At 43.0% G+C, this 288358-nt stretch overlaps 3 protein-coding genes and 1 long non-coding RNA gene across 4 annotated transcripts in view; 1 reads left to right on the top strand and 3 right to left on the bottom strand.

The window, feature by feature from the left end:
• Window positions 1–3934: 3934 nt before the first annotated feature.
• On the bottom strand, window positions 3935–7044 carry LOC134547710 (uncharacterized). The gene is made up of 3 exons (XR_010079566.1): window positions 5875–7044; window positions 5350–5421; window positions 3935–4351 (listed from the first exon to the last, which is right to left on the bottom strand). It is a non-coding gene; the product is annotated as an uncharacterized LOC134547710 (long non-coding RNA).
• Window positions 7045–62865: 55821 nt separating this feature from the next.
• BACH2 (BTB domain and CNC homolog 2) lies at window positions 62866–253683 on the top strand. Its single transcript, XM_063389647.1, has 8 exons — window positions 62866–62940; window positions 112614–112700; window positions 155611–155719; window positions 174441–174591; window positions 208471–208725; window positions 236520–238064; window positions 247219–247425; window positions 250659–253683. Exons 5-8 carry the CDS (start codon window positions 208483–208485, stop codon window positions 251136–251138), a joined length of 2475 nt encoding a protein of 824 aa, XP_063245717.1. The 5' UTR covers window positions 62866–62940; window positions 112614–112700; window positions 155611–155719; window positions 174441–174591; window positions 208471–208482; the 3' UTR covers window positions 251139–253683.
• Window positions 253684–266591: 12908 nt separating this feature from the next.
• Window positions 266592–268593, bottom strand: GJA10 (gap junction protein alpha 10). The gene is made up of 2 exons (XM_063391757.1): window positions 267724–268593; window positions 266592–267546 (listed from the first exon to the last, which is right to left on the bottom strand). Exons 1-2 carry the CDS (start codon window positions 268589–268591, stop codon window positions 267032–267034), a joined length of 1383 nt encoding a protein of 460 aa, XP_063247827.1. The 5' UTR covers window positions 268592–268593; the 3' UTR covers window positions 266592–267031.
• Window positions 268594–275448: 6855 nt separating this feature from the next.
• The window catches only part of CASP8AP2 (caspase 8 associated protein 2), a 20454-nt gene continuing 7544 nt past the window's right edge, over window positions 275449–288358 (bottom strand). Inside the window, exons 7-10 of the mRNA XM_063389639.1 lie at window positions 284992–287486; window positions 281088–283986; window positions 279416–279515; window positions 275449–278106 (exon numbers count right to left, since the gene is read on the bottom strand). Of these exons, the coding sequence (XP_063245709.1) occupies window positions 278050–278106; window positions 279416–279515; window positions 281088–283986; window positions 284992–287486 (5551 nt within the window). The 3' untranslated portion in view covers window positions 275449–278049. The remainder of the gene's footprint in view (window positions 278107–279415; window positions 279516–281087; window positions 283987–284991; window positions 287487–288358) is intronic.

The following is a 288358-nucleotide window of genomic DNA, read 5'->3' as shown; positions in this document are numbered from 1 at the left end:
CACCACGGTGACCTGAGATAGAAGCCTCTAAATAGCTGGAGTCATGTTTCTCAGAGTAGATCATTCAGCCACTTTTACTCTGGGAAATACGGCATGCTTTTTTGCAGTTACAAGATCTGGACAAGGCAATTTGTTTTTGTCCTTGATTTGGTTTAGGGCACCACCAGTAGCATGGGAAAAGTGACAGTCATTACCAGCACAAATATTAATGTCTCGTAGGAAATATCTGGGGCACCACGTGTAACATTTTCCCTTCAGGACATTCTGGGCAGGATTTTCAAACACTCCATGACCGTCCAAGTTTACAGCTGCCTTGTTATTTCCCACACACTTTCTTGCCAAATGTTTCCACTGTTGTCTGCCATTCAAATAGTTTCTTACTAGAAGGGTAGTAATTTTCATTGTGTTAGGGAACAAGCAGGTTCATGGGTTGTTTGCAGATACCTTTAGCAATGGCTGTGATTTCTTCAGCACTGGGGTAATCAAAGAGTGCTTTTCTTTTTGGATGGCCTACCTGCCTGCCTCACAAAGGCACATCATCATTTCTAACTTTTCTGGCAACAGTAAATAAGACTCATCCACTAGCCCCAGGCAGAGGAAAAAACTGCACCCTATCCTTGAAGAAAACATGATGATGATTTGGAGGGATGCCCCAGATACTCCCCCAGGGTCGTGTAATGCATCAACACAGCTCTGCAGCGTGGAGAATCGAAACCTATGTTTTTGAAAGTGCAGGGTGGGACTTACAGACAAATAAAGACAATAAGTGAGAAAAAAAATTCAGGAGATTGTGACTGATCCTTACCAGTCCTTCACATAGAGTAGAGGACATCATCCTGTAATTGCTACTAAGCAAAGAAGACACTAAAAACCATACAAGGAACTCTTCAAGATACTCACTAGATCAGCCATCACAGTGGGCTGCAGATCAGAGGTATCTTCTAGCATCATGCAGAAAAACCATTGCCACACACCAGGGTCTCACATGGGGATGGGAAACAAGACCAGAACACAAATCAAGAAAGAAACTTTGATTGCCACAAATGAGTTTCTTGGTCTTTCTTTCTGCACCTGTATTTAATCCCATGCTCACAGCCCATCCTGAATGCAGAAGCCTCTGGGAGGACAACCCAGTGCACAACTCTCCTTCAGGTGGATGGGGACCTTGGTGTGGGTGAGAGGTGAGGCAGGTGCTGACAGCCTTCCAGCCAGTGAAGCCCTTTCACCAGGCTGCCATGGGCCAGTGAGCTGTGGGGCAGGTCAGGGAGATTTTAACACTCAGAGGAGTGTGTCAGTGCAGGACACAAGCCTAAAGATGCTCTGTTTCTGGAAAAGCGTTTTCTTATTAACTAACCGTTTTTTGACAGGGTTTTTACTGAAACAACAGCCTCCCCCAGGGCAGGTAAATGTGACTGTGGCAGCAGTTAGCAATCCCCGGGGCCTTCCTGCATCTAGGATACAATTAGATCCATTTGTCTGCAAATGCTTTAAATATTTCAGCTGGTATGCCATTAAGGAATAAGAAAGGATTTTATGTGAAGAGCAACTCAGAGCACTGCAAAGCAGCCAATATCACAGACAAGGCATAAGAATGATTTGGGATAGATAATGGTTGTGAGTAATGTTATAAATGATCTCATAGACTTTTTATTTTTTTCTTCTGTGAAGTAAATGACCTTCCTTCTCCCACTTAGGGAGCTGTGTGGCCATTAGAGTGTGAAAAATGTTTCTCTCAGTCAGGACCACTCAGTACATTTATATTGAGGTCCACTGGATAATTTTAATGACGTCTGCTCATTTTCACTCAGCTCTTTCTTGTGATCTTGCCAAGACACAGCGATGACGGCAAGGAACAAGGGCTCTCTCACAAGATGCAGGAGGCTTCTTGTCTAGGTCTTCTCTGTTGTCTGGAACAGCACTTATGCACCTTTGTCTTTTCAACTTCAGATTCAGTGCTAGTGTTCTTATTGACAGCAGCAGGAAGATTTACTCATACTACAGCTAAATTGATAGGTGTCAGTGAGAACCACAGCATAACATGGTGAGACACTGGACCCCTGCAGCAGCAAACAGAAGATCCTTCTTTCAAAGGTCTGATGGGCAGCAACATGAACGCAGCAGGCATGTGAGGATGCAGACAGTGGCAGTCTTCTGTGAGCAGGAGGCCAGAGAAAATAGGGTGTGACCCACAGCACGGAGGTGATGCTACCAAGTGGGTTATCAGTGGAGATTGCACAGTGTCAGCAGCTGACCCAGCTTTCTCCTTGCCTTTCTCGACCATGTCTTGCATGTGCCACATCGTTCACCCCTGTCGCTGTACATGTAATCACAAAGCTGTAGTGTGGAAGTTCTAATTTGTGACATGCCCAGAGAGAGGCAGGGCTGCCCCAAGATCCTGTCTTTGCTCTCTTCCTGTATTAAGGCCTTGACAAACAAGTTCAATTTGGAAAAGAGTCCCACTCAGGACCCACTTAAAATCTTTCCTCCTTACTTGGTAGAATTTTCCTTCTTTCCTTCTCTGTGACATGTGCAAGTGACGTGAAAACAACTATACCTTCATTATGCCTTTGTTTTCAGGAGATACTGGCATGAGAGATCTCATGAAAGGAGGCTTTGTGCCCTAGTCAGGTTTTATTATTCTAGATGTCTAGAAGTGGATGAACAGCTTGCAAAAACCCTGCATACTTGCTATAAGTTCAAGCACTTGTAATCATGTATTCAAAATTGTTAGACATTGTAGCTAAAAGTCCAACTGAGACATCTTTAGGAAGAGCAAAACCCCCACGAAAATACTTCTCTGATAGAAATTATTCAAATCCTTATTAGTCTCACCCATTCTACTAGTCAAAGACTATTTGAAGGATTCCTGCATAGAACAAGCTTCAGCACACATGGCAGCAATTGTGCAACTTCTTTTGATTCCCGAATCACTATATTTACCACAAAAACTTTGTTTCAGTCAGAATCCCTTTGCAAATGTGTTTCAACTTAATATGTCAGTTAAAGCATGCCACAAAAACTGCAGCCCTGCCTCCTTTTTCATTCTGAATTTGTTCTGGCAAAGCTCCCCTCAAGTCAAGCAGAGACACCACCACTCTGGACAAAAGCTTCACAGTTTGACTCAATAAACTTGTCATCTTCACAAAAAGAAATGGATAAAGATGCAAACTAGCCATTGTCCTGGCATGTCACGTAGCTCTTAGGCGGGACACTTTGTGGAGCCTCTAAGTGGGCCACCAGACCAGCGCTGGCAGTGATCAGTGCTGCTGAGCTTAAACCTTTAGTCACAGCGGTCCTGCAGTGATTCGCAGATCGCTCTGCTGTGAGCAGCTGTGGTGGCCACACGGGAGCAGGTGAACACCCAGGTGAAGCCTGAAAGTTCTGACGCATTTCTGGTGCTCACACCAACACTGTGGCCCCCTGCCCTGCCCCACCTCACGGCATGGGGGGAGCACACTTAGGTACATCCACGCTGAGCACTGGAAACCTGCCAGGGATACACCCACAAGTGCCCATCACTGCTTTGCAGCCTTCCTGGCAGAACACAACTGCTTCCCATGGCTTTCTCCCCTTTCTGTAGATAAGGTCAGACAGCACTAGAATGTGGGCTCCCTGCTGGTGCCTGCTGAGGGTGGCTCTGGTGCCAGAGGTGAGGTGTAATTAAGGTGAGGTGTAATTAAGACAGGGGCAGGTGCCTCCCACAAGGTGCGGGCTGACCGGTTGTGTGCAGAGACCTCATGCTTGACTGGTAAATTATCACATCATACTTCCAGGGAGAGTAGGTGGTGTGTTCATGCCATATTAGAGCACACACCGTGCTACATTTAACAGAATATTTCTTTCAAGTTTATCAGTGTTTTTCAGAACCCATAGACCAAAATATCTAATGTAGCTCATTTACCTTATGCTCAACATCATTGAATATTGGTCCCTAAAATTTATGGGCATTCAGGGTGACAGATTGCCTGGATTTGAGATAGATATCATTGTGCAATCAAATGTTCCTCTTTGGAGTTGAAAAAGGAAATGATTTAGTGGAGTATTGATTTTATAAGGAGAGGAGGAATTACAATTGGTGATTGGAGTTAGTCCAGCCAGAGATGAGTCAAAGCAAATGAGAAGATTCATGCACTTATGTTAGGAACTAGTTTCCCTTACTTAGATAATTACTTATCTGTCATTGTAGAAAACATTACAAATGCAAATGCAATGTCTCTGTGAGATAGGAAAGGGTTGTTGTCTTCCATTGTGCTCACAACAGAGGCCCAGAACATTCAGGCAATGCCCACACGGTTTGTTGAGATTCCTCTGGAAGGCCACCAAGATGGTCCAAGCTGTTCAGGCACTCCATCTGCCATCAGATCAGGGATATGGTTCACCATGCAACCCACCTCAAAAGGTCATTCTCACACTGCCCCCACAGCTGACATGCTCATATCCTCTGATCCCAATCTCTGGAAGTATAGACATGTTAGGTATCCAAATCCCTACAAGCCTTCAGCTTCCCACTGACCACAGTGCTATGATAGACTGGTATGGGTGAGCAGAAAGGGACCTTTGGAACAGGGTATGTCATCACCTGTGTTGGGATCAAACACAGAGAGCCCCAGACAGACTGCTCTCCCCTACACCAGGAGCTCTGAAATTTTCTAGAGCCTTTTTCCACCAAGCTCAGACCTGACAAGCTCAGGGCAAGCCCATGACCCTCACTTCTTTTTGCATAGAGGAGATGGAAGACACTGCATGAACTAAAAGTTCACCCAAGGCCCTAAATCAAAATAATAAGCAGATGTAGAGTGCAAAACTATTCTGCAACTGTCAAAAGCAAAAACATCTGTTCTCTAATACAAGAAAATTATAATGATCCCCTGCAGAGAGGTTACTGCCAAGGGGTAAACCCAAAAACAGTCGACATTTAATAGCTTTGCACCATTAATGACTAAAAACAACACTAAACTTTTACAAAAGTTCCAGACTTCCTCACTGGGAAATGCACAGATAATAGAGGTATTTTCTTTTTTTTTTTTTTTTTTTTTTTTTTTTTTTTTTTTTTTTTTTTTTTTTTTTTTTCATTTGGGCCAGCTCAGATAAAGCACAGACCCCACACTGGAAGGCTGGTCACTCTCCATTACAACAGCCATCTGGAATTCTCTCAGTCTAAATGTGCCCAGGCCATCACTGGTTTATTACTGGAATAGGCCACTGCAGAAGAAGAGAAAGCAGAAAATTGTAACATGACCTAAAGCTTAAAAATAAGTAAGAAATACAGTCTGCCCTTTTAGCACTTTCTTGGGGTCTGAAGAAGTTCCATAAATCAAGAATGAGAGCCACTAGCCCTTTCTGACTTACTAAGTCAGGTGTCAAATCCAGATTAGTAGCTATCCATCCATCTTCTCGGTAAAGTGGATCTGTTTCCATCATCTATAAAAGAACAGAGATGGGACAGTGTACCCTACTATACCAAAAAAATAAAATAAAATAAAAATAAGATAAAATAAAAATTAAATTAAATTAAAATAAAAATAAGATAAAATAAAAATAAAATAAAATAAAATAAAAGTAGAAAATCCCCCAAATATCTTGGTGGTCTTCCTCTGGATCCTGTTCATATTTTTCATGCAGTCCTTTACCAACCTGGAGAAGCAGTGCCAGCTCACTGGCCTGGCTTGGAAGTCAAAGTCCCACAGAAGGGACTGCCTCTAGTAAGAGCCCTTGGGCTCCCAGTGGTGACACCAGCTGCTAACACCCTTCCTGATGCACAGAGGAGGTGTGGGGATAACTGTGGCTTGTGCATCCGTGGTCTTCCATGAGGTGGTAGACCCAGAGTCAAGACCTGGCAGTCACATTCCTCCTGTCAAGCATCCTCAGGATTACCTGCATTGCTACTCCTCGGGGTCTTCCCTTCTCCTTGCAGTGGTGGCTTTCCCAAAGCAGCAATCCTGTAGTTCCTCTTTCAGTAGGAAAAGGTGCACCAGGATTCCAGACGCAGGGATACACCTCGTGTCCAAGATCCAGCTATGGAGGCCAAATGCAAGAACATGCAGTCTTGTCAGTTTTCTCACAACTTCAGGGCTCCATGCAGGACTCAGAGCAAACTCCAGAGAGGGTATTCCAGAACACAGCCTATGTTTCCAAAAGTGGATTCTGTGGAGGGCAAACAGAAGGCCAGGTTTCTTTACAGGTTCCATGCCTAGAGATGTTAAGTGAAGTGCACTCTGCTTTGACCGCTGGGCACCCAGGCAATAAAGAAAAATCAGCCTTAAATTTTCCAGCAAGGGCACTTTAGTTAGACTGTGTTGGATGGATGCTGAGGATGGCTCAGGAGAAAAGCCCAGAGTAAGACGCTGACATTCAGGTCTCTAAACACAGCTGTCAATCTCCTCGTCTGGCTCTCCTCATCACTGCCTAGCCCCTTATGCAGATGCCCATGCACAAAGCAACCCCTATTTAAAACAAAACAAAGTTTTTCTTATCACCTATGGGGGTAGGGCTTTGTAACACATGGCGTTGTTTTTCTTCCAAGCTTAACAAAGGTCCGCGGCAGGATTTATCAGCTCACCAACTCTCTTTATTCAGCGCAGGTGAGAGAACAAAGCGGTGCCTCCCTGCCTGCCCTCGAGGACCTTACACAGCGCCTACACAAACATTAGCGATGTGTGTGCCTGTCGCACTGTGCACTTGCAGGGTGGAAGTGTCAATCTGATCTCCTGAAAGGGTGTTTTTCAGGATGCCTCATGACATAATAGTCTTGTAGCATCTTTAATTTAAAATAAAAGCTCCTGCGGAGGATTGCTCTCGCAGGCTTTTCCCGACCTGAAGAACTCAAGCAGGGAGATGGCATGCAGACAGCTATACCTCAGAGGATTCCACTCACGGCTCCCTCATTGTTTGTTTGACGGTAATGTAGAAAAGGTGCAATCGAGATCAGCATCAGGCATGCCGTGTGTCACCCAAATACACAGAGAGATGTAGATGCAGGTCTGAAAATCTGTAGGCATACTTAACTAGCTGCTTTTGATCTGTATAGCACCGTGAGGCAACAGCAACTCCCACTAGACAGATGAGCAGAGGCTGAAGGAGGCAGAGGTCAGGTCTGTACAGTGTCATCCACAGGCACGTGCGCTGACACTATTAAACAAGGTGGTGTCAAAGAAAAGCTATCTGATTCACCAAATTGTAGATCTGCCCATGCACTGTATCCATTCTGAGAGTGATTTTAAATGGATTTTGGCCGAGGAACCCCAAAAATATACATTTGCATCTTTCTTCACACAGAGGAGATGCCTGACCTTATTTACAGTGGGGACACACAAGTGACATTGTCAGCACAGGTATGGGGAAGAATCCCTGCAGGGGGAGAAGAGTGGCTGAGGGTGAGGTGGAGGTCCCTGATCTGGAATTGACACCAGCACTGGGGTGTCTGCAAAGCTCAGCCTCAGGAGCATGAGGTCAGGGTACCCTCACTGCTGCCAGGTAACATATGTCCAACCACAGCTGTGTCCACAAGAGGATCAGGGGGGAGAGAAGGAGGATTAGGGCATATCAAGAGAGGAAAGACATCATCGGCTGCACAGGAATGCTGTTTTTAGCTACTGTCTGCCATTCCTTTTCCTCCTTTTATTCTATTTCTATTCTATTCATATCCTATGAATAATTTAGAAAATTAATAGATTAAAAATTAATATATGCCATTGTAGAATGTGCATGAAGGCACATTGCAAGAGATTATCCTTTCCCCATTCATACTGTGGGCCCGAGGCTGACCTTAGCTACCTCTCTGGACTCAAACATTTTTATTTTTACCTTTGTGCATTTTGGATCCAACAGCTCAGGGAAAACTGAACAAAGCTGGGAAATGGAATTACCAGCCTAAAACCAAGATAGATCATGACTGACATTTCTAAACTAAAAACTGAAAAATAAAAGCACAGAGAAAAGAAGGACTGACTGAAAGGGTACATGAAGGATTCCCCCTTGAGAACCTGTTTCTGTGTCTTTGGGGATTAATTTAGTCAAGAAGGGGACTGTGGATACATTATAATGCCTGCTGTTTCAACTGAAGGCTATTCTAAGCAAACAAAATCTTAAAAACACACAAAATCTCATAAATACACAAAGCAAAGCCATAAGCCCAAGAGAGATGGCTTTGAAGTAGTATTTTCGATCACCCTGTATCTGGTACAAGAGTTTCTATTCAGCTCAGTTTACAACAGTTTAAACAATGTATTTTTAACAGGGAAGGAAAAGAAAAATAAGATATTTCATATTAAGCCACATGATTAATGACCATATGCAAGGAATTGCTTTGCACTCACCAGGAAGGCAAGTTTTGTGATTCAGCTTTTGGTCTTGAGAAGAGTTCCAGTTTTAGTAGAATCCGTTCAATGCTTAATTTTTCCAGGATAAACTCAATGAATATCTGTCAGTGTGGTCTCTGTATTTACACTATTAGGATTCACATCACTGTATTTTCCGAGCTGCTACTGTGTGTGAACTTTCATGAGAACTTTCTTTGTTATCTGCCTGATATGAATGTGGAATATTTTGGTCAGGGTGAGGCTAAAGTCTGATACACTGCACTCAAAATTTTCCACACTACAGGGTGGCTTTTCTCTGCCATGGTTTGATCAAACCTGTGTTTCAAGTCTTCACAAACTGCTTATGATCTGATCACTTTGGGTTCACCCTCTGCTTTTATCTGGTTTCTCCCATATCCTCATTCCTTACCCCTTCTCCCACTTGTCTTTTATTTCCACTTGCATTGCAGCTTCCAACTGGAGGCACAGCCCTACAGAGGAATGCCCCCCAAAACCAAACCAAGGCAAATCACACAAGAAGCATGCAGGTAGTCTCATATTTGCTGCCATCATTTTTTTTGCTGTGCTTAAACATAGCAGCCTATTTCTTCCTGGACTGAGAACTAGATGAAAGCACTTTGGCAACTGAGGTCACCCTACCCTCCTTTTCTTTTTAAGCACTCCTTTGTGTCCCTTCTCCTCCACTATCACAAGCACTGAGCATCCAGGCTAGAGAAACACAGGGCAATGGGGCAATCCATGGGCTGAGGGCCATGTCCCCTCATTGCCTCTGCCCCAGTGGGTTTCTGCCCTCTTACAGAGAAAAGCTGCCACAGCAGCTAAATCAGAGCAGGTGAGGTCTCTGTGTTAGGTCACCCTCTTACAGCAAGGGACAGCTTTTCTCTGCATTTCTCCATCACAAGTCTTCCCCTGGGTGACTTTTCAGGGCCTGGACCCCACAGTGTGGCAATGTTGGAGCTCTGCAGCCCCGCTGCATGGGGCAAGAAACTGGGACCTCTCTCCTCTACGGCTTAATCTGAAAAACAGGAATGCTGGGAACATGCCCTTGTATTCAGAGCTCATCCCAGAACATTTGGTACCCTCATCCTTTACCCTGAGGAGACTATGGTCCCACAGGAGCCCTCACAGTCACTACCACCACTGACAGCATCAGAACAGTGTCCTGACAGCATCAGAAGACAGGAGGGCTGCAGTGTATTTACCTTCTCCTGGCACCTGTCTTCTCAGGGGTAATCAAGGACAAAGTATCAAGCCTACCCATTGTTAAGTTAGTTTTTTTTTTTTTCTGGTTATCTGTCCAGCAGAAACCAGTTGCTGTTTTTGCAGTGTCTGACATGCTCAGGTTACAGTTTTGCTGGCACTTTAATAATTTCCTTAGCAGTAATTATTATTAATTTGCATTGTCCCACTTCACAGTGTACACACTGGCCTTGCAGTGCTGTTGCTTGCAAGCCCCAACACAGCTGCATTTTCTGTGGTGTGCTTGATCTACATGTAATTCATGGCTCAGCTGGGATTTCTGTGGCATAAATAGCATTACACCATTACAAAATGATAACAGATGCCAGAGCTGTTATCTGTCAAAGTGGAGCCCGAGAGTGCAACTTCTACCAGACTAGCAGCAATTAGGTTTGCAAGTGTAACCAGATCCTATTGTTAATCCCAGTTCTGTTTGGGCATCTGTAACAACTGGGTATGTTGTAAGACCACGATGGCTTCCAAGTAAGAAATCACAGCATTCTCATTATGTGCTGAGTGTTCATCACATCGGATCCATTTCTCAGCATTTAATGTTAATTACTAGCTTGGGTTTGTATTAGCTGAGAGCTAAATGATGTAGTACTGCAGAAAACTATTAAGATCTGCGTCACATAGGCAAACATGACCATCCACTTCCAGAATGTGAAATGAATAATGAGTGGGTATAAAGGAGTTCTCAGAAACCCCAGCTGAATGCATTCAAGAGTAGTGCTTCCTCTTTAATGGGCTCTCTGCCAGAATGACACATCACTCTGCCTCACTGAAGTAATTTATAAACAGTCCTTCACAACACTCTTCTCTCTCCTGCATGTGCTGCTTCTCCTCACAGGGATAGCTGCAGAGGGAGGAGGCACCTGACAGTAAAATTCTGCACTGTTCAGAATAGCAAAACTCCTGGAGAGAGCGAGAACCTAACTCTCCCCAAGACTAAGCCTAAAGGAAAAGGGAGGGCAGGGTGATGTGAAAAGCGGAGTTACATAGAAGGAGTTGGCTATTGACCAAATTCCCAATTTGAGGCTGACTTGAGTTTTCCACTCAAAAGCACTGCCTCGGTTTCAGACTGTAATGCAATATCTGAAAGCATTTTGTGTAGCTCCCTGCATTCCTGGAGAAAGCCAGGCCAGGGCTGGAGGCTGAAGTGAAGGTTTGCACATCATTCCCCCCAAGGGACGGCGCTGAGGTGTATCAAAGAGAGTGTTTAAAGGGAGGGAAAGGAGCTTCTTAAAACCTCTGTGTACCTTCCCCTCCCTTCCTCTCTTTCTGCCCAAGCACGCTGCCATGCAATGAGTCACTGCTGCTTGTCACAGACTTGGGATCCCCACTGTACTGTTCAGTACACAAGAACACAGTCCTTGCTTACAACACAAACATGAAAAACTAGATCCAGAGACACAACAAACCACAGGGCAATTTCAGCCATCCTGCAGGTCCAGCAAACTACAGACAAGATTCTGGCCTGCATTGTTCAAATGAGAGTCTTTCTGAGAACAGGAGCTGGAAGAAAGGGAGAGAGCATTACACATTTTTAATCAGGAGCTCCACCCAAGCCCGAGGAGAAAATAGCAGAGGTGCTTGCTTGTGGCTGATGAAGGTGGAAGTCAACTCCTGACAGTGAATGAAGGTTTATGGGCAGGGTGGGGACAGGCTCTATTAGACCTTGCAAGCAAAGAGAAATTATTTCTGCCTGATATCACAAAGAGATGAGAGCCAGCACAGGATGTGATCACCACAGAGAAAAAGAAGCCAGCAAAGAAAAAGTGATGATTGGGTAGTCTAAGCAATGGGCAAAGGAAATGACCACTGCAGCAAAGTTCCTGCTGCAATAAAAATGTTGAGATGCTGGATGTTGAGATGTTATAAAGCCAGCCAGCCAGGAATCATTACATGCAGATGGAGTATGAACAAGAAATCTTTAGGGCATAAACTTGGCATGTTTTTTGAAGAGAAAATACTAATTACTTAGGTTGGAAGAAAAAAATGCTTCCACTAATATCTAAAAATCCTTAAGCCAGAAGGCCTGTTAGAGCTTACTCAGGAAAGAAGAATCAGTTTGTCCTTTGGGTATTTTGCCCATCAATTACCTTCTTCAACAAAGTGATTCTTTTGTTCACTGCCAACTATTTATGTGACTGTTTATACATGACCCTACAGATGTTCTGCATTTGTAGTCTAGATGTGAAACTCCAGACTCACATCAAAAGCACAGACAGCACTGTATCAGGAAAAAATTTCCTAAACAGACAAATTCTAATCAAAATCCTTTAGCAGAACTTCAAGAGCTCTCCCTGCCTTTAACCAGTTCTGTATGATGAGATATAGCACTGAGTCTAAGATTCAGCGGATCTACCAGAAGAGTGCTGGAGTTACAAGGGAAGCCGTTCAATGGCCAGCTTTATAGAGAAACTATGTGTACATCCTTCCTTGCTACAGCTTCTTGGGCTTTAATGACCCTTCCCTTTTGTCCCTTTGAACATGCAGTACTTCTGCCTAGATGCGCTAGAGCCTCTGTTACTTCAAAACCATTGTTGGGAATTTCCACAATTGCAGCTTTCTCCTACTGTTGGAGGAAAGGATGGCTTCTGACAATGAACTTCACATACATGCAGACAAGAAATGCATTGTGTTGCTTCCCACTTGCCTTTGTTTCCCTGTTTTGCAGAATTTGCTTCTCTCATCAACCTGCCTAGGGCTGCCAGGGACTAAAACTGCCAGTGTAGTGTTGGATACATCAGTCAAATGCTGAGCTTTGAACAGAGAATATCTTCCTTTACAATTAAAATTAGCTGCTATCTGGGGAAAGGTAAAGCTGTCAACTCCAAGGAAATTTAACTTGTCCAGTAATCTCCTCCCTATTTCAAGGCTTCACGACCTCCGTGAAAAGACACTGCAAATTTAGTTAGTATAGCTTATACAGTAATTCATCTAAATCCTATTGAACTACTTGAACTACTTCATTTCATCTTCAACAGCAGACTTAGAACCTGAACACATCTATAAATTGAAAACAAATGTAGGTTAAACACCCAGCAGCGATTTCTGAATCTACCCCCAAAGCAACTCAGCACTTTCCCTCCTCCTAGCAGTACCAGCAACTTCTTGCCAGGAAGAAATTACTAGGAACACAGATGAGATTGCAGCAAATGCAACAGGGTAAAACAAAAACACAACAGCAGTAGGAGATAAAGTGGAAAGCATGTCGAGTAAGAAAACAATCCTCCTCTTTACAAAAATCTCTGGTTCCATCCTTTCCTCAAGGAAAGACAAGGGACAGAGATATTCACAAATACCAGGTTTTGCCTTCTCTCTAGGGCTGATTTCAGATGCCAGTTTCTCAAGGGCCTGTCTTGAGCCAATGGAGAAATGCAGGCAACTCTAGAAGATAATTCATGGGACCTTAAGAGACTTCAGATCTGGAAAGTCCTCAGAGCCCTTTTGCTCCAGCACAGCAGCAGACAAGTGATGCTGGCTTGAGGCACCTTATCAGCCCCTCTAATGATATGATAAAGCCAGGGAGGAGACCACAGGGAGAAAATGCAGCTCTTCTCTCTGGGCTGAGGGACAGCATAGGTCTGCCCACAGGACTGAATGATTTATCTCCATGGGCTGTACCCCTCAAGGTACTCCTATGGCAACAAAACCAGACACAAACTTCTATCTAGAGAAAACAGATTTCTGAGGAACAACACCTTTCTTGTGAGGAAGGGATGATTTCCCATACACAAGTGAGGCCCTCAGATTTCCTGACACGAGACAGCACTGTACCAGAGTGGCTCTGCTCTCTGCAGCATGGTGCTGCTGGAGAGCTGGCAGGAGCCCAAGCAGTGGCTCAGAGTTGTCCTGTACCCTGTGGGTCAGCTCAGCTGGGTTGTTAGCTGGTTGAGGAAAGGAGAACAGCCAAAGGCCATAGGCTTAGCTAGTGCTCCAAAAGGAAAGAGAAAAGGAAAGGGAAAAGCCACTCCAGTACAGAAAGTTGCTAACAAAGTTCATAATCAGAAGAAAGGATGTCAAACGTTTCAAGGCTCTTTGACTGTAAGTCACCAACCTGGAACACTTAAAGAAGAGTGAGTGTGGGTGTTCAGCAGAGACAGATGCCCCCAATCAGTAATTATCCATGCTTAAAAGAAAACTTTAAAGTTTGCTGCCTTACAGATTTCACTGGCAGGGTTACTTGTCAAAGGAAGTGCATATGCATAGTACTAATGTTAGCAAGGAGTGGGATTTACAAATGACATTTATCTCCAGCATTTAAAGAATAATAGCTGAGGAAGTGAAGGACTAAGGAGTACTTGTTTGGCTATTTCATTACTCTGGTATTTTCAAAAACTGGCATACTTATCTCTATGGCTCCTGCATTCTGGACTGTGACAAATCAGTCAAAAGACAAAAATCTTCATATATAGAGGGAGAGCTATATATAAATACGTGTGTGTGTGTGTGTGTGTGTGTGGGTATTCCAACACACACTGAAAACATTTTCCCTGATTGTCCCTGAATCATTACAGTGATCTCTTTTAGTTTGGCTAAAAATATGAACATTGTGTCATCAAATATGGCCAAGAGGTAGTACTATCACAGATATTGCTTTCTTACCAGCAGCCATAAGCAAAAAAAAAAAACAAACACAAAAACAAACCAGGAAACCCCAACAAAAAACCACAAGAGTATAAGAGCATTTACACTGCAATAAATCCTGGATGATGAGCTGAGGTATTAGCAGACTGCTAAGAGTATTCCTGGACATTTCTGTCCCCTAAAAGAGCTTCTTTTAGAGTTTGTACTTTATTAGAGAAAACCTCCAGCCCCTGTGCCACGGTGAAGCAATCTCCCTCTGTTTTGCTCCTCTGACCTACTTAGTTGGGCTTGGGCTGCTATTTTCATGCAAAGTATTTGAAATCAGCCTCATCATTACAGCAAAGAGCATTATCTCTCGCTGTTTTCCATCTAGCCCCAAGAATAACTCTGATGTCAGTGGGAAGCTCTCTCTCTGGCAGCCGTCTCCTTGCTGCCAGCTTGTCCGATGAAAGGTCAGCTGGCTCTGCCAGCTCCTCGGACAGACCCACAGTGTGGGGTCCCCTGCTCACACCCTAGTGCCCCAAGCAAAGCTGCCCTGAAGGAAGCCAGCTCCTGCTCTCTGCTTCCAAGATCCCATTCAGTTGCCTGTCCTCAATTACACCAGCCAACTGCAGTCCTCAAAAACACACACTGCACCAGTGCCTCCTGGTCCAGCCCTTCCTTCTCCACAGCAAATATCCCATGCCATTCCTGGAGCCCCAGGAAGGGGGAGAACAGCCCTACCCTCATGTCAGGGTAGCATACGGCATTCCCAGCATATGGCTGGCATGTGGCGTCCACATCCGTGCATCTCTTGCAGGACTGATGTGAAGAGAAGGGAAGAAGGCAAAAAGCTGGGACCTGAAGTGCTGACTGGTAGCCTTTGGGCATGCAGAGGGAGCACAGGCTCATATTGGCCTCAGCAGTGAGAGCTGGGATATTTTGTCTGTTTCAGGAAATTTCTCCTCCAGCTGCAATACAGCCTAGAGTTCCTTGGATGAAGTCACTCTTCCAGTGAGGATACAAGAAATTACAGGGTGAACAAGAATAACCCCCCAGGAGTCCAGCCCTGAACACACAGTCCTAGCAAACCTCATTCATATCACTAACCACAATGGCCATTTTGCCTGAGGAAAGACAGAGCTAGGACTTCAGAGTTTGGCCCACATCCTAGACTATATAAATAGATTTCTATGAATCAAAGCTCCATTATGTAAGACATAAAAATAAAAGAACAAATGAGAGGAAAAATAAGCTGAACTTCAGAGTCTGCAGTGAAGCATCATCTTAAGAGTCTGGGCACTGAGTCAAGACACAGATCTTTTTCTTTTATTTTTTCCCCAGTTTGCCTGCTTTGCTTTAAAAGTGACTCATCCACTCGCTCCCCCTTTCACCACCACTTCCCATGTTGTTTTGAGCATGCCTGTACATTTTAAAGCTCTACACGACCATCCAAATTGCCTGATTATCGACTGCACTTCTACATTTGCATTTCCAAATTAGAGGGGAGAAAGGGATGTGCCCAAATGAAAAATGCCTTCAAACACTCGCCAAGGTTAAAAGAAATGTGGTGCGAGGCATGCTGCAGTTTACAATAAATTGAAATGTGACTAAAGGCAGCATGTGACAGCCTTCTATATTTAGAGGTGGCTTTTGCTTTTACACTCTTTGAGATACCTGTCAGAAAAGCATCTCTGTTTGTGCATCTCAGCAGAAGAATGAGCCCCTGAAGGTGTAGGAAATCTCCAACAATGGCTTTGTACACATCCCAGTTGTTGCCGGGGCATTTGTTTATACACACTGCAGGCTCGCCTCCCTCCCCGCCTCTGGCACATTCCCATCCGCTCCTTGCTTTGACCAGCGAGTATTTTTAGCTGATGTAGAGCAGTGATTTCACCATTGGAGCTCCTTGTCACACCTTTTTCACAAGCCTTTAAAAGAGAAGGCTTGAGAGCAAAACAAAATGCCTATCATAGAAGTGCTGTGGTTATCATTCCAGTAAGAGAGGAGGTACATATTCCATTTGCATTTTCCTTAATTTATGTTATTTGCATAGCCAAAGGAGTGAGGAGCCTCTGTTTTGTGCAAGGCAAATCCACATTGAACACAGTTTGGTAAGAAGGATTTTCTTTTGTTCAGAGAGATTCTACTAGTCATATGTGCATCCTTTCAGCAGAAAAAAAAATCTAAAAAACAAGCCAACCATATATATATGCTTTTCTAAAAAACCCACCCTGAGCTGTTGTTCTTTTGGGAGAGGTAGACTCTTTTTTTTTTTTCTTCTTTTATTGCAGCTTTTATCTACTGTTTGGTAAATAAAAGCATTTCTTATGTGCACTCGTATTACATGCATGCCTTTAGGTTTATAAATAGTTACAGAAAATGATACTTTTTTCACAGTCCCTTTTCTAGTCTGCTTAAAGCCTTGCCTGACTGCTTTTAAAGAGGGCTTAGCGACATTTAGATAACATGGTGATGCATGCATAGAAGAACAGCACTAATAGTCTAGCTGGGATAAGCATTAGAGCATTCCCACTATTCCAGATTTCCATAAATAACATAAATTAACCTCCCAGCTATTTATACGCAGCACCAGCTACAATAGCCTTTTATTTCATTCCCCTTTTCTCACCATTTGCTAAATCAATATTCAGCCAACATTCTGGAGATGGCATCCATTTTTTTTGCAACAGGCTGCACAAGCACAATGGATGTTGCATAAGTTTCATGGGAAACAGTCACCAAAATATCTCACTGCAGCCCATTGCTGCTCCTTATAGGCCTCTCCACTGGGAGATTTGCAAAACAAAAGTAAGGCTTGTTTTACAAGAAGCTCCACCTATTGTCATTCCCAACCAGGATGACAAAGTCTGCCACTGAATTCATGGCAGCTGTGAGACTCTACAACAGTAAAAACATTTCTTTGCATAGGCCAGGAAAGGGATAAAATGCTCATCCCTCCAGACCTTGCAGAGATTCTTGGTCCATAGCCCAGCTCTAGACCTATACTCCATGTTTCCAGGGTTTGGACACGGTATTTTGTGTGCTACCATAGCAACTGATGCTCACATATCTTCTAGCAGATGGCAGTTCCAGGAAGGAGGCCTGAAAATGTCTTTGTAGCAATAATTGCATCCCTTGGACATTTCTGAATGACTCTATCTTCCAGGCTGCTCTTCATGATGTCTCAGGCATGTGACTTCACGAAGTAAAGACAGGGCAAAATGGGAGCTGCCTAATCAGTATCAGAGTCAGCTGTATGAAAAACAACCTGTAGGAACTTTTTAAAAAGCATAAAACAAGTAGACACATGGAAAAACGTGAGGAGATTCATGGTGGATGCTGTGCAGGGAAGCTGTGCCTTACAAATTTAGCAATGTTTTCTAAAAGAGTTCACAAACACGTAGCTGTAGTTGATAAAGTAGGAACAGATTTATAACAAGGTTTCACAATATCCCTTACCAAGGGCTCGTAAAGATGCTAAACTAGGGGGGAAGTTCTCTTATGAATTAAAGTTGAAAGAAACAAAGAGGAAGAATAAACCTGGAAGTCCTGTGGAGATCTGTTCTTCTGGTGTCATTAAGTTTATTCACTAACTACCAAAAAAAAGGCAATGGAGAGTAAGTTAATGAGGTTTATTGATGATACTAAGCCACTGAAGCTGTAAAAATGAGTGATGACTGTGCAGAACCACAATCCAGTGCTATGATACAAAGCAACAAGGCAATAAGATGACAGAAAAAATTTGGTGTCTATGAACACAACACATGCATAGAAGGAAAACTAACCCTAAATTCAGAGATAAGGGATGAGTTTGGAGTTGCCTGTAAACCCTCATGAAATCCTGGTCTTACAACAACCTTTTCTACAAACACGTTAGCTCAGGGTTTAATAGCACCAAAGGAGCTACTGGTATGGCTGGAACTATTAGGAAAGGAGCAGAACCCAAACTCCTTGTTAGTCCTGTATTTTGAAGCATCTATAGAGTTCCAGTCCTTCATCAATCTTGAAAAAAAAAAACCTCCAGTGATTAAAACTATAAAAGAAACTATTCAAGAAGTAAGTAAACAACTTAGGAGTCTTACACCTAGAGATGTTAGTAGGGAAATGAAAGGTAACCTTGAATGGCATGGACTAGTTGGATGGGGAATGATTATTCACTCTTTCTACAAAGTAGGAAGTACACAGCATCACATCCTGAACCTACAAGGTGGTACTTTCAAAACAAAGGTGGCAATTTTTCACAGCACTAAGGATACACTGAGGAACTAATTTCCACAGGATGCTGTAGCTGCCAAAATTTTGCATGAATTCCAAAAAGCAGTTGGACAAAGTTGTAGAAAAAGACCATCCTGAGCTATTCTGCATAAAGGTGACACCTCCAGCTCAGGAAGTTTCTGGGTTAGAGATTGTCAGAAAATAGGATTATACCTGTATCACTGGCACCCCAAAACCATTTTCCTATACACTTTCAGTCAGTGTCAGTGACAGAGACTGAGTTATCTGGGGCTTGGGTCAGGGTGGTCACAGTCCCCTCATGGTGCATCATCTGAGTTGTAGGAATGGATGTCAGGCTGTGCTAAGCATGACCCAGCTTAGCATTTTTGACCGAAAGCTGATCTCCATTGTCCGCTTCAGATTTACCATGCACTTATAACAGCACACACAGTTATGGTACTACTCCATCCTGCCTTGGCATCGTGTGCTTTCTTACTTCAAACTAAAAGTGGCAACTCACAGAAAGTATGAACTGAACCAAAATATTTCACACTGGGCTTCTTCAAGCCCTCTGGACCTTATCCTTTTCCCATGCTTGGTTTTCATCCCTATTTTACCTGAAACGTCATGGGGAAAATTAAGATCTGTTGATCCAACAACCTCCCTCATCCATCAGCTCTTTTTCAGCAGGAAATTATTGCCATTTGGTCTGAGCTTTTCCCATGGAATCAGGAAGGGCCAGACTCTGAAGGCTGGGTTCACCTCACTGAAATACTAGTGACACCGCAATCACTGCCACTGCTTAGAGGATTGAAATTACAAGGCTAATAAGAATGAGAATCTGCCCCTAATGTACCAAGTCCCTCTTTAAGAGTCCTATTTGGTTCTTCTTACTGTGGCTGCTGTCCCATTAAAACCTTAAAGAGAACTCATAAATATAAAAATACCCAAGAGCATGGCAGAGAATCCTGCCCTGAATAATTGTACTGAAATATTCTAAAAGGAACTTAATTTCCTTCTCGATAGCCTCAGTAATACTTTGAGGAGAGAAGAACGAAAGTGAGGACATGCATTACATTCTGTAGATGTACAAAAAGAAACCTTTTCTCAGGGAATACATCAGGGGAATATATCTAAAAGGGCATATCTGTGAAAATATGACCTCTGATTTTGCCAAGGTCAGCAAAACCTACTGTGATTTGCTTTGTAAGTGTCGGTCACACAAGTTAAAGCTGCCTCAAGGCAACTTTAACTTCTCTACCCAAATTCAACAAGACACAATGTTTTTGAAAGGTTTGCAAAATCCTCCTCTGTATGGAGGAGCAAGACTATCTGGTCCAACATTTGTTTATGATTATTTATGGATCCAAACCAAGTTTGTTTTTTTACTATAAATTCATATGGACTGGCAGATCAAAAGCCATTAAGAGCTGTTAATCTAACATGGAACAGGCTTCTTAATCTGAGTTTCCTGGCACATGCTGCTCACGGGTGGGTGCTGTTCTTCTCTTAGCCTCAGTGGCAAGAAGACCCTCACATCACACAGGCCTACAGTGCCATTTGTTGAGAAAATCTGTTATAATTCTGGGTTACACCATTTTCTGAATATTTCTTGAGTTAAAGCTGAGAAGAAGAGGGGATGGGTCTTGCACTCTGCCTTGAATGCCTCTATAGGGCTGCTCAGACGCTGTCACAACACCTCATAATCACTGTTTTTGTAGACAGAGATGGGCATCTGGGGTCACACCATTACCCATTCCTTCAAACATTCCTGGTTCCTAGTGTCAGAAAAATGAGCTCCCAACATCCTCTGCACTTGTGCTCACATGGAATTTCATCATTGTGCTAGGAATAGGAGGATTTCCATAGAAGGTTAAAGCATTTTGTGTCCTGCATGAAACCGGCCAGTTCCAGATGTTTTGGGAAAAGGTGCCAGGATCTTATTAAGCAGTTGTGGAGTAGTGTAATATTCAAAATAGTTCCCAATTTACCTACTCTAGGGGAGAAAGTAATTTATCATCTGCAATGTGAGTATTTATCTCCTTAATTTTTCCAGATATCTTACAGAGACTAAAATATTCTTTTATTGATGTAAATGTCTAAATGCCTAATAGTCCCTTTACTTTCTTTATATCTTGTAGCAATGAACATGATAGATTGATGAAAAAGTATTTACCTTTTACTGGAAATGTTTATCTTTCAGTTTCATTTTAGTTTTATTTCAGGCATGTTACATGCATTGTTTGTGTGCCATAGGACGCTCTGTCCCTGTCTATTCACCTCCTGTCTAACAAGCCCTTTTAGTCAGCTTTCCATCAAGGAGTGTCCCATCACTTCAGCTGTTTTATCACCAGATTTCTGTGTCCTCTCTAGAAAGACCTGGCCACCTCCCAATGAGCATACCTGACATGAAGATTTCTAATGATTTTGCAGATATAAATGGTATCACCTCAGTAATTTTTCAATTGTCTGAAGCACATTGCTTGTTTTCTGATAGCTATGGTATAGCATGAGGTGTCTCCATGTTCCTGTTTACAAAAATACTCACAAATCCTTCTGGTTTGGTTGTTGTTGTGTTTTGTTGGTTTTTTTTTTTAATTCCAGTTTGGTTAGAGCAGTACCCTCAGTGACCTGAATACTCAGCCCAGCCTCTCCCTGAGGAGGCTGAGCTCTGGTGGGGCACCCTGACTGAGCTGCAGTCAGGCAGGATCATTGCTGCCAGGAGGTGATGCTCCATCCTCACACCTCTGCATTCCCACCATGCAGATGCACTTACTCCCACCCTGCAGCACCAATGTTTCTTGGAACTCTCTCTGAGCTGAACCACATTCTGAAATGAGAGGGAAATGAACATCAGAAACAAAGGGTGTATCCTGATGGATCAGAGAGTCAGCTCGATAGACAGCCTGAAAAACAATGTCAGAAAGAGGGTGAGAGTCCTGGTTGGCAGTAGCAGCAAGAGGAGGAGGAAGGAGAGAGAAGAGGTATGAGATGGCATCTGTTAGCAGCACCAAGCCAACAGAGGACCCCCAGAGAGAAGACAGGGAGATATTTGTGATGCATCAGTTTCAAAATACACATATCCAAAGACAGAAATACTGTTTAAACTCTGTGACTGCCAAAAGCTAAGGACATGCAGAAGAAAAGTGTGCCTTTCCATACAGCTTCCAGGCAAGCATCCCAGCAGTGCCAAGGCTCCCAAAGTGTTACACCACTGTTGCCAGCAGCCGCCTGGCTCTATCATCTCAGCCCTCTTTGCTGCTCTTCACTGCCCTCTCCTGAGTCACAAACCTGTGCTGGGTTGTGTATATCTGTGGCTGCAGTGGTTTCCCCTCCTTTCCAGAGTGACATATTTCAAACACTTGCTCTAGATAAGGTGTTGGGAGCTTCTCCTTGTTACCACTTAGCCACACTGTGAATTGCCAGCCCACTTCTGCCCTGCACTCCCAGCCATCAAATACAACACCCCTGGTCCTGTAACTACTTCCTCTATGAACTTTTTGTCAGGGACTTTGTCAAAGGTTTCCTGAAAGTGCAGGTACTCAGGGTCACCATAGAACAAACCCAGCCATGCCTCTAAGGAGTCCATAGAGCTGTAGTGTTTTATTTTTGCTTTAAACTTTTGCTTTCTCCCATGAGTTTCCTTTATATTCAGATGCAGAAGTGATGCAAAACTTCATAGGAGGGAAAAGGTGCACAGGAGAAAAAGATGAGATAGGGAGTATGGTTACGCAGGAATCCTGTGCAACTTGAATTGTAGGAAAGTCATTTTGCCTCCTGCACTGGAATGTCTCCTGCTGATGGGTGCAACCCTTTCCCAGTGACTGTGAAAATCTTGATAAGGAAAGTGATGAGACACTTAGTGCAGCTAGAGCTCTAAGACTTGGGTTTGCCCTCCCACGTATTTTGGGTGGGCAGGCAAACCACAGAATGTCATCTGTGAAGTCAGAAAGCATTGGGTACATTTAATTACTACATTAGCACTTGCTAACTCTTTGAATGCCAAGAACTGGTTGTGGAGGGTTTGGGGTTGTTCTTGGCACTTTGGTTTTACCTCAGAGTAACTACTGGGGTAGGAGCTCACACATCTGAGAGCTGGAGTCAGCCCATTAATAGGCACTTACTGCAATAAACAGGTCAGGAAATAATTGTGGCAAAGCAAAGAGCGGAGTGGCTTTGGCTTATTTTTGTACTTCTCATTGTTTCTTGTTCTGTACTTTCTCACTCACAAGGTTTTCTTTTCAGCAGTTTTCTATTTCAAATCATCTTACTTGTTCTGAAGAAAAATAAAATAATGTAAATAAAATATCTTTTCAGTTAAACAAGGTATTTCATCTCTTGGGAGTTAGGCACCACAGGAAACCCCTCTAAGAATCTGCACTGACCATTTTACCAGTGTGTTACTTACTGCACAGCCCATCTATCAGCAACACCCTGGTGACTGACCACAGCCTCATCATGCATCCCATGGCCTAGTCACTCCCTCTCCCAGATATCCAAAGGAGCAGGGCAAATCCACTGACAACAAGAGCAGCCAGCTTCTACCATCCCCCTTCCCATGAGTGCACAGCCCTTGCACAGCCGTGGGGTAATGGCATTGGAGCAGAGAGGGATCCCAACATCCCAAGGAGACATGAAAGGTCCTTGTCATCCCAAATTACCTGACTCATCCAGTACCCAGCTGCTTACCCAGGGAAGCAGCTGTTTCAGTTCTTGCTGTGTGAGTTCTCTGGGCAAGCCCTGCTGGCTCCCAAAGCCCCTTCCCCTGGGACACACACTCAGCACCTCCAGGACCCTGGCAGAGCCATGCACTACTGGAGGCATTGCACAGCACATCTTTGTCTGACACAATGGTAAACCACATGGCCTAGTGACCCAAAAAATTGGGCGCTGTTTCTTCACACAAGAAAGGGAAATTGTAGTTGCATTTGACAGTTTCCCTGAGAACAAAACCAAGGTGTGAAGCTGTTCTGATGTGATCTTTGCATTTGGGTAGGCAAATATCTGAATCAAAAGGAGGTTTCTGTCAGATTTAGGATCTTTCAGTTACTTTTCCATTCTTGGGATATATGAAATGAGTCGGTCATCCAAAAAGTCACTGTTGCTTAATGCTGGGGGATCAGTGACAAAAACCACCCCATCGAGAGCTCCTCTGTTAGTCAGCATTTCCTTCCTGATCCCACAACAGGAACCGAGGTGTGTGTGCAGCAGGGCTCAGATTTGCCTTCCCTGTGCACATTTCTCTCCTGCTCACTGGGGAAGGTGAGAGCCTTCCCGCCACTCCCAGTGTGCTGCAACCCTGCCATCTGCCCCGGGGCCATGGAAATGTCCTGACACTGGGCGTCTCCTCAAAACACGCTCAGGCTTGCAGGATCTATAGGGTCTTGCCTAACTCTGCTTCAAATGTTGTTGAATCAGAGACTAAAGGATTGCAGTGCTTGTTCAAAGCACAATTAAAATACTACACAAGTTTGGGTTTTATTGTTGGGTTTGGTTTTTTTCTTCACAGCAGATCTCCCTTTACCAAACTATTTAACTTTGAAGGTATTTTTGCTTTTTTATTTCCCCTTTAACTTCTGCCATGCATACCCTTGTCAAGCAGAAACTCATGCATTGGGACACCACAGCTTTACTCCACAGGGAGTTATTAAGCCTGATGTAAACACACTGTTGTTTTCATTTAGCTTATAGGTGAGATACTAAGCAGGTTTTGATCAGTATGAATACATCTTTTCGCTGAACCTGGGGTAGATTTTTGTACATGGATATCCTTTACAGGTCTTCACTCAGGCTTCTCCACAAACAGCAAGGTAAATGGGTATAACCACATCCTAAACCAGTCCAGAGAGATTTGTGCTGATGTAACTGAACTCATGGAGGTTTGGGTGTGCACAGACTCCTTAATTGCTGTTTCTGTAGAGTTGAGATCCACATTCATACATATCCTTTTCTAGAGAGACTGAAGGTGGTTGTCCCAGAGAGCACTTTGTGGACACCAGTGTCTGCCCACATAACTTGTAATCTCACGTTCTACTGAGTTCAGCTGGCTTGCCAGCTCTTACGAGCTCTGAGCCACAAGAACATAGAAACAGAGATCAACAGGACCAAGGGCTGTAGTCTCTGACCAAGGAGAGCGTGCCCCAGGGCAGGGAAGTGTGCAAAGGTGAGGGTGCACCAGCAGCTGTGGACAGGTTCATCCCCCACAAGGCACAGACAGCTGGGCTAACTGTGTCACCTCCGCACCCCTGTGGGGCCTGACTCACCACCCCACATCCATATATTATCATCCAGGACATCATCACAGCAGGAGCTCTTTTCTACACAGTGTCACAGACTAAAAAGAGAAGACAAAGAGGATCATAAAAATACAGAAAGTCCATGCTTTTTCAACAGTGACCTCATAAAAAAAAATTCAAAAAACTCTCATCTCAAATAGCAGGGAAACTCTTTGAAAACTTTCTGTTCCACACAAGTTCTTAAGCATCGTCAGCCTGGAAAATGGCTTGGTCTTAACCTGGCCCAACCATCTGTGACAATATCTGGGAGTGCCAGCTATCTGCCACTGGCCCACAGAGACACCAAACGTACACCAACCCTTTGGAGTAAGAGGGTCTGAACCCCAGGGTGGGAGACCTGACACCACCACCAAGGTGTGCTCACTCCTAGTGACTGGAGTGCTATTACCTGGGGCTCCAGATGCCATCTGAAGTTGCTAAGAGAAATGGACAGACAATAAAAAAGCCACAACACACACAGAGCAGATGTTTTCCCTTGCAAATGACACTGTGGTGGTCAAGAAAATAGGGTATCTACTTATTATCTATTATTTTTCCACATTTTATTTTCACTTATATCATCCTTTCAGGGTATCTAGCTCATAGAAGGATTTTGGTTAAATCATTCCATGAATGTGAATATTCAAGCTTGTTATTTTTTTGCTAAAACTTTTCCCTGCTTACTAGAAACTAGTTCCAGGACAGGATTGCTGTGTATTCCTTTTACATTTAACCTTTCTGTCACTCTGGTTTTACCACTGTGGGTCTGAAATTCATTCACGTGGAAGCCAGCTGTGGACTGGTTGTTGTGTAATGTCCTTTTATTTTATTATTTAATCTTCTTTTCATCTTGCTCATGTACAATATCTGTGGCTGCATACATTCAGTGTGGTTAGGAAATATCAGATCACTCTCTCTTCTTCCCAAGAAGGGAAAAAGAAAGAGAAGGGGAGATTTCATCTCAATCCCCTGGTATCAGGCTCTGAGTGTTATTCACTGTGCTAATAACTGTATCAGCATGTTTATAAGCTGATATGCTTTTAATTGTTTCACTCTCTCATACACATGAAGTAAACACACTCTAATGGGTTCTGTACCTTTCATCCTTTATTTTATTGTTAATGGTATCTCCACTAATATAAAATGATGGATGAGTGCAGTCTGAGAAAAGCAGAAAAATCAATACATGTCCAGACTCCACATGAGAGAGGCGAGGAACTGGGGCTGCCAGGCACTGCAATCCCTCTTGGGCCAGATGACAAGAGCAAGGCAGTGAGCAAGGAAAGGCACACCAGCAAAACACCTCCTATGGAAACAGGCAGTGCCTTGGGCATCCTGCACTCTCTGCCCCACCATTCCACCCCCTGTGTGTAAAGAAGGGGTCTCCAGACACACTTGGGGTACCGACACATGTGCAGCGTGGCTGTGAGCACAGCACTCTGGCCACACCTGGGGTCACTGCCTGCACACGTGGGTGGAGTTACCTAGTTCAAAGTGGCTGGATTGTCTTCATGCCAGGCTCTCCCTGAGGTGAGATCCAGGGGGTCTTGAGGAATGAGAGAAGAAACGGGAAGCCTTTTCCTTGAACTCAGAAACAAATGTGTCCATACAGGCAGGGGCCATGCCCAGGCTCAGGTGTGGGCAGACTCACATGCACTTGAAAAACTGTGCCCCAAAACATGTAATGGTGTTAGAGGGTGTCAAGCAGAACAGTGAAGCAGCTTTCTACAGCTCGTGAGGAACACCTGACAGTCCTCTGCACGGCTAGAGGAGAGTGTCACACACATTCTGCAGGAACACAACATCCCCGTGTCACATTCAGCCATCAGCCAGCAACCATGCTAATAATGCACTTGCCATTTCCAATTCTCTAAACATCTCTGTTTTCCCTACAGGAAAACACAGTTTGATCTCTGGCCATCCTGTTAAAAAAATCAGGATTATAAATATATTTTTATATAAATAAATAAATCTATTTTAAGGAACAGATACAAAAAAGTCTAACAGACAATTTTTAATGCATTTAGGGAAATAACCCCAAAGGTAAAGGAGAAGTATTTTTTTTTGTTTTAAAACACATCAGGCTGTAGCCTGGAAAGTGGGTATAGTACTGCCAGGTTATAAAAGCCTGTAATGGAAATGCTGACAGACCTTCAGCACCACCACAGTCACAGCCCCTCTATAAATAGACTGCAAATTCTTGGTATGTGAGATGGGTTCAAGTAGCCACTTGACAGACCCTGGCAATTTGACCAATGATTGTTTTAGAAAACAATCACAGATTAGATCTGCTCATCTTTGTGCTCATTCTTGCAGGTGGTTTGGGTGCGTATTCCACCTATTCTCCAGCGCCAGATACAGTGCATTAAGGATGCTGTTCTGGCAGGTACAATGCTGCCTCCCAAACAAAGCTGTAATATGACCTACTTTGCTCAGTCTAGTACTATTCAATAATAAGTGGCCTCTATTGGCTTTCTACATGTAGACAACATCAAACACATTTCACTGAAACATTTAGATATTGATTTTACTGAGTCTGGAAACTTCAAAGTGGGTTCTTTCCATGTCATCTTGAAAATGCATCCTCCTGCTCCCATGCTATAGATTCTGTGTTAGTGCACGTGCACGTGGACTCCCTCAGCTGCTAGGCATCCCTCTGCTCTTTGTTCCTAAATTAAGGGCAACTGTTGTGCTCCTTTACCTCCTAATGGCAATAACTGCTTTGTATGGTAACACAAGAGCTGTCTCTGCTGCTTGGCTTCCTTACAGTTACCCAGCCATGGGCTTTTAACCAGAATGCAAAATAATGCTCTGATCCTAAATAGGGGCACTGGAAGTACTGGGGAATTGTTTAAAGTTTGTGAGCCTGTTCCTTTAGCTTCAGGGAATGTGTCAAGTTTTTATCATGCATTTGCCCACTCCATCATGTGTTCTAGGGCTCTCCACTTTAGTCTCCAACTAAAAGCTTCATGGACATTTGTTTATGTTCTCCACCTATTGGAACTGCACTGTTGGTTTCTTTTCTTTCTGTTTCTTGGTTTGGGGATAAGATCTCAATCACCTAGGTAGAGACCCGAATGCATCAGGCATCTTATTAAGAGCTAAAAAGAAAGTGAGAAAGGGCCATCAGATACACTTTCAGTGGGAGAGTTAAAGGCTGAGCTTGAGTCAGATTTCCAAGGACAAGGTGATACTCTTTTTCCTGAAGTTCTCGTGGCAATTTCAAGTGTGGGAAAAGTGTTCCCTTCCTGACCCAGTTTATTACCTTGTTTTTCTGCACATAATTACAGTGCTGTCATGGTTCCTTCCAAAGCCAGTTGCATCCTGAGTCAGCCTCATGCAGAAAGTGGTTGGAGGCCTTTAGTCTTGAAGCATGGGTGTTTAAATAAGCTGTCCTAATAAGCTCTCCTGCAGCAGGAGAGATCACGGGCATCAGAGGGGATGGATGAAATGGAGCCCTACCTAGGTGTGGTCCATGTTTTTACCACGTACTTGAGATTGGAAAAAATCATTTCCTACCCAGAGTCAGGAGGTGCTGGTGTCCTCTGCACTCTGCCAGAGCAGCACAGACCAGACTGCTGTCCTCCTAACCTGTGAGCCAATGCAATGGTGAAACACCCATACGTCTCATCCTAAGATGCAGTCCTCGAAGTTGTGTGTGGTATTTAATCAGGAAAAAAAAAAAAAAAAGAAGAAGAAGTAAATGTTCTCATTTAGGGTCTTTTTTGATGCAATGTCTTTATGTAACCTATTATTATGGTGTGCTGGGTATGATATTACTATTACTATTATTATTATTATTGTTGTTGTTATTCTGTCTAGACTAGTATCATGAGGTCAATGGCAGTTATTTCCTTCCAGAAAATTACAAGTTAAGAGCACCACAGCAAATGAAAATCAACAAGCGCCCAAAGCAAAGGAGCAGCGACAGTCTGCTGCAGAAGGTCAGCTCTCTTTCACACACGGCTTTCTCAAACTTTTGCTTCTTGATGAGCACAAATGAGTGTTCTTGACCAAGTGCCATTTACTCAGTAATTTTTGCTCCAAAAAATTAGGTTAGAAAAAACACATCACTTATATTCACAGCAATTATTTCTCATGGACGTCATTTGTTTGAGAGGCTGAACACAGAAGATGATGTCATATTCCAGGAATACTTGAGGATGTTTGAACCAAAGCAAGACTAATCACATAGGGCACCTCACGAGGGAAGTGTTTCATCTGGGAAGCACAGACAAGGCATTACCTACCACCAGAGTCCTTCACAGCACCTGGGGTTCCTGGTGCTTCCCTCAGCTTTCTGTCCAGCCTGCAACAGATAGGCTGTCTGGGGCCCTGGGCTTTGCATGGACGCTGCTTTGGGTATTTCTGGGGCTTGGTAATGCCAAATGTCACCTGCTCAGTCAGCACTGCAGAGTACACAATTCTCACCATGACTTTGGTGACAGTAGGTGGTTAAGCAGCAAAAAGTGACAAAGGCAGAAAGGATGGGGCTGTTGTCTTAAGTCTGAATCCTTACAATGATGGAGGATGTTAGAGCACTTTCAGCACAAAAAAAAAAAAAAAAGAGAAGACCATGAGTAAATCGGAACAATTTGATACTGCTGAAGTCAAAACTTCTGCTGTTATATTCCTTTATGCATCAGAAATACTTATTAACAATTGCAGGTTTCTTCCAAAGTAGCACACACAATCCACTGCAGTTTAAAGAAGGTGGAGGAAACCCTGACAGAGAATAAAGATGAGCTACAAAACCCATAGTAAAGGAATGCCTCAGTGGAGATCACTTTTCTGCATCATTCCTGCTTTCCCCAGAGCTAAGCACAGTGCTGCACTTAACTAGGGACCAGATCCTGTTCATTTTTTCAAGGTCTGTCATCTTCAGTTTCACTCTTTGTATACAGCAATTAGGATTCTGTCCTACATGTTAAAATAAGGATTTTAGCCAGCAGAGAGAATCCCTTCTCGAGCTGTGAGCTAGTGATGGAGTCTGCTTTATGAATGCTAAAAGAGAGCGTGCAGTGTCTGGAAAACACTACACTGACCTGCGGGGTTTGAAACCTGCCTATAAAGTTCTCATTTAGATGAGATGCTCTCAGAGCAGATAAGCCGAACTACACTCTTCCTAAGTGTTTGCTAATAACCTTAATGGAGTGCAAAAGCACAGAGAGGCACCAAAAGGGATTTAAAAGCTGAGAGAGCGGGAAGAGCAGTAATGTCACTTCGTATATAAAATCTCACACCCCCAATAACAGAGGCGCTGAGGTAGGCAGGAACCTCTGGAGATTGTCGCATCCATATCTTGAAATGAAGCACTCTGATCCACACATTTGCATGTACTCAAAATGGGACACAGACATCACATCACTAACATTGGACCAAAAACCGTGGAGGACCGAAAGCATTGTCAGGAAAAGAGGAGGCTGGAATCATAAGATGAGGTCTGCAAACATACCTGAGAATGCTGGCACACCCGAGGCTAAATCTGCCCCAGTCTCACCGCTGCCTGACTCAGTGGTTCGAATCTATAGGAATCGTGGCCTCGGGACAGGCCCACGTCCCCCACGGGCTGAGTGCAGAGGATGAAAAGCAGAATAGTGAGCTATGGAAACACTGGCAGGGGGAGCAGCGAGTGAAAGCGGGTGGCCATTAGCACCCAGAGCAGACTGGGCAAAGCCCCTAAAGACAGCTATAGTCCTTGCTCCTTTTGGAACTCTCACCTGGAGCTGGCTGCCAAAGCTTGCCGAGTCATTTTGTAGAGGGTGCAAAGAGCTCTCCTGCTCTGTCCCAGCTTTGTCTGCCCGTCAGCCCACAGACCCAGCACAGCGGGGAAGGCACCTGTGCTGACAGCCCCGTGTGTTCGGTGTGAGCCGCTGCGAGTGCAGGACACACGCCATGCACACAGGCTGCCCTCGCTGCCGAGATGCGAACACTTCGAATGAGCCTTCCTCTTCTGGGGACATTCCAGCTGTAATGGCCCATACCCTGCTCGGGGAGCTGGGATCCCACGGAACGCAAGCTTTCCAAGAGGTTTCTCCAAACGAGGCAGCACAAGAGCTAAGCTCGGGCTTTGTGTGTGCTGGGGAAATACTCTAAACACTCAGGTGAGGTAGGAACTTACACGCAGTGCTGCTCTCAGGGTTTTGTCTGCACTGTTTACAGAGACATTAAAGCAGCAGTTCCTTTTGTCAGGGCTGGTGGGAATTTGGTACTGCTCTCCCTTAGGGGGTTGAGAAATCCCACCCAGGAAAACAGAACACACCCAAAGGTTCTGCTGAAGCCAAGTGATGGTAGTGGAAGGTGAGTGGAAGACATGATCAAGGATCTCCCTGAGGATTTTGAGCACCCAAATTGCTGCCAGAATCTGCAGGGCTGTCTCAGCAGCGGTCGGGGTGGGGGAAGTGTGGAAGCAGCAAAAAAAATGCATCTGGCTGGGCCAGCTCCTTTCCTTCAAGAGGCACAGCCAAGCTTTGAAAGAGAGAGAACAAAAGGCAGACTGGTGAGCAGGGGAAGAAAGTGCTGGAAAGGAATTTGTTGCTACAGGAAGCTCAATGCCTTGTCGTAAAACAGACTGCATTTCTGTTGTTTCCCTGCTAAACCCTAGAAAGGGGCAGCTCCAGCACACAGTGGATTCTCTGGTGCAAAACCAGTGGAGGTTTGAAAACAGCGAAAGGCAACTTGAGTTTCCCAGCTAAAGTAAAAAATAATTGCGAAGACCAAGCTGGTTTTCCTTTTCTTCTCCTTCCAGAAATTCCCTGGTTTCATCTTTTTCAGCCTCAAACATTGATTTAATTCCAGGCTTGCCTTTAAGGAACAAGAAAACCTGTAGCAGGTTTTTTTCTAGAAAACCTTCTAGATCCCAAATCTATGGCAACACTTCCAATTTTCATTACCAGAAATAGCAAAAGGAAATGAAAAGCAGGTGTGGGAAGGCTTCTCTAAATGATGCCAGGGCTGTTCTTTAACCTTTACTGGAGGCAAACACACATCTGTGCATGCCAGACTTTGCCTTACTGCATAGTTCCCTTACAGTTACAAAGATCTGACAAAAGCAACCAAACACACTCAAGTTTTTCTAAGCATGTTTGCTGACAGCCCTTGCCACCGAAATATTTCACTGACCTTTGACAAAGACAGTAAATAAGGTTTGCTAGGCTGTAGGGAGGAAAAAAATCAGGGCATTAGGGATCTCAGAGTTAAACAAAGGAAAGGATAACAAGAAAACAACTTTGGAGATCAGTAGGAAGAAAAATAGGCATCTCATTTATCTCTTGATCACACCATGTCCTTGCTTTTTTGCATTTATTCGTGGTACTTTCTCTGAGTTATTTGAGATGACTTTGGTTTGATCCTGCCAGGTGCTGAGCAACAAGCCACAGCCACACTCAGCCGTTTGCAGAGATCGAGCTGAGATTAATCCCAGATTATCTTGGTGCAGCCTGCGAAAGCCAGTCATTCTGTTTTTCATTTCTGTGGCAAAACTGCGAGATCCTGGAATTTGTTCTTTCTGCTCCTATATACCATTCAGTGAAGCAAGAATTAATGCCCTGGAGCTAGCTGTACACTGCCAACTCAAGCCTTTAAAATGAACACAAAAATCACAGCCCAGCCTGAACAGGGAAATGTAAGCCTGAACCTGGCCCCAGTGACAGCGGCTGCTGGAAAGGCCCCCAGAGGCAACTCCAGCACTGTAATAACCTACGTAAACAGGGATGGTGTTTTTCCTTTTTTTTTTTTTTAATCCTCCGCCTTGCTTCAGTGGAAAGGGGTGGAAAAATAACTCACTTGCGTACACAGTCATTTAGGCCCAGTCATGATTCCTTTAGAGCCTGTGCCAATGGATTTTAGTCATTTTCTGGCAAAGGTTTCCCTTTCAACCACAAATACTGAATAGTTATTGGGTGAGTCACCCCTTGAGTAATCTAATTCTTTGACCAGTACACGCTTGCTTCCTGTGCTGCAGAATGTCTTTCTTCACTAGGATATTTTAACGTGTGCCTTTTGTTCAGGGATTTTCTTTCCTGCAGCGGCCAGCCTTGCAGGGCTGGGAGTCCAGAGGGGTGCAGAGGAGCTCAGAGTTCAGCTTCCAGGGCAATTCCTGCTGCAGATCTCTGGCTGCCTCAGGGCTGAGAAAGGCACTGTGGCCTACTGGCCTCCCCCACTTCAAACCCAGCCTCTGCTGTCCTTGGGAGAGTGGCAACCTCAGGGTTAGAAGGTAATTTTTAAGACAGAGAGCCCTTACTCAGCAACTCTGGTCATAGCTGGAGGTATCATACGGTTGTATGCAGCTTTACCAGCAAATTGTAAAACAGCCAAACCTGCAATATTTGCCTTGTGCCAGTGTCCCAGCCAGCCCCTCAGATCAGAGCAGCCACTGCCTGAGGGCTGACCTCACTGACTTTAGGAAGGGAATGCAAATAACAACTGCATGGCATGGTGTTGGTGCTAACCACATCAGCTGGTGTTGGTACAAGCTTTTGCAAGGGTTTTGACCTGTTTTTCCTTTCTCATGTACTAGCTTTATAAGAAAACATACTGCTAAAAAATCACACAGAGAAAAATATTTCTTTTTGCCTTTAGAAGATGCAATGTTTCAGGAGAACTTAAATGCTCGGGGATTACATTGTGGTGAGAGTTCACAAGACACCCTTTCAAGAATGTTAATAAAATCTTTTCTAACCCTTTCTTTCATTATTGCAGCTTTGTGTTTCATTTCCTATTTATGGGGGCCCATGCTTTCCTCGGGGCATCTTCTGGCCACTATTTACTGAAAGCTTCTTCTCTTCAGGGGAGAAAAAGAAAAGAGAGGCAGCAAGAGGGGAGGATTAAATTCTACTCTGATATTTTCATGACAAGAAAAGCAAACTATAATAAAAGGACTCTTATAATACATTTATGATCCTGGTAGAAAAATCTCAGAGTAAGATGTCTTTGTGCATTTATGCACATATAAGCACTGCTGACAAACAGAGCAGATCCAACTGTGGCTATGTCTGATAGCCTGTATGTCTGCTAGACCCATTAGATCTCTCCTGACCTGATCTATATGAACACAGAATTACTAGAAGAAAACAGAGCTCTTGGAACAGCCCTGAAGAACCCAGCTGGCTGCACCAGCACTGTCCAAAATGCGCCAGTCAACGAAGCCCAGGAAAAACCCCATTTTGTACCTTTTCCTAGAGCTGGAGCTAAACATTTCCATGTTTGATGTGACACCAACATAACATGTTGTTGTCTCTGCTCTCATTGTCCTCCTGTCAGCTGACATTTTTCCATCAGTTCTGTAGAAGCACACCACATTGGACTGGAAAGAGCAGGATGATATCACCTACTCCAATTCCTCTCAACCTTGGGTGCATTAGGAAGAGCATTGCCATCAGGTTGAGGGAGGTGATCCTGCTCCTCTACTCAGCCCTGGTGAGACCACACCTGGAGTGCTGTGTCCAGTACAGGAGAGACCTGGAGCTTCTGGAGCAGGTGCAACACAGGCTACAAAGATGATTGAGAGACTGAAGCATCTTTCATACAAGGAAAAGCTGAGGGAGCTGGTCCTTCTCAGCCTCATCTCAGTACATGAGATGAGACAACTAAAACGGGACCTCACCAGTGTCTATAGGTATCTGAAGAGGGTGTCAGAGGTTGCAGCCAGCCTTTCCTTGGTGATGCTGAGCAATAGTGCAAAAGGCAACAGGCAGAAACTGATGGGCAGGAAGTTCCATCTGAACATGAGGAAGAACTTCACTGGAAAAAGAAGGCCACACACTGGAACAGATTGGCCAGAGAAATAGCCCAGTCTCCTTCACTGGAGACATTTAAGAACCATCTGGATGCAATCCCATGCCATGTGCTCTAGGATGATCCTGAATGAGCAGCAAGGTTAAACCAGATGTCTCACTGTGGTCCCTTCCAACCTTATGCATTCTGTGATTCCTTGAACTGTGGGTCTTTAAATGTTTCCTGTGATAGCAAGGTCTTCTTCTGAGGTTAGGAGGTGGCATGTGTGAACCCATGTGGCTTTTGAGCATAACCTGACATCATACCTAAGGCAAACCATCACCAAAATGAGCAGTCCTCCACCTCATCATCATCCCCATGAATTACTCATGTCCTTTTTCCTCCAGGGTGCTGGCATTCATATGAGGTCAGGCTTGTTCAGTACAGTAACTGAACAAGCAGGGAGCAAAACACCTTTTCTTCTGGGGTTAGTTTTCCCACGGCTTTCTGGCCTGGCCAGGTCACAGCAGGGTCAGGGCAGCCAAACACAGATGGTAGCAGTGAAGGAAGCTGTGAGACCACAAAGAGCCAGAGATAGCAGGGCATTTTTGTCCTGTATATAAACCTTATTTAGCCTCAATAATGTGAGAAAAAAAAACATCTAAAAACTGAAATTAATCCTTGGGACTCCCAGGCACAGGCCCAGTGCAGGAGAAACACCGATTTCCCGCAATGTTTGTGGCCGCCACTGCAGAGAGGAAGCAATCAGGGGTAATGCTCCAAGGTCCCCAACAGCAAACATCTGCCCCTGATGCAGAGCCCTGATTTACCAACCTGGCTCTCAACCCTTCACACCACCCAAGAGCTGCATCCCTTTAACCCTGCTCCCATCACAGCTTTGGTTGATCTCAGGTGTGGGGCTCAGCCTCTTCCCTCCTGAAGCCAGAAACAATTGCATCACCATAGACATTCTGACAGCAGTGGGCTAAAGATGCATCATTTAGAAAAGCAACTGATCTCATTCTAATGACATGAAGCAGTGTCAAACCATCACCACTGTGGTAAGCTCTTTCAATATCTATTTACAACCACTGCTAGGAAGGTGCTTCTATTTCAAGGTTGAATTCATATAACTTCAGCTTACACATATTGGATCTTGTTATGTTTTTATATGTGGCATTAAAATATCTCCCTGCATCTCATTTCTTTGTGTAAATATCTATAAACAGAGATCAAGTCACCCCTCCACCTGCATAAGCCTTGTCTTTGGGGCTTGCCTTCCAGCCCTTGGGTCATCTCTGTAGCTGTCCTTTGAATTTCCTGCAGTATTTCACATCTTCCTTGAGGCATGAAAATGAGAAGTGGTCAAAGTCTAGTAATAGCTGTCATTAATTCAAAATCACTTTCCTTCTTTTACTTCATATTCCTTTATTATACATCTATGGGTTGCATTGGCCAATTTTTCCCATCACACTGCATTACGTGCTTGTGGTTTGGTAATTATTTGCAATGACCCCCATGTCCTTCTGTTCCGTACCACTTTCCAAGAAAGGGCTCTTCATTCTGTGCAAGTTTTTCAGTCTTTTCAAAGATAATGTGGTATGAAGTCAAATGGTTTTAAGTATAAACATAGATATCGATGGAGTGGGACAGTAATCCTATCAAAAAAGGGCAAGAGATTTGTGCGATGAGATATGCCACACCTGAAACCATACTGACTTACATTTGCTGTCATTTCAGATGTAACTAGAGCTTGGTTTATTGTTTGTAGAATCCTGAATTCAGTCCTCTAATATTTTGACCAGGGTCTCATACTTCCCTGAATTACATTGCTTGCCCCCAGCCTACATATCCAGCTTTTCAAGTTCTGAGCACCTTGACTCATGCCTTTTATCCTCTTGGCTATGTGTAATCTGAATAGGCTGATCTAAAATTTTGATCTTTAGCAGATGCTGCTTCATGCACCTTTTTCTGTACTTCAGGGCTTTCTACTCCCGGCTCTAACTTCATCTGAGCTGGATATATCCTCCTGTTCCACCCCACCTACAACACAAAAATCTCTTTGACAATGTCTACCTTTTTGCAATCACATTCACACACCTGCAAGCAGCAGTGAAGCCCTAGCTGACCCACAATTTTTTTCCTTAATATGACAGACACCTTCTTATTGCCTTTAGCCATTTAGCCCCAAGCTATGCGAGTGACTCGTTCAGATCTCCCCACCACTGGGCATTATTTACAGTTTCTAGCTTCAATGTCCCTCCACCCTTTCAGCTGGAAATCTTTCCAGCAGCACATCTTCCCCATGTGACTGCAGATCCAAGGCTGAGGGACGTCAGTAGGACAGCACAAAACAATCCTCAGTTTGAGGTAATGGTTCCCATATTACAAATCGGTCATGTCACCAAGAAGCTTGAGTTTCTGGAAAGCTCTCCCTTTTGAAGTTTCAAATCCGCATGATAGATGCTGGTACTTTCTTTACAAGGTCAATGAAACCAGGCTGATTTCACTGGTGCAGGCACAGCTGCCAATTTTTAGGTCAGTGATGATCTCATCTTCTTCAAGCAGAATGAGAACCAGTATGCAGTTGTCATATGTTCTCCTGATACCCGCACAGCTACTGCAGCAACAAGGTCAATACTAATTTAATCTGCTTTTGTGACTGCAGTGAAGCCACAGCACTTCTGCATTAAGAAATCATTCGTCATTTCTGGAAACTCAGGAAATGTTGCTACTGGCGAAGGGAGTCTAGTCAGTGTGTCCCGAGAGAAAGGGGGGTGTGATAATGCAGTTTTACTGCACATTATAAAGAAAGATTAAGAACACGAAAGAGAAGATGCACTTTAATAAATGTTCACTAACACCAACATGTCTTTAATTCATTGCTTGAAAGTGTAGCCTATAACCTTTCAGAGAGGCTGGTTAGGATCTGTAATGGTCTAAAAAGTACCAATGTTCTTAATGGAGGGTGCCTTGGGTGAAGCTAATGTCCGTGGTGCAGTTCCCCACCACATATATCAACCTGGCATGCCTGACATCAGTGTCCTTTATTATTGTGATGTTGTCCTTCACTTCTGGAAAGCAGAAAACTGCTATGGGATACACCTCTTCCTCCAAGAGCCACATGCACTGCCAGCCCCTTTGGATTGATGACTCTCTGTCTTGACTGGGACCAGCTGGGAGGCCCTTATGGGCTTTTCTGAGGCTTTTCTGGCTTTAGACAAGCAGGATTTCTCAGTTTCCCACTCCCCGCTCTGTGTGTCCCCTCTTTCACTTGGTTCTTGCAGGTTCTTTGTTCAGATGTCTGATTCAGCAGCTGGTGGTGACTCCATACCTCTAGATGTGATGATAATGTTCCGGTTCTCCTGCTTCTGATCATGATAAATTGCCAGCCTCTTTCTTTGTTTCTTGTGTTCCCTGGGCAACCTACCTCCACTGCCAAAGCTTGAAAGATTTGCCATAATACTGGCCAGATCAAAGAAACTTCAGAAGAGCATTTGTATTTCTGATCTTTTGTGAGATGAGCAGCTTTTTCTTTAATTTCTCTCTGTAGCTCTTGTGGCTCCCACTTCAAGATGACTGCAGGTAAGAAACAAATATGATGTGGTAGAGGTATAAGAACTGGTAACGCTCTTCCCATCCTGATCACTGCATTTCTAGAAGAAAGCTCTCATACTACCAGAGAAAAACCCCCTGTATGAGATGTCTGTGTTCAAACTTTATTCAAGAGTTGTTGGTTGGTACTCTACATTTTGAGTACAAGTTCTTCTATTTTGAAAAGATACAAGAATTAACAGTGTTTGGCATTGATACATTGCCAAACAGAGTGAGAAACTGATACTATTAAGGTCCTATGAAAAAAATGTTTTGAAAAGGATTAGAAGATAATTATAATGAGGATTAAGAAAAGAAATAGTATTTTTTCCTTCTTTTTTTTAAATTCAATGCTAATTCTCCAGAAAGAATAAAAAGTACAGAAAAAAGACATTTATATCGTATATAAGCTTAGCTATGAAAAATATGCATACTTTATTTTTATGGTATTTCAACTTTTGTCTGGAGCTTTCAGTTTGTTGGTTTTTTTTAAATGACAAAGACAAGCTTTTTATTGTTGTTTAGCACATAAATGTACTTTATGTTGTTATGATCTACAAACCAAAGAACTGACAAAGCTGGGTCTTTGACTGTACAATAACTGGAAAGCATTGTGGGCCCTGTTCTGCTCTTACAGCTCAATCAGTGCAGTAATAGGACCTAATTCTGCTCCCATTCAAGTCAACTGGATTTTCACTGTTAACTTTTATGAGAGTAAGGTCAGAAATATATTGCATGAAATTAAATACCTGACAAGTTGGGTGTTGTTTTCATTTTTTTTTTTTCCTTAAAGGGCTAATTCTTCACACTGAATTGCTGGGAGCTACAATGGAAACAGAGAATGAGTTGCTTCAACCTTTACTGGCAGTGCCATGGTTTTGATCTGTATTACAAAGGATCACTGAACATGAAGAGGCCTGGTGACTTTGAAAACCAGCCCTAGAATGGCTGTGAACATGTTTTGCCCCACATCCCACCCACTTTCAGTCCATACAGCTGCCTCACAAACAGTTTACCCTTGGACTGTTTGGATGCACCTGGGAGCATCCTAGCCCACAGAGCAGGCTCAGGCAAGCACAATCCCTGCAGCTGCTGTAGAGAGCATGCCTTCAGCCCAGGCAGACACTGTGCTTACAGACTCCCAATATGGAAAACAGTCAAGTCTGCTCCTGAGGGTAGTGTTGGCATAGCCAATATTGTCTCTAGAGATTTCTGGGGATCTCTGAGTGCTCTCTGTGACCTAGTTCAGTTTCTCTTGCACTGCTGTTTGCCCACAGCATTACCCTGGTGTGGGTGGAAAGAAAAACATGTTGTCTGCCAGGTACAGCTGTTGGAAAGGGCTAGGCCCTCCCTGCTCTGAGAGGAGCATGCCTGCATACTTATAGGAGAGGCCATAAGAAGAAGGGTAGAGCTGGGCTGTGCAGCAATTAAGGGCTAAAGCTGCAGCTAGCACAGATCAGCCATGCTCTAGGGATGTTAGTGATGCTACCTCGCCTGTGCCAGCTGAGGATCTGGCTTCTGGCATCCTTCTTGTCTGTCATAAAGGTACAAAATGCAACATAGCAGTGAGCAAAAGAATAACAAAGGTTTTTGTTAACAGCAAGAGTTAGAGAGCTATATCACTTTCTTCAATTGCTGACAGAATCCCTGCTGCTGGCCTCATCACCTGCCTGTTTCAGGCAACCTCTTCTCTAGGCTGCCTTAGCCATCTGGTAAGATTACAAACAGAACAAAGCAGCAGCAAAGGAGAAGAAGGAGTGAGGGCAGAGGGAGCTCGTTCATCCTGCCTCCCCCCTATGCCTCCTTTTCATCCTCTGAATGTGTAAATCCTGGCTGTGGCCAAGCTCCTAACAAACTGTGTGTGCAGAGGTAGCCAAGGCCATTTGATTCAGCTCTACTGGAAATCTGATTTCTCGTTGGTTTTACACAAAGGTCTATTAATTAGGGCTGATAGAGCTTAGTAAAAAAATCTGCTTGGCTAGCAAGGGCACTCTCTCGTTTTCTCATGCTTTTCTTAGATCTTGCCAAGATCTCAAAAATAGAGGAAGCTTAATTACAGTCAGTGGATTAATCTCTAAGGGAAAGAAATTGTAATTAGCTCTTTGAAATGTGCCACTTTTTCTTCAGGGCTTTCAGAGTTTGTCATTGTGTCTGTCTGTCCTTCTGTAGGACTAGAAAAAAGGTAATTCTGCATAGCTTTTATGCTCATTTTTGACCCCAAGCCAGAGATGCAAATGGCAGCCTGACTTCATAAACATTTCCAGTTGATTATGAAGAAAGTTGTTTCTTCAGTTTTTCTCCGAAGTCCTGCTTGCTGCTTCCCCAGGAACAATTCTCTGAAGCAATGGTCACTTTGGGTCCCACAGTCAAGGCTGCAAGGGGCTTTTTGGTGTCTCTTTGGACTCGTTCTCCCCTTCATGAGAGGAACAAGGAAAGCCTGGGGTTTGACTGTGCCATTTCGAGCTGCTCATGTGATGGCATGAGTTGTAACCGCCCGTCAGTGATCGATGGGAAGGCAATAAACCCAGTGCCTCGCAGTCCATCATTTATGTTCATGTTCAAGTAGGTTTGAAGGTGAACAGGGGTGTTGGGGAGAAAATCTAAAGCCAGAACAAGGCATTGCAAGAGATTTCAGTGAATTCCCATTTCTTGCGCATGGGAATTAGGCACAGGTTTAAAAATCACCTTGATAAATGAGAATGTGTCCAGCAAAGACACAGCAAGCACTCTGATTTATAACAGCCATTGCATGCAGCCATGTTGCTGATACACAGTGCCTTTGCTGTTGACTTTGCATATATGTAAGCTGATTTTCCAGACATGTACATTGGGGTACATCACACGTTGGCAGGCGAGACCAAGCCCTTTATTGTGTACACATTGGCAGTGAATCAAGGAGAAGAATAAAAAGAGAAAATTAAATACTGTCCTATGGGGGAGAGAGCATGGAAGGATCCTTCAAGATGTATATCCCTTAATCCTTCTGCCTAGTATTTCATCATTCCTCAACAGTGCAGTAAAGCTATCCCTTCATTAAAACCTCAGTCCTAGAGAAGGTGACCCAAACTCCCCTTCCATCCATTTGAATCTTGCTCTGACAGCCGGTGACTAGTTAATTATTAATATGAAATATTTGATGGTACATACAGCAGCTGAACCCAGTTTAATGTATGCTCAGGGCGACTCTCTGAAGCTGAAATCAGCCATTCTGATGCTTTGGATTTTTCTACTGAAGTTTTGCCTTTTGCTTTGTCTTTTACTTCCCTGTCTTTCTTTCTTGTGCCTTTGTGCCTTCATGCTGAGTGTCTTCTTTCATCTCAGCAATGAACTTACAGGTCTGCAATTCGATTCTATTCTTTTATGTACTGATCAGGCATAGTGGAAAAAATAAAAAACAGGACACAGGCACTGGCTTCATCCAGTCCCCAGAAATCCTATTTCTTTCTTACACCTGAAATGGTCAGCCAGTCCAGCAGTCCACACTTTGAAACACTGCTCATCTCTGCATACCCCTGGAGTCAGATTTCTGCTATGAGCCTCAACTGTAAGTGAAATCACATCACCCAGAGTTAAACGTGTGCTATATGTGGTAAATACAGGCTTTAGAAGATTGATCTTCTGTTTCAGGGCATGCTTTTGGGATGCAAATCTCCTCTTTAGGATGATTTGCTAAATATGAGATTATTATGATTTGCTACCTGCATGCTTTGTCCACACACAATACATTGCAGAGGTCATAACTACCTGCCCATCCTGGGTGTAGCCACCGTTACAGAATCTGTTGCTTCACCATTTAAAACAAAGGGATATCATCTGTTTGACTCCTATGCAGGCTCCTCAGCACTGATGTTTCAAAGTAATTTTCCTTTATTGGGTCAGGGCATGTTTGGCTATACCACTTTTGTCCTTTTGTTTGGGCATCATCTTCTTTGCTGATCAAGAGAATCCACTTTAGTTACTGGTCCCCACCCACCCACCCCCACCTGCAGCAAGTATTTTTATCCACCTCCTTGCATTTTACCCTTATGAGAGTCATGAGCCATGATAACACACAAAGGCTGGGTCAACACAGTCCAGAATCCAGGCTTAACATGGAGAAAATCCCTCTCCTGACTGGCAGGAGCAAACTCCAAAGTACCCCAATATTATTTCCCTTTTAACATAAGAGTCAGCTCCTTTAAAGCCTCTTTGAAAACCCGTCAGACCATTCAGGAAAACAGAAACCAGAACAGCAACTTCCAAACAGTGCTAATATCAAGTGTAGCAAAGACACTGGAACTTGGCAAAGCCTGATTGTCAGTTCTTTCTTACTGTACCTCCAGCACTCATTTTATGATCACCAGAACACACACAGTAGTTATATGCTTATTATATTACATCCATCCCTCTCTAGGGAAAACGTGAGCATGTATTTAACCAATATTCTATTGCCTGCTGTAATTCCAGTTCATGTCAGGGACTTAGCAAGCAGCACACAGCAGAAGTAACAAGCCCCATTCCTTGTTCCTCCTCTGCTCCTCCGGCAGCCGCACTAAATTATGCACACTGTTTTTCCTGAAGAATCTGTTTAAGCAGCATCGTAAACCAGCAGTATTTGCATCGCCCAGACAACCTTTGTTCTACTTAGCACAAAGTAATACCCAGTATCTGCGTGCAAAAGCAGAAGGGGAGGTGATTTGGAAAGTATTTTGGGAGACTTTAGAAAGCAGGATTGAGATTTTATTATTATTATTATTGTAAACGTGAACATTTTCTATCACATTAACTGACTTTACAGCAATTTATTTTGCTGCTATCATAAAGGAAGGTAATGAACCATGAAGTTTCTTCAGGAAATTGTCAGCATCTGCCTGCAAATAATTTTCAAACACGTGAGCCATGAAGGAAGAACACAGTGATTCACAGAAAATTGCTTGTCCTCATTCTAAAGGAAAACCCGTCAGTGTCACTGATGCTGGACACATTCAGGAGAAGGATTTCGTTTAAAGACATGTCAGTGGTATGTAACAATGGAAAATTTAGATGCATGTTAGTCATCTCACAGATAAGATTATCTCCTTTGAAAGCATATGTTTCCGCAGCTGGATAATCATAGTGAAAGGATAATCAATAAAACGAGAAGAAATCCAACAACCTGCTTTATATTCTCTTAGGGATCTCACTTTTAAAAACAATTACCTCTCTGTTATCTGTGACACCTCTTTTGTTCCTCACAGTAGGTGCCTAACACTAAATCAAAACCGAAACCCATATCTAATCAAAGATAATAGGAAATTTAAAAGATTTCCTTATCAGTTCCAAACACATATGACATCAGGTACTTGTTATCTGGGATTAGGAAGCTTTCTGGGTGTGATTTGCAGATAGAACTTACCTCATATCTCTCTAGCTTTGGTGACAAACATGGTACTGAAGAATAAGGCAACATCCTCAGATTGTGATATGCTGGAAATCTATGGGAAATGGATTCTCCATCCCTATAGCCTTATGTGGTCATTTATGGTGCAAGGGAAATATAAAATGTAATCAGCTATATGTGAAACAATTTATTCACACCATTAGTGGTGTAATTGATGGTGCAAGGTACCTGGCAGTGAAAAGTCAAGCTCATGGATGTTTTAATCTTTAAAAGATTCCCAGTGATAGAAAAGTTGTACATTTTCTCAATTCAAGCTTTCATTTTATACAGTTAGAACATCTATCATTCCCTTTCTTGGGAAATTTCTTCCTTGATATAATAAGAAATTTTTTTTTCTTTACTGATACATTATCATTAAAAATATCTCAGACTTTGTTATGACTTCAGAAAAAACTGGTCATTGATATTTCTCTGACTAGGAAAAAGACAGTGTTTGTCTTCATAGCAGGTTCACTAGCTGGAGAAATGTCTCACTAAACTCATCACAAGCAGAGTTAGAATTCATTGATTTACTCATTTTCTCCTGTGCTCATCTTTTTAACGGCTGAGCATTTCATAACTTCTGAATGGATTTGTCTCTGAAATAGATTGGTGAGGTAAAGAAATTTTATTTACTTCCATTTTAGTGGTGAAGAATTGAGGCAATGAGAGACTAAGTGACTTGTCACAGGTCACAAAGGAATTCAATAATGTATCCAGGAACAAAGACCAGACCTCTTTAATATCAGTCCAGTGCCCTAGTCACAAGAACATCTTTTTCTCCTTTCTCCCTTAATAACCTCTAACTCATTTCGTCCAGGGATTCTTGCAGCAGTCTGTGTCTCTGTTCACAGCTTGCTGCTTTTACCATAATCCCATCAAACTCTGCATCCTTATGGTGCTTTCAAAAACATTTTATATTTATTTCTGATATCAATACAAACAAACAATCACAGTATTCTCAAAGTAGCATTATAGCAAAGTCAGTATGAAACAGATGGAACAAATAAAATGAGGTGATGAAATGCCACTCTAACAATAGTGAGGAGACAATATATTGCTAACAACACCCAGTCTGCTGCTTCTCTGCTGTGTGTGTAAAAATAGCTTTGTTAACAGAAATCACAGCTAGTTATGAATCAGTATTACTGTTAATATTTGCTTTTACTTGGTTTTCAGCTGGGAGAAGGACATGTAGCAATTCCTCCCAGCTACCTAAAAATGTCAGAAATACCTGGTTACAGTTTTGCACTGTAACAGTATTTCCTTGGCTGGGAAGAAGACCAGGAGGAGAGCTTGCAGCACTTAGAAAAAGAGCAGAAACACAGCATTTTGGATACATCTTTACAGGCACCTGTTTTCACCAGTTACAGTCGTGTAACTCCTGGTGAAGTCAATGTGACAGGGTATCCTGTGGGCTGCAAAGCCACTTTTCCAGTGCATGGATGATACAAATCATTCTGATTTCAGAAGTGACCTAACAAATGATTTATGCTGGTATCAGTGAGTAAGGATGCAAAAAGCCGTGAAAAATTTGAAGGCAGAATTTATCTAATTGAAAGTGGAATTTCTCCCTGTTTAATTTTCAACATGATTATAGCTCAGGAAAAGGGATCTTTTTGTATCTGAGCCGGGATTCTTGAGGATGCCCATGTTCTAACTCCCCAAAAATGCAAAATGCAAAATCTTTACTGTGTTTGCATTCAATCTGAATTTAGGCTGCTGCAGCTTACAAATTCTGCAAGTCCTTCTAGTAGCAATCTTGGACTCTTTCTAAGAAACACTGCAAACAGCCAGCTCTGACTGTGCCACATGGCTGTGGAGGCTGCTGGCAGGGGAAAGTCTGTCACACCAGGCACAAAGACAATGGTCATTCTCCTCACCATCATTAGTGCAGCCCTAAACAGGCTCAGAAAGCGACACGAGCACTCTCTTGCTTTACCTAGTTTTCATCTGACCATGATTTTCAGGGTGCATACCAGGGTTCTTCAGCAACTTAGGCCTCAAGTAGCATCCAAAACTGTCTTGAAGGAAGGTCTAGACTCAGCTGGGATATTTAGAATTAAATGGTTCCCACTTGCTTTTTTACCACACATTCAAAGTTCCACTAAGTTTCAAATCAGCTGTAGGTAAATGTTCTAGCTCACAACTGCAACTTGTGTCTTAGGGGGAATTATGTCTTGCTTGCCCCTGAGAAAAGTAATAGTTTCATTCAGCTCCCTCAGTCCCACTCATGTATTTCCAGTGGAACAAGGAGCAGAATAGAAAGATCTCCTGGATTTACAGTAATGGTGTACAGGTCTGTCCTGGGGTGACTTTATGATGCTGAATTGTATCCCCATTTGGCTGTTTAGTCCAGAAATAAGTTTTGTGCCTTTAAAACTAGACACAAGAGCAAAGTGGGGAAGAAGGAAAAGCGATAGGATTTTTTCATGTCTGTATTCAAAAAAATAGAGACAAGAGCTTTGCCTCTCTCTCAGTGTGTGTTGTCTGCAGCATGGACAAGGAGCGGGAGAGAGCTCTCCTTTGTTTTTAGTTAGTTTTTCAGCTAGCTGAGGCAGAGAAGCTCCCTGAACTGTGGCTCTTTTTTTTTCTGGAATTGTTCAGACCTGCTCAGGACCAAAAACCCAGAAAAACACTGGGAGCTCATGCCTCTGACCCATCAGGGCCAAGGATGCTGCATTCCAGCACTGGAGGGACTGAAAGACACTCAGTGAGCCAAGAAAAACCCACAGAGGACTCTCTCTGATCTACAGAAGGACTTTCTGAATTTGCCATCTCTTCAGAACAGTGAGAGGCTTTATTGTTTAATATTATTCATTTTTTTTTATACTTGTGAATACTTTGCTTGTTAAATAAAAAGTTTTTCCACATTTTTGAAAGGAAATCTTTCCCAAACCAGTGGGGGAGAGGGTCCTCTTGAATTTGCTTTCTAGAGGGATCCCATTTGAAGGTTTCCTCCCAAATTTGCCCTAAACCAAGACAAGGTCAACTCTGTCAACTACTTTCATCCAGATCTGGCAGGAGGAGTGAGCACAATGAGTTGGACTGAAAGACAGAGTGCTGGAACTACTGAAACTTCAGTATGTAACAGAGGCAACCTGTTTTCTCCAGCCTTTGTCAAGGTCTGACTACAGAAAACTGGTCCAGAATTAGCAGTGGCAGCCCCAGTGTGGATGAGCACCCACACAGCTCTGCAGCCACAGCCACATCCCATGGCAGGGGAAGGTGCTTGGCCCAGCACTGCTGAAGGAACAGCACCTGGTATGGCACTGCTTGTGGATGCGATGGCAAAATCCATCAGCCAAAACCTTGGCCATTCTCTTCAAAAACACACATTTCTGGAGAGCATGAATATTTGTGTTTGTTGATCAGGGTTCAGAAAGATGGATGGATTTTCCAGCTATTCTGGTAACATCTGTAACAGTCAGTTTTCAGAGAGTGCCATAGGTTTCTAGCAGAAAAGTCCAGAAACTTTAAAAAAACCCAACCCCCATATAATTAGAAACACTTTATTGGTAGTGATGGCTTTCTCTTGTTAAGCTATAAGACAGAGAAACTCGTCTTTACATGAATTTCCAGCAACCTCTGTTTCTCTTACTCTTTTATACATGCTGTCCTCATAATATTTTTATAGGATGCAACAAAGAAACTATTTCAATAAAGCTTTTCTTTCTTCATGTACTGGGGAACTATAACTTTTCATTTAGCCTTTTAAGATATGACACATCTTTTGACACTTTCTGACTCCTGGTACAAGGCAAAGGCAACTTCTGAGCTTGTGTTTTGGTTTTCTGTCTCTTTTTGATCTGTTTAGCTGAGCTCGTGTCAGTTGTGAAAGAATTTTTAACCCATACAATTCTGGATGTCGAAAAAAAATTGCTTTTCATTAACACCAGGACTGCTGCACTTAAGAGCTGTAGCAGAGCTCTCTTTTCCATCACACAGGACTGGACTCTTTTATCCTTTAGTGCTTCTTTGATTTGTCTATAATGTCCCACTTATTAAAGTTTTACATTCGTAAGTTCCCTTTAATAATTTTCTTATTTCTTACTCTTTATGAACATGGCTGTTGGCCTTGATCAATAACATAAACCCATCTACACCACAGATAGCACTAACTCTATGGGTCCTTTGCTTTCTTGGTCTTTACTCACTTTCCCATCTACTTCTGAGAAAAATCCTCAAATACTCAAGTTGCCATAATTTTTTTTTTTAAATTTCATATTCTCCACTAATATTTACATTGGCTGTTTGGGATCTTTAAAGCTGAAACTAAATTGTCATACTTTTGCAAATGAATATACTCCTACAAAGGTGAATAAAGAATAGGCTAATTTGCACATTCAGAAAAGAAAAATTTTAAAATATCAAATATACTTGTACGAATAGACAAAAAACACATAACAGGTTTTGCAAATGAATCTGGGTTTGATAGGTTCATTTTTCCTTCAGGTTAACCTCAAGACATTTTGCCCAGTCACACCCATATTCATCTACAGAATTTACCCCTAAGCCAGTTCAGATATAATTATTATCATTTCCTCCTACTTCCCTTTAAAATACTGTAGGCATAGTTTGCTTTGAAAGAGCTGAACAACTTTTTCCCATGAAATACATAAAATAATCCTCTACTTAGAGCACTTGCTTCTTTTCACTCTCTACTTTACACAGCACATGTGGTTCTTATGACAAGAGAAAGGAAGAGATTATTTTCCTCTCCTTTTTAATTAATCCGTTTTGTACCAAAGCTGTAAAACGAAGGCAAAGATTACTTAGTCAATTTTTTTTCTTTCATGACCTTCTCAGTGATAAATAGAAATGGAAATTACTTGGAATTATAGGCTGGCTAAGGTAGTAACTAGCTACTCACCTTTACAGGTTTGCCTCACTGCTAGTTTACATCAGACACACAAATTAAGTTTGCAGTCCCATCCTGGGCCTCATTTGTACAAATCACAAACTGCAAAAGGGCAGTGCTGTAAATCACCCCCACAGGCAGCCAAGGGAGGTGGATGGGTGCAGGTGCTGTGCTCCAGCCCTGGTCCTTGGGTCAGGTAGTCTCAGTGTTTCCTACCAGCTCCTCATTCAGCTCCACTCTCACTGCCTCCCTCACCTCCCAGCCCACCTTGCTTCCAAAAATGCCCACTCCTCAAAAAAAGACATTTTTAATTGATGAGATTGACACAGAGCCTAGAAGATACCACCTGCAATGGTTAAAATGAGGGATTTATAAGCAGGTGATAGGAGGAAAATGTCTAACAACTTTAAGATAAAGTCACTCTTCTGGCTAATATCATTAATGATAACTATAATAAAAGTCAAATGCCTCACTGAAACATCACATTGTACTTATTTATCACACTGAACTGAGGCAAAAAAACCTTTATAAAAAATTTCAGAGCCTTAAAAGGCAGGAGCCTTTCAAGGCAGGAGCTGCTGTAGTAGAGCGTGGTGCCGTGAACTTCAGAGACATTGCCTCCAGGACAGCACTGAGGGAGCCTTCACACAGACATGTTAGAAATTCTGACCAAACCAGCTCAGCACAAGTAAACTGTAAATAGACAGTAATTCAGAGGGAGGAGAGGGAGCAAACAGCCAAAGATAATAAGATAAACAATACATAATTATTCAAATTGCCTAAACACAAATAAAATTGCATGTGTGTCTCTGTAAGCCCTCCGGGTCATTACGGAATTAAGGACACAATTAACAAGGATTAAGACATTTTTAAGAAGCTGAATTTATTATTTACATTTGTTGTCACTGCAGTAGGGGATTTTGAAATTTATTGAAATGCTGATTGTGCTATTATGAAGATAAATATTTCTGAAGAGGAGGTACTGGAGCAAGTTAAGAAAACCTAAGCTGACGAAGTTAAAAGAATTCACGAGTGTTCAGAAGCTAAGGCTCAGAACAGAGAGACTGGCAAGAGCATGCAGTGTGGGAAAACAAGGGTGTTTTCCAAGACTAAAGAATTTCTCTCTTCCAAAATATGAGACAGAAAGGAAGGTAGGCAGGGGCAGCTCCAGCACTGAGGATGCTCACTATGTGAAACTACAGACATTGTTAGTTTGGGGTGCAGGATCAGGCCAGCAGAGCTGCAGCTCTCTCCCTCAAACCCACAAGAGTCCCATTGAATTAAGGAAGCAGAAAGTGCCTGCAGGTTTTCAAAATCCTTTGACAGAGCTCCACACAGCAGAGCAGTGGGTCAAATGACAAACTGTGGATTAGTACACTGTGTTACAAATGGATTAAGCAATAGGAAACAAATAATCTCGGTACAGTCCTTAGTGACAATAGTAAATGCAAAACCTCTAATGTCTTAAAGGTTACCCCTCACATCTTCCCTTTTCCAGTATGTTTATTTGTTCATTGTGAGGGTTTATGAAGAGAATGCCTGAAGTAAAAGGGGAACATTTTCTTTCAGCCAGATTCTCCTTGCCTCCACCACCATGGGATGACACTGCTAGGCTGAATAGCTATGCCAAAGTTCATGCTATTACATTATACATGATTCCAATTTCTTACTATTGGGACAATACACACCTTCCTGGCTGTGATTTTTCTTCTGCTGTGTCATCCTGCCACCTCAGAACCTGGTCTGGAAAGTGAAGCAGGAGAAACACAGAACACCATGGATCTGCTGCTGTTCCTCAAATGATTTTTCAAAATGATTTAGAGAGGAATGACAAAGTGTCACTGAAGTTTATGCACGCTGCTAAGACTAGAGAGCAGCATAAATTATGGAAGATGGCGAGTCATTTCAGCAGATCACACATATACACCCCAGGCATGTAAAATGTAGTTTGAGGAATACAAAAGAACATGCTCCTAGGTGAAATTACAGTTTCTTGACACGAAATGGCATTCTTTTCACATCATGGCTTCAGAAAAATTCAGTATAGGTTGCAGAAGGCATTCCTCCCACCTCTCCCAGGATGTACGTAATGACACCTAAGCAAATAAAATAGCATGAGCCGTGCTAGGTAAACACTAGACCAACACACTGCAGGCAGTTTCAGACCTCTGCATTTGGCAGGCTATTTCTTCTGTGTGGAGATCATTGCTGAACAAGGGCTCTGACTTTTGTTCTCTTGTTTGCCACAGCTGAAGCAGCAGCTGAAGAGATCCTGGGAAAGCTGGCGGAAACAGAAGCATGGCTGACTTTAGGTATGGAGAAAGCATGAAGGGAAATGGACATCATCCAGCAAAACACACAATATGCCCACCCTCAGTGCTCATGCAGGCAGCTTGCTCCCAGCCCTTGCTGCACTCCCAACTTGGCCAGTGTCTCTGCCTCACAAGATTCAAGTGTTCCCCATTCTAAGCCTGCAATAAGCCAGCAAACACACTACTTTTTCTTCACTGTCTGAACCCACTACCTGACTCCCATGTCCCATCCCCTCCTCCCTTCCCCACCACACCAACCTGCCTCTCTTGGACTCATAGCACCGCTCCTCACTAAAACACAGATGTGCTGCTCTTGGTCAGATGCTGGGAAGCCTCCACACAGGGGAGCATCAAGCAGGCAGATCACCCTCATGTGGGGTGCCAGGCTGAGGCAGGGGTGCCTCTTTGCTGGACTCTCAAGGCAGTGGATCCACATCAATTTGGGGTGCTCTGCCCCATCCCCAGACTCCCATTCCCATCTTTGCACATGTCCTGGTTTTATCTGACCTCCTGGCCAGCTGGCTCAGGAAGTTAAGCTGGCAGAAAACTAATTCTGCAAAGAAGTGTGCAGCCACTTGAAGCCCCAAACTGATGTATTGCAACACCAGTGCCTGCCTTAGGGGCAAGTAGTGGGGAAGGGATGCAAAAACACAGCCAGAGGCGAGGATGCCATGGCAGCGGTGCCATGAGAGCTGTTTGGAGCTATCTCAGAAAGACACCCTCAGGCCCCAGTCTGCTGGCCACCGCAAAACTGAAGTTTGTCTTCCTTCACCTGTGCAGCATGGCAGCCTCAGGGCTGAAAATAGGGATGAAAACCTGCAGAGTTTGAGCACCTCCTTGTTTAGGAGCCACCCCTCTGTTCAGCTCAGGCTCACCCCTCTAGGCTTAAGCACTTAGGCCCCATGAGGAGTAGTTAAGCCTATTTTGATCCCTTTTACCTTCAGATATTGCTGTTAAGGTCCATGTGCTGGATTTTATGATGTACATAGTAGAAAGCCACATGCAATGGAGAGAGTGCAGAGAGAATTATCACTCTGCTGTAATGGAGCCAGGATCACACTGCAATGATGCTCAAGGTCATGCAAGGTCATCAAAGGTTGATTTGAAAAGTGTTGCTGCATTCTTGCCCAGGAGAGAAGAAAATCTGGACTAAGCCGGGAAGGAGAGGGAGTCTCAGAGGCATTGCATGTTTTCACAGAGCAGTCCAAGTGGAACTCCTGCTATTTCATGAGGAAATACTGAAAGGGCAGAAAGAAACTGGCACCACTGCTGCCCTCTATGAACCTTTCCTATGCCCTGTTCCTCTGCCTGCCACTGCCCTCTCTTTTGCCACAGTGGCAGGGAGGCAGCGTGGCCAGGTAGCATCCTCTGACTGCTGGGAGACCTCTCGCATACAGAGGTGAGACACAGAGAGGAACCTGTCCAAACCTCCTGGAAGGATAGAAACGGGGAGCCACTGCCCAGTGCCAGCAAAAGAAACCTCTCCAGTGCAATCGTTTCACAAGTGGGGGCTGGGAAAGAATTAACTGCTTCAGTTAGGCAGGGCTCAAGGGGAAGGGAGTGGTAGCTTGGGTATTTTTCATCTAGACAATTAGGTCTGATCCTCGGGGCAGTGGGTGTTAGGCCAAGGCTGGAAAACTTTCCCTAAACTAGCAAAGCACAAAGCTTTCATGCAGTGTGTGCTCAGCACCGAGAACTTCCTGGTAACTCTCGGGTTATTGAGGCAGATTGTTGATTAGAATCCAAGAGAGGATTAGAAACTCTTTTAAGCATAAATAGTATTTGCAACTGTGTGAGTTAAGCAAACGGATACAAGGGAAATCAAACCTCACGCTTCAGGGCATAAACTGCTCTCTTGTGAGTCAGGACCAACCTTTTTTTTCCCTTCTACAAATCGCATCTCATAATTAGCTAGGTGCTTGCTGTGGTTTTGACTTGCTCTGAAGCATCGGTTACTGGCCACTGCCAGAGGCGGGGTGCTGGACTAGATAGACCCACGGTGTGTTTCTCTAGGGCAACCCTTTTGTTCCCCTATTGGCAAAGCTTTGTGGGAAAGCCTTGGTGATTCATGTCTTCAGCAGCTCCCTGGTCTTGTCCTCTCTTTTCCATAGGCACTAAAGTCACTCTGAATTGCTGCAGAAATAAAAAGGCAAAGTTGCAGGAAGGGTTATTTATCTACATGGGGCAGACAGCACTTATTTAGTAAATACAAAGATGCTTTTAGGACCTGTATGGGCAATTTTTTGCTCACAAGAAATTAATTATTTTCTGTATTCCATTTCAGCTGCAAAGCCAAACAACTTCCAGAAGGCTTTGTGTGTTAAAAAATCTGTATTTCCCTGTGTATACACATACATTTATGCACATACATATATAAATATAAGTTGGTCCAATAAAAGGGTTTGAATTGCTAGCATTTCCTTACAAATTAAAGGCAGGCAAGGACCAGTAATGCAGGTGACAGAGCATGCACTAACAAAGTCTGCCTCTCCATGCTGCCTCTTTGATGTACCTCATCTTTGCCCCGAAGGAATTTCATTATCCTATGGTGAGCTGGTAATGAAAGCTGTACTCAGAATCAAGCCTTTATAGACAACGATATCTTGACTCTTTGTTCTGTACAGACTAGCTGTGTGTGGCAGGAATATGTTTCTATTTGTGTGTGATCTGAGTGTACTTTGAATACTGATCTCCAGATAAAAAGGATAGAGATCTAATTTGACAAAATACAAAATTACTCTATCTTGCCTTATCTAACAAAATTCTGATGCTTATTATTGTGATGAATATTTGGGGCGATACTTGTAGTGTTCAGCATGTGTGAGAAAAATCTCTCCGTGGAGAACAGCCTGGAGTGTCAAAGACCCTGATTTATAAAGAGTGCAGAGGGCTCTTAAGTACTATTTTTAGAACAATGCCGCAACAGATTTACACACAGGGAAAAAACCTTCCTCTACAGTCACTTAGGAGCAAAGTAGCATTTCACTGCATAATAATGAGGAATTAATTGTTCTTTGTCATCACTTTTTATGCAAATTGCCATAGAGCACTTGCCCAATGTGCGTTTTACCTTTTAACAAAGAAAGTAGTCATGACAAAATAGACCAAATTTCATAAGCTAAAGACAAAAGTAGGCTGTGCCATTCACAAATTGAAGCTAGCAAGTCTATTCCTTTGAGGAACTCTATCAACTTCCTATGAAAGTCCATTAAAAAAAAAAAAAAAAGAACAAGGAAAAGATTTCTTGGCCTACACGTCTAATTAAATTAAATTAAGTTCAATTATCAGAGAAGTGAAATTTCTTCACATGGAATTTGCTCATCACTCTTTATGAGCCTTTGTTTATTTTTTTTCTTTTCACTTGGCATAATCACCAAATATCACCAGTATTTTGTTTCCTTACTGCTTACGAGGTTTTACTGTATTGTTACTGGATTTCAAAAGTCATGAGTTGCCAGTAGTTCAAAAATGTTTTTATAGTAAAAAAAAACAAAAATAAAAATATTATCAGCCTTGTGTTTCATGTATGTTTTCACAGCATCTACATTTAGACTAAACTAACAATACTTCAGAGGAAACCAGAACAGAAACAGCTACAGAATAGCATTTCCTTTCACTGCAAGGAAGAGAAATACATAATAAATCATCTTTCTTCTACATGAAGCTTTAATTTTTTAGTCATTCTGCAACTGACATTGAAAATTTAATGTAAAAATTAACTAGATGGCAGACTGGGTCAAAATGTAGACATCCTAATGGATTGCCTTGTGTCAAAGCATTTTGTCCAGAAACATCTCAACATATTTTCTTTTTCCTGAGAAACGTAGGAAGGATATCAGTGTGCCAGGAGTTTCTGTCTTGCATGTGCAATGAATTAATTCAGTGAACCAGCGGGTCTTTTCAATCCCTAGTTTCTACCAACTTCAAACATAATAGCAAGTTCCAACAGAGCCCCTTTTCTATTCATAAGCTATTCACTGCAAACCTTTGTAGTTCACAACTTCAAGTTAACATAGCAAGGAGCAGTTTTAAATCACTCCTGTAATCAGAGGTCACAATTATTTGCTGCAGCTACCAAATAAACCCCGCAAAAACACCACACACTGCAAGCCAATGCACTCTGCTTTCACATCTAAGGGAGAAAAATAACAGAGGCTTGACTTCTGCCTTATGTGTTAACACTTCAGTAACACTATCTATTAATCAAAAAATAGTTGAAGGCAGCTTATAAATCCCTCTGCATGGAAAGAGCCATCTTCATCCTTACAGAAATACATTTTCTGCTGTGGTCCTCGCTTAAGGTGCCTTCTTGAAAAAAAGCAAAAGAAATGGATGTGAGAAGTAAATGAATCAAATAGATAATTAAATATGTCAGTGGAAAGCTAGTTTCACTGGGTTCCCAAGTCTTTGGTTAGTATTAGAGCTAAAAGCAAAATGAACTACCCCTGCAAGAGCCAAAGCCTTCAGTGTAGCACCGAAGCACTCCAACCCATCCACACCCTCTCAGAACTATAGCATGTCAGGGATTTAGCCTTTAAAAACAAGTCCAAAATACTCCAACGCTTTCCTAAGGCCATCAGAGGCAGGAAGCCCCCATGCCAGCAGGGCCAGTGCATGCCCACTGAGTGCCATCTGCACCCTCTGTGTTCCCCCCCCCTGCACTCCCACCAGTCCTTCTCCAGTCTCTGGTCATCCAGAAGTCATCCTCAACTAGCACAAGCCTTCTTATGCTCCAGTCATGTTTCAGCTTCATGAAGCACATGTTATTATTAAATTACACCACAATCAGACTTGCCCTTTAAATTTTACATTCCCAAGTGTTGCTGTGCATCACTTGCCACCCCTCCCTCTGAAGGCACACTGGACACCTCCAATATCCCCCATAACAGAGTCGTGTCTCCTACTGCTGGGCTCTGACAAAGCTGGTGGCTTTGCATTCTGCTTTGTCCTCCCCTTCATCTCCACTGCCCACCCCCAGTGCTCCAGGCTTCTCTCCCAGTGACACCCGCACTGCATTGTCTCCATGGCTCCATCTGCTACATCCTGCATGACTCATTACCAGAAATACCTCTCCAGGTAAGGCTTAAGCAGCAGCGTGCTCAGTGTTCCTCCTCCTGCAGAGGCAAAGGGAACACACAGCCACCATGACAGCAGTCCAGACAGCACTGAGAGAGACAGTGCCAGAGGCACAGGAGGCAGCCAGGCATCCAGTCAGACATTCCACCAGAACTGCCAGTTATGAAGAAACTCCTTCTGACTTCCATAAGACAACAGCCAGATGTCCTCTGCTGTGGCTGCACAATCCATGTAGGAAAGAAAGAAAAAGCCCCTATTACAGTATGTACTGAAAGCAGAACCATGGGTGCTAGAAGATCACAACTGTTACCAACTCAGTACCTCTGTGAGTAATAATTACCTCTAGGCATTCACTCTTAATAAGTGGATTAAAATCTGTTCAGCCATTGGTGCATCTGTATAAACTCGCATTGATGTAGAAGACTATGTGGAGTAGAAGAGTCCTTAGAAATAGCAATTTCTCTCCACAGAATACTGATTTTCTTATTACCTATCCTCTGTTCCTTCCCAAAATAATGACTTTTAATTAAATCTTGCCAAATAACTAGTGTCCTGTGACATGTTAGAACTGTGACCTAGACTGCTCAGAAATATCTCTGAGCTCTTGAATGGAAAAAAGTCTCCAACCTTACATTTAATATCTAGAACACAAACACCACTCTGTCATATCTAGATTAACCTCTGCGTGCCCTCTTTGTTCTTCAGTCCCAGATGTTTTTCCTCCCTCAGCACTGTTCAAGAGCAAGAAGCATTTTTCTAATCCTCTTGTGCATCCCTTGATTTGCAGGACAGCCTGGACAAAGCAGATATTTTGTCTCCTCTCACAGTTTGCTGCAGATATTTTCACTTTTCTGGATAACTGGGTTAGTAATGAGGCCTACAGCCATGAACTATGCCATAATTGATATGGTGAAGGGATTTCCATGAGATGGTGGTGAAGGAATTACCATGGACATGATGGTCTGCTGATCAGGCGATAAGTTATGGATAAGTTAAGGATGGATGACCCTTATCAACTGGGTCATCCCAATATCAAGTGGAAGAGGGAGTGGTAGCAAGGTGTCATGGTTATGTGCTGGCCTTGCACAAGACCCTCAGTCCTTGTACTCTCTCTCTTTGTAACTGTCCATTTACATGTGAAGTTGTTGTCCCTCTCCTCCACTTATGACAGCAGGAATGGAATATTTGACTACCTCCACTTCTCCCCCAAAGTGGAAGCTGGCATTTGAAATCCCTCACATTGCAGACAAGTCAATGGGCTTGTTCCTCTCTCTTCCCCAAAGCCAGTGACACATTTTTGGTAAGATTTAGGCCTCTGACTGCATCGGAGCACACCCAGGAACACTCGCATATAGTGCTACATGCTCGTATTTTGCAGGTCTAGTGAATTTATCACCAGCAATCTAGGGAGAATACATAACATGTTGCTCCAATAAACAGCACTATTTGTAAATTTGTATTTGTGAAAGTTCCTATTGAATGTGACCAGATCCACAGTGCTGGACTGGCACACTGCACTATTTGTGAATCTGTGATTGTGAAGGAGATTTACAGTGCAACCCAAACCATTTGTGCATCTGGGATCTTAATGAATGCAAGTGGACTTACAGTGTCAAATTGGTTGCAATCAGAAATTAAGCTCAGCCCCACCCAGCCCCTCTGATTTCAGGGCTAGCTGAAAAGCAAGGGGGCCTAATTTCTGCCAAATTTCTATATTCTTAATATAATAAATATAAAGGCCAAGTGTTGTTGAAAAGATGGATTACAAGACTTTTGAGCAAGCTGAACCAAAACAAGGTTTTGCCCACAATTGCCCTCAAACCATTTGACTGCTGATTCTTGGTGATAGGAGAACGTGTGAACTAAGATTTAAATATGTCCTTTCAGATGTTCTTTTAGACAGATGTCTGCTTTTAGAAGCAGACTCTGGGATCATCCTGACCCACAAAATCATGGAATTTGAGAGAGTTGACCTTTAGAACTATTGAAAAAAAAGTTTTATATTTAAAAGTACCATTCTAAATGCAAATTCTAAAATGTAACTCACAATTTGTAAATAATAATGAGCACGCTAAGTAAAAAAACCCTGAAAGCAGTAATAGAGCTGAAGAAATTCTCAGAAGACAGCCCTGACTTAAAACAAAATGAGGAAGGACCAAGCCTAAACCTGGCTAGGCATCTCCAGGACTTGCCTTGGGCTGCTTTTCACAGCACTGAACTTCAAAGCACCAACAGGCTGCTAGGGCTCTGTTTGCTTTGGGGCTAACAAATTCTGATCTCCTGAAAAACCATTGGAAAGAATAATCTTTAGCTCATTCATACTACCTGTCTAGCATAGGTGTTGCAACTAATTTTGCCAAATTAAACTATGCCAAATCTAAGTTGAGTGACTCCAGCAAGCAGGTGATATGAACAGTTTACCTCTCTTTTTTCTCTCCTCTTTTTTTTTGTTTTTTATTTTCCTCCCTTGAGAAAGATAAAAACCAGAGAATCTACTTAGTGACTACAGAACACTTTTTGGACATAATGTGTAAACTTTAACTATTCCTGGCCTCCTGTTTCTTGACATACAAAGAGTTCTTTTTATTCTCTTTTTATTATGTTACCTGCATCAATTTTTTGTAAAGGTCAGTGCCTGCTGTGTTTTCCTACCTTGCTTCCTGACACTGTAATTTTAGTCCCAGCAACCATACTTCATTGGTACTTCAATATATTTCCAACATTATATCTCACCAGATCCTCAAAATACCATGCCAGGGATCTGAAGCTCTGTGCATGACAAATGTTCCTTTGTGGAGCTTTTGATGTGATGTCAAGCCACTCTCCGGAGACGCTACATTGTGGATCTTTGATATTGCACACCATGACAATGTCTCCTTCGTAGCTGTCACTGCCACTGACTCAGGGCGTGCTGTTAGTACTGCCAGTGCTCCAGGAAACATAATGTACCTGGGGTGTGGTAGGCTCTGCTTGCAAAAAGACATACGGTGCCTGTGGTATAATCAATAATCAACTGTGAATTTCTTAATCACTGCAAAGAAAATGATGCAACGCCATTAATTCTACCTACATAACCCAGGAGAATATGTGCATAATTACCAATAATGACTTAGATCTCTGCGCAGGACCAGGGCTTACCCAGGAAAACTGATATTTTTCTACTCAAATGCTGCAGGGCAAAATGTACTTCAGAAGGAAACGACAACTTCCTGAATTAAAACCTGCAAAATGTGTCCTCATTTTTCCCTTTTCACTCCTTCATTACCATTGTAAAGATTAAATTGCCTAAGATCCACTAACGTGTTGCTCATTCATAGTCTTTGAGTCAGCGTGGTTGAAGCCAAGACTGCAGTGCTTGTCTTTCCATAGCACTTTAAATTAGGAATTGCCACTCACTAGGAAAAAGCCATTTGTTTTATAAATACGTGACTGAAATACCTTGCAATACACAGAGCTCTCCAACAAGTGGCACTATTAAGACTATTCAAGTTACAAGATTGATATGCAAATGAGATCTCAGAAAGGGATGTTGGGACATGTTTTACAATATTGGATTCACGTTAAAATCTTTTAAATTTACATATGAAATATGATTGAAATATATACTCATAATTCAGCTACTCTGGAAAGTTTTGTATTATCCAAAGAGCAACCACTCAAAAGTAGGTCAAGTGCTGTAAGCTCAAGGCAGTCCTCTCCAAAGAGATGAAGTCATGGTAGTGTGGAGAAATCACCTAATTAATATGTTAGTAAAGGTAACATGCAACCAGGAAATTTGTCCATAGCTCTGAGCCAATGCCTGTTGTCAAATGTGTGCATGCAGCCTTTTCTGGAGGATGCATTGCAGCATTCATGGCAAGTTATCCCTTAAGTATTCTTGGCTCAGCTTCTGAATTGTATGTCTTTGCATTCATTCTTACCTTATTTTGTTGTTATTGCTTGACAAATTGTCTATTGTTTTGAGAGACCATACATGACGCCTCTTCAAATAACTCATATTTGTCTGGAATACATGTTTGGCTGCACTGCAAGAAAAATGGTCCAGAAATAGTTACATATACAAAAACTTAGGCATGAAGATGGTTGATTGCGAAGGAAACAATATCAGGCCAGATTTGTTCCTGGAATATAAGCAGTTTGGAAATGAATTGGGAAGCCAAGGCATTAAAATGTAAAATATGTGATATAAAAATAGCATTTTTAAACAGTAGGCTTCATTTGGTTAGTATATTATTCGTTCTCTATTTGGAAAACAAATAGAGTCAGTTTTTCCCGTTCTCTACTGTTATATGGAGATACAACAGCCAGAACAAAATCATGATCTGAGTGACATACGGGAATGTGAACTCTGTCTTGAATTATGAGTTGATCACAAAATGATTAATAGCATTTGGGTACCAAAAGCTGCATAGAGCTACTTGGTGAGTTTTCAAGAAGCCTCTGTGCAGCGCCCCTGCTTAGCTCTACCTTCTTTTACTCTGTGCTGGTATCTCTGTCCTGCACAAGCATGACCTGATTCACACTGAAGCCACTGCAAATTTTATCACAGCATAGATTGAGTGGTAAAACCCAAAGCGGACATTTTCACATTACTCTTCCTTTTAGCCAAATAGTAGCATTCATTTTAAAACATCAGCCAGTAAGATAAATGGCAATTATTGTGCCACGGGCAGAGCATACACGGCGTGCTTTGTTGAGTTTTCAGTTTGGACAGCTTTGACTACCTGGAGCCGTATCTCCTGTAGTGTGCTGTAAATAACAGAATACGTGCACTTTGAAAGCAGTGGCATAACGGGCACGCAGCGTGCTAACTAAAGCATTACAAATGCTGCATGGCTTATTTTTATCTCTCTGTCCTCACTATAGTATTTTTATCTCTCATGCCAATACAAAATTATTTTTGTGTCTGAGGGAAAAACAAGGCAACACGTAGACTCAGCCCTAGTAGTGTATAAACATGATGAGTTTCCTTATACCCTGTGGGACTTTTTGTGTGCTTAACACCATATATGTCTGCAGAACTAGAACCTAAATGGCACTGGTGAGCAAGGCTTTATATGAACATCACTTGGAAAGGAAAAGTGAAGTTTATGAGTCAAAATCTCCAGTGGGATGCTATTCTGCAGCCACATGGAACTAGGAAAAGTAGGGGCAAAATGCTATAAGGAACTAAAGGCTTTTCACTTTACATAAGTAGACAATAGTGCAAAATGCAAACTGGGGAGAATCATGATTTTGAAAAGTGACTATATGCTTGCCCTGACATATACAGAATTGAATCTAGGTTGTCAACATAGTTTTCTGTAGTTTAGCAGACTTCAAAAATGCAGGTAGCTGCTACAATTTCAGGGGAAGATATCATTTGAGAAAACTTGACAGGAACGGCTCCTCTCTAAAAGATACAGAAATCACAGTATATCGTCTGGCTGTAGTGAAAGGGGGAAACAGAGGATGAAAATGTACAACGAAAACTGACAAACGCAGAAAAAATAACAAACATGCACATGTTAATTACTGAACGTGCTTTTGTTAGCAGTAGGTCACCATCATTCTTTATTGACATTTACTGCTACTGCAATTTCTTTTTCAAGACCACTGACCCAGGAAAATGTAAGCCTCTAGTTATCCAACGCCCTTTAATTAGAGATGTCTCCAGAGATAATCGCGCTCACGGCCCCTATTGTGAATCATTTATTCTCCAACTTTCCTTTTTATCAGTTGTCTTTCATCTTTATGTTTTTCTGTCCGAGCCCGGCTGAGTAACTCGGGCTTGCAGAATGCGGTTTATTCATTTACCAGTTCTTCCAACCGCATTTCATGTCCACTGACATTTGGGGTCTCGCTCAGAAGCACTGGCTGCCGGCAACAGGATAATTTGCAGGAATCACAGCTTTCCACTTGGCAAAAGGAACCATGGCGCCAAGCCTCGGGGTGGGAAAAGGGCTCGGATTCGGGCGCTTCACGCACACGCACACACACACACAGAGCCCCGAGAGGAGGAGAAGAACAATCAGCGCTCCCGCGGCGGGAACACTTGTCGGGGTTTTGTTTTTGTTTTTGTTTTCAGTCCCAGGAGCGCTCACCTCCCCGTGCGATGTTCGGCACGGCTGACTCATGACTGCTGGGCGCTGGCGGTCGCCACTGTAAGTAGGATGAGGTTTCTCCGGGGGGCGGAGCGCGCAAAATAACGCAGGCATCAACACCGAGGCGGCCCCGCTGGCAGCCAGGGGTGCCCGGGGTGGGTGTTCTTTGCCCTGCCCGTTACAGCCTGCCCATCGCACCCTGCCCGCTGCCTCCCCACCGCCACAGCCGTCGCGGCGGGGCCCCCTCGGGCCGCCCCCGCCGCCATGGCGGCCCTTCGCGGAGGACTACGGCTCCCAGAGCCCCCCGCGGCCGCCAGCGCGAGCCCCGGCGCGGGGTCCGGCTGCACGCGCGCACGCACGCTCCCGTCTCGCGCACACACACACACACACACACACACACGCCGTGCCGCGGGAGGGAGCGAGCGAGCCCGCGCCGCGCATGCGCCGGCCGCTCGCGGAGGGGCGGGGCGGGCGCAGCGCCAGCGGCGCCGCCGCTATTCCCGGAGCGGCCGTACGCCGCTCCCCGTGCGTAGGGGCCGCGGCGGGCGGAGGCGCGCCGGCGGGCGCTGCGCCGGTGGCGTAGCGTTGTTGTGAATGGAGCGCGCGGCGGGGCGGGGAGGGTGACGTCAGCCTGCGAATGTCAACAATGTAGCGATTGAGGGGCGGGGGCGGTGCTGGGCCGGGGCGCGGGAGGCGGCGGCGGGCGGGCGGCAGAGCCGGGCAGCAGCAGCGGCCGCGGCAGCAGCAGCACAGCAGCGCCGCCTTCTCTCCTCCGCCTCCACCGGCCGGGCTGCCACCGCCGCCGGCCCCGGGTGCCGCTCCGGCAGCGACACAGCCGCCGCGGTGCTGCTCCCCCTCCCCCCCGCCGCCCGCCCTCTCTCCACCCGCCCTCCCTCCGCTGCGGCTTTCTCTCCTCCTCCGGCCCCCCTGCCAGCCCTCCCCTCCTTCCCTCCCTTCCCCCTTTATTTTTCTCCGCAAGACTTTGGCTCTGGAAACAGCTGGTTCAAAGCAATCGCCATGTGATGATCGTCTGGGTCGGGGTTTTTTTTTTTCATTTGGGGGGGGGAGGGTGCAGGTTTCTGACCGCAAAGAAATACTAATAAGAATTTCCGAAACAACAGCAGCAGCAACAGCAAGAGCAACCTCCCCCTTCCCCAAACCTCCTCAGCCGTAACAGCCCCCCCGCCCCCGAGCCCACTCCACCCCGCCCCACTGCCTCCCCCACCTCCCGCCCAGGCTGCAGCGAGAGGGGCGACCCCCGAAAGTTGCGCGGAGGCGAGGTGAGTGCGCCTGTTCCGCGGCTCGGCAGCCCCGCTGGGGAAGGGGAACGGGCGGGGGGGGGGGGACGAAGTTTGGGGGGAGGCTGGCGTGCGGGGGGGCAGCGTGGTTTCTCCCCTCCTTCTCCTCTTCCTTCTCCTCCTCCCCGGCGCAGCAGCTGTTGCGCGGGGTCAGGCGGGGGGCTGCACCCCCGCCCCCGGGGCTCCGCGGGCTGTGCAGGCGCGCTTAGTGCTCATTCCTTAAAGTGGGAAATACGCGCGTTGCGTAACGGGGAGTGCGCGGCGGGCGCCCCAGTGCGCGGCTGTCCGTGCGCGCTCTCCCGCTCCCTCCGCTCCCCTCCGCGCCGCCCCGCACGGCCCGGAGCCCCGGGCAGCCCCTCCGCCGAACGCCGGCCGGGCGCCTCGCCCGGCCCCGCCGCCGCGGCCACCTGCAGCCTTCGGGGCAGGCGGGCAGCGCGTTCCGCCGTGCCCCCCGCCCGCCCCGGTCCCGCCGGTGCGGGGAGGGATGCGAACTCCGGTAACAGTTCCTGGGATCGTTAAGGCGCGGCGGGCGGGCAAGGCAGCGCGCCGCGGAGACGCTGGCTGTCATGAAAGAGGCTAAGTGTGAAACCGTGCCTCTCCTTTTGTGGAGCGGGCTATTTTGGTCATGCAGCGGGTGTCTTGCTTAAATCGCTTCAGTTGCCGTGAGATCATTGTGCCCTTGTTGTTGAAGCTCCGGAGTAAACCCCGGGTTTCAGTGCTCAAGAATAAACGTGAGGCAGGGACGACATCTGATTAGAAATACTCCTTAAGATGTTGGAAAGATTGGGAAATTACAGCGTTCCTGTTTGCTCTAGTTGAAGCCGTGTCAGTGTTTTCGTGATGAAAGCCCGTTTTCAGAGACTTTGGAACTGTCGCTAAACTTGTGCATATTTTAATTTTTTTTCTTCTGAGGCTCGAGCTGAAAACAAGCCGGGTGTTTTTTTGAGCTAGGAATTATCTGAGATTCTGCTGTAGCTGGTGGAATGCTCTGCAGTTTGGGGAGGGTGGTGATGCTTGGGTAAATTGACTTTTTCAGGTATGTAAATACTGAAAATTGAGATAATTGCTGAGGTGAGATGGGTAGAATAAAACGATAAGGTGGTGTGTTAGGCTTTTGCTGCAACAGCCCCATAGACAACAGCTTTAAACCACTGTTCTAGGAGCTCTACATCTGATAAATAGAAATAAAATTCCACCTCACATGTGGGCTTGCTCTTTTAAAAGCCTTGTTGCCTTTTGTGTCCACCCGCCTGCCCCCTGTCACTGGGATCTGGGCAGCTGTGCAGCAAAATGGATCGGCGTTGTACTTCCCTGCCGTGTACTGAACCTGAGTTTTCAGCATTGCTTTTCACATTTGACCCTCCAGCTTCAAAGGCTGTTGTGAAGGTGCTCTTCAAGGAATGGAAGGAAGCCGTGCCTAATTGGGAAAAGTAGAGAACTGAAAAATCAGGATCATAGGTCTAGTTTTCTTGTTAGTTTCCTCTGTAGCGCTGGGCGAACCACTCAAAGAGATGTTACGTACACCAGTACGCAGCTGCCAAGTGGGCAAGAAAGGTCCCCAGTGATTTTGGAGGTACGGTGGTTCTCAAGATATTTAGGGATCTTTTGCAGAAATGCTCCACAGAAGCAGTGTGTGCGTTTCTGGGCAGTGCTGGGCAACTCTGCTGTGAGACTTGAGGTTAAAGAGCTAAATTTTTTTTAAACTTTTACCATTGTGGAGAGTAGATGGGGAAGATGCACACAGTAAATAGATGACTGATGCACATGCTGACAGATCCCGAGTTGTTAATCAACAGCAATTGTTTATGCTTAGGTATCTCACACAGGGAAACAGTTCTAGGACAGGTACTCCTAGTCTTTTTCTGACTCAGTGGCACATCTGGAACATCTGTTGGTGGTAATGTGCATGCTGGCAGATTGGTCTGGTGATGTAGGTGGGATGCCTTCCTCTCTTTTCCTCTTGGCTTTCAGTCATTCATTTTGCAGCAAGAAAACATTGGCTGGTTGCTCTTTTGTGTTGGGCAGGAGGGGAAGTTAGATGTAAAACCTGAGTTTATGCAGAGATTTTGGTAAATCTTTGACATTGGAGAAGTCTTCCAATACTCATTGAAATAATAAAATCTCCATAATATATAGTAATATTACCCATCTCTTTCTGCAAGTGCATAATAAAAGATAAAGACAGCTGAAAATAAAACCCCGTATTGATGATGTCTAATGTGGAATATGTGACAGAAGTTGCTTGCCTTTGCTTATTTTAAAACTTTCATTGCTTGATTTTTCAGTCTGAAGTGCCATTTTTTCTTAATGAGGCTGCAGTATGATTGCCAATTATTTTCTTTCAGGTTTTTCTCTGAAGGTGTAGTGAAAAGAAATCAGTGGGGTTTTTTAAGACTAGAAATAGACATTTTGTCATTGTGTGTTTGTGACATTCTTTTTGGGTAGGGCTTCACATATGCACTGATAAAGAGGAGACTTCTCAGACCATAGCAAAAAGAGGTTTTATGGCACTAAGCTGAAAAATGAGATGTGTAACATAAATATATGTGAAGTAATCTTTTCAGTAGTAATGACATTTTTATATAATAAACAGTTGGTAAAATTGAATAGCATTTATTGTATGACATGAACAGAGTCTCTTGTGGTTTTAATTTAGGTGGTATGAACATGGTTTATATATTCAAATCAAAATGTATATGCCTTTTTACTCAAATGAATACTTTCTGAATAGCTTCTTAGTTTACACTAAGAATGTACCTGTAGTGTTGAGCAGGTCAGACTTAGATGTGAAGGCATGCATGTTTCTTTCACCTCTGGGTCTGAATTTCCAGCTCAGTTCATTTTGGTGTGATGCTTGTATATAAGGGTTTTCTGAGTTGAGCTGCTAGGGAAAATACACTAATCATTCCATTGATGTGTTGAAGAAAATTCAGGTTTAAACTTCATGCTTTCTGTGAGTTACTCCTGCTGCTTTCAGTGCTCCTGCAGGCTACAGATGCTTTAAGAGAATGTGTAAAGAGTGTTGTTCTGATACAGCACTTCTTTACTGATATTTGAGCAGGTGCCCAAATGATTTTGTTGTAGTAGATGAATGGGCAGTGGAGTTCTACTCCCAGTAACTCCCACAGGATTTCCGGAATAGTGCTCAAAGTATTAATTCAGGTTGTTACAAAAAACGGTCATCATTCCTTTAAATTCAGCCAAAAGAGACTAACCTTGGCAGCTGTCTGAATATTACACATTTATTTGAAGCTTGCATCAAGATATAAAATGTATGAATATAGCCAGCTGAGTTGCAATGTGCTCATCTTGCTTTTTAGATAGGCAGAAACATCTTTGTAGTGGGTTGAAAAGAGCACTGCATACTATGCCACTCTTAGACTATGAATTACAATTTTAAAGCAGGCAAGCAGAGGAATGTATACAAATGCTGCCTCTGTGACCAGTGATGGACTTGCATCTTCTGAGTTACTAGAACTAATGATCAAAGAGCAACCACATGTTCTGAACAGGCAAATAAAAAAGGAACGAGGGAATAAGTTCAGGAAAGCCCTTATGCTAAGAGTTTACATGTGCAGCAGAACTTTGATCTGTCAAAAATTGGGCTCAGAAGACTCCTCTGCTCGATTGTATTGATCTTCATGCAGAAGGAGCCACAGCAGCCATCTGAAGAACACCACCTGTGCTGCACTGGCATCTCAGCAGATCAATAGATGTGTCCCTGTTCAGCTTGAAAAAGACTGTCTGTAAAAGCTCCTAATACAGTGGGGCTGAATTGCAGCTCCTGTGTGGGTGAGGGGGCCACAAGGCACGCAGCCCCCTCTGTGTGTGACCCGTAAGCCCTCTGTGACTTCTGTGTCTGCTCCCCCTGTGCTGTTCACACCTGCTGGTGCAAACCTGCCCTCAGAGCCTGCTGGGGCATTTTGGATTCAGTGCTTCAAAGGAAACAGGAGTAGTTGCAGGGGCAAGAGACACGAGGACCTGAGCTATGTCTTTGTCTTCTTTTTAGTTTGAAAGGGACCTGAAATGATCAGATCCTCCCAGATTTATTCCTGAGACCTATCATTTGCATACAACTGTCTCTGCTGTTTCAACTGAACAAGATGTTTGAAAAGCTATTAGGAACAAAAAACATGGGAATTTCCAGTTTATCCCTAGTAGGAGTTAAATAAAAGCCTGAAGCTTTTTTCTTTTCTTTTCTTTTCTTTTTTTTTTTTCCCCTTTCCCTTCTCTCTCCTGAGTGTTGAAAACAATCAGCCGGGCTGTGATGGGTAGATTAGGTTTGGTGCACAGGTTCAGAAGGAGTCTCCCCACTAAGAAAAACAGGAACTGTTGGCTGTCTGTCACCACGCAGGGCTTCTGGGCTGTGGAGCAGCAATTTTGTTTTTCGAAAAGAGGAAAAGCAGCTTAAATAAACAAAATGACCCTTGAGACTTAATCACAGCTACTTATTATAGCTGACACTCACTGAGGGTTTTTTTCCCTGTATTTTTTTTTTTCCTCTTCTTTCTTTAGTGATCGCTTTAAAATTTAAACCTGAACTAGGAAAACAGGAACTGTAGGTGTGGAGGTGTTCCTTCACCCCGATTTGCATGCAGGCTGTTTTTTATTTAGCGGGTAGGTGTGTTCGGAGTGTGTGAGAGCAATTGGACGTGTCAGCAGTTTCCTACGAGCCGCTCTTGCTGACTCACGTGTCTGCTGCAGCTTGGAGCTACCCTGGCTATAAACTATCCACAATGGGAGGCGCGGGCTCCGAGACCGGCAGCGCCGAGCCGCTGTTCAAAGGTTATTTTCGGTTCTCCGGTCATTGCTTTGCTGTGGTTTTCTTCCCCAGCAACATCAAAACACGCTGTCGTTTTGCCAGGCTGCCATTCCTCTAGGTGCGGAGGGTAGAGTGGAAGTTGATTGTGCTGCTGCAGAGATTGTGCCCCAAGTGCTTTCTGATGCTGCTGATCAGCAAGCTAAACCTCTGGGGTTTAGGTGTTTTTGTTGGTGTTGGGGGTTTTTGTTTACACAGTGTTGTTTGGATTTTTTTTTTCTTCTTTTTTTTTTTTTTTCTTTTGTGTGTGTGTGTGACTGGGATATTACCAAAAATCCCCCTGAGCATCTTTCCAAATGTATTGCAAGTCTAGCCTATGAATTGTGTTTTCCCTTTCCAAATGCAAGCTGTGCTGTGGAGTCTCCTGCCCTCCCCGCCTTTTTACGGCATAAATCTTCTCTAGAGCCAGAAAGGAGTTATGATTAAACTTTCAAAAACCTGGGTTTAGCTGTGTTTCCTTTTCAAAATTTTGCAATTTCTTAGTCTCATTTTTACCTCCTGTGTGGGAATATCACTGACTGCTAGCATGAAAGGATTCCTTCATCTGCTCACGCTCTTGTACAACTGCTTCTTTATTTACAGACTCTATTCTGATTACTCACAAGGATTCTAAAATGATAGCTGCTGCTGACTGATGATTTTTAACTGATCTTCTTGTTGTGGTTTTTTTTTCTTTCCTCCTTTCTTCTTTCTCTCTTAGCTGATCACAAAAGCCTTTGCAGAAGTGGAGTGAATTAGCCATCTGCAGTTCTGGATTTACTGTGAGGGAGTTTAGATTCGTAGTTGTCTTTTGTGTATTTTTCTTCTTCTTGTGGAATGGGGTGGAAAAATCAGCGGTCTTTGAAAGTGTGATAAATAAAATCAGCTGCTATAGAGCAGGGTTTAATAACAAGGTGAGTTCATGTCACTTGTTTTGTTTTTAGTCAACTACTTTGACCAGTAATTAATAGAAAACCACACTGAGAGCTTTATAACACATGAAGAAAATGGGTGTTCTTGGTTTCCGCCAATACAAATGACTCATCAGTATCAGTAGGGTTTCTACTTCTAATAATAAAACTGTGGAAGACCTTTAAAATGTGTGGTTTTGGCCCCTACTCTTAGTGAAAGGTTGGAAAATATTACTTTGAGTTGTTGTTTTTTTTTTTTTTAACTTATGGAAGATTTAGTGATGTACTGTGCAGCAGTGAAAGATCTTGTACCCTCCAATGAAAACTGACTCATACCACCGCTTGCAGTGCAAAAGTTGTCCCCACTCCTGTCTTCTTCTCAGTGTTTTGCATTTCACTGTAGAGTATTGCCAATCCTTAGCCTCGGTGTCAGAGATGTGCATCTGGAAAATATAATGTGTTTATGTCAGCTGGGGGAAGACTTGGCACACTAACTCATCTTGCCGGGCTGCTGTTCTCTCCTCTTCCAATCTGGGGAAGAGAGGGACAGTAAGACTGCTGAGTGACCTGTATTGCTGTTTCAGCTGGGGGTCAGAGGATCTGGACAGGAAAGTAAACAGAAGATAGGAGTTGAAACATCAGTGACAACTGTAGGGTGTGTCTGTCACTACCTGGAAGGAAGCACACATCTTCCAGTACTGAAAGTGATACTGAAAAAAGTGCAAATCAGAAAGTGATCCGTTAAATTATTTTATTTCTCTCTCTCTCTTAAAAAGTAATAGTTTTCAAATCCTTGTAGCTGTTTACCTTTTTGTGAAGTTTCTGTGCTGTGTTCAATGCAGTGAAGCAACCTCTAGCGCATTCTGCTTTTTGTTTGAAAGTGTGCCTTGTAGAATATGAGGTTAATTTGTTTTCACATAAGCAGAGCATGCCCTTCATGGTGTTATAGTATATCAAATTTTAATTCTTTTATTCAAGGTGTTGTTCTTTCAGTGGTAGTCCAATCAGTGTCTCCTGATCTGCTGCATTATTTAGTGTTGCTATCTATTTTCAAGTTGCCTGTGTTGTTACAAGGTTTAAAGGCTATACATGAAGCAGAGCTGGTATTTTCTTCCCTGTTAGAGTGAAAATTCTCACATTTATGAAGCCTCCGTGTTTACTTTCACTGTTGTTGCAATATTTATACTAGTAAGTTATTCCTTTTAAGGATGCGGTGGTTCTTTGTTTCTTCTTATTCTATTTTAAAAGCAGAATGTGTTTTTAACAAAATCCACTCCGAAAATCTAGACTTATCTTTATTCCCTCATTGTCAGCAGGCATCTTTTACCACTGAATATTTATATATATTAATGTAGTTGGTTTCAGTTGTGCTGAAATACCTTGGATGTATTTGTCAGTTTCTTGTGGAACCAGACTGTGATGAAGAATCCTTTGTTTTGTAGCCTCTTACTGAGAGAAGTGCACCAAAAATAGAGGTGCAGAAGCCTGTGGAAATAAAATTTTGCAACATGTGGAAATCCAGTTGTTTGTTATATGGCAACAATAAGACAGGTTTATTATTTTCTAATGGATATAGCATAAAAGGTCAAATTCCAACTTAAGAGATTTATTTAGGGACAGTTCTTACTGAAGTTCACAGAAGAATAATCGGTAAAGACTGCAAAATAAGGTGTCCGTGGTCATTCAGAGTTCAAGAGAACATAGGTTCAGTGCTCTGAGTTTGGCTTGTCTTAAGAAAATCATGCCATCAGGAGTGTCATGAAGGTTGTATAATGGCAAGTGAATAATGTGTCGAAATCTCATTGATGTTTTGAGCTCTTGACTCTGAAATGGCATTTGTGTCCAAAATCACTGAGGGCTGGACCTGTGAAGGGCAGCTGAGAGTGTTGCTGCCAAATTCGGGGCTGTGATTCTGCTCAGCATCTCCTCTCCTTGCCTTTGCCTGCCCTGGCACCGTCTCATCCCACAGGGGGTCAGCCCTGAGAACTAAATTGGCAGGAAATTACTCAGTCTATGTGTAGGGTTAGGTTTGTTCATGTTACATTTGCTGTGCAGTCTGTCAAGAACCTGGATAATGCATCAAATTAAACCAAAACTTGTTAAAAGACTTGGAGCTGGCAATGGGACATCTGGTCCCAAAAGTGCACTGACCATCACTGCATCATGCCCCATCTCCTGAAGGTTATCCTTGTCCTGCTCTGGCAATGTGGTGGCTCTGCAGAAAACCAGTAGCAGCCTGTGTCATGCCTAACCTGTAGCTTGGCAGTAGGAACTTGCTTCCTGGGGCATGAGAAGTTTGGGATATTTATTTCCAGCTTGTGTCTGCAAAAGACAATTGAAAAAAAAGTTAGAGGAAAGCAGAACTCAATCAAATGAATCTTCAGTGTTAACAAAATGCTGAAGTACCATCTCCTGCAAATATTCAAGTAACTGAAAGAGGGTAGGTTAAAATTAGATATTGGAAAGAAATTCTTTACTGTGAGGATAGTGAGGCACTGGAACAGGTTGCCCAGAGGAGTTGTGGATCTCCAAACCTGGAAGTGTTCAAGGCCAAGTTGGATGGAACTTAGAGCAACCTGGTCCACTGGAAGGCATTCTTAGCCATGACAGGGCTTTTGGAACTAGAGGATCTGGAAAGTCCTTCCAACCCAAACTATTCTATGATTCTGTAACTCTTTTAATTCCTACCTGATTCTGGCTTCTGGCCTCATGCAACCTGGTCATGTCACCAATCTCCCAGATGTGATGAGCTCTTGAGAATTTTAAATCTGTTACATACGAAGAAACGAGCAGACCTTGTGACTGTGGAGAATTTTTTGAACCATGTGGCTGCATTCCTAAACCTTTGAGTCTTCTCACAACCTTTTATCACTCTGTGGATGATGGCAAGCTATGTTGAGTAACAGGCTCAGCAGATGACCCAAGTGACTTGAATTTACTGAGGTGACGGAGGGAGTCTAACTTATCCCTCAGAACAAGAGGGTGAAATTGAGAGCTGGTAGTGCCTTATGCCACTGGGTGGGAGCAGAAGGTCCTGCTCGGTCATGTGCTTGTTGTGCTTTGCTGAGCTGATTCAGTTTTTTGACCTAGTAAATATCAATTTACTATTTCCTTAACCCTGGCTAATTTTCCTAGGCAATTTGATGAGTAAGATCACAGGTCCAATGAGCAGCAGAGCTAATGTGGGAAAGACAAGAGGGAGCAGTGGCTGTGCAGGTTACTGAGGGGCAAACCCAGATCTCCTAGATTTGCTGTCCATAGCTTCACCCCACTGGGCCAGCTGTTGTTTGTTGTTGTTGTTGCTGCCACTTTCCTGTGTTCTTGAGCAGCACCCCAGGATGATTTTCTGCAAAGCTGAATGTGGTTGTGCATTAGGCAAACTTTTCACCAGAATCTGAGTAGCAAAAATGAAAATATCAGGAACCTTTTGGTGATGTCTTCTCCTTGAGCTGGGAAACCTAAATTATGCTTCAGGTATCTTCTGTGCCTGAGGTACTTTTGTGTGTGGAACCTCTGCCTTGCCAAGTGCTTGTGACTCAACTCAGCAATTTAACTTCATTTCCAATCCCTTAATTTGTTCCTGTAACTTATTAAATGTGTACCAAGGGAAAGTGTGGAGCAGAGTTCTTACAGAAATCCAAATTAAGTGATGCTGTGAAGTAATCATGAAGCTTGTCAGTAAGCTAACCCCAATGTAAAACGCATGGTAAATTATGAAATGTATGCATAGTTTGTCATAGCTAGAAATTCATGGGCATTGCAAATTTAAACACTTTGCAAGGAAATTTTTTGTTTGTCTTTTCCCCCTTCTTGGTCCTCTTCATGTGTCTTATTATTAGACTAAAAGTAGAGTCAGTGATTCATTCAGTAATCTCTTTCTTGGACAGTTAGTCATCTGCCAATTTGTGTTAACTTTCCACTTTGTTCAGAAAGTGAGTAATGCTTAATGCACTAACCAGCAAATTCCAAGCTTAAAAAGCTGTGAGTATCATTCAGATAATCTCTAAACTTTCTCTAATTTTTTTTACCATTTTGTGAGATCAAAGTAAGGTCTGGTATGCAATGTTGTAGAGCTACAGTCCAGTTGTTTTGTCTAGCCCCAGTTACTAAAGCAAAACACAAGGTTGCAATTGCAGTGCACAAGTACAAGCAATCCATGTGTTGTTTAGCCAGTGTAATGCTTCTTGTTTTTCTTCCCAAATACTACTTTCAAGGGGTAAATACTGCCTCCACAGTTCTTCTTCCCTCCCCAGATTGCCATGTCTTGTTAATTTCTATTGTTTCCTACCTCAACAAATTGTGGTGCTGTCAAGGCTAATTTAATGAAAATAGCTTGCAAGGAAAGTAGTAATTGGTATTAGCTGCCTGCTGCAAATATTTCTGGTGCTTTTCATGATGGGTTTTGGTACACAAAAAAAATATTGTGCTGTTGAAGTGTTATCTACATAGAACTTACAGCTTTAAAGTCTTTCTATAGCAGTGGGGTAGATATTTTGATCTCAAGGTGATGCCAGTTATTTCTGAAGATGAACACAGTACTTGATTGAATCACTTGAGAATTTAACTACTTTTTTTTTTTCTTATGGAGACTAGCATAAAGAGCAACAAGGTCAGTAATGTCATAGGAGAACTTTATAGGACCAAAGTCTTCACCATATGCTCTAAAATAACACGAAATAGCTGACTACTACACTCAGCAGCAAAGGAATGCAAAGTGCAGATGAGACTTGAGTGCTCTGGAAAGGGTGTGCATGTGCAGGAGGATAGGGCAATGTGGCAGTGGTAAACATGAGTGCCAGAAGTGGTTTGCTTGGCCCTGCACTTTTCCTTGTTACTTCCCCAAATGCCCACTGATCTCCCCCACCACTTGTAGTCTATTTGTTGCAGTGAAGTTTTCCTCCCTCTGAAGCTGTCTTTTAGTACAGGTGGTTTTAGGTGTTTCTTCGTGCCACAGTTCCGTAAACAAGCAATGCAAAAGCTGGTAGAGAGGAAAGAATAACCTTTGGCTATAGGGTGTGCAGTCTGCAGCATGATGGGGCTGTGGCAGAGTTCTGTTGTGCTCAGCTGTGGTCAGAATGAAAACATCATTTTGTTTTGAGGAAAAGGTAGAAGAACATCCATTTTTCCTGACTGGATTCCTAGAATCCAATTCCATTCCATGTAGACACTGAAAATATCCTGGTAACCATGTTCCAGTGTGAAGAATTAGGGTTTCTGAAAGGTTTTCCCTTCCAGTTTTACTTTGCACCTCAGCAAGTTTTGATAGTTTGGTGAAGCTTTGGACAAACAGCCATATTGGGGATGCTTATTTGAACATCACCCTTTGGGATTTGCCCCTCCTGGTTACCTGCACATTTTCCAGCATCAACAGTGTTAGTTAATGCACTCCCCCCCTGCCTCCCTCTCCAGGATGTCTATGCCCACACTAGCATTGCTTGTGTATTTCTGATTTAAACCTTCAGAGCTTTGTGAAGAAGCTCCTTGCTAGTTTTGGGGTGAAGGGTGGGGGTGGGCAGGCAGAGAAGAGCAAAGGCTGAGGTTGGTGGTGCAGCTCTCAGTTGAGTTTGGCGCAGGCTGTGCACGTGTGACTCAAGCAATGGCTGATTCACTGCCTGAAGGTGCTTTGGGATTTGCTTGGTGGTTTTTTTGTTTGTTTCTTTAAAGTAGTAGTCTGCCCAGAGGTGAGAATTAGTGCTCTTTTGTTGGACTGTGAGTAAACCAGAACTGTGAGAAATGTTTTTGCTCCAGATGTCCAGCAGTCAATGCTGGACAGCAGACCCAGAGCGCTGAACTGATGTTGGAGGAGATGGGCATCTGGCTTTCATGGGACTGTGCAGGGTTTGAGGGATAGCTTAATTGCCAGATTTGGCACTTCAGGTTGCAGGTCACTTGGATGGGGCAGCGAAGGCTGCAAGATTTACAGCTGTACTTAGTGACACCTGGCACAGCTGCTTTCTTTGGCTAGTCAGAGATGGTGGGGTGAAAGAGGGATGGCCAGGTGCCTGAGACCTTGTACGTGTTGAAACCCAGGTAAGAAATTGTATTCAGGGCATTTTTATCTGAGGAAATATACCTGTATTTATGTGGTTTTGTCCCCTGCCCACCTTCCATTTGTTACTTGACTGTAAAGTTTAGGCCATTCCCAGGAAGATGGGCACCTGTTGCCACCATCCTGCACAGAGGGGTGCCCGAGGAGGCGCAGCCTGGCGAGGAATCTCCCGCATATTTATGGAGGGGTGTCTCCTGCCCTGACTCTCTGTGCAGGTGTGCTGTGCAGTCGGTTAGAGAAACCGCGAGTTGAAGGGTTTGCTGGGGTGAAACAGTTTACAAATAGCTTTTCAGTGGGTTTTTTTTTATTTTTAACTCCTTCTCCACCCATTGGTCCCTCCCCCACTGTACTGGCAAAGATGAAATGGCCTAAAGAGAGATTGTTTTTGAAGAATAGGCGAAGCACCCAAGAGTTTCCAGAGGACCTTTGGAAAACGAGTTGCTTTCCCTGCGTCTTTTTTCTGCTCCCTTCTTCTTTGGGGTTTACAGGGGTAAAATTTCTGTCTCTGTGGCTGCTGGGTGTTTCAGGGGATAGGGGTGTCACATGTTTATTTTCACCCCCCCCCCTCTGTTTGTTTGTTTGCTGTTCCTTTCCCTTAAAAACTGACCACTAATGAAAAGATGCCTATAGCAGTGGATTTGAAGCTGGTAGAGGCAGGGTGCCCTTCTGGCACCTGCAAGGAGAGCCCCCACACCAGGTTGTGCTGCCCTGGCACCAGTTCCCAGTGTCCCCAGTAGCATGGTCCCCATGGCCAGGCATCTTGTTCAGGCATCTTCTCTCAGGCACTTGGTGTGTGTCCTTTTTGCCCTAATTTTAGGTTATCACAGGGAGTGATCTCAACCATATAGCAGCATCTGAGCATGAGAGGAAATTTCGACATTTCTCTATTTTATTTTCCTAGCCAATGTTCAATTGCTTATGGAAAATTCTGGTCAAAAGGGTAAAAATTTCTTTACTGGGTGTTTAATCTCAAAACCACAGCTCCCTGTACCCAGGACACAATAGTGGTAATGCCATGCTTACAGCCTTTTTCCAGCACAGTGTAGGTGTGGGTAGGTGTGCGTGCGGGGGAGAAAGGGAAAGGGCACGAATGTGATGGAGGGGCTCTCTTTTGCTCCTTGGGCTGTTTTTCTGGATTGTTTTTTAAATTAAAAAATGAGAAAGTAATTTTGTCTTGCTTGCATAAGAAATTAACCATTGCAGAGAGATCCAGTGCTGGTACTCCACGTATGTATTTTCACACATGTGTTGCTGGCTGCGTGCGTACTTTGTGGCTGGCACGGCATAGCTGGAAAGTATGTGGGAGCGTGTCTGCTTCCTCTGAGGCTGCTACAGGTGGTCGGGAGGGTGGGGAGTGGAGGAGGAGATGCTGGAGGCAGGCGAGGTATGACACCCATTTCCTTTGGCGTGTGTTGTGCTCTCCAAGCTGCTGCTTTGCCGGCAGCCAAGCGGCTGCATGTCGCGCCCGCGGTACTTCGTCTTTGTGCTTACTGGAGGTTTATGACTAAGGTTGTGGTTTAATATGCCCTTTTTAGGTATGCGAAGGGTTTAAAATTATCTAGTGTTGCATTTCTTCTTTTTTCTTCTTTTTTCTTCTTTTTTTTTTTTTTTTTTCTTTTTCCTCCATGGCATTTTCTGCCTTTAAAAGTTTCCATAATTTTTAGAGGGCAAGAAGCCCAAGTTCATTTTTAAAAGAGAAATGAAAGTTTCCTCTGATTACTCATCAGCTAAAAGTATGCATTTTTCCCTTTCAAGGATCACTTTTTGAGACTAAATAATTTCATGGCTTGTAAGTTTTAAATACCTAATACAAACTGTTGGAGAGCCTTAAAACAAAATAAAAAGACAGCTTAAATTCCTGGAGTTTGTGAGGAAACAGTCTCTCTGTAGATGAGATGCCTTTCTTCTGCAGCCGTACCTCATGAAGCTTAGTGTTAATATTTGCAAGTACAGATTTGTTTCCTTGCGATTTTGAAGTCTTTACTTGAGGGCTTGTAATTTTCCTGAACTGTTCAGGTGCCTCTTAATGCCTTGAATATTTGTTGAATGTACTGCATGTGGCTTGTATTCCCTTACATTTCAGATGAAATGCCATAGCCCAGCAAACTACACTGGATAAAATTGCATGTGCTGGTTAGGCAGGAGATGGAAATGGAAGGGAGCAGACCTACACATGCACACCTTGCTTGATGTAACATTTCTTTCTTAGCAGATTGTGTTGCTTTGGTGCTTATGATTCCTTTTTTTTCTCTCTTTTTTTTCTTCATGTCGTCAACTGCCATGGAGCAGGATATAGTTTACGTACTCTTCTTTTTTTTACGAAGAGAAGTATGTTTTTCCTATGAAGGTACCTGGAATATTTGACATCAGCTCGGTTGACAGGAGCTCCAGATGCTCTACTCCAGGGGAGCTTGATCACGTTGAACTGTCAATTGTAGCTAATTAGATATCAGAGGTGCAGAGCAGTCTTTCTGAAGTTTGAGCCACCTCCTATCTCCTTGTCAACTGAGATGGCTGCTGGAGGACCCAACAGTAGTTCTCTTTTGCATGTTTGACACTTTAGAAAATGTTTATACGCAACCATTGTGGAAGGCTTAAGGCTTGATACATGTTTTGGAAGGAAGGGAGCAAGTGCAGGGAAATCTAATGTTCCACAAAGGTGTAGCAAGATCTGTGAATCATTAGTGAAGTCACACAGAATCAAACTGATTTAGTTGGGAAAAGATGCTGAAAGTCTCATGGCAGTTTGGCTTTAGCTTATCTCCTGCAGAAACAGTGCTGATTTGGTGTCTTTTGTGTATTATTTGCTTTGGACTTAAGGTTGCCATTCTTTGTAACCCTGCAATCCACTTACCAAAATCCATGTACAGATCAAGTGTCTCAAATGTCCCTACTTGAGCACTGCAGGAGTTCCAGGAGCAGCTCAAGTAGATGGTTCCAGTCCTCAACCAAATGATTTGCAGCCGAGTGGTACCTGCTGATGGGCTGGGAGCTCAGCAATGCCTGTGGAATTAACCCAGCTCAGCACTGCAGGGTGATGGGTGGTCCTGCACCAGTGGACCACCCGTGCCTCTTGGGTATGTGGGAATGGCCCCTGAATTGCTCGTAAGAGAAAAAAGACTGTGATTTAAGGGCTGTGTGCAAAAAAAGGAACGAGACAAGGGAGGCTGAGTTGAAACGATCATAAATGCTATGCAGCTGCCAGGCTGGAATTGTTTGATTAGGAAATGAGGGGAAAAAAAGGTGCAAAGCCAAGAAGCATCTGAGAAAAAAAAAAACAAACCAGGAATTATACAAAGAGTAAAAATGAGAGGACAGTCAAAGTCCAGTACTCTGTCACACTGAAAAGGGAAACATAATTAAAACTCCTGTGTCAAAGCAGATAATGTAGGAACTAAAACGACATACCTGTTCTAATTAGCTGCTTCTTAAGTATCCTCACCCCAAAAAGAGCTGCTTGCTTACAGGAAACCATGTTTTTGACTAGAAAGTACAGTAAAAAGACAGGGTGGGGCATAAATGTACTTTATGGTATAAAAGTCAAGGGTATGCTGCAGAGCACTTTGAGTCAATCCATGGTACTTTTCTTTTTCAAAATGAGTTCAGAAGGTATTGTGCTCTCAAGAATATCACACCAAGGCCTGAGCAGCTGAAAAAGGCACTTAGCAGTTGTAGGGAGCTTTAAAACATTTGACTCCATGAAATAACACAAGCATTATTTCAGCACATAGAACTTGCACACTGACCAGAGGCACAGCAAATACAGTTCTGATTTTTTTTTTATCAGTCCTCCTGATAGATGTAAATGAAGCAGATTGAGATCTCACCGTGGTTGCAAGCTGTGGTAGAAAAATTAGCACCACACTTTCCAATGGAAGCAGAACAAAAATGTAGAGTCTGCCAATTAAATTGGAAACAGCTCTTAATTTTCCCTCTCCTCCTCCTACCCCAAAGGATGAACGGCTGGATGGAACTTTGTGTAATGACTCATAGTTTTATATGGATTAGTGTGAATATGTAGGTGAGGGAGATGCTGGTATCTGAGAAACTATAGTGTCTGGAATAAGTGTCCTGGAACATGGAAAAAATGAACATTTGATCTGTTTCTCATGCTGATTTAATGGAAACATAAATGCAGAATATCTTTCTCCCTTTACTCCCTGTCCTCCCCTATGCTCTCCCCAGATACAAAGGAAGTTTATGGTGAACAGAGGACATGCCTGTTATGATAACTGAATTAATCACTTAAATAGGGATATTTCCCTTGCCCAATCTGAAATAGGCATGGACAAGGCACTAGGAGCCATAATTCCAGCACTGCAGACATTAGCAATGAGCATGCTGAGTGCTGTGGTGCCCTTTGTGAGGTGGTTATTGTTCTGATAGGTTTCCAGCAAGGAAAGAAAAGCCCTTCCACCTTTTTGCGCTCTGCTTCTTTGGTCAGAGGACACTGGTCCATGCCTTACACAGCACCTAGAGGGAAGAGCATCACACACATTGCTCTTCTGCTGGCAGTGGCAGACTTTGTGTTAGCCTGTGTCACTGCCATTCTTGCTGCTGTAAAGTAATAGATAGGGCAGCTGTATTCCCATTTGGCTAAGCCAAAATCTCATGGCTCTGCAGTCATGTATAGCTGGCAGCTTGAGCTGAAAGTATGGATTCACGTGGGGCTTCTCTAGAGGACTGCCAAGTTTTCATCTCAAGGCTCCTGGCTTCCCCTCTCTTCTCTGCAACCATTTACTATCCATCCACTTGCATCGGAATAGCGGTTAAAGGCAGGTCTGGGAAAGTGATTGTCACCCACCACTTGGCACTGGTGAGGCCACACCTTGAATAGTGCGTTTAGTTTTGGGACCCTGACGGCAAGAAGGACTTGTTTGAGGTGCCAAAGTGTGTCCACAGAAGGGCAACAAAGCTGAACTAAAATACAGGTCTTAGGAGGAGCAGCTGAGGTTGTTCAGTCTGGAGCTCAGGAAGGACCTTATTGTTATATACACCTACTTGAATGAAGATTGTAGACAGGTGGGGGTCAGTCTCTTCTTCCAAGTAAAAAGCAGTAGGACAAGAGGAAATGGCCTCAAATTGTATCAGAGAAGGTGTAGATTGGCTATTAAGAAAAATGTCTTCATGGAAAAGGCTATCAAGCTTTAGAACAGGCTGCCCAGGGCAGTGGTGGGCTCTGTGTCTTGAGGTATTTAAAAGACATATATATGTGGCATCTGGGGACATGATTATTTACTGCTGGACTTGTCACTGCTGGGCTAATGTTTGGACTTGATGATCTTAGAGGTCTTTTCCAACCTAAGCAATTCTGTGATTCTAGTAAAACCCCTGTCCATGAAATGATCAGGTTAGAGAAAAATAAAAGACCACTTTCTTCAAAGACATTTTAAACTCAGTTATTTAGCTGTGTTTCTTATAATTGGTAAAAGAAAGGGGTCAGTGTATTTCAGTAAACAAAATCAAGGAGTCAGAGGAGGATGGACATGTGTTGAGTTGGAGTTGCTGCAGGTACACACAGTAGGGTCTCCACCCTTCAGTTTTGTTTACTCCTCTCAGTCTGCAGCAATGTCATTTGGTCCTCAGCAAAAATGACCTTCCACATGGAGTCTCCATTAATGGCAAAAGTGAAAGAGAAAACTGTTCTTACACCCTTATATGACAGTCACTGCTAAAACTGGACCTTGTATAATGATCTGTCCTTGTTGACCAGCTTTCCAAAAGTCTGAGGTAATTGGGTCCTCATAATTTTTAGATTGTTCACCATAGCTTACTTTAGTGTTTAGTTGTAGAGGCCTTGTTTTCACAGCTCAAACCTGCAGACATGTATTGTGCTAGTGTAGCATTGTTACTAGGTAAGAAGATGGAAAATCTTGAGGTGAGTTCTGAGCTGGCCTCTGCTTTCCTCTGGCACTGTATTGCTGCTCTTCTCTGGGAGGACCCTGGCTGTGGAGTCCCCTCAACAATTTTCCTTTCAAGCAAGATGCCACGCAAGGCTTACCCTCAGGGTGCCACAATACCCTGGGAACATTTTCTGGAGAAGGGGAAATGCATTTACATTAAAAACACACGAACACCACCACTGAAAAGAAGCAGCTGCTTCTCATATAAGTGTGGGGGGGAATCCCACAGTGTCTTCAGAGAAGTAGACTTATTTGGTCATGTGCAGTATCTCAGACCTCCCACCATCATATGTCAAGGAGGTCTGACTTGCATTTTAGAACTAGTACCTGGCATGGGATAGAGTTATACTGAATCTTATTGCCTAGAAACCCAAACATGGACACAGCCAGAATTCATGTCGTTTGGTGTAATTTCTTGAAAAGAGTTTAAAACTCCCAGTGTTTATTTTGGATCCCCCAATGCAAGGCACAGGAGGGTATTTTATGATTAATGAGCTTTTCTGCATATTTTTTTGTGCCTCTTGGCATTTAGTAGTCTCAGTGACCTAGCTTTTTACTTCATTTCTGTCTTGTTGGCATTCTCATCAGTAGTCTCTCCTGAGATGCAGGAACCTACCCTCAACCAGCCCGTCTCTCCTTGGCTGCAGGGATGCACTCTACCACTCATATAGTTTTTCTGTCCTATTCCCACCATCACTCATTTTGTTCTCTGCTTTGGTACAAAACAATGCCTGTAACACATAAAGCTGTCATTGAAAACAGCATCTGCTTAAGATGGAGAGCAGCATTATACTGGAATCTTTGGCCTAACCTAGAAGAAGTTAATGTGGGTTCCAGGAGTCTGACCACAATACTTACTGCTCAGGGGGAGTCGGGTTTGCACCGCAGGCTGGCCTCCATGCACAGCAGACTTGTGGTCCCAGTCACTGCAGCTGCTGTGGTGGCTGTGTAGATCTGTCCCACACTGAAACACTGGCCACAAGGAGAAGCACCCTTCACCCACCTTTCTCTGTCCTCAAAAAAGGAGAAACACCAGGTAAATCATATGGTTCCTGGTACTCACATGAGAAACATGTTTTTCCTCTATAGATCTGAGTGAATTTTTTTAATAGGGAGGAGTTTGGCTTAGACAACCTTCATCTAAGACAGTGTGAGGAACTTCTGACACTGAAGATAAGCAATTTATCCTTTTAGATGGGAACTTTCTCAACTGGTGGCAGGCTGTATATGGCACATCAATCACTCTGCCTCCCCTGGGGTTTGTCTTTGCAGCTGCAGACCATGTGCCTGTGCATGTTGCATTCACCAAGGAGGTGGGGGTAGTATCTAACCAGCTGTAAATCAGTGAATCACAGTAGGGGAAATGATTTCTCTTGGGCAGAGAAATATTGTGCTGGAGAAGAGGCCGAGTTTGGCAGGCCCTCCAGTGGTTCAGGGAACCCATGCCACTACTCTGTGGTGGATCACCTGGGCTGGAGAAGGGACTCCTGGTTGTCAGTGCAGTGCAGTGTGAGCCAGTGTCTCTGTAGAGCAAGAGCAGGGAGATGGAGAACTACTGTAAAATAAGGGTGTGCTGCAGGTCAGGCAATAGGTCTTCAGGACTGGAGCATGAGAAGAGCATGCTTTTGCTTCTTTGTCAGTAGGACTTAGACCTCTTTCCTATCACTCTCCTACTCGGAGAGTAGTTAAAAAAAAGTCATCTAATCAACCTGTCAGAAGCCCTGCTTGTTGCTTCTGCCCAGCTGAAGAGGCAACCATAAATTTTCTTTTTTTCTTGGCTGTTGATGCATGAGAGAGTTCAGTTTGTTTTGCTCATATACAGCTGGTCTATCTACATAGTAAATATGTTTTGCCTTTCTCCAAACCCTGGATACAACACACCTGTTTTTTACAGTCATAGATGTGTGTTGATTTAACTAATTGTCTTTAATGGAGGAAGTCAGCAAGTAGATGGAGGATTTTAATTTCTTTGAAGCTGGATTTCTACTCTGCATATGTCTTTAGTCCATCCCATGCTTGACTAGTTTGGGAAGTGCTGTGATGAGCACCTTACATGGTGAGTTCTGTCACCTGCATGAGTGGCTGAATGATCATCTCAGAGGCTGCAGAAGAAAGTGTGCATGAATGTCTGGGGCAGAGAAAGTGGCTCAGCTTCATTTTTTATGGAGGAAGTCTTAGAGGTTTGTTGGGGGTTAGATTTGGTTTTTTTTCTTCTCACAGAATTTTTTTCCCATAAGTTTCCAAGAAGCCTTAATGACTACTTAGTCAGAACAAAAAGAGTGCTTGAGGGATATGGCAGCACGAAGCTACACCTATTGTTTTTGAGTCCCTGGGAGTGTCCTTCAGAGGGGAGAGATGATGAGCCTTGGGGAAGGCAAAAAAGACAGATCTGGGGGAGGGGGAAGCACTCTTGCTCTCAGCGCCGAGGAGGACAGTCAGGCTGCACTCTGCCTCTGCCTCGTCCTGGGAAATCTATCGTTATCTGTTCGTGTACCCGGGACTCCTGAACTCACTTTCTCCAGCCTCTCCCCCCACCGCCGCTGCTTCTTCGGACCTTTGAGACCCTCCTGCTACTCTGTAGCCCTGCACTGCCCAGCCCTGCCGGGACACCCCTGCTGTTCCAGCTGCCAGCGCAGAGCTCCTCATCTGATCCACCAGCCCGGGACTTTTCCTTCCTTCCAGTTCGGCCTCTCGGAGTCCTGCAGGGGCATCCAGATCAAACTGCTCTGGGCTTTTGTAAAAGAAAGCCCTCAAGGTTCTTGGTTCTGTTTATTATTGATGCTGTAGTTGTTGTTTGTTTGTCGTTTTGTCATATATATATATTAGTAAAGAACTGTTATTCCTACCCCCATAACTCTGCCTGAAAGCTCCTTTAATTTTCCTTTTAATTGGAATAATTTGGAGGGAAGGGGATTTGAATTCTCCATCTCTAGGGAGGTCCTGCCCCTTCCTAGCAGATATCTGTCTTTAAACCAAGACAGATTATTGGCGCCCACTGTGGGGCTTGAGGGCATTGAGAGGAAAAGGAATAACAGTTCTTAAGTGACCTTGTGCACTGGGTATAGAAACCTCCCTAAATAGCATCATGTGGTCTAGCTTACCTTGGTTTGGGTGGCATGTGGTTGTGGCTGTGTTTCTCCCATTTGCAGGCCCTTATTTAAACATGGGCCCTATAACTAAGGCTACTGTGGCTGTTATCCAGTTTGCACTATGGGTTAATAAGGTGAGGAATTCATGGATTTTTAACTTCCTCTGGAAGGCAGGCACATGGATACATGGCTATCACACTCTAAGTGTTTGTTTGTGGGGTTACTTTAACAATGGTACCTATTGTGAGGAAATGACACCAGGGGAAATTTTTTCCCAACCCTTTACTCAGCTCTTTGGGTCTATTCCACCAGTTTTTGAAGGGTTTAAATCTTCTCTGAATGCTAATGATATCATACAATGGCTAGTATTGCTCACAGGCCTATTCTATTTAATATTCCGAGATAAGGGGAGATTGGCCTGGATAACCACCCTGATACCTACCCCAGAGAATAAAGATACTGCCCTAGAGACTGAGGGTGCTGCCATGGAGCCTGACACTGCCCCACAGACTAAAGATGCTGCCCCACCACCTGACCCTGACATAAAGCCCACCTCAGGAATGAACCACCCAGATTGGGTGGGAGTCCTGGTGAAGGAGATGGGCAAGATGCTGAAGGAGCACACTTCCCTAGTGGTGGCCTCATTAGCCCCAGCTGCTGGCAAACCCTCCCCCTGCCCTGAAGAGGAAGAGTCTGAAGGTGCAGCAGTGGAACCCACTGACGTTACAACTGTCCAGGTTCCAGCTGAACCACAGGGGCAGTCACAGCCAGCAGCAGTTGCCCCTGTGGAAAGGAAGAAATATAAGGTGAAATCAGAGCACCCAAGTGATAAGGATAAAAAAGGAAGGCCCTCACAACCCACAGGGGAGCCAGAAGTTGAGATCATCACCGAGTCCCTGTCATATGAAAATCTCCGTACTCTGCAAAAAGATGTTGCACGACGGGGACGTGAGCCTTATACAGCCTGGTTACTTAGGGTCTGGGACCTTATGGGTAGAGGTGTGCAACTGGATGGTGGTGAGGCAAGGAATATGGGACCCTTGACCCAAGACTCAGGTGTGAATCAGGTATTTGTAAAAGAGCAAGGACCCCTTCACCTCTGGGACCGGCTTTTAATGAGTGTAAGGGAGAGGTTTGTCCACAGAGACAGAATGCAGGAGCACCACCTTAGCATGCGCTGGAAGACTGTTGAGGAAGGGATCCAACAGCTGAGAGAAGTGGCAATACTGGAGGTGGTTTTTGGGAGGGATGGACAGCATAACAATGACCCCGACAATGTCAGGTGCACAGGGCAAATGTTGTGGAATCTAGCAACTAAAGGGCCATCTGAATATAAAACATTCATGTCAATGATTAATGCTGATACCAGCCGAGTGACTGTAGGTTCTGTAGCCAGCAAGCTTAGAAATTTTGACAGTATGATCAGTGGCCCAATACAGACTCAGGTCTCTGCCGTGGTTAAAGAACTCCAAGAGGAGATAAGGGAGGTGAGGGAGGAGATGAGGAGGAACAGTTCCCATGTGGCACCGGTGTGAGCCACAGGCCCCAGAGTCAGAACCCAACGTCCTTCAGCTAGAGAGAGAGAGTACATCCCAAGAGCTGACCTGTGGTCCTTCCTGCGTGACCATGGGGAAGACATGGGAAGGTGGGATGGGAAACCCACTTCTGCCCTAGCAGCACGGGTGCGTGAGCTCAAAGAGAGAAACACTAACCGGGGGGGTTCCACTAGAATGAAGGTAGCCTCAGCCTCCCATGACCAGGCTGTCAGGTATTACAGAAATGAGGATGCTCTGTCAGACCCCCTTGAAGGAACCTCTACTATGTATACACAGGAAGAGAGTAGTAACCGGTGCTAGAGGGGCCCTGCCTCTAGCCAGGAAGAGGCACGGGAAAACCGAGTCTTTTGGACTGTGTGGGTTCTATGGCCTGGCACATCAGAGCCACAGAAATATAAATCTTTGGTTGACACCGGTTCTCAGTGTACCCTAATGCCGTCAGAACATGAGGGAGCAGAACCTATTTCCATTGCCGGGGTGACAGGGGGATCACAAGAATTGACTCAGTTAGAAGCCGAGGTGAGCCTGACCGGGAAGGAGTGGCAGAAACATCCAGTTGTGACTGGCCCAAAGGCTCCGTGTATTCTGGGCATAGACTATCTCAGGAATGGCTATTACAAAGACCCTAAGGGGTTCAGATGGGCTTTTGGAATAGCTGCTGTGGAGGCAGAGGGCATTAAGAAATTGAACACCTTGCCTGGATTATCAGAGAACCCATCTGCAGTAGGACTCCTGAAGGTAGAAGAGCAACGAGTACCTGTTGCCACCTCGACAGTGCATCGCCGGCAGTATCGGACGAATCGAGATGCTGTGATCCCCATTCACAAGATGATCCGAGAGCTGGAGAGCCAAGGGGTGGTCAGTAAAACCCACTCACCCTTCAACAGCCCCATTTGGCCTGTGCGCAAGTCTGACGGAGAATGGAGACTGACTGTGGACTATCGTGGCTTGAATGAAGTGACTCCACCGCTGAGCGCCGCTGTGCCGGACATGCTGGAACTCCAGTACGAGCTGGAGTCCAAAGCAGCGAAGTGGTACGCCACAATCGACATTGCTAATGCGTTTTTCTCCATTCCTCTGGCTGCAGAATGTAGGCCTCAGTTTGCTTTCACCTGGAGGGGCGTGCAGTACACCTGGAACCGACTGCCCCAGGGGTGGAAGCACAGTCCCACCATCTGCCATGGACTGATCCAGGCTGCACTGGAAAAGGGTGAAGCTCCAGAACACCTACAGTACATTGATGACATCATTGTGTGGGGGAACACGGCAAGGGAAGTGTTTGAGAAAGGAGAGAAGATCATCCAGATTCTCCTGGAAGCTGGTTTTGCCATCAAAAAGAGCAAAGTCAAGGGACCTGCCAAGGAGATCCAGTTCCTGGGAGTAAAGTGGGAAGATGGGCGGCGTCAGATTCCCATTGAGGTCATCAACAAGATCACTGCGATGTCTCCACCGACCAGCAAGAAGGAAACGCAAGCTTTCCTAGGCGCCATAGGCTTTTGGAGAATGCACATTCCTGAGTACAGCCAGATTGTGAGCCCTCTCTACCAGGTAACCCGCAAGAAGAACGATTTCCACTGGGGCCCTGAACAGCAACAAGCCTTTGCCCAGATCAAGCAGGAGATCGCTCATGCAGTGGCCCTTGGCCCAGTCAGGACAGGACCAGAAGTGAAGAACGTGCTCTACTCTGCAGCCGGGAACCATGGTCTGTCCTGGAGCCTTTGGCAGAAGGTGCCTGGTGAGACTCGGGGTCGACCACTGGGATTCTGGAGTCGGAGCTACAGAGGGTCTGAAGCCAACTACACCCCAACAGAGAAAGAAATCTTGGCTGCCTATGAAGGAGTCCAGGCTGCCTCAGAAGTGATTGGCACAGAAGCCCAACTCCTCCTGGCACCCCGACTACCTGTGCTGGGGTGGATGTTCAAAGGAAAGGTTCCCTCTACCCACCATGCCACCGATGCCACATGGAGCAAATGGACTGCCCTCATCACTCAGCGCGCCCGTATCGGAAACCCAAATCGCCCTGGGATTTTGGAGATAATCACAAACTGGCCAGAAAGTGAAAACTTTGATCTCACAGATGGAGAGGAACAAGAGCAAGTGACACGTGCCGAAGAAGCTCCACCGTATAATCAGCTGCCAGCAGAAGAAACGTGCTACGCTCTTTTCACTGATGGTTCCTGTCGCATCGTAGGGATGAACCGCAAGTGGAAAGCAGCTGTATGGAGCCCCACACGACAGGTTGCACAAGCCACTGAAGGAGAAGGTGGATCAAGTCAACTTGCAGAACTCAAGGCTGTTCAGTTGGCCCTGGACATTGCTGAAAGAGAGAAGTGGCCAAAGCTCTACCTCTACACTGATTCATGGATGGTAGCCAATGCTCTGTGGGGTTGGCTGGAAAGGTGGAAAAAGGCCAACTGGCAGCGTGGGGGAAAACCAATCTGGGCTGCTGATGAGTGGAAAGACATTGCTGCTCGGGTAGTCAAGCTACCTGTAAAAGTCCGCCATGTAGATGCCCACGTCCCCAAGAGTCGGGCTAATGAGGAGCACCGAAACAACGAGCAAGTAGATCAAGCCGCCAAGATAGAAGTGTCAAAGATAGACCTAGATTGGGAACACAAGGGAGAGTTGTTCCTAGCTCGATGGGCCCACGACGCCTCAGGTCATCAGGGCAGAGATGCCACCTATAAGTGGGCACGAGACCGAGGGGTGGATCTAACCATGGACAGCATTTCTCAGGTTATTCATGACTGTGAGACGTGTGCTGCAATCAAGCAGGCTAAGCGAGTGAAGCCCCTATGGTATGGCGGGCGATGGTCCAAATACAGGTATGGGGAAGCCTGGCAAATTGACTACATCACCCTTCCCCAAACCCGCCAAGGCAAGCGCTACGTGCTGACCATGGTGGAAGCCACCACTGGATGGCTGGAAACCTACCCTGTGCCTCACGCTACTGCCAGGAACACCATCCTGGGCCTGGAAAAGCAAGTCCTGTGGAGACATGGCACCCCTGAGAGAATCGAGTCAGACAATGGGACCCATTTCAAGAACAGCCTTATAGCAGCCTGGGCTAGGGAACATGGCGTTGAGTGGGTGTACCATATTCCTTATCACGCACCAGCAGCCGGGAAAGTTGAACGGTGCAATGGCCTGCTTAAAACCACCTTGAAGGCATTGGGTGGGGGGACTTTCAAAAACTGGGAGATTAATTTAGCAAAGGCCACATGGTTAGTGAACACTCGAGGTTCCACCAACCGAGCAGGCCCTGCCCAATCTGAGCCCCTGAGAACAACAGATGGAGATAAGGTTCCAGTAGTACACATGAGAGGTATGCTGGGAAAAACTGTTTGGATTAATTCTGCCTCCAGCAAAGACAATCCCACCCGTGGGGTTGTCTTCGCTCAGGGACCAGGATGCACCTGGTGGGTGATGCAAAGGGATGGAGAGACCCGATGCATACCTCAAGGAGACCTTGTTTTAGGATGAACTACCCACATCATGTGTCTGTACCCATATCTGTATGTATAGATGTATATAATTTAGGTCATGCATGTGTATATATATATATATATTTTAAAGGTTTAAATTCAATGTAATAGGTTGGTATGGAAAAAAATTCGGGGTGGATGATGTTGGGGGTTAGATTTGGTTTTTTTTCTTCTCACAGAATTTTTTTCCCATAAGTTTCCAAGAAGCCTTAATGACTACTTAGTCAGAACAAAAAGAGTGCTTGAGGGATATGGCAGCACGAAGCTACACCTATTGTTTCTGAGTCCCTGGGAGTGTCCCTCAGAGGGGAGAGATGATGAGCCTTGGGGAAGGCAAAAAAGACAGATCTGGGGGAGGGGGAGGCACTCTTGCTCTCAGCGCCGAGGAGGACGGTCAGGCTGCCCTCTGCCTCTGCCTCGTCCTGGGAAATCTATCGTTATCTGTTCGTGTACCCGGGACTCCTGAACTCGCTTTCTCCAGCCTCTCCCCCCACCGCCGCTGCTTCTTCGGACCTTTGAGACCCTCCTGCTACTCTGTAGCCCTGCACTGCCCAGCCCTGCCGGGACACCCCTGCTGTTCCAGCTGCCAGCGCAGAGCTCCTCATCTGATCCACCAGCCCGGGACTTTTCCTTCCTTCCAGTTCGGCCTCTCGGAGTCCTGCAGGGGCATCCAGATCAAACTGCTCTGGGCTTTTGTAAAAGAAAGCCCTCAAGGTTCTTGGTTCTGTTTATTATTGATGCTGTAGTTGTTGTTTGTTTGTCGTTTTGTCATATATATATATTAGTAAGGAACTGTTATTCCTACCCCCATAACTCTGCCTGAAAGCTCCTTTAATTTTCCTTTTAATTGGAATAATTTGGAGGGAAGGGGATTTGAATTCTCCATCTCTAGGGAGGTCCTGCCCCTTCCTAGCAGATATCTGTCTTTAAACTAAGACAAGGTTTGAATGAGCTTTTTCTCCATCCTGGTGAGTAACCCAAAGGAGTGAGGCTTTCCAGGACAGAGGCTGTTGGAGAAAGTTGCTAGCTGACAGCCTCGTGTTTTGGGGCAAAGGCATGCTCCTCAGAGCTTGGCTTCCAGCATGATAAGGGGAACAGAAGAGACAGGACCGGGTAGTTTTTGCTGTGATTGACTAGTGTTAGTCTTTTTGCACCTTGCACTGAAGCTCCTGTAGCTTTACTTCCTGAAGCTGATGGTGGGCTGGATCACAAGTGTGATCTGAGAAGGCATTTTCTTGTGTACAGTATAAACGATTATATTGTCAGTATTTCCTCTGAATGAAGCATTTGGGAGTCTTGTAAAAAAATGTAAACAAAAAGTACTACTCTGTGGGGAACACTTAGCTTTTGCAGAAATGAAAATGAGCAAAACTAAATGCAGTGTATTACATCCAGCACACCACTATCCAGTATGCAGTGAAATAGATAAAGGGATGGGAGACACTGCATTGACCTGTGCTGATTTAGGGTTCCATCTCCTCCAAATGGAGTAGAAGAGCTATAGTGAACATAAATACAAAAGCACCATTCCCTGTATGGCACAGCAAAGACCAAGCTTACAAGCTGTGATCCAAATAATGGAACAGTTTTCACTGTGGGTTTTTGTGTTTATTTCCTTTGTCCGGGAAGGGTGTTGTTTGAAAATCAGAGCTCATAAATATGTAGTGAGGCCTTGGTGCTCCGGGCACTATTATATTGCTCTAAAAAATGTATGGCAAAGCTGTTCCAATATGTTTTCTCTTGGATCCTGGATATGAGGAATATCACGGAGGGAGAACAGTAGGTCAGATGTAGCCTTGTTAGTGAAAAGTGGAAGATAATGTTGATTTAAAGAAATCACCCCTTGAGTGTAAACGCTTTCAGTAGGTCAAGCGGATGGCAGAGACTCTGGAACAGGTCACAGCATGGAAGTAAAGTGTGAATGTGACCATTAGCAATTGAGTCCAGCAAGGAAGGTATCCTGTTTTGTACTCATGGATTGTGCTTTTCATTTCTTACAAAAGCCCAGACGTGCCACTTTTAAAGTGTCGGACCTTTGCGTAGTAACATACCATCTTTCTCGGGAAATGTATCCATAATAGCATTGTTTTAGCAGCCACAAATCCTTGCTTGGGCTACAAGCATGTCTTGGATGGGACATGTTTGTGCATGGAGTTTTTATATAGCAATTGTCCTCTTTGCTTTTGCGGGTAAATTTTTTAGCACTAAAATATCGAGCTGCAAAACTGTGCTTCATTGTTAGACTCCCTGACCTTTGCCTCTAGTTGGAAAGGGGGCAGGAAATCTTTGTTTCCTAAAAGCTGCCTGAAGTCACACAAGAAAGCAGTATCCCTTCTGCTAGCAACATATGAAATGACCTCTTGGTGCAAATAGAAATAACTGCATCCACGTGAAAGCCATGCAGAGACTTGGCTGTGGGAAGTCAGGGATGATAGGAAGCAAATTAACAACAGGGAACTGGATGGTAATGTTGGTTGTCAGACATGTAAGCTCATAGGCTGCAGTAGTTCTGTTTGTCAGGATCTGCAGCCCATCTCTTCCCAGAGTAGGGGCAAGCCATGGGGCAGTTCTGTCCTCACTGCTTCAGCAGAAAGACCGCAGTTGTGAGAAAAAGAAAGGTGATCTTACGGGGAAGGGAAAGCAAAATTGTTCCCTCTTCCCAACTCTTGGATTGTGTAAGAGAACAAAAAGCAATCTGGAATGGTGAAGACAAAACATCTCAGCCTCTCTTGCCAGTTGGAGAATTGCTAATAATGTTTATAGTCCTGGAACAAAAGACAACAAAACAAGTTACTTAAGAAAAGAATCTGTCACTCTGACAAAAATAGAGCTTTCAGCTAGTTTTTTGTCTGAGCCTGTGTTTCTCTAGCCAATCAATCCTGTTATTGAATAAAACTCTGGAAATAAACTTAACAAGATTAATGTCTGTAACTATTTGTAAAACCTGTGTGTTACACAGTCTTCTTAAATGAGATTATGTCATGTTTATAATACTTACTCATATTTTGTCCCCAGTCTGGTCTAAAATTGAATAGTTTTTGTTAATTTTTCTTGCTTGTTTAATTTTGTGCTTAAACTAATAAGTTACAAATCCGCATGACTGCCCACTTATTGTTACACTCGGAATAATTGCACTGAGTCACTGTGCATGGACTCAGATTGCCAAAGGGTGTTAATACTTGATACTTAAGCAAGCATGTTTATCTGAGAGCTGGCTCATCAGTCTGTGGAATGCAATGTTTACTACATGAAGTTCAGCCTAGAATTATTGCAGTTAGGAGATGCAGCCTGTGCTCATTAATAACGCCTAGAATTAGTGTTGGTATTTTCAGGGGTGTTAAATTATCTGTTAAGTGTGGGAAAATAAATGCAGGGAAAATAAGTGTTAGGCTTTGAGAAAAAGTAGTTTGTATGCATTTAATATGGTCTTCCTAAAAGGTTATTTTTCTTGCCTGTGTTTTTTATTTATCCATGTGGGTATCTGGTTTTTGTCTATGCTCTGTCTCGAATGTCTTGTTTATCCAGAGGAAAACTTGGAATTATGCAAGCTAATAATCAATTCCCTTCATAAATGAAAATACTTTCTTTTTTCATGTCCAAGTTTATTTCCAAGCCTTAGTCCAAATGTTTAGTTCCAAAACTGATGCAGAGTCTTTTTCCCCTAGTGAAATTTTCCTCTGTGGCAGAATAAAACCCAAGGAAACCAGTATTTGAAATGCCATTTCACCTTCGTTTATTTTGCTAATGTGTTTTCAGATAATTCAAATCCTGAGAAATTTAGTGGCAGCATCACCTGCTGGAGTGTGTCTTACAAAAGAAAAACAAATAATGAAGGCGGTTTAGGGTTTATTTGCACCTTCTGCTTGGGAGGCTGTTCTCCAGTACTGAAGGAAGCAAGTGATGTTCTGCCAACTCTTGGCAGGCAGGTGAGAGCAGGGAACCCTCCCCTGAGCAGATTCCCTGCACCAGCAGGTAGGCAGCTGCTTGGCTGCGCTGTGGAGTGTGGGCTGGGTAAAGCCTGCACAGCTTCTCTTCCTTGAGCAGGGTGGATGATAGCATGTAGGACTTTGTCAGAACTGATACTTTGGTTTTAGCAGAAAAGCACCACTTTTTTTACACTGCAGCGAGTGCATAGTTCTTGCTTTTGGGATTACCAGTGACGTGTCAGCAGCAAGCTGGATGTCATTTTTCATGGGAGAAGCATCTGTTCAGTTCCCCAGACCAAGATAAAGCAAACTTTGGATTGGAAATCAGATGAGTTTGTCAGTCAGAATAACTGTATTGTGGAGCTCCAGGTGAGGAGTCAGATGGCACTTCATTCTTTGTAAAAATAGAGGAAAGATTTATATGATGTACCACTCTTTCATGTTAGTAGTATTCAATGCCACTTAGAACAGTAGCTCCTGACCGAGATGGTTTTGTTAGCTGATTTCTTGTTACTACAATTACTTGGAATATCCAAAGGAGTCACTGTTATTCAGAAACCACTTCTGTCAGCTTAATACTTTGTGTTTCAGATGGCATTTTTATGTCTATGTAGGATAATTATAAATAATGATTCTTGCAATTTTTAGCATGTGTAATACAATAAGAATATACAAGGGAAAGACTGGAGACATCATAGTTAAAACTATTCTTTTATTTATTTATATACCACTCTTTGATCTCTTGTTGATCTTTTACTAGCTGTACAAAGAATGCTTTAGTAAACAATATTGATTTGATAGAGAATGTAGAGGAATATGTATTATGTGTACAAGAGAAGTTTACATTTTTTTCCCAACTGCATTATATATTTTTTTTTTTTTTTAGATTTTAAGTACTTTGCATTATTCTTAACAGCAATACTACATGGCGCATACTGAGATATTATACACATATCATTTGTTCTTGGGAACCAGTATAACATACGTGGGTGTCAACTGCATATCACTGTGGTTTTTAACCAATTTATGATAGTTTTGTTCTGATGCAAAGCTTAAATATCCTGGAACCAGGATTGCCGCCCACTTTAAATGTTGTTGTTAGCGGATAGCATTTATTTCGGTGACTTTAAAATCTTAACATTATGAAGTGGTTTTAAGAGGCTCTTGTCTTTTTAAAGCAACTTTTATATTCCATCTGAGTAATTTCTATCAGCGTTGGTACTGGAGATTAGTCTGTAGTGTGTAATGTGGGTGTGGAGTTCTACCACATTAATTAATTCCACTGAGCTCTCGAACTGCCTAGAAAAGTAGAGTCATCCTCTTTAGCTGTCCAGGCAGGGTACAACAGGCTGAACAGCAGTGTTCTCTCAAAGCTCTTGTTGATCGTAGAATCCTCACTGACCCTCTGGATGGAGTCCAGGGAGCCCATCACTTCAAGGAACACATGTGTCAGACCATATGACCTTACATAATAACCACGCACGTGAGAAATCCAAAGGGTGGGTAATCTGTGGGATGTCCACTGTGATGCTGGCAACTTGTGCTGGAGGGGTTTGCAACTGAGTACCTTTTGGTTTCTTCAGCTGTCATTTATCCTCCTGCTGTTCTTGCGTAGCAGTTAGGCTGGGAGAATGGGAAATATGGCTTGTGCAGTCCACATAAATGTTTCTGGAGGAAGCTCATGGATTGTTCCTGTTGCCTCCAGTCAATTCTTTGGCTGAAATTAGCTTCAAGATTAGAGGAGAGGATACAACCACAAACGTGCACACACAAGTTTACAGAACAATGAACATACCCAGAGAAATTGCCCAGAGTAAATTTTTTGTGTGTCACGTAAACAAACAGCTCATAAACATTCAGTGCCTGCTTGTTAGGTTACCCTGTGTTGCCTAAGAGCTTAAGTTAAAACGCTTACCAGTGGTGTGCTTGATCTTCAGGGATCTACTGACAGAAACAGGCTGAACCTCTTCACCCCTTCTTCCGTTTCTATATGTGTACAGTGGAGACCGCCTGCCTTCCCTGGGCTTAGGGAGGATTATTTACTCCTTACAGCCGGCTTTGGAGAGGAGAAGCACTAAGCAGGGTGGTGTGACGTATGACTGCTCTGATGGAGATGGGGACAGAAGGGCGCCAGGGTGCTCCTGGAGAGGGAGGAGCATCAGCCGGTGAGGACAAGGTCAGGAGAGTCCCTGCGTGGGCACACGGGGATGAAGGGAAGGCCTCTAGTGGCCACGGGAGCACTGGAGCTGCTTGGGCTGGCTGGCCTTGCTGGGACAAATGCAGCCTGCTCTTCAGAGCAAGCAGAGGCAAAATACCCACAGTGTTTGGGTACTTACGAGCACAAACCTGTTGGATTTAATCAGCTTATGCAGAATGAACTGTACCTGGGACCTGCATGTGCTGGGCTTGCTGGGTGAGCTCAGGTTCTGGCAGAGGTGTGTGCAGGTCCCTGCCCCTTCCCTGGGCTGAGGGTTGCTGCCTTCATACTCCATCACCCTGCCCCAGGCCTCCTGCAGGAAGCATACCAGGAAAGGAAAGCCTCATCACTTGTCATGATCCAGCACAAATTTGGTTTTTAATGGGAAAACCGTGCTTGAGTTCTGCTTGACTAAGTCAAAACTTGGTTCATGACAACTTAACCTTATGGAGCAGAATTAGGAGAGCAAATGTTCACCTGCCTCTTCCCACTCAGCTGAGCTTCTTTCCCTGTGAGCTTTGCACCATTCCTATAAGTCCCTGTTGTCCCTATGTTCACAGAATCCATTAGGTTGGAAAAGACCTCCGAGTCCAACCAGTGGCCAAACACCACCAGGTCAACCCAGCCATGGTACTAAGTGCCACGTCCAAGTCTTTCCTTAAATACCTTCAGGGATGGTGACTTCTCCACGTCCCTGGGCAGCCCATTCCAATATCTCATTACCCTTTCTGTTAAGGATTTCTTCATCATGTCTAACCCAGACCACTTGTAGCACAGCTGAAGACTATGTCCTCTCACCCTGTCGCTGGTTGCCTGGGAGAAGAGACTGACCCCCACCTAGACACAATCTCCTTTCAGGCTGTTGTAGAGGCCCCTCAGCCTCCTTTCCTCCAAGCTAAACAATTCCGGCTCCCTCAGTCACTCCTCATAGGATTTGCACTCCAGACTGTTCACCAGCTTTCTTACCCTTCTCTGGACATGCTTCTGCTCCTCAATGTCTGTCTTGTCATGAGGGGCCCAGAAATGGATACAGAGCTCAAGGTGTGTCCTCACCAGTGCCAAGCACAGGGGAACTCTGTTGAGGGGATACAGCCCCATGCCACTTGCTCTTCCAGTCAGTAGCTTCCCTATCATCTGCTTAAGGGTCCTGGAGGCTTTTACCCCCCTGCCTTGACTGGTTCTCCTTCCTGCCCATTCCCTTCAGCATCTTTGGGGATTTCTGTCCGTGTAGTTGGGCTGGACAACTCCAACAGATAAAGCAGTGTCTGAAACTGGGGTGCAATGTGCTCCCACACTGTGCAGAACAAAGGGATGGCTAAGTGTACCCCTGCCTTCCAGGGGACTTCAGATCTGTATGTTAAAAATCGTCTGGCTTCTCACATTAACTTAACTTTGTGTTGTTTTTTTTTTTTTCATGCTCCTCATCCTTCCCAAGTAGTAATATTAGAAGAAAGTTTTATAAATCCAGGGAGAACACACTTCTTCTTGTACAAATTAATGGTCTGTAATAACTACTGTGTAGGAATTGATTTTCTGCAGTTAACAACTTCATGGTCTTCATATGATAAAGTAATAGAATTCTGCATTTTATGTGTAACAGTGTTTCAGGTCTGTGATAGAAACAGCCTTTATCATGCAAGAATAACAATCGGATTCCAACATTTTTAGGTTTCAACATCAAACACAAGAGCAACAAAACAAAAAAATCTGAAATTCATTATCCATTTTCATCTGAGTTTCCCCTGCCCCACGCTGTAAATGTGGTGGTACTTCAAAGACCATGACAGTTCAGTTTAAAAAAGAAAATTAAATAATGTCATCTTCTTGAAATATTAGCATAGGAGAAAAACAAAGGAAAAGCCTTTCTTGGCATCTGCATCAGTGATGGGTGGATAATTCCTTTGTCATTTTGAAGTTCTACCTAAACTTGTGACAGAAAATCTGGCGCTTCATTATCATTAGGCTTCTTGCTGTCTCTTTTTGAAGCAGTTGGCAGGCTCCAGACTTTCCCTATGTAGCATGAACAGGGAATCTCCAGCTCTCAGAGACCTTGGGAGAATGCACAAGGAGTTGCATAAGGGCAGAGAGGAGCTTTGAGGTGTGATTCTGTTATAGATGGGCTCACTTTGGCCTGGGGGCTTGTTGCAGCAAGAAGCAGGTCTTGAAGGGTAGATGGTGTTTGTTCCTGATACAGAGAATGAGCAGTGTGATTCTGGACAAGCAAATAATATCCTTAGAGTGCTTACTGTGCCCTCCTCTGCATCAGCTGAAAGAACAGGTAGAGCATGTAGAGAACTGCTGGTTTGCCTGGCTACGCAGTCTCCTACTCATTGAAGTAAAAGTAGGTTTCTAGAGTGTACGTAAAATCCACTCACATTCCTGAGTCCCTCTTCTGTGCCTTGGACGAACTAAATTTGTGGACGTGGAGTTAGGTCTGCACTCCACATTTGTGTGCTTAAACCTGCTGGCAGCCTGAGAGGATGGTGCTGATTTGTCAAGGGAGGGAAACTGCATTGTGATGTCCTGTTTTGAGGTAAGCCATTGGAGGGCGTGACCTCAGGAGGTGCCAGAAGAGACACCTATGTTGATACCTGCTTGGGTCAAGACAGACCTGGAGGGTGAAGTCCCAGGGTAGCAAGAGTGGGCATGGATCAGGTGCTGGGATTCTCCTGGTTGCACGGGTTGTGCTTCTCCTGGTTTTATCCAGAGCTGGTTTTTTGAGAGGAATAAGACTTACCAAAGCCGTAAGTACCCACTGGGCTGGCAGCCAGCTGATGCTATTGATACTTGAGTAGGGCTGTAGGGCTGTTACCTCCTTTTCTGATGGTGAGGGTGATGCCCCCCATCCCTCCCTGCTGACATTATCAGCGCTGCAGTTCTGCAGCCAGCTCTTCTCAGTGTGGCATTACAAGTCTCCTTTGTTTTTATGGCCACATTTGAAATATCTTTTGCTTATTATGCAAAGTGTCTGCTTTTCATCACTACATCTTTTTGTGTGAATGCTGTGTTGAGTCGTCAGTATGTATTTAATATTTCTTGAATGTTACATGTTAATTACTTCCAATTTTCTATTGCTTCATCTTTTGGCCACTTCAGCATAAATTATTGTTATAGCTGCCCTTTTGTGAAATGTGTGATGCCTGTTCCTATTTTTCTTGTCAGTTTCGTTTAAATACTTGGCATTTTAAGTAAACCTTCTTGCCTTATATCTTTTGTTTAGAACAACAGATTCCCACTGAATCAAATATGGGAATTTATTTAGTTAATAGGGAGACTGTGTTGCATTACTGACTGTAAAACAGACTGTTGTAGCCTGCAGCATTAAACTGAGAATGGTGTGGGTTTTCAAAATAGAAGATGGTATGTTGATTCTTTTATACATATATATATATATATATATATATCTCAAGTTCTCAAAAAATTCTATTAGCGCTCTTCAGGCAGAATTTCACCACAGCAAATGACATGCAGTCTTCCCTTAGATCTTAGCCTTTGTATAGGGAAAAGTGTACAGAATCTTCTTCATATTGTCTTCATGTTGTATGAAAAGGTGCTCTTTCAAAAGGCTGATGAGGGGAACTGGACCTCAGCAAGAAAAATGCATCAAGGTAATGTGTCCCTGACTCTGAAGTTTATGTGGCTCTTTCTTCGGTGGAAGGGGGAGCTGCTGGAGTCCTTCTGAAATACTGCTGAGTGTCCTCATCACAAAGACAACTCTTGGGGGATGTAGGGGAAAGAGGATGGTGCAAAGTTCAGTAGTTGCAGGGTACTGAGAAGGGAGTGAATGGCAGAGAGCGGTGTAGATGGTGATGAGTTTTATCTTGGCCCTCTTGCAAAAGCTTGAATTCCCCTTGGATCTGTTGGTGACAGAGTAACAGCTCTTCCGAGCGTGTCCTTTCCCTCTGGGTAATGAAGAATGGGAAACTTTTTCCTAAGATGTGTGGGAGCTAGACCAGATGAAACGAAGGGTGACAGGAAGGGTCCCTGCTGCAGTGTTAGTGTATTTTGTTTAATAAGACAACTGTGCTAAGGCTGAGAGGTACTGATGCTTCCCCACAGTCCCCACTTCTTTCCTGGCTGTGCAAATCCAGGTCCTGCTGTTTCCTCCATACAGAAAGTGTTTGGCATAAAGGGGATGTGCACATAAGGGCTTGTGTGAGGAAATACAAGATCTCCCAAAGATAGCACAGAATTGTTTCCTAATGGGATTGTAGTACAGTATGTCATAACAGACCGTCAGAAAAGCATGAAAAGTATTTGCCTCAGTGTCTGAATACCCTCTCCAGAGTGGGGAGTGGTCTCCTGCCCCTGCACAGCTGCTCTGGGCCAGAGCCTCTGGCTCCACGCTGGTGAGCAGCCCCTCTGCATCCTGCAATTCATCCCTTCTACTCTTGAGATGTTCTATTTAACAACAAGGCCACTCGCAGGCTAGGATTTGACACTGTCTTTTGTAAATTAGTGTTTTGAAAGGAAACCAGTGGACTTTGCTGGATGCCCATGAGTTGCTCCAGGTGCTTGTTTCTAATGCAGACAGTAGCTCATTCATGGGCATAACCCCAAGAGGATGTAGTTGATTGTACCTTTTTTTTAACTGAAAAAAGTATTTTTGAAAGTTATTTTAAAATGGCATTAAGTTTAAAAAAAACAAATGAAGCAGGTGCTATGTTAAAACACGTAGTGCATTTACAGTTTTACAGCATATCTCTGTTTTCTTCCCCTATATTATTGTGCCCCACAAAAGCAAGTGAATTCAAGACACCAAGCAAATGACTGATCATAATAACCTTTATGATGCTGGGTTATTCCTCAGGTTTATGCTGTTTTGGGATGCCTGTTAGTTGCATGCTGACTGCGAAAGTGTCTTAATAGTTGCAAAACAAAGAAGTGCAGGACCAAAAGAATGGGTTACTGTTGAAATGTTGTAACTCAGAAATGAAAAATAAGTATGCTAAAAATGCCTTCCATTTCTTCACAAAATAAATGGAAACAGTGTTTAACAAGTGTCCAGTTATTTTTAGAAATTTCTAGAAAGCTTAGAATGCAGGGACATGAGTGTGACAGCTACCAGCCTACTACAAGACCACATGGAAACATTTAATTAAGCAACCGTTTTCAGATCGTAGGATATGATTTAAAACCAACTTCAGCTTGTTTTTAAAATCAGTTATTTTCATCCATCAACCTCTAAACACAGTCTGTTTCTGCTTTGTCTGGCCTGAATGCACTGAGGCTGGGAGAAGGCGAGAGGGGCACGGAAGCTGCGGGTATCTGCCCTGTGCTGCTGTGGCATTATGCACCAGATGGTCCCACCCTGCAGCTCACTTGCTGCTTATTGCCTTCAGTTTCCCAAACCTTACTCTTTTTTTTTTTTAATTCTATAAATCATGAGTTTCCTTTCCTAGCAATTAATCATTTCACTTATTTTTGGTTCTATATTTAATCCTTCCCATTCATCAACTCTCTCACGCGTTAATCTTCCAATATTGGAAGACATGCATGCATTTCTGTGCCAGTTCAGATCCCTGTCCATATACCCCAATTTCCTCTCTTTGTCTGGGTGACCAGGAACAAGATGCTCCAGAGGAAAGAGCAGTACTCCTGCCCCACCTCGAATGGCAAATAGAACATCCTGACAGCCTGTGGTATCTTCACCCCTTAGTTATTGGGTCAAGACTGGAGAGACATGAGATGTTTGTGTTCTTTTCCAATGTCTTGCTGAGATGGGAAACTCATTTCCATTCTCTTTTTTAATCCAGATGGACTCTTGGCCTGCCTGGTATAAAGGGAAATGAATTGTTGTGGGGTAAATTGCATGTATAGAGTATTTTTGACACATTGTGAATTTTTATTTGGGTGAAAAATCTCCTGTTTTATCATCTCAGTTTATTTTCTAGAACAGGTATTTTAAGCAGACCAATTGGAGCATGTTATCCAGAACCAGGGCACACCTTCCTTCCTCTCAGCAGCACCAGGGCAAAGGTTTTGCTGTCTCCCTTTTTTTGGGTCACCCATTGCTGGAGTGCCCCTGTTCAGAGCCCAGGTTTGGGCTGGGCAAGCACTGGTCCTGTGCTGTCCTGCCACCACAGGAGGGCAACCCAAGCCATCCCTGGTGGCACCACAGACTGCTGCTTAAATTGTAGGGGTGTTTGACAGATGACTTAAAGGCCACCACTATATGGATTCACTTGTGTGGTTTTTTCTGTTGTTTCCTTTCCTTCTTTTTTTCTTTTTTTTTTTTTTTTTTTTTTTTTTTTTTTTTTACAAAACAGAGTAGGCTGAGTGGCCTTCTTGAATGTAGATAGGAGAAGAGGTAATGGCTTTGAACTGAAAGAGGATGGGGTTAGATTTGATATTGGGAATAAATTCTTCACTGTGAGTTTGGTGAAGTACTGGAACAGGTTGTCCAGAGAACTATGGATCCCATCCTTGGGAGTGTTCAAGGCCAGGTCGGATAGAGCTTTGAGCAACGTGGTCTAGTGAAAAGTGTCCATGGCAGGGACTTGGAACTAGGTGATCTTAAGGGTCTCTTCCAACCAAAATCATTCTATGATCTATAAATAAGAGCTTTATTTTTGTTCCAAGATGTACCTGCAGAACATGTGTAGACCACTTTATTTTATTTATGAGTTCTACAGAAAACTTTATAAAAGTCACATCATGCCTCTTAAGCCATTCTCCCAACCAGCCACTGGCTTAAAAACACTTCATGAGAAGGATGAGGGAGTGTGCAGAGGTGTTGATACCTGCAGCATCAGTTGGAAAGACCTGAGGCTCTTGTGTCCAGTGCAGTAGGGCTTCCTATGAAACAAACCTGGTCTGTGCAGCCTACAAGAGGGTGGGACAAAGGGGTTTATAGCTCTGTATTTGAATACGTGCATGCAATGCCTTATTTTTGGCAACATGTGCTGCCAGCATCTCTTACCATTCCATGACTTACTCAGACATGTGAATAACTTCCCACTTCTGGGCTGCAGGTTGATAATGGTGCCCTTTGTGGACTTGTGTGAACTCCTTTAGGGTACATAGTGTTGCTTTGCCTTTAGTGCGTGTACATAACTACTCAGATAAAATAAATTCATAGTACCTCACTGCAGCTGTCAGTTAAAGGAAGTTGTGCATTTTTCCCTTGAGTTTTGTGATAATTTTTCTCCAGCCTTTCCATTTTTGAAAGTCCTAGTAGCATGCTACTTTTTAGAGCTCTTTCTTTACAGACAAAAAATCACTTTCTGATTTTTTGTGTTCAGAATTATCCAAAGGAGTTGGTGAATGTAAACATGCAACTGTAAATGCCATAGAAATGTACTTGACAAAGATTCCACCGTTAACCACACCAAAGAAAACAAAAATGCAAGGTTATTCAAATCGATGTCACATGCAGGAAGTGACATTTAAATTCTTACTCATTTAAAATTAAGCCATCTTACCATTTTCCTCTTCTGAAGTGTTGAAGATTTTCCATTAGTTAAAGGATTGTCTTGCCGTTCTTCAAGAATAAGTTTTTCCATTTTTTGTTAGAGTCTTGAGCTGTAGGGCTTTTAAAAAATGATAGCATGCATATGAGTGTGAGAACTGTGTACATTTAATTGGTTATTTGAGAAGCTGTGCTAGAAGACTGACCTCAGAAGCATTAGGAAATGGCAGTTCCACTGCTTATCTTTACAATTCATAAAAAGTATTGTTTAATTCTTGGAAGAAGAGGGTGTTTCAGTCTTGCTCAGTGTTTGTCTTTGTTCTGGTTTGCTTTGCTTTTTTTGGTGTTTTTCCTTGTCCACTTCAGTGCTGGGATATAGTTTTGAAACAACCGTGTATGGCTTATGGCTTTTACTCTGAAGTTTTTAATTTTTTCATTGTATTGAGCCTTCTCTAAACAGATTTTCTTGAATCCAAACAAAAAGCAAAGGCTGCTACATGGAGCCAATTTTGGCTGTGAAATCATCAGAGTCAAAATCTCTTGCATACATCCAGTCCCAGGGGCAGTGGGCTTGGGTTTGTCCAAGTGTCGGGCTTGTCCACTGCTCCCAGCTGAGTTCCTGCCTGGATGGTGTCTTGAGCTGTTGGTCCTCTTCACCACTGAAGTTGTCAGGACAAGCGTGTTCTCCTTACTTTTTGAAGGAGTGTTGCTGGAGGGAGCATCTTCCTCTTTGTTGGAATTGCTGATCCTTCTGCTTGCTGGTTGCGCTGTGACTTGAGTGCAGCTGTTGATGCTCCTCTGAAGCATGAAAGGACAATGCACTGGTTTTGTTTCTCAGGTATCTGCCAGAAGTATTTGGTGCTGCTGAGGTATCGAGATGTTATCTCAAATCACTTTCGTTCTTTAGCATTTCTCTGTTGCTAAGATTGAAAAAACCATCAAATTTGAAATGTGAACTGTCTTTCAAATGAACTATAACATTTAATGTACTTTTAGATGGTAAAATCATCACAAATGCTAACTGGTGTAATTTTGATATTACTGTAGAATCTTGTTTATTAGACTATGTGTGTTCCTTTTATTTACCCTTTATCCACAACATTGAGGAAAAAGATGTCTTCGTTTCCTTTATATTATTCTGTCAGCCAGAAGTGTTTCCTATTGGAAGATGTTAAAATAAGTCTACCAAGGAAAAAATAAATTAAAAGATACTCCGTTAAGAAAAAGGAAAAAAAAAACCAAAACCAAATTCCTGTTAAATAATTAAGATGCTTTGGGCTCTATCAGGATTGACAGTGTTCTTGCCATAATATACATATGCAAAAACTGTAAGAAGTTTAATATTTTATAGCAAGGATAACTCCAAACCCTAAATCTACTGACTTGTTTCTATGGTAACAAATATTGAAATATGTCTAGCCAACACTGTAGGTTCCCCCTATTTAATTTCTGTCTATGGGTTCTAGGAATTCATTAAGGCTGTAGAATCCTTTTAAAATTGGTACATTCTGTTGTAAAATTCCCTAAGATTAATGTTGAACACAACTCTAAATTTTAACATAAACATTTCTTTGAAAGAGATTTCTTAGCAAGTGAAGGATTAGAGTTTTATTCTAAGACTCTATATGCATTGGTCTGATATTTTTGTTCTTCATTGGCAAGTTGATTTTTTTTTTTCCTGTGCATGACTACTGAAAAAAAAAAAAGGATTTTCAGTCTGTAGATTCTGATAAAAATATTGAAGGCTGCTTAACTGGAACAGTCTGGCTGGAAGACAACAATCGTATGAAGTCAGCATCTGCACATTTTAGTTAAGTGGTCAGAACTTTTGTGGTCAGAGCTACTTTTAAGGGATCCTGTCTTACTCTTAAGATTAAAATGATGATTTACAGGGAGCTTCAATGTTCATTTCAATTAGTTTCACTTAACTTTTTTGTTTATTACAGAGCATTTTCTAAGTGTCTGACTTAAGCTGTTTTGTGTTTGACATCTTCTGGTTGTTTTTCTTTTGAGGGCAGCCTGGCATTGTTGGGAAGTAATCTGAAGTGTTGGCTGTGAGATTCCATTTCCCCAGTGGTTACTGAAACCACAAGCACCTAGTCCCAGCTGTAAGAGGAAAACTTTGAAACTTTGAAGTGAACATCAGGTTGATGCAATATTTTGCATCTGGTTGACTAGCCAAAGTTAGATGCAGCTGAAAGCATAAAGACTTCCTCCCTCAGCCTGCGGGGACTCTGGTTTCTGCTGGCATGTAGTAAAGATAATGAGGCAGCAGAAAGAACATTTCAGAAACTGAGATTTGTACTTAACAGCTGTGTTTCAGGAGCCTGTGGTTATGGATTAAATGCATGTTTTCTCATAGGGCTAATAGCATCCAACCTTTTTTCCCTTGAAGAGGCTTATAGCGGGGGACTTGGAAATCAGACCCAGCAACCTTAACTGATGCTTTGTAGGGCAAGGAGGTGCACCTGGCAGTGACTGAAGTACTCAATAAAAGCAGAAGATGGTGTTCAGAAAAAGTGCAATTCATTCATTCATATCTATCTGGAGCAATAAGGAAGAAGGTGGGCTATTTATTGGGCAAAGGATTGTCTCCATAGTCCTGCGTGAAAAAGAACAATTTCAGTGTGAGCCTGAGGCAGTGATTTCCTCCTAGTGCTGGAAGAGCTGACAATTCTACTTACACCTCAGGCAGAGCCAGGCTGAAAAAAGGAGCCAGTGTATGTGCACAAGGGAACATGAAAAGAAAACAACAGATATTGATGCTATTCAACTGTGTTGTGAGAAAAATATCCCATCACCTCACAAGCCCTAGGTAAATCTCCAAAACCTCTTTTTATAACCGTGAACAATATGTAGAAAAATAATCCAGGTGGTGTTCAGTGAAGAAGTTGCTTTGGGTTGGATATGGGAGGTTTGAGAGACGTTCCTGTGGGATCATTCAGGGTGCCCTGTTGGCAGGCACAGACCCACCACCAGAGACTTCCATTGCGGGGACAAAGCACCTTTGCAGTGGGCAGCTCCAGTGAACTGACCAGTGCCCTGCATGCCTCCCTACACATACCACACTCACACAGTCCAATGAGGTTTCCTAACCAGCTCAGCACCAGGTTTCCCCAGACACGGGGATCTTTAAAGCAGTTTAATCATGGTGCAGTAACACAGAAACAGGAGCCACACAGAAACAAAGGAAACCCAGGGCTTTCCTGCACTTCCAGTCTGCATGCAAGATAGTCTAGGGTCTTCCTGCAGATTCACTGGCTCCTGCTGTGTCTTCAAGTGTCCAGTCACCTGGCTGACAGCACTGGTCCCTGTGCCTTCTGTTGTGCACGGGCTCCACGGCACAAGTTTGTGGCCTCTTGCCTGCTGGCGCTCCTGCTACCCAGAGCACAACCTGCAGCTTTCAGACTGAGCTACCTGCACTGAATGTATTCCTTAATAATCCCAGCTGTCAACTTGCTTCATCTTGGTGTGTATTTATCTGTTCCTGGCCTGATAAACTCCTTTTTTTGTCAGGCATGTCCTGTGGTGGTTTTTTGAACTGGCATGGGCTGTGGAAATAGGAGCTGCAGTCACCAACAAAAAATGTTATCAGTCTCCCTATCTCAGTCATCAGTGAGTTGCATCGCTGTCTGAAATGCTCTCGAGAGTGTGTGCTTTTGTGGTACCCAAAGTCCCTGGGATTTCTCATACTGGGAAGCATTGTGGCTGTTGTGGGAGTTTGGCCTTCAGGCACCCCTACACCATGCAGTGAAGAAGAGTGATGTCCACTCTCATCAGCATTTTGAACTCTCCAGGCTTTATCCCAAGTCCGTGGAAAGACTTTTGATCTTTGCAATGGGCTTCACCCAAGGGGCCAATTTAAGTGATAGATGTATATTCCTGTTACTCTGAAATGATGCTTTTCTGCAGGGCTGATTATTTTTTTCTTCTTCCTCTTTTCTTTTTGTTTTAATGATGAATTTTTTTTTCTTTTGAAAAGAAAACAACCTCCAATCTTGTAACAACAAGGTGAGACTTGCCTTTTCAGGATGTGAAGTCTCCATATGTATTGGCAGAGTACCCAGTGCAGCGAGGGTTGTGGCTAAGGTGACAGCCTTTTTTATTTGCTTTTTTTAACATCCAAACACAAATACAGAAGAAAAGGCAACTTACTCAAGACTTGCTAGAAACAAATGAAAAAAAAATTGCCCATTCATTTCTTGGGTTAAGTATGGTGCATAGCAAAACCATGGATGTGCTCCAGCTTTTTTGTATATGTAACAAAATGATTCAATTTTGAGGCTTTTTCACATCATAGTGATGGACTTGCCAAATTTATTTTCAGGAAAAGAGGGTAGGATTATAGATGTGCATGAGGGCTGTGAGTACTCCCATTCCATTAGGCTTGTAGTCTTCCACGGGCAGAACAAGTCTGCTCACTATAGCAAGGCCAGTTGGTAGCTGTCAGGAAGCTTCCATGACACCAACTCTTCCACCTTACTTTAAAACATCTGGGATATATTGGGATTCTACTCACCCTTTCTGACTCTTGGAGCTGTGAAATGAAAAAGCAACTTGTGTTCTTCTGTGATCAACTTTGACGTTTTCATATGGTCTTGGTGCAATCAGGCACATCAAAATATGCGTTGACTTGCTCCTACAGTCTGAAAAATACTGTACTGATGGGCTGTGTAGTAAAATCCTGCAGAGAGTGAGCATGAGTTGAGGGAGGAAGCACACATGTGGTAAAATGCCAATGGTTGTAGGGACTGCTCAGCACAAGGCAGAGCCACGATTTCCTCGATTAACCTTCACGGTGTTCATGCAGAACAGGTAGTCGGTGTTCTTTTGCAGACCTAATGCTAGTATTTCCTCTAACATAAGCATGCCTAGGAAGATGCATACCAGATGATTAAAAAAATAGTAGGCAGCATGAGTACATACAGAGAATACCTGCTTTGTTACGGGAGCATGTGTTTCCTGCAGGAGTTATAGCCCCTTGCGAGAGGAGAAACAAGGATTTGTAGAACTGCATGCCTTTTAAATGTCTTTCAGTGCTTAGTGCTTTCCTAAAAGTGTGGGTAGTTGGATTTTTTCTGATAGGTTATTTGGAGGCCTGCAGTTTGGAACAGAAGGTGGATGGTAAAACTCCATAAGGCCTTTAATGTGATATTCACAACAATAATTTTACTAAGGGTGTCTCCTTGCCCTGTTTCCCAGCTGATTAAAAATTCAGTTTCTTATTTTTGCATGCTCTGGAGGCGAAATTTTGAGAGGTCAAGGGCGACTCTTTGCAGCTTCTTTTCTGTCTTCAATTCCCTAGCCTTATGGCGACGTGTTTTTCACTGTAGTTGGTTCTGCCATATTGGTTAAAGACAGAAAATGTTTAGCTTAACCCTGAGGCAGCTCAAACTTTGTGCTGGATTAATTATAAAGTAGTTCTGTGCCTTCTGTAGCAACAGTGTTTGGGAGGGGAATAGAGGAAGGAGTGCTATGCACTGGGGACAGGAGAGCTCATCATGTCAGCCAGGACCTCTGCCATCCGCCAGAGATCCTGGCACTTAAGGGCAGCGTGTGTTTTCTCCCAGGTCTGCCACAGCTCCTGGAGGTGAATTTTGCTTGCAACGGTCTGTCTTCAAGGGAGCTGTTCCACTATCCCAGTGGTTGCCTTTTTTTTTTTTTTTTTTTAAAGTTGTTTCAACAATCCCCTTTTCCATCCTTGGAGGAAAAAAATAGCCCTTTGGAAGAGGGGCTAGGTAACTAAGTTCTGTGCTTATCCTCCATGTTATGTACTTTGTGCAAGTTAAAAGGCTTGTTCTGCCTTTCATCTTGTGTGCTGTTTTCTGCAGATATTTCCTAACTTCTCCCATGACGTTTTTGCCTGGTTCTTCAGAAGATTGTATGGACTGAAAGAGACTATTGTTTCTCCAAGAGTGCAGGCATGTGTACGTCGGCTAATCTGGTTGGTGCAGGATTTCAGGAGTGGGTGTTGAACTGAGGAACAGGGTTGGGATGTGTCCGCCTACGAATTCTTGTGAACGGCAGGCTCTCCTAGTCTGTAAATAATATCACATTTCACTTTCTAGGTTTACCATTCATGTTTCTCCAAAAGTTGAACTCCTATACCATGAGATGTAAACAAGGAAATGGCATACAGGAAGGTTGCAAAAGTTTTGGTTAGCAGAGATTGGAAAGCTGATCTGGTTTTCAGTCCTGTGCCTGCATAAGTCAGCTACTTGATTGTGTGGAGACTCAGAACATTTGTTTTTCACAAACATCGTATGTTTAAATTGATACTTCAGTTTTAACATTGTCTTTCTTGCATTGTCTTTTTATTTACCCAGATTTGATTTTTGAAGTACAAGTTAGGTAAATGAATACTTTTTAGCCTGGTGTTTAGGAGGAGGGAGACTTTGGCGGACGGGGTGCATTTGCCAGCTCTTGAGAAACTGCAATCTGAACCTCGCATTTGCAGCAAACTCATTCTGCAAAGCACATTGGATACAAGGCATCAGGCAAAATTCACTTTTTTTTTCCCCATTTGGATGATATCACCAAGGAGCAAGGAAACCCCCAGTTACTGTTTTTGTTTACAACCAGCGTCTTGTCAGATGAAACCTTGCCACATACTTGTTTCCTGTTTCGGGAACATTACCTAAAAGCTGATGGTGCTGGGATAACTCCAGCTTCCTTGTGGTGACCCAGATCTCTGCTGGCGATGAGATCTCTATCTCCGCTGGGCACGGAGCGAGAGCAGCAGTTGTGTTTTCAACTGCTGATCTGCGAGCATGTTCCCATACAGTGTTTCCAGGCTTGTCAGCAACCTTGCAGTGCCTTGGCTATTGCTGCTGACGTGCCCTTGTCTGGCAGCAAAAGGCAGGATTTTATTCCACAGTCTAGTTTCATGTAGGTCTCGTAAGAGGGTGTGAGGCAACTGTAGGGTGGTTTTAAATACTACTTTTAGAGTATGAGACAGCATAAAAACCCTAGCACGTTTGTTTGGGTATTTTGGCAGCAACAACATTGTATAGCTGACAATTTGCTGCATCTCGACTTTGGTACAGTTTCTTTGCTTGGTCAGGAATAGTTGCTGCGTGCAAAACATTGCTCCTTTATACTAGAGGGTGCAGGCTGGGAAGACTGACACTTGCTGGTAATTTAAGAATTTATGAAGATTTATGCTGTGGTTTGTTGATGGGATTTGGTTGGCTGAAATGCTTTTTGATGGATGCACAGGAATTCCCAGGTGTGGATAAAAGCACTTGGCAATACTCAGTTGAAGAGGATAGAGATGAGAGATTGAGAAGTGAGAAGGACACAGGAGCTTGTCTGGTTTCCTTTTATCTGCAGGCTGTCATATTTAACAAAGGGCTTACAGTTTCACCCATAGTCTTGTGTGTTTTTAGCACTGCTAGACCAAACTACTATGTTGGCTACCCTTGAAGGGTTTTCCCAATGCTTTTATTGGATGCAGCATGGCTCAGCTTCCTTGCTTCACAGCCACCTCCCTGTTTGCCCGAGTGATGTTTCTGAACATGTTCATCCTTTTCAGCAGCCATGGTCACAGCATGGAGCACTGGAACCAGTCTGTGAAGCTATCTATTCCTGTCCAAGACTTCTTTTATGTTAGAGTCTTGCTGCTATAGCTGGGAATGTTTGAGACATGTTTCTGCTGACAGTTTTCTCCTCTGCACTCCTGAGGATTGGATGTAGGGCAGTTTGGAGGGTTCCTCACAGTGGAGCTCCCTACTTATAGTCAGTGAATTCATTAGAGTCTGAATTATTTACCTTAAAGAATTCAAGTCCTGAATTATTTACCTTTAAGGTCTGTCTTCCTGTGTTGTGCATTTGGTTGATTGTAGACCTGTGCTCCATTATAAGCTATGAATGTCTAAGGGAGTGTAATATCCAAGGCAGTTTCAGCTGTTTACTGTTAATTTTATTTGCATACACAAATGCATTACAACATTACAGTTGATCTTTAATGTCCCTTCCAAGCCAAAGCATTCTATGATTCTGTAAGTTCAGAGTGTCACTCTGATATAAAATGGATTTGTGCAGATCTTGAAAATGCATGGATGGTTTTTGAGTATGTCATCACACTCTTCTCTTTCTGCAAGTCGCCTGCCTGCCGCCAGCTGTAGCTGCAAGCCCTGGGCAAACTCCCTATTCAGCATCTTGTTTTTTCCCTGCTGTCCCATATTTGGCCCAAATTTTTATTTATGGCACAGTACTCAAATCCTACTGAAGAAGTTTGTAATTTCCTCATGATCTTACTCTGTTTACCAGTGTCAGGCTTCAGGATTTGACAAATGATTTGGGAAGCCACACTTCTCTTTACAGGAAGAGACTTAAAACAAGAAGACAAAGGATCCTGAGGATGTTACAGCCTTGCTGCTGAGATGTCTCCATACTGTTTTGTGTACTGGAAATACAGTTCCCTTCTGCTGTGACTGTTCATTACTTTTAGTTGAGAGAATCCAGGTTTTCAGGTTGGTTAGGAATTCACTGTTAATGGCCACTTGAGGGATACTGAGTTTAAATGACTGGTGTAGTGCTTCATTGGAGCTGTGTGGCAGCTCTCCAAGGCACAGCCTGGTCGCTGAGAGGGTGGCAGGGAGTGTCAGGGTGGCTGCCATCCTTGCTGCCAGCAGCTGTTAGGGTTGTCATGCACTCTTACCTGAAGCCCTGATGCACAGCTCAGGTACATCCCATGTGCCAGGAGTGAAGGCAGCTGCAGCAGGCAGCGCTCACCTGCCACATTTCCCTCACTTTTCAGGGATGAGTGCTTGAACTCACCAGCGTTCTGTTTTCAACATACCTGTGGTACACCAAAGACTTTGCAGGAAGCAAAAAAATGGCATTGTTCACTAGCATCATAGAGTCTTGGGTGAGATTCTGTGGCACTACTGCAGCTGCACAGCCACCAAGCAGCCCTCCATGCCTAACCCAAATTCTCACGCCTCCCCATTCTACCCTCCAATTTTCTGTCCCTATTAAGTGTAATTTCTTGTTTTGACATGTTTTTCCCTGCCATCCCCTGGCCCAGATCTTGGCTGCTCTGTTCTGAGCATAGATGACTCCAGGCTGCAGGAGGGAGGTCGCCTCGATAAGAAGACCCTCCTTACTTGGGAGATGGCCCTACCCTGGTTGGCAGCAGATGCTAGAGGCAAAGTTCACCTCTCTTCTGCTCTGCCCTGGACTAGATTGTGTTCATTGCTTCATGTGGCATCAAGCTAAACCCAGGTTTAAACTCAGTTCCAGAGATGGCCAGAATTTGGTCTTAGCCACTTCTTTGTGGATATCTCAATCAGACCACTGTGACCCTATTCATGCAGCAAAACTTTGTCAGTCATCCATGTCAGAGTATGCCAAATGCCTGAGCCCTGAAACGCAGAAAGGGTATCACAGCCATATCCCCCACCCTGTGCTGTATGTCTGGATTTAATTGTGTATGCCCTTGTGAAGGTAGGCAAGGGATCATGTACACATGGATGAGTTGCATCTCTTTAAGTGAAGGGCTTTGTTTTGTTTACTTTCAGAGAAAGCAATGAAATACTGACACTAATGGTATTTCCAGTACAGAAAATCCAGTGTCCTTTACTTATCATGTGTCTTCTGGCCATTCAGAAAGGTTGAGGGTAGGGGGTTGAGGTTGTATCTTCAGTTGGGTGTCTGCCACACAAGCTCTTTTCTTCCTTATTTAAATGTAGAAATGTCTTCTAGGAAGTGTATTGGTGGGAGAATTTGACACTAAAGCTTAAAGCTACTAATATGGGAAGTGAGGAGTAAACACAGACACTAAGAGACCCTTTCGAGAATTTTAACTAGAGTCACTACTTAAATAATGTTGTAGGTACCAAGTATGGGGAAACTTTATGATTAAGTAATCTACTGTTGATGCAATTTTGCAAGTATTATTTTTACATCACTGCTGGGGTTATTAGTGGCATGTATTTGCTGTTGATACTGAAAGACATTTAATTAGCTTTCTCTTCCTCTGTATTTCTGCTTTTGGTGGTACTGACTGCTTTGCATTGGTCCCAGTGCTGCCAGGCAGGATGGCCTGGGAAGAGGGCAGAGGATTTGGGTATAGGAGAGCTGTGTTCTCCTGTGTAGCTCTACAAGTGATGGGCTGTGGTATCTCATCTGCCTCTCCAAACTGATATCTGTTGCTTCAATTTGATTAATGAGTGATTTGGGGGAAAGGACTTTTTCTTGTTTAATGTTTTTATGAGATGAGAGAGAAAACAAAAGACCTGAATATCTACTGCAAAATTGCTGTAATGCAAATAATAGATAATTGCTTGCAGTTAATCGGTTTCCTCTTTTGTGTTGTTTTTCACAGAGCAATGAGGCAAGAGAGAAGTTTTTAAAAACAGAAAAATGTGATTGCATAAACATCATTGTTGGCAGGAGGACTCAGTGGATTCAGGTAATAATGTGACACCACTTTTTATTATGCTTTAAAAACTGGCTGGATTTCAGGCTACCAGTGGCCCTTTGTCAGGGGCTGAGGAGTAGAGGAAGGTGACAAGGTATAACAAGACCCAATAGCTGGCTGTTAATTCATTCAGACCAGATGAGAGGGCGTGGGTGTTCCCACAGGGCTGGGGAGTCATCCTGGGGCTGCAGTAGCTTCTTTCTTTATGTCAGGCTGCTGTATCTGAGGCTGGGGCTTTTTTTTGTTTTGTTGGGGGTTTTTAATGGGTTTGTTTTTAACCCTAGGAGATTCTTTCCTTCCACCTCTTACAGCTGCATCGCTGTAGGCGGGGAAGCTCCATGCCTGTTTCATGGAAGAAGGTCAAATGATTAGCAGTCCCTTCAGATTGCAGAACCCCGAATCTACAAATATTTCCCTTGAATTCCTCCTTTAAAAGGATTTCTGGATCAGAGCAGATCATTATCTGCTGAAAAACCCAGACCTAGACCTTTATTGCTTTAGAGAACTACTGCTGGTTGTTTTCTGTGTGTGAATGAAGACAGTTTCTCATTGCATGATTGTTGGAAACATAATGTGTGATGTTTAAGCATACTACTAATGTTTGCAACATATTATCTTAAAGTAATGGACTTGATCATATTTAGATCCTGTTTTGTAGGAAAAGTAAATTTCTAGCTAAAGTGCATCTCTTATGGTTTTAATTATTTTAATTATTTCCCTCTCTGAAGGGGAGTGCAGAATGAAGGCAGGGGGAGTTTACAGTGCTAATTGCTCTCCACATTTGTAATTGGGAGCAGATCCTATCCTCAGTCTTCTTAGGCAATCCTAGTGAAGTCATCAGGCTTTTCACAAGCGTATGGTTTTCCCCACGCCTGTTTGATTCTGGGATAAGGGCCTACCGTGTGCTTTTTCGTTCACTGATTTCTCATATGGAGGAAGTTTGAAAAATATGCATCATCTTTTCCAATGTAGGTTCTTGGTTTCTAGCAACAGTTGAAGAGGCTCTGCAGTGTTTTATTGAGATCAGCAAAGCTCATTGCCTTAAACTGAGCTGTTTCTAACTGGCAAGTGCATTTTCTTCGTTAGGTGCAAGGTGAAGAAAAAAGCACTTGTGGCTTTGCGTTGCTACAGTCATGACCAAGAAGAACGTTTGAAAAGAATATGAATGGGTGTGGATTTGATATTTCCTAAAGCCAGCTTCTTTTTAGTATTAAATTGCATACTCCAGGAAGTTGGTTGCTGTATCAACATTGGTATAATGACACATTATTAAAAAAATCAATATCCAGTCATAGAAACAAGTCCTGGTGTAAGCAGTTGGGTGCTTACAGCTGTGATTTGTATGTATTTGCAAATGTAATGGGCTTTTTTTTCCCTCGTAGCACTGGTAACTTGGATAAACACTGTATGTGTGACTCATTGCAGAGTATAAACTTACTTTAAAGGAGCAAGTGTTGGATTTGCTGAATATCCTATTGCTTGCATCCCTGAATACTTACTTGCAATAGGTCATGATTAATCTTAAATTGGCCAACCTGAGGGGAAAATTACTGCTGATGTCCCATAGGTACTTCAGAAACAAACGGAATGATGGAAGTGCTTTAAAAACATAAATAGTAGTTAGAATTCATAAAATCATAAAGCAAACATATGGTACAAGGCCTTATGAAATATAACACTTGAAAGCTTTTTTTATCGTTTCAGAAAGAGCTTGTTTAGTTATCACAGGAAAAGTAAATATTTTCATTCCTTTTTTTTTCAGTGTGCTCTTATTCCATTTCTCTTTCCCTTTTTCCTTTTTTACTTCTTCTTTTCCCCCTGGAGCATTCTTACTTTGGTGGGATGTGGGACCAACATAGAAAGCCCTGCTTGAGAGCAGGAGATAAAACTGCTCTTGGTCCTGCTGTTGTCAGGTACATTCTTGAAGTCCATGTGCAGTGTTGGCACAGAGTTGATGTAATCCAAACTGAACGCTCCCTGTGCGCATGTGTGCGTGAGCGAGATGTGATGGACACTGCAGCGGCTCCTGGACCACTCAAGAACACACTTATTTTTTAGTGTGATACCCCAGACATTGGTGATCAGGGATGCAGTCCCTCTGTGTGTGTGTGTGCACATGTGTAGGGGTGTGAGCTCATGGAGGGCGCCACAATGCAGCATCCCTGCTGGTGCACGTTGGGTGGAGTGGCCGTGGTCTCCACTGCTTCGAGCCATTAGAGGGACAGGGAGGTGAAGTTGCTGCTGGAAAGGGGCAGAGAGGAAGATGGGGAGCAGAGGAGTGGGGAGCTGGGTGGGGATTGGGGGCCAGGGAGGAAGATGCAGCTCCAGAGGGAAATACTGTGCTTTGCAGTTGCTTGTGTGGATATAAACCAGATGGTGCGCTGGAACACCCGCTCGCATGGGCGGCGGCGGAGCCAAACATATGGTTAATGGTTAGGAGAAAGAGCTTTTCGAGCCAGGGCTTTGCTGACTGCCTTGCATTACAGATTGTTGCAGTGTGTCATTACATTGCCAAACTAAGTGCTTAATACCCGCTGCGGGCGCTGGGCAGGCATTTGCAGGAAGGATGCAGAGGCTCCCCGGTCAGGGCGGGAGGCTGACATCATGTACGGCCCCCTGCCACACCCCCTCGCATCCCCTTTCCCCTCTGGAAACCCCGTAAATCTCCCCATTTACAAGCCCAAATCTACAGCAGGCAGTTCTCCTGCTCTGAGTGTTTTTAATCCATTTATTTCCAACAGCGTATGGTTGGTTTCACCTTTTTTTGTGCCCTTCTTTTTTTTTTTTTTTTTTTTTTTTTTTTTTTTTTTTTTTTTTTTTTTTTTTTGGGTCCACAAGCAGACGAGTTCACTGAGGCTGCAGCACCGCACTTGCATGTCCAGCATCCGAAGTTCCTGCTCTGGGATCTTTGGGCGATACCAGACCCCATGTTATCTAAGGAACTGCTGAGCTCATTCATCTCCTTTTCACGGCCCGCTTCCTTTTATTTTTAGCCAAATCCGTCAGGCCTGACAGGCGGGTAATTTGAGCCAGAGAAAGGGCAAAGCTCCAGGTCCTTTCCACAAAGCAATTCTTCTCCTCCCTCCTGGGAAGGCTCCAAACTTGGCCTGCTCCAGGCAGATGGATTTGTTGAGTCATGTGAGATCATTTACACAAAAACACAGCGAGGCAGTGAAAAGGAAAAAAAAAGGGGGGAAAGAAAAAAGAGAAAAAGGTGGGGGGGAAGGGGTGGGAGAGCGTGCACTGCCGGGGCTGCTGTGAGCATAGGAAATGTGCTGTGAGGCAGCTAGACAGAGGAATGCAGCAGATTCATTCTTGTATAAGGTAATGTCTCGTTTACAGTACAGGGTGGAGCCAGCACGGAGGAGAAATCTCTTGAAAACAGATTACTCATTTAAAACAGAAATTCTCCTTAAAATAAATAATAATAATAATAAAAAATAATAATAATAATAATAAACCCCAAACAGCAACCCAACCGGCAAGCGAGCGGCGCACGCGGGCGCACAACAAAGGCGACATTGTTGACAGCACCGGATTACAGTAGCGGTAAACTCTGGGCTGGGAGGTTGCTGGAAAATGAGTTTGCTCCGTGATGCAACTGGAGTTTGCTTTGTCTGGCTGCCACTGCAAGCGGCGTGGTGGAGACTGTGAGCCCAGCAGCAGCAGGGCACGCTTTGCTCCATCCAGGGATGGTTTCGGGTAGTGGGGAGGGATGGAGTGAGCGGTTAAGAATCCTGAGCAGATAGGCTGGGGGTGCATCACTAGCTGCAAAAACGAGGGGGGAATATGCATGGAGGGGACGGGAGAGAACCTCTTCTTGCTTTGGTTTTGAGCTGGTTGTGGCATCATCTTCATTGCATCAAGGAGTAGATTGCATTTATTCAGTTGAATATGAATTTTGTTTTCGTTTGCAACCTAAGCTAACCCCAGCATGTTGGGTTTTGGTTTTTTAAGTGGGTGGTAAGAGAGAACATGAAACTTGGAGCTTTTCAGATCTTGTTACATCCTAGAGAATTAGGTTGGGTTAATTTATGCAGTGTTCTAACAAGATGCGTTCAAGCCTTTAAATAGACTGTATTTAAGTATTGTTAATATAACTCCCAGTTACTCCAGTTTTCTTAGCAAGGCAGTATCTGAATGTTACTGTTTTGTCCCAGCGGTGATTAATAATTAAGAATAGAAGTAGAAACTGGAACTGGAAATTGGTGGGAAACATGCAATAAAACAAGTCCAATGCAAAGTAGTTCCTAAAATTCTCAGCAACAGTTAAGGAACTTGGGGGAGCATGTAAACAAGGGCTTGTATTTTAACATGACGCGTTGCCCTGCTGAGTAGTACTTTCTGCATTGCTGACTCCACAGCAATGTCTGTTGAGGTGCTTTCCTCTGGGGAGGGGAGGGTTTGTCTGGAGCTTGCCTTCCCCTAACTTGACCTTGCCTTTCCCTTTTTCTCCTCCTGCTGCTTTTTTACACTTTTGTCTGAAAGACGGCTGGCTTTCCCAGCCCACTTGCTCTGCTGGGCTGCACCGCCGAGCACAGCATGTTCAGTGTGGGGAGAGCCTTCCCTTCTGCACTTAGAGTTTTCTCACTCGGTGGAAACCTTTTGTCTTGTCTGTCTCTTGATGAGGCTGCCTCGTTACTATGTACAAGGAACACTTGGCAACACCCCAAGTCCCAGCTGGGGTCCTGCAGGGCACAGGCCCCCCATGGGGTCCCTGACCATCAGCTGATGTCTGGTGTGAGGATCAGCAGAGGGATAGAACTATAAAGATGAAGAGTACAGCCAGGCTTGGGATCTAGATGGTGCAATAAGCTGTGGTGGTAGCGCAGCAGCCTTTAGTGGGGAATGGCTGTAGATTGCTCTGAGATTCTTGGAAAAGTCCTGGACAAGGACAGCATTCTTATTTATTCTGTTTGCATAGTTACTGTAACTTTCTTTCCCTCTTTCCCCAAAAACCTAATCATCCTACATTTTCTGTTGCTGTGAGCAACATTTCCTGTTGTTACCCAGAGCTGCAATTCCAGTTAAATTCTCACTTTGTAAAGCTAATCTCCCAGCAGTGGGTGTGGGATTTCCAAAAGAAAAGGCATTTGTGAAGAGCCAGTTTTTAAGATTTTTGTCTTGGTGGACAATTCCGCAAAACTCCTTTTTTAACTCTTCACATTCATTGCTGGTTGAAAGCTCTAGCTTCATCTCTATTTATGACGCTTAGAAGACTTGAAGGTTTTTCATTCCCCTTCAGAGTGCCCCAGTCCTCAACGTCTCCTTTTTCCGCTTCAAAGATGCCACATGTATTGCTTTTTGCATCTTTACGTCAGACAACCAGCCCAACTAGGCAGGTTTCGGGAACTGTTTATGACCTGTCTATCGGGAAAATCAGCCTTACTCTTCCTTCCCCCTCTTTCACAGCCGCTCAACTTCCTCTACTTCTTCTTAAAGTGTGTTGATGCTATCAGCCCCCTAATTCTTTTATCTCACTTCTCCTATCGTTTCCATTCTTCTGTCTGTCTCATGATTAGACTAGAAATTTCTCTGCTGCCGCTGGCCTCTTCCCTCCTGGCACATACCGTGGCGCTGCCTCCTTTGGGATCTGAGGAGGGATGAGTGTGGAGTTCATACATGTTGAATCATGTCCTGTACTTGGCATCCGTGTGCAAATATAGAGGACATTGTCTATGGCATTTTTTCTTCCAATTAGTAGCTTTAAACTACTGATTCTCTCCATCCTAGGTTGGAGGATGAGCAAGAGGTCCCCACTAAGGCTTGGGAAGGGAGGCGCTGAGAACCTCTTGCTCATGTTGCCCAGCCTTCTTAAGTTGTGCCAAGGAGAGATGCACTAGGAGAGAGGTAACCCTCTATGTTTGATGTCACATTATCCTTTTGATGGGACAGGATAGTGATTCTCTCCCTCAGAAAACTTAGGCAAACTTTGTAGGAATCTGCAGTGATATCTAAGGTAAATGGGGCAAGCATTCATTTATGGGACTTGGGAAATAACGTTAAAATAAATAAATCCCTAGCCTGCCTTCCCCCTAACGGAAAATTATAGAAGTTACAGTGTAGTGGTGGCAGTTTCCTCTTTGTCATGTGTTCATCCAGAGGGCAGTTCAGGGAAGAGACAAGATTTATTCTTTAGAGCTTAATCTAGGTTTCTGTGGAGCTTTAAATCTATGTAAATTTTTTTCATCCAGCAATGAGTTGGTGTAGCAGTGAAGTGCAGGACTGTTTGTAATGTATTCGAAACCTAGCTGTTTTCTGGATGCAGCCAAATCCCATTAACTGTGATTTCCCTGCTTCTTTTTTCCTCCTGTCGAGCCTTCTGGATAGTGGCTTTTCTTAACAGCTTGTTTGTAGAATCTGCTCTGAAAATCTCCCAGTGGCTTTGCTCTTCTCAAAGCGAGGGAAACTCCAGGAGCAGCTTATTACCTGCTTATCATCCAGTTTCCATTTCTGTTAGAAAGTCTCCATTGTCCATAGACCAAACAAGCTTAAATCTCTGCCTTCCGTGTGGTCAAGCACAGTGGAGATAAAAGTTCTTTTGGAGATTAAACTTTGCAGGTTGGTTAAGTGATACATCAATCTAGATGGCACTTTGTGTATAAAATTCCCTTCTTGAATTCCCTTGGAGCATCCGTAGGGGAACATTAAAAGTTGTCTGAAAGTTGCTAGCGAGGATGTCCAAGCACCCTCTGACAGTACCTTTGCACAATAGCATGTATTCAAGTCTGTGTTAAAAAATAGCATGTTGTTTTAAGGCTGTGTTCATTCCATTAGCTTTTTACTGATAGCTCCTGTAGCATTACTAACAGCTAATGTGATCCTTTAGTTTTTTGCCTTGATTTTGTTATAAATTAAATTGGTGTCAGTGAAAGCCACTTCTGATCAGATGCTGTAGAAATATCTTTTTTTTAACCTCTTTGCAGCCTTTGTACAATTAATGGGAACATACTGTTGCTTCTTGATAAGTTCATTCATGTTTAATAGCTATTTGTGAGCCATATTTGGCTTTTAAGTGGATGTATCACAGCTCTTGAAGCATTTTGGTGGCTAAATAGCTGGGATTAGACACTCCAGTTGCTCTTGCCAATTGTTTTCCTGTGTTCATACTGAACTCTGTGTGTTACAAAAATATTTTTAGTTATAGCCTTGTCAGATTTGTTTAAGGGGAAGAAATGTCCTCATTTTTCAGAGAAGTTTATCTGGGAGCAAATGGAATTATATCAATGTTTTTTCTCACTTGATCAAATTCTAAGGGCTAAGATGAAAGGCCCTCTGTTACTTGCAAAACTAAGACTTGCTTTTGAAGAAGTGGAGCAATTTATCTTCTGTATCTACTTCACTAATTGCAGCCTATAAAGACCCTAAAGAGTCTTGCTAGTCAACAATTTCCTTACTGCAACCAGTGAAAAATCAGATTTAAAATGCACTTAACTGATGCCTCATTCCACATTTTAATATCTCTCGATTACTGTGGTCACAGCATAAATAAATACATTTGATTGCTTACTGGATCATGCAAGTGTTGGATGCCTTCCTCCCTCCTCAGAATACTCCTTTTATCAAAGATAGCTACTGTCATAGAGCCCCAAGCTCTCGATTAGGTAAAAGGGAATACCATATATGGGAAAATAAACCAGCACCCACAAGGTAGCTTCTTACTAGAAAGTAACAAGATTTCTATTAGAAAATTCAGCTTGTTGTTTTCTATTTGAATACTTTTTCAAAATTAATAATAAAATAGTGAAAAATAAATATGTTGTGCATTCTGGGAGAATGGCATAAGTAATTAACATGGGATATCTATCTGTTTAGTTTTAAGTTGATTGCTAATTGGCTTCCACGTAGTACTGTGAATGGGTTTGAAGCCGCTATGGTGGGCTTGGACTAGTCTGGACCAGCTCAGACTCGTTGCTGCCCTTCTCCATGCTGTTCACTATCATTAATGGTGTCAGGAAGGATGGCAGAACCCAGGTAGTTATGATTAAAGAATTCTTCTCCTGCGGTGCACCACTTGGACACAAGCATCAGTGAAGCCCTTTTTGCAGCTGGTGATGTTGCAGGCAGTGGGACCGCATGGGGAGGACGTCGTGGGTAGCACTGCGCTGCTGAGGGCACGGGTGGCACAGCCAGACCTGCTCAGCTGGCGTTTTGAGAGCGAGAGGTTAAAAGGACAAGGGTAAACCACGGTCTGAAACACTCTTGCATGTGGCAGGTCTGTTCTTGGGTGACATTCATTTGGTTGTGCAGCTCAAGTGCAGCAGGAGTTTCACCCCTGCCCACAGGCTGACAATCACACACTCAATGGGAAGTTACTTTTCTGCTGGGTTTTGCCCTGTGTGAGTGTTGTCATTGGAGGTAACAGAAAATTAAGGGGTGGAGGTTTGTGGGGTATCATAGCCTGTTCACCATTTAAAATAAATCTTCTGGGATTAATTCTCCATGAGGCAAAGGGAGAGAGGGATTCATGCCCTAAACTCTGGAGAATTTTCAGTATTTAATGCTAATTTTAACCCTGAAGCATTAGTGAGTTAAGTAGAGTTCCAAGTGCTGCAGTTGGCCTTCAACAGGAAACACTGGATAGCGTTGCTGAAGGAGTGGTGACAGCAGGGAGTTCCCGTATGCATGCAGTGGCACTTCTAGAAGAACTAAAGGTTGGTATTTCCAAACACAAGTGGAAATGCACATGAGTTGGTGACACATATTCTGGTTTTCAGTACAGTAGGTGGCAGGAGAGACAAAGTGACAGCTTGACTGGGGTGGCTGTCCACGTGCAGCAGTAACAAATGAGGGTCTACGCCCACTACTGTGGAATGAATGTGACATTGTATTGCCAGGTGCTTTTGCAAGGTCTGTCCTCTGGTGTGATCAACACAATGTCATAACAAGATGGGAGCATTAGATACACATACTGCAGTGTCCCCATGTTAAATGCCACAACGTGTACTTGTGTTTTTGTACAGTGTCTTCTGGTACATGTAAGGGACTAGAGTTTTTGTGGCAGCCTACACCAGTCCCAGTCTCAACTGCTCGTTGTCTTTATCTTCCTACGTTGTCCTTAGCCAGGACTCGCCCTATTCCCTCTTGTGCCAGTGTTGGTGCTTGTGAAGCTGACCATAATCTGCTTGATGGGGTGAAGCCAGTAAACAATGAACTAAGCTAAAGACATGGTTGGACTCTGACCAGCTCAACACATGCAGCTCACCTGGTGGTTATAAAACCAGTGTTGAGGTAAAGAAGTGATAGGAAAAGGGACCAACGAATTCAGGCAACAGAGTGTACCCTTGATCAACCCTATCAAACAGGATGGACAACAGTGAAGTGGATGCCAGCAACTTCTCTAAGCCAGCATCTGATATACTTCAGGGCTTCTGATCTGCAGCTGCATAAAATAGCCTTAAAAGCCTGAAAAACTTCTTAAGTACATAAGAGTGTCTCGTAATGGAGAGGAAAACTGAAGACGTGAAATTAGTGGCATTTTCTCTTTGTCTCTTAGACATATGTCTCCGTTTTTAGGTGAAAAGGATATTCCTCATCCCACTTCTGTTAAGGTGAACAGATTGTTTCCTTTTTTATTTATGGGAGATTTGGTCTCCCACTACCTCCAAGGACAAAATCTACTCTGGTGCATGTGTAACTTGAGCAACGTCTATGAGATTGTAAAACAGAGAAGGTGATTTGGCTCTGGGTTTTTAACTGGAGAAAGGAAGAGCTTTTGTCTATTGATTTATTGGGAAATTAGTGTATGGCTAAAATATGCCCACCTGTTTGCTGTGCTTTTTTCCCAAGGATTGTTCCCTGAAGGGCTTTTGGTCCTGGAGGAAACAACTTCATTATGTAGGCCTGCCTTAGAGCCAAAAAGAGCAGCTAGTATTTGACTCATACTTGTCAGAAGAATCTTTAGTATACATACAAGCTTCCAGTAATGACTGTAGTCCTCCTTTTATCTGTATTTGGACATAAACTTTGAATTCTGGCATGTCAAAACATGCATGTATAATGGCCTAAATTTTGCATCTTCATAAGATGTCAAGCCCTGTTGCTTGGCTCCATGACTTACATTCTGTTTCTGTGACTGATTTTGTAAGATTGTTGTCAGTGTTTTTTCAATAAATTAATGCTGGTTTTTTCTTTGAAGGTGACTGAAAATTGAACTGGTGTTGAACTTGTAAAACTGTTAGCACAACATAGTAGCAAGGACAAGACATCTTTTGTCTTTGCCAGAGAGCCTGACTGCCCCATAGATTGAACTTGAGCACTTCATACTGATGAAAAATGAAGGCAGGAACACGGAGATTTATTGAAGGTCATGGAGGAAACCTGAAAGGTTGAGACCTAGGTCTCTTCTACACCAACCCAGGAAGCTGAATCCTGTGATTTCTAGAATGGTGAAGTTTACTTCCTCTTCCCCTGAGAATGTGAGACTCGTCCCATTGAAGAAATATTTGTTCTTGTCACGGCAGGTACAGACACACATTACAAATTTGGAACCAGGTTTGACTCATTGCCACAAAACCAAGCACATTTGGAGAGTAGGTAGCTGTAGCTGTATTTGTGCAGAATGAAAAGTGGAAATGGTGTGAGGGGCACAAACAACAGTTAGTAACTGCTCTGTTGTTGCTTTACATACTCAGCACTCTGAGGTGTATCTGGACCAGAGGAGGGATCTGGGCATACACTGGGTTTAAGCAGCTTTTGGACTGCTCCAACCCTTGCCCCCAAGATGGGTTTTTTCTCAATGAAAAGCCATTTGTAAAGAATGGGATCTTGTTGGCCAAATTTTCCTTGAATAGCCTGGTATCTTGCAGATCCTGGTATGCTGACAGAAATGGTGTGGCTGCAAATAGTTAAGTGGGTCTGTAACCAGGTTTAACTGTGGAGGGCTCTGCTTGAAGAGGATCATGAAGGAGTTCCTATTAAAGCAAAAGCTGTCTGAGGCTAATTATGAAAAACATGCCAAGTTGAAATACTCATTTTTTAAAATTAATTTCCATAAGCAGGTCATAGACAGGTTTATGTGGCACTGGAAGAAGTCTGACTGCACTTTAATGTTGATACCTGGATTGGTGATTAGGAGAAGATTGTTAAACAACTGGAGTTTAAATACCAGTACAGCTTCATTGTAATAATTTCCCCAAAGGCACATTGGTAATTCTGCTAAATAGAGAGTTTAATAGACTTTAATAATATGTACTTGGGAGACCCTATACACAAAGGAATAATGCATAAAACATTCATTATTGTAAACTGCTACCTTTGCATGTAGATAGGAATCTGTTGGAAGAAAACATTTGTGTTGAGCGTGGCAACATGTCGGAGGGTGTTAACAGACAGAAGTCATTGTCACCCCCTTACCTAATTCACCTGCTGTGATTGAAGTTGCATCCTTTTACTCAACAGTGAATGAATTATTTGAGGTAGATAGTAGTTTATTTTTTGAGAAGCCCTTTGAAAGCTGGTGGGCCATGGTGGTTCACGGGGCTTTGTTTTCTTTGTAATGCTAGTTTAGTGTCAAGAGAAGAGGTACCTGGTAGGAAGCATTGCATTACCCCATTAAAAATTGACATTAAAATGTTAACATTAAAACAACACAAAGCAGCCTTAGCAAGTGCCTCTAAGTGACTTTAGTGTTGTATTTTGATTTGTTTTCACTGTGCTGCTGCTGATCACCCTGATGGAGAACAGGCGAGAAGAAGGAAGGAGCAGATGCTTTTGGTAGTACAGTTAGGCATTTATCTCTTTTAATGAGGTAACATCATTAGTGCTGACAAAGTATTGCAAATCCATACATGTAATGGACTGCTGCTCTTTCAGTAGTGCACAGGCTGTTGTACGGCTGAGCATTTGAATCTGCTGAATCACAGGTCAGGCGTTATCTCCTGTCTGATGCTGTCTTGCATTTTTTGGTGGTTCATTTTTATTTTGTGTTGGTTTGTTTTGGTTGGTTTTAACCATTTTATTTCCTGTTCCCTCCCTTTCCCCCTCCTCCCCCTCCATTCCACATTTGCCTTTAATGTCTGAGAACTGAAGCACTCCAGTATATGTGTTGGGGCAGGCAGGAGTGTACCCATTTTCCGAGCGTAGTATCAGATTGAAATGCTACATGTGTCTATTGCAGTGCAAGGACCTTCTCTTTAACTGGAAAGAGTGAGGTTGGTATATCTCTTTGAGCCTGATTTCTTTTGCCTAAGATGGCTAGAGGTTTTGGGTTGGGTGTTGCTTTTTTTCCCTTTGCCCTCTGCCTGTTTCCCTTAGAGCAGTGGCATAATGTCAGCCAAACTAATCATGTCAGTCAGTGACACTGACATTCAGTAACAAAGAGCTGCAGAAAAAGAGAGGGAGGTAGCTGTGGCACTGGACAAGGAGCAGCAGCAGTTGGAGGGAAATCTACAGGTTAGAGCATTCCTCTGTACAAAATTTGTGCCTGTAAAAGTCATGTGCACAGTTGTATTCAAGGAATCCAAGGGAAGAAATGAGATGTGTGTCAATGCATATGTGTCCTTTATGTCTCACTTTTCAGATAGTAAGGATTACAGCACACGACTATGAAAATAACAAAACTTCAACCAAATAAATCTAAATTTTAAAAAGCTGGGAAGTTTTAATAATGTCTCTGTTAAAAATTACTTAATAACCCAGAACTCCCATCAAAACCTCCACTACAAACAGGCAACATAACCTAGATATTTGAGGTATGCTGTGTGTTTATCAGAGAGCCACAGTGACACTTGGGCATCCGTGCTGATTCCAGGAAGAGAGCCTGTCGGTAAAAAAGATTCATCTGAACAGATCACGCACACCAGAAAAAAAAGTGGTTCCTCTTTTTTTTGTCTGCATGCCCCTCCCATCCTGAGCTTCCCAACACCTGCTTGTGCTGAAAGAACATAAACAGAATTGTAAGATTCCTCAGCATTAACTGTTTCCTGACAGTCACAGCTAAACACTGCATGGCCATCCTATTATTATTCATTGTTTTTTCTTGCTCTCTGCCATATATCCAGTGAGCCTCTGCAGCATCCTCAGATGGACCTCCACATTTTATTGCTCTGCCATGAACGGAAAGTCAGTTGCATTCACCAGAGTTGAAATGAATCCAAAGTTGGAAGTCTCTCATTGCCCAGACCTGTTATGTTACCTTCACATTAAGTGGGGGTACATGACTGAGAGCCAAAAAAGTCATAGCTGGTGGGTCCATATACTAGCTTGTACTGAAGTATCAAGAAGCCACACCACTGAGTGGAGGTTTGGGTTAAGACTATGTAAAGCTCCATTAATACTTGTAACTTTTATTAAATTTATGTATTTAATGCTGGAGAGATCCAAGGGTACACTTCAGGGATGCCCAGTCAGCATTCCCCACTGCTGAACTGAAACATCATTCTGTGTAGCAACACTCTCACTGTAACTTATTGCTTTCTCATGCTCCTGACTGTCTTGAACAGGCAGAAAGTAATGGCCAGCAGGTCAAAGAAAAGGTATTGTCTTGGAAAAGCTTTAGGATTTTTAGATCTTTTTTGGTTTTACACACACGCGGGACACCCCATTGCTTCTATAAATCATCATTTCTACAGCACATACCAAAGACTTTCTGTGCTATCTTTTTCCAGCAGTGAAACCAGAGTTCAATTACCTCTCTTCCAAGGCTGGGATTACAAAAACTTTACACCGTCTCACCCACCTCTCTTGCTGCAGGCCCTCCAGTCCAATAAATAAATACTTGGCAAAGTTTTACTGCCCTTTACCCCTTTAACTAAAACCAAATTCCTTCTGCTTTGTTGAAGACAAGTCATGCCTACTTCTGTTGCTCCAGCCAGCAGTTTCTCAACCGCCTTGGCCTCTCAGGGACTGATTAATTTTTAGTGACTCTGAAACAGTTACCAAACCTTCCTGTGATTGATGTATGAAATGAAAGTAACATTGTCCAGAGCTCTCAGGGAGAGAAAATAGCTGGTCATACCCTTTCCCAAGACTACAAATGACCCAACTTCACTCTCATTTCTCTAATAAAACCGGGGTGAAAGTGTTGTGATGGATGGCAAAGGGATAGGATTCAAGGGTTTGACAAATAAACAGGTGGTAGTATGACAGGCTTCTGTATTAAGGTTATCTACTCATTTCCTATTTTCTTCCTTGTGGACAGTTTATTTAAAATATTTTAGCACTTGGCACCACTTCTCAAGAGGAGAAGGTGCAGTTCTGCTCGTCAGTACTGTTTCAGGGCAGACTTAGAGGTGATGCAGCCACAGGCTTGGCTGTTTGTCAGGCTTGATGCTTATTTCTCATCGGAAATACAGGGAAAAGCCCTGATAGAGAAGGGCTGCTGATCAGCAACTGCAGCACTGGTGGGCCAAAGTGTGTGTGCCTGGCTTTCCTGGGTGGTCGACCAGCGTGTATGCAGCACATGGAAATAGATCTTTTGGAATGTGAAACCGTGCCTTCTGCATGTCTCCCACAAGTATTTTATAGTTTTGACTGGCATGTGCAAAGGAAATGGAGAATAATAGAAGAAAATACTTATATAACCCTTCAGCTGTGTTTCCCTTCCATACCAAGGTTTTGCATTTAAAGTTATAAGACCAATCTTGTGTTGTTGCAAAAGTCTTTTTAGAAAGTTTAGTGAAGAGTTCTTTTGGTAAATGAGTAAAGAGGTGGTTTTTTCCTTTTTCTCCTCCTGAAACTTATCTTCAGTTTATATAGTAGATATGCTCAGATAAATGGAATCTGATTCCTGGTTTTGCAGAAATAGATTATGAAGGGACTTTCAGTGTTTAGAAATTTTTTGGTGTTCTTTCCTTTTTAGTAAAGATGTTATAAACCAGTAGTGTCCAGGCTTTTCTAAGTCTCATACTCTGAGGAGGACGATGCTCCCTCAGTGTGGCTGCCATCTACTTACTAGCTCTGTGGTCATGGCTCTCAACATATGGTGTAAAGTAGAAGTAGCATGTCTTTTCGACAGGTCCTTTCTCCTTCAGGTTCAGCTGAAGGCATGGAGAGGACAGCCCGCAGATGTAGAAGTTGTCCTTTCAGAGTCCATGGAAGATCCAGCTTTGGCCCAACTGTGAATCAGCCGTTTAAGGCTGAGGATCCTGCCAGAGGAGTGTCCTCCCTGTAACAAACAAAAGGATCTTTGCCTTGGAAGTGAAAGTTTAAAAATACACAATCATGCAGAAGGAGCACTACAGCAGTACATATGCTAAAGCAATAGTGCAAGAGTATGGGGGGGTGAATGAGCATGTGCAGGTCAAATAGAAATGCTTGCTTTTCCCCCAGTTCTGCCTTCAAAGGTATCTTTGTTCTCTAAGGACATGGTCCTGGTTTTGTGAGGAATGCCTGAGGGCTCAAGTCACTTAGCTTCTGAGCTTTGTAAATCTAGATATGAGTGTTCTGTTGTTTGCAAGGTGTCTTGCAGTTCTCTGGTGGGAATGTGTAAAAAAATACATATGTAAAAAGTACCCCTGCCCTTGCAGTGGCTCTCAGATTAAAGATCTGCTTTGTTAACTTGGTGGCTCCTTAGCCTGCTTTGTCAGCACTGAGCATGCACTGAGATGCTTCCCATTGGCGCAAGGGCAATCTATAATCCATGGGTGTACAGGTAAGTGAGCTCTTGAGAGGTTTGTGGAAAAGGAACGATGTATTCAGCATGATACTTGGATAATGTGAATATTCTGACAATTTCCCATTGTGTCATGTTATTCTGTCTTGAAAATTGTGCCTTTCAGTAGAACAAGTGTCGTGGTTGGGGGGGGAAGGTGAATTTTTCCAGGGGGATGTGGGCAGTCCAATCAGTGATCAGCTTTTCTGCTGGCACCTGGGTTGGTCACTCAGAGGTTTGGACACACCTCTGAGGACACAAAGAGTTAAAAGCAGGAGTCTGAGGGGCTCGGCCTCTTTTCAGATCCGGGTTTCAGCAGAGAGAGGTGTGAGGCTTCTTTCCCCACCCAGCCACGAGGCTGGGTGGGGGAGGGGAAACACGTGGTCGGCTCAGGTAAGCCGGAGCCCCCGGGGGGGGGGAGAAGAGAAGGGACAGGACTGGAACTGAGCTGCCCCGTCCAGGATGGAGGGGTGGAAAACTGTGGAAGTGCCTGCTGTGTGTGCTCACCCCCTCCTCCCCCCCAAACTCTGGGAGAAGGTGCCAAGCCACGTGGGGGTTTGCGGAGCCTGGGAGTGCCTGAGCCTGCAGCACCCTGCCGAGAAGAAACTGTTAACCCTTGCTTGGCAGAAAGAAACTTTTCTTAGACATTGATTCTCATGACTGGTGGTTTTCGGAGAGAGGGAAGCGGCCTGGGACCGAGATGATAAAGCATGATTGGAAGGAATTCGATGGAAGAATGAGAGGAGTAGCCTTCTGAGCTGGAATTCTCTTGCATAATGTCAGCCATGGACTGAACTTGAGTCTCTTTTGAACATAAACTGCATTTTTGGGTGGATACAGCTGCCCTTGCTTTTGCTACAGTGACTGGCACTTGAAGTGAGTAGCGAGCAGAGAAGAGAGGGGGAGGGTGAGGTGGCGCCCTCTGCCCTCAGGGCAGACCTGCTCCTGGAACCCTGGTCCCTGGGTAAAAAGGGGAGAGCTCGGCATGCAAGTATCCTTAAAAGAGCCCTGTATGCAGTTTTCAGCCTGTGGACAGCGGTGAGAGCGCTGGACATAGGAAAAAGAGAGTGTCACCTTAGCAGACTTCTCCGGGCGGTGCTATAGGTGACATGGAAACACATAAGGGGTGGACCCCTGTTTTCTGAAGAACAGTTTGTGGTGCGAGAGAGACTCCTCTCTCCCTTGCTGAATTGAAGATTAGTTTTTTTGAGTGGTGATTGTTTGATTTAAAACCCAAAGGTTGGTCTGTGAAAAGTGATGGGTGGGGAGGTAGAAACTGGGAGAAGAAATGTTCTAAGAAGTTTTTATTTCTGTCTCTGTGTGTGTTTAAGAGTATTTCTGTCTCTGTTCTTATGTAATGAATAAAGTTTTGGTGGGTTTTTTTTTTTTGTTTTCAAGATTTAAGCCTGCTCTGCTCTGTTCCTGATCACATCCCACAGGAGTTGTTAGAGAAAAAACATATATTCATGGGTGCACTAACATCTGGCCAGTGCTAACCCATGACAACAAGGCAGTTCTCTTGGGCTCTTGAAGGAGCCCAAGAAGTGTACACTTAATTGCTTTACGAATAATGTGAAGTCTTGGAATGCAATTTAGCCATTGCTCATGAACTAGCCGAACCTATTAAACCTGGACAGCAAGCAGGACTGAGTTGTCCACCCTTGATTGCAGGCGGCTAACGGAGCTGTGGGAGCAAGCTGTGACTGCAGAGTGGAATTGGCATTAGACTCCCAGCAATCATCCCTGTTTTGAACTTGCCCTACACTCTATTTAGACTTAGGGCTTTGAGACAGATGATTTCAGAGCAGTGAGGAGGGGTGAAGGCGGAGCATGGAAAGCATTGTCTTCCCAGCTATGTTAGCTTTGATCAGGAGTTAAAAGTGAACCATAATTCGAACGGTACTCATAATTTCACATTCAAACCTGCAGAAGCAGAGGGATTTGTCATCTGGCCATGGCTGGCTTTGATTATTGATTGGTACTCATGCAGATGGTTCCATTACCCAACACTAAACAAAAAAAAAAATTGCCCAAACAATGTGACTTGGCATTTCGTCAGTGTTTTTTAGCTCTGAGGGAATCAGCTGTTCTTACAAACCCCAGAGGTGGTTTGGAACCCATGAAGGACATCTTGTCTTGCAAAAGAGCATGGTAGCGCTTTCTTGCATCTTCACACCACTCTAGCAGCACAGGAGAAAACAAAAATCAATATATGTCGAGATTTGGGTGGGGGGCTTTTTGTAGTAGCTTGACATAAAATGAAGATGGTTGGGATTTGCCCTGGAAACTGGAAGTGCCTGCCTTTTAAACAGAAAAGTGTTTAACCTTTTAAACATCTCCTCAACTGGAGATGGATACAGCCCTGGCTATGTACTAGAGCACTCTGGGCACTGTGCCAGAGCATTGTTTCAGATGAGCTCGTGCTGCTGTCTGAATCGCCAGGATCTCATCCTTCAGCACTCACTTGCCTCCCATCCAGTTGTACTTTGTGCCCAGCCTTATTTACCTTGTGGGTTTTGCCAAGATCACAGCTTGGTGGTGTGGCTTCGGGCCCAGTCAGACCATCTGTCAAGAAGAAGGGGAGGAGAAGGTAGTGGTTTTGACATAATGCTTGAAGAAGCACATGTCCAAATGTGCTTTGAAATCTTTGTTCTACTTGTTTGTTCAATACTTTCAAGGTGCTGTGTACTGTGGAATATTTTTCCATTGTGCTGCCTTACTTTCCCTGTTGTGGAGAGATTGTTTCATTTCTAGTCTGGATTTGTACATTTTGTTTGTGCTGCTGGCAGATCCTATCAACACCCACTTTTCATTGATATTTAAACTTTAGAAGATAGAATAAAAATCTTTAGTGTCATGGAACACTGACTAGCTTGTAAAATAGTTCTATATACTGGAGATGCTATTTAAAAATATTGTAGGAGTCTAGTAATACATTAGCATGTTATGCATTTCACTCTGATCAGTCCCAAAGTGCTTAAACTGCAGTGCACACAGGGAGCCCTGCGGAGATGCAGTCCCCAGGAACTGTAAACCAGCCCCTGCATTTGCTGATGGAGGGGTGGGTGCAAGCAGCTTCAAGCAAAGCAGCCAGAAAAAAACTGCCTTCTGGAGGAAAATGCCATGTCTAGGTGTACAACTCCCAGGAGTTCAGCTTGGGACACTGTCAGAGTTGCCCACCCTGCGATCATGACACTGTGTGTGGACTGGGACCCCCTTAGTCTGACTTGCCCTGGGTTTGGTCACAGCCTCAGGTGCAGCCCCCTTGACGCCAGATAACTGAACAAGTGTCCTCGTGGGTCATGTTAAGAACTTGTTGCCTTTAGCACTCTCCACGGGACTAACAGCAAGTAACTCTTCTGTTTGTGAGCCACGCTCTGTAGCTGCAGGCTGGGCTGGCGTGCTTGGCGTGCAGAGGGCCATGCACGGGGAGCGGTGTGCGGGCAGGCAGCTGCCACGTGTCCTTTGGTGGCTGAGGATTCCTTGCACGATGACAAAGTGGTTGTGTCCCTCTGTGTGCAAAACACGCTTCTCTGCATCATCCTAGGTATCCTTCAGCCCATTTTATATTGGTGTCCCTTAGAAACCAATGTGTGAGATGATCTCAGGTTAGCTATTCTAGACATAGCTCAGCAGTGGGGAGATGTAAAGCTGTAGTTTGAGGACAGAAGAAAACATTTTCAGATGATTTTGAGACAGCAGTTATATCATTCTGGGAAATCCAGCCATGCAGAAGCTAATAAAAGGTAAAATTCAAGCTCGTATAAAGTTAAGCAGAACTAATACCACAGTGTGTTTTCTGGTTATCATTTCAAAACCTCTGTGGCATTTTCTCTGAATGTTCCCATACAGGCGCAGTTATTCACACGTGAGAATCTCAGGAGCAGCTGGGTGGGGTGGGGGGGAACAGCAACCTCACTGGTGTGTAAGAGAGCTCCATCTTCCAAAAAGAATTACATTGTGGCCAGCTGTGATGTCACAGTTCAGGGTTCAGTGAGTTGTCAGCAGTGACAGTCTGATGTTTCTAACCAAGCAGCATAGCAGCCTGTGTTCCTTTTCCATTCTTTAAAGAAAATGAACCAATTAGTGCTTTCCATTTTAAAATACATCACGTCTAAAACAGAAAACAAAGAAGGAAAAAACCCATGTTATTTTGTTTTCATTTGACATGATTCTGTTAGGCAGAAAGAACCTTTTGATATATTGAGTTGGGAACTAATTAGGTCTTGGGAGTGTGAGATGGGTTATAATCTTAATGTCATTTTACCATTACTAAAATAGGCTAATTTTGTCCTTTGCTAATCCATATAAATCCCTTTGATTTAACAGTGTTGCATGAATGAAAATAAGAAATGCTGCAGCCTATATTTTGGGATCTCCTTGCTTACAGTGTAAAAGCTCACAGAGCACATTGTTTGATGAAGCAGCCATCCCTCTTGTACACTGGAACACCACTAACAAGTGCTGGCACAAGCCAGAGCATCACCTGCAGCTGTTGCTTTTTTCAGATGCAGCAGGTGAAGCACAAACCCTGTCATTTCTCTGGATTCAGCAGAGTATGTGTATGTGCAATTTGTCAGTGTGTTTATAGCAAAAAGGCTAAGAGCAGAAAATATTTCTAGGGATAGTAGAACCTGCTTTAAAAGAAATGATAGGCTTTAAAAGCGTATACAAATCTTGAAAAACACAAAAGGGCTGGACTGAGCATTGCCATTTCAGTCAAATTTAGGACCTCCACCTACTTAAAGAGGAACACATTTAGGTCAGCGTTTTGTGCTTGGCAAAGTCGTCTCCCTAATCTCCTTTGGAGCATTTCTGACTGAGATTTAGGTGTAGGGGGAGGGAAGTGCTTCCAGGCTGAGACTTGTAGTTAAATTGTCATACCAAGTTAATCTGTTGATTACCACTGAAGTGGTGTAGATGGATAGGCACAGAATTCTGAAACCTGCTAGTCACTGTACATTTGTGTGCAGTTATTCATTTGGAAGCATTCAACCAAGGTATCCAAAACCTTCTGGGTTTTAAACCATTTGCCCAAACCACGGCAGCAAATGCTAGTTGCCTCAGTTGATCTTGCTTTGTTTGTGTGTTTCAGCAAGATTCAGAGAGGTTTTGTCAGTTGATCTGTGTGCAGTTTCTTGCATTTGTCAAGTAAGTGGAGCAGAAATACGGTGTCCTCCTTTCTCCAACTCTTCTTTCATTTAATGAAATGGGAAATGCTGAAGCTACTGCAAACCTTGATGTGACATTTCTAAATGCAGTGATACTGTCTTTTAGATTTGGGTCCTGTAAGCAAGTTGCAAACATCAGGAGTTCCTGTATTGCTGGTCTTCAGAGCTGTTATTTTATGAAGCTGATAAGGAATAAGTGATTCGACGAATACATATTTTAAAACAGATGATGAAAAGTGCTTTCTTGACAGATTATATTAGTGGTAAAGGTGTTGGTCAATCTCTCCATTACTATGAAAGATCCTGAGTGTACTGACAGAGGACTCGGGACAATGGGTGATGGCATTGCAATTTAGGATATCTTTACCCGGCGTCTTGGGAGCAGAGGCTCCAAGGCGACTGCAGCTGGTGCAGCTGTGATTGCGGTGTGAACGTGGGCGTCTCGTAAGTGAGATGAGTCTCCTGGGAATTAACGTTGGCGCTCTGTCTTCCATGAAAGCCCCAAGTGCTCACCCACGTTGATATGTATGGCTGTCACCTACCTGCTAATGAACAAGGAAACAAAAATGTTCTGCAAGGAAGTCTTCCCTTGCCATTCTTCCCCCAAAGTATTTCTTCTTCTGTCTGCTCAACAGGTGCTGAAATGGAAGACAAGAGAGTTACAGAAGTGGAGGAGTTTAACTAAGGTGAAGGTGGCCCTGTGTGCTCCTGGAGATTCCCACGTATTTCAAAATTCTTGCTTTTGGGAACAGGGATTGGAGTGCATTCCTATTTGAGCTGATGCTTTGGTTCTTGGCTTTCCATGCCTGCACTTAATAAAATCAAAAGCTGAGAACAAACCCAATCTCGATGGGTTTGATGGCAGCTCAGCTTATCTACAGATAGTATTAAAACATTCTCCATCAAAGAGGTGTAATGAGCAGGATGTAGAAAGAAAATTGCAGCACAGTCACGTGCAGAATTGTTGTCTAGCCATTAGGAGACCAAGCAAAGAAAATCAGGTATCACAAAACTGAAATTCACAATCAAAGCAAATGAAGCAATATTGCTATTACTTGGGGCAGCAGAAGCTAGCTGTCCTCTTAGGAATCGGAAATAGTCATTTCAGTCTTCTTTCAAATTTTCCTTTGCTTCCTCTGAGACCTACTAGCTACAGATTTTTCAGACACCTGCCTTTGGCTTGTAAAAAACTACACTGGAAGTTCTTTCCTGGACACTTGGTGTAGGGAGTTAGTGCAGACAGGTACCGGCCATGTCCCGTATCCTCCTGCTGATCACTCTTTCTCAGCGGGAGGTAACTCCGCAATGCGATGGCCCAGACTGCCTAGGGCTGTCACTTAGATCATTTTAAAGTCTGGATCTGAACAAGTGGATTCCAGCCTCTTTCTCTTTCAGAAACGCAGGTCATTTTTTAATGCTCTGTACTTTCAAAAAAGGTGTATTTTCTAGGGAGAAACGATATACCAGAATAACCATAAATGGCAAAAATTGCATAACTTTTTTCAAAGTTATACACTAAAACAGTACTGCAACCACCAAATTTTAATTAAACTCAGCTTACAGACACTAATTGTAATATATGCAGCTTTTGTGTGTCTATGAGCTGAGGCTCAAAATAGTTGCTTGGGGTTATACAAGACAGTTTTTAACACAGCCCAGGTCCCTTGTTTGCTTTCCATAGCTGTTTGTTTATTACAGTGTGTTAACATGAAGAGGTGAAATGCAGATGGCTTATCTTTTTTAAAGCAAGTTATACTTGCTTAGACTGTATTTGTACTACTTGAGAGCTTGTTATCTGCAAATATCATTAGGACATCTCTGGTTTTTATGTTCTTCTGAACATATCTTCTTCATCTTCCCTGTTTCTGTCTTCTGTTGTTATTAAAAGACTAATGCCACTCATTTCCCAGTATCTCGGAAATGGCTATTTTTGGTCTCATTTTTTAACAAGAAACCCTCTTTTATCCCAAACCATGGTTTTTTGTTCTTCCCTCTCCCCACCCCACCTTCCCCCTCATTTGGCTAGTGCCAAAGATGACACCCTCAGTGCAGATGAACTCTGTGCACTAATTTAATCCATTACCCATCCTGTAGATTTTCAGAGCATCCTGATTTGGCTTCATCTCTCCTTTGGTCGATAGTTACCCACTGCAGTTTTGCTGTGGAAAAGTGATTTAGCAAGTCCCAAGTACTGGCCCCCTGGTTTTAATTTCCTTCCTTTCTGTGGTGTGTGTCTCCCTGAAAGACTAGGCTTTTTGCAAGGATGGGCAACTGTTCTTTTCAACACTGCTGGCCCAGTGTGGCTCTCCCTCAAACCTGACTTTTGAATGTTAATATTTCAGGTCTGTGGCTTTGCTGTTCAAGTGCAAAGTCTGCTCTTCCCTTACACTCTACCCATTGGCAGGTCCAAAATTACTGTGTCACATGGGCCCCAAGTGTAGCTAGCATCTCTCACGTGAGGTAGTAAAAATTGTTGGCAAAAGGGACCTTTCTTTTAAATCTCCATCTGCTGAACCAAATAGCACCGTAAGTGTAGAAGAATATGAGCTAGTTCAGTAGCCAAAAAAAAAAATTTTTATGAATTTTTTCTCCCAGCTCTGGTAGGTGTTAAGTTTCCGTGTTTCACCATATTTAGGGAACAGTTTCTAATGTGAACCTGCATAAGCTTCAGGTGGTGATGACTACTAACGTATTAGTGTGCTGGGGGTGAGGGAGGGAGGCAATGTAAAATGTCATGCAGAAGAAGGTATGAGCAGTTCACATCAGCTCTGGAGACAGAACACAGCCGTTTCTGAGATGTAAGATGTGGTTTCTTTTTTAAGCCAGGTATTGAAATGGCTGCTGTTACTGTAAAATGTGAGTACCTGGAATCTTTTCATCTTGCAGCATCTTTATCAAGTAGAACATAGGTGACAGGAAAACTGCTGCGCTCCTTTAGCAGCTGGCAGTGCACAGCTACCACTTGGACCCAGAGGCCAAATCATAGCTTCAACTGACCTTGCTGAGGGCAAGGTTGTAGGGTCTCATGGCCCAAACTGAATTGGTCAAACATTGTGGTTGTGATGAAAAGAACTGATACGACACTCTGTGTTTGGAGTTCAGCTATAGGCAAAGAATCTGTCCTTGGAGAAGAGGCAAATTAGAGTAAGATGGCAAGGCAGCTGTTCCAGCAAAGTACTTGCCAGGTAAATAGTGGATTCTGTCTTGGGTGAAATGTACAACCTGCTTTGGTGAAAGCCATGAGCCAGGCAAGCCTCTGAAGAGCTCTTTAGGAAAAGGTTTGGAAAAAAAACTAACCACAGAAAGTAGGTTTCTGGAACAGTGAAATAAAGGCTGCAACAACAAAAGAGATGCAGGTGAAGGAGATGGAGGAATAGAGTAAGTAAAATCCTTTGAGTAAGCAAACTGTCTGTGACCAGGAATTGATGAAGAGCAATCTTAAGAATGAAAACAAAGCTATAATATATTCATGAAGCACGATGATGATAACTCGGAGGGAGTAGCATTAATTATGACTTCCAAGGCAGAAAAATAGCTTGTAGACTGGGAACCAATTAGTGGTCGATTGCTCTGAACTAGATTTCAAATGCAGTACATGAAATGACAATTACACAGCATTACCAACAGACAACTACTGTGATGAGATAGGAACTGTCAGCAGATTTGGACCAAATTCCTTAGCTGACATCTGCTTACCAAAAGTTAGACTTTAGCTGGGGTTAGGGCCAGTGACACAACAGAGGAATCAATGGCCAAATGTCATCTTCTGGGGCCTGGCAGTACTCTGCCTGCTCTCTGGGCTCTTGGTGATGCCTGAACATAATGTAAAGGTGTCCACCAGCAGCTGGTAGAGTTGTTGTGGTCTGAGTATATTGGAGACAAACACACTGTTTAGCTTCAGCACATCTTAGTATGCAAATAAAAAGTGATTCTTTTTTTGTGATGATACAAAAAAGAAAAAAAGAGAGAAAAAAGTGTAGGATAATTAGTCAATTAGTTTTACTGCTTAAGTGAACTTGGCATTTGTTGCTATAAATGTAACTAGTTTTCAGCTGAGCAGTCCTAGATAGTGGGCTTTTCAAGGATGGAAATACCAAAACCAACATTGGACATTTGAATACATCCAGCAAAATCAGCAGGAAAATCAGTTTCAGAACAAGAATAGAGGCCTCAAGAGAAATAAGAAGATAGTCTTGCCCTAGAAGCTGATGAAGGTCTTCAAAAAGCTATTCCCTTCACTCAACAGACCAGGTTCTAGCAGCCAATAGGCCTGTCTGAGGTTAGAACTGATAGCTATTTAGTGTCAGGAGAAGGATGATGATGGTGAGAGGAGCACTGTGACTTTGCCAAAGGAACAGAAAAATCTAAAGTAGAGATGCTGTCTCATAGCACAAAGGCAGATGTGAAAAGCTAACTAAAACCACAGTTTGGAGTAACTCGAGATAGAGACTGTTGCTGAAAAATGGTTGATTGAGTAGCTGCTGAGTTCTTCAAGAAATACAGGAATATTAAAAAATCAATGTAATCCAACTTATACAAAGAAATTGCATTTCAGATAAAGTATTTCAGAAAGGTGATGCAAGTGATTGCAAAAGTTGAAGAGAAGTTCTGTTCCTTTCACTGGTACAAGCATAGAAAATGAAAAAAACCCAAACCAAAATGAAAATGGAGATTGTAGGTTTTTTCTCTTACAGCTTCAGCTCAGACATTTCAATTCAGGAGATGAAGCAATGGCCAGGTTTTTGGATGGTCTCTGCTATCCAGATTTTGGATAGCCTCCTGCTCCCTGGCTTGAGGCAGATCACCTGCCAGTTTGATGCGGTTGTTTGTTTGGAGCTCTTGGTGACAAAGTGTTTATTACCTTTCTCATGAGACAAATCTATTCTTTTAAAGTATGTATTTATAATGGCTGCGAAGTCACTGACAAGCCTGAGCCATTGAAGCAAGTAGAGAGCTGTGTGAATGGTTCATCAAGGATGGTGTAAAACCAGCATGCATTCTGTCACCACTTTAAGGTTGCTGTTGAGTGGACGGTGACATGGCCAAGTCACCATAAGAAAAAGTACAGCTGCATGTAGTATATTGAGCTGTTACATCAATTAGATCCAGCATCCTGAGCATGGGATGCTTAAGTGACAGTTCAAAGAACATGTAAGAAAAGACTGTCTGGAATTGCAGGGCTAATAATTATTTAAGGGAACAAATCTAAGAGACCTCTTGCAAATTCCTACTGAAGCATTGTAAAAAAAGGCAAAGTAATACAAGGAATGAGTCAATTTACATGTCTTGGCAGAGACACGTCAACCAGGGGGGAAGTCCAAAAGGAAATGTCACCAACTGGCAAGGCAACAGCTGCGTTTACCAACTTAAACAAAATTAGTCATTGAAAATACAAATGTAAAGCCCAAACTAGAAGTCTTCCACTCAGATGTTATTTCCATCTTAACATGTGGATGTGAGTATTGGAAACTCACCAGAGGCAAAGACGTCTCATGCCTCCAGAGGTAAATACCTGGGGAAAATACTAGGTAACAGATGGAGTGAATGTGTCACAAATGCAAAGATCTGTCACTTCCTCACCAGTGTGTCCCCCAGGTTCTCCAGGGTAAGCAGTGGAAACACTGGGTCGTGTGCAGTGAGTGGAGCCAGCAATTCTGTCTGAGCAGATGGGCTCTCAAGCAGCTGGAGGAACATGCAAATGGTCAGACCAGATATTGCTTGGAGTGTGAACATTTACTGGCACTCAGCGCTACAGAAAAACTGCAGAGAGTGGCTAAAGATTGGCACAGATTTTGGAGCTGCATTGGCTCCCAGAGCAACATCTGCAGGTGCAAGAAGGCTTTGGGGGAAAAAGTTACTCTTGGTGCCCTCGGGGGAGTGGTGGGGGGGATGGTGTGCTTATGTGGGATTTTCTCCTTTAAAGATCTATACTATTTAAAGTTAGGTTACTGAGAGGAACCAGAGCTTCCCAGTGACGGCATTCCTGGCTCAGGCTGCGGAGGGCTGCATTGCATGGACAAGCCAAGAAATCTGTCATCTCTGTCTAGTGTGCTTTTGCTGTCTGACCTCAAGGAAATCAAGCGACCTCACCAGTTCTCCAGAGCTCTCTGACCACAAGACTGTGAGATTTTAATTAGAAGCAGTGGCCACTACACTACTTTTTCTAGTTTCATAAGCTGTCCTGAGGGGCTATAGGTGAAGTAAGTTTCTGTGGAAATGGAAAAAACCCCATGTGTTTCACACACTGCACTGAGAATAAAGAAGTTGCTTGTAGTTTTATTTATAAATGGCCTAACATGATGTAAGTGTAGCTACAAATTGTCTTCAGAGATGAAGGGTAGCCCTTAGCTTTGTACTCTATGTACGAAGTGCTTGTGTGTTATACTTAATACAATTGTGAGCTTAGTTCAGCTGGTGTTTTAGATTTTAGATGATGGCAGTTACTAGAGTAAAAAAAATGTTTAGGTTACGCAATTTGAGTCCAGTTCATTGAACGTAGGGACAAAAATAACATCCCATGCTGGTTTTTAATCAATAGTACAAATAGATCCTTCAGTTAATTGTACTTTATAATTTTGGTTCCTGTATGCAAACCCTGCTTTCTTCGAAAAATTATCAGACCCTATTCATTCCTCTTGCTTTTATCACTGCATCTTGGCACCCTGTATGTCAGGGTTGAAGCAGTTTGCACCCCTCTTGCTAGTTGTGCTGCCTCACTTCTGCTGCTTCTCTTTTGACATCTACACTGGGGAGCAGCCGTCAAATGATTATTCCTAGTGGTGGTGTCACCTGCCTATTGGATAAGAAGCTTATCTTTCAGAGAGTTAAAAATTTAAGGCAGTAAAGACTGATTCTGTCATCTCCTCATGGTTTTCCAGCCAAACTCTTTATATTTCTCATTCAGCCTAGCTTTGAAAGGTTGAGGGTGAGAACATCCCAGCCCTGTCCCTAGGGAGACTGTTCCAGCACCCAAACCAAAGCTTTCTGCCGTTATTTGGAGTGAGAATCCCAGTGTCTTGCTCCCAGATTTAAGCTTGCTTTTTTATTTGCACGTGCCTCAAAGGCATTTATTACCATTTAGCACGACCAGGTGCTATCTAGCCAGGTTTAGTCCTCTTGACTCTTCCCCTGTAGGCTTGTAGGATAGCTGTTCCTCCTGGGCACTACAAATGTGGGACCAAGCATCTCTTTTGAGGGTTTGCTTTCAGCCTGCCCTGTTTCATGCAGCTCTCCCCCTCTGCAGCAGCAGGGTGAGCCGTGGCAGTAGATGCAGACATACCTGTACGCTTCACGTGATACCATCTCTTTTGTCTGTAGCCAGGTGACAAAGTCACCTATTTGCTGGGGAGAGCTAAGCCATGCATTTTGCCTTTGAGAACTGGTAGGCAACACAAACAGCTCAATAAAGATGCCTAGAGTGGTTCCCTGACCTGGTGGTATGAGTTACGCTGCCAGAGATCATCCCTCTCCAGAGATGCTCAGAAAGTAGGGTGTGACCTGGGGAGCCTGATCAAGGATCCCCTTTCCAACCACAGTGAAAGGAAGTCTGTCTAAAATGATTCTGCTCCCTTTTGAAAACAGTCTGCTAAGTGAGGCTGCAGACAGTAAGGGCAGTCTCTATCCACACCAAGGAGCTCATCTGGATTGCATTTAAGAGCGAGTTTCAGATGAGTAAAACCTAAATGAACACAGGATCTGCTGTATTTGAAATTCTGACATCAGCAGACATCAGAATATAGGCTGGCAGCAAGCCCTATAGGTAGGTTGAGATGCAGCAGAGGCCTGTTGCCAGAGCTTGGGCCTTGCTATGGGAGCAGATCTGATTGCCAAGGGCTTCCTTGGCCCTTGGTGCTCTGTGAAGCCCCAGGAGCATCTGGAGAGGCTGCTTGGTGGTTTCTGCAGGGAGCTTCACTCGCAGGATCTCAGCTGGCATCCCTGCTGAAGTCGTGGCCAGCCTTGTTGGGACTGCTTCCCTTCGCCTGTGACCCAGTGTGGACGTGAGCAGCGCTGCCTGCCCAGGCTGGGCCGGATCAAGGCATGTGCACCCCTCGCATAAGAGGTTGCAGATACATCCCCAGAACAAAGTCATAATACAAATTGATTGTGGCAGCAGGGATGGAGTTCAGGAGGAATTAACCCTTGGGATATTTTATCAAATTTTTGAAGCGTGAGTTGTTGGTAAACCAGAGCTAGCATTCATAATCTGCAGCAAGAAGCAATATAAAGCAGCTGCAGCCCCGCTGCTGGTGCCTGGCGCTGGGTTTCTCTTGCCCATTCTCTGCAGATTGGCTTTTGCTGTCACCATTCTTCCCAGGGGCTTGGGATGCCCTGAGGACCCCAATCCAGCTGGAGATGGCAAGGCAGCTGGAACGCTGCTGGGAGTGAGCTTTGGCCAGGAGACCAGACCAGCTCTCCTGCTGCCAGGCCCCTTTCAGCTGGCGTTTGTCCGTGTGCAGGTGGTCACAGTGGAGCGCTCAGTCCCTTCCCTGGGCAGCAAGGGGCTCATTCTCCAACTCGAAGATGGGTACCTGCAGTGGTGTGACATGTGCCCTGGAAGGGACTGTCACTTTGCATCGACAGTGAAGGGAATCTGGAGAGCTGACTGCCACAGTTGCAAGTTTCTACTTTGCATCTGAATCAGATGGAATTAATCCTTTTGTAAATGGCTGGAGTGATTGGGCTATAGAATTAGCTAGATAGTGGACAGCTAATTAGACGATATTTTACTTTGTAAGATGTCCTCTGTATGTGAGTGTGGCAATCAGCAGATCTGGAGAGCTGGGTGTGAAAGGCATGGTAAAACTGAGATTCTTGTCTCTAAGTCATGGTGCTTGATAATATTTATTAGCTGGCAGAAGGTTAAGTATTTGTGGTGGTCTTGCACATTTTGACAGAGGAAAGTGTTGTATAAATTAATGGAGATGTTCTCTAAAATACATGAATTTCTGCAGGAATATCATAGGTAGCCTTCTGTTCTCACCATTTCAGGATTGCATCAGGAATAACAGGATCTTCAGCTCAAACTTTTAATTTGAAGAAAGTTTTTATAAGCCTTGAGCCATAGGTTTTATCTTCTTCTGAAAAATGCTATGAAAATATTGTAAACAAAAATGTAGCTCTTCATGGCCTCAGCTTGATTTTCATACATTGGTTAACTTACTTCTTGTATTCCTCTTGATGAGGACAGGAGAAAGAGCTTCAAAGGTATTTTCCTTTGTATGAAACTATACCTCTGCTGTGGCTAAGACTGTAAGGACTTCTCACTTTCAACTGGTTTCCATGCCCTTTAATCTCTCACAGCTCCACATGTCTTTTTGCATCATTTCAAACCGATTAGATAAAAAATGAAAAGTTTAGTTGGAAATTACAAGAAGTACTGAAAAGTGTCATACTCTTTGACTGCCTTGCTTGCAGGAGTCAGTGGGTGGGAAAGAATAAAAGAGTACCTTAATTATACAGTCTCTCTGTTTATTTTCACAGCTGTAGCTTTGCTGAAATGTTCTGCAGACATCCTAAATCCACCAAGCAGGGTCCCTGTGTGTTGCACCTGCCAGTCCTACAATCTTGGTACCAGTTGGGGATGCGTGTGTGGCTGAACAATGCAGGAAGACTACAAGAGGTTTATCCCATTAGAAATAAATTACAGTGTAGTGTAGCATGAAAATGATGTGTCAGTGAATACAGAACACAGGATTACCTTCTGTCTCTTCCCTTTATCATAGATAACAGCAGCAGTATGGGAAGGAGATTTATACTGCGCTTATTTGAAGCTGACCAAGCAATTTAGATGAGATGAAATAGGGATTTTATTTCTGGAGAGAAGAATGTGTTCTTGCTAAAATGCCATTAATTGCTTTATTATTTAAAGCCCAAATTTTATCCAGCAATTTGTTGATCTCCTCTTTATTTCCAGTGAAAATAATTCACCGTAGAAAGATTATTCTGTCAAAAAATGATGATGAAACTACTAACAAATTAAGTTGAAAGAAGCTGAACTTTCAATTCAGCTTCTATTTTCACCCTCCTTCTCTCTCTTAAGTACTGTGTGCATGTTTGAATTTCAATAAAAACAGTAGTGGCTTGGCTAACTATGAAAACCTTAACAAAGAGGCTGATACCACTGCAGCACTGGAATCATGGGCATCCCTTACATGTTGGGAAGCTGTTGTCACGCTGCAGTAGCAGTGCCATGGCACACCCATTGCAAGCAGAGCAATGGTCACACAGAGCCAAGGACCTTAGAAGAGCTCCCAGCCTCTCCTGGAGGCAGTCACTGGGTGGACCAGTCCCTTCCAGGTCCAATGCTGAGCTCTGCTCCTGCTCCCCTGCCCTTGTTATAAAAATGCCATGTCAGCTTCTTCCACAAGCACTGACCCTGTTTGTGAAACTTTCCTGCTTTAGCTGTTTCTTGTTTTTTAAATCATTCTCTTTGCAATCTCTTTTTGCTCCTCTCAGTGCAATTTTGTGTTTATTTGGTTGCTCCATTACCCTACCAAGAGCAGGCTGGTGGCCAATCTCCATCACCCAAAGCTATGCTTTTTCTCCTAGGGCTTCATGCCTGGAATTTGCCCTGCCAGTATTAACCCAATGCTTGCCCATGGCTGATTTATTCTCTGCAAAGACAAATTGAACCCAAAGGAGTTGTGCCTCCATGCAAATCAGTTTTCTTGTACAAGCAGTGCTTGCAGGAATGGTCACTTCTGTATCATGCCCAAAGCTTTGGGGTTTCTGCCTTGCCACAGGCTGAAGATTAAGAAAGAATTGGAGCTTAGGAGGTCAGCAGAGTCCTTTGTAACATTGGCTCACTTGAGTCCCTTTAGAGACCTTGAAAGTATTGCTTGCTTCAGTTGTGGCCCCAAGGATTTCCTTACTTCCAAGAGGGCAAAGGAGAAGGCATGTAGATGTGTTTTCTGGAACAAGGTGATAATTATGTTTTACTTAAAAAATAATAGTCGATCAATGGAAAAACAGCTTTGGGGCCATTTTTTGTATCTTTCAGTTCTTCACAAATAGAAATAATTCCAAGATATATATATATATAAAGTTTTGTTATTACTGTTTTCCTTGTGAGACAGAGGATTGCTCTGTCTTGATCAGTGATTAAAGCTGCAGAGACCTCTGAATTGCCAGTGATTCTGTATCATTTGTGTCACCATCAATAGGGAAGAAGAATAGCTTTTATAGAAACTATTTTTATTACAGATGTGTAGACATGAATTTATAGCTTCAATCATGCTTCCAAGAGAGCAGCTGTGAAAGTGAGATAGTTAGAAAGCTGGATGAAAGAGTAGATGGCTGCTGGATGGCAGAAGTAAAACATAGCAGAGTAACTGCAGGAGGATAACACCTGGAAGGATCTGCTGGGAGAAGTAAAGCTGGAGAAGGCATGGAGCCACTATTCCTCACCAATCCCTGACCAACTACTGGCTTCTTGCCTGCTTTTTGTTTTTATTTTGTTTCAGCACTGCCTGGTGTATTTATCTCCACCCTTATTTGCAACAGACAGTTTTTATAAGGTTCAGAAGTGAGCGAGAGCTTTTTCCAGCTCTCTGGTCTCCATGCCTGCTGGAACATCTGTACACACACACACTTTTCCTGTCTAAAGATAGTTTGAGCTAGTGTTCCCAAAATACAGCTTCAGGCTTGAGTTTGTTGTTGTCTTAGTAAGCATAAAAATATGTTCTAATATTATGTCACTCCAGTTATGTGTTTCAGCAGCTGCAGTATGTCTGTGTCCAGTTTGTTGGGAATGGCCTTGCTTCCTGGGATTTGTTTTTCCATAGCTGGAGCCCTGGGTTACTTAGTTTGGCCAAGACTGTGCTTTGCAGTCTTTCTGTGAGTACAATCATTCTTGCCCAGTAGGATAATTCCAGCAGGGTTTTCTGCTGGAATGACATGACCTCCTTTGACTGACCTCACGCTTTGCCAGCACTGCTGTTAGAACATCATCCCTTCCCATCCCTTGCTGCAGTTGAGCAAAAAAAATTCCTTCTTTCTGCAGTGCCATCACTATGTGGCATAACTCTACTTTTACTTCTCAGGTTTTCTGTCTTGACCTTTCCACCTCCCTCCATCCAACAAGGATGTAGTACCTAATCCCTTTTGTGGATATGTGTGTTCCTGTGGTGTACATTGAAAAAGCGGGATTTACTTATTATAGACCCTCCCTTATTTTTACTTAAATTTTGTTATATTCCATTTAATACACTCTAACATGCGTCACGAAGCATAATCTCTACCCTCCCATCATGAAGTCCCAGATAGGAGTCTGGGATGGGAGCTTTGTGTAGCCTGGAGATCCAGGGAAGGGGAACTGCTAAATGGCAAGTTTTGTACCAGCCACATTTCTGGCTTGACTGGAAAGCTGGTGAACACTGAGAGATTTCAGAGGAGGCTGCTGGCAAGTGTAAAGGGGAGCAGGGAAGTGACCAGAATCAGCAAGTGTTTGATGTTCAGGTATCTGTAATTTGATATCACAGTCCATGGATTTGTGTGGGGATGTTAATTTTTGCTGATAAATGACAAACTACGCTAGGCACTTTTATACATAAAGCAAAAATGGGACATAATTGTGCATGATTGTAAAAGCTTTTATACTGCTTATTGGTAAAACTTAGGAAATGTGAGGTAGTCAAGTAAATTAATTATGTGGGTCATCTCAAATGAGTGCCTGTAAAAAATGTTGTGCAGCTCATTGTCTCTCTTTTTAAGGCTTGTTTTATGGAAAAGGAACTTTTGAAACTTGGAAGATTCTGATTTTTATTGATGATATTCCTCTATCCTTGGATAAGTGAAGGCAAGCTCTCCTTGCTGCAGGAACCCAGCACACCTGAGCTGAAAGGAAGGTGAAGGTGTCAGAGCTTCCTTAGCAGAGCAGAAGGGTGTCCCATCACCGCTGCTGGCTGGATGGATCCAGGAGAAGGGCTCAAGGAACCATACTGCTGGCATCCTGCTTACGACTCTTAGTGTCTGCCAAAATTGGTTTAAAATAGCTGTTATTCAGAGAGCAGTATTACAGATTTGTATTTGAGCTGTTTGGACTTCTTGCAAGGGTTCAATACAAGATGCCAGCTTGGTGGTTTTTTAATACAGACTTTCACATTGTGAAGTTTTTGTCACAGAAATTTCTATTTCAAGTGCTGGGATACAAGGTGTTTGCTGTAAATCATGCTGTTGTTGCAGGGCTGACATCTGCCCTTGGTTGGCATTTAGGTTATCTTCATTTATGCTGCAGTGATGCACAGAGGCTGAGCGAGTCAGGCCCCGCTGCGCTGTGTGCTAGGTGACAGCAGGGTGACAGTCCCTGCCCCAGGAGCCAGCAGCCTGGGTCACTGGCTTCAGATGGCCACTGCCACAAGCTACTTGGGAGCATCTGCTGCCAGGCCAGAGCATGCTAGGGACATAATACAGGGATAATTCAGGTGAGGCAGCAAAATGTGTGTTTTAAATGCAGTGTATAGTTAGGACATCAGTACTGCTTTCTTTGCCCGAGTCAGCAGATACAAATGCACAGCTTATTTTCAGTGGCTATCCTTATATATTTCAAAGCCTTATAAGCCCTGATCTACAATTTGATCTCTTCCAACACCAGTTCCCACAGGAACAGAGGACCACTGTAAAAACAGACTGTTACAAACAGAGAAATGTATATTCTCCTTCACAATGGAGAATCTTTCTGTCATATTCTTCTTTGTGCTCTGTGTGCAGCATCACTGGGTGAAGTACAGGGGATGATGTCCATGGATTCAAGTGAGAGGTTGAGCTGTAATAGTGAAATGCTGGGAATTTTTTTCATGTTTATAGTATGCCTCAGTCCAAGGCGTGTGCAGGTTGGAAAAGAGTCACAAAATTGTTTAGATTGGAAAAGACCTTTAAGATCATTGAGTCCAGCTTTTAACCCAACATTGCCAAGTCCACCACTAAGTTGGACAAAAATGCACCAGTGGGTGCTATTTGTGTGTTGTATAGGAGGGTGTGAGGTGGTTTCTATAGCACATAGTCTCGACCATTGGTATGATTCAGTTGTGCCATTGCCACCTAGGATGGGTCTGCAGTTGTTGGAACTAGGGCAGATCAAGCCTGAGCCCCAGCTCCCCTCACCAGGCAGCGTGTGTGCTGTTCGCAGCACCAGTGTGGGAACAAGCTGAAGGGGAACTTCATTGTGTTTGACAGTGTCTTTTTAGCTGAAGTACTGCTGTGATTGGCATGACAGCAGTGAATCCCAAAATTGGTTGATTGCCGAGAGAGCCTGTGAAGATAGACATGAGGGATAAAAGGAATTAATGCTTAATTAATAGGTTTATACTTCCCTATTTCTTGAAGCATGACTGGTTTTCCCCTTTCCTGTTTTGTTTACTTTAAAGTGCCATATGTTCCACTTGAAGCTGTATAGAAATTTGCTAAAGAAACCTACACATCAGGGTTAAGAGAGTTTTTAACTAGGTGATCTGCTGGTTCAACATTGGACTTTTGAAATAATAAAATGTTTTGAGCTACCAACATAAAGAGATTACTTGGCCAATATTTTGTACACTAATGATAGCACCTATATAACTGTGTAGTTACTCTTGATCCTAAGGGACTAAAGCTTCAGCTTCTTATGGCAGAAGTTCTCTCCTGTTTTCATGTATTTCTGATGAGATTTTTCATTAGAATTCTAGTTGCGAATATCAACATTTCTTTGGTGTCTCCTTCTGTTAGTTCCTTGCTTCCCACATGCTGTTCTATGTGAAAGTCTTTGTGAATTGCTTAAAGGAGTAAAATTCTTCATGGTAATGGAGATGCTAACATGCATGACAGTTCTTATCCATCCAAAAATGGCAACAGTCGACTTGTAGTTTTTCATATAAGCTGATTTTTCACTCAGAAAAGTTTTCACTTAGAGAAGGTAGCTATTAATTACTTATCTATCCATGTTTCAATATGCCACCATCTCGTTAAATAGCTCCCTTGTCTATTTCTTTCTGAAACTATAAAGCACTCTTTTCTGCAGAACAAGCTCAATGACATCTTGACACTTTCCTAATGTTTTCAAATCCTGGTGGGTTTGAGTGAATTACTGGATTTATTTGAACTTCAGATTCGGGGCTTGTAAATATGCACAGATGAAAGCTAAAAAGGTTGACAAGAATGCATTTGCAGTTTCAAGTGCTAGGTTTGGCATAGGTATCTTTGGCAGCATGAACCTAATCAAGTCCAGGAACTCGAGTGATCATAAATCTGTTGTGATGCTGATAGTCGTCTTGTATTACGGTAGTCAGTACTATCTCCTCTATTATTAGATTGGACCCTGGGGAAATGCAAAATGTGAGTCTCACCCACGATGTTTTGGTACTAAGCAAGCCAAGCACTTGGAGAAGATCCTTATCTTCATGTAGCAGATGGAGGGTGAGGTGAGTGTATGAGACCAAGTTGCTGAAGAGGTCTCGTCTTCCAAGTGTTAGTCCAGAGCCTTAACGCGGAATGACCCTGCTTTCACAGACTGGTACACAGATGTCCTGTTTCCAGACAGCAGTGCTGCTGCCCACAAGAGGCCTGGGAAGAGGAGTCCATCCAAGCAATGAAGCTTTCAATGGATGGCATTGTTAAGGATGATTTCAAGAGCTGACCTATAGTATATTGGTGGCCCACGTATTTGAAAGGTCTGTGAAACCCTTCACCACGGATTTATTTTAATGAAAGAGTTTGCGTGGTGATGTTATGTACATGTAGGTAGCCACTAAGCAAAGAGGGGAAGTAGGTGGCATGTCTTTTGCTAATACTTCTGCCCCTTCACTTACGGAGGAGAATGCTTTTAGTTTAAGGGCTCCTAGCATACCAGCATCTCCTGGTGAGCACCAGTTAGCTGGCTCTGTGCAGGGAATGATTGGATTGTTAGGTGTTTAGTTCATAAGTTTCACCTACTCATCTTGTTTTCTATTAATAACTTTATGTTTTAATCCTGTAAGTGTATTGTGCCATGCATCTGTCTATTTGGGGAGCTAATCCTGTAGTGGTAGGCATCTATTTCAGGAGCAGCCCAGACAAAGCACAGCCTATTTGAGTGCTGGCCTTCCTTATTGTGTGTAGTGGGTTAAATCACTGGTATTAGTGTAGTGGAGGAGTTCAAAAAGGAAAGACTTTATTTGCAGCATCAACTCATTAAAAATACTCTGTGCAGATTTTTCCAAAAGAATAAGCAGCCCAAGCACACTAGGCCCCATGCCAGGGTATGTAATAGCCTTGCACAGCACCAGTTGAAGCTCCAGGTTGGATAAAAGGCAGATTTTCTACATTTGTTACGTATTTCTTTAAAAAAAATAAAAAAGGTTTGTGTACAGAAGTAGCAAATTAATTCAGTCCTATCAGAAAGTAGGTCAGTGACTGACCTCCCGATAGCATGAGGCAGCAGTTTCAAGCAGAAGTGACAGCTCAGCAGCGTGGACCCTCCATGTCTCCAGGAAACTTGTTTTGACAAATCTAAACACGTTATATCCTGTATTCCTCTTGCCTTTTTTTTTTTTTTTGCCTTTTTTTTTTGTTTGCTGCTGCTGCATTAGAAACCACAAGCTGTCACTCTCCATCCCCTTTCTTCACCCTTTCTGGTCCCCAAAGGGAAATGCCTTGTATCGTGGCTAACAATTTTTGCAGGGCTGTGTAATGAGTAAGGCGTTCCAGCAGGGTCGGTGTTTTTTTATGACACACAAATTTGGGCACTGTAAACCAGACTTGACTAAAATCCAAACCAAAGTCTTTCCAGTGGTGGGGGAAGTCAGTGGGAAGACAGGAACTGGATTAATTTAGGATCTTCTGTCCTAGTTTTGCTTTTCTTTGTGCTGAATGAAATTTTTGCATATACCCACTTGCCTCTTCAGTGTTTACATTGCCAGTGTTGGTGTCCACATTGCTGAAGAGACAGAACTTTGAATGTGTCTTCACTGCAGCCCAGCAACTCCCGAAACTGGGATGCTGTTGTAATTTTGGGTGAAGTACCAAAGTATATATAAATGGGGTTGTGGCTCATTGAATACCCCGTAAAGAATAATTGCCTCAGAAGCCAGGGGGAATATGTTCATCTTTACGTTGTCACTATCAGCAGATATTAAAGGTGGAGTGTACACTACTAGTTAGTTGACTACTTTGACTTTTACCTTTCCTGCAGTGATTTCTCCTGTGGAAATCATTGTGGATCAAAAGATCACACAGGGTTTTCAGCTGTCTCCTTCTCCTGACTTGTAACCAGGTAGCACAGAAAAGATTCTGTTGTGAACATATAGAGGAGGGTTTCAGACTGTATTAGCCAACATGGCTCAATTTAAGCCATTTTGCTAAAAGGTCTCATAAAATTTGACATGATTTTTTTTCATTACCTAGTTACCTTTCTGGCCTGAGGTGGCTCAAAAATATCTAGAGAATCCTATGGATATCTATACAGATGCTGAACAAAGAATGATTTTTGCCATGTGCTAGATAAACCTTCAGAGCCCTTTAGCTGTACATTGCCATTTAACTGAATTTTTAAGTTCATTTACACAGAAGTAGTACACTTCAGTAGAAGTTGGATGACGTCTCGCCTAGAAGCAGAGATTTGATTTAGGAGGCTGGGAATATATTTGTTAAAAACAAAATGCTTCTGGCTTTAGTAAAGGTTTGGACTGAATAGATCCGAATCAAGCAAGGAGCCAGATGGATTTATATAACAAAACTGGCTATGAAAATCTGAGAAAGAAGAAGGTCCTCTTTCAGTGAATTAAATGTTTCTGTGCTGTAGATAATGTTGGTGTTGATGGTTACATACCATGCAATGGATGTCATGCTAAGAAAGTAGTGAAAAATATACGAGTGTATACAGTTAAAAAAAAAAAGGCAAAGGAGAGGAGTGCCCATGTACATGTGTGTGAGTACACTTGTGTAGTGGGGGGCAGGCAGTTCCTAGTCTGCCTTCTGAGGGATCTTGGCATGACACAGATGCTGGCTTTCAAGTCATTACACTCTCCACAGGGCCACCAAGCTTCCTCGGCTTGAAAGGGCTGGAAGTGCAAGGTGTGCTCAGGTGAAGACAAAGATCTAATGCTTTTCCCCACTGTTTCATGCTTGCAGAGATACTGCTTCCCTTTGCTCCTTCCTGCACTGGGGATAGAGAGTCAGGAAGGAAACAGCATCTTTAGATTTCTAAGATCATTGAGTCCAACCTTTAACCCAGGACTGCCAAGTCCAACCCAAGATCCCGTCTCTAAGTGCCATATGTACACATCTTTTAAAGACCTTCAGTATTCCAGTGCTGAAATCCTTTTAGTTCGAGGCAATTTGAGCATCTCTTAAGGTTTGAGAACTGGAAGCACTTTTAAAATGCCCCCACGCACAAGTGGAGAGCTGGGAGGTTTCCTCCCATCCCCAAATGCTCATAGGAGGTCCTGCTAGGTTGGCCAGTCTAGCTGCTTCCCTGTTGCTTGTGGGTGGCAGAGCTCTGTGTAACAGAGGTGATGTGGTGACCTTTGCAGCAAAGTGAAGACAGGCATAGAACAGAGACAGGAAGATTGCCCATGGTCTAGGCAATCACTGGTGTCACTTGCCTTTGGGCTAGTGTCCTGTCTCACTTGTCAGAAAAGCAGTTCCCATGGAATAAGAAGGCTGAAATCCTCCTTTTCTTTTTAATTTCTAGCCAGGGGAGTTTGTTTCACATCTGCATCCCATACAAACAGTGACTACCAGTGCATATTTGGTATATATAGTCAATACATGAATTTACCCCTTAAGCTGTGTGCATGCATCATCAAGGAGCAGGACACTCTCATGTATTCCCTTTTGCTTTTGAGATCTTGGTGATGGCTTGCTGGGATGAATGTCATCTTTATGGCTTTCTTCTGATGACCTGCACATAGCAGTTTTGAGGGAGTGTGGCTGCAGGATCAGCCAAGACTCTGCCATCCTCCCTGTGATGAAACTGGCAGGCAGAGCAGCAAGGTGTGAGGCAGAGAGGCCATGGGAGACCCTGGGTCTGCATTTCCCCTGTGGTGAACCTTCCTGTGCTGGCCCTATGCTGGGTAGAGCAAGCTCAAACTCACCCAAGGGCCTTGGCAAGAACGGCTCTTCTGCTTAAGGGTGGTTTTTTCACACTCACAAATTTAGGATTTGTGAGTGTGAAACAACTGAAACAAAACCAAACAAAAAATGCTTCAGAAAAACCCAAGTCCCACCTTTTGCCTCATAGTATTCTTAATTAGATTAGTGGCTTGGATGTCTTAGGCTTTTTCCATCCCAAAGTAAGAACTCAGGGAATTTAAGTTGTTTATTCCTTTCTATACAGCAAGGAGAAATCATATTTTGGCAATTGAAATAACTTACAGTAAAACTTAAGATTTTATTAGTTTTCTTCCAAGGTGGAGGAGAATTGTTTTCTAGGTAACTCGTCAACTCAAGTTTTTGACTTAATAGTTGAATTGTCTTTGTTTCAACCCTGTTGACTGTTGGACTGAATCCAGTGAAATAATGCATTTAATGTAATTCACTGCAAATATTTATAAATTTTTGTTACTTGAGGGGGGAAGGTAGGAGTTGCCACTTTAGTGCTTCTCTGAATGTACAGCAATGTATGCTGATTAAGCATGGATGATTTAATTTCAGTCAACAGCACAAGGCAAGGTCTGTCCTGACTCTAACAATGTAAATGTCCTTTGCTTTCCTCAGATGTGTCTGAGACTATGTCATCTATCACGGTAACATCTCAGATGGTGAGGAAATTCTATACAGGGTGTGTGAAGTGGGAGCAAGTGAAGAGTATGAAATTTCATCCCCCCCTAATGTTTTGCAGGAGCTCTTTTTGGTTGAAGTAACATGTTGTGAATTTTGTAGAGAAATTAGGTGGGTCATTCTTGCACTGATACAGGCATAGAGCAGGTTCTACTAAGGTAAAATGTTGGAACCACTCAAAGCATCTCTACTTTGTACAGGTGTTAAGGGGGGAAAAAAGAGAAAAATAATTCTTTGTTCTGCCAAGCTAATTTCCTGACTGAATTTACTCTGTGTTCTTGTGTGGTCTGTGCTCCGAGATTTGGTGATCTTAGGGAGAGCTACTGAAGCACTGGATGTCCAGGTCACTGGTGCACAACGTGAAGCAGTGGCTTTTAAGGGCTCTTCATGAAGCCCATTTGGCAGGTGCTGTGTGCTCATTTTGCTTGGCTTTATTTCTTTCCCTCGATTTAGAATAGTTTGGGATTAATGTTTCAAGTTTGCATCGCCACGGGAACACTGCTAATATCTGCTGGCAACATCTTTCTGTCCATTCCAGAGTGTAAACTCGGCAGATTATTTGTCCTGCCCAGACGAAGAAGAGAAGGAGTTAAAATTTAAGAGCTGCCACTGGTGGGCATGAATGGTGACTAACACCTGCTATCTTGAGTACACGGAAATCAATTTGGACTTTGTCTGATGAATGCTACTGCTGGAGTTCTTTCTTTTCCATATAGAGCTACATACGAGAATCGAGAAATAAATGCGTTCACTTAAGATAACATCATGTGACAGCTGAGAACAATTAAAACTCTGACTTGTAACTATATTTTTTTCCTTCCCTTCTGCAGCAGGAGAGTGGTGTCTGCAGCTCTAAGGAGTTGATACAGGCTATTTGTCACTGCTGTGATCTTATCTAGAACAAGTATCCTGCAAGGTTATTTATTTTACAGCCTTTTCTTCTAGTTTTGCACAACACACAGATCTTGGGAGATGGGAAAGGATTTTTTTTTTTTACTAGAGTCTCTTTGGCAATAAACACATGCCTAACTGTAAGAGATAAAACTTTCACAACCAAGCTTGTTTTGTGAAGCCCAAACATTTGTGAAGCTTACAAACCCTCAAACTTTGCATAATGTGCCCATCTCTGGTCTCAAACATGAAGTGGCAGAAGAGGGAAGTGTTACTTTTTTTAACCAACAACTTATGACTGTGTCAACACATGACAATTTGTCAAAGCTTGCTGTAGCGGTACTGCAAATTAATTTTTAGCATCACTTGTGAGTGGTAAACACTTTGTGCAGTGTGAACAGCTCCTAGTACAGTGTGAGTTGTCAGCAGCTTGTGAGCTACCCTAAAAAAAATAAAACACAGAGGGAAGGATGCAAGCTCATTTACTAGTACAAAATGGGTCTGAGTCTGCAGAAATTCAGCATGTGGTGGTATGTCAACTCAACCTTGAAAACTTATTTTTTCCATTAATAATAATCACCGGTAAGGCTGGGAAATCACAACTTTCCATTCTGTGCCCCAAAAAGCACCTGATAGCAATCAGCTTTCTCAGGCTCATGATTTGGTGAAGTAGAGCCCTCTCTTTGCTCTTGGGTTTTGCCTTTGCTTGCTTGCCTTTAAAGCAAATGCGAGTATGCTCTTTTGCTGAGAAGTCTCAAATCAACCACGTAAAATGACTGGAAAAAATGTAATATGGCAGCCCAAAGAGAAATGGTGGGGGCTGGGTGCTCTCTCCTCCTCACCTCTCCCCTTCCTGTTTCTCCTTGCCTATCCCAGCAGCCATGGTGGAGCTGGCAGTGACAGTTCATACAATAGGAGTTGACGTGATGGAAGAAAATTATTTGGTGTGAAAAGACAGGGAATATGTATTGTAGAAAACAACTTTTCAGATACAAATGTATTTTAACCTGTCACTTTAGCAGAACAAGCAGTAATAACCTCCTAACCTAACAATGACTGTTAAGTTGAATGTTAATTGGCTCAGTCGTTGAATTGCTAACATGTCTACAATTTACAAGTGAACACCCACTCAAGAGAGAGAAAATAGAAGTTGGTGCCTGGAATTCCTGGCCTTACTGAAATCACCTACATTTTTTTGGCACTAATTCATCTTGCATTTCCTGCAAATGTTTTAAGTAGAACTAGATGAAAAAAACAGCTGGGCACGTTTGTTTGCCATTTTGATGCGCTCAGTGCGAGGTTTTTTCTCAGGCACAGTCACTCTTGGCTTATACACCGTAGGATGGCTTTGGCTGCAGCTTGGGGCTTGTTCCTGTGAGCAGGCAGCACATGTGAAGCTTGGCAGGAGAACTATTGAGACCTGCTAAAGCTAGTTTAACTTGGTCATAGTGTTAAAGAGAAAGATGATTTTATTTGTGTTTTTGCTCATAAGGAATTTTGGTTATATTTCCTTTTCTAGATACAACTCTAAGTGCTGCCTGTATGAAAGAGCTGAGCCATACCATCCAGTTAACTGTCTAGAGCAGCAGTTGGCTTGCTTGGAAATCACTTCCAGGACTGCACTGCAAGTAAGTGTTTTTACAAAAACATTATCAAATGTTTTTTTCAGTTTCGGGGTGGTTTTGAGATGTTTTGGTTGTTTCTTATAATTTCACAGTTTTATTCTAACATCTAGTGAGACACTAGCAATGCATGTGGGAACTGGAGCACGCCCATATCTGTGCATAGCATAAAGCTAAAGCCCTTTCAAGGCTTTTTGCTGTCTTGTTCTAGAACTCCCCAGCACAGTACCTAAACACTTCTGAGAACAGCCAACTACATAGAAGCCTAGAAAGAAATTTGATCACATACACAGGGATCTATTTTGTCATTAACTCTATGACATACATGTTTTTTGAATGTTCATTCCAGCTTGCACTTCAGCATTTTGGCTGTGCTGGTGTAGCCCTGCTGGAGGAAATGCTATGTGTTTTCATAAACTGTGATCTCCCTAACGCAGTTTGAAATGATCCATGAATAGTTGCCCTGTCTGATCCAGAAAGAGCACTGCTTTGTCCCTTTGGCCATGCAGAGGGTGTAGCTAGGGAACCTCAGTAGGCTGTGAATGGAGGTGAATTTGGTCAGCTGCATCTGTTTCTGTGACCATGGAATCATAGAATATTTCATAAGTTGAAAGGGACCCACAACAATTTTTGAGATCATCCTAGTGATGAGTGAGTCTCAATGAAAAGGGCCCTATTTCGGGCCCTTGCATTGTATATGGCATTGAGAATGTGTTTGCATTTAGAATGAATAACATCATCCTAGAAAACTTTGACATGTACACCAAAAAACCCTTATTATGCTATTTATACAGCTCATTTTGAAAGCATAATCCATTCAGGAATGTTTGTGACCTAAAATTTTGTAACTTCTATTTCTTTTTATATTGCCTTCATTTTCCTAATGCTGCAGGTTATGAGAAGTATGATATAAGAAGTATTTATGACAGAAGTGCCTAAAGTGCCTTTCCCTTGAAACGGCCTCTGATAACGTGGTTGCTTGAGAGAGCAGTGGTGGGAGAGTGGGTGACTTAGAGTTCAGATTAGTTAAGCATAGTTATTATACAGGCTGCTCACGTTCCTCAGCACCTTGCAGAATTCCCCACAGGTGACATTCGCTGTACATATACTAGGTATAATTAATTAATTAATTAATTAATTAATTAATTAATTAATAAATAAATAAATAAATAAATAAATAATCCTGTTGCCAAGTCCTTCAAACACAGTTTTTTGCCATAGGTTTCTTTTTTGTGAGTCTTTACTCTGTACAGCCAGCTGACACACCTGGGTCACTCTCTAGGTGAGGTTGTGCTGGACACGAATCTTTGGCTGCGCTCTGCCTGCAGTTATCTGCCAGATAGAGTAACTGCTGTTCTGTTCTTGTTCTGTGCCTGCTGGACCCGTGAGGAGCTCAGCCCAATTCTGCATGGGTGAAATTGAGATGAAAAAAGGACTGGTTACTGTCAGTGATGGGATATTTCAGCTATGGCAAATGTGCAGAGAACAAGTGAGGGAATTCTTTGGGTGAAATTAGGATTTTGAAAAGTCTGAAATTAAACAGTTTTCCAATTAGAAATTTAGACAAGGCCTAATATTTGTTTTCAGCAGTCTGTACATGGTTCATCTGCTTCTGGAACTCAAATCCTGACCTAAGCCACCATTGCTTTCATGGAACCATAAAATCATTAAGAATGATACATACATTGTTTAGGTTGAAAAGTACCTTCAAGATCAAGTCCAACTGCTAACCCTGCACTGGAAAGTCCACCACTAAGCCATGTGCTTAAGTACCACATCTACATGGCTTTTAAATGCCTCCAGAGATGGGGACACAACCACTTCCCTGGGCAGCCTGTTCAACACTTCACAATCCTTTCGGTGAAAAACTTGTTCCTAATGTCCAATGGAAGTCTCTCCTGGAGCAATTTGAGGCCACTTCCTCTGATCTTGTCACTTGGGAGAAGAGACCAACCCCCACTACCTGGCTACAGCCTCCTTTCAGGCAGTTGTAGAAGCACTAAGGTCCTCCCTGAGCCTTCTTTTCTCTAGGCTGAACAAACCCAGCTCCCTCAGTCACTCTTCATCAGACTTGTGCTCCAGACCTCTCACAGTTTCATTGCCCTTCTCTGCACACGCTCCAGCACCTCAATGTCCTTCTCATAGTGAGGAGCAGGAAGCCCTGCTGTCCCCTGGCCCTGGGCTGATGCCACCGTAGAGTTGCCTTTATAGGCACTGAGGCTGTTTCAAGGGGAACAGTTTCCCTATCACTGTCAGTAATGGATTTTCATCCAGTTTATGTCATGATGTTTGCATTGCTCTGGACCACGAGCTAGAGCTGTGCATTCAATTAATTTACCTTAGGGTAGCTGCTACTGATTTGGTTCAAACCTGGTGTTGCAGCGTGCATGCTACTGAGGCAATCTCAGTTACACCAGTTCCTTGAAGGATTGACTATTCCAGTGTGGTTTGCTGCCTCATGTCCTTCCAGCTTAACTGTATTCGTCTGTTTAATGGTGCCAGAAAGCCACATATTTGCTCTCTGTGAAGCCTTAAACAGTAGATGCATGCTTTTAAATAGTTAAATAGACCTTAATTATGATTCACAAATAGTTTTTCCCCAACTATAAAGTAATATCAAATACTGAATTTTTCAGTCAGTAATTGTTTTTCCAGCTGCTGAGTGGGACCAAGTATTCAGTATTTTTACAGAGCTATTTTTGCAGCTGCTTGGCTGCTTTAAGCATAAAAGTCCTATGTTATTTTGTAGGGCTTGACAGACTTGGATGCACAGTGGGCACACAAAGCCTGTGGTGGGAGTGGAATGATTACAGTCTTCCGATGCACCTTGGTTAGCTGTGGATAGTTTGGGCTGCATCCAGATAGGCTGAAAATAGCATATTGGGCACTTTTAAAAGTTTGTGGTTTTGCAACATTTTCTCACAAAAATGTGAAGTCTTTTTCTTTCTCACTGTGTGAGTTATTACACATGGGGAAATTAGTTATTTTTTCCTTTTCAAGATTTTGAGACATTCTGTGAGGGATTCAGCCAGTGTGAATTATTTCATGAAATAGTGGTTTGACTCGTTGCACCTTCTTGCAAATAGGATAATAACAAAGAATTTTGTCTTAGAAGTGCATATTATGTGCTTTACACAGAAAGATCTTAAAGAAATATCAAATATCAATTAAATCACAGGTCATGATGATTGTGAAAGAGATATTGTTTTCACCCACAATGACGACTACCCTGGCAGCAAGCACATGGCTCACATTTTCCCAGTGATTCATTAGCCAAGCCAGTAAAACATCCTAGACAGTCTGACTGTGTGGCTTACTGGTAGCTGTTCTTCAGATGATTGCTCATGTCGACATGATGCATAGCAGCATCAGAACATTCACTTTGGAACTTACCTTTTTGTACATCTCTTTTCTCTGGTTTTCCCATCAGATCTGCTCTGCTGCCTCACAGCACTGCTGGTCACTTAAGCAGTTGCTGTAACTCTGTGAAGCTACAAATAAGACATCTCCTTCTAAATATCACTGGTGGCTTTGATGAAGCCACAGTCATGAGCACAGGGTGCACAAAGGACACAACACTGAGCGCTAGGGAGAGGACACTTAGCACTGAGCGCTGGGGAGAGGATGATATTGGTAAGGGAGCAGACCGAAGTATGAAGGGTAAATTCTGTTTGATGTTCAGTTGGGTTGGTTTTTTAAGCCAAAACAGAAAAGAAGCAGATCAAAAGCTTTCACAAAGCAGAAGTGTGAGTCTAATGAAACGTAGTGACTAGACAAATGAAAAAAAAAAAAAAAGTTCATTATAAAACCCACCAAATTTAAGTTTCAAAGCCCCAGAGGAAGAGGTGATCTGTCAGCCACCCAACTTGGACTGGGCACCCAACTGGAACTCTTGGTCTGGATTCAGTTCCCTGCCTCAGTCACAGGTTTCCTGTGTGTTCTCAGGCAACCTCCTTCATCTGCCCCATGACTGACTTCCTCATTTGTGCAATGGAGATCATCTTCCTCACGTTCATTGTGAGGACAAAGCCTACTGATGTTGTTGAAAGACATAGATGTTGCAGTGGGAAGAGCCACCCTGGAGACCAGAGCAAAAGGGGTGTGCTTCATCACAGGGGATTGTCACCCATGCTGCTTGCATTTCTGTGTTAAAGAGTAAAGGAAATGATTTTCAGATCTCAAAAGGGTTGGTTTTTTTTTACTTTCCAAGTCTTTAAGACCTATTTTTTTTGTGGAGTTTGGCTGCCCTGGTGCAGCAGCAGGCATTTGGAATATTCCCTGTCTCTCACCTTTCTCCTCTCAGTCTGTCTGCTTATGGCTTTGAATCACTCCTGTCTGCTCAATATGCACGCCCAGCACAACCCAATGGGATCAGAAACACAGCTTCTGTCACCTCCCAGCTTACGTGGAGATCCCCTAACATGTAAACACGGCTGTTTGTGAGAAAGAAACCAAAGAGTGCTTGAGGCTGTTTGGAGGGTACCTAGCACTGCGGAAGGTGGTGTGAGGCAGTGGAATGTCACACTCAGAGACTCCTGCCAAGGTATGCACTGGCACAATATGTCTGCTAAGGATGCCCACACAGCCCATCCACCACCATTGGCCTTCAGCCCCTCTGCTCCTCCACTCAATCCCTGATAAGCAAAAAAAAAAAAAAAAAAAAAAAACCCATTTAAGGGGCTTTTATATACTCTCACTCCATGCTGATGCTAATTCTGAGTAAGGAATCAGAAATGACAGGTCACATGCCTTTTGATGTGCCCTTTTATCTCCTTTGGCAGTTAAACTCATAAGTGTGAGGACTTCTCAGTGCATGAAAAGCAGTGTCTTGTTCCTTCCAAGGCTGGTCAGCTCAGAGTCCCTTGCCATGAGAAAACATGGATGGTTTAAGGCATTGTGCTCTTTCTGCCTGCAGTACTTGTCCCTTTTCCCAACTGGTGAAACTGGAAATTCCATCTGCCTGCAGCTCTAAAGGACTAGTGCCTGAAAATGCAGCAACTGCTTAGTTGTCCATTGCTCTTTCAACCCTCGCCCAAGCTACAAATAATGAGTTATTGAGCCAATTTAGTTTTATACAGAAGTGATCTTCGTCTTGCAAATCAGGAAGGCTATTTAACGCAGTGTAATTGACTTCAGCTGTAAGATTCAATGCACTTATCTAGGATTACAGTTCAATAAAATCTAATTGTGCTGAGAGCAACAGGAATTATAGAAACACCTGGGGATTGTTTCTGCCTTTCCCATGAACAAGGTGAGCTGAATGTCTTCTGATCCTTGTGGTTTGGGTTATACTGCTGCTTGATCCACCCATTTGTGGGAGCAGCTTAAGGTGACACCGTTTGGCGTGGGGAGGTGAAGCCAAGCAGGTGAAATGATGGATAGCCTTCTTTAGTGAGCTGTGTGTGAGCTGATGCTCTCATTTCTGTGTGCCCAGCCAGAGCTGGGCTGGGGGAACGAGAAGAAATCAAAGTCTGGTTTCATTATGATGGTGATGATAATAGGATCCATGAGGTATGTGAGATTAAAAGCCCTATAACATTGCAGGCCAAGTCATTCACAGAGGACAAGGCCTGAAATCAGTGCTTATACATGCTTTTGTCTTGCCTCACCCAGTGTAGAAATAAATAAGGGAAAACAAGTATTTTTTCAGTATTTCCTCCCACTATTTACTAAGTAGGAAGCTGTGTAAAGCCAACTGCTACATGGAAACATTTGCTGGCTGTCACGCTTTGGCTTTTTGACTGTGTGCTGCAATCGTAGAGAGCCTTTTTACCCCAGTATTCATTAATGAGCTTTTCATCAGCCACTCTGAGCAAATGGGGAAGCATTAGATTTAATTTTTCACTTGCAGAGCTTCAGAGAAAAGTACAGACTTTTTAGTGGGATGAGGGCTCTGGCACAGGTAGTGAGTAATTTGGGATGATGATGGAGCAGACGGTGTGCCAAGTGTCCTTGTGACACACATAAGGTGCAAAGGTTATTCTCTTGGAGAGAGACATCCCAAACATCAATCCTTGGTCCAAACATAAGGTTGTGTAATTGAGAATGCTTACCTAAACCATGCTTATTTTCTCCATTATTTCTCGCAGTTATTAATTATCCTGTTGCAAGCAGGAAAGGAAAAATGTGCTTTCAGACCAAAGTAACAGATTTGGCTGGTTCCAGTACTCTGACTTCATGAGCAATAAAATATATATAAGATTACTTGCTGCGGCACATGCTGTACTAATCATTCTCTGTGCAACTGCCTACTTTTTACATAATTTTAAACAAATGCCAGTACTGTGGGGAGTAGAAAAACAGGATAATAACAGCAGAAAAGGTAGTTTTTGTCATACAAGTTAAAAACAAAACAAAAAAGGTCTCCATCTCCAAAAGTCATGAGAACTGTAGAAAGAGGCTCTTTTTGCCTGACAAAGTTAAGCTGTAATTACTGACTGCAGAGAACATATTTCTTACAGGAACAAGCAGTGAGAATGGATCATGCAGGATGTCCCTGAAGCTGCTGCAGTCACATTCTAAGAGCAGAGAAGAGAGATTGAAAAAAAAATTTTTTTTTTCTGATTCTGGTTATGGAGTTGGCTTTGCTTGTGGCCTAATGGTTGCTGGTTCTTACTGCTGCTTGGGGTGACTGTTAACTGGGATGGTGAAAATACTGATATTAAACTTCTGTTTTCAGGTGACATGAAACTGAAGAAGAAATTCATGGCATGCCTAAGTTTTCAGTTTGAGTTGAGCTGTCAGGGAGATCTAGATAGACATTTGAAATGTAGTCTTTGCTGTTTTGGTTAACTTTATGAGCTGATAAACCTTGCTTCGCTTTGTTTCTGACGCCTTTAGTTTTTTAATCGGGACGTTCATAAGTTGGTGCAAAATTAACTTAAAAGCAAATACAGGAGGCAGTTCAAGATTTGTCCACTTTGCATGCATCGAAGTATTAATGTGAGCTTGTGCACAACCTGCTGGTATGCAGCAACAGACAGCAAATGGTTTGTTAGTTTTGACAGTGCTCTCACAAAGCCAAATACAGTTCTTACGCTTGATGGCTTGACAGTCCAAAGTGCTTTTCATTCCTACCCGGGTTTTTTCTGCCTCCTCTGTCTTCATATTGCCACCGTTGGACCTTAGAATAGTAAAATGAAACTTCAAAGAGTTTATGAAAGTCACAGTCAAAAACATGTATTGTCTTAGGTCAGGCAGATGAAACCAGTGCTAAGTCCAGTCTCTTATCAAATCTGGCCAAAATAGTGTTTCACTACATTTGAGGAGTGTGACAGTCCATTTATCTCTAAAATAGCTGAAGCTGATAGAAATGTTGTTCAGAAAAATACAAGATTCCTCAAGATGTTGCAAGGTTGATGATACTCATTAGATTCTATGCTGAGCAGAGATAAATCTATATGCTTCTGGACATTATTTCTCAAACACAGTTGAGATTTTGTCTTGTTTAGTATTGTCATAGGTTTGTTTTATAAGTGTAGCTATGCAGGAATTTCTTACTTCAAAGAAATTGCTTGCCTGACGATTTTTTTAAAGCAAGACTTTCATTTAAATCCAATTCCACTCCATTCAAAAGAGTACAATTTTTGCAGATACATGTGATATTAGTTTCATGTCCAACTGTCTACTACAGTTAGGGAAATACAATCTAATGTCATCTTCAGCCAGTAGATCATTTTCTTTTCCCTTTTTATGCCATTTGTTTTATCTTTTCTTCTCCACAGCTTTGGATTTTGTCTGTTGTCTTGTTTTAAAATCTGCTGTTGTATTACACTGCTCAGTACCCACTGTAGATGGGTCCTCCTCCACCTTCTCCAAAGCATACCGAGTTCTCTTCCTATCTCATGCCTTCTGTGTAAGAATTAGTGGCATGATGTGTAATGCATGAGTTAGTGATACACACTGCGAGTTGTGCCTCCAGCAGTGCTGGGGATGTATTCCAGCTGCTGGTGGGTTCTCAGTCTGCAGCACCAGGCTGGAGTTACTGCCAGATAAAATACAAAAATTGGGCATCATATCAGCAACATGATTCCAGTGGAGTAGTTTAGGTCTAAGGGTAAAAGCTAATATAGACATGGCCATTAATTTCTCACCCCTCCAGGGGCATACTTCTAATTAAGACCATGTATACGCTATTGAATGTTTCCAGCACTGTCCCCTTGATCTATAAATTACTGGTCCATTTAACAGGGCTCTGCATACAGCCCCAGCTCAGACACCTGGCTGATACCCATTGATCCTGGTCCTCCTGCCACAGTCATCTTCTCTTCATTTACTTGGTAATGGAGTAGCCTGCTCTTTCTATTATAGTCTCACATTGTTTCTCTATTTGGCTTCTTTTTACTTTTGTTGTGATGATTTTGCTATTCCAGGGCAGACTTCCTGGCAGAAGACTCACAGTATGGCAGTCTAACATCACCCTTATCCTGGTAGTACCAACCACCCTGTTTTGTGTCACCTTTTCTTCAGAAAACACCGCTAAAGGCAGTTGCAACCTCACTTGATCTTTCCCTGTGTGGAAGATGTGAAAATACCTAATGAATCATTTTGGGGAGGTGTGACCTGTGGGATGCAGACACGTGGGAGTGTTTATTTGTTGCAATCATCAGAAGGGGAATCACTCGGTTATCCGAGTACCCATGTCAAAAGATGGGAAATCAGCATGCTCTGAAGTTTTACTATACCTTGATTCTTCTCCTATCTTTCTCTTCCTGGGAGGAAGTTAATTTTGGAAATGCACACAAAGAGGAGAAAAGCAGCCTGTAAATTTCCCAGGATTTCCTTTGGGAGAGAGATCCCGCAGGGAAAGGAAGGAACTCTTTTAATAATCTTTGCAGCATTTAATCCCAAGAAAGTGAAATAAAATCAGCACTTCCACTGAGAGTTGGCAGCGTATTTTTTCTGTAACAAGACCAGTTTTTAATTTCTTTGTAGTACAGTGTGATTAAGACTGTATCGAGTTGATTGAGGAAAGCAAAATCTGGTTTTGACAGATGTTTCCCATGATCTGAAGAATACAAACACTCCTGCAAGATGACAGACGGCTTGCTTACCTAAGAAATCTTTTTTTTAATTAAAGAAAAAACCAGAAACACACAAACACAAAGCAACATTTGGATCAGTCATTCTGATCAAGGCAGTTAACTTTACCATTCTGATCAATTATTAGGCTGTAAGGGAACTGATGACTCAACTTAGGCACAGCGCTGCGGCAATCTCCGATTTTCGGTTTCATAGCAGATTCTTTTCAGGAATGCTTTTCATTCATACCTGATGTTTAAATATGTCTCTGGGAGCGTGTGTCACTTTGTGATGGGGATGTGAGAGACTGGTGTCAGTGTGCTCCGAGTGGCTGGGCAGAATTTGGGAGGCATTCCTGTACCTTGGTGGGATGCCCGGTGGGAGAAGGGTCCTCTGACACATCGCATTGTGCACTCGTACCTGCACATCGCCAGTGTTGTTACCATGGTAAATTTTATAGATAAGTTCACATCAGTAAAATTGAAAAGCACTTTGATTCAGAAAGTGAAATGTTTTGATGAGATCCCATGCTTAGTAATTCCAGCGAGTGCGCTTGTTATAGCAGGTGAGTCAGAAATGGAAATGCAAAGCATTTCTCTGAACGATGGCCGGAAATTAGCTTTGAAAACTGAAACAAAGCCCCAACCGCAGTTTTATCTATTTACCCAACAATTTTAGATCTGTGAAAACCCCTTTGTCTTTGGGATACATTTCAATTCCTCTCTAGTAGTGCTGGTGTGATCCTTAGGCTGGATCATCAACCACGTGAGGACAATCTTGGTGTGTCTGACTTTCATGGTTTAAAAAATTGAGTGCCCTGTTAGTGGCTTCATTGCCTCTGATGCTGCCATCTCTGTCACAGCTTCTGCTGGAAGCGGGTGGAAATGTAAGTCAGGATGGGATGTTGTAATATTTGAGTTAATGTAACACTGAGGAAGAAAACTAGGGAAATTGAGTGGAGTCACTCAGCTGCGTATTACCCAATGCATAAGTTGTGTGTATATCTGTCTATCTATCTGTCTATCTATCTATCTATCTATCTATCTATCTATCTATCTATCTATCTATCTATCTCTATATATCTATATCTGTATCTACCTATCTATGTATATATACAGCACACTGGGCTATCTGACTGTTCTGGCACAAAAAACTCCTTGGTTTGGGGCTGGCTGCTCCCCAGCTTAGCATGGAGAGGCTTCAATGGTCACAAGCCCCTCTGTCAGGACGTAGCCCTCCAGCTGTAGGGAGAAGGCAGGAGGGCATCATGAGTATTTTCGCGTTAGTAGTGATTGTCTTGCAAAAAACCTTAAAAATCAGCATACTGAGTGATAGATAGCAACATTCTTTTCTTCCTGCTGCAACTTTCTTCTCTGCTGACATCTTGGTACCTCTTGCTTATCCTTTCTGGATGCTTTGGACTTGTCACTCAGCCTCAGACAGCATAAGGACTGACTGCTTTTCTGGCAGCTGTAGTGTGGTCTGAGGCCCATCAATGTAAATCATGGTGGAGGAGGACAAAGTAATAGATGTGTTTAAGGGACTTGCAATTCCCACGGCAAGGCTGGTAAAGTAGAGCTCATTTCAAAGAGAAGGCGGTTTGGTGATTTTTCATAATTACTGTTTACCTAAATAAATAAATAATGCATATTCATGGCTTTAACTAGAGTAAGTCATGTTGAAATGTTTACCTCTCCCGAGGATAGTTATTAAGGGTGGGGTGTGGGGTGCAGCAATTAATAATAAAACATTTAGATGAGATTACAGAATGTTCTGATTGGAATAGTAAACATTATGCTAGAAATAAAAGCAAATAAACAAAGCTGTCTTGAATTAGAAAAAAATAAATACTATGCTCTCTGAAGAAACATACTGAACAGAAGCAGTTTGGGTGAAGGGGCCATGCCCTTGTAGCTCTTCAATATCACAGGGAGGCTTCTTCAGTCTAAAAAGCATCCCTGTGGAAGAAAGCTCCTCATTTCCAGTCTGGAAAAAAGATGATACAAATATTGGCAGATTAGTGTGGCACATGTAACACCTGTCAGCACCGCTTTGAGGCTGGAGCCCATTGATTCTTTAACTGTGCAACAGAGAGTATTTCACCTGCTTATATCAGTAGTAAATAAAACCTTCATTTGCATTGTGAACTTCCTCCCTCCTCATTTTGCACATTCCTTTGAACGAAATTCTTTGCTCAGCTGAGAGTTTGAAATTTGGACTCATCCTTTCATATCTTTTGGCTGTGGTTCCTTATCTGGTTAATCAGATCAAAGAGAGCCAGTGATGTGTTCAAAGAGTCTTGTGACAGCTGTGTACCATTAGGCTGAATGATTTAAAAAACCCCATAATTGTAGTTTAGCGCAGTAAATACAGACTGGTGTTTCAGTTTAACATACGGTAGCAGGCAAGCTGAGCCTTTGACAAAAGACCTGCTGCTTTAACCCCATGCAGACAAAGCTGGTTTGCCCCCAGCCCCACCTGCCTCCAGCTGTTTTGGGCCAGCAGAGGAGTGTGATCGAGCAATGGATGTATCTGTCCTGTTGCACTAGGCTGGGGATGAAAAAGAAATTAGAGGATGGGCAGAAAGTAGATAGGGAGCACCAAGGTAGCCTGTGGGGACCATTAGCCTCAAAGCTCCTTGTGCAACTGGGGTGGGCTCTCTCTTCTCATTGAGCTGTCCCTTTGGAAGCTGCTGTCCTTTCTGGGCCATTTCCTAACTTGGACATCTTTTGGGGATGAATGCTTCCAGACCCCCTCATCTAGACCAAATCAGTCCCTTCTAAAGGAGCTTTCACAAGCGCTAGGATGCTCGCTGGCACCTCGCACACCCAGCGTGCTGCTGGCATGTCTCCTGGACTCCCTCTCATCTAGAAACTGAGAAGCAGCTTCTCTTTGACTGGAGGTGCGGTCTGCTCGCTGTGGTGGAGCCTTTGCTTGTGCCAATCACTAGTGCAAGTCCCTGGCTGTTCTCTGCAACAGCGAGATGTCGAGGAACGAGCACTGGTGGGTGGGCTGTCTTGTTCCCAGAACAGGTGGAGGGAATGTCCCATTGACTTCGGTCCCTGTGAGGCATCTTCACTGCTGTTTTTTTCTGGCTGATAAATTTCCCTCAACCACATTTTGTTTCTGACTTCAATGGATGAACCTTTTCTCTGACTCATCTGCCTGCACTGCAGGATCTGTGAGTGGTGTCTGTATCCCAGAAGATGAGGGTGCTAATGATGGCACAAGATGCCTTGTGGGTCCATCTCCCCTGTAGCGGAGGGGTGTGGTTTTATAAACGTGGTGCATTTCCCCCAGTGGAAGAATCATTCTGGGCTACAGACAAGATTTCTGTGGAGCAGAAATACCATTTCCTTCTTCACCATGTTTTTTTCTAAGGTTTTCAGGGAGTTCCAGCTGCATGCCTTCTGGCAAAGCCAGCGGCAGCAAGGCAGCCAGAGCCTCGTGCAGGGTTTTGCAGGTTGAGAACATGTTGCACACACGGAGTGCACAGCACAGTAAACCTGATATCAGCTCGCAACTAATTATCTCTGTATAAAAATTCCCCTGCTCACCGTTTTGCCGTTAAGAGGCTGGCTGGTAAGATTTATGACTCTGGCTAAAATGAAATACCATTTCCTTTTTCTCAGCATTACTGTACATGGCCTCTCTGGCTTCTCTTGTTAGAAAGACCTGAGTTCACCCAAGAGGGAACATATTTTGAACCTCTTTCCCATCACCATTCTGCCCTTCTCTTTGTATATTTTTAACAGCCACTGAAGATTACCCACTAAACGATTTCAGGTCTTTTGACTTTCCCTTGCTTGGAGTAAGGGTGGACACAGAGAAGCTAAGAGGCAGTTCCTTCATGGGAGATGCACCATTTGCCCACTTTCAGCCCTACCACAGTTTACACAGGCAAGATGTGTACGTCCATCAATGTGGGCTCCCTCTTCATACTTTGATGAGCAACTATTATATCCAAGATTTAAATAAGAGAAAGGATAATTTCCTCCCTTCATGCTGTAATGTGAGGCACCAGATGTACAGCTGGAGAAAAAACTGTTTCTTGTGCCCTTATGTTGCACATGTATGTCCTCATTTCACAGGATGATGAAAATGAGACCACTGACTGAACTTTCTGAACTTGAAAATGTATGGCTGACCTCATCGTAAATCACCTTAAAATTAGTTTGTGTGACACTGTAAGACAGTTGGGCTTTTTTCTGAGTACAGAGGGAAAAAAGGGAGCAATGTTGAGCTGCTGCCATCTCTTCCCAGTTGCAGTTAGACATAGTTATTTTTGTATTAGAGCTTGGAAGAAAACCGGTAGTGATGCCAGATAAACCTTCCCAAAACAAACATTTGTGTTAATACTTAAATATTGTTCATCTTTTGCAGCATTTACTTAACTGTTTCCCACATGCTGAACCTTATGGGAAGTTTTTATGGTTGACTGTGGCCTGTTCTTTTGTTCTGTATGCTGTTTTCTCTATTTGCAATTTTGAAAAGAAATCAGCAATAAAAGTCTGACTGTGACAATTATTCAACACAGGAACATCTTTTTGGCATGGCAGGGGTGTGCTTTTGTGGGTCACATGTGTTGGGTCAGGAGTCCAGGAGCATTAACCCAGTGAGCTGTGTCATTTCATGATGACCTGGGAAGCATTCTTATCCCGGAGAACCAGTGCTGGCTAGTCCGGTATCATTTTCCAACATGCCAGACTAAGGGACAGCAGTTTCATCCTCATCACTGAACCATCTCATTTTCTCCTGTTTGCATGTGTGTTAACCATAATTTCCAGCCCTTAAGGGGAAATAAGCTAGGTATCTGAATTTTCATCAGATCTGACACAAAGTATTAGTCTGTGGCTTTTGCTGTCTATTGGTTTTACTGCATAGGACATAAATATTCAACTTGTGTCATCTGATAAGGTTGCTGGGGAGGGGGTTTTTCTCACAGAATGTATTAACTTTCCTTTCACACCTAGCTATTCTTTCATGAGTCATAACCCCAAGATAAAATATTTTTGTCAGTGGCTTTAAGTCAAGTATATTCCAATGAGAAAATCATTCATGTTTTACATAAAAAGATTTACAAGTTCCTGTGGCAATACTCTTGAACTACAGCCTTATGCCTTCTAGCCCTGCCTGGCTGATGTGTCACAGACCTAACTGCAACCAGAGGACAAGGAAGGGTGGAAAATTCTCCCTGTGCACATTCCCCAGCTCCTCTGAAGGTTTTCTGTTTAAGCCTGGTTGGTTTTGTTAAGCGTAACTGGTGAAAATCCAGTTTGCAGACTCCAGAGCACTCCAGGGCAGCAGCAGCTGACTTCCCCTGCAGCCAGTCAGCCAGCAATGGTTGTCTTGAAGACTCTGCTGGTGACCTCAGTCATAATTTCTAGCTAGGGTGGTTCCTCACATAATTTTGCCATTATCTGAGGGAATAGCTCAGTCTTGTCTCCTCTGACTGTTGACACAGCTCACCTAGATAGGGACACACTGCAGAACTGGTCCTCGCAGCCCTGGGATGGGTGGGTACCTGCCTGTTTGTGGTCCACACCTCCTTGGTTGTGTTGGTTTTCTTCATCCCACCTCTGGGCACTGGGGAAGAAGCTGCTGTGCCCTTCTGACTCCTGTTTGGCCTCCCCTGGTTGAATAGCGCACATGGGAACATGCAAGAGTGACAGATGAGTATGTTCTTTCCCTTTGGAAGAGAAATGCAGGTTATTATGAGGAAATAAGGTGCACCAAGGATGAAGCAGACAATGTCTCTTTCGTGACATAGGTATCGATATCGTCTTGGGTTTAATTTACAGATTTCAGGGAGAGATCATGCATTAGATGTCAGGAGCACTGCAAATGCCTTCTCAGCCTCAGGCGACCCTTCAAGCTACAAATGTTCCAATGAAGCTATTTCAACCAGAAAGAAATTACACACAAAATGTAAGGAAAATACATTTGCTGATCTGTGATGGTACTGCATGTAACAGGGCAGGATCCTTGACTTCACTGGGATCATTTCTGCACATATTTGTGTAAGTGGCTTCACTGCACTCCACCAAGTGAGGCACTGCTCCAGAAAACACCACCTCTGTTTGCACACCTGTGCTCACCTCTCCTGGCTTGCAGGTGCTCAGCCTTCCTTAAATATTTTTTCCTCCTCTCCACATCTGACAGAAGCTCATCAAATTGTCCCCTTGTGCGGGTCATTTTACTTAGCTCTCATTTTACCCGCCTATGCTGAACATTGGGATAAACAACCCACTGTGATTTGTTGCATTTGTGTATTTGTTGCTCACTTCCCTCATGGCCCACCCAGCATCTCCAGTTTTCTTGAGCACAGCTACACAATTTTCTGTGTCTGAAATATCTTTCATGCTAAGTGGAGTAATACCCCCAGGTACATTCTCATGCCTTTCTCAATTCACCTTTCTTGGTTGGTTTGTAGCAAACGGAAGAACTTGCCAGTTTTCCTCCTCTTAGGCATTAAAGCCCTATTGAAAACAAAACCTCTCCTTTGAACACTCTCTCTGTATAACACAAATCCAGACTGGAAGGTGGTTTGTTGAAGCAAATGGTTATTCAACTTCATGTATTCTTCTGCCAGTTAGAGTGTCTGGTGTGTCTTCCTTTACGTTTGTATTCCTCAGTGCTAATTTCAGCTGACTGGCAATATACTGGAAGCCATCAGAAAGGGGGAGAAAAATGGTAATCTGGTTCAAAAATGTGCAAGAGGTTGTTAAATAATGCAAGTTTTTAAAAAATCAAACAGATTTACAAAGTCCAGTTGGAAGTATTGATATTTTTCTAAATTTCTTTGTAAGCTGTTAAGGCAGATGCTTCTTTTTAGAATAAATATAAGGTTTTCTTGCAGCCTCAAAGACTGCAGAAGCTGGGTCTTCAAGCTGGTGTGGGACAGTGATTCTGTGGCCTCTCATGACCCTGTTAACTGATGGCCCACATGTGCAGGTCTGTGCTGTGAGCTGAGACCTTGATGTGAGCAAGCCTTGGAGCACAGAGTACATCTTACCCTGCCTAAGATCCAGCTCTTCCCAGTGCTGTAAATCAGCCTGTTATACCGCTGGAATTCCTCTTCTGTAGGTGTGCTGTTGGCTCTTCATAGGAACTCAGTTTTTATGTATTCTGTAAGTTTGCAGCTGTAGAAACAGCTTTGCCTTTAATAATTTGCCTGTTTCAGGAAAAGTCTTTTGGCAAATGGAAAGCATGAAGAAGCCCTGGTGCTGAGCGTAGGCAGGGGTTAAGTTTCATTCTGCCCTAAGCTGACCCCTGGGCAGAGAGATTCCTGCTTTAGTCTTTCAGATCATGTGTAAAACCTGATGCTGGCTGGATCATCCTGCATAGGGCAAGAATGTCTGGGGAACATGGGGAGAGAGGTATGGAGTGAGACATTTGCAGAAGGGAATGAAATGTTTGGGATGCAGCCTGATGCTTTCTACAGCAGTGAACATCAATCAGACCTCAGAAAAGCTTCAGTGGTGCTGAAAATCTTCTTTCCCACCCTCCTGCTCCCTTTTTTTTTCTTGTTTCCCTATTCCCAATTTCTGTTCATTTTCTTTTTCTTCTGATATGCTGTGGCATGTGCAATTTTTGTTCATTGAAAACACAGAGACTTCCCTGGTTTTAGTCCTTTGGCCATTCAATAAGCAACAGTTATTTTTGTTCTACCAGTGATTTATGATTGAACAGATTTAGAGTTTATATTTTTAGGTTTATAAGCAATTTAAATAATGTATATTTGTGACCATAAATATTTGGTACTCTTACAGTCTGTCAGTGAATGTTATGCCCAACTGGAGAAAACTGTATAAACTAAAGAGACACAAGCATTGTATTCCTAGCACAGCCTCATGATTCTTTTCAAGTACCTAATTAAGGTAATCCTTAAAGGTAGCAAGAGCTTGAGCATCTGTTGGTAAACCATCTAGGAGGGTGCCATCCAGAGGAAACAACATGCTCTTCATAAGTGAATTCTTCGCAAGACTTGGAGTAAAATGCAGTAGGATCACTGCTCAGAAAACACTGAACTTTTTTTACCAGGAACAGCATACTTACAAAAATAACCACCAAATCTCCCTCATTTGCAGTGCATTTTGTTTTTTTCTTTTTTCCCACGTTTTTTATGGTGTCATAAACAGGCATTAGTCATAAATAGAAATAACAGACATCTCTTGAGAAACCAGAATTTTTTACTGAAGAGTTAATTTCGCAAGTTTTTAAAGAAATAAGAGTAGTTTTTTAGAAAATCTAAACTTCAGGGGTTTATTTTCATCTTCCTCACCTCCGCCTTTATCTAGCTTTAGTTTGTGGTGATTCTGCAGACACAGCCTTTGCAGTGATCCTGTGAAGACAGATACATGCCACTGCTTGTACTGCTGCTGTCCCCTTCTGTTCAAAAGAAAACCATCTTCCTTTCCACTCCTAGTTGCCAACTTCACTCAAGTAAATAGTAGTTAAGCATTCCAATGTTTTTTTTCCAGGAAAACAGTAAAGTGTTGAGCACTGACAACTTGAAAACCTCAGCTTGAGAACCCCTGTAGCTTAAAGCTAATTACTTCTCCTTCCCAAGTATTTCCTCCTCAACCACTTCAGAGTGTGACCACTTCCTTGCTAGATGGGGGAAGCCTTTTCCGGAGTCTGGGATTGGGATTGTGCACGCTGTAGGATCTGGGCTGTGTGGTGATGTTGGGGTTTGGCTGCTGGGGGTTTCACCCTCCCCTCCAGCCGCTTGGCCCCAGCCCTGCTCTCACCAGCCTTCCCCATCCCAGGATGCCTCCCCTCCAGTGAGTGAGCCCCGAGCCCCTTGCACAGAGGTGACAGCACAGTGAATTTTCTGTGGGCAGATGAACGTTTCATTCTCTCTCCAGTTTTCTTTTGACATGGGCTGGTGTGACGGGTAGTTTTGCTTTAGGGTGGCTGCAGGATTCTGACACACTTTGCATTAATTCAGGGATACCAAATTACACTGATGGTGTTTCTTCTCTGAAGCTCCCCAGAGTGAAGAAGAAACAAAGGAACAAATTTTGTGTTCCAAACTTAAATTCCTTGATAAAATCAATGCAAAGCTTTGACAAAAGCCAGTAGTAATTATTTAAAGCCAGGAATTATTATTTCAATATAGATAAATATGCTGGGTTTGTTATAACTCCTTTCTGGTGTGATGTGCAGTTTCATAGAACAACAGGGTAATAATTTAGGTTGAGCTTTAAAGCTGATGTGGTTCCAACCCATCTGTCATGGGCAGGCAGAGCTATCAGTAGACCAGGTTGCTCAAAGCCCCATCCAGCCTTGGCCTAGAACATTTCCAGGGATGGAGCATCCACAGCCTCTCTGTGCTCCAATGCCTCACCACCATTAGAGTAAAGAATTTCTTAGTGTGTATGCATAACAATGCATATATCTGTGGTGTGATCTGGTAGAATAATCACAGAAATGTTAGTTTATCTGTTCAGTAATTTTCAGGGGCCTCATACTTCATGAATGAAAGGAAAACATGGTCTTTGTAGGAAAGTATCTTCAGCTTAAAGTTTTGAGGAAGTGTGAAATGGACATAAAGTAATTGTCATGTTTGGCATAAAGACCTTTTGTTTTTCAAAAAAAGGTGCCTCAATGTGTTTTTTAGATCAAAAGGAAAAAATAAAGATGTGTTTGTGAAGATTCAGTGCTTGATTTTTTTTTAATTCTTGCCTTAATTTTATTTTAGGTTGCTCCAACTGAGTTGCCAGAACACTGCCCTACAGAACTTTGGAGGGTCACTTCTTAATGGATTGCTGCAGCCTCTTAATTTCTCCACTGATCCTGTTCCCTGCATCGTGAGAACATTTTAGCCAGCACAGGACCTAGAAAAGTTACATGTAAGTCATGATTCCAATTCCTTTCTGTTTAAAGAAAAAAAAAACCAAAGAAAAAAGGAAAAAAAAAGATCTTGAGGAGGCAAGGTAGAGGCAGTAAATATCACACTTTAGAAAAACACTGTAAAAGCCGTAATTCAGCTGCAAACATTAGGTGGTGAATAAATTGTTATTGAAGTAGTTACTTGCTTTTTTAACCTAAATAGTGATAGTCATTTTGACGGCTTTTTTAAGTGTTCTGCTGCTACGGTAAACCGTAGCGAGAAGTGCTTAAAATAGCTCTGTTCGCCCCGTTGCTCCAACTACGCTTTGTTTTTCTCGTGTGTGTACACCTACCCCGGTGTGCTCTGCCAAAGGTGCACGTGCTCCGAGGGAGTTTGGAGGCCATCACCTGCCCAACAGGGCTGCAGGCACCCTTCTATTTCTCCCATGGTAAAATCCATATCCTTTTGGAGTACTTCCCTTGGAGGAGCCCTGGTGCTGCTCCATCCTTCAGCCTGCTGCCCCAAAAGGCTCTTTAAGCCTTTTAAGAAGGCTTCAGAAGTATCTTCACTGCTGCCTCCAGCTCCTTCCAGCTGGAATTAAGTGCTCCACCTGACTGTTGAAGGGTAAAGAAAGTCGTGCATAGATCTACTAGGGACAGATTGAGGGGACTGCAGATTCCCTCCTAACCTCTCAGGCAGGGTAGTAGTCCCCAGTGCTTGTTGTGCTTTGATATTGCGCCCAAGATGGAGAGCAGCTTATGGTCCTGTGCACGTATTTCATCCCTGATCCCATGATGACTGAGTCTTCCTCTGAAACATTCTATAGCACAGCCTGGCTCTGTGTGAATAGAATCAGTGGGGAGAAATTGGTTTGACACTTGGCAGTTTGTCATCAGTTCTAATCCTAATTCTGGTTTCTTAGATAGAAGAAGCTTCTGGACTACTGTAAGGATGGCATGGGTCTGATGGTCTGTGCTCTGTGGAGGGTGGGACACCCCAGAGCTGACAAGTTTGGGAAGAGGCTTGAGCACAACCTAATTTTATTAATTTTTTAAACTCTTTGTGGTTAAGAGGTTTTTATCTTTGGGATGGTGGTATAGAGTAGCTTGGCAAAAGGAGGTAATACAAAATTGGGGTTCACAGTGTGGCACTGTGCATGTTACTGCCCTTGTTTGTTCACTGCAGTAGCAAGTGCATATGATGCAGTTTAGTCAGAACAGGTCAGTGAAGCAGACCACTCCTTACTGGTCAGTTTTTCTTGAATGCTTACTAATGCCATTTTTAATCTTAGAAACTGATCTGTAATACTACTTCTAAAAAACACAAGTGTTTTGGAGCCAAAGCATTTACATTGGAGATATACCTTTATTTGAAGTACTTTATTTGCTTATATGGCACTAAAAGATATATTTAAAACAAGAAAAGTCTACTGCATAAGGAGGATAGTGTTCTTTAATGCATATGGAAATTCAGTTTGTAAAGAGAGGAATTTTTTTTTCTGATGTCATGAGTATCAGCAAAAACAATGGTGATGTTGTAGGCAGTGGAGAAAGTCTGGGTAGCAACAGAATTCACTGTCAAAGAGTCCTTAGAAGGTGGGAGTTTGATTTCATTTTCCAAAAAAGGGAGAATGTTGCCATTTCCTTGAGGGTCTGGCATTCTCTGGTGCAGTTATTAATTAAATCCCCCTTAGCAGGAATCGTCTGACTACAGGAAAATTTTGGATCTGGCTTGAAATTTGTTTTTAGTGCTTGTCTTAAGGGAAGAAGACTTGAAAATAGGAGTTGTAACAGCTAGGCAGGCAGAAAAAGCTTGTTTTTCATTAGTCTTACTTAGCACTATTCCCATGACATTTGGAAGCCTTATTCACATTTTTTGCAAGCTTTTCTCAGTATGTTTGAAAAGCTTATCATTAGGCATCTTGCAAATTCCCTATTAAAAACACTTCAAGAGGAACTAACTTCAAAAATATCATCCTTGTTGGGGGACTTGTAAAAGCAGACAGAAACGGCAAAGAAAACCCCTCTCTCGTTCCAAGAAGTGCATAGGAAGTTTTGTCTTGCTTTTTGTTGTGCTACAAATAATCAGATGTCTCTTCTTCAAGGAACAAAATCAGGTCTGAGGACGAAATGAACTTTAGAACCATTGTGCGGATATAGGAGCCATCATCAAATTTGCCTTTCCTTTTTTTTCTTTCTTTTTTCTGTTTTAACTGGGGTTATGTGCTTGAGCTATGCATCATTTTTAAAACAAGGTGTGTATGTTAGCTCCTAGAAAACCCATGCATCACCTCACAGGCTGTTGGCTGGGTTGCACCCATGGTGTGTGCAGATCCATGCCGGCACAGGTACACATGAGGGCAAGCTGCCCGTTGCTTATTTGATTCTTCAGTGTTTCTCATTGTCTGAGGCTGTTTTTGATGAGAGACTCTGCTTGTAACAATTAGCTCATTATAGCAATTTCCATAGAAAGAAGCGGACTTTCAGTTGTTAACATTAGCTCTGCTTGAAAGAGCAGTTGCACAAGGTTGACCCAGCTGTAACAACTGTGTTCTTGTTGCTTTTCCCAGGGTGATGTGGGATAAACAAGTATGCCTTTTGCCCCTTCCATTTATTATTTTGTTTCTATAATACTACTAAGATGCTGATTGATAAAATCTCCATAAAAATAGTTGTTACTGATGTGTGAGTTCAAAGCAGAATGTCCCTTGCTCGTTTTGAGGGAGCATATTGCAAAATCCTGTTATGGTGCATGTGCCGAGCTGGTGAAGAAAAACCCATTTCTCCAGGTTATCTGGGAATTAATCCTGGCTACGTTAGACTGAGTGTATTGTAATGTGGGAGTACATGCAGTTGGGGAGAAGCTGTGCTCTCTGCTGAGAGGCTTTCTCCATTTGTTATCCCAAACAGTCACAAATGACTGTACAGAGCTGTGTCTTGGAGCAGCTGCTGGGGCAGGACTGCTGGCATCCTAGTGGAGGCAGGTGATTATTCCTCGCAGTGTCCACACTCTGCTCACATTTCTCATTTTGTTTTAGCCCTGTGTGTTTTCCTTTAAAAGCAGCAAAACCAACATCCCAATCAATGTCCTTCTGCATCTCATAAAAAGACCAGATTTGTACTGCTTATCCAATCTTTGAATTCAAGGGTGTACAAATTGTTTACACAGGATAAAAAAAACAGGCAACCCAAGACTCTGGAAGCTCTGTACAGAAATTACATATTTGCTAACATATTTGTGAGTTCTTCAGAGTATTTTTTAAAAATTTAGAAAGATTTCTTGAAATCTATCCTATGCCCATCTCTAGGCAGATGTAAAGAATATAAAATTTTAAATATGCAGACATTGGTGGTTAAATGTCTGTCACCCGACAACCACCACAACCTGGAAAAAAATAGCTTTTTTTAAAATGTGCACTTAGAGGTCAGATAACTTGACAGAATTCATAAGAAAAGCATATTTCTGAAGGCAGAATTGTATCACTTTGGACATTGACTTGCCAAGCATTCCTAACCATCAGTAGCAAACCCTCTTCCCAAGTGCCATGACCATACTTGAGGACATTGACAGGTTTATCTTACTGGATGAGAGATGTGGCCATGTCTGCATTTCAGGATTTTTCTGGTACATTTTCCTGTTGGAGTGCTGTTTTCATAGGGATGAAGGCACTTTCTTAGCCATTTTATGGTACTGGCATATCAGGACTCTTGCACCTTGTGCCACCAGTGTGTGGAGTGTCTCCTACCTCGGGGACCTCGACAGCTTCCCATGGCATCCTGTTCACTGGCCACTGCCAGCAGCTCTGTGTCAGTCCCTCGATGTGATCAAATGCTTCTCAGCACTGTCAGTGCCTCTGTACCTCAGCCAGGCTGATGGCCGGGGACAGCTTTTGATACAAATACATCTGTTGACCAAATACCATTTATTTATATGTACCGTTGTGTGCGTATGTATAAAAATGAAACATACACATTTATAAAACTTATATATATATGTATGTCTATGATTTTTTAAATAAAATATGTATGTGGACAAATATACAGCCTGAAAAGTGTTGGTGGGCTTCAGGCAGGGTGCCTGCACGTCACACGTGTGCGGGTGGTGAGCCCGTGTCCTTCCTGGAGGTTTCTGACCAAGACCTCGTGTTGGAGGCATCCCCACCCGGGCACACGCGTGACCACGGGCTGTGTGGCCGGGAGGAGCGCTCTGCTCGCGTTGAGCTGCTGTTAGGGGGTTGCAGTGCAGTGTGCCACATGAACCCGGGTTACTCCGACACCTCTCGCCTCGCAGCCATTGACCACGGGTCTGTTTGTTCGTCACCCCGGCGGTGCCACGGGCTGCGTGGGCACGCGGCGTCATTGATCTGTTTACTCGGCGTTTCCCGCGTGGCCGCCGTGTTGCGGCGAGGACTTTTATTTTTGCTGTGGCAGGTGACAGCGCGGGTGTGCGTGTGCGCCAGCCCAGGGGACTGAGTCACAGCCCTCCCTCCGCCCGGGGCCGCCGGCACTTCCCCTTTCCCGGAGGGGTGAGATGCCGGCCCATCTCCACAGGACGTCTTACCAGCCCGTACATTGCTTTTTTTGCCTTTTTTTTTTTTTTTTTTTTTTACAGAAAAGCCTGAGAGATGGTGACAGCAAGACCAACTTTCTCTGTAACCCAAACCAGTGAAAAGTAAAATCCATCTCACCACATCAGTTTTGTTTTCACTGCTGGCTCAACCTCTCCTCTCCCTCTGGCAGAGCCCTGCACAGTCATTCAGTGCCTGGCTTGGGGGTGGTGTGGTTGTTAGCTCAGTGGTGTATGACCCATTTATTTTCATAATACTTAGATACCCGCGCTTCTGCGGCGTTCAGCACACAGGTCCTGCGACCTAAATCCTCGGCAGGAAAGCACACACCTGATCCAGCAGCGTGCGTGGAGAGCAGCCGGCTCTGCCCGTGCCTTGTCAGGAGCTGCAGGAAGATGGTGTGCTCTTGGGTCTAGCGGGCAAGTGATGAGCAAGGACAGGTAAAGGTACATTTTTCTGGAGCCAGCTCTTTGTCTTCGATCATTTAGTTAAATATTGATTGCCAGCTGGTAGGACGTTCCCTCTTACGATGTACAAAGAGTTGAGACATAAAAGCATTGCGTTGGATCGTTTTCTCGCTACAATAATCTGCCGTTTCCGCGACAGCAAGAAGATTAATGGCACGAGATTGTTCACCCTCAACGTCTCCAGATATGGCATCACCCTCGTGTTGGGTCTCGTCTTAAGACGGACCTTTTTTCCTTTATTCTTTTTTACTCGGTTCATTCAACTAGCTTTCTGCGGGTTTTCAGATGATAATTAGGTTCACGCTTGTGTTACTTTCTGTAAATGGAAGGAATCAGGCACAGGAGAGTAAACTGGCATCACAGTCGACCTGAGAGTTTTAGGTAATAAATTAAAGAGTAATTTGCAAAGTGACTTGAAGTAAAGTGGATTTAAACACAATGAAATCATCCTTGACAGCAATTTGTTTGAAGTTCTTCTACTGTTATGAGTGTAAAGGGATTTTTTTTTTAATTGCCAGTTTCTGGGTAGAGTATTCAGCATAATTTCTCACAGGTAAGTGAAGCATTAACTCCTTGTACCTCAGTACTTTGGGCAGTGGAGGAAGAAGTTGAGAGTTGGGGGAAGCACCTTTACTTCATCATTTGAAAATCAGTCAGTGGTCAGCTAACTTAGAGAAGGATTTTACCTGGGACACTGGTACTGGGAAAAATGTATGAAAATCCAACAGAATCCTGGACAGTAGATATGCATGGCGTGTGAAAAGTTGTCTTCAATGTTTCACAGAATATAATGGCACTCTAGATATAAACTGGAAAAAAGTAACAGCAACTAGCTAGTTTGCATTCCTTGTTCAGATGAGCCATGAGTTTTGGGGCTTTTACATTTATGTACTTTTGCTGTAGGTGTTGGAAGTGTGGGTGGCCACGAAAAAGCAGTGGTTACAATAAGATTTTCCATTTATTGCCCTTTGTGTACAACTAAAAATAAGATTCAAATGCTTCAGCATTTGTGGAGCAAGCATAATATTTCTCTGAGCTCTGATGACTGGTTTGCCTGCAGCTTCAGCTCTATCTGGTGGGTAAGTCCTAGGTTTTAATGCTCGTAAATGGGTCTGTGTTGGAAGGAGAGTCAGAGCTTACTTGTGGTGTGGTCTAGCTGTGTTAATTAATCAACTTCTTACTGGAAAAAAAAAAAAAGAAAAAGTAGTTAGGCTTAGTACATAAGTTAAAGGTGGTGATGAAAGAATTTTGGACGCAGAATTGTTCTGCTGTCTGGAAAAAGAAGCTTTGGAGAGGGCTGAAAGATCTTTAAAGTCAAAACTTTCAAAACTTCAGTGGTGTACCTTGAATTGTTGATCCAGAACTTCATCTTCTGGCAAAGAAAAAGCAAAGAAGAAAAAAAAAAGGAAATCAGTATAAATCTGCTGAGCTTGAGAAACAAATTCTCAGGGTGAACTTTTGGCAGATAAAATCCTTTTGGTTTGCTTTTTAGGTTGACTGTTGAAATACACTGTGTGATGCTTTTCCAGGTAGTTGCACAGGTTAGGAATCCACTAAACCAGCTGCAGTATCTTGAACTAATAAATGTGTTCTGACCACATTAATTGATATGTCAGCTTGTGGCCAAGAGAAATGTTAAAGGGAGATGTCAGTGTATGCAGGGAAATTCATAGCTTCATGGTGTCAGCTTTGGTGCTGTCCCAGCTTCACTCATTAAGTCGCTGTGGCATTTCCAGAGAATGAGTGTGCCTGTGTGTGTCAGGCTTCTCGGTCTGATGTCATTCTTGTGATGGATGAGAGGAGAGAGCATCTATCCAAGAGCTGTAGGACCCAAGGTAGAGCCTGAAAACTTGCTTTCTGCTGCATGGCAGCTTAAGTATCACTGCTTCGTGACCTTCGCAGCTTTGCTCAGCTTTGCAAGGTAGCAGAGGTGTTGGTCTTGAGAATTGGGCTTTATAAGACAATGGGTTTCTCTCTGACTAACACCACGTGGTGCAGAGGATGTGGGGTGTTGGGGGCACTTAGAGGTACACGCACTTGTTCCATGGACTAGTCAGGCTGTCAGTGGTGAGTCTTTCATAAGGCAATATGAAATCCCTTTAAATTAGCTTGGTGTAGTCCTCCCTCTCTTCCTTGGAGAGCTCAGTGCCTGCCGTTGCTGCCTTACTTTTGCCTTTTTGCTGAAATGCTCCTTTCTGCTTTTACATCCGTGCCTGCTCATTGGACCGGTTCTTGCTGTGCTCCTAATTACCAATGGCAAGAGACCTGATGCAGTAATCAAAACTTCAAATATTTCAGATGGGAACAGGCAAAACTTCAGCAATTATTAGTTTCCCCCAGAATGATTGCTGCAGGGAATTACATTGCCTCTGTTGCAATCACCTCCATGGCTCAGTCCTGTGGGTGCCCAGATGCTTACAAGGGGCGTAATCATTTGCTGTAATATTTTTCTGTGGAATTTTCCCTTTTTCAGTACATTTGTAGAGGTGGATTTTTTTCTCTCCACCCACCCTTCTTTTTCTACTGCTGTGCCTGCTGCAGGTAAGTTCAAACCTGATGGCTTTGAAGATAATGACAGGAGAGAGCGCAACATGCGCGTCATGTGGCAGCGGCACTCCTGCGCCGATCGCTGCTGCTGCGCTTTCCAGCGGGATGAGACATGCTGGACTCTTCCAGGAGTATGCCACACAGGTTATTTTTAGAGATGGCACACTGGGTGCATTGTGCAACTGTCAGTACCCACTGCTGTGCTCTTCATTTTTTCCCTTGTATGGTGATGAAGTTTTTAAGGTGTTTGCCTTTCTCTTGAAGAGGTAGATGGGTCTCTTTTTGATTTTTTAAACTACTTGTAGAGCTGCTCTGGGGAATCTGTGAAGTTGTATTTTCTGAACACAGTTTGAAGGAAACAGTCCTACATGTGGCCACTAAATTAGGATTAGTGCAAGTGACACAAACAATGTGGTTGAGATTTTCAGCTGAAGAGTTCTAGCAACCTTTTGGGTTGCAGACCAGAACTGCTACCTTGGGAAACCCCCAGCGTGTTTTTGGTTTGTTGTTTTTTTTTTTTTAACTTTACCACAGAAAACAAGCTGTACTCAGGCATTTTTACAGTTGTCATAAACTCTTTGTGTGGCTCTCAGCTTCTGGAGTCCTTCGAAGAGCCACCTCATGCTGTACTGTGAGACGGTGACAGCAGCAAATACTTTGGATGTGGTGCAGCCTCACAGTGGGAGCAGAGCTGGACACAGAAGTTGACTGGTGGCTTCTGGCCATTGCTGCTGGAGGAGCAAGGCTGGCCAGTCACAGGCTCCTTATTGCATTGCTCAAATAATGCAAAAACATTAGCAATGGAGATTTGCTATAAATGGTGTATTTTAAGTGCGTCTCTGCTCTGCCAGCTTCACTTTTAATGCACTCGGTTAAGGAATGCTTTGGAGGTTGCTGCTAATGGATGAATCTCTCAGAAAATTGGAATTTTGAAATAAGATTGACACTTTGGAGTGAGAAATATAAATCTAATGAGAGTATTTCAGCAGAGGTTTGTAATTAGGAATGAATGGAGGGAATTTGTACGCGCAGTCTGCAGAAGGGCACAATGGAAGGTGAAATTGCACCCTCTGCGCTGAATGAGGGATGAAAGCCAATGTATCAGTGTCATGGCATGACAGTGTAGAGTATAAATGATACTGTCACTGAGTGCTGCAGAAGGTATCAAGGGAATTCCACTCCAGTAAATTACATTACTTAGACAGACCTGAAGGCATTGTGTCTGAATGATTGGAGGGAAAAAAGGTTGTCAGCACAAAGCAGAAGATATTATAGAACAACTGGCTGCAGGCTTGGAAAGCGGTGTTTTTCTGATATTTACCATGCAAAGCTTTTCAGATGCTATTTAAATTTCTTTTTTGGTTGAATTACAAATGTATTGATGAAGCAAAAGTATTTTTTGAGATAGTGTTTGGAGTGAATACCAGCCTGCAACAAAAGGTGTGAGCATGCACAGCTCCCTTTTTTTCATTAGGATTTGGGACTTCTTCAGAGTTGAGAAAAATCTAGTCTCGTGTTCCCAGCTCAAGCGATGTTTCTAATGCATTGCTTCATTTCACGGAGGACTTCCTTTTTGGCATGGATTTTGCTTGTGGGGTATTTCTAGCATAGATTTGTGGGGAGAGATGGGTTGTTGATGTTCTCACTAGTAGTGAGGGGCTGGACAAACTTTAAGGTCTCTTTAGAGGCATGGTGAGATCCGTGATGTGGGCAAGTAGGAGCATGATGTCATGGTGACAATGCAGCAGAAATCCAGAGGCTTACCCTTTCAGTATGTGTGCACTGATGTAACACAGTGTGTTCCTCACACTGTTCTGCTTTTTGCCCACCAAACCCCACTGCTAACACCAATCCCAGCCACAGTGATGGTGTCCAGTGGAATAGTTACTTCTCACAATTTTATTCTCTGTAATGACCTATTACATCCATCTGCATAGGGATAGTATCTTAAAGATGGGTTTAGCTGCTTCTCTGTCTCTGACCTCACACACAGACAACGCCTACAAGCTCCTGTAGTTTCCTAGTTTGCTCATGGGTGAGACAGCCCAGCTCCCACAGTTCTCCCAAACTGCTGCTTGATGATAAAACATCTGTTCCCCGAAGAAGCTGCATTTCGTCCTCTGGTACATAATAAGCTCTGCTTGTCTTGAGACTTCTTGTACAACTTCAGCTGTCTTTGTCCTTCTTAAAAACATATTTTCTCACTTGTCTACTCATAAAAAACATCACTGAAAGTACATGTTGTAAGTAATGATAAGGGAGAAGGCTCCGTTCCTCCTTTTGAAAACTTGATTTTTGGCAAAGCCCACACAAGGCAGGAGGATGGACATGCAACACAGTTTTAAGAGTCCATAGAACAGGCTTCTCCATATGGAAATAGTGATTCAAGTTGTGGGAGCATTAACCTGGAGACAGGGCCAAACTGAAGGGTGCTGACTCTAGAGAGGTAGCAGTTCAAATGCTCCCGTGTAAAGGTTTCAGCCCCTACAGCCTGTAGCTGGAGACCAAAGCATCAAACCCACAGACTGTGTGGAAAAGCAGTCAAGCATCTGTGGAAAAGACGATGCCCTGTGTGGGATGGGATTCAATAGCAGAGAAATTTAGTAGTGGGTCCTGATCATAGCGAAAGGTGAGTGGGAGGAAACAAACTGCAATTTCTATCTATACTTCCTGCATTAGAACGGGGTTGGAATAGTCCAGGGTATAGGACTCTGTCTCTCTGTATGAAAAAGGGATTTCAGACATTAGAGATGTAAAGTTTGTCCTTAGACCATCATTGTCCTGGGAAACTGCTATGCCTGCTTCAGCACTGTTCATAGCAGTATTAAAAATCTGCTGTCACTCACTTCTCCTGTGGTATTTTGTGTCAAAAGCTGGCATTTTGACACATCTGGTTTTTTGCATGTTGGGAAAGCAAATGCTTTTTTCTTTTATTTAATGTTATTCCTGTGGTCATGATCAAGCTGTGTTTTCAAAATGTGTTTCTCTGTAGTCACCCATTAATTCACAGAAAGGCCATTAGTTCTCACAGCCCTAGTTACTCATATGAGGCTGTTTTCCTCTTCCCATGCTTGGTCCTACAGCATGAATGCCTATAACCAGTACTCTGAGGTCACCAGGGCCACTCGGGGGAGTGATAGGTGCAAAACCAGAATTTAAATGCTGCAAAGTAGTGTGATTGCAAGAGTGGGATAGAGCAGGAGAAGGAATGACCAAACTATGCCTTAAGGAAGACAGGGATACTAACCAGTGTTGCTTTAACCAAGAGAGATATTGAGCCTGCTCAGTCAGATTGGTATCCCCTGGCAAATGTATTTTGTTGTGTAAATGGCTCCCTGCAGTCCCAGAAGACTATCACTATCTCTTCCTATCTTGTACAGTGGATTTCTAAATAACCAATCTTGGTGCAGGAAAGCTGCAGTTTAGTAAGCATAGCTTGCTAACGAGTCAGTGGTTTAATCTCAATTCTCACTCCTTGTGCTTTTGATAACACAGGGCTATAAAGTTTGACATTGTAGAATCTTCTCTATAAATTCTGATTTGCTTGCCGAAAAATCAGCCTATTATTTTCAATTCCCCTCTTATCATTGGTGTTATTAAACTGACGATTGATGTGTAAAAACTGCCATTTGCATGAAGTTCACAAAATTGCAATAAAAGACACTTTTGTTCTGACTTGGTAAGGAAAGAGAAAAAAAAACCAGCTAAATAATGCTAGTTCTAACAGCAGAGATGTTCATATAAAGACATGTTCTGAACAATAAGATCATTTATCCATGTATGACATAAATACATCGGAATTTAAGTAATGAGAGATCTTGTGAAATGCAGCAAAACGTACACCACTGGCTTTGTGAAGTTTCCCTTCTCTAAAGCCCTGTTCTCAAGGAAAAGCAGCTTTACTTTTGCTTTGAAAATCCATTATCATAAGCCTTTTTTAAAAAAAACGTTTGTCGTAGTGCAATATTAAAGCAATTTTATACCCTAAGAGTAGCTCTTTCGTAAGGTAAAATGCAGTCCCATGTGTGTATGTAATTGCGGTTTATAATACTTCTCACAGCCCTAATTTGCCCAAAATTAAGAAAACCACTAACCTTTTTAGGCTTTCCTTTTCCTAGTTGTTTTTTGTTCTCCCTGTCTTTCTTCCACAAAATATTCTTTTTTTAAAATCCCTGCTCAAGAGGAAAAAAAAAAAAAAAAGGCACAGAACACTCTCTGGATTCATTGCAAAACAGTGCTTGAAGGAAGCATTTTAAGAGTTTAGGTTAAAAAGTTTCTGCTTCTTCCAAACTACATGGGTGACACTGCTATTTTGGGAGACCATACCATCTGCTTGTTAACCAAAAAGCAGGGAAGATATTCCTAGTTGTAGTATAGATTTTTGGGTTGATTCCACATAAAATTCCTGACTGATCTCCACTTGTGTTTGCCCCCTCTCTAAGCTAAAGAGAACGAGGCCACTCATCTCTCCTGCTGTCACTGCTCCCAAGGTAAAGATGCTCAGCTTGTGGTCCTGAGTACGACATGATTGTTCACAACAGGCACAGTCCATCGAGACATGTGAGGTCCCTGATTCTTCCCTGCAGGTGTTCATGTCACAAAAGCTGTGACAAGGATTAAAAGAGCAATATAGTGCCCAGCCCCTGATGTGCCTCCAGTGACTGCTACCTGGGGATGAAGAAGAAGGTGTTAAAGGGAGGCTTGGTTGGGTTCTGTTGAAGGTGCTGAGATTTTGTTTGTGTTTGAGCAAGAAAGGGGGAGGACACATTTTCTGGGTGTTTGCTTGCTTTTGGGGGGGAAAAAAGGCAGAAAGAGAAGGTTTCATGGCTCACAGATCAGCCATCTACCAGATAGTGCAGGTGGCAAAAGTGCAGGAGTTTAAGAGGATAGTAAGACTGTCCTTCCCTGGGTGGAGAGGAGTGGGAGGACTTGTAGTGCAAATGGATTGAAGGAAAAGGTTGACATGAGTAGGAGCAAGGTGGAGTCTGTGCTGTACATTGTCTGGTGAGTCTGTGAAAATGGCACAGCAGAACATGAAAATGTGAGATGTTACTGTGGTCCTCCATAGGTGATGAAGATATTTGTCTGAGATGGAAGAGATTTAAGTCTATATTATATTGCTGGAGTATCTGCAAATGCATATGTATCATGATTACAATATCTTCCTGACTGGCAAAATGTTTCATCCAATCTCTGTTGACAGAAAAGATTGCCTACTGATAATTGCTTTGCTTAAGTGTCTGATAATATGCCAGAAATGAGAGCATTCTCTGTTAGGTCATCTTTAATTATGCATATACCACCTGTCAGCCTAAAATCTGGAGAAGATTAGTTTTCTCATTGGATTTAGAGTAGGGAAGAGAGCCTTCAACAAGAGGACTAGGCTGTTGCAAACAGTGTCTATGGGGGAGTTTCACAGGCAGTCTCCTCATCATCCCTAGTCATAGATGCCGCTGTTGGCACATGCGGAAATATTTGAAATATTGCCTAAGCTTGCTGCCGTAGTGATGGGTTTCACAGGAAGAGGATTTCAGACCATCTGTTGCATTTTCTAGTTTTCATCTTTCCCCATTTCAAAGGGAGAGGGAGCGCTGAGGTGGGGGAGGACACGTGGCAAGTTGTGTCTCCATTGGCAGTGCTGTGGGGGAAATCCCCCCCAAAAGCCATGTGAGGGGGTTATTCACTTGCTGCTGGTGAAAGCACATAATAAAACTGGTCAGGCCAAAACAGACATGCCAAGTTAATAGGAAATTAAGGGCTCAAAAGACTGAAAAATTATGAGGATGGGTGCTTTGCAGAAAACCCTAACAGGGAGAGATGGTAAAGATTTCTGAGGATATTAAATTAACGGGGTTGCCAGTACCAAGCCTACTTAGGATATTAAAAGTTATATTGGAGAATAAATTTATCTTTGTACAGAGTGGGGAGGCAGTACTTGTTTGGGAATAGTTGAAGGGATTTTCAGTTCATAGGAGAATACTAGCTGTTTATTTGGTACAATAATAGATTTTAGTAATCTCCTTGGTCTTCTCCTCTCCTTTACTCTAAGGCCAGTGTGGTTGGTTGTTCCCTGAAGTGCATTATTTGCACCAGAAAAAAGAAAAAGTCTTTGTTAAGCTTCTCACCTGCTTTTGGCAGAAGAGAACATCACTTAAATTGTTAAATGTTGCTCCTGTTGCTCCTTGCTGGTGTATCCTGAGTGGCCAGTGCTTCCTCCTCTCTGGGATTTGGATTTTCCAGCTTCTGTCATCACTGCCTCAGCTTCCTGGAAAGAATTCCTCAGTTACACTGGTTAGCTGACACTGATCGTTATTCATGGTAATACCTTCAGCCAGAGCTATTTCTGAAAATCTGGGATTTGGAACAGTAGGTCAATTTGTAAAACAACGAGCAAAGAGGGACAGATGGCTGTGGATACGAGAGCATGTTTCTGCTCATCTCCATTTGGCTTTTGCTGATGCTTCGTTGTTGCGTGAGCATTTGAGGCTGTCGCTCTGCATTGGTTAAGTGGTCGTTGCTCCTTTGCTTGAAAGACTGGCCTGTGGCACTTGTCATGTCCCCCACTCTGCTCCAGTGGGGCTCCAAGGCAGGCTGCTTCTGCAGAAGCTTGCAGTGCCTTTGCACCCAAGGACGTGGAAAGGGTTTGCAAGATGAGTGGATTTTCTGCTCGGAAATCTGGCTGTGTTTCCCCTGACCTTTTCTCCCAGGAGCTGCTCTGGGCGAGGCTTCCCTGATGATTCCTTTGCTCAGGGTAAGGTTGCTGGACTCACCTTTCTTTGTTATTCCTGTCTAAATGATTACAACTTCTCGGTCCTATGTTGTGCTGCTGAGTTTTGCTCAGTTCTTAGATTCTGATTGATTCAGACTCGCTTGTGTCTCTCTGAGTAGCGGTGCCAGTAGCATCACCTCGATGTAGCTGAATTATACACATCTGAAATGGAAAAGCATGGGGGTGTGCCACAACCCTTTTTTCCTTGCTCGTGATTTTTTCAGACCTTCTTTCCACCCTCCTATTTCATGCTAGAGAGCTCTCCAGTCTTGCAGTGGTCACTGGAAGACATCTATTTTGTACAGGCTCCTTCATTAAATAGAAGGATGTATGCATCCCATTATCCCGGTGCTACTGCAGAGCTGTTCAGTGCCACTGGGCACTGCAGGAGAAGTTCTGTTCACTGTTCTGAGAAACAGCCGTACTTAACTGAATGTAGTATTTTGCTTTTGTCTCTGGAAAAAGGGACAACTAGATGAGATTTAAGAATACCTGTAAGAATTGAAATACTTACTTCAAACCATCTAAGCTCTTTTGGCTTGAGAGATATAGCTTAGTCCTCAGATGATGGCTGGTCCTGGGGGCTCTTCCTTGTCCTATATTTTACAAATGATTGCTTAAACTACCTAGAGCATTTTTTCTGGAAAACCTTCCTATTCTCAAATTCAGGATGTCCTAACTAATGACTACCTCCCTCTTTTCTCTCCTGGACTGTTCATTGGAGCTTGTCCACTGCCATAGTCACAGGAGGGGCTTCAGCTATCCTCTCCATTTCTCGCAGGGACACTCATTTAACATTTTCTTGTAACCTTTGGTGTGTTGCTGGTTTTAGGCTTCATGTGTTTTCTCTCCCTTTTCACTGTTTTAGAAACACTACAATAAAACTCTTCACATGTCAGATTTAGTATCTCTTATAGCAGAGACTTCCTACAGGATTCATATTTTTCCTTGCTTGATAGCGAAGCTGGTGAAATTCAGAGTGATGTGTTTACATTGAGCTATCTGACTATATACACTGCTAATTTTAAGAGGAAGGGGAACTCTTCTTGGGACAATTAGCTTTGCCATGTTTATAGACATGATCTCTTGCTGAAACATGTTTTTCTTGACTCCGAGGTGGCTGCTGACAGCTGGCATTACAAGAGTTCATTGGGAGTCTCATGGTCCATGCGTCCTTATGTATACACATCACAGACAAGATGAAGCCAGGGAGAGATAATGGAGGCAGTGATGCTAAACTCTCTAGCAGTGCCCTGTAGTGAAGCATTTGAGCAGCCAATGTGAGCCAAATTCCAGCTCCTGTCTAGGCTGTAATGATCAGGAAAATCACCTTGTCCTTTAACAGATTTTACCAATCTGGTTGAGCAGCCAAGTCAGGGGAATCATTTCTTCTTACTGCCCCAACAGTAGCAGCACAAACTCCTAAATCAGGGGGTTTGCCTGTGGCCCCACCAGCACACGAGGGTGCTGCTATATGTCCCTTCATGCCCTTCTGAGGCATAGGGGCAGAGCAGTGTGTGGGTCATATAAGTGCCACCACCAGGTTTTGTGGTCTTCCCACCACAAGTCAGTTGGCAGCACAGTGCTGAAGATCGGCGGTAAATGCGCACAACCTTCTCGAAAAGTTCAAGTGGGCAATCAGAGCACAGCAAGTGGCTGCTTTTATGCTTTGGTTACAGAGTGATTCTGGAGGGATTTCAAGGAAACCTCTTTGTAGCAGGAAGCTGCTGCTCTAGGCAGCTCATTCGAATGAAGGGGCTGCGCCTTCTGCGCCTGGTGCCTCCTTCCCTGGGCTGCTTAATAAATACATGAGTGCAGCCATTATCAGCCAAGCTCTGTTTCTTTCGCCTGTGCTAATGTGCTGGTATTTTATGTCACATCAAGTGAGGAGGGAAAGCAGTGATATGAAGCCATTCCTCACGTTCCTTAAATAGGATTGATGACCACACCTTAACAGCATTCCAGGAAAAAGACATTTGATTGAAAGTGGCCAGAGCTTCCCCTGAGATGCTGAATAAGGATGTTCATCCTGGTAATAACTTGCTTTTGACATTTTCAGAGCAGGCATTCCTACTGCAAATCCTGCATTAGCTTGCTGCAGTTAAATTGCATACACATATCTAAAGGTAGCTCTTTGATTTTCCTCGTCTGCCTCCCCCACCTCCCACAAGGGCCCAAGGGAGCCCCATCGGCTCATCGGCAGCTCCATCTCGAGGTGCTTCCTCCAGCAGCACTGCTGGTTGCCCTTTGGTGCCCCTTCAGCCATGGGGCTCTGCTCTGCTGTGCAGGAGCATCGGCGAGCTCTCTGCACACCGTGAACTGGAATTCCCTCCAGGCCACTGCAATGAATATTGCAAAAAACTGTGCTGAGCAGGGGAGGGCATCCTGCTTTTCTGTGCCATGGCTTGCCAGTTTGAATCACATCTGTTGTGTTGCAGAAGGGAATATTGCTTTGTTTGCAGTGGGTCACTGGAGTACTAGCAAGTCTCATTTGTAAGGGGTCCTGGGCTTAAGTCTCATCTCATCTGTCACCGAGAGAAGGAATCTACTGTGACAACTTCTGCAAATGCTGGTTTCACTTTTCTTTGTTTGTTCCCCAGCCATGTCCTTTGTTTCTGAAATGGTGTTTACATACCACAGGTTTTTTTGGTGCAAATCAATTAGCTTTAATTTCTTTCTCAACTACCTGATTTTTATCCCATTTCTTCACTGCCATTCTGTTGTTAATTCACATGATTATGTGATGTGATATCCCTCCCTGGTTAGCAAAGTGTTAGAATAGCTGTTGGCAGCTTCTCGAAGAGCAATTAGCAAATAGGAATTACTCAAAGATGTGCACACTAGCCTAAGTAGGCATTTTCCAGCTGTTTGCAAGTTCAAAAACTCATAGGCACTTCTTGGGCTCTAACACAAGATTAATTACTTGCTACTACAAAAGAACATTTACAACAATGTGTAGTGTGCAATCCAGACTACTGTGTTTTGTTCCTTGAATTGGAAGTGGACGTCTTTGTCAGAAAGAGCGGGATTTTTACAGTGCTTGATCGTCCTTTTCCTGAGGAGCCGAGCCTTTTCGTTGCAAGGAGTTGTCACTCTCAAAATCAGAATAGTGAGAGCCACCTAGGAAAATGCTGGGGGCTCGTTAGCTGGGTCCTGGTGCTGCGGGGCGTAGCTGTTCCTGCGTGGCACAGCACAGTGCCAGCGCCTTTGTGTGAGTGCCTGAGCCAGGGCCCCAGCTCCCGAGCCAGCCCGGTCCTTTCCTTTCTTTTTAATGTGTAGGAATTACTGTCCACGAGGCTTTCTGTAAAAAGTCATTTACACTGCTGTGCCTCATTTTGCATGAAGAAGCCCTCATAAATCAAATACAGCCACATAGCTAAAGGTCTCCTTTTTATCCACCGGCAGCTACTGTCAGCCTGCTTTTATTTCTTCTCATTCCTATTCTGTTGTTCCTTCAGGATCAGCTTGAGGGCAGCTGGATTTTTGTTTGTTCCCTGCAGTAATAAGGTAGTTGATCCCTAATGGTGCAATGGAGAGGGGGCAGGCAGAGGGGAAGTGCATGGCTGGTGTATTTGGACTGCTTGACAGTTTTATTTTAAGCTCAGGGTCTTCTTGCAACATCCGTAGCCTCTTCTGTTCCCTGCCTTTTGCTTGACATCTCTTGTGCCTAATTCTCTAATCGGCTGGATTATCATCTCTTGGCACCATATCCTCACCCACTCTCTAGCCTCTCACCAGTGATTACTTCTCCCCTCTCATCTCTTCTTCCACTCTGACACTTCTCCCTGTTTGCTTCTCTGAGTGCCTGTGACTCTTCTCTCTCCTCACCTCCCAGCATCATCCCACCTCCCAGAGGGAGAACAGACAATTTCCACAAATCTTTCTCGGCGTTGCCTTCATTCCCACTGCTCTTTCAAGCTCCTTGGCAGGCGTTCCCCTCTCTGTTCTGGGCAGTGAAACATCTCTCTCTGCTGCCTGCGTCCTCTTTTCTGCTCCCTCCCAACAGCCTTACATACTCTCAGTAGTATGCAGTGCTTTTTCTTTGGCTTCTTCAATTTCTTTTTTGCTCACTGAAAACACTGCACAATAGCCACTCTTCTCTCAATTCATTTCCCTGTTCTCACTCTAGCTCCTCTGCCTCCCTGGAAGCAATGGAGCCAGGACTGGGCTCTTGCCTCCTTACTACAGACCTTTCTCCCAGGAAACTTCTACAGCCATCCCTCCTCTGTCTTTCCTTCTGAGCAGCTCTTGATCCATGAGCCCCTAGCCTCTTCAGCAGTCTTTCTCCAAGGTAACCCTGGTCCTTTCCCTTCTTTTTTCCTGAACCCTTCCACACATCCATAATTACACGATTCTTAGCGTCCTTGTGGATGTTGCTCCTGGCTCTTCCCCATCCTTTCAACTTTTCACCATTGCCTCTGGATTTTCCCATTTCAGGTTTTTTTCACATCTCTCTTCTCCTTTATTATTACTAAAAACGTTTGCACAAACATTTTTTTCACGATTTTAATTTCACCTCTTTCTTGTTCTCCGTCTGGAAATTTTTTTGCCACACATAGCAGAGAAGAATGCATGTATGCATATGTACTTCAGGTGAGAAATGTGTGGAATAATGGCTACAAATAATACCGAGATACCTAATTCATAAGGTAAAAGGAGCATTTCTTCCTTCCTATAAGGATGGGTTGCTCTGTTGATAGGGCTCTTAATTAAGAGACATGTCATTTTTTAATGTTTGAAAAGCTTGTGCCAGGTGACGTGAAACATACAAAGATAATAATACATATTTTTTAAGAGATAGTAATTAAACATTGTGCATATGTGAGTGCATGTATATAGATATATGTATATATGTGTGCATATATCCATGTATATGCATATGTGGAATTATATATGTATACATACGCATATATAGCTATAGGCACATGCACATATGTGTCTGCTTTTAAAACACTATATGTGAGAAGAGTATGCTGTGATGAAATGGCATCATGCCATTCATAATCCAGTGGTAACTGTCCTGTATTTCATCAAGCAACAGGTATTTTTTTAAAAGCATTTTAACTGTCCCTTGGGCATGTAACCAAACTGTGTCTTACTTGCACTTTAAATTCTTAAGATAATGGCATGAATCTGTGGATAGACTTACCTGATCTTGACCTCTGATAAATATAAATTGACTGAGCCTATTTCTACAAGAATTGTCCTAATGGCAAAATTTTCATTTAGTCTGATTGCTCAAAATTGTCTCTTCCTTTCCTGAAGCTATGTCTCTATGTGGTCAAGTTGGTCTAAAAAGATTGGATTAGGTCCTGCATAACAATATTTGCATTCTTATGACAGTCCAAGAAACAAAGTTCTTTGATTTAGTTAGAAAGACTTGTGGAGTGACTTCTTAATGAATTAATTTTTTTTTATTGCAGTCTGCAATATAGGTTAGGTACATTTAGGATAGGCAGAAGTTGAGGGGGAAGAACTAAGAAAAAAGCATGCTTGTTTTTGCATTGCAGACTGTTCTCTTTTACATGAGACAAACACCCTGGCAAGCACTAGAGTTTGCCATCTAGGCTGGTCCCCTTTTTAGCACAAAAATTGCTGTAGGGGTTTGCAAGCACGGGGAAGTATTGATTGTTTCCTAGCATGCTGTTTGTATTATATATTTTAGTTAATAATTTGTAATGCTTTTAGATTAGTTTTGTTTGAAATACTAATCAATGAGATTTATAGATCTCCCACTTTATACATAAACATGCCAGTCTCCAGTGGAATAAGAGGGTTTTTTTATCCTGGATTGTTTATACTATGTAGTTATTAATCTGTAGTTTAATCTTCTTGTCCTCGTGCTTTTATGGTTTGATCCCACTTGTTGCAAGGGATCTCAAATCTAATTAAAGGACATGGATTAATGGCACTCAACACCTTTACAAGTAAGTGCTGGAATGTATCAGCTACGTCCTGTTGAACGAAGACCTCCTTATGCCTCTTACTCTACGTGTGCAGCAGAAACAGGACTGGCTACCTTGTATCTTGTAATTTCACTCCATAAAAATTTCACTCTATGAAGCCTTATTTTGAACCACAGTAGGTTTTCCAGACTTCAGGTGCACAGAGTCAGAGTTTTCTTGCTGTGATGTTCTCTCAGACTGTCATTGGAAAACCATCACCTAAGTGTTTCAGTTGAGGGGGAAAGAAAAAGAAACATACAACTTGAAATTATGTGTTCATTTCCCAATGTTCAGCATTTTTTGAGCTCTTCTAAAGCTCTGGTGTCCTCATGCTGTGAAGCAAAAACATGAGATATCAGCTGGAGAGTGGGCTGGAGACACACTGCAGCTGTTGCTGGAAATCCAATCAGAAAGTTTGCCAAGGAAAGCCCAGGGCAGCTAGTGGCTTCTGCTCAATTATTCCTCTAAAGTCGGGTTTCTGACGAAACAGGGGGATGTGCGCTGTGCTTGCTCCATCTGCGTTTGGTGTGGTGTTGCAGACTGTGGGTGGGATTTTGCAGACAAGTGATGGTCAGCCAGTTCTGCTTGGGAAGCAGGAGCCTCCTGGCTCCTACCCTCATCCTCACCCTTATGAGCTCAGGGGTCATGTTACACAATGGCACCTTCGGTTTGTTTAAAGCAAGGAAATTATGCACAAAAGCTGTTAAAAGAATATAAGGTTGTCAAGTCAAGTGAGAAATGTTATAACATCGCCTGCTCAGCCTTCAATTGAATCCTGCGTGCATGCAAATTTGACAGTCTTTAATTGCATGTCTCCAAGATCTGTGGAGAATATAGCTTCTCAATTCACATCAGAAAAATTATACAGACTTTTTTCTTCTCTGGAAAAAAGCATTCTCTCTTAAAGATTGTCCAGGTGGTAGGTATGGGTGTACATTTCACCAGCCAGGCAAAGCTTCTATAGGTCAAAGCTGCCCAAAACACAGCCCTGAGCAAACCTGCCATGGCCCTGAAGGTCGTGTGTCAGTGGCGATTGCCACTGTGCAGACAAGGACCTCACTAATTCCTTTTGTGTTGCCCTCAGATTTGGTACAGCCAAGGTTTCCTAGAGTGTCCGTCCCCTTGCGAATAGAGAGGAAAGGGAAAAAGCAGCAGCAGGTGGCACTCACCACACTGCTGAGGGTGGGCAAGGCTTGGGATTTAGTGAGTCTCCAAGCTAAGGTCTGAAGAGACTGTGGGGAATGTCTGGTTTTGGTGGCCTCTTCCTCTACCAACAGTATATTCCCCTTGAAGACAAATGAGCAGACGGGGGCTGTAAATAACCCTAGAGGGAGAGAGTGACATCAGTGAACACCCAACCGCATAAACCAGCCTTTCGTAAGTCTGGTGTAACTCTAAACCAGTATATGTAAGTCTAAACCATTAGGATTGCACAAGAATCACATTGTTTGGCATTTTATTAGCCAGGTTTCTGGCACTATGGGAGAGGCATTGAAGAGAGTGGCACATGAGCAGGAATCCAAAAAATTTTCAGTTGGAGTGGTTCTCTTAAAAATGGACTGGAAAATACATGTCTGCGACTTGTTGTGTGAGAAAATGAAGCAAGAAAGGAAGCAATTTTTCAAACAGTACTATTTGTGGACAGTCTTAAATAACATGATTCACAGGGTCTCAAATCCTGTACAGTGACCTTGTGCAATCAGAGTACATCATCTACTAGGAGAATATGAATTTATGCATGCGCTGTACTCAGAATTGGAAGAGATGTTTTCCAAAGTTAGAATCTGTTGTGTTGGCATAACATTGCATTTAAAGTAAAAAGCGTTGAACGCACTGGGAATTGTTGAAGAATATTCTGCCAGCTCTCAAAATTAGGATTTTACATTGCCATCAATAACAAAAAAGTTACTCTAATGAGAAGCCATTCTGGTTAAATGAAGAAATACACGTCGTGATAAAACATTTATTAGTTTAATAGCCAAAATGGGAAAATAGAAAAGGCAGAAGTGTTCCCCAGGTGTTTTTTGTATTTGAAACAGTGGAAGAGGTTGTGTCCATCCTGTGCAGTAATATGGAAAGAAGAGAAAGTTTGCTGCTTATAACAAAGGAGGATCTGGGAGGCAAGAGTGGTTGAAATTAAACATTCTCATATCCTACTAACTTTTACATCCAGGAATTTTAAAGGAAGTAGCTGAAAAGCTCTGTTAAGTGGCTGGTAATTTATAATAAATCTTGGGAAATGGGAAATTCCAGAAAATTGGAGAGCTGCCAACTGTATTTCCGATACTTCAAAAAGATAAAAGGGATGTCCCGAGGAACTGATGGCTGGTTTAGCTTGACGTCAGTCCAGGGTGAAATAGTGGAACAGCTATTTCAGAATCTGTCAAGAGAGAACTTGGAGGCTAAAGGTATAGATAATTCCAGTAACAGTTGAAGAGCGAGCCTGTCAAAAAAACCTTGCTTGATTTCTTTGCTCTGTCAGGATTACAAGTCTGTGTAGTAAAGGCAGCTGTTGATTTGCCTTTAGGAGGCCAGAGTAGGTGGTCCTTTCTGCCTTTCAGGTTTGTGAGCCATATAAGGAATGCCCAGAGATTAAAACTCCCATGACAGAGTTTCAAACAGAGATCAAGCCACTCTGTTTCCCTGGGTTAAAGTGTGGCTTAGTTTTGGGTTTGGGATGTTAGTTTCCTGTTTGATTTGATGGCTTTTGCAGCTTTAAGTGTGTTTGAGTATATTGTAGTTCTGTGGGGTAAAGAAAAAAGCTTCAAAAAGCTTCATGAAAAGCTCAACAAATAATGCAAGTATTCTCAAACAAAGATAAAATCCAAGTTCTTCTTATAGCAGTCTTTGTAGCTGTAATCCCTTGTTCTTTACCATGGCAAAGAAGATTTCATAAGCTCCTCTGGATCTTACAGGAGAAGGAAAGCTTGTTTGCCTTCTGCTGGCTTTGCAGTCCTGTAAGGAACTACAGATGCAGATGCTACGTTGGCTTTACGTTCCCTCAGAACGAGTACCCAAATACATCAAATATTTTCTTTTTCTCTGGGGTCCTTCAGACTGCAGTTGCACTGAGTCCAAGTGTCCATTTTTGCCTACAGCCTCTCCTTACCTTGGCTGTGGTCTGGTAGATGTTGGCAGCAGAATTGATTGCTTTCCGTGCACCTTTCTTCATGGGATGATTTATTGTCCACAACAGGAAAGGCAGTCAAGTTCCAGAATCAGGGCCAGTCCATGGATAAAGGGACTTTAAATAGGCATCTAGGTATATGTCAGACTCTGAGAATAGTGGGAAGGCTTGCAACTCCTGCTTAAAGCTTCCAATTACAAAACAGCAATTCTCAGGTCTTTGCATGATCAAAACCACAGCCAGAATCCCCTGGTGTAATCCAGGTATCCCCTTGGCACTTGCTCTGAGTTTCTAGTCATTTCAGTGATCTTCTGATCATTTGATCATTAGAAAAACGTGTGAAAATTGGTTTTTTACATGTATTGATAGTACTTCCAAGATTCAGATGTGTAAATCTGTGGATCCTAATGCAGTAGTCACTAGAATATACTTATTTATTTGTTTGGTTACTTAGTTATAAATTAGTCAAAATTTATGATCTAGCCTCAAAGAAACATATTTTCCTTCAGTTTTCAAGAGAGAACATTTTAGTTGGTATCCCTTTGGTTTTGGAAAATGATGCACAGACAGAGAGTGGCCCACTCTTCAAGGAGAAGGCAGCACCTGTATTGTTTCTCGAGAGCAGAAGGTGCAAAGTTACAGCCTACACAAGTCTGTCCCAAATTTAACCCAGTGACCTACTGCATGAGTCCCTGCTCTTCACACATTAATCACAACAGACACGTTCCAAAGGACCTGCCAGTTTGTGTCCCAAGGAAGGATGAAGGATGTTTTGACCACCTGCTAACTTGCAGCAAAGATGAAAAGCTTGTGTTTTAGGGGGTAAAGCAAAGAGAGCAGATTTTTCCCATAACAACTATGCAGTGTGACAGGAGAAAAGGGGACTGGGTTGCTTTCACAGCGTCTGTAATTTGTGTAGTCAAAGATGGTCGCAGTGATTTTTGCCATAGCCTCTCACGTGGATAGAACTGCTTCCACCAGTTCTGCAGATAGACTGCAAAAGCAGTAATTAGTACAGCTTAGTGAAGAAAAAAAAACATTTTTGAAAGAGAACTTTCCTGTTTGCTTTTTTGTTGGGTTTCTTTGTAGCTGTTTTTCTTTTTTTTTTCCCTTGTTTTTCTAAAAAGTGAAAACAATGCTCATTTGATAGCAACCAAAATTTCAAGTACCGAGCTTCAGCACTGAATTCCACTGGAGCTTTAAACTTGAGAATAGAACATAAAGGAAATTAATAACTTTTATTCAAATAACTTGTTAGCATAATCATTGACATTCAAAGGCTGCTAAAAGGAGCTGCACAGTGCTGTTGTTCTTAATTTGTAGCTTCCAAACTTTGGTGGCATCAGGGCAGTATAAGCTGTGCCCTTGTTCGCATAATCATATTGACAAAAGAGATGTCAAATACAGAGGCACCTTCTTTACTATCCTGAGGTATTCTCATACTGACAAGTGACCTGGATATTTGGCAAACCATTTGTACTTCAGCAATTCCATCATTTCAGATGGCATTTCTGCAGTGCGAGTTACACATACATATACACATGTGCCCACACAGGTACACATAAATTATTTAAAGGTTTAGGGAAAAGGGGGAAGCCATAACACTGTATCACTCCTCAAGCAAAACCCCCCCAATACTCACTTAAAGCAAGGAAAACTGTGGACCTTTGCCAGAATTTCCAGCCCTTGTTTGTGTGGAGACCTTAAATTTTTTCAGAGAGCTTACCAAGCTGGAAGGCAAAATAAAAACAAATCACTATTTCGTTTTCCCCTCTCACATTCTTAAATCTGACAATCCAAAAGGTTGTGTCTTTTACCCAAGGTCCTGAAACCATTGACTATTTAAGAAGAACATAATATGTTGTTTGTTGTGCTTGGTGGTTTCCTGGCAGTGTTTCAGTGTTGGGCATTCCCCATTCTGCTTTGAATAAGCTATTTTGAGTAGCAGACTTAGTTCCGGTCCCCTTCACCATAGCCAGCTACTGTAAAGAGCAATGTGAAAGCTGCAAGAGGAAGTTTTATCAGGAAAGAGTTCTGTGTTTCTTGCTTTCCATGTTCATATATGTCAGTTAAGTAGCTTCTGAGAAATAAGGATAGAGGACAGTTTTTGTGATGTTCCTCCTGTTTTCCTACCTGGTCTATGTGGAAGATGTCCCTGCCCATGGCAGGAGGGTTGGAAATAGATGATTTTTAAGGTCCCTTCCAGCCCAAACCATTCTGTGAATCTGTCTTCCTCCACGCATCTACCATGCCTCTTTCCTGAGGGCATCATCAGTTTATTTACAGAACACTGAAAATGCATGTTAGACTAACCCTGACTCACTCCGTGTAGGAAAATTAGTAGTATAATTCTATAATTTTTACTGAGTCATAAAAATATTCATGTGTATACTGTGCCTAGTAGCCCTGTATAGAATGTATAGGTCAATGCATGTACTGTGTGTAAACATTATTTGCTTGTTAGCTAATGTCCCTAAAGGATGTGAGCTCTCATTACCTTGTTCATCTGGGTTACTCTCTCAAGAAACAATAACAGCACAACCCTCTGAAGTCAAGAAATAGGTTTTATCTCTATATGGAACATAAATCTGTTTGGACTCTTCAAAGCAACCTCCACTAGGAATCCCTGACTCCTTATGGTACCAATCTCTGAACAGCCTGAAGCACAATTTCTTTAGAGTAGACACCTGGGGTTTAAATAAACATTCATCACTGAGACTACAGGCTTCCTGACAGTACTTTAAAAAAAGAAAAAGATTCAATGTAGACATGAAGCTGGGGTACATTTTTGCTCATGTGTGCGTTCTGCCAATAGCAAAACCATTGTGAGTAACCAAAATACTACAGATTAAACTCGTATTCAGCAATTCTGTTTAAAGGTCTGCAGGATCAGAGTACCTCTTTTTTTTTTTTCCCTCAGTATCTATCCTGTTGTGCTGTAGGGTCTAGGTCCAGTATCAGAAAAGCAGTGAGTGATTTTGCAATGGGACTTACTCCCAACATCAAAGCCTCTGCACTGTGATGACAAATGAGCTGTTCAAAAACAGCCATACCACAGTCTGCAGGATACATCCCTGTTCCTGTCAGTTTAGCTAAGGGAGGAATTTCCAGTATTCTCATCTCTGTTTGGAGTCCATGTGAAGCTTGCTGTACAGAAAAGGGGCTCGTGGCCCCTGCAGCCAGCCCAGGCACTGATGCTTCTGCTCACTGCCTGTGCTGTAACTCATGGGGGACCAGTTTGTGGCCCTTGAACCACTCTTCAGCAGTGCCAAGGGTGCTCCCTGGGCTGTGGACGCCCAGTGTGTTGGAGCCATGCGGCCTCCTCAGCAACAGGAATTCCTGCCTTTAGGAGACATTAGCAAATGTCTGCAGGGCCCTGCTGTGTGCCCAGGCAGACCTGCCTGTCTAGAAGCCCTGTGGTTAAACTCTCTCTCCGTTTCTCTTAGCTGTCCCCTTCCATTCACAGTCCAGTGAAGGCCCTTCTTCAAGGCACTATGGTCAGAAGCACCATCCATCACTCTCGGGAGCAACACGTCTGCAGCTGCTGGCCAGGAACGTTCTGCAGTGTCTTTTCCAGTTGTCCATGTACCTTCTGCTTTACCGCAGAAGCTACTTGATCAATCTGGAAAGTTCATTTCTTAAGACAATCTTGCTAATGGCCCTGGCACACACAGTGTGTTTGGCAGGAGGAAAGTCCGTGTAGCCTGGCGGCCTGCAAGTCTATTTTCAATTATCTGGGGTGCTCAGAGAAGAAGACATTAATATTGCTGAGGATGACATAGCAAATTACTCCTGCTCCCTAACCTTTTTAAATTGCTAACACTGTTGTAATCTGTAATTACAGAAATCAGTGTGAGAATTGTGGCACAGTATAATTATCTTTCCTGATACTTTATTGCTGTATGAATTATTAATCAAAATCAGTCTTGTGTAGTATTTGCGGCAACTAAGAAGAATAATCTATAATTAAATTTCGTTGTTTCTATTTTTGTGCTGGTGTTTTATGATGTTGTAATTGATAATTAATTGGTTAAAAATTCACACAATTCTTGGGAGTTTCATGTGACTATGACTGCTCAGTATTCAGCATTTATTAATTGAATAATGGGCTCACTGAAGAGACCTTTGTATATAGTCTGCTGTCATTACAATGAGCTCTCAAAAATGGTGAATTAATCATTAGGCCTTTCAATAGTTTCTTTTTAAAGGAAAGCAGTGACAATATAATCATATCCTTTGTTGTTATAGCTATAATTGAGAGATCGTAATAACCAATTATAAGCATGGTCATTTTAGGAGCTCTGAAGTGTCAGTTATTGATAACTTTCTTTAAAAACAAAGTGTTGATTACACAGAACGAGTCGTTTCATACAAAAATATTAGGAGATGAGGAAGGAAGCCTGGAAAATTATTTTCCTCCCACTTGCCACTTAAAAACAGTGCATGTTTATCTCTAAAAACTGTCAAGTCTGATGTGCTTCTGCTGCCAGAAGTACAAGTTGCTCTCAACTTTCTTTCATTATTTTATCATCATTCTCCCCATTTTTTATGAGTACTGTTTGCTAAATTTTTAGGAGGGAAAAAAAGAATAGAAAACGTTAGAACAAAAGAGCATTTTTTCATGTTCTCTGCCTGAGTTCTGTTGAACAGAAATACTGTGACACATTTGCATGCAAATTTGTAATGCAGACTCCAGCTACTGCTGACCAAAGAGCCTTAGATGTGTTCAAGCTGGCCACTTCACTGTTCCTAAGATTCTTTCTTCTGCTGTTAGTGGAGCTGATTTAGAGAATGTGAACTGGAACTAAAAATACTCCCAGTTCAGTATTGACCCTGTCTTAACACAATAAGGAAAAAGTCATGAGTCACCCTGCGTAGCAGGACATAAGATGTGATCTCCAGCTTATGCTTCTAAGCAAAACCTGTAGTTCATTTTACACCAGGTCAGGTACTGCAATTCCTAAATGAGGAATCTCAGTGTTATCTGTTGAATTCTGTATTAAAATGTAGCTTTACAGGCATAAAGAGGAGATAGTGATAAGCCTTTTTAGGCCTTCACAGTGAAGTTGTTGGGAGTCCTCCGCACACCGTTGTAGACCTGATGTACAGGGATGGAGATGAGATGATGCCTTTAGGTCCCTCTTTTCCCTCATCCTTGCCTGGTGGTTTGCCATGGCCAGACTACAAAGATACTTCTGCTGCAGTTTGTACACCTTTTATGAGTTGAATTTAACATCATATGGCTTGTCATGTCCTAAACCAACTGCTCTGCTGGAGCCACTGAGAGCAGGAGTCCCTGGTGTCAGTGACACCCACCACATGTAATCTTTGGACAGATGTAATCTTTGGACAGATAGTGCTTGCCTTCAACCACTTGGTCCCACACAACCTCAATTCCTGTTTGAGAAAGGGAACATCAGGTAGCATGTCCATCTCCTGTAGCTGGGGACACAGGAAGTGTAGGAAGCAGTGGATTTGGGCTTTCATCTGTGTTGACATCCATCAAATAATTTGTTTCTTTGTTTTGCAGTGGTTAGTAGGTCAGGAAGGATGGATAATACAAGCACATTTGTTGTTGGACAGTGGAATATTGTCTGTGGAATACTGGACAGTGGAGTATACATGCTGCAGCATGTAAATATTCATCCCGTGTAAACTTCTACTCTCAGTAATGTAGCTCTGGATATTTTTATTAGGAGTAACTAATCCTTTTACATATTATGCAGTGAATTCTTCACCCAGCAACGTGCAGCAGTGGTCAGTTGTACTGGTTTATTGCAGTGACTGTGAAATCTCTCAAGGAAAAATGAAACAACCATCCTACCATAAGGATGGGGTACTATTTTGGTTCATTTCAATGGTCAGGCATCACAGCCTCTTCAGGCAGCCTGTTCCTCGGTTTTCCCCTATATTCAGTCTAAACCTCTGTTGTTTCAAATTGTTCCCAGTGCCTGGCGCGATCATGGCATTGACCTTGCAGGAGGAGTGTCAGGCTGCTGTGAGGATGCTGCATGTACATCCAGGCAGTCTGCCATCAAAGAATTAAGTGTGCCCAACCTTGCTGTAGCTCCAGAGATCAGAGAAGCTCGGGCATGTTGAACAGCATGACTACAGCCAGTTGTAAGCCAGTTTCTGGAGAAATTTCACTGCTAACCTGCTGAAAATTGTCCCTGCATTCCTCCTCTTATCCTAAGTGATCTCCAGTCTGATGCAGCTTCTCAGTTTATGACAACTGAGTTTCTCTAACAGCCATTTCTAAAGGTTTTGTCAAAGAATTTCTGAAAGTCAACACTAATTACACAATGTTCCTCACTGCTAATTTGGCACACTTCAGGAATTTAAGAGAGCACATTGGAGACATGACTTTCCCTTGCAGAAGCCATGCTGCTTTGTCACGATGATGATTTACCTGGTTAAGTAGTCTGTAGCTTTGCCATGATAGATTTACCTTTCCACATAATTAGCTCAGTTCTGATGCAGGACTTTCTGGTGTGTCTTGATAAGATTTTCTCTGCCCTTATGTTTCCCTTTAAAAACAGACACCACATTGCCTGTGCTCCAGTCTCGTGAGGCAGGAGCTGGTTTTTTGTGATAGGTAATGTATTTTTGGTAGCAGCTCAGTCAACGTGTTTATGAGTTCCTGGAGAGTTTTGGATGAGTGCCAGCCAGTACAGACAAGGTGCTGTAAACTAGAATGATTTGGATGTTCCATGAGCAACATTGTTGGTCTCCCAAGGTTTTGTATACTTCCTCCATGCTGCCTGTGCAGAAGGGTTTGGTGGCATCTTCCACCCATCACCATGGAGGGAACGTGTAAGCAACCTTTCAGTTCACTTCACTGCAGTTGCTGGCCTTTACCAGCAACTTTTCTGGCTTGGTTTCAATGGTGCTTTCCTTGCCCACAATAGTTCGTGCCAGTTTCTGGAAACTTTTGTTTCGTAGAGGCTTTTTCTGGCAGCATGGTGACCTATATGCAAACAAATGCACAGCATGTTCTTTTGAGCCAGAGAAAAGCTTGCTAAGACATTCCCTTTTTGGTTCGAAGAAATACCAAGTGTGTAGCAATGATTTCCATGAATAAGGTTTTGCAGACTCAGCATAATACTCAATTCAGCAAAAAATGATGCAGTTTGAATTAACACTGTGTAAAAGGCTTGCAGCCCAGCTTGCCTCAGAGTTCAGAGATAATACTAGATCCCTGGGTCTTTTTATTCCAAGGAGAGAGGGAAAAAATAGAGTTGAATTCTGGTAATTTTTGTGCTACTACATGCCAAAGTCCTACAGTGACCTTTTCTCTTTGCCCTCTAAACCCTTTCCCTGTGAAAATGAACAATATACTTCCCAGTGAAGGGTTTAACCATCTTGCACCTTTCCTGCAGGATAAAGCCCTCTTGGAGAGGAAACACCTCATGTCTGGAGGTCATGTGGTAGATGGCAGATGGTGGAAAAGGGAAGACTGTAAATCACTGGTGTTGAAACATTAAGAGCTGATAAATAGGTGGTCCTGAGCCGTAGCCCAGCCCTGGTTTCCCTGTGCGCAATGCAGGGCTCAGGGTGCTTCCTAGAGCGGTCAGGGGCACGGTCAGGGGGAAGTCTGTGGCAGGCTGAGATTGCAGCTGCCACACTGGGCATCCACGTGGATTCTCAGGGGCTGTGGGAAGGCGAATGGACCCACCTCCAGGAAGCCCTGGAGTCCCAACAGCAGCCTTGGGAAAGCGTGCTGATACAAGCAGCTGGGTGGAGGTCCTTCCCGGGAGCACAGGTAGGGATCCGCCGGAGCGGATGGTGCAGTGCACAGCCCCAGAACCTCAGGACTGCGCCGGTCAGGCTTCCTAGCAGAGAAGGCAGGGGAAATACACCATGGTATTTTCAGCACTTCATGGCACATGCAGCAATTTTTTAAAAAAAACACACTTGATGAGAGCTGTAGTTAAAAAGTGAGAAATTACTAATTAGTAACCAAGTAATTCAGGGTTTGATTCACCCAAATTGCACTATTACTGTAAGAGAGGATTGCAATTTCAAGCTAGCTGTGGTTTGGTGGGTTTTTTTCTGAGGCACTGAAAATATAATTGATGTTCTGTTCTTTATCTGCCAGGTTTCGGGTTTCTTGTCCTTTCTTTCATCGTCTGAGATATTACAGACATAAGACATGCCTGGAAAATAAAGGGAAAAAAAGCTTACTGCTTTCCCCTTTGCACTGTCATTTGCAACTCTCAGGTTTTCCCACTAGATTGTTCTTGTAAACTCTTTCATTTCATAGCACGCAAGAGTGACCACTTAGAACATCATTATAACTCTATGATAGCATCAGAGTTTAGTTATACAGAAAGCTGTGAGTGAGATGAGCTAAGTGTCATTTTCTCTTTTACCTTGGTGGAGTGCTGATACCATGATTGCTGTCAATTCTTCTCATTAGTCTCAATTTATACAGAGAATTATTTTTTTTTTCTGGTTAAGAAATCCAGCTGGTACAACTCACCCCCCCGAAGTGTCTCCCTCCCCTGCCTGTATGCAGATCAGTTAGCAGCCATGTATCTTCTCTCTAGATGTTAAGTTGTTGAAGGGCTAATCTCTGTTGCTTGGTTGTGGGTTTTTTCTGTTCATGCAAGCATTTCAGCTGAGTGCTCAAAAGTGTAGCATGAGTCAGCGTAAAGATTGAAAATACCAGTAAAAGAGAATCCGTAAGCATTCTATTAAGACTTCCAGTAATATTACGATTTTGCTCTGTTGGCAAAAATAGCTATTTTGTACGGAGTCAACATAGCCACTGGCTTAAAGATACTCCTATAAAGGTGGGAAGATGAAATTACCATTGAGAAGTTTAGTCTATATAAGTAACAAGCGTATCCTCTTAAGTCCATTCCTATCTAGATGATTAGTGTCTTTCAAATGGCATTGTAGGAAAATGGTAAGCTACTTTGAACTCACAGCAAGAGAAATAGTTGGAAGTCATGTTATGTCTAGTGATGTGCCTGTACATTGCATTAGCAAAGGAGAATGCTGCAGCAATCCACATTAAAGAGTAGCAAAGGAGGAATTTTGCTTTTACTTGATACAGTAGTCAGATATTTACAGTGCAGCAGTACTGTACCAAAATACATCATCTTACCCTTAAATTAACCCTTGATGCCTCTGAATTTTACCTCTCAGAAGGCAGTTGTTGCTCTCAATAAGGAAAAATAATTCCTGAAAAATACTGCAGGTTTGTGCACTTGCCCATCTTTCCCTTCAACAGCAGATAGAGTAATACGTACAAATAATCCTTTTCCCCATGTAAGCCTGACAACAAGCAGGTTTGGTTTGGGATACATAGCCTGTTCAGTCTCAGGACAAGCTTTTACACCTTCCTACTCTGAGAAGCTGAAATGAGAAAACAGTGCAAAGGGGATTCAGTCTAGTGGTGGGGAAGATGTTTTGGGTATATTAATTACTTCAGTGTGTTCAGGTGCAAAGGGGTTCATGCAGTGTGAGGTATTGGGGGGAGCCGTTTCCCTCCACATCACCACTGCAAATCCAGTCGACATTCAGAGGCTTTGCCAGTTCTACATGTGTCAGAAACTGCAGAACATCAGGCACAGAATTTCCCTGACTCAGACCATAGTAAAGGGTGTGTGGTCAGTGTCTGACATCATTCCAACCTCTGCTCTGCTGTCAGAAGGGGGAGACTTGCAGGCAGGAGTAGCCTCAGCATCCATGTGCAGCCTGGGGCTGGACATCCATTCAGGTCAAGTGATTTTTTGGGTCTGCGGGTCTGGAATTCGGGGAGGTCTATTCTTCTGTAAATGGCATTAAGCCACTGATGAAGGCATATTGCTTTAGCCATATATGGAAACAAATTTCTTCTGGAGCTGTTAAGTATCTTTCTCTCCCTCTTAAGGCTTACAACTCTGACTGAGAAATTACATTGCTGTAGTTAGTGGCAGGTACAGTTCCACCTTGCCTTTTACTTGAGCTGAGGTCCTTCAGTGTGACTGTGTACTGCTGCCTGTCTGCTGGGGAGTAGACATGGGGCTTTGAGGGGGTTTTCCCTTTGATCTGAAAATAACCAGAAGCAAGCGCAAAGCCCTTTTATTCACTGTTAGAAAACCCAACAGTCACTCTAGATTTTTTTTCTGAAATCTTCTAAAATTTCCAATGTCCCCATGTTATTGCCATTACTAAATTGGAAATGGGAGATGCATAGTAGGTGGTTGAAGAAAGGCACTTTGTAGTCTGTCTAAACCCTCTTGGTTTTGGGGGGAGAAGTTGGTGGGGCAAGTAGGTAATCCAAGCATGACAGGGTAAAATCTAGTGGCATCAAACCAGTATCAATCATGGTATCTTTCCCTAGGAACTTCCTTGGATTTAAGCATTAATGGGCTGCTTGACTGTCATTGAGGTATCCGGATACTGGGCTGAATCTCACCATTCACCCAGGGACTGTGCTGCCTCTCACCACCCTGTTTGTGCTTTTTTCCCCCTTGTCCGCTGCAGGGTGTGAACGGCATGTCTGTGGATGAGAAGACTGACTCCCCCATGTATGTGTATGAGTCAACAGTGCACTGTACCAATATTCTCCTCTGCTTAAATGACCAGCGGAAGCAGGACATTCTCTGTGACGTGACGCTGATCGTGGAGGGGAAGGAGTTCCGCGCCCACCGGGCTGTGCTGGCTGCCTGCAGCGAGTACTTCTTGCAGGCCTTGGTTGGGCAGACGGAAAATGACCTGGTGGTCAGCCTGCCGGAGGAGGTACAGTATGTCACCCTGCCCCACCATAGCAACACGCCCCTGCCTCTTGCGTGGTGAGGAAAACCTCTGTGGTCTGCTGGGGTGGCCAAAGGGAGGGTGGCACAGGTGTCAGTGGCTGCCCCAGCACGCCTGAGGATGTGCTTCTCGTGTTTGGGTGGGTTGCAAATCACTGAAGGATGGACATGTCCACACCGTACCAGACTTAGATGGAGGCAAAGCTTTAAGATGCCTCAGCTTGCCTTTGTCACTGCTGCTGAAGAAATTGTACCCAAACATTTCATTACCATAGCCTCATTCAGGGCATTATTAGGACCCTGATATTCCTCTGCTCTTCTAGACGGGAAATTTGAAAGGAGTGATGTGACAGCTACATGGCAGGTTATTGTTAAAAAATCATTTTAGCTGTCATGTTGTTGGGAGTTTCATTGCTGTCCACCCCTCTCTGGCAGCTCATATCTTTATTCCACTTCTTTCCCCTCTCCTGCACCTCATTCAGACTGGCTTCCTCACAGCTCCCCTCATAAAGAGTCTGGGATTTAACCGTGTTTTCTACCTAAGAACTGTGAACACAGTCTATCAAAAAGCAGAGGTTCTGTCATGCAGCGTGGCTCCCACAACAGGAAGCCCAGGGATGTAGAAAACACATACCTCACTGGAAAGTTTACTTTATTTTATCACAGGATCTCACTGGCTGTCTTCCACCCCCACTGTAATTTCCTCACAGCCGTAGAGCCGTGACAGCACAGCTGCCGTAGGGCGCGCTGGTGGCTTTGCTGCCCACAGAGGGGAGGTGGTGCCTGATGGCCAGGGCTGCCGTCACCTGCTGCCTGGGCACCGCCTGCCCGGTGTCCCCAGCTGGGAGGGGTGGCATGAGGAGGGTGGCAATGTATCCAGGGCACAGCACAGCAGTCGCTCAGTGGGAATGTGCCCTGGCATATGGAAGGTTTTTCACCATCATTTGCCTGATGCCCTTGAAGAGGCATGGTGTGTTTTTAAATGATGACACATCCCAAAGTGTCACACATCATTTTTCCCCCTCTGGTTTTGTTCTCCAGAGACTTCAGCAGCGCTGTAATGTTGTCACAGCACAAGTTGGAGAGCATTAGAAGTAGGTCACCGGCTATGATTTCATGAGTCCTGATACTGAATATTACTCATGAAGACCCTTCAACCCAGACATTTTGCAAAGGGTTTCAGAGATATCACAGAGGATGCACTAGGATGCACACTTTGATTCTGCAGTGTCCACTGATAATTTCCAGTGGAAGAATCAAGTCTCAGTCAGTGTCACATGGCTTTCTTGCCACAAAGCAAGGGTAGGAGTAGAGAGGTGACAAAACATGCCCAAGGGTGCACAGGTATGAAATGGCAGGAGACCATCAGTGCTCTTCTACAAAGCCTTAGTGAAACTTCTGTGTATAATTCAGGTCTGGTTACATAAAGAAAAGTAATTGAAATTCACATAAGCATGTAGAAGAGTGACTGAGATGTTCAGAAGAATGAGCCTGGCCTAAAGGAGGAGAAGAAAGGACCGTGGCAGGTTCACAGTGCAGGTCTGACAGCTGAGATGTGCTGCAGCTCCGGTTAGGCAGAGGAGCTGAAACAGCTGAGAGAACGAATTTCTCTTTAATGGTAAAAGACACTGTTGGATCAAGCATTGATTGGTTTCAACTGGCTTTCTGTGAAAGTAGATTGGAAATTACAAGATTTCTAATTCCAGCAGCAGTGAGGTGCTGAGCTGCAGGCCAGTGGAGGGGTCATGATGTGCCTGTACTTGGTCACCCAGTCCTATGTTAATATGACACTAGAGATGTAAAATACAAAGGTTTTGCTTTCTCTGTGTTTTATATGAGATGCTGTCTAGGAAAAAAATCCTCCAGTTCAACCATAAATTATTTCTATTTAAGTGAATCCCCTTTGAATAAATGAAGTATAGGAGTTCTACATTTTAGAATGTATCTTAATAAAAGATCAAAAATTTCTTCTGACTTAGGGTTACACTGTCTGCTCTTACAGCTCCAGTGAAGCTCCTGGAGTTGCAGAAGTTGTGAATCCAGTTCTAAAGGTTTTTCCAAGAACTCTGAAATTGTCATGCCTCACACAAGACCACAACTGCTACTTCACTACATGCTTCTGTTAGTATCAGAGCACCAGGGCTTTGTCTTTCTCATCCTGAAAAAGAACTCTGTTGGCCTATTAAAGAGATAGTGACAGTTACCAATATTTACTTGTACAGATATTTTCCACATGCAAATTAATTGCTGCTAAAGGCATGGAATCTTTGTTTTCTTGGTGGCTCCTTTACTGGAACAGCTGTGTGTGAGGGGTCAGCTAAATAATTTCCTCACAAAAGCTAGTCAAGTGGGATAAGGAGAGCTGCCTGATGCACTTCACTGTTTCTCAGTTATCCATCCTTGGTTAAGATGCACGTCTCTGCTTCTGGCAGTGCTCAGCTTCACAGCGCTGGGTGCTTTGGTAGGTGCCTGTGCAGAGCTACGGGAAGTGCCTCCAACAATGCGGAGCTCCCTGGAAGAGGAACTGAAACACTCCTGGCTTTTAAAAGCTGATGAAGCAGAGGAAACACCATCTTAGTTATATTGCACTTAAAGAAGTTAGCAGGGTCATCTTTGGTTCACAAGCTAAGGCTGTTTCCCAGGTCTACTGTTTTCAGTCTGTGGTCTGCAGAGCACTGGCAGCAGTGAGCTATTTCTTAAGGTATCTGTGAAAAGTGACTTACTCTGTCATGTAGGGAGTTATTCTTCCAGTGGAAAAATTCCAAACAGGAGCTGAAAGTGAATATCCTGAGCAATTCCTATCCTTTTTTCGTGCTTAGACACTATTTATGTTGGTGTATAATATTACAGAAAAACAGATACATAAAACAGAAAAACAGATAAATAAAATAGAAAACAATTTTTAAATATAGTCTTCACTGTTCAAAACTTTTTCCAAGGTGACAATTGCTCATAAATTCACAGAGCTATTTTTAAGTCAACAAACACTGTATTTTGAATCTGAGCATAGTTTAAAAACTGCTGAAGTACACTGTAGAGAAAGGCCATTGTTGTTACTATTATTTCTCAAAAGTTTGATGTTGGAGCTGGATAAAGCTTTATATATAAAGCTTTTACATTCATGTTATGTTGGTGTGAGGAAGCTTAACATCAAAGAAAAGAACTTATTTCTGATTATTCAAAGCAGTAAATCGGCCTCTGAAGTCTAAACTGCAGACTTTTTTTTTTTTACTTTGTAGCATGTTGGGGTCATTTTGTTAATCTGGCGTCCAGATATTGTTAACTGTTGTCTAGCTAAACAGGGAACAGATGTTTTTCCCATTATTTCTTGTTTATATCCAGTTACCAGCCAGAGCAGTCTTTACAATACACCAGTCATTTCAGTAGGAAGACATTGTGCACACGCAGAATTGAAGCTAGTTGGATTTAGAGGGTTTTAAACCACTGCAAAACCTTGTGTTAGACATTTCAGGTTAGTTCAAGCATGTCTTAACGTGCCTCAGTTCAAACCTTTCCTCAGTCAACTTAAACAAAGTCAGTATGGAGCTAATTCTGCACTGATTGAAGAGTTTCCATAAACCCTTTTGTGCTGGTCTTGGTAATCTGATTTTGTACCACACCTTTTGTTAAGGCAACATACTTCAGTGTGTAGACAAGCTGCACAGAGCAGCTGCATAATAGCAAGGGCTCAGATGTGGCCATGGTGTGTGAACTATCAGCCCTCAGAGCAAGTTAGAGAAATGGAGTGTTTCAAGCTGCCTACAGCTAATAAAAGAGGGCCCCATTAGCTCTTAACTTCTATGCTTTTTTCTTCATGTGCAGTTTTGCCAAACAACTAGAACCTTGCCTGCTTTTACCCGGGATATTTTTCAGTAATTAGTGCAGTTTTCCTTTAGCAGGTGCTGTTAAATGCAACCCAGAATTAGTACTTTCAAAGAACTGAGTTTGAAGCTGTAAAGTTGGTTATTCACTCCATACCCCTAACTGTTGTTTTGTTTTATTTAATCACAAAAACTGGTCTTCCTTCCTCTAACAAGGCACTTAATTAAGTTTTTAATTTATGATAAGAAGTTAAATGGCACTTATGAGGCTTTTTTAATGGTTTCCACTTCCCATCCAGATTACAAAAAAAGGTGTGATGGAGAGAGACACGGCTGTCAGCCAGGGGTATTGTAGGTCATGCCAATATTAGCTGGCAGCAGGCCGTTATCCAATTAACATTGCTTCATCGCTGCAAGTAATAGCTCTTGAGTAGATGATTGAGTCATTCATGCTGTAGTGGTGCTCAGCTTTACTTGAGAAGGAGCCAGTGCTTCGTCGAATGGGCTTTTGATTTGCTGTTATTACCTGCCTAACTCTGCTAATGGAAGTGCACAGCGAGTCTGCGTGGGCAAGCTGGAAGCTGGGCACTGGGCAAGGAGCGTCGTCCATGCAAACACCTTATTCACTCGGTCTTTTGAAAGCTGAGGGTGCAGTTAAATGGTGAAAAGACAGAAATAGAAACAGCAACAAGTAAAACTCCCCACTGGCATTAGATGCCTACAGGTTAGAAACAGAGATTCTCAACCTTGCTTGCGTTTTTTTGATTTGGGGGCTTACATTTAGAAAAAACTTTCACCATCTGTGAGAGCCCCAAATGCCTTCCTCCCAGATGAGGCTAAACAAAGGTCTTCTGAAACAGCAGACCAAGCTTTCTTTAGCACTAGTCTGATACCAGCCTTTGTGTTCTTTTAGAAACTTGCTTCTCCAGTAGGTTGGTAAGTTATACCTGTAGCCCTCAAATTTCTTGAATCTGTTTCAGAGTGGTGACCTTTTTTAGTGCAATGAACTGTCTGCTGGAAATGTTTTCTTCCAAAAGAAGAGTCCAAAAGGATTAAACTGAACTATCTGTTATGTCCAAGTCTTCCAAGGGGCAAAAGGAAGCAGCATCTTTTTTAGGATGAGGTTGTGGCATTTATCCACACAGCTCTTTCCTTTGCTGATAAGAGAATGATGTTCAAAGTAGATGTAAGCACACACCAAAGGCTGAATTCCTCCACGTTCTCTCTCCTTGACTGCTGTGGAACTGCCTTTTCCCCACAGGGTCTAGCCCTGTGAAATTTGTCACCTGCTTCTTCGGTTGGCGGGGGTTAACTCCCGCACGCGGTTGGTGAAGCTTTGCAGGGAGAAAGGCAGGACAGGACCTCGGATTTGGGATTTGAGGCTGGCAAAAGCTGAGTATGTTGGAAGGCAAAGACATGCAGCAGCACTCTGGGTGGGACTGAGCCAGGCATCTAACATTAGCATGGCTCGAAGCTGACAGGGAGGAGAAATACTGGCAGCTGCTAACCATCCATGCCAACCTGCCAGCCTGAGGGAAAAATGCTGGGAATTAGCCAACGAGAGATGATTGCGATGAGGAGAAAATCAAAGGCAGGATGCAGGAGGTCAATTATTATATACCCTGCTGACTAAAGGCACTTACTATTCCTTTTATCTCTCTAGAAATAAACAGTGTTCTCTTACTTTGTCTTTTTCCTTTCTTTGTATTCTTTGTATGTATAAATATAATACCTTTGAAGAATGTGGGGACTTAGCTGGGAGTACTCTGCACAGGAGCATAGCGTGAAAGAGGTGATAAATGTGGAAAAGAGGAGCAAGAGGGCAAGAAGTTTATTTCCCAGCTGGAAGGATGTTTAACACAGTAGGGAACAACAAAAGACCCTTTTTCATGGGCACCCCAGAGATATATTAGGAGTAGCTAAGGTTAGCTCTTAGAGAATGGAAAGCAGTAATGTGTTTTTCTCTTTATATGACTGTATTGGCCATTGATGTTCCTCACAGATTGCAGCACTGGCCAGAATTATTTCTGCTTTGGCTCAGGAGGTGGCAAGAACCTGAAAGCCATTATTCCCTTCATCTGCAGAGCTTTTTGTAGAGGCAAAGGGTTATATCAGTCAGGCTTCAAACTTACTTATGCCTCAACCTCACCTCAGTAATGCCACTTCAGTCAGTCCATATAGATGGAAGGTTGGGTCTTTGGTTTTCCAAATTCCTCCCAGGGAATGTGTTATTTTTCGTGCTGCCCCACAGTGCTGACACTGACCGTGCAGAGGGATGACTGGAGGCTGCAGCTCTGTAATGAGAGTAAAACTGAGAGTTTGTGTATTTTTTGAAGTCTGACATGACAGGACACTAATTCAGGAGAAACTATGAGACAGAATTGGATGTTGTTTTATGTGTGTTGCTTATGTAGCACAGTACAAGGTGCAAACAAATGTACTTTGCTTCTAGCAGGTGAGCAATAAAACAGAAATGAGATCTTCAGGATGTGATACGAAATTCCATCCGTGTATCACTGCAAAAGCTTCCAGCACTGCTTGATTTTTCATGCCTCAAGTGTGATGAAGAAACTAGCCACACATATTTTTCATTCCGCATAGTGTAACTTCCCTTATTTTCTGATGAGGGCTGTCTTGCTATTCATAACATTCTCTGATCTTCTCAGGTGGAGAAAAGCAAAATACATCTATGTTGTGGTGAGAGCTAGGCTTCAAAAAGCAAAACAGAAGTAGTGTATACATGCATGTTAAGTAGGGAAAATCTTATAGTAGCTCCTTTCCCTCCCTTTGGCAGTAGCTGTACAATTTATTTATTTATTCGAGTAGGCATATAAAAGTGTACGGTTGAAAGGGATAGGGAGATGAATGCACAGAACAAAATTCACCATTTCAATAACTGGACTCAATTTTGTTGCCTTTGTTGGACTCCTGCCTGCCATTACTGTTCGGTTGGGCAGTGATTGACTGTGCTTGCACTTGCCAGTGAAAAGGCACTTTGCAGTATGGAAACTTTCTTGGTCAAGTATAACAAGCATGATGTCAAATGTAAAAGAGATCTTGAAGAGTAAGTCCTATGTTAAGGGCATGAGAAGAAGCAATAAGAATGTGTAACAGGAGGTGGGTTCGTTTTGCCTGTTGTGTTTGGATTTTTGTAGTTTTTTGGGGTTTTTTGATATGTTCAAATATACATGAACAAAAATGAGATGGCTGAGCCATGACTGTGCCTCAGCTCTGCGCACTCTGGCCCTGCAGACTGACAGATCTCTCCCTCTCCTCCCGCTCCACTTAACAATTCTCTTATCTTTGCTTTTATCTGTTATCTAAAAATCCCTTTCAATTTCTTTAAAGACTTCAAACCAGGTATCTGCTCTTTTAGCGTCCAGAAATACAGGCTGGGCATTTGACTAAATAGACAGATAAGGTCCAGTGAAGACACCTTCAGTCAGCTTCACAACATCAGACACCACAACCTGTAAGGTACTTTCTGATTACAACACCAAGTTTTGTTCCTAAACCACCCCCCCCGACCCCCCCCCCCAAAAAATGATCTTCATACAGCACTTTCTGACAAGGATTCCCTGGTGAATATTGTCAGACTAACTGTTTTTCTCAGCTACTAGTGAAATTGAGCATGCTGTGGGGTGGAATATGCTATGTATTCAAATGATGCATTGCAGCAGTCAACAAACACTAAGCCTAGGAAGTATGGTTCAATTTGGAAGTGAAGTATGGGTTTTAGGTGAGCAGAAGGCAATTGAATTGTACTAGGATTTGGGAATTACATGCTTTTTGTGAGTTTTACAGGGTTGGGGTTTTTTAGAGGAAGATTTAGGCACAAACATTCTGTTAAATTTGATTCAAACTCTGAAGAGCAAAATGGCTGGTTTATTCCAGGATTTTTGTGCTGTAATGACTTTTCATCTTCCCCTTTTGATGAGAGACAGCCAGCCAACACCTCTGAGTCCCAGTGCAGTCTAACACTAAAAGCTTTGTCCTTGGGCACTTTATTTACTTTAATAAAATAAATAAATAGGAGCAGCTGTAGCTGGTCAAACTACAGAACTAGCCCAAGCTTGGTTTGTTTAAAAGAGTGAGTTTTAATTTCTCTGAAAGCTCTTGAGAGGAGGCTTGTGTGATTGTTTAAATACTTAAATGAAAAGAAAGTATCAGGCATCTCTCTAGGAAGCGTGTTGTAAATTACTGGGGAAAGATATCAAGAGAGCCACTGGCAATTGTTTTGAAGCCAGATTAAAATCAACTGAAAATGTTGGCATCGGTTTTTAGCAACAAACTCTTCAGTGATATATGTATGAATGCACATTATTTCATAATTGTAAGGCAAAAGGCCTTTGAGAGGGACAAAATTTAGAAACCCCTTTAAGAAATTTGGTGCACAGTACTGGTGTGGTTCAGTGGAATTCGATATCCTAAAAGAAGATAGATCAGATTTGCAAGTCAACCTTTCTGTCTCTCTCTTTGTTTAATCTGCCTTCTAAAAGTTGATGGCATCAAAGTGTGCATTTAACTGTGTCTGTTTCCCTGCACACAGAAGCAGCTGAAATATTCCTTTTTTCTTTTTTTTCTTTTTTTTTCTTTTTTTTTTTCTTTTTTTTTTCTTTTTTTAAGTTAGAAGCCTTTGAAAGACATTGTGAAGAAAGTTGACTTGCGATTGAAATGGCACCGTGTTCCTTGCCAGGGGTCCTCAGTCAAAATAACCATAGCTGAACTGAGAATGGCAGAAAACTGCAATGCTACAACTTTCAGTAAAACCAAAATATAAACAAGGTATCACCAAACAGCTGGAATTGAGAGGTATCAGCTTTGAAATTAAATAGTGGTAATATAAAACCTTGAGCAGTAGATTTCTGAGGTTTCTTGTGACCAGCTAAAATACTGTCATCACCTCTCCATACATGCTGGAGTGGAAGTTGATGCATCAGATGGGAATTACAGCACAGGTCTGTGCATCAGGTCAGTGATGATTAAATCGCCTTGTGTGAACCACTCAGCAGTGTTTACCTCTCTCTTAAATGCTCTGGTTCACATTACCTCACATGGAGGTGAACAGACTGACCCACAGCTGGCACAGCTGCTGGTCCTGGGACCCGCAGGCATACCTGACCCAGAGCTTCCAGCTTAACAGTCCCCAGCCAGTTTCAGTCTCATTGTCTTCCCTCTGTATAATGCACTGAGGAGCTTGTTGGACTAGCTGCAGCATTTCTCAGGATGATCAGGATAGGATGGAGCTGCTCACCTTACCTGGGTGCGTGGTCCTGACAGATGGAGCTGCTCTGTGTCCTCTGCCTGTTCTTCTTGCATCACTCCTGAGGTCCTGTGCATTGCCATTGACAACAACTGCTGAAACTACCACATCCAAGAGGAAAGTAGCTTTGGAGGCATGGAGCAGATCAGAGCAAGCCTGTGAATTGCTACAGGCTTCTTGTCCCTCATCAGGAGACTGGGGCATTTTGAGGATATTTAATTGGGAAATTTCACTTAAGTGACAGCAGTTGCAGACCATCCCGTATATCGCAAATAACAGACAAGCAGGTTCCTAGCAAGACTTAATCTCTTCCAAAGAGAGCTAATCATTCTTGGCAAATGGGAGCTGTAGGTTTTCAGGACATCAAAAACGGGCCATCTTTCTTTTGGTGTTGAAGGAACCATATTTAGTAGAGTATATATTGTACCTGGTCCACATCATTCCCTGGAGCAGCTGCTCATCATTTCAGAGAAGTGGAAGGGTACAGACTTACTGTAAGGATAACAGAGAGATTTGGCAAGTGTGAGCCAGGATGGATTCGTGGGTGCTGTTGTGTTCTCAGAGCTTCCTTCTGTTCCCGCAGTGTCAGATGTACTTCCCAAAGACACGGCTGAGGTGGGTTTATGGGGGTAGTAAAAGAGAAAGGAGAGTATCTAAATAAATTAATTGGGCAAGAAAGGGACCTGAACAGGGTTAATAGGTGAAAGACATGTGAGCGTCCAGTGTATTGTACTTCAAACACATGGTAATACTCCGCTTGAAATTTGCTTGCTTTGAGTTGTGATAGGACCGAATTCCCTCATCTCGGCATATACCTCTTACTTTATGTTCCCAGAATGGATGGGAGTGCAGTCTGTGTTAATGTTTCAAGGTTTAGAAAGTAGATCAAAAGAAAAAAGGATTGTCCATTCAAACTTTACCAGTACCAGTTCTTAGTTTCTGGAAAAAATACTTTTGATCAAATGGTCCTGGATTTTTGAGACTTTCATCTAGGAGGCTGAGACTACATTTCTGACTGTGTAAAGATAACTTTTGCTCCTGAGAAATGTCATGAGTTTTCACTTACCTTTGAAATTCAGACCTGTGGTTCTCTGTTTCAAGGGCCTGCAGCCAATAAGAAGCAAACCTTAAACAACACTGAAAGCAAAATATCTTTCTGTCTCTGACCACCCAGCAGTAGTACAACATGCCTAGCCACTTCTCTCCCCAGATACACAGGCAGCCTTCAGAGAAAATTTGCCTGTCACAGTATTCCTGGTCAAGTAAAAACAGAGTAAGTTCTAGTTGTTTCCTGTTTCCTTCAAAGGACAATGTTGGAGCCAGTAACCTTTCAAGACAGGAAAAAGCTGTGGAGAGACAAAACCTGACAACTTCCTTTCTGATCTCCATAGAGGACTAGTATTCATTTTTGTTTCTGGAAGGGGAAGCTGGACTTGAGGTGGATAGGTTTGCAGCCATTCAACGTGCCTGTTGAATTCAATTATTTTTTAACCTTATTTTTGTCTGACTGCAGATTTTTTTGTGCCATGGATGGCTTTCTGCATATGGCATTTTTGTGTGGACATAAAGCCAAATCAAGAAGTTTCTGTCTATTCCTTGAATTTGCTAGTTTTCAGGAGACTGAACACATCAAACCACATTTTAATGGGTATGTTTTAAATGTTGGAATTGATTGTCAAATGCAAGGCACCAAAAATGGAGAGTTGCCTGCCTTTTGTAAGATCCATCTCTGCTTGTCATTTTTGCCCAGTTTATATAAGCAGTAGGCATTGAGGTCACATAGTATCTATACCATTGTCCAAGGAAGTGAAGAATGAAGAGATGTCCCTGAGATATATAAGCACAGGGACATTCTATAAAGAAACTTGTTCGCATTTACAAAGTCACCACTGCATTCAAAAAGCAGAAATAATTGCTTTCAGTGGTGGCAGAAGCCTTTAAATCACTAACTTTCTTTACTGTTTTCCTTGTCTTCAGTGTATTTTGCAGTTGGAGGACTGAGAAAAACAGCCAGTAAGAGCTACCTCAGGCTTGGTTTAGTTCTGCTTCCTTTTCAAAGATGAGCCTAATCCTTCCCTTACAGGTTTTATTTCACTATTATGCATGAATTCTCCAATTTAAAAACTCAGTTAGAGAGGCCATACACGAGTATATTGTTAAAGACAAGCATCTGATTACATTTCTGGCCTTTGTGTTCAGCTGGTGGCACACAGCCATGGTGATCCTAGCAGGAGCTGTCCTGGACCTTTGCAAGCAGCTCTGTAGGGCAGACAGGCACTGCACACATGAACTGCTCTGCAGGGGGTTTCAAGTCAATCCCAGCCTTGGAGAACCAGACTGTTTGCATCATCTGCTCTTGTACTCTCATCTTAGTTCTCAGATATGATTTTAATCTGAATTATTTGACCAAGTTACAGTTTGGTTTTAAAACTGCTTTTCTGCAGAGGAATTGCTTAGCTAAAGGGCTGTGGGAATTCATGACCATTTCTTGTCACTTGTGCTTTCAACCTCTTGGTTGACCGATAAGGTGGTAGTAAAGACCTCTCTAAATATCCTTTCAGGAATGGATATTTTACTCATATCTAGGCTTTTCTCTTCTCAGACTGCTCTGGTTTGGGTAAACAAAAAGATCAGGTGTCATATGTGTTCTCAAGAGACGCCAAAGGTGTCTTTGCTATTGTAAAAATCAGAAGAAATAAAATGGTTATAACTATTTGACCAATTTGTTTTCCTTCCAATACTACTATTTTCCTAAAGCCAAGGTTTTCACGAGGCTTTTCTGTAATTAGTTGTCTGTGGTATCATTTTCCTTACATTCAAGAGAGAAAGTAATTCCATCAGATAGACTGCAGCTCTTGTCCATCTATCTGATGGGTGTGTGTTTACAAGATGAATGCCTGTTTTTGATTTCTCCCATTAGAACAAAGGTTACTCTGTCATTGTCCTCAGAAAGCTTTTGGACATGCTTTGGTGTGTGCATGCCCCTTTTTTGGTACAATGCCAAGTACCCTGTTGGGACTCTAGTAGTGACCGAAGGAACAGGAGGAGTTTTGAGGATAAACCTTGTTCACATGGCTAAAACTGTAAAGCCACCACATTGATCTGCTGGAGAGTGATGGAGAGCCTGTGCCCATCCCTGCTGAGGTGAACCAGCTGCTGCCCTGCCCCCTCTGAACATGGGGTTCTCCAGCACCAAATGTGGGAAGGACTTGGGAAAGCAGAAACCCCTGGGCAGGCTGGCATTTCCACACCCTCTTTATGCACATAGTTCTGGCACGTACATGCTTTTGCTCAATCCTATCAGCTGCATGTCATTCTATTCTGGGGAAGGTGAGAGCAGTGCTAGAAATGACTCAGCTCCAAAAGGTATCAGCTTTATTCCTTTTATCCCCCCAGAGTTGTTCCTTGCTTTAGGTTTGTGCAGTAGCTACCATACAAGGGGGAAACATCACTTTTTTAGGGAACAACAATGAGAAATGCCATGTCTGCCTGTCCAGTGAAAGCATCTGTTCTTTGGAGTTTACATGGCTGATGAGTTCTCTGCACTTCAGCAGAGCTCTGTTTTGCCAGGGGTTTTAAAGGTCCTTGAGAAGCCTCTACAGCAAATTAAGGAACCTTGGCATGATCCTGCATTACACCATGCCCTGCCCAGCATTCCTGTAGTTCTTACCATTTCCTGCCTCTTACAACATGGCTATGACTTTGGACAGCAAGCACATTCTGTATTTCCCAAGCAAATGTTTTAAATGTCTTTATCTGTGGGAGTTTTACAGTGTGCAGTGCATTTGCACAGAGGCAGGGGAATTTTTGGTTTGTGTGATTGTGTGCTGTTTTGTGACTGTTCTGTTTCCTCTTACATCCTCCTTCCGTCTCTTGTACCTGAAACATTAAATTAAATCTAACACAGCAGTACTTTCAGACAGAGGCTGTGCCAGTTCCCCAGTAGAACTGTGGACCTTTAAAATGCTGGCTGCAATACTGCAAACACGTTCAGACCCTGGCTTGGCCAGCAGTTCCCCCCATCTATCTGCATGTTTGCTCTCCAGGCTTTATTTTACCTACACTATTGGAGACTCTGGAGTCACAGCCTATGTCTCATTGTTATGCATGGATGGGAAATATTCCTGTACTTATTTGCATTCATTAGCTGTTGGGAGCTCCTCTGTTGAGGTCTCTAGCCTTGTTTTTACAGTGCTTTTGGCAGTGTTTCTGCACTTGGTGTGCGAATTTTTATGATCTGTTGCATGTTATTCATGCAATTTCCTGCCCAGTAATGGTATCAGTTTTCCAGACGCAGAGGAATACAAACGAAAACCCAGGAGCCTGCATTAGCATAAAATGTCCCAGTTCTGTCAGTTTGATTAATTTGTCTCTTTGTCTCCACTCTATATGATAAGTGCTATTAATGGTTGCAACACTTCATATGTCAAAGTCTTTCTTCCTAATGACTTGAAAATGTGGTTTATTTCCCCCTTTTTTGTATTATTTTTCTCATTTAGCATTCCACTCAAGTACAGATTTATGCCATGCTCTTTCATTATCTTACTGGTTGCAGCACTGGAGTGATTACATATGGTGTAGGGTATGAGCAAAGATGCGATCCCAGGGGCAGCAGCTGCTGATGCAAGCTGAAAATAGATCCAGCGTATGCTCAGCACTTTTCCCAGAGGTCTTTTATTTATTAGGAACAGTCTTGGTACAGGACAGCTTGGACCCTCATTTAGCAAGATGACTTTTTGCCTTTCAAGAACAGTGCGGTGACTTTGCTCTATTTACTGACTGCTGCGTAATTTTTTTTTTCATCATCTCCTGTGGAAGCAGAGACTTTACCTAACATAAATTGTAATATAATCCTGATTTATAATGAAGTCAAGAAATGACAGGCTCCATTTGAAGTAATGGAACTTGACAGATCTAAGGTTTAAATTAAATAATCCTATTTGTAAGACAGCATTTGTACATGGTACACTGCTTTAAAATGAACTTCAGTTCTTCTTCAACGAATCCTTTACCATTCTCTGTTTTACCTTCCATAAAGGCTTTTTGGGGGAAAAAGTTCATTTGAAGAGAAGAATTTTTTATTTGAAAACATGTATGGAACAATACTTTGGGTTTTTTTTCCCCAAAGTTCACATAAATAGTTTCACAGAAGACAACTTTAATTACAGAGTAAAAATTAATGTAGGTCACTTATTCAGGGCAAGCCACAGGTAACCTGCTTCAGTGGCCAGAAGAGGCCAATTGCTGAGAATGAAGAGAGGGAGGATGCTGGAGGGAAAATAGTGAGGAGGGTTGTGGCTCAACTCTTCCCCTTCCAGGAGCAGAGGTTCATTCTCACAGTGATTTCTGTGGAGAGAGAAGGTCTCCTCTCCTTGCTGTCCTTCCCTCACAGCTGGAAGAGGGGGACACTCGAAGATGATGTTTCCTCCTGCCTCTGCACCCCACTTTTCTTCATCTGTCACTGTCACACCAATGCAGGCATGGAGAGCCCCAGGCTCGACAAATGGAAAGGGGGTCCTACAGTGGCTGCTGGAAGCTGCCAGTAAGCTCTGAAGGGGGGGGTTGGTGGAACAAAAGGCTTGCAGAGGGGAAAAGAGACCAAGCAGGGAGTGTGAGATGCTGCAGAAATGATCACAAAAGGCAGTGGGATAAAAAAATAAAGGTAAAGTGCATGACTTTTTCAGCTTAGATTGAGGGAAGCTGTTTTAGAAAATGCCGCCTTCTCTTTTCTCTCACTCAGCCTTGTGGTTTTGCCTTCTTTTCTAGCTGTATTTAGTTGCAGCTGCCCTCTTCACCATCTTTCTGATTTTCCTTCATCATACCTGGCAGGGATGTGGCCCTTTCCCCAGGAGTGCTGTCACCCTGGACCAGCCTGCCACGCTCAAGCAGAAAGGTCCCAGTGTGTGTGTTCAGGACAGGAATGCGCCTGTTCTTCCTGTGCCACCCTGCCACCATCACCTCTCTTTCCTGGGAAGGTGTCAGAGGGCAGGGTGGGCACTGACCCACAGGGTCCCACTCAGGGCAGGGCAGCCTCTCCTGCCCTGAGGCCATGAGAGCCATCTGCCTGGGCTGGAGTTTCAGCACCGTGTCTGCCCTGCAGTGAGTGGTTTCAGGACCAAGCAGCTTCTTTCTCCTCTTTGTGGTGAACTCCAATGAAGAACAGACAGTGAAGAAGATGCTATGAAGTGAAGATGACTGCTAAGGAGAGTGTTGCTGGGGCTGGAGCCCAGGCTGGGGACATGATGCAAGAAGCTCCTGCTCCCATGTCCTGCTCTCTGTGCAATTAAAAACTTTTTTCCCCAGTGCTTGCAGGGAATTAATAATTTCTATTAATTAGAAACCAAGCCAAATCTCCCCAGTGCACTCAAGAAAGAACAGGACTCAAGAGTGTCACTGAGAAATGGGAGGAAAAAGAAGCTCGCAAAGCCAAAGTGGTGCAGGCCAGTAGAGGAGATGAGGGCGAGGAGTATCCATGCAGCAAACATGGCATTGACGTCGTGTGGGCCCTTACTGCTCATCTAGGGAAAAAAACAGCGAGGCCCAAGAGTAAAAATCCATCAAGGGGTTTTAGAGTTGCTGCTGGTAGCTTGCACGCTGCCCATCTCCTGTCTCCAACAAATGTGCATGGGTACAAGCATGGCTTTCTGTTCACTTGGAATAAATGGGATTATATACTGAGGGGAAGGAGGCTGGGTACACTGAATTCTGTGAATACAGAGCTTCAGCCTGTGCTGCTTGATCTTTAGAAAAATACAAGTAAAACAAAATAAAGTAGCAAGAACCAATTCCAGAGTGCTTCAGTATGCACATAAACTGATTTTCATTGCTCACAGCACACATAAATATGCACTGGTGACTGAGGCAGCAGAGTAACACTTTGCTGTTCGTTATTTTATCAGACAGTGATGATTGTAGTTAATATTTTCTTAGTAGTGTCTCTGAGAGTTTATTTATGCTGTTAATAATCTGAGCAGCTGTAATGATGCTGGCTGCCAGAGCTGTAGCCTTTTAGAATCACTCCAGTGTGGCAATGAAACGATGGTAATAGAAATCTAAGGGAAAAAATGATCTTTTCGGAGCAGATGGGGCTAATTCAATCCCTTTCACACACGTTCATGTTATCTAGTCTCTTTCTCACACTAGCATGCGTGGGTGCACGTGAGCATATGTAGTCACACACACACACACAAATAGCTGTAAAATCCCACCTACCCTCTGAGGAAGTTAAGCTGGAAATGCCATGATTTTTCTATGTGAAGAGTCTTTCTGGGGCTTCTAGGGTATGTGGCATTTTCTAACCCTCAGTTTCTGAGTAGATCTTAAAAATACCATGTATGAAGCAGAAAGGGGAAATTTCCTTGGGGACAGCCCAGAGCTGGGCACAAGGTCGTGGCTGCACTGGGATGCTGTTGCCCAACCTTCCCATCTTTGCCTGCCTTTGACCTCTTTACTATGGGTCACTCCTGCTAAGCCTGCACTCCTCAAGGGACTAAACGAGCCATTTACCTTTTACTCAAAGCAGACATGAAATCTCAACAAGAAGGCAAATGCCTACAGTTTTTTCTGGTGGGATTTACAGAGCCTAGTTAACCTTTTGGGCCACTGAGAGAAGAGTTAACTGCTCTGTGCGGAGGATGGGAGGGAACCAACTTTGCCAGCTCAGCAGTGGCTGGTTCTCCTTGCAAACCTGCATTGCTGAGCTGAGCAGACATCACTGATGAAATGTGAACACCAAGCAGTGGAACAAAAGCCATTGTAATCCTCAGATCTGTTGTAGCCATGCAAGAACAAAAACAAGGTGATGGCAGAAGAATTGCACGTCCAAATACTGGAAATTAAATGGCAAGGCAGGGGAGGAGAAGGAAAATTGGAACAAATGCAGCATTTGTCAGGTTTTCTTTCAAAAATAGGATGCTTGTAGGAAGCTGGGTCACTTTTACAGGGTTTCAGCATACCAGTTAATAGCTGTAATTGCTTGGTTACCTCATGAAATATGATAGTAAAGCCTTTTACATTCATTTCCATCTACAGCCCAGCAAGAATGTCTCTGGACTTAAAATGTTATGGTATTTGCTGGGCATCACTGTCTGCTGCCCCAGTGTGAGGATGCCAGTGACTTTATCTGCTGTGCTGTGCCAGCACAGGGTGACAGGCTGTGCCAGAAGCACGGGTGTCGTCAGCCCCGTGGAAACCACGACAGAGCGTCCAAGAGCTGCTTTGGATGTTACCCAGCCCCGTCCCCTGAGCCTGCTTCTCCTCCAGCTCCTTTGTCTTCTGAGTTAGTGCTCTTCCTCAGAGTGCAGCCTTGTAGTTTTTTAAATCATATCTGACAGAGCCTGCTTCTTCCTCTCCTACACTGCATGGAGTATAATAGTAGGGCTTGTAGTGAGGTGGCTTGCTGTGAAGTGCTCCTTGTTTTTATAAAGTAATTACCGTGTATTTAATGCGCTGTGTATTTAATACACTATTACATAGTTCGTGTGCATAAATATGTTCTGCCATGCATGGGAAAGAGGACTATTGGTGAATTTACAAGTCTGGGTAATTTTTCAGTGTTGTTGTGCTTACTTTTATATCAATTACAGCTTTAGAAACTCTGAACCACTCTTCTAAGCACCCTCTGAATTAGCAAATTTCTACACACATCTTCATTTTCTGCCTATTTTGATATTTCCTAATGTAATTTGGAGGCTTCTAGGATTCTTTCTTTATTCTAAAAGTTCTGAGACTGCTTTTGTTTTCCTTTTTTCTACCCACTTTGGCTCATGTTATGCACTTAAACAGATCTTTCACAGACTCTTCTCTCACAATTTATATTCTGTGAAAGCTTTCCCACTCCTTCCTCACCCCTCCTTACTACTAACACTTTCTCTTGTTTTTCTTTCTTTTTTAATCTTGGGGTCAGTTTAATTTTCCTTTTGCGAAAATATGGGACTAATTTTAATTTTAAATTACAGTTGCACTTTAATTCTGATGATGCTTTTCGGTTAAAATCTGTTCATTTCTGCTTGCTTCTTTCCCACTTGGGGAAGTGGCTTGCACAGACACCCAGAAAGGGAACGAAAGCAGCATTTCTGCTGAGCCACCTTCTTGTGTCATCCCTTGTTACTGTGTTCCAGGTTTCTTAAGATGCATGTTGCACTGGAAAACACACAAGTATTAGAAACAGCCAGGTATCGCAGCCATGTTTCCCTTTGCTTTCTCTTCCAGTTCATGCCTGAGTGTTTAAACTGCTAGTTAGTGCCGCTGGTTTTTATATGTGCTTTGTTGATTGAGTAACATTGTGGCCATGCTGTCACTTTAGAGAGACAGTTCTTTGAAACATCCTCATCTCTAATTTTCTTTTTAACACCTTCACTCAGAGTCTCACCTTAGCAGCCCCAAAGTTCTCCTCCCAAAGCCTTTTCACATAGGCTTGCCTGCAGGTACTCTCTTGGCCATAACTTGGAATTTTCTGTGTTCTTGTTATGCTGTGGACAACCTCTGTTCAACTCTGATCAACAATGTACCTCAAACCACAGACATAGTTAGGGAAAAATAATGAAATGGTATTTGACTTCAGAGCAGGTTACTGAGTGAGATTTTAAAATAAGGGCTCTGGCAGCTATCATGTGGCGGGTTTGCTTGCAGGGGTTTCAGAAGTTTCCCCTTCCAGTCCAAGAGCTGTTTTGCCAAAGGTATTGTGCTGCTGTGAGGTGGCAGAGGGAGGTGCAGCACAGACCTGTCCCTCTGAGCTGCCCAGCTTCTCATGACTGAGTTTCTCAGTGGCCCAGAGGAGCAGCCATGCAGGCAAGTGTCCCTTTTTCCTCAGAAGACTGCTGTGAATGGTAAAACCTAGGCCTGCCCAATGGGTACATCTGGCAGTGACCAGTGCTGAGAGTAGATGTGGTGCAGGCAGTGCATCCCTGCTGTGGAAGAGCAGTGCATCTTCCCATCCTATAGCCTTTCATTTTTCCAAGTGTCTTCATTGATCTTTGGTAAGATGCCTGCTGATCCCTGCACTGTGTCTGCAGCAAAGTATTGAAACTTATGCCTATGATTTCTACCTTCCTTCTCAATAAATGGTGTATTTTCCAAAAGGTGTGGCAAATTCAACAAATTGCTTTTTCCTCAGAATTTTCAGAGATGCTGGAAACGTGCAGGGATACTGTCACAATTTCCAAAAGTAAATTCTTTGCTTTGATTTGAAACCCGTCTCACTTTTGAAAGGTTGAAAGAATTTCAGTTTGGCTTCAGTAACACTGAGAGGAAATAAAACTAGAAGTTGTGGACAAAAATAAGCATAGCAGTTGGATCAGAGATTATTTATACTTTTACTACACTCTACGTTATCTTTTTAATTTCCCAGACAACTTCTGATTCTCTTTTCCCCTTTGGTTCCTCTGACATTATTGGCCCCAGGCTTAAGGCCTGGGGTTTCTGAGAGTGCTTCAAAGCTGGGGCCGTTGCCACAGTGAGTTTGATTCAGACAAACCCAAGTATGTGGGTGCCCCGACTCCACGCGTGGGTCGTGTGTGGTCGAATGCTGACATAACCAATAACACGGCCATCGATCGGCGGCTGTTTACGCCATCCTGGCCTTTGGCAATCAATTCCGAGCCCCGAGCCCCGCCGCCAGCGCTGACGCACTTCTCATGGAGCAGTGGACACGGTTTGCAGTTATTGCTGCCCATCCTCCAGGCGAGTGTAGCGTGAATGACTTCTCCCTCCTCCCCGCCTCCCCTCCTGCGGGCACACCTCCCGCACTGGAGTGCGCTGCGGGCACTGAGGGGTATTGGTCTCTCCTTCCCGAGGGAGCAGGCTCTTTGGAGTGCTCCTGCTGCCCCTGGATGCCTTCATTATGCCAGAGAGAGGAGAGTGAGAAGTAACTTGGTTTCCCTCTACTCTCACACAGACAGTCCGGGCTTCTAGTGTGAAGTTGTTGTCTGGCCAACAGCTGGGATTTCACGGGGGGAAGGCTGAGGGGAGTACTTGTAGGGTTTTTTTCTTTTGAAAGCACAAGATTGGAAGTTGGACAAGCACTTCCAGTGTGGCATCTTCTGTAAAAGTACCACTAAGGGCAGTTAAGCATCTTCTGGAAGCTCTCAAGAGCTTCAAGAGGCTGTTGTGGAGGATGCACTGGAAAGATACCAGGATACCCCTTAGACCACTGTGGTAGTTTGGGATGGGTAGTTTGCAGATGGCAGTTTTTCCAGGGAGACTTCTGAAATTAATAATTGGGTAATGGGCCTCCTAAAGAAAGGAGCTGTATGTCCAGTTTCTCTGTCCCCTGGTGTGCGTTCGTGCCCAGGGAATGCATGGTGATGGTGTGGTGGCCTCCCCACCCCTGCAGTGTGATGCAATGTGGGAGAGACCACACTGTCACTTGGACTTCAGGTTACTCTTCTCTACAAAATTTTTGTGCCCTACCAGAAGAGGCAGAATGTTAAACTGGGGTGGGCAAGGTGTCTACTTAATTTAAAAAAATGTTTTTAGAGTGAAAACAAAGGTCTCTCTTTGATGGTCTTCTCCATCAGGAACTGATACATTCCTTTATTGTTTAAAAGCTTACATAATACAAATGCCAGCATCTGATGCTTCTCACCCAAGTGGAATCTTTAAAGAACGATCACTCATTTACGAGCTCCACAGCCTTGTGAGCCAATAAATAAGGGAAATACATCTGCAAGCTGCTGGTGAGAGAACACTTAAATGCTGTTAAATTAAAGAGGGGGAGTGCAGTAAAATACTGGTGTGGCATTGCCTTACGAAAGTTCTCTACTGTTTATCATCTCTTCTGATTTTTTCCTGCCTCCTGCATATTCCCACCTTATGTAAAAGGATCATGGTTTCAAAACAATTCCTGCCTGCGTGCATATATACGAACAAACTGTGATGTCTTAACACCATTGGTTTTGCACATGTGGCTGACCTGTTTGAGCCTAGTAATATACTTAAATCTTTCAGAGGGTTTTCCAAAACCAAATAAGCTCAAGCTAGGAAAAAGCCAGGCTTCACCATCCCAGGTAAAAATAACCAAGTAAATAACCAGGAAGTCTCTTAATTCTTAATGGCATAACAGCTTTGGTGACTGATTTTGGTTATCAGATTACCCTCTGAAAATAACTTCTGTGCTATACTTGCAATTGGCTGTAGAAAAAAAGAATACACTGTGTGCTAATTTTAGCAAATAAGATTAGAGTTAATATTTAATCCCAGAGACCTTCTTCAGGCTGTGGAAAAAAAAATAGCAGCAGTTAACTGTCACTAATCTTATCTCCTATTTTTCTAGCATGTGTTTGATTATATAACTTGTAGTGCTGGGAATCCACTGGTTGAGTGAGAAGTTGGTGGTTTGTTGGGTACATGCTTGGGCATATTAGGCAACGTCAGGGCTGCGATGGATTAAAAACCTCTACACGTGCCTTTAGACTGCAGTAGCAATGCTGAAAGGCCAATAAAACAGGTACCACAGTAGACCTGCTATGAAACAATATGTGAATAACTGATTCATTTGGAGCTTTGCAAGAAACAGTTACATTTCTGCTGTTTTTCTATCCAGTTGTTTTAAGTAATTCTTAGTTTGAGATTTGATATTCAGCATGTGAGGTTTGGTTCAATCTTCTTTTTTTCCTTCCCCACAAAATGGCTTAATTGAATTGATGATTTGAAATTAGCGATGAGGGATTTCTAACTGTTCTTAGGTGCCTCATGATGAATTTAACCTGAAAATCAAAATACTAAAAATATCAACCATTAACCTGAGAGCAGCTTGCATGCTTCACAACAAACCTATCAGTGCTCCTATTGAGTTTTAACAAGTCTACTCAAATGTGTAAAGATAATAACATGCGCCTGCGCTACTCTGTCAGGACTTGTGCATTCTCAGTGGGTTTGAAGGTCTCACCACCTAAATTACCCCCAATTCAGTAGGATTTAGCAACTAATGTTCTGCAGATTTCATTGTATCCCTGGAGGGGAGGAGAGGGCTCAACCCTCTCACACCACCACCAATGAGCCGGTTCTTTACATGTGCCCCAGGTATGCTTTATTTGGAAAGGAACAATTGCATGTGCATTTGCTGTTGAACTTTAGTGCTCTTTTCTAGCAGATCATTGGCCCTGTGCCTTCATTAACACAGAAATTAGCCCTGGAAAAGTCTACTAAATTAAAGCCCAGCTCTCCAGAACAAGGTTGCGCTTTGTTAGTTTTCCTTTGCATTACTCAGACATAAAGTATCCATCATCTTCCCTGGACTGCCTTCCAAGATCGCTCTGAATTGACTGTTAGGTTAAGAGTCGGGGAAAAAAATCCCTACATTTTAATTTCTTTTTGCTGCAAGTGCCAATAGTGCCCCATAGCAAACTAGACAGTTCTTCTCTGTTCTTGATGTTAGTTTGCATCAGATTACTGTAAACATTCCCTTGCTCTGTTTTAGATACTGCCTTGCCAAGTTTTACATTCCTACATGTTTACAGTGATCTTTTCTTGCCGTTAATCACTTTTCCCCTCTTTAAATCGAAGTCAGACTTTGCTGGCATTTTGCAGAGGTTGACCTTCCCTGCTCCAGATGCAGCTTTTCATACAGATGCCATTCCGAGCAGGGTTACCAGACATCCATGTTTCCTTTGGAAACAACCTTCCCTCCCACCCCCCATTAGAAACACTGTCTGTGCAGAATTGGAGGATTTTGTCTATTTGTCTGGGATTTTGAGACATCTGGAAGTCTGGGCAGCTCGCTAATGAGCATGCACTGATGAACTCTGCAGCGCACACTGAGTCCGGCCCATCCACAGAAATGTCCCTGCTCTGCCTGTGCTCCGAGGCCACATCCCGTGTGCTCAGAAGAGCACGGAGCCTCCACAGAATGCCTGATCAGCCCTCATGGAGGACACGGATACCATGGGAGCCAGAGCGAGTTCACCCACAGTGCTGCATCTCCCACGGTGCCTCTGTGTGTACAGCTATGTTTAAAATAGAATTTCTGACCTAGAAGTCCCTTACAAAAAGATGGTGTTCCCAATGTGGAAGTGAGCTAACCCTCCTCCTAATTTTAGAACAGTACAGGCCCAGAACTAGAAGAATGCTTTGCTAAAAATGCTCTATTTGCATCTGTAATGCTGCCTCCTTTACTAGCATTTAGTGCTGTCTTCTCAGCTTCTTACTCTCCCATCTGACAGTGATCAATGTTTTTTTCCTTGAATTAGCCAGTTTTTCATAGACTACCAACAAAAAAGGGAAGGCAGAGAGTCTAACAGCAATACGACTATTTCTCCAAAAGGAAAAAGCATTACCCGGAATGCATCAAGGAAATATAATGAGAGATGATGAAGGAAAATAATGGAAATATTTCCTCACAAGAAGGTTTTAAGTAGAGTCTGGCAATGATCTCCCAAAGGAAGTAGTGGAAGTCTGGTCACTTAAATCAATTAGGACTAACCAGAGCATCGCACTCCCCAGGACTCTCTAAGGAGAAAAGCAATGTCAAACTGAACTAAAATAGATTTTGCGTGCTTATTTTCTGCCAGGCTGCTGTCCGTGTTTTGCTGGTAAATTCAATATGGCTAATGCTGATTAACATCTCTTGATGGTGATCATATCATTGCATTGTTTCCAGGCTGTTCCTCAATAGCACACACTCACAAGGGCATGGCCATACAAAACACGTCCCCTAGCTCAGCTCGCTCAGTCTGAAAGACAAGAGGCAGATAAAGGGCAGGAGGAGTTGTTTTCTCTCACCTTAACAGTGTCAGTCTTGCTATCGCCATGACGCTGAACTGACGCAGACCTCCCTACAGCACACTGAGCACCTGTGTACTGTACACTGAGGGTACCTGCGGCAGCGTAGCAGAGGCAGGAGCTGCACGTGGACTTGGTCTCTTGGGTTGCTGTGGAGCAAGGAGGTGTGCCAGGTACCCTAGGAAGGGCTGTAGTACCCATGTCCTCTGTGCACTAGGGGGGTTTTAGTGCATACAAGGCCAGCTGGAGACAGAAGCAAGACAAATAAAGTGCTTTATCCTTAGTCTTGGTGGGCTCCAACTACACAGAAGTTCTCTCATACCCTGCTTTGAAACATAAGGGAAAGAAATCAAGCCTCCAAGAAGCTAGGATCTTTCCTTTTCTCTCTGTGTGAGCATTGTTGTTTTATATGTATGCTTTGCTTTTTCTCTGCCTGATTTTCTAGTAGCCAGTCAATTCCATTTAAGCAATAGAATGGGTAGAAATTGGAATAAGGCAAAGGATTGAAAGGCGGGGAAGTAGTGACTTGGCATGTGAGCTAGGACAGGGTGCACAGTGGAGTTTCCCACAAACTGACCTGCCTGCTTAAACATTAATTTATACAGAAAATAAGGTTTAAAAGCAAGCCACTCTTGGACATCTTATTTTCAATAGAGAAAAAAACTATTTTTTGTTGCTGGCATGGATTTTACCCGTCCAACAAAGGTCACTGTCACGTGTAAATGAAGACTGTTATAGCAGAGAAATTATCTCTTTCCTTCTGCAAAACGTAGATCAACTTGTTTTCACTGGCTTTTTTCACTGGGATGCATCAGTCAGATCAAATAATTTTAAAAGACTGTCCTTATCTCTTCCTAGAGAAATGCCTGTGTGGTGGTAGTACATGCAGCTTCAAAGCCTTTTCTTTCCCAGTGTGCGGTGTTCATAGTCACGCTCCAGTGGCTCGATTCCAGCCTTCCTGCCAGAATGCATCAGATGCAAGCAGTCCCAAAACTGGTGGGGCCGAGGCAGGGAACCTGCCATGGGAGCCGAATCAATATTTAGACAGCTTCAGGCAGCAGAGCTTGCGCTGGCTTTCACACTTGGCAGCAAGCTTTGCACCCGTTTGTTTCCAAAGTTATTGTTTGTGCAGTTTCAAGAATTGGCACTAGAGAGATTTTTGCCTGAGGGCAATGACAAGCGCCGGGTGCTTGAAAAGAAACTTTCCCCCTTTGGATCTGAAGATTGTGAGAGTGAAGGTTGTGTCACTGGGTAATACCTCCAAAGGAAGTCAAGGCACACATTTGCTCAGAGTTTTCATCATCCTTCACACGAGGTGTCTGCTGAGCACCGTGGGGAGCCACAGCACAGTCTCATGCTCTGTTTCCGATACATCCAGTGCAGAGCAGCTCCAACAGCTGCCTTGCTGCTGTTTGTTATCGTGGTGATTACCTGGAGCAAAAGCCTGTGTCAGCGTGGGAGACAGCCTTGCTGTGGGGTTGTATGAGTCAGCCCGAGGCTGTGCATAGTGCCTGTGCTGGGGCGGCAGGCAGGCAGGTAGGTGAAACCCTGGCCCAGCACAGAAAATTATTTTAATTTGCTTTCCAGCCATTCCACCTAGTGGCCAAGTGACACCACTGCCAGGAGAGATGTGTTTGTGCTCGAGTCCCTGCAGACCTACGCTGCTGCCGAGCTTACAAGATATGCAGCAATGTGTAAGCCCCCCCACTGAAGATCTTACCATCAGCCTGCGAGTAGCTCATTAAGTTCCCGAGCAATTTTGTTAATCATGCTGCATAGATAAAATGCAGATAGGCCTTTAGTGAGCTGATAATCTAACAAATAGGCAGAAAGTGTAACACTGATAAAGCAGAGATTCGTTTAATAGCCAGCTGTAAATCTTGGCAATTCTGTACCAGAGGCGTATTGTAAAGCAGGAATGTGCAAGTGTGTATGTGCATGAAAATGCACTGCTTCTTAAAATAGCAGATAAAGCAGTAATACTATGGGTGGAATAGCTATTGGGAGCAATTTTAGAGGTGTTTTAAAATATTTTTCTCTCCATCAAAATCTGCACCGCTTGTGGTGTCTTCATAATCCATCATCATAAATACAGATCTATGAATAACAAAGGCTTGTTTCTGGAAGTTAGGATTCTCTATAAAAATCTGTGAACTCTACCACTGGTCCTGAGGCAGTATAGGGCTTTATAGGCTTTTCATTGAGATGAACCAAATTATTCACTCAAATACACTCTAGTCACAAATTAGACCTTTGCAAATTCATGGCCTGATGGCTCACCAGCCTTTTGAGCAGCTTCTTTGCTTGGTGACATTAATTCAATTGGAAGAATAGTAAAAAGCAACTCACCTTCAGGGTGTCCCATACCATATCAAATATACCCTTGGAGGAGCTGGGAGGAGCTGGGAAATGGGAGTTTTCAATCCTCACAGCCCGAGGAAGGAACCTGGTCTCCTACATTCTAGGTTCCCCTCCTGTCTTCAGGCCATTTTGTAAAAAAAAAAAAAAGGAGACAGCAGTGCTTCCTCTTCTTGTTTGTTTTAAAAGAAGAAACTGAGCTGGGGATGCCTACCAGAGATACCTGCTTACAGAAGGAGGTTTCAGGCTGTGCATCCCAACCTCACACAGGCATGCAGGTGTTGGCTGTGCTGAATCCTTTCTAGAGACCTTTGCCTGGTGTGCAAAACACAGGGAGCTCAGATAAATGCAAGAAAGGCAAGAAGGTGTCTCAGTGAACTGAGACTGAAGGGACTTAACAGGGTCACATAGTAGATGGTTGGTACAATGGGAAATTGAGTTGTGGTCTTCCAAATCTCAACCTTGTGGCCAGACCACTGAATTTTCTTGTGCAGAAGCCTTAATCCTTGATGGCGAGTTGTGGTTATGAAGCAGCCTCTCACTGCTTCATGAAGGATAATTTTACCAATCCCTTTGTTTCATACCCATTGGGAAAAAAAAAACTGAACAGAACTTAGTGACAAAGTATTTTTGTCAAATATAGACAATATCTATAGTTTACTATGTGGCTTAGCAACTTATTTGGTAGCTGTATGTAAAGATACAACCGTAAAAAATAGGTAGGGGCGAAGTGTGTATTTTTTAATATATGGTATATTAATGTAAAACATAGATGGTATGAAAAGAAAACAAGATGAGTAGCTGTGCATAAGTCAGACCTGGAACAGTTGACTGGAGATCACTCTCCTGGAAACCATTTTTACTCTTTCTACAAAGAAAATGGTGGGAAGTTAAGTACTGAGGTGGGACTCAGAATAATTTCCATCATTTGAACTATAAATCTTGATTTCTTTTCCATTAGCTGTACCTCAGGCTCACTAAAATCAGGAACAGTAAGAGGGGAATAATCTCCATGGGATGTAGGAAAGTTATGCAGTCTGTACTTACCTATTATGTATTCAGCAATGGCTTGCAAAAAATCGAGAAGCAAAAGAGGAAATGGTTTGTTTTTGAAAGAGGCAGAAAGAGGCTTTCTGTTGAATTTTGCTGTAATACTAAGTGTTTCCTTCCCAAAACACTTTTTGGATTTAACTGGTATCTTAAGCTTGAAACCACTGTTTGTTGGACCTTCCATCAGACCAGAAGAATCAAAATTGACTTGGTGCTTTCATGGTTGGGTGCTGTAGCACAGTTAAAATGAAGTCCATGTAAGACACAGTGTCCAGGCTAGTTTTGTCAGTCTTTTGTTAAGGCAGAGACTTAGTTCATAGCTCTTCAAGATACTTGGGAAAAACAGTGCTCAGTTCAGCCTCTACAGTGAGGTACAGGAGCAACATAAAGGGAGCAGTGCTAGTTCCTGGATGTGGCGTCATTGCTGGTGTGACAGAAGAACAGCTGGTGCTGAGCAGTATTTATTTCTGAATGCCAGATCTGTTGGTTTATCTAAACACATGATGAAGGACTTGGGATGACAGCAAGAGCTGATGGTAACGCTGACAATTTCCCTCTCTCTTTTTGCAGGTCACTGTCAGGGGATTTGGTCCGTTGTTACAGTTCGCCTACACTGCTAAGCTGTTACTCAGCAGAGAAAACATCCAGGAGGTCATCCACTGCGCCGAGTTCCTGCGCATGCACAACCTGGAGGACTCCTGCTTCAGCTTCCTTCAGACACAACTGCTGAACAACGAAGATGGCCTGTTCCTGTGCAAAAAAGATACCACCTGTCAGCGCATGCACGATGAGGAGAACTCTGATGGAGAGGAGGAGGAGACAATGGAATCGGAGACATCAAAAATATCTTGCCCAAGGGAGAGGATGCACCAAGAGCCCTTCAATTTTGAAACCACTGTTGCTGGAGCGGACAAAGGCGAAGGGGTGCTGCCTGACTCTGACATGCTGAGGGATAGCAAGGACAATTTGGATAAAGATGCAGTAACACGGTACCCCAGATACAAGAAATACCAGCTTGCTTGTACCAAGAATGTCTACAACACATCACACATCAGTACCTCAGGTTTTGCAAGCACATTCAGTGAAGAGAGCTCTGGAAATGGCCTCAAATCAGGACTTGCTATGGGGCAGATAAAAAGCGAACCTCAGAATGAAGAGAACGATGAAGAAAGCATCACACTTTGCCTGTCTGGAGATGAACCTGACATCAGGGATAAAGAAGGGGATGTTGAAATGGACAGGAAACAGCCAAGCCCCACTTGTATTGACAGGCCAAAAAGTGGGTCTTCTCCTTCTTGCTTGCGGTCTTTCTTCAACAGAACAAAAAGCATAGATTTGGTTGGCTTCCCCAGCACTTCCCAACAGCACTTTGGCAGAAGTCCAGCATGCCCTTTTGAAAAAGGGACAACTCAGGGTGACCACAAAACTGATTATGTCCCTTTCACAGGGAACTATGGACAGTCCCATGCCATGCAGAAGGATGCTTCCAACTTCACAGTGGGATCACCACTCAGGGGGCCCGGCTTTGAAACTCTCTGTAAGCAAGAAGGGGAACTGGACAGGAGGAGTGTTATATTCTCTTCAAATGCTTGTGACCAAGTAAACACTTCGGTGCATTCATATTCTGGTGTGAGCAGCTTGGACAAAGACTTCCCTGAGGCTGTGCCAAAGGGTCTGTGGGCCGGCGGTAGCCAGTCTCTCCCCAGCTCTCAGACCTATTCGCACAGCGGACTGACGGCTGATCACCTGCCGGGAAGGATGCGGCCAAACACCAGCTGTCCGGTGCCAATTAAAGTGTGCCCTCGCTCTCCTCCTCTGGAAACCAGAACCAGGACCTCCAGCTCGTGCTCTTCCTACTCGTACGCAGAGGACGGCAGCGGCGGCTCCCCCTGCAGCCTGCGTCTTTGCGAGCTCTCCTCTTCCCCGTGCTCCCAAGGCCCCCGATTCCTGGCGCCCGAGCACCAGGAGCCCGGCGTGGTGGGGGATGGATTGTACAACCCGGTGCGAGCCCAGATTAAATGTGAGCCATCCTATGGAACAAACTCCAGCGATGAGTCTGGGTCATTCTCAGAAGCAGACAGTGAATCATGTCCTGTGCAAGACAGAGGGCATGAGGTAGGGATTTAAGATAAGTACATATATCACAGTTGTTATGCCCAATTAATCGCTCCTTGATTCTCTCAACTGACTTTGCATTTCCCCAGCACTTTCTTTGTTTATAGAGGCAAAGAGTAACTTGTGGTTATTCCCTCATCAGCTGAGTGCACATGGTTGACTTCACATTAATAGGTCCGCTTGACCTCCAAGGTGTTCGGCACTTCTAAAAATTTGGGTATGGGGAAGCAGCAAACTGCTGAATGATGAGAATGCATCGATGTGCTTAGGAGTCTGCCAGCAGTGTCCTGTCTTCCTCCCTCTCTCACCCACTTCCATGGCCCAAAGCACTGCTCCTTATTCTTAATTTGCTGAGGTGTTCCAGCTCCACTTGTTATTGCTGCAGGTGTGTTTGAGCAACCTCAGGCTGTGCCTTTCCTGACATCAGGGGTTGGTCAGCCTGCTTGAAGAGCCAGGCTGCATGTTGCCAGCAAGGGGTGTGAAATCACTCAAACAATTGCATAGCTGGCCACCCTGTACTGTGGGAGTGGCATTCAAGTCATCTTTGCACATTTGTGTGTGTGTGTATGTGTGTGTGTGTTGCATGTGCAGGTGCTGGGTTTGCTTCTGTTATGTGACGTCTTGAGATCATGTTCCCTGCCTGTGACATTTTGTTTGGTGGTGAGCTCTTGCAGCCATGGCACGAATGGTTTTAGAGATGTTATCCTTTTATTTCCAGGAATGGTAAGGGAATGACAAGAGAATGATCTGGGGCTGAAGAACATTTCTCCCAAGAGAGGGAGGAGAATAAGGAGCCCTCTCTAAAACTAGAGATGGGCCAGCTGAAGATGCTGCAGTGATAAATGGCTAATCATGACCAAATAAACTGTCTGTGTGAAGTCACTAGTTTGAGGGCAGACTTAAATCAAGGAGATGTGTTGTGGAGCCTAGAAAGTTGAAAAGACTGGATGTTTATTCACAGAGTTTCGTTAGGAAACTGCATGACCTAGAGAACATATGGTCATGTTCTCTCATATCAGGTTCTAGTAATGCTGAAAAACCCCACTGAGAGCTTGTGCTTCAGTGTCGAGAGCAACGAGTGCAACCTTGGGGGGTTCATATGCTGAGAGCATCCAGTTGAGAACCATGTGGGTGTAGTTATGGAGTGGGAATGAAAAGAGTGAACTTTATTCTATCCCTCAGTCCTTATTCCAGCTACATCCCAGGCTTTCAGACAGCTGTGGGTGCTTCCTTTAGTTGGCTGCTTAGCTTTAAGAAAGGGCTGAAGAGCCTGGGGAGCCTCTGGTGTCCTAATCCCTGTTCACACTGGACCAGTGATTCTGAGAGGACAGTTCTTCATCCTCATGTCGTAAGTAGGGGACAATGCAGAAGGGAGAGTCTCTTTGGGAGGCTGTCTGGATACTGTGCAGGAGATCTCATTTGGGAAGCCTACAGCAGCTCTCTTTTGCCATACCTGGGTTACTCAGTGAAGTCCTGCCTTTACAAGGGGCAGAGGGCAGCAGGGACCAGTGGCCATCCATTTCCACCCATGTGTGCTGCTTGCTCAGCATGAGGCAGCGCAGAGGGCGGACATTAGCCTTCTGAGGTTTGATAATTAATTAGCTGTCGTAATTACCTAATTGTGTGGAAATATGCTACAGCAAAAATGAGCCTGGAAGAGGGAAATTAGAAGGTTACAGGGGACTGGTGGTGGTTTCCTAGAAAAAAGGTATGTGAATATGTGCAGGACACCATGGATGAGAGGAGGGACACACAAAGAGCAAACAAGCAGCTATAGGAGGCCATCTGGATGTGCTGCTGGCAGGCAGACATATGGCTCTGAGACAGTGCTGGGAAAGATTTGCTCCACTCCTGGTTTTGCTGCTGGTTTTCTCTGGGGAAAATCTTCTGAACTGTGCTGAGCAAGTTTTCTCTGTGGGACTGCTGATAAGGTGCTTTTGTTTTTCCTTTTTTTTTGTTTTGTTTTTTTTTGTTTTTACCCAGGGTATTTTGATTAGGACTACTAGGCATTAAAAATGTGGTGAGGAAATTAATGCTCCATGAGGTTGCACTGCACTATCCTGAACAAGCCAAGGGTAAACACATCACACCAGTTCTTTGGTAGAGATTTTGTTTAAAAAATAATCCTTTGAAGGTTGTTACCAGTACAAGAACAGACTTTGCAGCCTCATTAAACAATACTGTATTAATACAGTACCTTGTGGTGTGTATCCTGCAATCCTGCAAGATCTGCTGTGGAAATCTCAGTAAAGGGTATCTTAAAGCAGACAGCAGCAAGTATGTAATAGCAGCAGGAAGTTCTTGTACAAGTTGCTCTACCTGCTTTTAGCAGTTTGACTGTGATTAAAGCAGCAGGAGAGACTCACAACGGTCTGAAATGGACAGCTTTCTGTTCTTTACATCCCTGCAAGCTGCATGGGAATCTTTCTCCATTCCTGAAATTGTTGCTTTGCCCTTCCTGTCCTGATGACTTCACAGATGGGTCCCTTTTCCCCTCCATATCAGAACACACAGTGTTTTCTGGGCTTCTGTTCAAAAAGCACCTGATAAGCTATCTGGGGGTGACATGCTTGCCCTTCTGGTGAGTGGCCATGCAGGTTCTTCTGCTGTAGGTCAGCTTTCATTGGGGTGGGATGGCCTGATGAGAATAAGCCTAGTGGACTCTGTCCATCAGTTATCTCACAGGGCTGCTGGGTTCCCCTGGAATTTGGACCTAGTTGGTCTTAATTTGGCTTCCAGAGTGCTGTCGCTGCCGGAATTAATGTTGCAAAACATCATTTGCTGGGGTATTGATTGCGTGAGAAGTAGGTGAAAGGCATCTCTGCTTTTTTCAGGCATACTGCTTTCCCACAGCAGAAGCCATTCAGGAGCACATGGCCAAAGTTGTTAGGTGCCAGAAATGGGGTGCTAGGGCTCAGCATGATGCCGTGGGGGTGAAGGTGACCCCACCTCGTGACGAGCCTCCGTCTTATTGGGGGTGCAGATGGCAGTCACAACTGTCAGAGGAGGTGGCAGTCCTTGGAACACCACTGGTAAATCTCCAGGATGTCCTTGCTTATTGCTTCCCTTCCTGGAGCCACCAAGACTCTTCTGCGATCTCCCTTTGTTAAGGCTTCCTGACAGAAGCAGCAAGTGCGATGTAGGGTGTCCCCATGGTACAGAGTTGCAGGAACAGGGCTCTTACTTGACCTATTGGGACTTCACAGAAATGTTTAGTAGTTTGTGTTGCTCTTTTCACTCAGCTCTCTCAGGCCTCCACAGGTTGTAAAAAATCAGTTACTGAGATATAATGCTAGAGAGAAGACTTATTAAAGCTCAGTGCTTACAGGCAGGTTCTGACAATCCTGCTTAAAATAGCAACAACAAAACAATAAGCCCTGAAATAATGAATTGTTGAGAAGGAAGTAGTCTGTCAATCTGTTAACCTACTTAGGAACAGAAACTTCTGCACTACCTACTTTTCTTGGTATTCCTTTTCTTCAGCAAGTACTTAAGAGTTTTTATCTGATAGAAAATTTGTAAAAAATATTGTACTACTAAACCAGTTAAAAAGAAATCTCAGCTCAGTCTAATTTGGTAAGTGAGTTTTCTGAGGAAAAAAATAAACAAGGGTAAGAGGAGGTAAGAGGTGGAGCTTTCCAAGAACTATTACTATCTAGAGAATTGCATTCAATGTCTTTTCATCTGTATTTCAAAAGAATTTCCCGCCTAGGTTAGTAACTCACTTTTCAAAGGAAATTTTTGTTAAGGGAAAGCTAATGCAGTTAGACCTTTGGGGATATTGTAGGTAAATAACTTTCAGCAAGAGTTGAAACACCTGCATGTTAAGTGACAGGCAGCCACCCTTTCTGTGATCATCTGCTGGTGCCTAGCAAAGTACTGCAAGTCAGAGCCCCAGAAAAAAGGAGTAAACCAAAGTAGCTCAGCCAAAAATCTACTGTAACTATGCTGAGTTACCTAATCTGAGACTGCTTCACTGCTTAATATTCCTATTCAGTGAAGAATGTTACGTGGAAAGAAGGGCAACCAAGAAAAATACATGAGAAGGTTTTAACTTGCTGTGGTATGTGATACCTCCCCAGAATCTGATGATCCATCAGCCCAGCTTTCCTGATTTTACTAGGTTTGCAAATTTGAAAATGAGAAAAAATACAAGTGTCCAGATTGTTTTCTGGTAAGTGTTCTCCTGATGGCAGCAGCAGAGCACTAGGAATTGCTTCTCAATGTCTGTTTAAATGGTGTCTTGTCAAACATCGGTCTTGTAAGATAAATTTCATGGCAGTTTTGTTTTCTTTCCTCTCTTCAGTAGGAATGGTCTCCATAGTGGTAGCAAAGAATTGCTAGATTACAAACAACACTGAGAGTTTGAAATTTCAGGAGGGTCCTTTTAAACACTGTATTATTTTGTGGAGCACGACAATCAATTCTTCTATACCCTGATCTGAAGACCTTGCATGAGCTCTTGAAGTACTCCAGTTCTTGAGCTGCAAAAGCAACTCTTTCAGAGAAATACTGTACTTTATCCCCTCTCATTTCACTGTCTGATCTTCCATTCTTAAGGGCACCTTTACTTCTGTCTGTGTTTCTGTGCTGTCCCTGGTCTCAGAGAAGCCTATTAAACAGGAGTATCATACTGCTGTGCCCTTTGAAGGGCTGGAAGCTGGGGACACTGCAGGCAGTGAATGGGAAGCATTCTAAGCACCAGCAGTGTGTGGTCTGAATACAAGTCCAAGTCATGGGCTAAAGGATGAGAACCCCATCCACATCTCCTGATTGCGGAGTTAAAGCACTCAGCCGTGGGATTAGCCTGATCCCCCACTTCTGTGAGGCAGGGGGCTAATCAGAAGGTTACCCAGACTGCCTCCACTAGGTCCACAGCAGTGCCCTGTAAGGCAGCGTTTGCCAACGCAAATACCTCTCATGGCCCTCACAAGGTGAGGCTGGAGTTGACCCCATGCCACTACAGGGCCATCAGTTGTCTTGTGTCAGATGAAACACTGTCTGCAGTGGAACCTGCTGATCTGAAGTGGGACAACTTAGACCCTGGTTTGTTGACACCATGGTAGATCTTCATTGCCTGGGCTCATCGTTCCCCTTTGCTGTCCTCTGCTGTCTTGATGTAGTTGACACCTGGAAAAAGGAGGTGTTTTGAAGGCTTTACCTGTGCCAGTAGACTGCAGGATGAGAAAATGCATCCTGTCTATCCCTTACACAAAGTATGGCCTGTTACCTTTTAGACAGCCTCTGTCCAGGTGAAATCAGGACAGGAATCTACACCTGTAGACTAGGTGCCTAGTGGTGCCTGAAATACCCTGTAGACGATTGAGCCAGTAACACAGGTGGACATACCTCAGTGCCTGTCCTGGAATGAATTTCTTCCTGAGTGTTTGTGGAAGACAGGCTTTTATGCTAAGGGAGATACTTGGAAACACAACAGTGATGTCTTGGGTTCTTTTGTGTGAAGCCAAGTACCCATTTCTGCATTTAAAAAAAGACATTAATATGTTTGAGTCCTGGTGCTGGATTGCTTGGGTGGGTCCTGAGAGCTTTCCAAGGAGTCACCAAGTTCAAGTGTCAGAGGCTTTCAGGATTTGAGGGCACTAAGGCAGCAGGTTTTTTTTCTTACAGCTCTGGAGCAACTAACCAACTGGTACGATGAGTTCCACCTTCCCATGCTCACTACGTAATGGTTGCTTCTTCTTACAGATGGTGTATTTGTCCTTTTAGTTACCGTGATGTTAAAGTGAGACTTGGGAAGTTCATTGCCTTTACTAGCACTTGGCAAGGATGAGATGATGTCTTAAGATATAAAAAGAGAATGAAATAGCTAAGGTTACCTATACGATAAAGAGATTCCCAAGAGTTGACATTTAATCTGAGTGAATACAGGTCCTTGGTCCTTTCCTTTATTCCAGATAACAAAGAGGTGGGGTGGAGAGAGCAGCAGCAGTAACTAATACAACAGATGAGCCAAACAGCAGTAACTGGCATATGATCCAAGCTGGCACTAACTAGTGAAGCTTGAAGGAATTAATTGGTTATATCTGGGCCTTGCATGTGCTGAGTCTGTTGCTGTCCCTGTCTGTCTACATCACTGCTCTGACTTAGCCTCTCGAAGCATTGACATTTACACAGGCATCTGAATGCTAATAAGTGGGGAGGGGTGGGCAACACCGCAAAATCCTAACCAGGTTTCCTTTCTCCCCAGGGTGGGTTGGCTGTCTTCAGCCAGAGCTGCAGTGGTGGTAGAAGGTCCCAGTTTATTTGTTGTGTGGTGGAAAGCAAGCTTTCCACCTTGCTGCCGGTATAAAAATGCAGGGAAAGCGTAATTGTGCTAATAAGGGAAGATTTTGGAGCTCTGTGAGGTTAACTATGGCTGGAGTAACTCCTGGAAGGAGCAGGGATCCCACTTACATTTTTAATTTGAAATAGTTTGAACCAAAAAAAAATATAGTAATCAAAAAGAAAACGTTACAAGAAAGCATACTTGTTGGGGTTTTCTTTCATATCTTAGAAAAGATTGACTGTCTTTCTCAGACACCTCAGGTAAAGTTTCTTTTGCCTCCCATAGATACTGTAAAATGCAGAATTTCTTCAGAGTCTTGAGGCCATTCCTTTTGCAGCCAGAAGGAGGGAGAAGCCGTGCAGCATTGCTGTCTGAAGGGACCAGGACATTAGGTAGTCCCAACCCATCATTTCAGGCAGCTCTGGGTGAGTCAGATGAATCCCACCCACTGCACAGTTGCAGGCTCTAGCAAAATGACTCACCACTCTGTTATGATAAATAGCAGCTGAGAGTCTTGCCCTGTGCAGATGTAAAACACTTTAGCCTCTCACTGCAGCAACACCCCAGTGCAGTTATTCACTGTGTCCGTGCCAAAAGCTCAGTGGGTTGGTATTTTTTTTTTCAGTTGACAGCTGATTTCGAAGAGGGAGACAGGCAATAAAAATGCTGTGAATGGTGGAGGAAATGAGTCTGACTCACTTCCACTTTCCCTTTCACATTTTTAATCCTGTGCAGTGCTGCCTGTGACAGAAGTGGGATTATGCTGGGATTACTGATAGCAGTCTCTGGTCCGCTGTGTAGGTGGTTTTATTTTCAATCTCTTTTTTTTTTAATTAATCTGTTTTTATTTATTTTCCCATTTCCCTTCCCAGCTTCTACCTGACATATTTAAATTGCTTCTCTTTTCATTCCCATTCCAGCTGCAAGCCCATTTCCTCCTTGCAAGTAAATATGTTTTGAAAGGAGAGGTAGGCAGAAATAAAGTTAATATTGCTTTCCGGTTTTGGTTGTAAGAAAATAAGGAAAAACTGTGATCATGAAAGGGCTGGTTTTGCAGTGAAACTGTGGTGTCTTTCAGAGAAAAGCACTGGCTGTTTTCATTTTCAGACCTTGCCTGAAGCTTGAGAGAAAAGCAGGTGACACTGAGTTTATGTTAACCATTCAAAGGCTCGAGAAGGGAAATCAAACAAGTTTCATGCCATTAACTGGCAGTCTGTAAACAAGGTCGTTCACATCACTGTGCCTAAGGCCAGCCTTTGTGTGTACAAGCAAGAATTTGGGAGGGTTTGGGCAGTGTTTGGCACTCCTTGCTGCTTTAAATTGACTTGTCAAGTAGTGTGTTATGAAGCGGTGCCTGGACACGTGAGGCAGAGGGGCATGAATGAATATTCAGGGCATGAAGCCATCTGACAGAATGTGGTAGGTGTTTGCACAGAACAATGTTAGAAAGGTACATGAAAACACCCAAAGACAAGATGAGGAGCTGGTTACTGGCAAGTTCAGGTGCCTGGTGAGGGTTCATGATTGTTGATACCACTGTTTTGTGTTGGTGTGCAAACACAGTCCTCAGCAAACTGTTCTGCTTGAGCAACTCAGCTCTCTGAAGAAGATAAATTATAATCCGTGTCGTTGCTTTCCTCATTTCCGAATAATTTTTAAGTGCACCATTTGAAGACAAACATGTTTTAAATATCAAAGAAATGTTTTTAACCCGTGTCTTTCGTTTGGCTGGAGTAACTTACCTTCTTTGATAGCCTGTGTGCAGAATAGTCTCCTTGTTCCAGAGGTTCGATTGTGCCAAACGGGGACAGAAACATAAATATTTAGTGCCATCTTTTGGGCAGTGTGGGTATGACTCAAAGAAAGAAGGGGTCGATAAATAACTCGGCATCTCCTTCAGCTTTGTCAGCTGATTCTTATTTGACCACCAAATAGAACAGTTGGCTGAGAAACATCAGGTGTTTGATAGTTATCAGTCCGAGGCTCTAAATGAAGCAAGTTTTCTAAGGAGAGGTGCTTACTTTGATTTGAGTAAGCTGATAGATTTTGGGCAAAAAAACTAAAAGGCTTTGAGCACATCCACCATTCTCCAGCTTTTGACACAGTGTGTGTTCATTGCTTCAGACTGCTGTGAGCTTTGTGTTTTGCTCTGCTTTAATTCATAATTGCTAGGATTCTTGAGGTCAGACCCTGATCTTTTCAAAAAATACAATTTCAGTGCTCTTTAATCTGCAAGAATAGTAGAGTGTCAATATATATAGGTTTATTTTTAAATCTATATATTTTAGCAGGATAGGATATGTTGCATCACACTCCTCTGACCCTTTCTTCTTCCATAGTGTACTGCTCAGTTGAAATGCTGATTAGGTGACCTTTTCTAATTGCAATACAGCGTTTTTCATCCACTTGACGTGTCAGGTTGTATTTTTAACCTCATACTTAATCAAACTTTCAGTCTTGAAGTCCAAGCAGAGACGTGTTGCCTGCTGTGGTAATAGCCCCTTCCTTGAAACTAGTTCAGATTTAACAGCAACAATGTACTTCACTCTTTCCAAAAGGCCGTGTCTCTTAGTGGACAGAACCTTCTTTTAATGCGATGAGATAACTTACTAAGGCTTTGTAGAAAGATGAAATTTTTATCTGGGATTCATATGTGTTGCTGATTTAAGTACGATTATCATCTTATCCTTACCATCTGGACCCCCACAACGTGCCACAAGGGAAGAACTTGCTCGATGTAAAACTTGGTTTGTTGTTTATTGAGGGGGTGGCAGCAAAGATAATCTTCATTACGCTCACTGTTGTTCAGCTTGCATTGAACAAGCAAAATATGACTCTTTGCTCTTGTCTTGTGTTTGTTTGTTTTAGGTGAAACTTCCTTTTCCTGTTGATCAAATCACAGATCTTCCAAGGAATGATTTCCAGATGATGATAAAGATGCACAAGCTAACCTCAGAGCAGCTCGAGTTCATCCACGACGTCCGCCGGCGCAGCAAGAACCGGATTGCAGCTCAGCGCTGCCGCAAGAGGAAACTGGACTGCATTCAGAACCTCGAATGTGAAATCCGCAAGTTGGTGAGTTCCCTGCCCTCGCTGCAGCCCAGCTCAGCCTCACGCTGTAGCCTGCAGGGCACCAACAGCAGCTGGAGTCCAGACTTCAGTGGGTTCAGTCAGTTTGAACATTCATGAGCAGAATGCACAGAGGACAGTGCCACCACATTTTAGTGTAAGGGAGTGAGGTGACAGGAGCACAGCCAAGTGGCTGCTCAGAAAACTCCTCTTTTTCACTCGTGGTACAGACTCCTCAGGTGGGGTTTGTCATGCTTCATTTTGCTTTGTTCTCTGCTCAAGCTGTGGGAAACACAGTGTGAAAGAGGCAGGGATCTCTTGGAAGAAGCTGAGTTACCATCACCTCACAAATGGCAGAAAGCCGCATGACTTTGGGTTACTCACTTGCTGCCTGTGCCTGTCTGCTTCCCGTCTGTAACACGGAGGTGACACTGACCTCACAAGCTGGTTGGGAGGCTTAAATTGTCAAGGCTTGTGAAGCCTTCAGATGCTGTGCTGCTGAAGCCCTGGGGGGGAAAAAAACAAAAATCAAAACATTGTTGAGAGTAGTGCTCCACTGATGCAAAACAAACAACACAACAAAGATAAACAAAATAGTGAGCAACTGCTTCCTGCACTGAGTGTAATGCACAGAGTGAGTCAGAGGTTCTGCACAGTGAAAGAGTGAATGGATCATCATCAGGTTGTCAGAAGAAGCAGGTCCTGTCTTGGCTACACATGCCTGTCCCTCTGCACTGAGCTGGTGATGGGGAGGAGTTCCTGTCTCTTGCTCTCCAGAGCCTCAGGAGCAGGACTCTGAGGGCTGGACTAGCAGCAGGGGGTGATTCAGCCTTATACCTCTAGCCTGCACTTGAAAATTAGTTTGAGTTAATTGGTTTCATGCAATCCTGTGACATTGCAGTTATTGTCTGATATAGTAAACTGTAGATAGGCAAAATAAAAAATTTAAGTCCTCTCCCCAGCACAAACATGCATCTCAGGGGAATGAATGAAAGGCATATGAGCGGCCTTGTGGACTTGATCCCTGCTCAATTTGAGGAATCAAAAAACATTTGAGGTGCAGGATTCTTCTCCAAAAAAAAGGTGATGTTTCTATTTGGCAAAGGGGACTTGAATATGTGGCAATATGCAGTGAGTGAGCCAAGTAGGGAAGCCACCCCACTGGGCCTGTTTGTAAACAGGTGAAGGACTGGTGGGTGAAGTGATGGCTGGATGCCTTCTTGGGCACAGTGATCACAAAATTATGGAGGTTTTGGTGTTGGAGAACTAAGTAGGAGGGTTAGCAGAACTGCAACCTTGGACTTCCAGAATGCAGACTTTGGCCTGTTTAGGAGATTGATTGGGAAAATCCCTTAGGAAGCAGTACTGAGGGGCAAAAGAGTCCAGGAAGGCTGGACATTATTCAAGAAGAAAATCTTGCAGGCACAGGAGCAGGCTGATCCCGTGTACCAAAATATGAGACACTGAAGAATACTAGCCTGGCTGAGCAGAGAGAGTTTTGGCTGGAACTCAAGGAAAAAAATGAGTTTATTATCTTTGGAAGAAGGGGCAGCAACTCAGGAGCACTACAAGGACATTATGAAGTTATGCAGGGAGAGAATTAGAAGGGCAAAAGTCCAACTAGAACTTAATCGGCCTACTGCTGTAAAGGACAATAAAAAATGTCTTTATAAACAGACAAGCAACAAAAGGAAGGCCAAGGAGAATCTCCATCCTTTATTGAATACAGGGAAAACATATCAACAAAGAAGGAGGAAAAGACCGAGGTACTTAATGCCTTCTTTGCCTCAATTTTACTCAATAGTAAGACTGGTTGTTCTCCATATACCCAGCCCTCTGAGCTGGAAGACAGGGACAGGGAAAAGAATAAGCACACAACACATGACTACTGGAAATTCCTTTGTTATCTTCTGTCCACTATGTGATCAGCAGTTTCCAGTCTCGTGAATTACGTAATGGTGTTGTGGTTTAAGGGTTTTTCACTTATCTGGGTCTTTTTTATGAAAGACCCCTTTTCCTCCTGTAGTTACTTACTGTAAGTCACCCATCTTCTTGACACAGATGGTTTCACAGCAGACAGTGAGTGAAATGGTTGTATCCTCAGAGTTTGATAGGTAATTTTTTCTGCCTGCTTTCTCTCACTCATTCATCTACCCACTCACATTCCCTTTTTTCCCTGCAAACTCGCAGCATATTCTCCTCCATAATTCATCATCTCAAGATGCACTTGAGCATCTGTTTATTTTTTTATTTTTTTTATGCTTTCTTGATAGATTTATCAATATTTTAACAGTTAGTTCTTTTCATGTGCACTGCTCTCTTTCGCATTCACACAGCTGTGTGCTTCCAGTGTGGGCTCTGGACCCAGGGCAGTACTATCAGCTGTCAACAACCACCTATAGTTGGATTATCTGAGTTGTGGAGCTTTCACACCTCAGATGCTGAGACATCTTGGGTTTAGCAGTGTTACTAGGTGAGATACGTGGCTGCGCTGCTTTTGGGGCCAGCTCAGCTCTGGAAATAGTTCTGGTACTCTACAAAATCTCATCTACTCTCTCGAGCTGTATTCCCACCTGCCTGAGACAGAAGGAGCCGCAGGACCATCCCAGTCAGTCTACACAGAGTCAACAACGTTTTCTAGAGGTGAAACCCTAGGCTGGGTTCATAAAAATATCTGTATTAGATCAAGCCCAAACCATTAAGCACCAGAACAGAAGGAAACAAGCCATGGTGCAGGCCACAGAGCACACACAGTTCTCTTCTGAATAAACTCACCTCTCTCGGTGGTAACAGAGCTCCAGGGGGTGCACCCGGCCTAAGCAGCCAACCTGACAGTTCACGGGTGAGCCAAACATCAGCAGCTTATTCTCACTTCAGGAATTAACCCATTTGCTTGATGATTAGATGGGAAATGGCACTTCTCCCTCAAAATGTTTTGCTCAAAGTTCTTTTGTATCATCTGTCAGGCAGCCTTACTTTATAAAGGGAACAGTTCTGTGGAAATAACTTGGGATTCTATCCTCTTCCAGTTCAAATGTTTTTCTCCAGATGTTTCCCAGACTACTGTCCACACAGACCGTGGTAGTCAAATACTTGATGTCTTTGTGACTTTTCTGCTGGCCGTATGAAAACAGGTGTGACATGTTGGTGTTCTTGGGTACTGCTGCAAATGTGCCCACCTAAGTGAGCAGGCAGTGGAGGGCCCTTCCTCAGCCTAAGATGCTTGCTTTCTTTTTCAGGTGTGTGAGAAAGAGAAATTGCTCTCAGAAAGGAACCAGCTGAAAGCAAGCATGGGAGAATTGTTAGACAACTTCTCATGCCTTTCCCAAGAAGTGTGTAGAGACATGCAGAGCCCGGAACAGATCCAAGCTCTCCACCGATACTGCCCTGTTCTCAGACCCATGGATCTACAGCCGGTCACCACCATCAGCCCCGCCCCAGCTGGTGTGGAGCAGAGCCTGGTGACCTCCCAGTGCGTCGGGGAGAGCATGCAGTGCTGCTCGGAGCAAGGCTCGGTGCAGCTGGGAGCACCCTGGCTGCCCAACAACATCTCGGAGAATTGTTCGGCTGGCGCGGGATTGGATGGAGCCGACGCAGGTACTTACCCCGAGAGAGAGCTTCCACCAGAGCAGAGCAGCCAAACCGTCACGGTAGACTTCTGTCAGGAAATGACTGATAAATGTACAACGGATGAACAGCCTAGGAAAGATTACACCTAGTGACTCGTAACCTAAACGTTACACCTGGTCAGGTGTTCTTCAGTCAGCCAGTGGCAGTGTTCATTTGTTGTCTAGAAGAACGTATTTGGTGCACACTACAGTGGTCTTAGCAGCAATACTGTTTTTAAGTATTCCCTCCTCTCTACAAGCAGGAGTTCTCTTCACAATGGTGCTATCCCTTGCTCAGGCAGGGAACGAAGCAGTGGCAACACTGTCTGTTTTTGTATGTTAATTTCAATCTTAACAGGGATGGACATAACACCTCTGAGGACCCAACCGCAGCTTTTTTCTCAGTGGCCCATGTCACAAAACCCTAACTCAGGAATTTCCTCTGAATGTTCAATTTTTCATTGAAGACAGCTTCTTTACACATCAAAGTTTTATAGCTAAACTGTACATATTATATATAATATATATAAAATATATATATCCATATGCAAGAGTCCCTGCATGCCTCAATTTTTCTCATCCTACAAACTGGAAGCTTTCATTTCTATTGTACAAACAAGTTCCAACATTCCTTTTTGTCTTTGATGCTAGAACTAGTTTGGTAACTTGTTACACGATAATATTTTTCCTCAGTTCGCAGCTCAGCAATAGCATTCAATTTGTACTTATTTATAAAACTTTAATGTCGGAAACTTATTTGAGATTTTATTATAGACAATTTTTTTGGCACAGCCATTTCGTGCCACTTGAGCAATGTGGAGTTATTTTATTTTCTTGCAGATACTGTACAGTAATGGTCAACTTTGCCACTTGCACTGAGTTTCTGGTCAAACCTCTTTTCATAAATGAAGTCACGACTTCAGAATAACTTGAGTATATGGTTTTCTTTGCTTTATGGCTTAAAGGAAATAGAAAATTTTTATCTAATATACAACACTCAGGAGCTCATTATGTAGTAAAAACGGTCTTGCCAAATACTGAATTCACTATACAATTTGTAAAGAGAATCTGCTTGAATTATTTTTATATTTAGACTTCTTTCTGTTTCACAAACCAAGTTTAAGTGCTGTTAATGATGCTTTTGGAGTCTTATAGGGGAAAGTATATTTCACTCTTTAGAGATAAGTGTATTTGACAACTGGATCAATTCATCAAATGTTCCACGAAGTAAAGCAAACAGAGATCATGTCAATATACTTGGGGGTCTTTTCTCCAGCCCCGGTCTGCATCCTTTACTCATGGAAGCAAATGCTGCTCCGGCTAGTCCCCAGAGCCTGACCTCAGCTGTCCTCAGACGTTACCTGTTCTCCCCACCAGACCCAAGTTGCAGAGGGGGGGTCTGGTGAAGTCAGTGACCCTGCCTAGGTAGGCAGAGTTGCAGGATCACATCCCTAGTTGTTGACTTTGGCTTCCTTAGGGTAGTCCAGCTACCACTGTATCCTCTAAGAGCAAAACATACGTTTGCCAACACCCGATTTGGTCACTTACCCATCAAATTGTTGTGTTCCAGGATCCTCTCATCCTGCAGCATTGCCCTCAGCACAAACTGCAGCTAAAAGAGCACTGTCTCAAAGGAGACTACTCAGTGAATTGGCTTAGTTGTAACTGTATTGGACTTGTATCTTAATGTTGACTCATGTTATGACTGTGCGAGACAGCAGCTTTCCAAGCATAACATCTGTATGTACAGTGTAGACAGAAGAACAACCTCCTAATGTTTTTTTAATAATTATTACTGTTCTAAGTGTACTGAGTTTTTATTTTGTGGTTCTTTGCCCTACGTGTGCCAGGTTGTGTGGCTTTATCGACGACAACTGTCATGTGCTTTATTGGCTGATATTGTTTGTTCTCACTGAAAAAAAAATGACCAGCTGTTCACACCTGTTAAAAAAAAAAAGAAGTGTGGGGAAGCAGCTTCTCAGAAGCACTAAGTGATAATGTGGTCTTCTGTGCTAACGTTTACACTAGAGGTGTGCACTGGTGGTTTTTTGAGGCACTCAAGTAGATCAGCATCTTGAACCCTGGAGGAGGAATCAGCTCCCTCTCTCCACTTTCTTCCATCTTCAGACTGTGCTCATGGACTGTCGCCCACTCGCCACAAAGTCTTGCTTTTATCCTCCTCATGCAAACTATTGTAATTGTAGCCAAGCTGCTGAGGAGGAAATGCATATAGCATGTGCCATGTTTGTTGAAAATACTTTTTTTCCCCGCATGTACAAAGAAAAACTAGTATATAATGTAGGAGAATATTTATGTTTAAGTATTAATCATTACTGTACAAAATCCTTACCTTTAAATGTTCAAAAATATACAAATGCCATAAACTCCTAGTTCACACGGTTGAAAAAGGGGGAGGAGTTGTCCTTTCTTTTTAAAAGAGCTTAACCTAAAAATATCTGAACCCCCTCCCAACCATCCTTTGCAGGTAACTTCACTGAGAAACTCTTTGGTGGGGAGGTGGGATTTGATTTTCCTTTGAATTCGTTGACGTTGCAAAGCAGTTCTGTGCTTCGCAGAGAAGTTTTGTTTCTATGAGACCATGGTGAAAGCTAGAATTTAAAACTAAATGTGAATCACATTATAGAGTCATAGCTACTGGGGGGGTTGGGGGTGGGTGGGAGGGAAGGGTCAACTGACACAGTATTTTAAATATGTTTTTCTGTTGCCTTTTTTATTTTTAAGTGACCTCCTATATATATGAATAGATAGAATGTTTTATGAGTATAAAACCAAGTTTTAACTTCTGCTTCCTGACATGAAGATTTACTCTACTAACAACTCATGTGCAACTGGTACTCTTGACCTCATTCCAACGGTTAAAAAAACCCACCCACACAACCCATTGCGCTGCAGCTCTTAGGTTTGACCTGGCCTCATACTGGTGCTGGGTCTCTTGATTTCCTCTACCTTGGGAACTGATATTTAAAACCACTGCTCAAATAAGTGTCTCTTCCTCAACCTTTCTCTCGTCTTTCTCTTTCCCTCCCCTGCAAGCTTTTCTGGATGTTTGATTTCATTCTTTCCCATTAGAAGTGGCTGATTTTGTGTCATTGCTTCCTATATTTACATGTATTATGGTTTTTCAGTGGGGTTTTTTTGGTGGTGGTGGTGGTGGTTGTTTTTTGTTTCTATTTTGTTTTGAGGTTTTTTTGCTATTTTGAACCATGTGGCTTTCAAAGCAGTTACTGGGCTAATGTTAAAGAGAGATACAGGGAGAATTAGTTTCAGACCTGGACATCAGTTTACATACCCAACCATTCATGTCGCACGAGGTCAAACCAAACGACCACAAAATATCATTGGAAAGAGCGAAAAAAAAAATCTGACTGCAGAATTCTAAGAGTTTGGCCAGTGGTCACTGTGATCTTAAGCATCTCTTTGCATTTGTCAAAGAGGATGCATGCAGCATCTCTCCTGTTGGGCGTTGCTTGGGAATGGCATGGTGAAACCCCATCTCCCCGATGAGCACTGCTCTGCTCCCATGGGCATGTGAGTCCTTGGAGCTCTGTCCAGTCTGTATCTAGTCCTCCTTTTTCCTCTGCCATTGCTATACTTGTATTGCCAGGAAACCTCATTTCATTTAAGCTTGTTATGCTTTGTCAGGTGAATACTACACTATATAATGTGTTTGTTTCTCTGCGTTCTCTGGGGGTGCCTTGAACACAATTAAAGCTCATTGCAAGCTGATTCTGGAACAAAGAGGTAGTGAAAAAATAAAAAAAAAAAAAGAGTGAAAACAAAACAGAAAACAAGAAAACAAAAGCAAAAAATGTTGACTGTGTTATCAGGAGATCCCAGTATTTATATCACTGACTTCCTAACGTGATGACTCAGGCGTCAAGAGTTTGATGCTGCAGTATAAAACTATTATTTTATATATTGTACAAGTAATTTATTAAATGTCTTTCTAAGGTATATGCTGCTTTTAAGATGCACTATATTTTTGGATCTAATCCCTGTATTATTTTTTTTCCCAAGGAAGTAAAATGTGCTGCAAAAGCAAGCCACAGTGATTAGTATGCTAACTGCTACTTCTCTTTAAAAAGGAGAGTGGGAACGAGATACGTAACTTTGCTAAGTGGATTAACTCCTGCCAGAGAAATGATTAATGCTGATACTGTGGTGGTTAATCTGGAGTGCGACACTTCATCGTGTCTGTATCTTAAAGAGTGCTTAAATAGAAGTTAAAATGCCTACATATATAGTTAATTTTTTTAATATGTAACTTCATGATTGCCTAGTAAATAAAACAAATCTGCATGCTGGAATCACTATAATCCTGTAATAAAATGAAAACTGATCCACTAGGAGAAGGCATGGTGAAGCACTGCCATTCCAGAAGCAACACCACATCCTCACCTGTGTCTTGTAATCCACTGCTGTGGTAGTGAGGAGAGAGCAAGGGGTGCGTTCGCAGAACAGGAGACCATAGGGAATTTTGCAGTGGCACAGAGTGGACACCTGCCAGGTTTCCACGGGCTCACATTTTGCTCCACCTCATACCCTCTACCATTGCAACAAGGAGTGCTGCTTCCACTTTTTTTTTTCTCCTGATCTGAGATGCTTTTGAAGGTGCCTCTGGGTGAATGTTGTAGCCCATGGCTACAGCATTTTAAAAGTCTCTATTTTAGGGCTGCCTTGAGAAGTTTTAGCTCAGTATGAGCAGCGGCTTTGCATAAGGAGGGGATCTGCTAAGTATGGAGCAGTTTTATTTTTATCAGAAGTGAGGTGAAACTCAAACAACTAACATAAAGAATTTCTCCTCTTTCCTGTTAAAATTTTTCTCAACAGATTTTGACTTCGTTTTGGTTTTGTCTCTGCCAACACAGTCCAAGTTAATTCTGCATCCATATATACAATACATGTATGTATGCATGTATACATACATCTATAATTCTAGTCAGAGTGTGTGTTTGTGTATTTTCCTGTTTATAATACATATATGTATATTTATAATACTCCCTGGAGTATTTTATGACTCAGGCATCAGATCTGATGCTGTAGAATACAATATATGTGTATATGCATATGTTCAAATACTGTGTGTATATTTAAAAGATCTCTTGTTGGTGGTCTGTAGAATAATTATTCCCTTTACTCTCAAAATTTAAATGGCATTACTTGCAAAGACTAGGTGTACAGTATTTTCCTACACTCCACCAAGACAGGTTTTATTTATATCAAAGTCAATTATTGATAAGCATTTTAAGGTATTACATGGATAATATTGCCATTTTTGCAAACAAAATCACTTTTTGGCAGGAAGGAATGCTAAAAATACCTTTTTATAAGCTTAAACCAACCCCAACCAAACGGCTGCTAAAAAGCCAGTTAGATTACTCCTCTTCTTGTACAAATCTAAGTGACTGTGGGCAGAACCCTTGCCATAAGTGAAAGTCACACTGTGGTTCGTGCAGTGCCACTGTTGTCCCTTTTGGCTAATTAAGGGCATGCAGAAAGAAACTAGCATCCCAAAATAGAAATGGGAACTGGCAGTGTTTGATTGCATTGATTGCTCAGAAGCAGAGATGGTCTAGGCTACGAACCCAGGCGACCCCGCCGTGCTTTGGAGGGGGCCAGGCGAGTCTGCAGTCGCCGGTGGGCTCATCCCTGCAGCCAGAGGAGCCCACGCTCTGCGATGTGGGCAGAGCAGGGAGCGGCTGCCCCGTGCTGGGGGTTGTGGCTGGCAGCCCCTGCCCAGCCCGTGGTACCCTGCATCTGTGATGTGAGAGGAACGTGCATGGTTTCAGTCCTATTCTCGCTGCTGCGTTTGCTCTGCCTGGAGTTCTCCGGATCCCTCAGACCAGCAGGAATGATACTAAACACTTTGGTGATATTCAGTGCGTGGTTGTTTACTCAAAGTTGCAAGCATCACCTTTGATTTCAAGGGTGGGGATGCCCTAAGAGTTTGTTCCAGAACCAGTTGGTTACAAGTGCACCTCTTATATATGCCTTACAAACTTCAGAGGCCATATTCAAAACAGGGTTTTATCAGTGTATGCAAGGGGGTGCAACCCCTCTTCTCTTCCTCCCCAGGTCAAACAGTATGGACAGTTTTCACACATATCTACCTGTATAACCCTCTGTACCTCTCATAACTGGTCAATGACTGTAACAGGTTACATCAGGTGTTTTTTCTACATACTTTTTACACAAATTCTATGCGATTAATGTAACTTAATTCAATGCATCATTTTATTGTACTAGTTCTTAAGCTTGTCTTTATTTTTTTTTCTAGGTGACTGTGGTTTCTTGTGATTTTAATTGTATAAATAAATGAGGTGGCTGTTGATGCTTACTCTCTGTTACTAAGAATTTTTACCTTTTTGGAAGAAAGCATTGCTATGAACTAATGAATTTAAAATGTCATTTACTCATTGTAAATACAGTATTGTGCAAAAAAACAAAAATGAAAAAAAACCACCCAACCCTTTTCATTCATTTGAATTGCTAGTGTTAACTGAATTTTGTCTAGACACCATTTCTGTTGATGAAATAAAGACATATCATTATGTATTGTAAATCGTCTCATCTTGACTCTGAAATCGATGTTGCAGGGCTCGGTTAACACTCGGGTTGTAGGTGAGATACAGGAGGGTGGGTTGGATGCGGTTGTTACTGCCAGGTGAATCTCTGGAGTGATGAAGAGACTTCTACTCACGTGGTCCCACTGCTAATTCTCCAGTAGTCTTTGATCCAGGGATCCAGTTACCTTTGATCTGCAGGAACAGCCCAGGGTGTTCCATTGCAAACATGAAATAAATTTTTGTGGAAGATCAAATAAGCTGTATCTATACCCATTCCCCTAGTGCATGACTGAAGGCAATTCTGCTCCGTCTTTGTTTTGGTCTTCCAAGTGCCAGTGTACTTGTTGGAAGGCAAGGGAAGAAGCTGAGGTTTGTTTCCCCTTTAAGGAAAACCTGAGAGAAACTGAGAGGGGTTTCTGTAGAAACAAAACATAGCTGAAAAATCTCTGTAGTATTCCTTTCTGCAAGAGGAAACTTGTGCCATGGACCATTAGCAGGAAAGCCAGAGAGGAAATAAGAAATTACAATTAGCTTTAGATGCAATTTACCACAAGCAGGACACACGGTCTAGCAGGGAGGTGTTTGTGCTGTGGGGGTCCCACATCAATCACCTCTCTCCTTGTGTCGGATGCAAGCTGGGAGCCTGCTCAGCAGCTTGGCAGGAGGAGACCCAGGCAGGAGGGAATGGCGTGGCCAGTTGTCCTACCTTGGCCCACACGCTTGCTGGGATGATACTCTGTGGAGTGGGGAGGAGGGCAGGCTGCTAGAGGGAGGTCTCCAGGCTTTTTTTTATCACCAGATGGAAGACCGTACATCATGTTCCCTTGGCCTCCAACCTTAGAGATGCAAGCTGCATTCTCCTCCATCTGCAGCAGTGAAAGCTGCCTGCTGTGTTTCAATCAAAATTCTCATGGCAGAAAAATCAAATGTTACTTTCCAGCTGCATTACTCAGTTTTCCAAATCTTCCTGTGGAGCATATATGAAGAAGGCTTCCCACCCCATCAAATCTGTCAGAAGATGTTGCATCCACCATGTCTACACAATCTGGAAGTAGACAGTTAACAAAGCTGTTTCTCCATCCCTCAGTTGCTGCTGACATTTAATGGCCACCATTTCAAGTATTTCTTTTTCTTGTTCTGTTTTTTTTTTCTTTTTTTTTTTCCCCCTTAAAATACTGAACAAATGCACAGGCAAATTGTCAATAAGTTTCTAGTGAGGCAGAATATGAATGTAAGTCGTGTGCTCTCAAAAAAAATCCGAAACACTGCAATCTTTATGCTTGACTTATTTTCCTCCAGTCCTGCTTTCTGCTAGCCTTGCCTTAGAGATGTCAAGTAATGGAGGATTTTTCTGCTTAGGGGAAGCTGCATAGCAAACAAACTTGTTCCAAGCATTGCTCCCTGCTGAGGTGATAGCAAATGTGATCTGTGATAAGCTTGACAAGTAAAAGCAGCTTAAAGTATGGGGCCAGAAACAGGATCAGGGACAGTCAGAAGAAGGTGCTTTATTTTCCAGGTACACCAGTGGAAGAGCTGCTTTCTTGGGCTGCATACAACCCATAGAAAGCCAACCCTCCAAAGCTAGGCTGTACTAGCAAACTGAAATGAGCTTTTTGGCTTTGCTTCTCTTTTGGTTCTTCTGCATGAATTAATGAGACTGTGAAGCAAGTAATATTTTCATGACCACGATGTGATCTTCTTAAACAGCAAATTGGAAAGTTGCACTTAAAGTGTCTGATATTAGTTTCAGTTTTAAATCCAAAAGCATTAGCTATGAGGAGACTACATTAGCATGGAAAGGCTCTATCAGATCTTGAGGATTGCATTAACACAGGCAGACAAGCAGCAGATATTCTTCAGCTGTTTTTTTCTCTCTTTAATTTTCTGTTCTTTCAGATTCCATGAGTGTCTCCTCTGTCTTTTTATTCGTCAGGTGCTGAAGTCTGGAGAGATAGAGGCCACATAGCCTTCCAGGTTACTTTCAAAGCAAACTATTCCTTTCTTGTCGGTGCCTTGGGTCTTACACTACCTTGAAATTCTGTAGATCAGGCTGGTTTCTGATATGAGCACCACTAGCATGCACAACAAGTTGTACATCCCAAAATGCTCCCCAAAGACACAAGGCTGTTTCTGCAGTGGCAGCACACACTGACAAGATCCAGCTCAGTCTACGTGAGAGAAATCTTGAGTAATGGGGTGAACTACCCATTAACACCAGCAGTCAGAGTACAGGTCAGCTGGGATTGGCATGAAATGGAGGAATAAAGTATTTGCTTTTTTAAACTGTATTATCAATTTAGCATTACAGCAGCGGGAGAGGGGAACGTAACAACAGAAAATCTGCTTTTCATCTCTTCTGAAGGCGGTTTGTGCTCAGTCCCTTAATTTATTTCTTCTCCTTAGAATGTCCTTACTTTTTCATGATGGATGATAGTTCTAGGAGCATGCTCTGAAAGACAACAAGAGAAAGAAAGCACAAAACTGAATTGGCTTAAAGGAGAAAAAGAAATACTATCATAGTAATCAACCCCAGCACATACATAGTTGAGGGAATCTGGTGTTTAGCTGACAACTTACTTACCTTGTAGGTCTTTGTTCAATGCTAAGGAGAGGGTGGGAAGGGTGGAAACACGTTGATTTTAAACCAAAATAAATACACTAATGCCTTGGTGTGACCAGCAGGTTGAGGGAGGTGATTCTCCCTCTCTACTCAGCTCCTCTGAGGCCTCACCTGCAGTGTTGCATCCAGCTCTGGGACCCCAGTATAAGAATGCTATGGACCTGCTGGAGCGAGTCCAGAGGAGGGCCAGGAGGATGGGCAGAGGGGCTGGGACACCTGTCCTGTGAAGACAGGCTGAGTTAGAGTCGTTCAGCCTGGAGAAGTCTTCAGGGAGACCTTATAGCACCTTCCAGTACCTAAAGAGGGCTTACAGCAAAGCCATAGAGGGACTGTTAGCAAGGGTATAGTGATAAGACAAACGGTAATGGCTTTAAACCAAGAGAGAGTAGCTTTAGATTAGGTATTAGAAAGAAACTCTTTACTGTGAGGGTGATGAGGCACTGAACAGGTTGCCCTCAGCAGTTGTGGATGCACCATCCCTGGAAGTGTTCAAGGTCAGATTGGATGGGACTTTGAGCAACCTGCTCTAGTGGAAGGTGTCCCTGCCCGTGGGTGTGGGGGTTGGAACTAGATGATCTTTAAGGTCTTTTTAAACCCAAATCATTCTGATTCTATAATTCTGTGATTTAGTAATTTGTTTGAAATCAGTGAACCCACCTAGTAAACTCTTCCTGTACCTAGTAAAGGGTTTGCATATTTTTGAATTCTTTAAAACCTGACGAAGTTTATCTGTGTTTGTGCAAGTGGTGAACCGTTACCTTTGGTGTCTTTTACAGGATAATTGGTACACATGCTATCATCACCACAAATTTCTTCTGAGTGGTCCAGGGCAGAATAAAATGCAAGTACTATGGGATTTTTTTTAAGAGTTGTTTACACTGAAAAAACTGTACAAAACCAGCAGTAGTTACCAGCAGGTGTAAATGTGAATACCTTTAATGATTCCCAAAAATCCTAGAGGAACACAGGGTTTTTCCAGTCCCTTACTCCACCTGTAGATTTTCCTGGTGGAGCTCAGCTGTATAAATAACTCCTCTGTGGTTATCAGGTTTGTTATTTCAATGTGCATTCACTCTTATCAAGCTATTGCAGCCCCAGAAGCAAGAGCAGGTGAGCAGCCAGTTAAATGAGTGGATATTTATTCCTCACGCATTGTTGAAAAGTTGAGTAAACATGCCCTGTTCTGAAGAAGATGGCAAGCACTCAGGCTGAACAGCAGCTTTCTCTTCCCTATCCTGCTCACTATGGAGTGTTTTCCCAGTGGGTAAGAGGCTCAAAGCTGAATGGGGAAATGCAAAAAATTGAACAGCATGGAGGAATAAAAAAAAAAGCAGTGCAATGAGGGAAACCAAACCTAGTGAATTGTAAAATTTTCACAACTTTGACAGAACCAGGATTTCAGCCCCAGAGACTTTATTTTCTGCAAAAGAATAAAATCAACAGCACTATCTCAGACTAATTCTCCAATCTGAGTATCAATGCCACTACCTGCTTCATTGTCAGTTTTATTCCCTTCATTCACCATGAGAAGGGACCCTTGCTTTTAAAGATAGCTTGGTTACATTGTAGCAAAAAATATGGACTTAGAAAAATGAAACCATGAAAGCACAGGGTGCTCTGGAGGAGAGGATGGAGAAAATGAAGCACTTCTTGAAAAACAAAAATCTAGAGTGCCTAAAATGCCTAATTCTTTATGAAAATCTTGATCTAGTAATTTTGGTTGTTAAGGTCATTATACATCTTCTAACAATTTCTAGTTGTTTTTTTTTTTTTTTTTATTTAGGAACTTATCATGGCTTCATGAAGAAACACAAACATTAGATCATGTCAAGCCCCCCATCTTCTTGGAATACCCATGGGTACTCTTGCAAGAGCACGAGCACAGTAGTTCTCTTAATTCAGGTTTAGACATGGCTGCAAATGCGAGAATTAGTTCCAAGTCATTTGAAAGTTGATGCCTTTGTGAAGAGAGTAGCCAATCTAGTGTAAATATTCCCAATCCCAGGTAACCAAATTAAAACACCTAGGTTTTAGAGCACACCATAGAATTGTTTAGAAAACTCTCATCTAGATAAAGACCAAAAAGAACTGGTGCTGGACATCCTGCTCAGGTAGCATGGAACTGGAATCCCCTGCTTTAGAAAGGCAGGAAACATAGCTAGCAGACTTCAAATGTAGCTAGCAATGAAATACCAGACAGCCTCCAGCTTTTGTAAAAATGCCTGCATTCAGCTATTGAATTGGGAAGACATTGTGACACTCGGAAGATGGAACGTCAGGCTGTGGTCATCTCACCTGAGCTTTCTGATCGTTCTGCAATTGTTCCCTGGTTTGCAGAAAATGGGGGAGGAGGAAGACTGCTTGATTCTGGCAAATGGTGCCTTTGGAAGTAAAGCTGCTGTCTTCTCCAGTTGTTCATTTGGAATGCTCAGATCTGTTTTTCATGCCCCCAGAGATAAGAAGAGAGTTATTGAATGGTCTTAATGGCTTGACACAGTCTTGCACACAGAGGCTGTGAGACAATACCTCTCAGTGCAGTGTTCCAAGAGCCAGGTGCCTGTTCTGGGCTGTAATTCCTGGCCCTGCCTATTTTCAAGAGAGCACAAGGTTTTTTTGTACTCATTATATACTGATCTTTGACTGCATCGTTCTATTAATCTCATCAAGCTTAAGCATATATTATCCACCAGTCAAGACCCTGACTGGTGCAAATTATGAGGGGTTTTTTCTCACATCATTCATGTGCAGAGTCCTATTGACAGCAGCATGATTCCTACACACCTTTGTGGATCCACCTCCTGGCTGTCAGGATATACTTTATGGATTATGGACATACTAAATTCTTGAAGCTCTTTTCATGCAGTTGTGTGTGAAAAGCTGCCATCTAAGGTCTGCTTCACCTGATGGAGTCTGGCAGCCTGGGACCATGCAGAAGATGCTCTTTTGCTCCATAGCTGTATCTGCCCTTAAATAAAAGTTAAAATGGGGTGGGAGATGCAAACCTTTGGGCAGAACTATCTGTATATCCACAATATGTCTTAGAAGATAAAATACTGTTTATTCTCTAAGATGTATCCTCTAAGTGAGCCTTGGAAATTAATAGCTTGGAGACAGTTATCAGTGAACAAAATGTTTTCTGTCACTTCAAAGCATGCTGACTGTGGTCTTCAGGACCAAGGTTTTGGAGACTTGCATAGTCTAACTAGCTTTGCACAGTTACTGGATTCCCCTGCCATTGTAGAGTTTTGTAACATTATACTGAGATTAGCTCATCCGTATAGTCAGCAATGCTCTTGCCATTGTGTTTAGGTGGAATGAAATCAGCTAGAAATAACCCCCATGTCATGCATTGACTCTCCACTTTTGCTTTGCTATGTGCTTGAAGGTCCAGTTTTGGTGGTCTGTCCTCAGAATCTAATAAACCTAAAGTTTGACCAGCAGTAGCTCAAAAAAAGTTACTTTTTTCCCCAATGGATCTTTAGTCAAGTAAGTTTTTTAGGTTTTCTGTCTCTCTCACTTTGGCTTCCTGGTATTAATAATTATTAACTTTGGATAATGCCATGTGAAAGAAATGGAACAGAACATGAAGAGTGAATGGTTTGGGTGTAAAACTAAACAGTTGCAATGTCAATATTTTGTCAGAGGTTTATGCTGCAGTTGGATGTGAAATGATGAAATGGTTCTTCATCTCCAACAATTCCAGATAAGGAAGTTTTAAATAGCCTTCTAGTTTGTATTGTGGCCAAATATGGTTGATCTGTATAAATCCTACCAATGGGAAGGGCATCTCTTCTTTTTTATATATAGAGCCAGTCTGGTTTGAACCAGTTCTGGAAAACTTGAGGAATCTTGATAGCCAAACATGCATTTTGTTTTCAATATCCCACTGTGCTGTTTCATAGGGGCCTTCACAGAAGAATTAAATGCATTCTCTCCTAAGGGTCCAAAGTAACCTTTCCTCTGAAGAAGAAGTCCTAAGACAAACTTCCTATTTTCTTTGAGAGATGTAATTTTGTACTTATGAAAAAAATCCTGTTGTATGACCCGGCCAATTGCTATCCACCACCTGGTCCTCATTGTTAGATCCAGAGGGTGCAATATATAATGAGAGGTAACTTCTAAAATATTTCTTTTTCCCTAATGATTATTTACTTGTTTGAGATTCAGTTTTGGTGTGGAAATGGCATTGATAATATTAGTCAGAAAAAAGCTCATCTCTGCTTGAAGGTCAAGCATCCATAAACTGCACGATTAGACTGGCTCAGTGCTTTCAGTGCTTCAGCTCACAGAGTGCAGTTGACTTGTCTGAAGACTCTTGCAGTATCAGATGGGTGGATTTTGTGTAACTCTGAGGTTTTCTTTCAGCCAGGAAGGAAACTATGGTGCTTGTGGGCAGCTGCAGCTGTCCTGCTGTCTTAGCACAGAACATGAGTATGTATTTGGTTGGAGGTTGTTAGAATGGTCACTGAGCTGTAGAAAGTGATATTTCCAATGTTGAGTTGATACTCCTCTCTCATTGAACTTAATACAAAGAATGCTACAGATTCTGGAGAATGGTGTGGATGAGGAGGAAAAAAAACCAAACTTGAACCAGTATGGAACTAAAGATGATAGCTTGGGAAAGTTATCAAAGAAAATTGAAGAATAGCATCAATTCTGCTGTTTGGCTACCCAGCTTAAATTAGTAACATCCAGGTTAGAACAGACTGTATTTTGGCTGTTTAGAGTATGTGCATGTAGATTCACTGTTATATTAAAAAGTGTCTGTTCTTTCTCTGCATTACTGTTGCAAGTCACTGTTAATCAGGGATGGCAGTGGGTAAAGTTTTTGTATGCTTCATTTGGAGTTTTTAAAATATAACTACTTTTAAGGGTTTTTTTAAAAAATATTATCAATAGATTTTGAATCTAAACATTCACATTTTTCTTTTATCTAAACATTACCTCTCCTATGAGGAAAGGCTGAGAGAATTAGGGTTGTTCAACCTGGAGAAAGCTCCAAGGTGACCTAACAGTGGCCTTCCAGTAAGTAAAAGGGAGCCTGCCAGAGAGCTGGAGAGGGACTGTTAGCAAGGGCATGTAGTGATAGGACAAGGGGGCATGGCTTTAAACTGAAAGAGAGTGGGTTTAGTAGGAAGAAATTCTTTGCTGTGAAGGTGGTGAGGTGCTGGAACTGGTTGCCCAGGGAAGCTGGGAATGCTCCATCCCTGCAAGTGCTCAAGGCCAGGCTTGGTGGGGCGTTGGGGAACCTGGTCTAGTGGAAGGTGTCCCTTTACAGGGTGAGGGTTGGAACTAGATGATCTTTAAGATCCCTTCCAGCCCAAATCATTCTATGATTCTATTATTAATACATGATTATTTTCTTCTGGAAATCAAAACAAACCAAGCCAAAGCTGAGTGCCTTTGACCAAATTAAATAGTTAATATAGGAATTGTGGAATACAGACTGGAAGACTATTCAAGTTTTGATGCCCAGGTTCAACATATTTACGATGCACCAGCATATTTGTGTGTTGAAATCAGTATCCATAAAAATGCTGCAGCAGTGCCAGAATAAGGTGTGTTTGCCAAAACTTTGCCTCAGTTGTTTTAAGAAGTACATGTACTTTTAAATATTGCATGCTGTAAGCAGGAAGCACCAGGTAGCATACATACCTCAGCCACATTTTAAAATGCTAGCACAAGTCCTATACATAATGATCTCCAAAGACAGCATGCTGGAAGAGTTTTACTTTCAAGAGTAATGACATTGTTTTGCAAACTGACTATACTTCTCTGAAGCTCTCCCCTGGAAGGTAGAATCATTGTCCTTAAACAGGAAAAGTTGCCAAGCAACTTCTGTGAGTTCTCAACAGAGTTCTACTAAAATTCTGTCTTGCTTTGAATAACTTTCTGCACCTCACCTTTTAAAAGAGCCTTCTATCTGAGTATCAAACCCCAGCAGATCAACAGATTAGGCTCTAGCCCCTCTCCCTGTATGAGAAAGATTGAGGTGGAAAGTGGTTAAAATGCCCCTAAGTGATAATTTAATATGGTTTATGCTGGCAGGCTTATTGTAGGAACTTTAACTCCATGAAAACTGGAACTCACAAACAGATTTTGGATGAGCAATGTAACAGTGCCTTGTGTTTCTTACCACAAAAGACTTGAAGTTGGTTGGTTAGTTTTGTTTGTTTTATATATAGGAGAAAAAAAAAGGGAGGGGTGGGGACAGTGCTTAGGAAGAGCAAGGAAAAAAATTGAACAGAATCTATGACTTTGAGCATTGTGTAAAGCAATCTTGTTTATTACATGCCCTATAAAAAGGTATGTATGGGCTTGCTACTGCAAGCAACTGTAAAGGAGCCTCTATGCTCTCCAAGAACAAAACCCATGATCTGAGGTCACCAGAATTCAAATCACTTTTAAGAAAGCCTTGTTGATTCTTGAGTACGAGCACTATATCTTACCAACATTATGACTGTAAGCAAGCCTAGAGCATGTGGCCAAAGAAAAGGAGGAGCTGCTGAAAATGCACATCTGTAGTCGGCTCTGGCATTGCAATTATTTGGTGGGGGTTTTTACATGTAGATCTTTTGATTTGTTCATTGAACAATTATTCAACTTGGAAGTGACCTGTGGGACAAACCTGAAACCGAGAGAAGTTGCGTCATTGAATTTAATGCATTCAAAGCTTCTCTTTCTTACAGTGGCTGGAGCTGAAGTTGTTTTCCCTGGGACAATCCTCATCAAGTTGATTGGGATGATGGTATGAGTATAAAGAAGCTGGGATTCGGTGACTAAGAGCTCCTCGGGACTCAGTGATTCCCTGGTGTTCCCGCTTTCACCGCAGAAGGACGCCGAGCGTTTGGGAGCCTGGCTTTGTCCGGGAGGCCGGGAGGCGCTGGGGCTGTGTTGGCAGTCCTGCCCGAGCCGTCCTGCCCCCTGGCTCGCCCCCTCCTCCCCAGGGCCGGCACAGGGTGCCGAGGCCGCCCGCCGCCCCCCTCCCGCGGGCTGTCCCGGGCGCTACTTGCCATGGACACGCGGCGTCCCGAGGCTGCGGGCGGCGGGCTGGGCGCGCCCTCCGAGCCGCGCTTCCCCTCCGAGCCGGAGCCGGGCCCGGAGCCGGGGCCGAGGCCGGAGCCGCCGCGGGAGGCGGTGCTCTCGCTGTCGCTGCCCGCCCGGCTCCCGGTGAGGACGCGGGAGAGGAAGCTGGACTTGCGGGTGCCCGGGCAGTGCCCGCTGTCCGGGGAGTCGCCGCGCTCCTCATCCAGATCCCGGCAGGCGCTCACCCGGCTGTGCCTGCGGGGCGCCCGGCGGGCGGCGGCCGCCCCCGCCGCCCCCGCCCCGCCGCCCGCCGGGGCGGCCCGCGGCGCCTCCTCGCTGCTGGAGGAGGGCGGCTGGTGCTGTCCGTGGTGCCGGCGGCGCGGCGGCGGCGTGCCCCGGAGCTGCCCGCGGTGCTGCCGCGCCGGCGGCGGAGCGGGGGCGGCGGGCGCGGGCGGCGGCGGCGGCGGGAGCGGAGCGGGCGCGGGGCGCGGCGGGGACGCGTTGCTGGCCAGGCAGGGCGGCGGAGGCACCACCGAGCTCTTCTTGGAGTTGTACAGGCTGGGGTCCTCCTCGGAGGGGCCCGCCGGCCACGGCGGCTGCCCGCACAGGCTCTTCTGGATCTTCTTGATGCCCAGGTGGGCGATTTCGAGGATGTTGAGGAAGAGGGAGACTGCGGCGATGCTGTTCATGAAAACCATAAAGATGGTCTTCTCTGTGGGTCGGGACACAAAACAATCCACCGTGTTAGGGCAAGGGGGCCGAGTGCATTTGTAAAGGGGAGACATGTGAAACCCGTATAAAAGATACTGACCTATCATAAAGCCCACTTCGACCACCGACCGGGTCAGGATATGTAAGACATAGGTGCGCAGCAGGGACCCTCTCAGGGGTGCCTTATTCACTTTCTTCTGTTCCTCCAGCTTACGCAGTTCTCTCTCCACTCTCCTGTGCTCCTCGAGCATGGGCTCCAGGTCCTCGAGCTGAGCCCGCAGGTGGGCTTTCCTGTGCTGTCGCTCCTTCTCCAGCGCCCTTAACCTGTAGAGTGCGTGGCCCATGTACACCAAGGACGGGGAGGAGACAAATATGATCTGTAGGACCCAGTATCTGATCAAAGAGATGGGGAAGGCTTTGTCGTAACAGATATTGTTGCAGCCAGGTTGCTCTGTGTTGCAGATGAACTCGGACTGCTCGTCATCCCAGACATCCTCAGCAGCCACTCCCAGCACCAGCATCCGGAATATGAACAGGATTGTCAGCCAGATTTTGCCAACTATGGTGGAGTGGATGTGCACTTCTTCAAGGATGCTGCCCAGCAAGTTCCAGTCCCCCATGGTTAGAAGTTCATTTCTGGAAAAAAGAAAAAAAAAGTTATTTTCCTGGATTTCTTTTGGAAATGGCCAATTTTTAGTTTATTTTTGTTATTTGTTTGTTTAAATTTTAATAAATATGTTTCAATTACATTCTTCTGGTAGCTGGAGAGCTCTTGGAAGTTCATCATTATTTTCTGCTTACTGGGTCTTTAAATGAATTCAGACTTCATGATTACTGATCAAAGATGCAAATGTGAGATTTTAAGATTAAGAGAGATTGATTTCAGCTGTAAGCCACAGTACTTCATAACTGCCTGCAGTCTGATATTATTTTCTTCCCACTAGAAATGAAGACAACTTTTTTCCCACCTTGCACATCCTTTGCCAACTACAGTTTAATTCTACACCCACTCCATTCCACATTTGGAACTATGGATTTGCCATATTTTTGCCATAATAGATAATGTTCTTGACTTTGATTTATTGGATAAATTTTTGAGAAGTGTCCTATAACTGTGACTTTAAAAAAAGTTTCATTTTTTTACCCTGAGGTAGTAGCAATTTTAGTGCCATCCATCCAACATTTCCCTATCTACCGGGGTTCACAAGTTTCTCTCTTGGCTTCCTAAAACTACAAATACATAGCTGATTTACACATAGCTGTCCATTTCCTGTCTCAGTTTTAGGATAATATCAATAAACTGAGTGCTACTAGGGTTAATACCTTTATTTTTATGCATCAAGTTTTACTGCATCCTTATTACAAACTTTAACATGAGATAGTGAAATCAGAGCAATGTGGAGGTTTTTAACAGTGAGTGTGTGAAAATCCACAGCCTCTTTCCCAGAAACCAGAAAGGTTTATTTTGGAACTTCAGGTAACGTGGAGGATTGAAATGTAAGATATTTGACTGTTTATTTGTGAATCAACTGCATGTTTGGTGTTGTGTTCCTGGAACTTTTTCTACTAATAGGGCAATAAATTATTGAAAGCAACTGGGATCATATCTACCATAGGGTTTGCACTTGAATTTTTTTATGCTACAGTACTTTCAAGACATCCCAAATTCCACTAAACCACTACCTTCAGGAAAGTGCAAATTCTAAGTTTTTTTAAAGTGGCTGCTCAATGTGCCCAAAATCTTTTCTATATTTAAATGATAGTATAGCTGGGTGATATCACCATTATGAATATGACTTGGTTCATGACATGATCCCAGGTGGTTCAGTTTTTCTTCAAGGCTGTATTTATCCACACTGCAAGTAAAAATTTTCAGTTGTAACCAGCAGTGAAGTCATTCTCAGCAAAGGCATCCTACAGACTTCATTATTATGTTTCTGGGACTGTTTTCTGTCTGCAAATTTGAATTTTCACACATGGAACTGGCTAAGGAAACATACTAGTCAAGCAACTTCTTAGGTGTTGTTATACACTCAGAATATCTCGTTTCCCCACTCCTTCCCTCCCCCGCAGATCATTGCAATGAGACACATGAGGAAAACAGAAAGCCAGCAATAATTATTGTAGTCCAATGCAACAGTTAAGCAAAGGAGCTTTAGGTATATTCACTGCCTTGCAAATGGCTGATCCCTCACAGAAACTGACTGACTTAGCAAAAAACCCCAACCAAACCACAAAATCCCAAGTGTGGTGCTACAGTGTAAATTCAGGGATACATATGTTTTAATCCCAAAGATTAAATTCTCTAGTAGTAAAAACTGTCATTGTCTGTTCTAGAACAGAAAGTGGACATAACTACTTGGTGCAATGGAGATGTATAAATATATCCCACTGGTTCTACCCAGTTTTGTTTCTTAAGCTGTTTCTACTAGTGTTTAAATAACTCTATCCTCACCTTTGCATTATAAAAGCCAACAGAGGAAAGTAATGTAATTGTAGAAATGGTATAATTTATCCTTTAAGTGAGCTTTTGATATCAGGACACTTCCCCTCAGCTCTGCACTGGTAGAACAGGAGTATAAATAATGACACAGTGAATACTGTGTACAAAATACAGAAGTTAGTTTAAAACCACAAAAGCCAGCATTGCTAAGAAATCAGCCCAAACTACTTCACAACTTTGTCATAGAAATGTGCTTCTAATTTTTCCATTTTCCCCCCTTCCCTGATATATATCCGTGATATCATTGTTTCCAGTTTACTAGTAGACTACAAAGTCTAGTAGTGCAGCCTATTCTATACTACTAGCATTATAGACTAGAAATATACCATTTTTAGTATAGAAAATACATACCTGAGACATTTCTCATTATACCATCTTGGTATCTGCCCAAGTATTTTTATATGGTTATTTCAAGCAATAAAAATTCATGCATGTAATCAGTTAGAACCAGATGGAAACCCTCCATTTCTCCTGGAGGAAGTTCCTTTATTTTTTTATTTTGTTACTTCTTTAAAAATCATCATAGGCCACTATTCAAGTCACCTCTATGTTACATTCATGCTGGGTTTTCATCAGTTGAGGTATGAAAAAGCAACATTAAACTTTAAATTTCTTGTCAGAAGTTAAATGTTAAGATGCAAATACCTGTGGATTTAATTTGCATTCCTTCAACTCCAACAGGCACCTGCCTGCCTGCTAGGATTATTTTTCTGCCACTTACCTTAGGAGAAAGCCCTTGGTTAGTCTCTTAGAGCATTGCAGAAGGAGCATGCAGAACTGTTTGTTGTTATTTCCGAGACCTCTCTTTGAGAGTCCTAGGACGTCTCCTTTCTTTTTCCTTTTTTTTCTTTTCCCCGAGAGCCAAAGCATAGACGTGGTACTGAACGGGCTTCTCAGTTCTATGTAGCTGGATGCCAAGATTGCTCTGTCTAAACTCATGCACAGTTTAAAAATCATGAGATGATAGAATGGTGCCTCTAGCCAAAATTATCATGCAATTATTTTAGTCAGTGGCATCTAACAAAGCCATTCCCCCAAGGCTTAATCTGTACAGCAGCAGTTTGTCACGTCCCTATGCCTTCTTTTAATCAGTTCTTCAAACTTCACACCTCCACCCAGCTCCCAAATGAAGTTTTATTTTGTAAAATGGCTAAACAGGCAGCCTTTACAGTACAATAGAGTCTTACATTTTCTTTACATTCCATTAGTTTCGCTTTGAATCAATGCTTGAGGATCGATCGGTCATGTCCGATTTCATACTCTGTTGCCTGGTGAGTTCATTTAGGATGTGTTAGACTGAGCCTTTGAAAATGGAGGCCACAGGAACTAAGATTCCAGTCTTAAGTTGGCAACACAGTCTTTTAGCACAGTAACCCTTCATCAAGCTGGGTTGAATGATCACCCTCAAGCCCATTCAGAACCGGTATCTGTGAGAAACAAGGTTTAAATAAGGAAGGCGAGTTGTCAAAATGATATTTTGTGAGAAACTGGAGCCAGCAGAACTGAATTGGCGGTACTAAGAGCTTCTATTTCTGCCCAGGTCCAGGCCTAAATGGAAATTCCAAATACTTGTTTTTTCTTTCTTGTGGAAGTTCTGGCCCTTTTCTTCCATTTCGTAAGGCACATGTATTATTTCTATTTCACTCTTCTCCCTGAAGATACTCCTACTAACCAGTGGCCAGTTCTCAAATCACAGTAGCCTCACCTCTTTGGAATTCTCTCTGATTTATGCACCACTGCCTCCTTCTCTCTTGCACAGTCTGTACATGTCTCCCTGAAAGTTCTGTTTGAATATGCCTTCAGAGTCCTGCCCTGCAGCAGATGAGCTGGCTGCAGCACCTCTCCTCTAGCCTCAGCCTAACTGAGCAGATGTATGGTTTATGCACACATTACAAACAAATGCTGCAGAGGCAGTAGGACTACATTTTCACCCCTGAGAGATGTGCTAATATTCGTCCAAACTGCTCAGACCTCCGCAGGCCTTTCTCATCCATATACTCTCACATACCTGTCATTGCAATTTTATTTTCACAACTCTTTTTTCCAAATCTGGTCACCAAGTCCCTAAAGCTTTTCAGCTATCTCAGACCTTTGACTCAGGCCTGGGTCCTCTATGTTGTCTCATCGGATGTTGTTGACCTGACATTTTCAGCAGCAGCTTCCACAGTGCCCAGGCATTCCCTTTACCTCTGCTGGCTGTGAAAACTTGAGGAAAGAGCAAGAGCTGCAGCACGTATGATGTGTCCATCCTGTCAGAGAATGAGCTCTCCTGTTCACTGCTGAAGCAGCTCAATCTGGCCCCAGCATGTTTGTGTCCCATCCCACCTACCCCTTGACGAGTCCAGAACCACAGGCTGCCTACTTCACTCTGCCCTCAGAGCGACCCAGTTTGAGGTTTTGGTTTTCTCAGAGGACAGCACAGGTGACAGTGGGCTGCTCAGGGACAATTTTTTGCATTTCTGCTTTAGCAGCAGAATAATTAATGTTGTTAAAGGACTGCTCATAGAAGCTTGTTAATGGACCATAGGATTAATTGTGCATGAAAGGGAAGCAGGGTGAGGGCACAGGGATGGTGGTGTTTGCGTTTGGAGAGAAGCAACAATCTGTGGTGCCTCAGGACACTGCCTTGCTGTAAGTGTCTGCCACAGACAGAATCAGCTTACAGTGTGAATGACAGCAGGCTGTGTGTGGATGTGGTGGGAGGGAATATATCCTGCAGATCAGAGAGATGGGACCTTGGCCAGTGGTGACTGGAATAGGCAACTGTGACCACCAGCACAGTGGGAACCACAACTTCATGCCTAACCTTCCTGGACCAGGAGTGACCTCCCTGCTGGGAAGCACTATGTTCCTCCCAAGGAACATGATGCTAGGGCAAGAGCTGATCACAACCAAGAAGGGTGAAAGGTCTGGTCCTGGTGGTTATTCAACAAACCCTAGTATGCAAATCCAGTATGGGGCATTTACTGTGTCTTTTGTGTCACAGCAGGATTCTGCACCCGGGATGGGGCAACCCTGGATGTACATGCAGACTAGGAAATGAGAGGCTGGGAAACAGAGCCACAGAAAGGGTCCTGGTCAGTGTCAAGCTGAACATCAGCTAGCAGTGCCCTGGCAGCCAGGAAGGCCAATCCTGTCCTGGGGGTCATCAGGCACAGCACGGCCAGCCGGGCAAGAGAGGGGATTGTCCTGCTCTGCTCTGAGCTGGGCCTCGAGTGCTGGGGGCAGGTTTGGATGCCGCAGTATAAGAAGGACATTCAGCTATAGGAGAGAGCATCCAAAGGAGGGCAACAATAAGGGTGAAGAGCATTGAGGGGAAGCCAGCTGAGGTCACTTGATCTTTTCAGCCTGGAGGAGACATCATTGCAATCTACAACTTCGTAAGGGGAAGAGGAGGGGCAGATGCAGATCTCTCCTCTGTGGCGCCCAGTGACAGCATGCAAGGAAATGGCCTAAGTTGTGTCAGGGAAGGCTCGGGTTGGATATTAGAAAAAGGTTCTTTGTTTAGAAGGTGACTGAGCATTGGAACAACCTTTCCAGAGAAGTGGTCACAGCACCAAGCCTGAAGTTCAAGAAGCATTTGGACAACACTCAGGTAGATGGCAGGATTCTTGGGGCTGTCTTGTGCAGGGCCAGGAGTTCAATCCTTGTAGGCCCCTTCCAACTCAGGACATTTTTTTTACTCTAAATTAGAAGTGTCAGCGAATATAAAGTAAGTTCTTCTAGTATTAAGTCCAAATACAGTTTTGAGAGCATTGCAGGTTTTGATGTTCTTGTTAGCGACTCGCACATTTGAAAAAACAGAAAAAGATGTATGTGGGAACTAATAGTAATTTTCTTATAACACAGAGCAGCATTTCCTTGTACTAATACCTTGCAATTCTGACATCACAGCAAAGCTAACAGTTCAGGGTCAAAACCACTTCAAAGTGCACGTGCTTTCTGCTTTCTCACCAAACCCACCACAAATTGGATGTGATCAGTGAGCTGGACAACAGGCTGCAGCCAAAGCAATTCAGGTATAGACATAATGAAATGCAAATATGAGACTACAGAGCTTTTGTTTTAGCCTAAACCACTAACCTGGTACAGTGCACCCTCATAGTCTAGAAACACGCTGGCTTATTAAAAAAGTCACTTCACTTGAACTTCTTTTTCCATTTTACTACAGACTAACATTACCATTACTACTGGTACTAACTTGCTCCTTCTGGAGCAAGTTACCTTTCACAGGAACTAGCCAGCCACCCTTGAAACTTTATCTATCTTTCCTAGCAAAGCCAATTCTGCTCCTGAAATGCCTCTTGACTGATTATATAGATTCTTCTAAGAAATCCTTAAGACTGTTCCTCAGCATGCTTTATTACTGCTGCCTCCCTTCCTGAGGACAAATTGCTAAAGATTATTCTGCATCTGGTCTTAGAGTGAGTACAGTCAAAGGAAAGCCTTAATGGCAAGAGCTGTGTTGCTGGATTGTCATTCGAGTAGTGTCCTGAGATAATTTTTGTATGTACCCTTTTAGCTGCCAACAGACATTGCCTTAGAAAAAATCCCTCAAAATTCAATGCCCCATGATTTCACTACCATGCACATCTCCATGAATCCCACTCTCTGAATTTAAACTCTGAAACATTTTTGAATACTCACATCCCTTAAACAGAATCCTGTAAAAAATATGTGTGTTGGATAGTAGACCTATTCTTCATAGCAAATTGGAGTAAGACTCTCAAGGGACCACCCACTACACATGGTGTGTCCACTACATGTGGACACTTGCACTATACAGTGCAAGGTCTTGGGCACGAAAAGGTCTTTCTCCTTTTAATAATCCCACTCAACACTAACCCTATGTTTCCAGAAAAAAAGATTAAAGTTGTAGGTCCTGTTTCCTAAGTGGCTTGTGAAACTCTCCAACTTCCTGTGACATTCACTAAGAAGTAAGCACTAGGTACTCAGAGCAGTAATTACAGCAGAGCAGCAGCCGACAACTTCCATGTTTATTGGCCAGAACATCAACATAGCTACTTACTTATACAAACTAAGAGAAGTAAATTTTAATGCTGCTTCATAGCATGTGCAGTTGTCAAGCCATTAATCAACAGTTCTAGAAAATATTTTGGTTTACCTGAGGTTTCACAAAAAAAGACTGTAGAATTACATACAGTACATTTGGCATATATGTATCAAAATTCTTGTTGGATAAATAAATTACAAACAATGGTACAAAACCACTCCAAGCCAACCTTTGTTCAACAAGAACACGTTTGTAAGTTTTACAGTTTTATTTTTTGTATTGCTCTTACAAGTAAGCAAACTATTTTGTTTATACAAAATAAACCTGTAGTTTTATACAGTTTAAAAAAATCATCTTTGGCTAAACAAAGCTCTATTTTTATACATATATTTATATATATACACACATCAGATATTTTACATGACCACATAGGAACCTGTACACATAGATACAATAGAGAGAACATTAATCAAGTTTCACACTTTACAAAAAAGCAACCGAAGTCAGATTCAAAACAGTAAAACCCTGCCCCCATCACCTATACAGATATGAAAGTAAGTAAACACAGATAAGGAATAAACAACTTTGTAATAAAATACTGCCTGCCTTTTCTGATGCAGAGAGGAAGCACTTAGTGACTTCCCTCAGTGCCTTCAGTACTGTGCACATGTTGATCTATAAGGATATGGTTAAGAGAATACTCTTAGCAGAGTCTGATTTTTACACACACACGAACACTTCTCTGCAAACTGACTATTCTGAAAACCGTTGCAGTTAGATTTAAATCTCCAACAAATTAACAATTGTCACAAATGTCTGTTAAGAACAAGCATGGGTTGGTGCACCAATCCCCCACTGAAATTATCAGGCACAGCCAGTACAGCATGGAAGGTGAGATTTGATCATGAGAAGCAAGCACTTCAGAAGCAAGCACGAAAGATGGAAGACTGCCAGAACTGACATCATCACCCACTCAAGTCCTTCCTTGTAACAGTTTCCAGAGCACTGCCTAAAACAAGGACAATGCAGTGTTTTGGCAGCGCATTCCAAAGGTCACATGTACAATACTCCAAAGGGATCAGTGACAACATCACTGACAAATTATCTGATGGTTTATTAGAAAGAGAAGTCTGTCCCATTAGTTGGAGAGCAAAGAAAAAAACATGCTGACATTGAAGAAATGGTCACTGGACTCTGAAAAAGAGCCAATTCAATCCAAGTTGAAAGGCAATGCACTTAGGTGAGGGCTATTAAATGAAGTCTAACTGAACTCAGCAAATGCTCTGACTGAATAAAGACTACAGTAATTTCCAACCTCCATAGAAAATAAAACCTCAAAAATCAATGAATTAATTAAATAAAACCCCTTGCAACTTGCAAGGATGTTTCTCAGAGAGAAGAAAAAACAAAACCTTTTTAGAAATTTGGGATAAAACAGGAGTATGTATCAGATGTGTGTGTAAATATATATACACACACACTCTTTAGGTATGTTCTAGTAAAACTGGAAATAGTTATAACAGATTTTTTAAAATAGAACATAATGAATTTCTAATGCACTAAACAATTTGTAAAGATAGATGCAATTGCTGTCAAAACATGCCAAGTTGACAAGCTTTTGAAAACTGGCTGTTTTTACAGAAAAGTTTTGCTTCTGGTTAGTAACTACAAAGTCACATTTTATGAAATTGTAAAGGTCTGTTCCTAAAATAAATTTAAAAAGAAAATAATTTCTCAAAATATTTTTTTAAACAAAACAGATTGCTTATTATGTTGAAGACCTAAATGAAGTACCTTTTCCAGATGTAATTTGGAACAGAAAAACATAAGGGCCTTTGCAGAGTGTCTTGGACACAGAGTAGCATTCATTTAAAGTAACATTTATGCTACCCTGCATACTGACTATTCTGAAAACAGATTCTGTTAGATTTACATCTCCAGTAAGTAAACAATTGTCACAAATGTTTGTTAAGAACCAGCTGCAAGACCCACCTATTCCTGAGCAACAGAATTCAGATACTAGATAAGCAACTTTTGGAATCATTGCTATCATTGCCCTGCCTAATTTTAAAAGCAAAAGGCCTCACTTCTTAAAATATGTTCCACAGTCACCAAGATGACCTACCTGTCATTTTCCAGGATTATCTACCAACTGGATTCCAAAGCATTCTTACTTTTTAAGACCACAGCTCGACATCAGCACATGCAGAACTTCCAACAATGAAGCAAGAGCCACCTCTCCCACTCCTGCCCCTGTCTGCAGTCACAGAACACCTTTAACTAATAGGAGATGAGCCCCTTGAAATGACACTGCCCCATGTGCAGTGTTCAAAGCCCTTTCTTTCCTAGCCACTTGGTTTGTGAAGTTCCCTCTGCGTTACTCTGTTAAAGAAGTTCAAGGAAACTTAGCCAAGTAAATAACTAGCAGTGCACTGGATTTACCAGACTCAGTATTCTGACTTGGACACCTCCCTGTAATCCCACCATTTCAACACAGTGGCTCCAGTCCATCCTGCAGGTAACAGCCAAGCCCTGTAACCATGAAGCAGCTTGGTTTGAGTCTACTTGCACTTGGATTTCTTGAACAGCTTCATCAACTGCTTGAATCTTTCTGAAACCTAATAGAGGACAAAAAAACCAAAAAAACCAACAACGTATTATTAAGGCCCCCAACTTCCATATCTACCAAGACAGATTGATCAGACATCAAGGTTATTAAGACCATCACTATTTGCTTCCAAGAAATTTTAGTAGGAGAAATTTAGGACCACCATTAACAGATTAACTGCATGTACGAAGTCCTCCTATACCTTTCCCATTTGAAATAGCTTCCAGGTTAATCAAAGACAGCTAGAGCCAACACAGGTTTAACACAGGTTTCCCTACAAGAAGGAAAAAATGAAGGCTTTCAAAGCAAATTAGCCTTGAATTTGCCACACATAACCATGAGTAAGATGCAAATGTAAAGACAACAGCTTATTTGGTACTCCACAAAAAGTACCATTTATTGGTTATTTTCTGTACAACTGTTGCCTCAGGTATTTTCTGCTCATCATGGAGTAATCTGCCTGCCAGGGATTTTACATAACTGGTCTGTGGATCGGACTAAAAAATCTTTTTGCTGAGCATAGCTACAGCTGACACAGTGACCTCATTCAGCTCTAAGATAGTACTTTTAATTGCTCTATACACACTGCTACAGCATATTGATGATCCACCAAACGACCTAGGAAAAGAGGCATAAATGCACAGATAACATTGCTTTATCCAACCAGACACCCCAAACAAAAACTCTGCAACCATACAACACAACATCCTAAAAGCCAAATCCCAGTCATGCAGGATTTCCTAATGGAGTCAAATGTGTTTCTCCCTTTCTAGATTTGCAGGATACAGATTAAGAGAGCAATTCAACTCAAGTATAAAATTATATGCAAACCTCTGGGAATATGCATTAATGTGGTATCTGTGTCTTTTGAAACTTTTACATTAAAAAGTGAAAGGGGGAAAAAAGAAACACCTTCATTAAAAATGTCCTTTCTGCACAATCATGATACTTCTTCTCAGCTCTAAATGGAATCTTCTTCTGATTTATAAAGGTGTGCAAAGGCTTCAGGCCTCTCAAAATTTCTTTATCTAAGTGCTGATCCAACAACAGAACAATCCTGTTGTACCTGGACTAAGAGGGGAGCAGTTCCAATGTACCAATCAAACAGGTACTGAGGAATCCCCATAATACCCCTATAATGTGTATTTTTAAGAGGTAACAACTGGCAGAATCTAAGATTCTTTTTTTCAGAAATCCCTCAGAAAATACATGAGGAAAAGAAAACTACAGATTTGCAGAGGTTCTCCAAAGATTTTTGTTCAACTGCAATTGTAAACGTAGGAATATTGCTGGTACTATATATAATGATCATCACCTACCTGATTTGGGCTTTTGTTCAGCCTTGTGGCCAAGGAAACAAAGGTTTTGCTTGATGGTCCTTTTCTCTGACATTCCAGCAAAATTTCTCGGTCATCATTTCTACACCAAAAATGCATTTTTAAAATATTAATACACATAGTTGTGTACATGTACACAAACAAAAGAATACATATAGGCATATATAAAATTCAGAGTATTTCCAGACTACAGAATATAAGTTCAAAGAGCAGCAACAAATTTGTGGAGGATCCTTTCTTCTACCAGCACAGAGTAAGAGAGTCAGTAGGAACACAAGGGGTAGTGGAGATTATGCTCCCCTACTAGGAAGAGCAGGGTGGTTAGACTAGAGCTAGTCTCACACCAGAGTCAAAGAGTTTTAAGCTTCTAAACTACATATTTAAACTTGAATTGAAAGGAAGTCAAATTCAACGGGGGTCAGCAATTCCAGGTACACATGCCTCAGTTTGCATGGCTAAATAGCAGCTTTCACCTAAGGCTCACTGATGTTCAAAGATAAACAAGAGAGATGTTTGACTTTTTTAAGTGGCTTAATGTAACAAACATACTCAGAGCACATCTACTGTTCATGTGAGAATAAAAAAAATCAGGAGTCTATTCTGAAGTGTGTCACCAATTTCCTGTTTGTCTCATCAATGAATTTAGGCAAAATGTGTATAGACAGTAATTTCACTTGGCTGAAACCTGTCAAACTTCAACAAATTATATTTATTTTCTTCAATTTCAAAGAAAAATGTAATGACTAGTTATTTCAGTAAATGTCTTTTTTTTTTTTTTTTCCAACATAAACAAAAGCTGTGGAACTGAAAACCTGGTCATATTCCTACAGAAAACTTCAAGTCTCTTTCTACCTTGTTGGTTCACACATTAAAAAATCCACATTAGCTTTTGCTGTCTTTTTTCCATGAAGGAACTGATTTTCTTTTAAAATACTACCTAGAAACTTACTTTATATCTGAACTATAGTTTAGAAAATCTGTCTTGAAAATTTTTGAAGCCCCGTTATAAAGCCTTGATTGCATCAAGCTCTAGCAAGAACAGCAAAATCTCCCAACTATAGTTTCTTAAAAATAAAAATACTTCACAACAATTTTGCATGTATTAATGACACATACAGCCATCTCATTTGTCACCCACATCCTGCAAATTGGAATATATTGAGTTGAATGGCTGCCTGGTACATTTCCACAGACTGAGCAGCTCAGACCCAAACCCAGAAAACTGCTCACTCTCATGCCTTCCCTCAGAAGGGGAAATCTTTAGCTGTTCTTCACCAGCCACCAGTGCCTCACAGGAACATCAAGGATCTCCGTTCCCTACCAAGCCTGGCCGGAATTTTTGGACAGAAAAAATAAACCGGGCAGGGGAAATAATAAGAACATACAGTAGCTCTTGTTACCTCGGCACATAAGCTTTCAAAACAAAAGCAAAGAGGACTCTTGCTGTAGGAGATGTGCATAAGTGATGGACATCCACTTCCCAGAGCAATCCTGCATTGATAAAAAGAGGCTCCCATTCCCCTTTTTAGATAAGGGTGTAGAGCTACCAAATAACTTTGGTCATTAGCTAAATAACGCTTTCTTCCTTTTTTTCAGTGTTTCACGTAGTTTAAAAAAACCGTAAAGCAATCAAGCAGATCAAATCAGAAATTACCTGGTCCAGGAAACTACTACTTCTCCCTTCTTTTTAATGATATTTTTGGCATAGAGGCTAGGTGATGATGGAGACGAAGCCAAGGGAGAAGAGTCTTTATTCTGCTGTAGCTCATTCTTCTTACCGGAACACTGCTTGGGTGATGAATTTCTATCTTCAGACCTGATATTACTTTCATCACCTGCTGATTCAGTTCCTTTTCGTTGTCTTTTTGAATTGGAGCTCTCTTTGACAGTCTCTTTTTTCCTCTTTTTATTAGTTTTATCATCTATACTTATCTGACAACCCCCATTAGTCTTTAAACTGGGTTTTGTTTCAAGATCACATTCACCTGCTACAGTCTTATTAGAAAGCCCTTCTGTTAGGTCTGTAGATGCATCAAAGCACTTTTCCAGTTCTTTCTTTTTATCACTGACTTGTGAGTTTCCTGTTGAAGTTTCCCGAGTCCCATTATCTGCTCTGGCTTCCATTGCATGACATGAAGTTCCACTAACAATACCATCTGTTACGCATGACTTCATACTGCATCCAGCAGGAAGAGAAGCTTGAGGTCTAACATGCATTTCATTCGTGTTTTCAGATACTTTCAATTTCTGTGCTTCAGATTGCTCAGAGCCTTTATCTGGGCTTTCAGTGTTGTGGCTCTCTTTGTCTGAAGATTTTCTACAGGTTACAAGCAAGCCAGTAGTTTCTTCCTTTCCACTACTATGCGACTCCTTCAGAGGCTGAGCTAAGGTAGGATTTTGTTCTTGTTCACTGCTGACATGAGGCACGTGATCCATCTTAACCAGATCCGGTTTGACCATTTCTTTCACAGTGGCACTCTGCCTGTCCCTTTCTTTTCCCCCAGTTCCCACTTCTCCTTTTCCAATCTTGGCTGAGGATGCCTGTGCCTCCTTCACTGGAGCCATCTGATCAGATGTTGGTGAGGCAGACGGCACTGCCCGCCGAATCTTTACAATGAAATGATCGTTGGATTTCTCCATGATTACTGCTTGCATTGGTAGGCTGGGGCGACACTGAAAACCGGGAACAACAGGCCGACTTGTCCACGATGATGAACAACTTGACTTACTGCTTGAGTTATCGGACTCTAAAGCCAAATGAATGTCTTGTTCAGTGGCATCCTCCTCTCCAAGAAGTGCATCTTCACTGTAATGTGCACTAACAACACCCTCTGGAGCTGAGCTGGAATTATTCTCAGGTTTTAGGAAGCTGAGGTGAGCATCTGATTTCAAAGGTGATGGAATCGTTAAGGAAACAGCCAAATCTTCAAGGAGGATAGAAGAAATACATGATTTGTTCTTCTGTAAATTGCATTCATCTTCTTTGCATGAAGCTGAGTTTGTGGAAACCTCAAACATACAGCTCTCATCCAGCACATCTGGATCAATAGGCATCTGAGGCCTAGATGCTAATGAGGGAGCTCTCACAGGTGAAACAATAGTCCAACTAATGTCCTCGTCCAGTTTACAATCTATGCAGACCTCCTTTGGAGTGATGTTGTGCTCCAGTTCAGCAACACTATCCCTGCACTTATGACTGTCTAAAAACTGTTTTTCTGGAGTCCTGAATTCACACTCATTTCTGTTGATATTGCCACCATTTTTTTCCAAGAGATCAGAACCTTGCAATAAGCTTTTGAAAATTTCACCCATTTGAGCATCACTTACCAGATTAAATGTAAGACTGGATGCTTGTTGTTCTGTGAGAAGCTCATAACTAAGATCAGACTTGTTAGCATCTCCGGACAGCTGGAGTCCTTCCTTTTCATATTTAACACCCTTCAGTGGAGTAAGAGTGTTTTGTAAATTATTCTCTTTAGAGGAGTGAACTTTTGTTTGGGAATTTCTTGTGTTATCAATGGAATTAAGACATTTTGTAAATGCAGTTTTTGGTGCACCTGTCTTATTTTTCTCATCCACAGTTTGCTTTGAAAGATATTCTTCAGGTTTTTGAGAGCTATCTTTCGGGGACTTTTTTCTAGATTTCTGCACATCATTTTTATGACTGATCTTGTGGTTTTGTTTTCCAACCCTTTCGAGCTTCCCTTCCTCACCCTCATCGCCCACATCACATAGCTTTATTATAATTCTCCGTATCTTGTCAAATAAGTAATCAAGCTGTTCATCTACAAATTTCCACAACTGTTTCTTCATATCTGATACTTGCTGGTCAAAAAGACGGTCCACTATTGCATTCTTTTTAACTTGCTTAAGTTTTGACTCTATAATATCACAGATATTCAATTTTAGTGTATCACTCAATGCACACATCTTGGAAAAGTTCAAGTATCTTATTAATGCTGTAAAATTTAGGATCCCAGATTCTATAATTCTGTGAAAATGCTGAACTGGGAAGTGTACTTTGAACTTCATGTAACTTTTCCTCATCTGTTTTCGTATAGCTCTGAGCATCTGCATGATTTCTTGTATATTTGACGGTTCAACAATAACATGAACTATTTTTTCAAGACAAGCAATGCTCACAGTTTTGTTTTTCTTCATATTCTTTGAAGATCTGAAGGTCTGATTTTTATGCCTCTCTCTGTTCTTCTGTGCGCTTACCTGCACAGAAACGAATTTTCCATTATCTTCATTGCAGTGCACAGTTTTGCTGTTTTGATTCTGCGGGCTGCTGGTCAAATTCCGTGTCTCAGAAGCAGCTTTCGGTCTTGACTTTTTTGTATTTTCAGAACCTCTCTCTGGTTTAGATTTTTCTTTATCTTCATCACTACTTATGATTTCGCCTTCTTCTATTTCATCTGAAGAGATACTTAGCCGAGACTCCATCTCTAAGCGCTCATCAGACATGCTAACTGGCTTTTGATTTTCTTTGTTTACCTCCTTTGACAAGTTCTTTGAGGGACAGATGACAACGGTACTTTCAGGAATTAAATCTATAAAAAGAAAACAGTTTGCTAATCACCATAAAGAATGCAATTTCAAACAGATATTTTCAGAAAAACCTGCAAGATTCTCTTCTGTAAACTGATTATTCAGAACTGTTTGAACTTAGGAAGCCTGAGCTATAACAAGTTTGGGTGGTTTGCTTCAGCAGCTGCTAGTTTAATATATTTCTTTGAGCTTTAAAGGGCAAATTCAGCTTTATTTTGAGCAAATTTTGAGATTTAAGGGGCCTCAACATTTCACCAAACACATGTGAACTAGCTCACAAATACATCAATTGGAAAGAGAAAAATATAGCAGTTTTCATTAGTTTTGAATTTCTTTCCATTTACTTTAACAAGTTTTCTGATTAATGTACCAGATAAATTATAACTGTCACATCATTATGAACTGACATTTACATACAATAGGTGGATCTTCTTTTGACAATTTCAAAACTAAAACAAATTGAGAACAAATGACCCATTAAAGTTTTAATAATCCTGTACAGAGCTATGCTCTGAAACATAAAAAAAAAATTTCAATGCCACTTTTCTAGTACAAAATCTAAACTTCCAAGAATTTTTGTTTGTTTAAATGCAGCAGGACATTACAAGAAGACTTCAATTCACAGATACTCGAAAGAATATGATCCTATGTAATTTTTGCTTCCATAATTTCAGAGAAAAACCGGAAGAGATCTATGCAAAACTAGCCACAACTAAGAAATCTGTATGTATTTTTTTAGTAATTTAATACAAATCTCTTATTTCAAACAGTCTTCTGTCAGTAGTAATCAACTCCAATTTTTAGAGCACTAATATTCAAATGGCTAGAATCTTGACTGCAACATCAAATGCTTCCACTACTAACAAAACAACCACTGAGACATGCATATCTTAAGCCACAATTTGTCTTTTTCAGAAAGCAGTTAAAAGAAGTAATTTCTGCTTTCCATGAGTGGATCTTCTAAGTTTTGTGTAGCAAAATAAATTAGAATATACATATACAAATACCTTTGTTGCAAGTCTTCACAAGGCCTTTACAAGGACTTTCCATCTTCAGTACTTTAGCCAAAGGACGCACTGGACTGTTCAGTGGGCTGATTGCCCTTGGAATATACCTCAAGTGATTGAGATCAATGCTCAGTATTGAGCTGTCATCATCAACAGAAACTGGGTTAGTTTCTCTCTCTTTAGTTACAGGACACATCTCGCCACTGAGAGAAGATGCTGTTGCAGTACTGTTATCAGTCAGGTCTGGCCCCAGATCACAAGTATTCTGGTCAACTAGTGGTTCATCCTTATCAGTTATCAGAGTTCTGTCCAGTGAATGAGATGTATTTGTATTAACTTCACAGATACTCTTTTCTTCATTGGGATAGTCAACATTTTCTGCAGCCAGATGATCATCATTCCTAACTACTTCCATTAAAGAGTCTGGTTTTGTTTCACTGATATCATCTGCAGTATCAGAGGACTCCAGGTCACCAGAATTTCTGGCTTCTGAGTCCTCTAAGACAACATTTTGAGAGCCACACTGATCTGCAGAGCTTTGTATGTCAGCAGCCAGCCATATTTTATCCTCCTCTTTCTTCTCTGCTGCTGACTCCAGGTCTCCCATACTTGCACTTGCAGGTTCAGGTTGTGCCACTCCTGCTGCTGGTACATAATCCTCCTGTATCTCACCCTCTGTCACAGGCAGCTCTTCACACTCTGCCACACTATCTGTCACCTCCAGGGGCAAAGATTCAGGGTGGGTCAGACCTGTCATTGCTGCTTTTACTGAGGCTTCCAATTCAACTGGATCACAAGCCTCTGCCACTTCTGATGGTGTTTCAGCCTCCATCTCATCAGGAACCAGCACCTTTGCTGCTCCTGGCAAGGCTTGGGGCTGTACCTGACCCTCTTCTGCTTCTGGAAAGGTTTCTGAGCTTGGTTTATCAGCTGCGACTGCTGGCAATGCTTCAGACTGTGCTGGATCTGCTGCTGCCACTTTCAAGGCTCTACTTTCAGAACTGACAGAAACAGAGAGTGCTGGTTCCACGTTGCTCTGAGCTGCAGTGTCCAGAACTTGCTGTGTTGAACGACTGTGCTCTGTAGGACCACAGTCTATGGGGTGGGCAGAATCTAAGAGTTCTGCTTGCAGTGTGAGCTCTGTACCTCCCTCATCAGTGGCCTTTTGGGAAGGTGTTTTAAGTCCATCCATTGCAGAAAGACACTGTTTCTTATTAGGAGAAAGAGTTAAATTTAGCTTTTCCATAAAGCTAAGTTTTAAGTCTTTGCTTTTTGGCCTAGTGCGATTACCTTTAGTTTTGGGTACCTTAGCATCTTTTACGCTATCTGCTACTCTGGATGTTTCTTCCAGCTTAGAGGATTTATTTCTCTCACTTTTTGTAACATGTGTACTTTTCTTGGAGTCTTTTACAGATTGGTGAGAAAATTCTTTTGCAATTTTTTTTTCATTTCTAAAATGTCTATTTTCATCCTGATCCTCTCTTTCCCTTTTCCTTTTTTCTTCAGTTCTGTGTTTCTCTGATTTGGAATGTGCTGTTTCCCACTCATGTCTACTACTACTTTCTTTCAAGCGTGCATATTTATGCTCTCTGCTGTTGGAATTAGAAGGTGAAGTCCTTTCTTCTCGAGAGGTATGGTCATCTGTTCCCCTGTCTCTCTTGCAGTCAATGTGTTTTACTTTCCTAGACTCTTCCACACGACATTTACGTGATTCATGAAGGCTCTTTGAATGTTCATTCTTGGAGTGTGGACTGCTTCCCCTGCCAGGCCTCCTTGGTTGTTCTTGCAGCTTCTCATTTGGTTTGTTTTTTTGGCCAGCATGTTTTTCACCTTTATCATGTGTTCTAATGTCCTTTTTAGGTACATTTTGCAATCTCTCATCAGAATACAATTCACCTCTTGTTTGAGATCTGTCTTTACCAGCTGTCTGTTTCTCCCAGGAAGGAACAGCCCTTTCTATTCTTCTTTCTACACTTGGACTGTGTTTGAGTTTCGTGCTCTGACTTTTTTGTGGCAACTCATTTTTACTAGCCTTCTCTGGAAGGGTTTTCAGCTTCTGTTGAGGGTCCGAGTTCCCCTCCTCACTGTCACCATCATTTCCAGTGCTCTGATGTACTTCTCTTTTGTGTTTGTTGGTATTTCCCCTACTGTGCTGCTCATTACTTTTGGTTTCCTTTCTTTCCTTTCTGTTATCCTTGCTGGAGGCATGGTCATGGCTCAGTGCACACGTTTGAGTCCCATCGCTGCACGGCTCCTCAGGAGGGCACCTCGGCACAAGCGGAGTGTTCCTTTTTTCAGAGCCACACTTCCCACTGTCCGTGCTATGAGATGAATAACCGTGGTACGCATCTTTTGAACAGTCATTTTTCACTCTATGATCCATCTTCATGTTGTCACCAATATCAGAAGGTCTGAATTTGGAATCATTTGTTTTAGCTGGTCCTGGAAGGTATGTTCTGTTGAAAATACTTCGATGGTTTGGAAATTCCAATAGCCTGTTTATAAAAAGGAGAAAAGTTATATTATTTTTAAATTTATTAAAACATAACTAAAGCTGAACTGCAATGAATACATGTATCCATAAATATTAACACTTTCAATTTCAAGCTGAAAAAAAGGGTGATATAAAAAGACATTTAATAATTTCCATCAGCATAGAACAAAAGAATATAATTTATATAAGTATTTTCCAAAAAATCATCTAAAGAAAAATCAAGATTTATGAAAAAAATACTGTATTGAGCCTAATTAAAAAAATCAGTAATTCAAATTAGTATTTCTTTGTCAAGCAATAAAAAGACCCCTCTCCCAGGTTAAGAAAAAAAAAAGCTGTTCTTTACAGCATTCATCATTTTAAAAAATAGTAATTTGAAAAACATCAATAAGCAAATAAAATACATTTGGGAGTTGTTGCAAGCTCCAGAAAACAAGCAGTACATAATGATAACCAAGCCTCATAAAGGCCACATACTACTGCTAAGAAGTCATCATATTAAAAATAATTTTAAAAATCAAATTAGAAAGGCTATACATGGGCAATTAATGTAATTGTATCCAAGCTGTGTTTGTTTGGTTTTGTGGTTTTACAGTTGAGGGGTTTCTTTAGAGACAAACACTAGTAATTCCTTGAGAGATACTAACTTTGAAATAATCTTTACACATAGGTGCATTGCTTAAGAAAAGCTAATTTACTGTAAACCATGCAGTAGACAAGGCATGTTTCTAAGATCTCAAGGTGTCAATTTCCCCACAATTTTCCATAATGGATGCCTCCAAAATACCTAGATCAAATACCTTGTTCACAAACTTTCACCACCATCAGACTGCATTGCAATGGAGCTGTTAAAGTATATAAAGCGGTCAGATA

The sequence above is a fragment of the Prinia subflava genome, chromosome 2, assembly GCF_021018805.1.
Source record: "Prinia subflava isolate CZ2003 ecotype Zambia chromosome 2, Cam_Psub_1.2, whole genome shotgun sequence".
In the NCBI taxonomy this organism is placed as follows: domain Eukaryota; kingdom Metazoa; phylum Chordata; class Aves; order Passeriformes; family Cisticolidae; genus Prinia; species Prinia subflava.
This window is presented reverse-complemented; position numbering and strand designations above follow the sequence as displayed.

Coding starts and splice junctions, on each gene's coding strand:
- BACH2 (XM_063389647.1), top strand. CDS start 208,483: ATGTCTGTGGATGAGAAGACTGACTCCCCCATGTATGTGTATGAGTCA. Junction 208,726..236,519: donor TGGTCAGCCTGCCGGAGGAG/GTACAGTATGTC, acceptor CTCTTTTTGCAG/GTCACTGTCAGGGGATTTGG. Junction 247,426..250,658: donor AATGTGAAATCCGCAAGTTG/GTGAGTTCCCTG, acceptor TTTCTTTTTCAG/GTGTGTGAGAAAGAGAAATT.
- GJA10 (XM_063391757.1), bottom strand. CDS start 268,591: ATGGGGGACTGGAACTTGCTGGGCAGCATCCTTGAAGAAGTGCACATC. Junction 267,547..267,723: donor CGCGCCCGCTCCGCTCCCGC/CGCCGCCGCCGC, acceptor CGGGGGCGGCGG/GGGCGGCCGCCGCCCGCCGG.